Genomic DNA, 275,436 nt, shown 5'->3' with positions numbered 1-275,436 from the left:
CTTTGTCTCCAAATTGGTCTTTATTTTTAGCTGTGCTAATTGCTATTTTCTAAACCGCTCCCCCGTCGTCGGGCCCTGCCACCCATCCTTTTGCAGTGTTTTCACTAGCTGGCACTTTCTTTTATATCTTCTATTCTGAGCTGCCCGTTCTGCTCATTTTTCCTCCCTCCTTCTACCCACCCCCTCGGTCCCAATTCTACCCCATCTCTGGCCTTCTATGGTTGCTTCTCATCCGGGCCCTACCCTCGCCCTCTCAAAGCCACTTTTCTCTGAGTATTTCTGAGCACCCCCTCGCCCTTGCGGCCAGGAGAGGTTTTCCTGGTGCCTGAAGATCGTGAAGATCACTGGCGTTTCGTTTCGAGCTGCGCTGGAGGATGGTCACTAGGGGGGCCAGGAAAAAGCTTAGAACCCAGCAGAAAAGCTGAATTTAAAAACGCCTCCTCCTGTCCTTGGGCTCCTCTGGGGGTGGGCTCCCCACCTGCTTCCACACCCTTGTAACATACCGCAACGACAGGCAGCAGCGTCCCCCCTTGTAAGAGCAGGACTTTGAAACTGGGGCAGAGTCCTGGATCCGAATGAGGTCGCTACATTCTCAAAGCAATGCCAAGGGTATCTGTGCAGCGCATCTCCCCCAGAAAACCGCTCTGGAGACCAAATTACACATAAAACGACAGGTAATCCTAACACAGGAAACAAGGAGACTGTCACCATCAGGCATGGCTAAATATGCCGGTTGCCAGGTCCAGCACCACAGTGTCCTGAAATGCCCTGGGATGGCCTAAGACATACCCATGAATGCCTCCTGAGCTAAGAAGGAGGCCAGGCCTTTCTGACATAAGGGGAAGTAGCCCAGCTTCAAACCACTTTCACTGTCCTGTTAGCGTATCAGATGGTGAGTTCAAAAATAAAGACCATGGTCAAGGTTTATTATACACAGTTTAAAATTTCTGATTTGGGACATTAAGAGACTGACTTGGTGAAGTTGCTTTAAATATCTGTTTTAAGTGTCTAATGATCCAAAAGCCAGTTTTCAACAGACACTGTATAAAAGACCAAATATACAAGTATAGAGCTTCATGGTCCCTAAAGCTTGCCAAAAGTACACACACACACACACACACACACACACACACGGTGAAGTTCTGCCTGTGGTTTGCGTGTGGGCTGACAGTGCCCACCATCCAGATAGCATCACTCACTTTCTGTAGCTCATCTCAAGTTTTCTCAAGCGATGATAACCAATCTGGATGGAAAGAGGACAGGCAGCTTGGCCTCTTCCTACCCCTGTTGGTCTCATCTTTGGTTGAACAATCTTCATTCAGCCAGGCAAGGAGAAAGACCCTAAGATGGCAGAGCGATCATTGACCTCAAAGTTCACTATTCTTTGTTCTACTCAGAAACTTTTAAAAATTAGTAAGCTGTGAATATATTATAGAATTTCTTATATTTTATTATATAGTATTTTAGAGTCTCATAAAGAATATTCTAGGCCAGTTGAGGCAGGGGAGTTATACAGTAAGATAAAAAGTGCCTGACTTGGAGTCAAGAGACCTGGGTACCAGTCCTGGGCATATAGCAGCCCAGCCAAGTGTCTTCAAACACAGCCTCACAGGATTGGACAAGGAGAGGATGCCACCTACATTCTAAGGGTGTGGTGTTCACCAGCAATAAACAAGAAAGCCATCTGGCACGGTGTCCAGCACATGTCGGCACACAAAAATTTACTGGAATCTGAATTATTCTTGCTCCCCCTTCCAGTGTTGCTTTAATAGACTTTAGCCTATGTGCAGTGAGAAGTAGCATTTTTAAAAGAAAATATGAGGAATGCGCAGGGTTCATAACAGTGATGCAATTAACAGGCACAGAGAAAGGAGGAGAGTAAATTGTTACAACCTCTCTGGAAGGCAAGAGAGGCAGATAAGTGAAGACACATATTTGGCAGCATGTATAAAAGCTTTCAAAATGTTTAGACCCATAGGACCAGTGACTGCTTCCACAACTAGTAATTTATGCCGAAGAAAGACGAAGAGGGGCAAAGATGTCTGTGTACCCTTGAACCTCCTAACTCCTCTTTCATCCGTGCTGTTGATAGTGTTATAAACACTCATTAATGCAGTGACTGACAGTATCTTCCTATGATGGGATATTTAACAGTTATAAGAACTGTTTTTTTTTTTCATTGAAAAAAATCAGGATACAAATATAGAGAAATTTTTCAGTGGGGAAGGAGAGGAAATATGGTCAATTTATGTAGAGAAAACTTGCAGAAAACTATACCAAAATGTTACTAGCATTTATCTCTAGACGGGCTAAGGGGTGGTTTTAACTTTCATTATTACATTTTCTAGTTTTGCAAAATTTCTGTGGTGTATGTGCTCTTAAATCAGGGGGGGAAATCGGTAGTTGGAAACTGGTTAAAATCTCTACAGGGCTTAATCTACCAATATTTAAACCCACATTTTTACAACATGAGTTTTGCTGTCTTTAAACTCTGTATTTCCCATGGAGGGAGCAAGCAGACACAAATGGCCTTTCCCATCTTTGATCTCCCTTGCATTTCAAGTCACACATTCATGGCATATGACAGCCAGAGGTCAGTGTATTACCCTGCAAATCAGGAAACTGAGGCCTGGGGCGCCTGGGTGGCTCAGTTGGTTAAGTGTCTGCCTTCGGGTCAGGGTCCCGGGATCGAGCCCCACATTGGGCTCCCTGCTCAGTGGGGAGGTTGCTTCTCCCTCTGCCTGCGATCCCCTTCTTGTGTGCTCTCTCTCTCTAATAAATAAAAATCTTAAAAAAAAAAAAAAAAGGAAACTGAGGCCCAGAGAGCTTCGGAGAGGATGTGTTGCTAGGTCTCCTAAGAGATTTGAGCCCCTTCTTTCCTCCCCCCTCTTGAACCACTCTCCTGGTTTTCCTTCTGTCGCATTTGCCGTTCCCAACACCGCCACCCCTTCTTCGTAAAACTGGGCACTGCACACTTAGTCTTTGGATTCTTTCTTGCACGCTTACTCCCCGGACCATCTCATCAAGTCTCATGGCTTTTAATACCATTTTTAAAAAATAGACTTTTTTTAAGAGCAGTTTTAGGTTTACAGCAAAATTGAACACAACGTACAGAAGAGTTCCCATATGCCTCTTGCCCCCCAACACGCACAGCCCCCCCCCCATATCCACCTCCCCCGCCAGAGTGGTACGTTTGTTACAACTGATGAACCTTCATGACACGTCACAGTCACCCAAGTCCATATGAAATCCCATCTTTATACCACGGAACTCCCACACTTCTCTCTCCAGCCTGGACTTGCCTGTTTGGCATCCTTTCCTGGATGCCTCATGAGACCTCTCCAACTGAGTGGGCCCAGAACGGATCCTCGTCTTCTGGCCCACGCCTGCCCCACCTACAGCCTTCTCATCTCAATGAAGGGCAACCTACCCTTCCAGTGGCTCAGACCAATTATCTGGGAGTCATTTCTGATCATTGTTTTTCTCACACCTCACATCTCATCCATCAAGTCATCCTGTAGGTTCAACCTTCCAGACGAACCCAGAAGTCTATGCCTTCACCATGTCCACCTTGTCCAAGGCACCACCCACTGCCTGGCCCAGAGCAGCAGCTCCCTGCAGGTTTCCCTGCCTCTGCCTCGCTGCGGTCTGTTATAAACCCAGCACCTGGAGGGATCATTGAAACAAGGGAAGTCTCACCATATCAACCCTCTGCTCAGACTGCACTGGGGCCCCCCTATTGCCCCAAGAGGAAGCCCAAGAACCTTATAAAGACTGACAAGGACCCATGTGACCAAGAACTCCATTTTCCTCTGACCACCTTTCTTGTTTGTTTTTTTTTAATTTAAATTCAATTAATTTAACATATGTATTATTTGTTTCAGGGGTACAGGTCTGTGATTCATCAGTGTTACATAACACCCAGTGCTCACCACAACACATACCCTCCCCAATGTCCATCATCCAGTTACCCCATCCCCCCACCCCCCTCCCCTCCAGCAACCCTTAGTTTGTTTCCTTATGCTTTGTCTCCCTCTCTGGTTTTGTCTTGTTTCATTTTTTCCTCTCTTCCCCTATGATCCTCTGACTTGTTTCTTAAATTCTGCATATCAGTGAGATCATGTGATAATTGTCTTTCTCTGATTGACTTACTTTGCTTCGTATAATACCCTCTAGTTCCATCCACATTGTCGCAAATGGCAAGATTTCATTTTTTTGATGGCTGAATAGTATTCCATTGTGTACATATACCACATCTTCTTTACGCATTCATCTGTCAATGGACTCTTTCTGGGCTCTTTCCATGGTCTGGCTATTGTGAACATTGCTGCTGTCAACATTGGGATGCAGGTGCCCCTTCGGATCACTACATTTGTATCTTTGGGGTAAATACCCAGTAGTGCAAACTGCTGGGTCATAGGGTAGCTCTATTTTCAACTTTTTGAGGAACCTCCATACTGTTTTCCAGGGTGGCCGCACCAGCTTACATTCCCACCAACAGTGTAAGAGGGTTCCCCTTTCTCAGTATCCTTGCCAACATATGTCGTGTCCTGACTTGTTAATTTTTAGCCATTCTGACCGGTGTGAGGTGGTATCTCATTGTGGTTTTGATTTGTACTTCCCTGATGCCGAGTGACATTGAGCACTTTTTCATGTGTCTGTTGGCCATTTGGATGCTTCTTTGCAGAAATGTCTGTTCGTGTCTTCTGCCCATTTCTTGATTGGATTATTTGTTGTTTGGGTGTTGAGTTTGATAAGTTCTTTATAGATTCTGGATACTAACCCTTTATCTGATATCCTCTCTGACCTCCTTTCTATGTCTGCCCTCTGCCCCCCAACTCATCTGCTCCCACCTAACCTCCTCATCCCTCAAACGCCTCCACATGCTCCCACCTCGTGACCTTTGCACCGGCTGTTCCGTCTGGAACACCCCGCCCTGGCTGTGTGCATGGTGCACTCCCTCAGTTGCTTCAGGTCTTTATCCAGATGTTACCTCATCGGTGTTGAAAATGGCAACCCCACCTCCCGTACTTCCAACCCCCTTTCCTCCATCCTTGCCATGGGGTTCCACAAAGCACGTAGCACCTTCTGGCATACTGCATTGTACTTGTTCTGTCTGCTGTTTCTCCACACGGTCCCTACACTCCCCCTACCTTCCATTCTCCCTGGAGTCCCAGCACCTGGGGGAGGGCCTGTCACACAATAAGTACTCAATGAAATGTGTGGATGACCCAGGAGAACCCTTCTCTCCTCTCTCTCAAATCCCCAGGAGGATGACAGAGAAGCTGCTAAATGCAAGGTATATCTTTATAGTAAGGTATAAACCCACCTGGACAAGGTGTATGGGGGAAGGAGGCAATAATGGAAGAGAGATTTCAACCAATCCGAAAGCAGATGGGACTGCAGAAACCGTTAACTCAGAAATTCTGCTTCTTCCGTATCTCCTCAAGAGAAATGAAAACAGAAGTCCACACTAAAACTTGTACACCAATGTTCATAGCAACAGTATTTTTTTTAATTTTATTTATTTGAGAGAGGGAGTATGAGAAGGGGGAGGGGTCGAAGGAGAGAGAGAAGTAGGCTCCCCACTGAGCAGGGAGCTCAATGTGCAGCCTGATCCTAGGACCCTGGGATCATGACCTGAGCTGAAGGCAGATGCTCAACCGACTGAGCCACCAGGCGCCCTCATAGCAACATGACTGATAAGAGCCCCGAAGTGGAAACAACCCAAATGCACATCAATAGACAAATGGATAAACAAATATGCCGTATCCTTACAATAAAATATTATTTAGCAATAAAAGGAATGCAGTCCTAAGACATGCAACAACACAGGTGGACCTAAAAAACATTGCACTGGGTTTAAGAACCATCACGGAATAGCTACATCATATAATCCCATTTATATCAAGTCCAAAATAGGCAAATAGGTAGAGACAGAAAGTAGATTAGTGGTTACCTAAACCCAAAGCAAGAAGAGAGTGGGCAGGGACTGTTAAGTACAAGCTTGCTTTGGGGGGATGATGAAAAAGTCCTAAAATTAGATTATGGTGATGGCTGCACAACTCTGTAAATATACAAAAAATCATTTAATTGTGTGTTCAAATAGGTGAACTGTATGATATACACATTATTTCTCAACAAAATTGTTTATTTTTTTAATTTACAAAGATCAAAAACAGGTCCCATACAAAGGTTCAGAGCTCAAACTGTCATGGACTCCTTGGAAAGCTACTGGAAGATACGCTGCACCAAAAATGGGGGCACTTAGCAAGTGCTCGACACCATTCTAAATGCTGTTTGAAATACTCTTCTCATTTAGCAAGCCCTTATAGGGGGCTCGATTCCAGCCTGCCTCTAAGGGCGGCAAGTAAAATCGCGGCTCTTCCTGGATGAAAAAGCACATTCACACTTATTTTCATTCAATGGTCACTAACACGGTGATAGGGGAGTTTATAGACGTAGAAACTGTGCCCAAGAGGTCTGGAGAACTGCTCGATGTCACAGGTACAGATGAAAGAGGAGGGCTAGAATTCTGGTCTCTTGGCTCCTGGTGCTCTTTGCACGACTGCCTCCCGCCCAGGAAAAAAATGATTTAAAAAAAATCCCTGTTGCAGGTGTCTACTTTGTAACACTGTACCCTGGTGTTATTTTTTAAATGTTACAGAATCCAAGATTCTTAACCTGGATCTCCCTTCAAATCTAGATTCAACAACGTCTTCTGAAAAGCAAACAACAGAAACAACGAAAAGTGCGTGCGTGCAGACCTACGCATATGCATGTAAGGCGTGACCATTAACATAATACTATTCTGGGGTTCCTGAACAGTCGCGTTGCCAACACACATCTCCCACAAAGTGTCGCCCCATTCAGGGTGATCACAGACACTCTACAGAGGCCACTGGGTAGCCGCCACTGCTGAGACGTTTTCAAACACTTCTCTTTTGGGATGTCCTATTCTCCCAGCTATTTCTAATAGTGAACACTATCTTGTGGACCTATCTTGCGGTTTTGGGAAACCACCAAAAGCTATTGATGAAAATCCGTGGACTGAGGTGCATGAGATGGCAGTGAGGAGCGACAGCAGGGACAGAAGACGCAGCCGTAGAATCGCTGGGCCAGCTGACCGGCGTGCCTTATAAACCAAACCCCGAGGTGCCTTCAAAAGAATCAGCATTTGGGAAGAGAATTCCAGCTGACTCCTTTTAAAGACAAACACATATTTCACATCTTGGATATATAAAATCCGGCATGGCGAAAAGAGATTCACTTTACAAAAGCAAAAAGTTACATTACTAAATTTTATGGCCATCATATAATATACCCACAAATGTTCCTTACTACTTAATAAAAGCAATGGACACTTTGTGAACTTATCCGCCCCATAAGACAGAATTTAATTTAAAAATTTTAAAAAATCACTTTTAACCCAAGCCTGATATTAAAAAATGCAAAAGTTTTAATGATTTTTATTCAGTCTTCTGGTTATTCATCTAATGTTTATAAATTAATCTCTAAAATGTTTTAAAATGCTTTTAAAAATCATAAAACCCAACCAAGATACAGTTAGAAAGCAATCTTCAAAAGATAGATCACTTGTTAAACTGTTCCCATTTATGATTTCCAAGTACCTTTTGCCCAGACATCAAATTTTACCAAAAAGCTATTTGATCACTGCTTTACATGTGGTTGTAGAAAATATGTCAAAAAAAGTAGTAAACATATTAGAAAATCATCTGACAAAAACACAGGGACTGCAAATCATGTCATTCTTACTTAAATTTTAGCCAGATGGAAACTTTCCTGAATCACTACTTCCTAGATACACGTTGACCAAGTTCTCAAGAAATGTTGACCATGTTCTCAGGCTCAAAAGTTTGATATTTTTATCAGTGTTACAGAACATTACATGTGAATTTTTGCACCCTGAAGGGAAAAAAAACCTGAAATAATAAAGCCATAACTCAGATTAATATACTTGGGGTGGAAAAATCCATGCGTGTATATACACACACATATATAGGTGTGTGTGCACATATGAACACGCATGTGCACATGTATGTATGCATGTGCACATATTTAAATTAGCGTGTAAGCAAGCTGAAAAGCAGTGAGGATTGTTGGCATAGCCGCTAAATGCATTTTTTAAAGTTTATTTTTTTCAGCAATCTCTACACCCAAAGTGGGGCTCAAACTCATGACCCTGAGATCAAGCGTTCCATGCTCTTCCAACTGAGCCAGCCAGGCAACCCACAGCTAAATGCATTTTAGAGACAATCTGTACAGCTTATGTCTCTCAAGAGTAGGCATTAGTTCCACACAGAGATCTGGCAATCATCAGACCCAAAGCTTAAAACGTCCAAAGATCTTTCCATAAGAAGGAGTTACCTGTACAGGGAGGCAAATACCACAAATTTCTGGTTGTTAGTATCATTAGATGATCTCTATTGATAAAAGACAAGAGAACCCATTAACAGTACTTCGTTTTATATGCTTCCAGTCATAAATACCAAAACACTTTCTTTAATAACTGTAAATCCCACACATTTACGTAATAGGCTATAAAGTGCCATTTTGGATCTAGTCCATATTTTGAAGGGATTTATAGATACAGGTAAAATTTGTTGCCAGGGACCATTTACAACCTCGAACAATCTTTTCCAGCGGAGGCCAAGTCTGTTCTCAGCCACCACTGTCCTCAGCCTTTTTTAGTCATGGTCACCAGAGAGTTTTTTCACCCTTAACATAAACAGCAGTAAATTCTCCAAGTGCAAACATACCATTCGTGACTTTATGGGCTAAACGGATACAGAGCAGTTGAGGAATAAAGACTGTTATCTGCTACGTTTTGGAGGCATTTAGAACTTCCTGGTACTGGATCCACCTTCTTTCTTCAGGTCTAATGTCTTTGTGTCATTAGATTTAAAATGCCCGTAGATTAAAACCACTGTAAAGCAATTTAAGTCAAGAGGAAATCCACGAATAAGCTGGTGACTAGCTGAGATCTTAACGCTCCTAATGTCAAATACCTAAATTCTGTCCTACCAAATGGACACTTAATAAGGCAAACATGTGCAAGAGTAGTGTTTCCAAGAGGAAAAGTATCTACGAACAGTCCCCTACCAAAAGGAAAGTTGAGTAAATTTGCATGGAGACCCAGATTTGGGGAGCAGTGGAGGAAAGTGAAAGGTAGATAAGTATCTAGGCCCCAGGCGGGAGTGGTTCTCCTTATTTCTTTTAAATGTGATCTATAAAATTTAAAAATCATATACTTTTACTGGGGTGAAAATACGCAACATAAAATTTACCATCATGGCCGTTCTCAAGTGTACAGTCCAGCCTAACTGTATGCATTCCCATGGCTGTGAAACAGATCTGCAGAGCATTTTCGTCCTGCAAATCAGAGCCTACACCCCCGAAACAATTCCCTCTTCCCCTTTCCCTTCAGGCCCTGGCAACACCATTCTATTATGTTTCTCTGAATTTGACTACTCAGAAACCTCATGTTAAGTGGTATCGTTCAGGGTTTGTCTTTGTGTGACTGGCTCATTTCACCTGCTGCCGTCTTCAAGATTCGTCCAGGTTGTAGCGCGTGTCGGAAGTCCCCACCATTCGAGGCCGAGTGCTCCCACTGTGTGGATATACATTCTCTCTCCATTCATCCACCGATGGACCATCGAGTAGCTTCTCAGTCTTGGCTATTGTGAACAGTGCTGCTATAAACATAGGTGTACGACTATCTCTTCGAAAATCCGCTTTCTTTTGGACGTATACCCAGACATAGAATTGCTGGATCTTACGGTAACTCTCTGTTTAATGTTTTGACAACGTTCCAGGCTATGTTCCTCAGTAGCTGCACCGTTGCTACATCCCCTCCAACAGCGCACTCGCTTCTAATTTCTCCACAGCCTCACCAACACCTGTTAGTTCGGGGGGGTTTTCCCTTTAAAATAAAATACACACACACACATATACTTTTTTACATCCATGGTAGATTTTTTGGTTTAAGTTATTGAATGTTGAAAAAACTTGGAAACAGTTGTCCAAAACGTTTTAAATGTTTAAAAATGTGTCTCATTGACTGAATCATTGTTCCCAGAACTTTAAAAATTTTTAACTTCAAAATCTTTTTCTTAATTTTAGATTTCAACTTTTTCTTTCTTTCGAACACCCTGCCTTATTCTAGTCCACCGGGAAGATGAGGAAGGGCCCGTTCAACAGTGAACACAGGAACAGCTGGCAGTGCCAGAGCAGGGGAGGAGCGGGCGGGAGGGAAGATGTTGCCCCCACAGGGGCTGCCCTCGGAGATCTCCTTCCCAACCACGGCCACGAGCACCTTCAGGGACACCAGTGGGAGCTCAGGAAGAAGCGGACTTGCCCGTTGCCCAGAACAGCTCAGCACTGGCGCTTCCATCACCAGCAGGAGCCACCCAGGCTGCCGGAGGAGGCTCTCCGTGGCCCCCTAGACTTTCGGAGATACCCAAGCAGCATGGCGGGAGGCACAGGAACTCTGTCTTGTAAAACAGAATGGCCTATACGGCTTCCTTTATTCTAACCATCAGACTGCTACTCCAAATTTGCACACAAGCATCGATTTCCCTTCCATCCCAGTGCTACTTGATTACTTGCCTTTAAGCCCTTTGTATTCGTTTGCAAATTTACCTACACAAAACCATTTATTCATTCAACAACTATTAAACACATAGACACCATGAGTGGTAGACGAGACAAAATCCCTACCCCTGTGGAATTTATAATCTAGAATATCTTTAATCAAATAATCACATAAATACATGTCTGGAGTCTCGAGGATCATAAAGAAAAAAATACAGGGATAATGAAAGTATAACTGGGGGACCCTTAAATTATGTGTAGGGCTGAGGCTCAGTCAGACTTCTGAGAACAATGACAGGCCGATGTAAACAGCCAGATAGGCAGTGGTAGAAGCACCTTCTAGGTCAAGGAGGCATATGCGAGGGCCTTGAGGTGCCAGAGCTCAGTGAATAAAGGAAGGGAAAGCTAGGGTGACTGGAGCTTGCTAACAGAGAGGAGGAGGGCGGGGAGGGGGGGTGTGTGGGGAGGCTGGATGGGTAGGTAGGCACCTGGTCCTGCAGAGCTGGAAAGCCTGTGAAGCACTTGGGATTTCATGATAAGTGCAACGGGAAGTTACTGAGGCATTTTCAGGTTACATGTTAGTAGGTATTTTTAAAAAATTAATGCAACTGTTACAGAATAACCTCTAAGATTTATCAAGTGAATAAAGAAAGGTGCAGAACAGTGTATACAACATGCTATCATTTCTGGGGAAAAGGGAAAATAAACATTGACACATAAATGATTCTCTCTGGAAAGATACCAGACTGGTAACACTGGTGCCTCCTGAGATGGGAACTAGATGGCGTGGCTAGGAGAGAGGAGTGGGAGGAAGTTTTTACCATCTATCTTTTTGTATCCTTTGAATTAGGTATCATGCTTAAGAGTTACCTACCTAACAGTAAATTAAATCGAAAATTAAAATCACTCTGGCTGTGTCAAAAAGACTAGAAGGGTTAAAACTCAGTAAAGATACCAGACAGTTAAAATGGAAAAGACTGATGGTATCTACTGTTGGCAGCGTGGGGAGTAAGTGCAATTTTCATATGCTGCGTGCAGCCATTTTGGGAGACTGTGGGGCAGCATCTACTGAAACCCATCAGACACACATGGTGGAACCCCAAATTCCATCCCTAGGTATATACTCAACAGAAATGAGTATGTATGTTCCCCAAGACATTTATAAAAATTCATTACAGCACTATATGTAAATCCCAAATGGAAAGCCAAGTGTTTAATGGAGAGCAGAATGGATGAATTGTAGCACTCACTCACACGACACACAGCATTGAAAACTCCGTGGCACGCAACCACTCATTGAGTGAATCAGATACAACAGGGTATAAACTGCTTAATTCCGTATTTATATAGTTTGAAAAAAACAAACTAATCTGTGGTCACAGAAATCAGGCTACTAGTTGTCAGGGGAAGAGTGGAACCAGACAGAAGGGCAGGCAGGCTTCTTCTGGGTGCTGGCAACATCGTCGCCCGGTCTCCTGTCACCTGGTGACTGTGCTCACTTTGTGAGAGTTCGGAGCTGTGCACACACACACGTACTCTTCTGTGGAATGTTCAGATACATACTTAGGTCTATGGGGTAAGAGCTCCCGCAGGGGTGCAGGTGAAGGACGGTAGTCGGACTGGGGGGAAGAACAGGGAGCGGGTAGGGACGAGATCTATTAAGTCACAGGCTTTTGTTATTTCCGTTTTTGCATTTTGTCACCAGCCTAGTAAGTCTAACAAAACCATCAGCAAATTTAATGTCAAAACAAAACATTTGCTTCTAAGAGGTAATAGGCTGGAGTAAGGTTATAAATACCTGCGAGTAAATGCAAGTAATTTCCAGAAATGAAAATTTAAAACCTTTCTCTTTGACAGCAGAGCTAGATTCAGGGCACATTTAAGACCCAACCAACCAAGAATACAGAATATAAGGTCTTCAATAAATATTTACCCCGTGAGATAGAAGGGCAAACCAAATTTTAAACAAGACACTATTTTAACTGTGCACTCACGTGGCGGACACCATGACACCAAAGACCAACACCGTTCAGATGACCTGTTTTCCAACACTGTACAAGTCTTTTATAAGTTGTCTTCTCATCCCCACTTAAACTAAGAAATTGCCTTCTGCTCTAACCAGTTTAATCAGTAAATACGCTGAAGCACACACTGACTTTAGATCTAGTCTATGTGCTATATATATAATTGCCACTTTAAGAATCTCAACTGTGTCACTTCCCATGGCTATTTCCAGGTTGTCTGTTATACTCAGACGCTGCCCATCCAGGAACCCAATTCCTGCCTTGCTGGTAGCCCCTCTTCCTAAAAAAGTAATCCGCCCTAAACTATCTGGCACCGCGGCCCAGTATCATTCACGTTCTTGGAAGAGTGCTCTGCAGGGGCAGCTACGGTTCCAGCCTGGTGCACCCCAGTGCATTACCAGAGGGGTGCATCCTAATCACCTTCCGAAGATGCTTGACAAGCTATATTGGGTAACAACTACAGAGATCGCAAACTCCCAAAAAGCCATTTTTTTTTTCTTTTTAATGTGTGACATGGTCAATAGGGTTGTCCTCCCTGGACAAGAGTTAGAAGAGGAAAAAAGGAATCCACACCAATTAACTTTATTTGACTACCTTCATCCACAACTGTGGATCCTCAGAATCTGCATTCCGACAAGCACCCAGTTGATTCCGGTGGTGTTCTGGTTTTAACAGGGAGACTAAAATATGTTTACCTTCACTTCCTGTATCGTAGTCACGGCATTCAACGTTTACTTCACATCTACCACATGCCAAGCACCGTTCTGTAGGCGCTCGGGTTCAGCTAGTCACCAAAAGAAAATCCTTGCCCCCGTGGAGCTTACATTCTAGTGGAGGATGACTGACAGAACCAAAGATACAAAAATAGCAAAGCAATCTGGAAATGAAGTTGTCCGTTTTTGAAAATAAAAGATTCCTGGTTATAATAAACTAGATGTGGAATTTGAACCATATCTTAATCCCATTTTACTGAAAACGCTCAAAGGCAGTATTTAGCACGGCAGCGTCTGCCCAACATTCTAACAGACGTGTAGATACAGTAATAGATACACACGTTAAAGGAAACTGAAAATAAATGATCAGGGTCAGTAACTAAGACAAAGGTGTTGGTAATATTTTATTTTCAATGACCTGCTAAGTCTCCTAGCCTTCCTGGTAACATGTGCACGTGGTCTTAAACTAAATAACACATGAAATATCAGCACTGAAGCCCTGATCACCACGGTTTGCTACACCTGCCCAGGGCCGTCTGTTTCCATGTCAACTCTCTTCCAGATCAAGGACCTCTGCTCCCTTCATTACCCTAGTCACCACCCCTTCCCAGTTCAAATCCTCATTAAGCAGATAACCAAGGCTGAGCAGGGCCACAGGCTAAAATATAACCTAGCCAAAGGAAACTAATTAACAACGTTTTTACAACTTTAGTCTTTTCCAAAAAGAAGCAAACTAAGATTATTTAAATGGGCATTCTCAATTTCGTTTAGCTAAGATTTATGAATTAGCTTTACTTCTGTGAGCAAAAGTAATAATTTAACCACATACCAAACAATTCAACTCACAACTCTTAACCAGTAAAATGAACTATGAAAATTTAAAACACATACAATGTTAGTATCAACTCTCAGAACACACAGAGTTGCATAAGGCTACATACTTCATGCCATTTTGTCCAGATGGTTTTGGACTTTTCTTCTTTGGTATACCAAAACCCAAGGAAGAAAGAGGGAGGAACAGAGAGAAAAAAAAAAAATCATAGCTGGGCAAGTTATGCTATCGACGGGTTGTTTATAGCAAAACCTGGGTTACTCCAAAAATGCAATTTTCCGGTATCACCTGGAAATTAGGCTCTTTGCAAATGCCCGTCAGTTCACCAGAATAAAGCAGAGTCAAAACAGGAGATCTGCAGGCGAGCTGAGTCCAGCTGCAAGACCAACTGGACAGCTCCACCACGTGAAATCCCTTTCCAATGTGCCGCTAGCCTGCCCCTCCTCTAACAGCCAGGAGACAGCACTCTGGTTGCATTTGTCTGGCGGACTTTCCAAGCTGACTTCAAAATATTAGAATATGGGGATCACTTTCCCAGAGGAACACTTCAGAGAAAACAATGGTTAGTGAATTGCAAAAAAAACACAATTTGGAAAAGTTAAAATTTAGCATCTGTATTAGAACTGAGTTAGAACATTAAGGAAATTATTTCTTTGACACATACCTTTTGGTCAACCGTTACTCTCATTGACATTCTTGTTTAAAAACCAAACTGGGAACGCTATGTGGAGTAAGCTCTCTCTTCCCTCGAATAAAATCCTAACTATAGTGAAAAGTCAATTTCTATTAGTGCCCTGCCTCTTTTGTCCAAGATTACAAAAAACCTCCCAACTATATACACTTTCCCACCCCTCCTCTATTTCCTAGATACAAACTGAACTTTCTTCACATTTAGGCCATTTTAAAACCAAAGTCATTCTTGCCCCCAAAAGAGATATTTACACAAAGTACCTTGTGAATTAGTTTCTAGCCTCTGTACTAATTGTCAAAGTAGATCCATTTAAGTAGACTGGAGCCCACATTTCCTATTAACCTGTACTAATTAACACATTTGTTTGAAGTTGTAATTATTCACATAATTTCCTTGTTTCAAAATAGAATAGAAGGCAATCTAATTCATAGTAACCTATTTGGACATGGTAAGTAGGACACTTTATTACTACACATCAGAATTCATATGTAAGTAAACCTGCTCATTTGGACCACTTAACAGAAAGCTTCTATAAAGTCTAAATCATTTTTGCATCTTTCCAATGCATACTAAAAATGTAATATCAAGGTGTAAAATGTATTAAGTAGGAATCCAAATGCTGATTTTTAACAAACAGGAAGATTTAATTTGGGCATACCTGCTAGAAAAGTGCCTATAGATAAATTCTTTTCCTATTTTTTTTGTTTGTTGAGTGCAAACTTTACTCACAGATACCACCAAAGATCAACCCAGATGTGGTAAAACAATGGTTTCCATTATCTGGGGACTCTAAATTAATGAAATTTTACTATACTAATATTCAGTAGAGCACACATTTTTAGAAGGATGCAAATTTCTACTGTTCCATATCCAGAAAATAAATTTTAACTAAAAAAAATTTTGATTCAACAAAGCTAATGGACTTTTGACACTTACACAGAACATAGAAATAGATCCTAAATGTATGTTTATTCCATATACCTTACTAATAACTTACTTAAAACAAAATTGCTTATTTTATGGCAGCCTGGAAGGAATAATTAAGTAATAAACGACAATAAGAAAAAGCCACTTATCAGATAGTCTAGTCTTTATTGAAAGACTTACTTCAACTGTGGTTTACAGCTTTGGCTTATTGGCCAGTCATTTTAGCCTCTCACTGCCGGCAGACATGAAAATCACGTGGGAACGGTACGGGGGAAATACTAGTAGAGAGATTATTAGAGCAAAGAAAATGGCAGTCAGGAACACATCACCAAAATAAATCTCAAAATAATTCAGAAATAAGAAACATTGTCTTGCATGCCAAAGAATCTCCGCTGTTGTTTTTAACGAACACGGAAAAGGCAACGATTCTTAGGCTTAAACTGATCAACATGGCACGGACTTGACTTTGTTATAAAATAGACTTGAGTCTGTGTTAGCTTGACAATTGTATTTTAAAATGGTGCATTTCATTTGGATAAGTAGCTTTGTATTTAAAAAACCATTTAATATGAAATAACTTCCACTAACTGATCATGAAATCTTTCTCTCTTTCAGATTGAGACGAAGGACACTTCAGTAATAGGTTTACTATGGCGCTAGAACTAGTCTGGATCATTTTATGAAATCCTAGAACAGACAACCAGGAAAACACTGCAGCTATAGTTAGCTGCTACTGCAATAAGCTGTTTAATTTACCGGCAGACCAAAAAAGGCAAACTGAGAATATTGATATATTAAGAAAAAGTCTTTAGTTGTTCAAGTTTCACATATATTCAAGAAATTTTAAACTAAGAGGCATAACTGATATAATTTGAGTGTTCTCCTTATAAAATATAAAGTAACTTTTCCATAACATCCCCCAAGGACACTAGCCATAAACAAAGATATAAGGGTAACTTTTATACAGAAGAGGGTCACAGAGGACTCCTGTGGTTAAAACTAAAGTGCCGTAACAAATCTGGCCCAAAGATGAATTTCAGACCCCGCAAATATTCATGTTTAATACATTTGACTGTTTTTTTCCTAAATGGGGGAAGAAGAAAAATTATACCAAAATTATCGTAGTCACCAATTTATAAAACCATCATTATTTTAAAGCTAATTGTAAGACCGTAAACATTTAAAAAATAGTACTTTGTGGGTATTAATTGCATCTTGCTACTTTGCTGGTAAAGGGTTTTCTCATTTTGACGCCCAGGCCTCAAGGCAATATTTCAAATACGCCGCCTAAGCATTTGCGCCCTCTAGCTGTCAGAATTCGAATACATAGGATTTGATCTTTTACATCCTTGTTAGGATAGAAATTTGAGGCAGATTTTATCCACGTAGCCTGAAAAATACCTCAGAAGCAAACTTCAGTCTTCTACATCTACCCAACCGGTTCACTGACAAACCTGCACACATACAAGTCAGCCTCTGATCAGGCGTGTCAACCCATGCACACCACCCACGAGGAAAAAAAGTTCAATAAAAATAAAAGTCACAACTCTGTGTACTACTTAAGCTGAATATCCAATTATAAATTGGTACATCAAACTGTCTAAATAAGATGTTTTAGCAATCTTGTTAAAAAAATTCTCGGGCAAAATATATCTAATTTTAAAAAACACCCCAAGATATTTTTTTTTTTAAAAACACTTGTACTATACAACTTATAGGAACCTTGGAATAGGTTTACAAGGTTTTAATCAAGGTATTTACATACCAAGTGATGTAAAGAAAGAAAAAAAAAGAAATCTGATTTCCAATGACATTTTAAAATGTACTAATGCATCAAAGATTTGTATGAAATTAAAATTAAGGCTTTTTTTGTATAATAATTTGTATAATTTTAATTTTACATAGTAGCCAACCTTGGAAGTGTCAGTCTTAAACATTCTTATCAATCCATTGCATTCGATGCAGTGGAGTGTGTTAAGTGTTACTTCAAATAATTACATTGCTGCTACTTCTATGTTGAAGCATGCTTTTTAAACACTGTAGTTATTCAATATTTACAATGTATATCATTTAAACTTCATGTAAAAGCACAAGTATGACTGTCTGACTTTAATACAAACACCATACTTGGAACTTCCCCCCAAAATGAAATGTAATTTACTACAGTTTTAATAATCAACACTTTTTAAAGTTTTAAAAAACATGTCTTAATGTGGACCACCAACATTCGCTCAAGTAACTCAGATGTTGTTCCTTATTTAGTTTGTAAAATTTCTTTATCAGTCTGGCTTCAGTTTCTTTAGGCATAAAATAAGCATTTTCTCCAAAGCGACTCCAAAATCATGCAATTTCTTCTCAGTATCACACTTTTTTCTGCTGACTTCGAATGTGGTCCACCTCGGGGGAGGGGAGGGGAGTATCAAGGTTCAGGATGAACTTATATGTGATTCCCAGTTTTCCACGATCCTCCCTTTTTTTGCTCTTTTAAAAACACAGTGAGTTAAAATACTGAACAGCAAGATAAAAATGGAATAGTATCTAAGAATCAAAATGTATTACCCATTTCTCCTATTATATCAAAATTTGTAGTCAGAATTGTCTTTATTGACTTTATTTTAGTTTTTGTACACAAAGAAAAATCATGTTCATATCCATCATGAACAAAAACTTAAAAAGGCAGAACTAGAAGACATGTGTCCTTCACCAAAGCAAAGCTGTGCTAAAGGTTCCAAACATTTCAATTCTTAAAATAAATATTTTCATTTTCCGATGTCTACTTTCATGTCTTCAGAGTGTCACAGGAAACTGAAGCTATCATGAATTACAATTGTGTTTAGAGTCCCAGCTCACTGTGTTTGGTAACTTGCCATACCGTATCCAGCTTGGTTAGGAGGAGGTATTACAGGGGGAGGAGCTTGTCCTTGGGGAGGCTGAGCACCAAATCCACCCATCCAAGCAGCAGAAGGTGATTGACTTGGGGGGAAAAAAAAAATCTTGAGCAAACACAAAGAAAAAATTATCCATATATTTATACAAAAACATCAAGCAGAGCCCCATCATAGAATAGACAACAAGAAATCAACACACCCACAACAAAGAGCAAAGAAATAAATGACACAAATCTACACATGCAGAATACATATCCCAACATTAGTCTTAAATTATTAACATAATCACAACTTAATGCAATGACTTCTTTGAAGAACATCTCAAAACTGATTTTAAAAAAATGACAGATCACCTACCTATCATATACTGCACACACAGTACATCAATTTAAGAAATTTAAAAATCACAAAGTTCATGTTGGAAAGAGAAGGAAGAAGGAACCGGTAAAAATAAAGATCTGGGCTGGCCTGGGGAAAAAGGTGCAAAGGACCAACCCACTCTATGAACAAAGGAAAAAAAAAGCAAGCTACTTTGTACCACATAAATCTCTTAAGACTTCTCACACAAGCCAACAGACACAAATCATTAAATTTCTAAACATACCTAGACAAAGACCTTTTCCATGCAAAAATAAATGAGATAAAATTAGAAAGGTAAATGAAATTCTACCAACAGCTTACAGAGATAGGACACACCAAATGATACCCCAACCTCCCCTTTCACCCAGGTAATAAAAAGCAAATTTTTAGCACTATAAATCATTTTTCATAAGGTTTCTATAACACTTATAATGTCGAATAACCTGATGAATTTACTTGAAATAGATTCTCCCCAGAAAAACACACTTTTGATTTCTTTTGTCAAAACTATGTCTGTTTATATACTGGAAAAACCCAAACAACTTACTCTACTCCAAATCCTTGTTGGTTCCACGGTTGCCCGTATACTCCGTAAGGCGGTACTTGCCACCCATTTGCCATATACTGTCCATACTGCTGTGGGTTTCCATAAACCTGGCTCCACTGCCCCCACTGACTATAGTCGACCTAGAAAAAAGCAAATTACTGTTTTAGGGAATAAGTAAGAAACACAGTATTTGAAGAAAGTGGGAGACAAGGAAGAGAAAAACTAAGTAAGCACCCTTATGTGAATAGGACTCTGTTATTTATCATTGTCTAAGTTTATTGGGGTGGTGACACCTGTGGAAAGAAAGTATTAAGATTCAGTTAATACCGCAAAATAATCACTTTTGAAAAAGCATTAATAAAATAAACTGAAAGCAGCTATATGCTTTATTTTCTGTTTATTTTACAGAGTTTCTAAAGCTTTTATGTAGATATGTAAGATGGAAACCTTAAAAAGTGCTGTGAAAAATTGAATTACCTGTTGGAAGTTTTTAGTCATATCAGGAGATTCTTTACCCCAATAGCATTTAACAACATGTCCTTCAATCGTAGTGCCATTCACCGAAACAATGGCATGGGCTGCACTTTCATGGGTTGAAAATCTAAAAGGGGAAGATACGAGGGTTTTTGTCTTTTTTTTTTTCTTTTTTTGAAGAACTTACACGGTAACTAATAGAAACTCATTAGTTTATAACTGTCAACTTGATATTTTCCTAAAGTACATTATGCAGGTAGGTTAAAGTTCTACACTGCAAAGAACTACTAAAACAACAAAGGCTGATACCGGAGGGGATCGAATAACGTAACTGAAAGGAATGGGTAAAATAGAAGAGTAACCTGTAGGCAGAATTTTACCTGACAAATGAATAGCCTTTCTCTGGAAAAACTCTTATTTCCATAATTTGTCCAAATGGTGAGAAAGTCTGTCTCATAAGCTGATCTGAGAAACAAAAACACACAAATAAAATACTTAAGTCTCATGAAACTGACACTAAGAGTGATAAAGCTCCTCAGAGAAGGGGAGGAGAAAACCATACGCTGTACCTGTTAACCCGGAGGCAATCCCTCCACAGTACACAGTACAATTTTTTGGACTTGACTGGTTTACTACATCTTCAAATCTCAACTGCTTAGTGTTATCTATATGCAGAAAGAAAAGAAAAATGCTGATGATTGTACAGTAGTATCAAACCGATAACTATGTACAAAGATACACCTCATTGGGGGAGAAAATGGAATTTTTTTCTTGACACCATGATTCGATCTATAAAATCAGCTGGCTCACAGCTCCAAATATACTAATTATCAAAGCCCAATTAATATTAGACAATTAAACTCAAGATGAAATGAGACTTACAATGCTAATAAAATTTAAATTTTAAGAAATTAAGATTATATTACTTCATGATTTTTGTGATGTATCCATAATTTTAACATACGCAGTAGACACATCTTACTTTCTTGTGTACTTTTAGGTGCAGGTGGTTTACGTGTGGCCCAGTTGGTTCTGATCTGACGACCACCCAACCACTGACCTCCCATATGCACAATTGCATTTTCTGCATCCTACAGAGAAAAAAGAGAAAGAAAGAGCAATTACAAACATAGGAAGGAAAATTGTGGCATATAAGACCCTGTAAAATGAAATAAAATTCTGGCACCGCTGGCTCCAAAAAAATCTTACCAGTATAGGGAATGAATTCACTAAGCTTCCTAAATAAACAAAACTGAACTAATATCACAAAAAAATGATCTGAACTCCGGTGATATGTCAAAATTATTTTTATTTACGCATCAAGGGAAATTGATCATAATTCAAATATGCAAGAAAAAATCATAACCCCACTCATTACCAAAAAGAGGGAAAGCAAGAATCCCACAAATATCTTAATTTAATGGCTGATTTGAAATGTAACAAACTCCCAATACTATGGTCTAAATTACCTGCCCCTAAATCTACATTCCAGTAGCAATGGATTATGATTGTGACACAAGACTAAGAATTCATTTTAAGACAGACTTCTGCATTAAGATTTAGAATGCTGCCAATAAAAATGAGTTTAATTATCACAACTAATGTGAATTTGCAATGAATCTAAGCAAAGAAAGAATACAGCTCCTAGCCTTTCTTTTGCCACTGCAATAAGATGTAGGTAATTTAAGTTGCTAAAACTGATCTAAAATGCTACTATCAAAGCCCACTTTATTATCGGATCTTACAGTTAATGCAAATGCTTATGGACATTTTGGTACCTCTTTCTTTAAGAATACATGCAAAAATCATGATGAATTGTTTTAATTTTCATTTACATAATTTGCTGTAATCATTAATATCCTAGCTATAAAAGTATGGATGATAATTTAAAAGTTAAAACTGAGATTTTCATGGTTCAGACTAAATATAATTTAACTTCCCTCGAAATTCTGAGGTAAGTTTGTATGTCCTAATCTTGAGTTTGACTTCCAACACATCTTACCTTCACCAATGCATAAATGCAACCATGATACTCTTTCTTATAATCAGCCTATCTTTTTCCAGCTATTTCCAAGAAAACAATTACACTCTACTATTAAAACATACAAAATTACATAAAAGCTGTTGTAGGCAACATATAAGAATATTCAAGATTCCAATAATTAACGACTGAATTTTGTATTAAATTTACATTGAGTTGAAAGAACATACCAGTTTGTTATAAAAAGATACAAAACCATAGCCTTTGGATTTTCCAGTTGCCATGTCTTTAACTACTCGGGCATCCCTGTGAAAAGAAGCACAGCTAAATGAGGGAAGTAAGAGTCATCCTCAAAATAAAAACTAAAAGGAACCACACACACTGTATTGTGAGCATTTTTTTAAATAAAATTCCAGTTAGCCCTAATTAACTACTGCCATTCCTGAACTCTCCCTAACGCTTCTTTACCTGTTAGAAAAAAGCAGTAGGACAAAAACATGTAATAAACATGCAACCTAATCAAATAGCCTGCATTTTCTAAACTAAATGCTCAAATTTGAAGATTAATAGGAACAATAGTTTCCTTTTCTAATATTCTATTGGCTAGTGTCCTCTAAGGTTTACTGGTTCTATAAATTACTGTAACAATGCTAACTACTTTACCATGCAATCTCTAAATAGTTAAATGTCTTCTGCCTAGTGATACAAAATATATGAAATATTAAAAAATTGAAAAAGAGGTAAAAATAGGAATTAAAAAGGCATACATGGCCTGTTAACAGATTTCTTTATTTTTCTTGGTCAATTCTCTACCATCATTTTGGAGTTTGGGCAGCTGTAAATTTTGAAAAATTGACATTTTCAGAAATTTAAGAAAGGAGAATAAAAAACTAACAACAATGCTAAGCACACCAGTACGAAAACAACAAATTTACACAGAAATTTTAGTGAGTAAGTTAAAATGATTGGAAATATAGAACTCCACTGAATATAGAATGTTAAAATGTAAATACTAAAATATGTATATATAAATAATGTATAATAAGAATAAATAGAAATGAGAAAAAAATCTACAACTGAGTTCCAGTGTGCACAGTTCCTTGCAGTTAGCCTTCAAGATCCTGTCCATTCTTATGAGCAATTCTGCAAAATAACCAGAATGCTATTACTTTTAATTGTGACTTGGACTTTAGAAAAACTGCAGGTCTCAGGTATAAATAAAGATTGAAAAACAGCAACCTGTATTATTTTTTATACTGATTTTTAAAACAGTACTACTTACCACATTTAAAGATTAAAAAGCAAAGCAAATATCAAAACAGAAAATTAAGAATTAAATCTTTCTTTCAAATAAATCTACAGAACAACAAATTGTATACAGAAAAATATTGTTGTTCTTAGGTGAAACATATTCTTGTAAAGCAGTACTACAACATTTCACATAAAATATACGGATTTTAATCAGAAAGACATATTGTGATAAACATTTTATAAAACTTATAAAACCACTTTTAATTTTCCATTATACTAGATCACATAACATACAATGAGATTTGAGCATAAACTTTGTTAAAAATCAAACCACATTTGGGCCCTCACTAGCAGAATCAAATACCAGTAACAAAAAAACATCTACTAATTAATCCCACATTTATGGCTCAGACAACGCAACATTTTAGTATTATAATAGTACTACTTTTCGGCTAAAGTATCAAAACACATTTACCAGTATAATTAAACATGTACATTTCCAATTTAACCGCAATATATCCAAGGATTTACCTACTTTTCCCAATTTATAAACTCTTCCTATAAAAGTTTAATACACAGTATACATCACATTCACTTTTGGTTAACCACCGAATTTTAAAAACATTTGACAGAAAGTAGGACTTTATAATAGGCTTTACCACCCAAACATCTGCTTCAAAGATAACAAACAGAATCACTTAAAAAATTTTAACATATTATACACAGGATTAGATGAAAACAAGACCCCAAAACATTGAAATGACATTAACATTTTCAACAACATCTACTAATCAAAAAAACAAAACAAACCAACAAACCAAAAAAAAAAAAATCACACTAACTAGGGAAAGAAAATCTTAATTCCAGTACAAGTTAATCATATACAATTTTGCCTATCACTACTGAATATAGTATTGACTATGATACTTACGATATTTTACCAAAGGGGGCAAATGCTGATTTGATATCTTCTGTTGTAATTTCTGGACTCAAATCCCCAACAAACACATGGAAGTGATCTGAAATCAAAGCATTTGGTAATCAAATACTTAAAAAGCCAGCTACTAATAAGCCTTTTTCAGGCAACACTAAGGGAAGAAAAACCCTATTTAAGCTGGTAGTGCTGCCGGGATAATTTCAGAACTCTTCCACAGTAAAATGCAGCAGGAGTACTTACTGGAAGTATCTTTTTTCTGGCTACTTGGTGTTGTTGCCCAGTTTACTTTGACCTCCTAAAAATAAAGATTATATTTAATACAATTATTAGGCATGTCATTATGAACCATAACACTTACCACTTATTAAATCATTTATCAAACAGGATAATTTTTGTAAAAACACTAGGCCGAATAAAGCAAAACCGTCACTTGGCAGAGCTGAATATTTGTTTAAAAACTTGCTAAAAAGAATACAAGCTAAAACACACACACACACACACACACACACACACACACAAGCTAATTCGACATGCAAAAATATATACTCATGAGGAGTCATCACTCTATAATCTTACCTTTCCCAAAATTTTTCTCCCATTCATAGCAGCTAATGCAGCAGCTGCATCTCTGTGTTCATAAAATTCCACAAAGCAATATGGGTCATTGCTTGTATGCTGCAAAACAGAAAATCCAACAGAAGAGTTGACCCTTCTGCTATCGGGTTGCTGAGAAGAAAATCCAGGAAAAAACATTACTGACAGCTAGGAATGTACAAGGTGAGATTGCATAAGCTTATGAAAGCCTAACACTTATAAAAATAAGATTTACAGCTACACCTGACTTTGCACCTGAGAATACTGCTGAACTCAAACAGAACCATCAAAGCAGTACAGAATCATGACTATCAGTATTAAAACAAAATAAAATATAGAATTCTGGTGAAATATGTTAAATATAAAACAGCAGTTTATATTAGACCAAACAAAACCTTAAGGACCACTCCTTACCACAGCTCTTCTCTCTCCCAACATTATTTTCAAAAGGATGAATTCTATTTATGCCTCATAATCCTTCATAAACTATATCCCATGACAAAAAAAAAAATACAGAAATGAACCAACTTTACAAACATAGCTTATGATGGAAACTAGGATGAGTACTGCATAGGAGATGAGATTATGTACTCCTAAGTAAAGAATGAGAATAAAAACAGAAAAATTTCAAATTTATAACTAGCTATTAAAACGAACTCCCCATCTTTCAAACTAACCTAATGAACAGGAGAGTCTATATACTTTGAATTTAGTCTTCAAAGACCAGAGAAATATGCTAGTAATCAAGAAAAGAACTTCTGAAAATATGTCTGAATAAAATATTCCAGGACAAAGCTACAATTTTATATCACAAAAAAACCAATATAAGAAATCTTTATTAAATATATTCTGCAATATTATACTTGACAGGAGTTGCAAACAGACATTTATAAAGACAGTCAGAAAGTACGGCCTAATTTATAGCAACTTTATAAACTAATGACCAAAATGGAAATGAATTTTACAAAACTGAAACCTGTATCAAAGAGCTACACAACCGTACAAATACATTTTTTGCATAAGGCTAAAAACATTCATCACTGTTCAATGTAAAATGCCCTAAAAAAAAAAATACTATTTTAAAATGTCGAATTCTAGTTGCACTTACAAGGGGTACAAAATACCAGATAAAATAAAGATCTTTTCAACAACCACTGTTTTTTCATTCCAGGAAAGTTTTAGAAGAAAAATCCAAAATAAGACGTCTAAAACAATAGTGGCGAAGCAACCAGAAGGCATTTCCTTGAGGGAAAAAAAGTGTGATCATTAATACTGACAAGAAAACTATGGGCTCTCATACAAAATCCTACCGTAGCCATGTGAACTCTGTTCTTAAGAGGTATAGAAAGGAAACGGAGAAAAGATTCCAAAGAAAAACATGCACTTAAATTCCTCTTATACAAGAGTTAACATTTACCAATAACATTCATTTACAGAAAGGATTTAAAGGTAAATAGCAAGCTAAAACTATGCTAGTCAATTTTTCATTTTACTCCTATCTCTTCTGCCCTGATGGTCTCTACAGAAAACACTGGTAATTATAGCAAGACATACAGGGATCCAATGGTAGATCCATGAGAACAACAGGCTTTAGTAAACTACCCTAACTCATGCAGACTGACTTCAAGTTTACCTAATAGTAGCAGGCCAACCCCATTCAACGTATGAACATATGCATGTACGTACACACACACACACACACTCACATCACACTGCACTTCATGTAAGACACCACTGATTTTTGTCACAACCCAACTGTCAGAGAATTTTTTAGCCTTAAAATTGATAACATTAGAGTATACAGAGAAAGCTAGAGTCTAAGATAAACAGTATCCAAAGTAAAAAATCACAAAACTAAGGGAAAAAAGCATTTTTCATATACTGAAATGGAATTTATGGAAAGGAAAATAAACACCTATATAGTCTGTACTAGACTGCATGCTCTTTGGAAGCTTCCCATTTATGCCACCAAGGGACACTCTAAAAATCAACCGTGTCCTTACCTTAATAAGTATTGTCAACACTTTTTGTTGGATGACATAAATGTCAAGACAGAGAAATATGGGATTTTACAGCTATATACAAGTTTGAATGTAGGAGTTGTAGAATATGGATGTTATACAAATTCGTTTCAAATCCTCTCCCCACAAATCGCTGATTGTGCACACAAGTTTAAAAAAAATACTATTAAAATGTTTCTCAAAAATTTTCTAGACAACTTCTTCCACTTTCTCAGACCCCATTCTCAGGCCAATGAAACTGTGTTGAGCTGACCAGTGACCCCTCTGCCACCTCTGTGATCCCTCTTCTGTCGTCACCTTGACTTTCAAGCAGAATTTAGCTAACGACTCCTCCTCCTTTAAATATTCCATTTTAAATTCCACACAGCCTCTTGGTTTTCTGGTTTTCTCACTGGAGGATCTTTCAGAAGGCAGTTGTTCCCCCTTAACTCAAACTCTAAATGTCACCCTAAGTGTTGAGATGCTCCAGGGCTTAGACCCAGACTACTCTACTTCTCTCCGTCAGCACTCTCTTTAGATCAAGGAACTAGATCTCATCTAGTCCCATAGGTTCAAATACCACTGCAAGCTGGTATCATCAGCACTGGTCTCTCGGTTTATCCAACTACTTACATATAACGTTCCTTTGGATATCTAATGCACCCTTAAGTTTAACACTGCCAAAACAGCTCTTCTGACTCCCACCACTACCTCCCACCCAACTCCCTTGGTCATGCCCATTTGAGCAAATAAACAGCGCTACCATCTACACAACTACAAACAAGAATCTTTAGTACATTTCCTGATGTCTTCCTTCCCCTTATGTCCCCCAGCCAATCCAGTCCTACTGATTTCACCTCTAAATTATATTCCAAACATACCTATTTCTACCTCTAGACCTACCAATCTAAAAAACAAGCCCCCATCATCTCTTACCTAGACTAGTAAAATAAACCCAGCTGCTTTCCCTCTTTCCATTCCCGCCCCCTACAATCCATTCTCTGTGACAGTCTCCAAATAATCTTAAAAATGCAAATCAGAGTGCCTCATTACTCTGCTTAAAACTCCACCACAACCACAGTAAAATCCAAACTGTGTGTCATGGCCCACACTTCCCTAGGTGATTCTGAACCCTGCCTGCCTGCCTCTTTACACTCATTTTCCACCAATTCCCTTCACTCCCCAGGCTCCAGCCATCCTGGTCTTTGGTTCCATGAAGTCACGAAGCTCATTACCAACTCGCAGCCCTTGTATCTGCCATTTCCTCTGCCTCCAACTCTAAACATAGATGGCACCATCTTGTTATTCCTGTCTCAGACCAAAGAGGTGACATCTTCCCTCTCACCACCTAGTCTGTATAAATACCAACCCTCCAATCTCCATCACAGAACTGCTTTATTTTCTCCACAGCTCTTATCCCTATCTGCAATTATCTTGTTTACTTGTTTGTTAACAATATTCTCAATAGTATGTAACTCATGGGAGTCTCCTCCCTTTCGCTCTCCACTAGATCCCCAGAGCTCTGAATAGTGCCTAGCACACAGTAAATTTTTGATGAATGAAAGAACGAATGAATGAATAAATGAATAATCAAAGACAGGAAGGAAAGAAGAGCTACTGGAACAGAATGAGAACTATTATTATTTAGGAAAGAAGATCAAAAGGCCAATTTGCTTTACAAGTTTTTCACACAGTTCCTCTCACAGGGTATAACACAAACTCCTTTGCACAGCTTCCGGCCCCTGCCGAACACTCTTGCCTCATCTCCTGGCATCTTTCATGACTAATCCCATTCGGAACACCAACCACACTACGGTCTCTACCTTTCCATTTCCTCTCATGAGCACTTCTGCTCTCTCTGTCTACCAGACTGGATCAACCTTATTCTCTCACCTGGAATCCCTTCTTCCTCAGATTCCACTGCTATCCTTTCAGTTTCAGCCTAGACACTGACTCCTCCAATAACGCCTCCCCTGACCCAAGCCTGTACTGGACCTCTGTGCTCCCACAGCATTTATCATCCTCTGTTATTAGTGCCTGCTAACTCCTCTGTCTCCCTCAGTAGGCTATAAAATTCTATGGTCCTAAGAACCGTCTTATTCAGTAGTGTATCTCTAGCACTTACCGGAATAGCTGGTACACAGTAAACAGTCTAAGAAGTGTGTGGATGAATAAAGAAAAAGGAAAATGAGAACGAACTGAAACACAAGTCTTTGGGCATTGCTATACAGTCTTAATCAGGAGAGTATAAAAAGATAGTTTTCTTTGCAAAAAGGAAAATAAAACGATCACCCTAACAATTTAAGTCCAGTCTACGGAAAGCTGCTGTTATTAGTATTTTTTTGGAGATACACAAGGTGCATGGTGCAACACCACGCACGTAAGACCCCAATGTTCTTTTACTACACCAATTCCTACACTTTAAATGTGTATCATCTGAATCAGGAACATTCTTATTGGAATTGTAGGAAATACTGCCTAGTTTCTCAACCCTGAGATAAGCGCTAACAATTTTTTACAAGCAGAATCACTCAAAGTTAACTATATTCTGAAGAATGACCATGTGAGAGTAACAGCACACAAACTTTGTCCTCTCAAATAAAACTCCATTCTAAACCTAGTTTATCTGCCAAACCAAAGTAATAAGTCAACACAACAAACATGAATCTCTCCATCAGAATAACCTGAGGCTTAAAATGATATTTTAAAATGATACTAATCAACTCCTGTATCTCACAACGTTAAACATCACGCTGTCAGCACATGGAACTGGGAAGATCTTACCTCTGTTATCATTTTACAGCTTTTACAGGGTCCAATCTGACTGAATAACTGAAGTATAAGGACTTCTGTCACATCTCTGGAGAGGTTACCTACGTATCTGTTCAAGAAGAAAAAGAATACATTATCAGCAATTTCCCTTCAGCTCTGTCTCTAATGCATTATCACTTTGCTTAATACCTTTTTTTTCATTTTAACTTCCTCTGTCTTCAATAAATTTTTTTCCAATCAAGCCTAATCCTATGCAAGTTAAGATTAACCCTTATTTAGGAAAGCAGCAAGTGTTCTTAGGTACTAAATTAGGCCACTAAAGTATCACTTCAAACATTTTATAAAGAAGAAATCAATGTGACCTTGCATACCCCAAAAGCATTATTATTCTGTATCCTACATATCATTGTCTCATCTTATTAGAATAAAAATAATAAAAATTTAAAACCAGTCTCCAGATAACTACAATTTCTGGATGTACAACACAATTCAAAATAATGTGTGTGTGTGTGTCTCTCTCACACGCACATAAATACCACCAAAAATACTGATTAATTATAACACCTGATCAATAAAGACACATTAGACATAAGGTGAGTTTATCTTAGACCCCCGCAACAAAAGCAATTACACAAACAAAGAAACAGTAAAGTTAGCAAAACACACAGAGATTGGAAGGTTCTGTTTTGTCTTGCTAAACAAGATTTATCGATGATCTATCTTCATTGCTTTGTTTTAGGAATGCAGGGCAAAATAATAAAATTTCCTAGTCTAAAACACATCAGAATCAACAAAATGCATCATTATGTAGATAAAAAAGCAAATATAAAGATTTCTTCAGAAATTCAGAGAAAATTTAAGACAAATATAGGTACACTTTTCACCATGCCTATTTAAAGATTTGGGATTATTTTTTTAAGTTACATGTTGAATGGATGTATTCTGTATTAAGAAATTCAGAATACAGATAAACTCAAAAGAAAAGAACACCACCACCCAGAAACGACCACCTGGTTTCTCTTGTCCCATGGATTTGTATTAATTTAGCTCAATAAATTGCCAAACTTTTAAGTCTTTCTGGTACTCAGTGTATAATTCCTAAAACACATTTGTTGTGAACAACCTCACGAACCAAACAATATTTATAAAATTTAACATAGCTTCTCCTGGAAATTAAAAAGACATAAATTTTATTTTCCCAACGATAATATATAATAACTGGAAACTGAGTACTGAGACCAAAATATGCCTTGCATCTATGGTTACCATATTAAATACATAACTGGTATAAGCTGGAACATTCTGAAAGGGAAAAATAAACCGAGAAAGGTAAAGTGTAAAAAAATTATCTGATCAAGAATGAGCAACAATTTCCCAATTCAGCTAAGAATTTCATTGCAATGGGTACTAATATCTACATTGTACTAAAACTGAACCACAAGTCCAATGTTACTTAAATAGAAGACGAAGCCAGTGGAAAATGGCTTTAGGTCTACTATGCCATCTTTTTCTTATAATTAAAGTAGAGCAGACCCATCGGTAGGCCATGGAATGACACACTTTTTCCAGCAGTTGCAAAAGGTTATAGGATTATAAGCTCGCCAGACAACTGCCTGTCCCTTTTTAACTCAGAGGGATTTATGAGCCTGTATCCGGGGAATAATTTCTTTTTGTACAAGGTAAAACTATCTATAAAGTAAATGAACAAGTGACCTTGGTCTCCTAAATGTTATATTCATTTAGCCCAAAGTGCTAGTTAACTCATTTCTAAGAGAATAGAAGAGGAATGGATAAAACTGATTTTCACATATTGACACTAATAACAAAGTTAAAAATAGATCACCACTTTTATATAATAAAATCTAAATAACTTAAATAGTTTTAAATTTGCACTAGTGTTTAAACATGTATTTGTTCAGAAAAAAGCTGCATGGGCATTAATTACCTTCCACACCTAAGTCACAATTAAAGCTGTTACTGTTTAATAGGATTTTTATTCCAAGTCAATCTTTTTCGAGTGAGCTATAAATTTTGAAGAATTTCTAGATGCACATTTAGATATAGCAATTTACATTTCAAGCACTGATGCTAAAGAGCAAAATGGTAATCTAAGTTTAGAATGTCATGAAATACAAAAATCCAGTTTTAAGGTTTCCTATTTTTCAAATATCTCTAACTAAAAGTTCAGTGGTAAAGCAGCAAACTAAATTCCAAAAATAATATAAAAAAAAAGTCTTCCATAACAACACATAGAACATCTTAATTTACTAGAATAAAAAGGATGTAATTCACCATATAATTTCACCTAAACTTTACCCAAATCTGACTGCCTTTTCCTTTACTCGAGTTCTGTAATTCGTTCATTTGCATATGCCTTCATCCTTCATAATATTCAATAGAGAAACTTCTTATAGCTTTTAAAATACTGTACAACACAGCTTAAGTACCTTACATTACCATAACGTCCCAAAATAAATACTAACAAAAATATTTAAGGCAGATTTTCAACACCTGACCTGGAAAGAACATCATCTCTTGGCAGTACACTGAAGTATATTTTCTCTTTCTAAATTATAGTTTCTACACTTCACTCTTTCCCTTCTGAAGTAGTCAATATATTCTAAAGTTCCTAGTGTTTAAGTATAAAATTTCTACTTGAACATACAGAATAACAGAAAAAGACAAATGGCTCAAATTCTTGTATAAAGAGGTTAATTCAAAGAGTAAACACTTAGAAATTCTAAAACAATTTTTTACTCAAGAAAAAAAAAAGGCATACCTTAGGTCTATTTTGTCTTCTAAGAACAGGAACTGTAGGAACTAAAGCATTAAAAATGGAAAATGATGCTTTTATCCCTAACGTAAGGGTTAAAATCCAATTTGAGACTAGAAACTTGGCAGTTTCACAGTCGGCAAAAGTTCACATTGCCAAACTACTTCCTATGTCCAAGTGGGCAGAATTTTAAGTTAAGAACCTCATGCCTTTCAGAAGACTAATCAAGCTTTTTCAACACTGACTGTGCTCTCACTCTGAAAAGAGTAGCCCTACCAAGGTTGAAATTAATTACATGCACTTTTGCACAAGAAACTATTGCTAAATTTCCATGAAAGCAACATTTTTGCTCTTGTTCTTGACAAGTTCCTATTTAAGAGGAGATTTTATAACAATATCCTTCAATGGGCCTCTAATGACCTGATCAATTTGTAAGTATTTCATTTTAGGAAGGAGGTAAGGTGGAGGAAAGATACAGGGTGGGTATAAGTGACTTGACCACCTACATAAGGGATATCGACACACACACACATTTTAAAGAAACAGAGAATACGATTAAATTGGCCAAGGTGCTTAATTACAGCCACAATATAGTCAAATCCATCATATAGGTAGTCAATTCTATAACGGGATCTAACAGTTTCTTCTGCTATTGCCCTCAGATGCTCAGATTATATTCTAAATCACTGCTTTATTTCCTCCTTTTGACAGCCTCTATCAGAAAGAAAGAACAGCCTTAAAGGATGGCATTGCGTAACATGGTATAATCCCAGATTCACAAGTCCTACTCATTTTGAGGCATCAGATAAACGAAGAAAGTTAATCAAACTACAATAGAACACCACTATAATTTAATGTTGTATTATAGATTCAGATATACTATGGATCAAATCTCTGCAAGCAAAAGCTACCCACAACACAAGTCTGAAATGTGGGTCCCACAAGGTCAGTGTCTGGCAGTTTACTTCCAACACCAGATTACACAGCATGATCTCGTGTTTTTTAAGATCACAAGTTATCAAATACATATTACCCCAAAATAAATGTCAAATAAGAACAAAGAACATCAGAAAACAGACCTTTAAAGGATAAATAAACTTTAGGCTCAACATCAAAGCAATTCTATACCACTTTAAATACCATCAAATAAATTAGTAATACTGTAGGTAATGAATATTTAAAGACCTACCTAGGCTATAAACACCATATTGTTTTCTGATGATAGAACCATATGTCTTAGCTTGTGTGTGTCTGCAGGAAAAAAACCTCACTAGTAACACACAGGCATTTTAAGGAAACAGTTTAAGATAAGCTTTAAGAGTACATTCTTTTAAAACATACTAGCCACGTGAAAACCTAACCCACAGATCACAATGTAAAATAAAAGATCTCCATAAATAAGCAAAATAAAACCCTACTAGATGTCAACCTCTAAAGTCACGTTCAAAGTTTTGGTCATGTTACACCTAAAAGAACACTTTGAGGGGAATTATGTAAAATGAACGCTTACAAAAAACTATACTATGCATTATATTTGTTAAAAATCTGACCAAGAAATCCCAATTCTGAAACATTCACTTTTATCAAAATTCCACACTTGAAGGTTTTAAAAAATATATAAAAGTCAACAGACCACACCATGTATGACAGTCATGTCTGCTCATAATTTTACATTAATCAGGACTTAAAAAAAATAAACTTAATACTAATTCAATGAAAAGGAGTATAATCATTGTAAAATATTTGAGTACCTCTTGTGTTCCAGGCAGTGAACTAAGTGCTGCAGGGGTAAGACCTAGGAAGATGTAGCAGTCCTTGTCTAAAAAAAAACCCTTCCCGTAGAGAAGAGTGGGAAAAGGAAAAAGGAAGACAGAACAGTAAACATGTACTGACATACAGGTACTACTAAGCTCAAGATGTTTCTTTACTCACATGTACACATGTCACATTCTTAAACAACTGTAAACGTAGAGGACTTAAATGTGTTTCAGAGAAAGAACAGATTGGAGAAAGTAGAGGTTAAGAAGTGACAAAGTTAACTCATTAGTCTACTGGAGAAGGGTCCAAGGTCTGATGGAGATGAAGATAAGGCAAATGCAAAGACAGTTATATGACTTAAAGATAGTGAAATGGCATATTATTTAGCCCGACAAAACCAGGAATTCCTCTTCTTAAGGAACAGACAGATAACAGTTAATGAGAAAGGTACCATGAGAATTTACCAATTATTCAGTAGCTATTATGATGCAATGATGACATTTCAGATGTTTAGATACAATGTAACTTTTATCTTTGTTAAATACATGCTAGCTAGGCACTAAATTCAACTTTCCCAGATGCTTCCATCAAAGCACACATGGCTAACTATCAAACCTTCGCTTAAACACATCTTAAAGGGCGGATTTCAAATTGTCCCAATTCTCTCTTTCCTGGGGGAAAAAGTTAGTAATGGGAGACAGCACAAAATATAAATATAAAAGTTCTCCGAAACAGACTTTTCACTGAAGCATTTGATGTGCTTAAATTGGCCTCAAATTCTCAAAACAGGATGGCAAATACTTTAGTGAGACATTAGAAAAACAGGAATACAAAGGCAAGCCCACCTCCCACCCTCCCCAAAACGAAACAAAAAAACCAAACCTGCATCAATATTGTAAATAGGTATCTATCTTCTTTATTGAGCTGACTTTGGTAGAAGAGATGAGAAGCTAGTCAAACTTCCTGAGTACCCATCCACCTTCTTCTATTCCCCAAAAAGTAATTTCCCCAACAGATAGCAGAGCCAAGTGGACTATGATCATATCAATACCAGGCAGATGCAAGAGAAAACAAAGCAGCGATCTGACTCCTTGTACTCGAGGTAGGTGTGCTGAGCTTCCAGAGGCTAGGAAAACCGAAGGTGGCCAACTTAAACATTTAATTAGAAATTACTCAGACTTTTTTTTAAAAATGCAGGAAAAAGAAAGGAGTGCCACACTATCCGGAAAGGAATGCAAATGCTGAGTCATCACTCTTCATTAGGAAAGAAAGGAAAACTCGAATAAGCGGTTGGAAGATGAAATTCATTCATTAGATCGGGCTTCAGGTAAAAAGCAACAGCAAGATAGAAGAAAAGGCGCTCAGAAGACACACACCGAATAGTGGATAGGTATCACTTTATCCAATTCTGAAGGTCTCAAAGCACAAATGATTAGGGGGAGGTAACACCAAAAGAGCAAAAGCAGTTTAACAACTGGTTGTCAGTTTAGCGTAGGTAGCGCTCAAAGTAAACTTCCAAGAAGGGAAAGATGCTCCGGCGGCAAGAGGCATCCCTTTTGCACTTCAAAAGTAGCGGGCGCTGGGCGAGTGTCTCTGACAGCGTGGGCGGGGGCACGTGGGGCAGAAAGAGAGAAAGGGCTGGAGTGGAGGAAGTGTGTCCAGTTTCCTCGGAGAGCTTAGCTTGGGAGAAGAGCCGGGAGCGATGGAGCTGGGGACGTGCAGGGCGAGAGCGCTAATTCCTCGGGGCCCGCGGGGCACGAGGCTGCGGTCCCACCCCCAGTCCCACCCCCACCCAGGCCCTGCCCCCGTGGGGACCGGCAGCTCCCGGCCCAGTCCAGGGCCCCCACAGCAGAGGGGGAGCAGGAGCTCTCCCAGGCCTGACAGCCCCAGCCGTGCAGAAACCCGGCCTAGGAAGGGTGTGCAAAGAAGGGCGCGAGAGGAAAAGGTCGAAACAAACCCCAGACCCCAGGAAGTGACTGTGTTTGGGGGAAGGGAGGGCTTCCTTCCCAAGGAAAAGGGGACAGAAGAGGAATGCACTTCGCGTCCGCGCCACCCCGGCCAGGGAGCCGCCGTAAGTCCCAGCTTCGGCCCCGCTCTCCTGCTCCCTCCCTCAGCGTCCCGCGGTGCCCGGGCCTCTCGGCGCCTGGCAACCCCCGTCTCGGGTACTCACAGAGTCCGGGGCTGCCCGTCGTCTTCCATCATGGTGGGTGCGACGGAGCGATCCCGGGACAAGGGGGAGGGCAGGGCTGGGGAGGGGAGGGGGTGGGGAGGAAGGGGAGGGGGGCTCCGGGCACCGGCTGGGGACAGAGGAAAAGCCACCGAACCCTGCTCTCGGGCTCTCTCCCCCCAGCCCGCTCCGGACACTGCGCTCCAACCAGGAGGAGCAGGAGGAGGAGGAGGATGAACAAAATGGCCACCGCCACCAGCCAGGCAGGAAACGGGGCAGAGCGCAGGCGCGGCCCGCCAGGTCACCGCTCGGGCCAGCCGCGACGGCCTGTAAAGGGAATAACTGAGTGGGGAAAAAAACAGGCCGCTAAGGAAACCCTGTGCCCAGTCCCGACGAATCACGTCGCCGCTGAGTGCCTGCTGGCCGGCTGAAGCCCAGCCAGCTCAAGAAGAGATCGAGTGAAAAGGGAACCGCCGTGAAGCTGAAGGTTCTGGGAATTGTGGTCCTGGAAATGAGAGAAGGAAGCGCTTCTCCAGAGGACTTCTGGGAACTGTAGTCCACAGGAGACGGCCGGCGCCCGCGGCGCGTTGGATCTCGAAGAAGAGACTTCTGGGTAGTGTAGTCATACGTGAGGACGTGCGGCGACCAGGAAGTCGGCGTGCTGGAAAGAGAGGGAGAGAATAAAAGCGACGTCGAAAGGCGGTGAGACGGGGTCGAAAAAACGCTGATCTGGAAGTAAACTACAAGTCCCAGAGTGCCTCGCGCTGGGGGCTGTCCTAGGACTGCTCGGAGCATTTTAAGGCTCTTCAGTTGGTTCCGCTTGTGCTACCGCTCCGCCTTCGTCCAGCCTGAGAGCGGTTTCTTTAACTGCGTGTGAATCCCTGCTTTGGCTCCGCGTGGTGTCCGAGTCACCTGGCCTTTCTAGCCCTCCTCTATTCATCAAAACAGCCGACCCGTGGTCATCAACCGCCGACCCGCGCGACGGGCTGGAGGGGCGGTGGTGGACGTCGGGTCCAGGCTGAAGTGGGAGCTGCGCTCGCTGGGTCCCTTCTGGCTTCCTAAGGTCCGGCCGTGTCTTTTGGGCGTGTTTTCCCGCAAATAGGTATTCGTGGCCTAGGTAGGCTGTTTGTAGATTGCTTTATGTGTTTCAAAGGTTTCCCCATCCGTTATCTCATCGGATAAGATGGTAAGTAGAGCAGTCCTTCATTAAAATGACTCATCGAGTCAGTGTAAGGTGCAGTGATAATGCGCTCCAACCCCTATTTAATTCTTGGAGTGGAAAAAAATCTTTGGGCAGAGACGTGCACAGACTTCAGATTGTGTTTGCAGATCTCCATCATGTAGACGGGAAATGAAGTCTTGCTTGAGAATGGAGGGAGCTATTTTCAAACTGCTTCTGTAGCCCTGTAGCATCCCGCCCCCCCCCCCCCCCCAAAGCAGTCACGGTGCGATTCCAACCCCTCCCCCCAGCATCTTTAGAAGAATGTTACTGAGTTTCTACCCACACCTAGTGAAGGGTGGTGATAAGATTTTTCAATCTGTTGCCCGACCTTAAGGGTCCCAGTTAAACAGTGCCTTAAGAGTTGGCTCTGCCAACATGTACTGAGGGGGAGGGGGATTTGAACCTGGAAAGCTTCATAGACTCCATGGCAAGGAAGTTGAACCCCTTAAGAGTCAGTGGGAATAGCAAAAGGACGCAGAGACCAGGATCCAGGGTTAAAGTACATAGTTATTTGGGGAGGGAGAAGAGAGAAAGGCATGGCGTAGGGGTCTTGAGAGCTGAGAGAGGTGGGCTTAAAGAATTGTGTTGTGAAGGATTTGTACCAAGCTGACGAGTTAAGCTTTGTCTTTGAAGCAGTGAGGAGTTATTCAAGGGTGTTTGTTTGCTTGCTTTCATTGGACCTAGGTATAGAATTGGATTTATCGTAATCCAATTAATAATTGATCCATGCCTGGCCCACTGTATTAGTTTCCTATTACTGCTGTAACAAACTTAGTGCCTTACAATAATAGGAATTTATTATCTTACGATTCTGGAGGTCAGGCGTCCAAAATCAGTTTCACTAGGCTAACATCAAGATATCGTCAGGGCTGGTTCTTTCTGAAGTCTGGGGGAGGAATGGGTTCCTTGTCTTTTCTGGCTTCTAGAGGCTGCCAGCATTCCTTCACTTTTGGCCTTATCCACCATCCTCAAAAACAATATAGCAACTTCTTTCCTCTCTGACCTCTGCTTCTATCCTGACACCTCTTTCTGACTGATCTTCCTGCCTCCCTCTCTTACCTAGAAGGACCCTTTTTGATTACACTGGACAGGGATAATCTCCTCAACTCAACATCTTTAATCACATCAGCAAAGTCCCTTCCCTCCCCGCCTCCCACATTTACCGATTCTGGGGATTAGGACATAGACATCTTTGGTAGGCCGTTATTCAGCCTACCACACACAACCCACTTTTATTAATTTAGTTACTTTTAATGTAATAATAGCTGTGAACTCTCCATCCTAAAAGAAAGTTATAATGACAATTTACAACCAAATATGGTTTGCCTTCCCCACCCCCACACTAAGTGGTCCTCTTGCCTCCCCTCACCTGGGGTGAACATAATCACAAATCTTCACCATTTTTTGTTCTCCTTCTTATAATTTTTTACTCCATATACATGTTTATACAGAACACAACTATATATATATATATATATATATATAAAGTGTGTATACACCGTATTTTTAACTGTTTTAAATATAATAAAAAAGAGTATGCCCTCCCCAAAAAGAAAGAATATGACCACTACACACCTGTTAGAATGGCTGAACTCCAGAACACTGACAACACCAAATGCTGGCAAGGATGTAAAGCAATAGGCAGTCTCATTCATTGCTGGTGGGGGTGCAAAATGGTAACAACCACTTTGGAAGACATTTTGGCAGTTTTTTACAAAGCTAAACATAGCTCCTAGGTATTTACCCAAATAAGTTGAAAACTTAAGTCCACACAAAAATCTGCACATGAATATTTATAGCAGTTTTATTCATAATTGCAAAAAATTAGAAGCAACTAAGATGTCTTGCGATAAGTGAATGGATATACTGTGGTATATTCAGACAATGGAATGTTATTCAGTGAAAGAAAGAAAAAAATGAGCTATCAAGCCAAAAAGGCCCATGGAAGAATCTTAAATGCATATTGCTAAGTGAAAGAAGCCAGTCTGAAAGGGCCACGTACTGTGTGATTCCAAGTATGTGCCATTCTGGAAAAGGTATAACTATGGAGAATAAAAAGATGTATGGTTACCAGGGGCAGAGGAGGGAAGAGGAATGGGTGGAGCACAGAGCATTTTCACTGTGGTGTAACTATTCTGTATGATACTGTTTGATGGATCCCATAGAACTGTACAACTCAGAGTGACTCCTAATGTAAACTGGGGACTTTAGTAAATAATAATGTATCAGTATTGGTTTATCAGTTGCAACAAACATACCACATAAATGCAAGGTGGTAATATTAACGGAAACTGTATGCTGTGGTGGAGGAGAGGGTGTATTGGAAGTTTGTACTATTGCAGAATTTTTCTGTAAACCTAAAACTGCTCTAAAAAACTAAAGTCTGGGGGTGCCTGGGTGGCACAGCGGTTAAGCGTCTGCTTTCAGCTCAGGTCGTGATCCCTGGGATCGATCCCTGGGATTGAGCCCCGAGGCAGGGAGCCCACTTCTCCCTCTCCGCCTGCCCCTCCCCCCACTTGTGCTCTCTCTGTCTAATTAATAAATAAATAAAATCTTTAAAAAAAATTAAGTCTGTTACAAAGGGGAAAAGGTGCTTTTGTATCCTTTTGAGATTTTTTTTCGCCTAATGTAAGATTCAGCCATATTTTATGTATGTGGCTTATTCATTTTCACTATTTCATGATTTCCGGTGTGTGAATATACTACACTTTGATTTCTCATTGATGGACATTTGGATTACTTCTAGGTTTTTACTAATCTGAACAGTGCTGCTATGAACATACTTGTGCATATCTCCCATTTTCGATGCATGAGAGCTTTCTTTGGTCTGTTTGGATCTATAGCTAAAGTAGAATTGTGGGTTACAGGGTATGTGAATATTCAGTTTTAAAAGATAATGTCAAATATTTTTTCCAAAGTAGGTACACTGATTTGCACTCCCAGTAGCATTGGTAGGAGGTCTTATGACTGGATCCACATTCTCTTCAACACTTGCTTTTGTCAAACTTTTTACGTTTTTTTCAATCTAAGTGTGAGCTCAGTGTGGTCTTAGTTTGCATTTACCTAATCAGTAAGATTGAACATTTCTCCATATTTTATTAGCCATGTGTGTTTCCTTTTCTGAATAAGGCCTGTTGATACCTTTTGCCTGTTTTTCTATGAGGTTATGTGTACTTTTCTCCTTATATGAATTCTCATGCTAATTTTTTCTCACTTATATTGCAAATATCTTCTCCCAGTTCATAAATTGTTTTTTTCTCTTTATAAATGCCTTTAAAGTGGTCAGATCTATTGTGCGTATGTGTGTGTCTTATTTAAGAAGTATTTCCCCACCTTAAGCCTAAATTATAAATTCTAAGAGCTTCTCATCCACGGAGTCTACTAAAATTTTTTAAACTTTGTATTTGACATTTAAGTCATTAATCCGCTTGGAATTTTATAAAAATGTAAGGTAAGGATCCAATTTCACATTTTTCCATATGGATAACCATTTTTTTTTTTAAGATTTCATTTATTTATTAGAGAGGGAGAGAGATAGCACAAGTGGGAGGAGGGGCTGAGGGAGAGGGGTAAGCAGACTCCCTGCTGAGCAGGGAACCTGATAGCATGGGGCTCCATCCCAGCATTCTGAGATCATGACCTGAGCAGAAGGCAGACGCTTAACCAACTGAGCCACCCAGGCACCCAGATAACCATTATTTTAACTGCAATTACTGAACAGCTCTCCCCTGCCCCCAGTTGATGGGACATGCTCCCTTTGTCATTGTGCAGTTCGGGTCCTCTAGGAAGACATCAAAGTGGGATTAGATATGCAAAAGACGCTCCAAGGGAAGCTTGTAAAGGATGGAAGGAGGAGGGGACTGAAATAGGCCAGGACTCCCGCAACAGAGGTTGGACACTTGTCAAAGGAGAGAAGGAAGGAAGGATTGGCTAGCAATCGCCTCAGATATTGTGTGACTTGAAGAAAGTCTTGGCTAGGCAACCGGGGCACCCCAGGGCAAAGAGTGCCCCTTAGAAAAATTCCCGTGCTGAGCCCGAATGGCCCAGCTCCAGTAATTCTGCCATCTCAGTGACAGGCTGAAAGCAGCCTGGGAGACAGCACGGCATCTGCGTGAATGCTGCAGTGGAGACGAAGTTGCTGTCTTCTCTCCTGGAGAAGACCTGGAGGCTCTCCACTGAGTACACTCCGGGCAGCAGCTTCTCTTGCAGGGAGGTCTGAGCCAGGCACCTTCTTGACCACCAGAGTTTCCTGTCTGCACAGGTTTGCTTCTGGGCTCTCTTATTCCGTTGGCCAACTTCTGTTATGCCTGTGCCATTACAAAAATAGATCCTCCTAATAAATTCTAATCCTAGTGGGGTTAGTCACTTCTTTAGGAGTGTCCTTGTGGTTCTTGGTCCTTCACTCCTTCATATGTATTCAGAGTTTTAAACAGAGGAGTAACATCAGATCTGTACTGTAGCAGAATAACTCAAGCAGATGTGTGGATTATTACAGGGGTGAGAGATTTCAGCCTGAGAGAGCTCCTGGGACATAATTTCCATAGTCCAGGCAAGAGATGAGGTGGTGTAGATTGAGTGGATTTAGACAGTAGCAATGAGAAAAGACAGAAGGTTATGGATACGAGATAACAGGGAGGCAGAAGGGTGGGAGAAGTGGAAAACTGAGATAACTCCCATGTTAATGGCTTGGCTGTCTGCCCAGATTGTGGAGCCCTTCACGGAGTCAGGAAATACAGGAGGAAGAACAGGTTTCAGGGAATGTTAGTTTGGTTTTTCATCTGCCGATGGAGCACGTATTTGAAGCTGCTCAGTGTACACGTGGATACAGACATCCGGAGCAGAGGCAGAAGCCCAGACTGGTTTCGGGAGGAGTCTGTCTGCAGATGTCATTGTCGTCTCATCGTCTCAGTATGAGAGAAAGCATCACCTGGGGAGGGTGGAGAAGTTAAGAGGGCTGAGAACATGGGAGGATACTAACCTATCAAGTCAGAGGAGGAGGAACTATCTGAAAAAAAAAATTGATAAAGAATAATCAAAAAGAAAAGCTTCTATCTGAAACCCCTTAGGATGGCTACTGTCAGGAAACAAAAATAGAAAATAACAAGAATTGACAGCAATGTAGAGAACCCTCGAGCACCGTTGATGGGAATGTTGAGCGGTGCAGGTGCTGTTGTGTAAAAATGTATGGCAGTTCTTCAGAATTAAAAATAGAACCGCCATATGATCCAGCAGATCCACTTTTGAGTACATATCCGAAGGAATTGAAATCAGGGTCCCGAAGAGATCATTGCACACCGATGTCCGTAGCATTATTCATAACAGCCAAAAGGTGAAAGCAAGTGTCCACTAACGGGTGCATGGATGGGTAAACTAAATGTGATACCTGCATACAATGGAACGTTACTTGGCCTTAAAAGGGGATTTCTTTTTCTTTTTTCTTTTTTAAGATTTTATTTATTTGAGAGAGATCGAGAGAGAGAGAGAGAGCACACAAGCTGGGGGGAGGAGCAGAAAGAGAGGGAGAGGCAGACTCCCCGCCAAGCAGGGAACCGATGCAGGGCTTGATCCCGGGACTCAGGGATCACGACCTGAGCCGAAGGTAGATGCCCAACCGAGCCACCCAGGTGCCCCAAAAAGGAAGGAATTTCGCACACGTGCTACAATGTGGAGGAACCTTGAAGACCTCATACTAAGTAGAATAAGCCAGTCACAAAGGACAAATATTGTATGATTCCGTTTACATTCACAGAGACAGAAAGTAAAATGGTGGTTGCTAGGGTGGGGAAGAGGGGATGGGAGTTACTGTTTAATGGGTGGAGTTTCAGCGTAGATGATGCAAAAGTTCTGGAGACAGATGGCGATGGTTGCACCATGATGGGAATGCATTTCTGCCACTAAACTGTACACTTACAAATGGTTCAAATGGTGAATTTTATGTTGTGTATTTTACCACAATCTTTTAAAAGGCTCCAAGAGAGATTTCTTCAAGAAGATGAGATGTAACGGACACCTGATTTGTTTGGTCTTATTGAAAGGAAAGCAAATAACTGAGGGAGTATTTTGGGATATGTTAATAAGTACACAGAAAACCCCATGAACAGAAAATAAGCCATTTACCAGCTCCTTAAAAAGAAAGTTGTATAGGGGCACCTGGGTGGCTCAGCTGGTTGAGTGTCTGCCTTTGGCTCAGGACCTGATCCTTGGGTCCTGGGGTCGAACCCCCCATCAGGCTCCCTGCTTGTGTGCTCTCTCTCTCTCTGTCAAATAAATAAATAAAATCTTTTTTTAAAAAAGAAAAGCACAGCCCATGGCAATTTCAGCACCTACTGTTATCAGAGGCTGCACTGTGTAAAATCATCTAGAATCAATTTAGAAAAATCACAAACCTATGATCTGCATGAAAAGGAAGAAGTCCTCAAATCTGTGGTCTGTAACTTTGAGGACCACGAAGCTGTTAAGTCCTCCGGAGGTCTTGTCGTGCTCCCCCACGTTGTCCTTGGACTCCCTGGTATCAGAGTCGGCGAGACCAGGGTCCTACTCAGCACAGTCATCAGTCGGGAGACTGCCTAAATTCCTCACCCCCTCGTCCTTAACCCCATATTCCTAACCTGAGATTCTTCTACTTGCTCCTTTTCACCGGCTGTCAAGGATTGCCAGAGGAAAAATGGATAACCTTGCCGATGGACACCATTACAAATTTAGTTTCTGACCTCCACTGGGCCCTTAAAGCCACTCAGTGTTCTTTTGGTCCCTCTGTCTCTCCCCCATCAAGTATGTATAAAGTAGCACTACAGGACTGCTGTAAAATGTCAATGGAATAACACATTTAAAACATTTGGCCCAGGCTCTGAGACAGGGCGCTGAATAAAGAATCATTTTTATATACAAATTATTCCCAAGTCTTTCTCTCTCCATTTCCTGAGCTCCCTACTTGAATTCTGAATCTCATGGGCTCTTCACCCCCCTCAAAATTCCACTCTGGCATCCACTGTCTTGATGAATGACATCATTCCTGCAAGCCAGAAACATCAACCATGTACTTGACCATCTCTCTTACTCTATATTCCTTTAATCCCAGAGTCCCTGTGCATTCCATTTCCCCTCTGACTTGTCATTTAAATCCCCTCCCCCCCCACCTTTGGTCCACGATATCCACTGATAATGGAATACCTTTCCTTCCCGGTCCTTCACGCCATTACTCTCTCCCACTTCTAATACACTACCCATTTTGACACTAATCTTTCTTTTCCTTTTTTTTTTTTTAATGGGATTTCAAGTGTACAGAATTGGATTTATCACAGTCCTTGGTTTTCAACACACTGTCATCATTGGTCCACATGTGGCCGTTTTTAAATGTATTCATGTTTTAATGAAATAATGAACAACCGGGCACCTGGGTGGCTCAGTCAGTGAAGTGTCTGACTCTTCATTTTGACTCAGGTCGTTATCTCAAGGTCGTGAGATCGAGCCCCACGACAGACTCCACATTGGCGTGGAGCCTGCTTAAGATTCTCTCTCTCCCTCTCCCTTTGCCCCTCCCTCCACCCCTGCTTGGACGCTGGTATGCTCTCTCTCTCTCTCTCTCTCTCTGAAAAAAGAAAAAATAATAATGAACAACCATGATCTCGTCATCTAACCTGGGAACCAGTACATTGATAATAACATAAGCACTTACAGGGTTCTTTTATTTCTCATTCCTCTACCTTCTCCCCACAGACGTAAGTCCTATCCTAAAGTTGGGGTTTACCATTTTATTTTCTAAATTAGAATTGTAATGCGTGTACATGTGTGTATATATATCATTTAGTTTTCCTTCTCATAACTATGGAAAAGTATGCAAGGCCGTATGTACTCTTGCTTTTTTCACTCCTTCATACTTACTACCTTGGCTAAAATTTTAAAAAAGATTTGACAATTCCAAGTGGGCAGCTAGAACTCTCATATGTTGCTGATGGAAATACAAAATGGTATAACCATTTTGGAAAACAGTTTGGCAGTTACTTATACAATTAAACATATACTTTATGATCTAGCTATCCTACTCCAAGTTAGTTACCCAATTGAAATGAAAACTTACACCCACGCAAAACCCATACAGGAATGTTTACAGCAGCTTTATTCACATTCACCAAAAACAAGAAATATCTTGTGATAGTTAATTTTATGTGTCAACTTGGCTAGACTATGGTACCCAGCTGTCGGGTCAAACAGCCCAGATGTTGCTGTGGGGGTCTTTTGCAGTTGTGATTAACATTTACAATCAGTTGGCTTTAAGTAATGGTTACCCTCCATAATCTGGGCGGGCCTCATCAAATCAGTTGAAGGCCTTAAGAGCAAAAACTGAGGTTTCCTAAAGAAGCACTTCTGCCTTGAAGCTGTAACATAGAACCCCTGCCTGAGTCCCCAGCCTGCTGGCCAACCCGACAGATTTTGGACTTACCAGCATTCCTTACCACCCACCCCCATCACATAAACTAATTCCTTAAAATGAATCCTTTCTCTTGATAGATAGATATAGGTATCGATACAGGTGATAGAGATAAAGATAGATGTAGATATATGTATGCTTGTATATGTGTCTATATATCCTATGGAATTTATTTCTCTGGAGAGCCCTGATACGTATCCCAAATGTCCTTAAACTTCTGAACGGACACACAAACTGGTTCATCATCCATGCAAAGGAATAATGCTTAGCGAGGAAGAGGAATTAGCTAGGCAGGCAACAATAGGAATGAACCTCATGCATCATGCTAAGTGAAATACACCGCGTTCAAAAGGCTACATGCTGTATGACTCCGTTTGTATGAAAGTCTAAAAAAAGCAAAACTAGAAATGGAAAGTGGTTGCCCGAGGCTCAGAAGGGCTGGTGGAGGAGTTGACTACAAAAGGTATAGGGAGATTATGAGGTGTGATTGAATTGTTCTATAGCTTGATTTCATAATGGTTACATGACTAAATTATACCTTCATAAAAATGTGCTAAAAAATGAATAGGAGGCAGTCATGTAAAGAAAATTATTCCACCGAAAAGAAACTATATGGCAACATAAAATTGCCACCTTAAATATATTAATTCTGCAATATAGTAGCTATCTTTTTTATTTATTAAGTTGTAAATTTTAATTCCAGTATAGTTAACATACAGTGTTATATTAGTTTCAGGTGTACAATATAGTGGTCATCTTAAAAATGCTGTCATAAAAAAAATAGTATGTCATGTCCATTAAACTTAAGATATGTACTCTACATAAATTAAATATGCCTTGATTTTTAATTTAAATATTGTTAGTTAAGAAATTTATACAAAGGGGCGCCTGGGTGGCACAGCAGTTAAGCGTCTGCCTTCGGCTCAGGGCGTGATCCCAGCGTTGTGGGATCGAGCCCCACATCAGGCTCTTCCGCTATGAGCCTGCTTCTTCCTATCCCACTCCCCCTGCTTGTGTTCCCTCTCTCGCTGGCTGTCTATCTCTGTCGAATAAATAAATAAAAATCTTTAAAAAAAAAAGAAATTTATACAAAAAAAACCACCAATAAACTGAGACTAATAAAAACAACAAAAATCCCATGTGGTTGTGTGTGGCTAGTTAATTTTTCACTGCTGTTTAGTATCGCCTTGTGTGCCCATTGCAATTTATTCATTCTTCTTGTAATGTGCATTTTATGCTATCATGTATGGTGTTGCTATGAATATTAAAGAATGATTTCATAAAATATTTGTCCTTTTCTTGAAAATCTTTAGTTACTTCCATTGCCTACAGGATAAAAGGGGGGACCTTTGGACTGTATCAATAGGATGTCCTGGGCTCTGGCTTCTGTCTGGATTTAGCCAAAGGGGAGTACCGGCTAGGCTTGCCAGATAAAATACAGGACACCCCGTTAAGTTTGAATTTCAGATAAGCAATAATTTTTTTAGCAGAAGTATTTCTCGTGTAATCTGGCAACCCTTGTACTGGCAGGAAAGGGAAAAGAGAAAGGGAATCACATTTATTCCCCAAACTTCCCACCTGCTGGGCCACTGCCATAGTAGGCTGGCTGGCTGTCCCAATCATAACTTGCCTGGCAGCCCTCAACACACAGCTCTCCAGCTTCTAGGAATCGGTCCTTCCTCTTGCTCCGTCAGGCCTAAAAGTGGTAGTTAATAGCTCGCGGCTATTATTAGTATCGGGATACTGTACCAACTTCTTGCTGTTACTAAGTCCTGCCCACACTTTAGTAAATAGATCCTGATTCATTTCTTTTCAACTCTCTACTTTGAGTGTGTTGTCTGGGCCGTGCTGGAGACAGACAAGCCTGTGCCTCGCTCTTTGAGACAGAATACACAGATCTCCCCCGCCCCTTTTTTTTGGCACTCCCACAGCAATTTGTGTATACCCTTATAAGTCCTGGAAGGAACTTATATGGGACTGTCTCTCAGGCTCAACACACCAGATCCAGTTAAGCCCCTCTGATCCTTTCTGCTAGTTGGTCCCTCTTCTCTCCTTTGGGGTGGGATCTCCTATCTTGCTTTCCTCTCTGCACCTTTGGTATGAGCCCTGTACTCTGAGCTCTCTAGGCCCCAGGTCTCTGAGACCTCAAGAAACCTTTTCTCTCTGAATAAACCCAGATCTTGCAACAGAAAGGTGTGGCTTTCAAGGCCACTGTCTTAGTTAAATGTTTGAAAAATCCACTCAGGAGCCCTGTGAACTTCTATGACCTTCTAGGCCTTCGTGCCAGACCCTGACACATTCTTCCCCATGAGATGAGAAATGTTACTGTCTTTATGGATGAGGGCCGCAGGGCAGTAAGAAAGTGTCAGGATAGAATAAAGCCTCAGTTACCTCCAAATGTTAAGCCACAGCGAGGTACCTAGTAAGTGAGGGTTCAGTGCTTAAGAAAGATTTAAAAAGAGTTAATAATACCGGTGCCTGGCTGGCTAGATCAGTGGAGTGCGTGACTCTTGATCTCGGGGTTGTGGGTTTGAGCCCCACGTTGGGTGTAGAGATTACTTAAAAATAAAAATTAAAAAAAAAAGACTTGATAATACAAATAGTTAACCCCTTATTGAACGTTTCCCCCGGGCTGAGCACCGCACACACTACCAGTCTTCAACACGCCTGAAAGACAGTCAGGCGTGCCACCTGAGTTTCAGCTCCGGCCATCCTACCCTGCGCTCTGGGATGCCAGGCTGGGAGTCTGCAAGCTACGCTTCTCCTTCGTCAGAAAGAGTTTGGAAGGTGAAGGAAGAGAGACTTGCTCCTTCCTAAATCTGCTTGCTGATCGCCTCGGAGCAGCAGATGGCTCCAGTTTCCAACTTCTTTCCGCATTCCTGGCACAGGCTGGGGGAGGGGAGCGGGGAGGCCTGCACCTCGCATGTCTGAGCCCAGCTCCACAACACCCCTCCTCCAAGATCCCGAGGTAGCATGTGGCTGGGAGCCCCCTCCTATAAATTTATAGGCTCTTGTGATGGATTGTTACACCGGTGACCCCCGATGGATCTTGCCTCCTGAAATCCAGGCCCTCGAGCGGTCCCCTCTGGCAGGACTCGGGCTAGATCAGGAGATGGGCTTTGGCGAATGGGAGCAGACGGGAAGCAGAGGCTGGATGAGCTGGACGAGCATCTGTACTCTGGGATCCCTTCTCTCAGACTGTTGCCACCAGTAACCTCCTTGAACATGAAAGAGGCGGAGAGAGATTGAGAGAAAGGCCAACGCCTCAGATGTCCCAGCCTCCCTTCCAGTGGAAGACTGCTGCATGAATGAGTCTAGGCGAGACCAGCGGAAGAACTGCCTAGCCAACCAGCTAACCCCGAGGGGGTAAGTCTCTAAGCTTTGGGGTGGTTTTTGAGCAGCAATAGGTCCTGAAGCAGTTCTGGTAATCCCAGCCTCTTCCCTCCACCAGAGGGATGGTGGCTGCTTTCTGTAGCTATTCTCCATGACCTCAAGATACCCGTTTTGTTCTCTCAGCCTTCCAACACATGTTTCACGATCTCCCCATGTTCTCTCTGTGAACTCAACTAGCGTAATTTCTGTTTCCCTGACTGGACCCCAGCTGACACAAGTGCTGTTATATCCATTTTACAGATGAGAAAACTGAGGTTCAGAGAAATTAAGAACTATGCCAAAGGTCACTGCTAATAAGGGCCCCAGGCTGACTCCAGAACCCTTGCTCTACTCCATGGTAACATTATTAATCTACAGCAATAGGTAATTGTACTGTATAATAAACAGGTTGTTCCAGATTATTAGGATGACGATTATAATGAAGTGGATGTCACCACAGCAAGGGCTCTGTTCAAGATCCGGAAGGCTCCAGCTCCTGAGCCAGCAGAGGGAGCTCTGTCCCTAAGGACCCAGCCAGAGGCTGGCTGACCCAGAGGGGAAAAAAGATAATTCCCGTCATGGTCACAAGATTTGGAGCAGCTCTTCACCATTGGACACTTTATGCTCCTTGAGGGAAAGGGAGAAAAAGCAATGTGACAGTCATTAGACCCCAAGAACTGTGTCCATTTAAATTGTCGAAATATGAAACTGGGGCCGCCCGGTGTGAAGAGGAGTGTCCTTCAGGAGAAGGAGTTCAAAGTTCCTTCCTGTCCTCCTCCCACCTTGTGCCTGATTCCACTCCAAGGTTAAGAGGAGTTTCTCTGGGGTCAGCCATATTTGCCAGGGACAGAGTAACTGAGTAAAGAGACCTTGTCCCCGTCCCCGTGTGGTTCTTTCCTGAGTTCCTTCCTGTAAGATAATAACAGGAGGAACATAGGACAGGACTGCTCCCTCCTGGGAGAGCTTCTGGCTGTCTGGCCTGTCCTCCCTGCTCCCTTGGCTCCCAGACCTGCACCAACTCTGCACTTGCTCTAGAAGTCTTCTCGCTCCTGCTCTCTGGAAGCACTCTCCCTGATGATGATGGGTCTCTGTGAAACCAGCTCTTCCTCCCATCCCAGCGGCAAAACCTGAGACTCAAGTCTGAGCTCTGGAGTGGTAAACACTAGACCTCAAAACCTGTAAGCAGATCTCACAGCCCAACCAAGGTGGGGAAAAGAGGGCAGCACGGGGCCAGGCCCTCTTACCTCTTCTCCCTGCACCAGGGCTTACAGCGAGCACTCATGGGTCCCTTGGCTTCCCAGCTACCTGTCGTGGCCTCGGATTTTGGAACTAGATCTAGGTAGAAGCAATAAGCCAAAGATCGAATTTGGACATTCTCGACCTCCCCTAGCCAAAATGCCATTTTAAAAAATGAGGTAATAGGTAACACATACTAAGGAAATTTATCTTCTCATAATTCTGGAAGTAGGAGTCTGAGACCAAAGTATTGGCAGGATTGGTTTCTTCTGAACCCATCTCCTTGGCTTGCAGATAGCTTCTCCCTGTGTTTCCACATGGTCTTTCCCTGTGTGCACCTGTGTGCTAATCGCCTCTCTCCTAAAGATATCATCACCTACCCTAATAACCTCATATAACTTAATCACCTCTTTAAAAATCCTCTCTTCAAAGCCAGTCACATTCTAAGGTACTGGGGCTGAGGACTTAAACACATGTTCTTTGTGGAAGGGATGCAATTCAGCCCTCCATATAGACCACGTATGTCAAAAAATAAATAAATAAATAAAAGGAAATCCACATCCCAAAGCAATGTAGTGAAATTGCTGAATGTCAAAGACAAGGAGAAGGTCTCAAAAGCAACCAGAGAGAAAAGCCACACCTCGCTAAACTGTAGGATGCCTCTCCATCAAGCATCCTCAGATCCAGCTTCCAAATGAGCTCAGCCCCTGGCCTGTCTCTCAAGAGGTCTTGCCCTGAGATTTGCCTTCTCTGAATTTATACGGCATTCCAAGCCTGTAATGTGGCTTTTCTGTTCACCTGCAGCTGAGGGGGGCTGGCAAGGTCACCAGACCTCAAATCTGTCTCCCACACACACCAAAAATTAAAAACCCATTTGGTTTACAGCATCACTTTAAAATCGGATGTGTGTGGGGGTAGCTAAAGTGGACAGATGGGGTCTGCATAGTTGTCAGTGTAGGAGATGGGGTCGGTCAGTATGCTGAGCTGGGAAAAAAAAAAAAAGTAGCATAGACAGGATATAGTTCACAGTTTTGCCAAAGGTCCTGAAGGCAGGTGTCTTTGGTGAGGGAAAATGTTCCCTGCCACCCCTGTCTCTAGTGCTCATGGTCACCAGTGCCTGAGGCCTGGCATCTTACAATTTAAATTGTTGTGGGGGGTGGGGCGCCTGGGTGGCACAGCGGTTGAGCGTCTGCCTTCGGCTCAGGGCGTGATCCTGGAGTTCTGGGATCGAGCCCCACATCGGGCTCCTCTGCTATGAGCCTGCTTCTTCCTCTCCCACTCCCCCTGCTTGTGTTCCCTCTCTCGCTGGCTGTCTCTGTCTCTGTCGAATAAATAAATAAAATCGTTAAAAAAAAATTGTCGTGGGGGGTTTTTGATCTACTGGGGGGGGGGCAGCATCAGTCTTAACCCCGATTGTACCAAACATTTGTCTCTGTGCTAGGCAAGACCTCGAGAGATGATTGGTGAGCTGACTGATGGGAAACCCTGGAGAATCTTTGTCTGCCAGAGCCTACAGCGGACTCCGACCTGCTGGGGTGGGGTGGGGGGGTTGAGGAATCAGAACCGAGCTGTCCACCCACTGCTGTAGCCGCTGCATCCACCACCGTCCCCTCCTGAGTGGCAAGAGGCCTCCACCTTCTCCACGGACCTCCACTTCAGTGCATTCTCCACGTCGCGGTCAAATGATCTTTTTGAAAAAATAAGAATCAGACTACATCACTGTTTTGCTTAAAATCTTCTGTAACATTGGGAATGAAATCTAAACTCTTGGCTGTGGTCTGTGAGATCCTGCAAGATAATGGGCCCCATTGGTAGAGTTTCTTCTCTTTCTCTTCCTCACTATGATCCAGCCATCTGGACTTTTCTCAATTCATCAAACATAGCCAGCTCTTTCCCACCCCAGAGACTTTGCCCTTGTTCTTCCTTTTGCTGAGAATGGTCTTTCCCAGCTCTTCCTGGTGCCAGGCCTTTGTCATCTATTAAAACCCAGCTTGTATATCCTCTCCCTCACCTCCGATGGGAAGTGGATTCCCCTAGTTAGTCTTTATTTCATCCCTGTTTATTTCCTTCTTGGTGCCAATCATAAGCTCTACTTGTTTTGTTTGCTTGCTCTGTCTCCCTATCTAGAATCTGATAAGACAGGGACCCACCTCATCTCTTGCCCGTTGTATCTCTAGCCCCCAGCACAGTGTGGTGCATTCAATAGACTTCACACGCTGGGTGCTGTCCAGCTGGGGTCCCTGGACCCTGCAGAAGAATTCTTACACTCCAAGGGAACCCAAAGCTCAACAGAGTCACAAGAACTGCACCTGTGGCCCAGTCCAGCTCAGTTCCCAACCATCCCAGCTACTCTCAAAATGCAAATTGACCCCAGGAGCCAAAAGTAGTTGAAATGCAGAGCTAGCAACAGTTTACCTCCATAAATTCGACTCCCTGTTGCTCATGGTATTAACTCTGGTTTCAGGCACTCCCACTTCAATTAAGACTTGGCACACTTCAACATACCTCTGAACAGCAGGACACTGATTGAATTCGAGGTGCCAGGAAGCCAAATGGAAAAATAATAGTAAAACCACTGGTCCTTTTACATTGTAGTTAAAAGCTTGAACAAACAGCTATTACGCCTCCTCTAATGTTCTATTCTCTTCCAAATTAATCTGGAATAAGTAGAGTAACTTACACTGTTTTTAACCTGCCCCATTAGGCATGTCCAGTGTGGTCCACGGTGCTCTCAATGTGAGGCTCCACTTTGTCACCCAGCTTCACTGCTGGCATGCAATGTGGGTCAAGTTTATAAGATCTGTAAATGTTGAAAAGAAGGTTTAATTATTCAAATGGCTTTCTGCGTGTATTTTCAAATAAAACTTCTAAACAAATATGTAATTCTATAATTAAATTGTTCCTCCTTTGGTCATATAACTAATGGTACACCCATTCAGTGAAATACTGCTCAGTTATTTAAAAAGAATGAGGGCAATCTATACGCATTAATATGGAAGCACGCCCAAGATTATTAAGTGAAAACAGCGAGTTGCAGAACAATCTCTCTGTGTGCATGAGTATGTAAATATATTTTCTTGCAAGCATAGAATATTTCCGGAAAGACACCCTAAGTCATCGCTGGAAGTAGAATGGTGAGGGATGATAATCGCTAAAGTATGTCAGGCGCTTGCTCGGAGCCCGCCATTGCACCAAGAGTTTTCCAAATGCCTACATTTAATCTCCACAATGACCCTGAGAGCAGGGACTTACTATTATCCCTCATTTACAGATGAGGAAACTGGGCCAAGAGAAGTAAAGTAACTTAACTTCAGTGTCCTATATTGAGGGCTACATATATATATTTTTTAACCTTGAATTTGCATGATTACTTTTCCATCATAAAAAACTAACTCCGTGATGATTTAAAATCGTTCCCTCTTGGATTTTGAAACCAACAGGGGCAGGGAAAATGCTGAGTCTCACCAAGTTCTATTACACCAGCATAATCAATAAAATACCATAATACATCAAAACCCAGATTGTGTGGCTTCTAGCTCGTGCCCTTTTTCCGGCAGCCTTGTAGGGAGAAGGTGGTAAGGAGCCGCTGAAATCATAATGAGGACTCCGCAGAAGCAGGAGCCCAGGAATGAAGAAAGGCAGGGGGAGGCCGTTCTGATTATGGATGAGCTGACCCCACTGCTCACCACGGTGACATGAAGGGAGGCCCCCAGACTGATGGGTCGCACTGCCCCCAAAGTAGCCTAAGCAATTCAAGATCAACCACCAGCTGCAACCTTTTATCCAGCCCCCCGCCGATAAAACCCATTATTATTAAACACCTGCTACAATGCCTCCCACTAGCGCTTCGTTCGACACCCACGACAGCACAGAGCTCCGTTATCCCACTTCAGCAGCAAAGAATCTGGCACTTTGGGGAAATTCAATAATTTAAGTCCCACAGGAAACTGCAAGGTTGGGACTCGAAGGTAGGTCTGTCTGGCTCCCTGTTAACTCCAACACTGGGGCTCCCATGGGTGAGCTGATGGCAGCCGGATCTCCTATGTTCAGCCCTCCTTCCTAAGGACTTTCACCCAAATTGTGTAAGATGAAAGAAAGAAAGAAAGAAAGAAAGAAAGAAAGAAAGAAAGAAAGAAAGAAAGAAGGAAGGAAGGAAGGAAGGAAGGAAGGAAGGAAGGAAGGAAGGAAGGAAGGAAAGAAAGAAAGAAAGAAAGAAAGAAAGAAAGAAAGAAAGAAAGAAAGAAAGAAAGAAAGAGAAAGAAAAACTGCAAGGCTCCTGCCTCTGAGCCAATCTGTCTGCTCCCCAGTCCTCCACACTAGAGGAACATGGCTAAAGAAGCATCTGCTACCAGATCGCCCTATCTCCACCCGCCTGCCGACCTCCGAAATCCCCCTGTTCTGCCGCTCACCAACCCCAAATTCCGGAACTCCGCCCCACTGCAATCTGAAGATAGTGTTCAGAAACTCCAGGGTCTGCGACGTTCTCGGAAGGGCCCATCATGCCCTGAATCTCACGCTCTAGAAATCCGATGTCTTGAAGACAAGATCCTGCGGCGGGTCCTAAAGGACTTTCTAACGCTAAAAATAATGGTGACGGGCAAAGGCAGACCCGGCCAGTCTCCTGCCGCTCCCTTCCTTGCACTTGAATACGGGGCTGCCTGGAGTCACAGGTATGCACGCGCGCACACACACCGTTTTATTTTTTATTTTTTAATTAATTAATTTTTATTTTTTTAAGCTTTTAAAAATTTATTTGTCGGAGAAAGAGAGAGAGAGCGCAAGCAGGAAGAGTGGCAGGCAGAGGGAGAAGCAGCCTCCCCGCTGAGCAGGGAGCCGGATGTGGGACTCGATCCCAGGACCCTGGGATCATGACCTGAGCGGAAGGCAGACACCTAAAGGACTGAGCCACCCAGGCGTCCCCACACCCCTTGTTTTCAACCTGGGGGTCTTGGCTTGCTCTTCCACCTGCCTGAAGTGCCCTGGCTACCTGCCTTCGCACGACTGGCTGGACACTCAGCTCGGAGAGTGTGTCCTCCACCTCCAGCTGGGCTAATGCTTTCCCACCGCTAGGGTTTACTGCCCATCACAGGGTTCCTAGCCCGTGACATTGAAATGTGGCTCCCACTTTGGACCTCAAGTCTCAAGCTGGCGCCCAGGTTGCTCAGGGTCTTGGCTGATGTCCGGCATCCCAGGGGTGCTCGGAGCAGGTACGGCACCCTGTCCAGCGGTGGTGTTCGCAGCCTCCCGGAGGCCTCTCTGAGGTGTCATGGCGAGGTTCCCGCGGGGCAGACTCATTACATAATGCCAGGGCTTGTAAGTTTGCTGCTTATCCGAGGTGCATCTGCACGAAGCTGTAATTGAAATAGCTTCCAGGATGGAAAAAATCACTTCTAGAATTTAATTTCCAAGCTTGTGGCCTGGATCGTTCAAGCTGATTACAGGAAATGGTTGGAGCGCTCATGCTCCCTGTGCTGGATCCAGATGGGTGTGTTTACTAGGCTGAGAAATGTTAATCCTGTCTTTGGCCCCAGAAATGTCTGGCATTCACTTTGGAGGAGAAGAGAAAAATAGTGTAGTACAGCCAGTTAGCCTCCGTTATATTTCTCTTAAAGAATGTTTACTGGAAACAAAGTGAGGGGGGAGCGGTCTGCCAATTTGAACCTGGAGGGGCTGGGGGACCTTCGCTGTTCAGGACTTAGTGTGCGGCTGTTATTTTCAAAGGGCAGAAAAAGAATTTTGAGCACCATCAACAGCCTGGCCCATGCCGAGAGGGCTGAATGTGGACAGAAGGAGCACACCAGGAGAACGGAGCCGAGATGTGAATCTGCTCTCCACTGAGGGGTATCAGTAGGACCGTGCATGTGGTCAGATGATGACTTGACAAATACTAGCTCCACGTTGACTGAGCCCGGGCTTTTTGCCAAGCATTATGCTAAAAACTTCACATTCCTCCTGTCATGTGATCCAGTAACTCTTTGCAACAGCTACCAATTTTATCCCCATTTACAGTTGAGGAAACTAAGTTTCAGAGGGCGACTTGTCCGAAGTGGTACTTGGCCAACACTTCCACAACTTGACACAATTTTTAAAAAAACCCCTATGGCCGTAGCGCAGCTAGCCCTGCCTCAGGCTGGCCGCCCCTCCCCTGTGTAGTGAGAATGCACTTTCCTCCAGCTGGAGAACAGCAGGTGCCCTATGGGCCCCTAGCAAACGTTCTTCCGCACGGCGCTCAAGACCGCATAGACGACAGATTTATTAACTAAATGAGTGACCAGCCACTGCCTGCCCGGTCCAAGCGCTCTGAGAGTCTGTCTTTGGTTATAAGTGCAGTAAGCAGTGAGGGAGAGGAGTAGAGCTTTCTGGGCCTCCCAGAACGCTAAGGTGACAGCGAGGAGGGGAGGAGTCCCTCTTTGTCAATCAGGAGTGCGTCCTGATGCTGGCGCCAGAGAGAGCGTTGAACCCCCCTGTGGCCCTGGAGCTCAGCCCTGTGACTCATCCCCGCAGCCCCTGCCTTGCCTATGCTGTGTGTGGAGCTCTGTAATTAGTTAATGAACTATCTGAATGATATTTCTCTAGTCATTCAACCAGCCCCGTCCTCAGGGTGTAATTGTATTTAAGGTTATTTAAAAACATTGTTGTATCCAAATAGAGTTTACATCAGCAGACAGCCTGATTAGTAATCCTGCTATCCCTGGTGTATCTAAATCGTGCTATAAACTGCCTGGTGAGTCGTGCAAAAATGGCTGCCCCAAGGAGTTCCTCTCCCCCACCCCAGCGGGGCTCTGCTGCCAGAAACAACCGAACGTCTGAGAGGGGAAGTGGCAAAAGCAACCTGTGGCCAGAATCCAATTACCCTTGTTTCAGAACAGACTGTTTTCAGAGGATGTCTCCGCTAATTTGATGCTCGTCTTTAGACATGAACCAACTCTTCCTTATCTTTGCAAGAAAATATGCTGACACGGATCTTGGTCTGTCTTCCTTTACCACCTTTTTTGGAAATATGAGTGATACAGTTAAAAGCCTGGGTGTGGCTTGCTGAGCATCTCCAAGCCTCCATTTCTTTGTCTGTAAAATGGGAATCATCGCAGTCATGAGAGTTGACATTTTAGTGCACGGTTCCAAGTGTTTTGCATGAAATTATTTCATATGGTCCTCAGGATAACTCTGTGAGATAGTATTAGGTACGGTAACTAGGTACTATTATTATCCTCACTTTTCATGGCAGGAAACCGAGTCACGGAAAGGGTCACTAACTTCTCTAAGGCCACTTCCCTGCAACTAATGGAGCCAGGATCCAAATGCAGGAGATTTATTCTAGAACCTTTGGAGTAACCATTCTGCTAGTCTGCCTTTTTTTTTTTTTTACAAGATTGTGAGGATTCAGTGAGATTCGCTAAATAAAGATTTACTGTGTCAATACTGTTCTAGGTGTGAAAGTTAAGGAAAAACCCCTGCCCTCAAGGATCTCACATCCTAGTAGGGAAGGATTCTCCATGTAAAGGATTTAGTGCTACGCCCAGGACAAAGCCAGGGCTCAGTTCCAGCTGTTAGGGCTTTAGAAGTTTCTGCGTATTTTGGTTATATATGTACATGTTGTAATGCTCCTATTAGATTATAAATTCCCTGAAGGCAGATTAATTTCTGCTTCTTTTCTGTATGCCTTCCAACTCCTACTCCTTACATGTAGTAGGTAGTCAGTAAACATTTATTGAATAAGCAAACCTATTGATCCTGTAATACATGAAAGAATTACAAAAAGTGCTTTCTCCATGTATCACTGCAAAAATTCTCAATGCAAAGTCAATCTGTAGCTATACCTGCAATGTAGAATTGTGCATCCATGTCAATTGTTAGGAGGATCAAATGAGATGTGCATGAAAACCTCTTTGAAAACTGTAACGCACCAAAAATCGGTAATGTGTTATTGGTATATGTGATACGGAGAGGGAGAGAAAGAGAAAGACAGAGAAAGACAGAGAGAGAAAAAGACAGAAACAAAGAGAAAGACAGAGAGACACACAGAGAGAGACACAGAGAGAGAAAGAGAGACTTCTGTGCTTCCAGGGGAGCCGATGCTAATCCCAGGGCATGAACTGCCCTTCCTGTGTGGATGGGAACCCACCAACCACACAAGGCAGCAGTGAGTAAATAGCAAGTATTTGCACACAAGCCAACACGAGGAAATTTTCTTGTAAAGAAGCGAAAAGGTATACTAGTTGTCTATTGTTGCATATTACTCCAAAATTTAATGGCTCAAAACAACAGCAAACATTTCTTACTTACCACAGTCTCTGTGCATTAGGAATTTGGGAACAATTTAGCTGGATGGTTTTGGCTCCGTGTTTCATGCTGTCAAGATGTCAGCCAGGTCTGCAGTCACTGGAAGGCTTGGTTGGGGCGGGAGGAGCCACTTCCCAGGTGACTCACTCACAAGTCGGTGCCGGTCCTGGGTGGGCAGCCTCAGCTGCTCCCCATATGGGCCTCTCCACAAGGCTGCTGGAGTGTCTTCAAACGTGGCAACTGGTTTCCCCCGGCAGGCGCGATTCAAGAGACCAAGGCGGAATCTACCACGTTTTTTATGTTCTGTCTTGGAAATCACACACCCTCTCTTCTGCAGTATCGTGTTGGTCACACGAGTCGGCCTCATGCAACGGGGCAGGGGGCTATATATGGGGCGTACTGGGAGGCGCTGACCAGGGGGCCATCTTGGAGGCTGGCTACATGAAGGGGACTTGGGGCTCCGAAATCAAGAATAGTGGCCACAGCTGGGCCCCTTAGAGGTAAGAGCGGGAAGGCATCCTGGAGCCAAGGCAGTTCTGGGCACTTGAGTGGCAGACATCCCTGTCTTCTTGTTTTCCCCCTTCATGTCACCCTGCTACACCCCTCCTGTCTTCTGCCAGTTCCTTCCATGTTTCTCACTCTCCATTCCTAAAAGGAGAGCCTGATGGGTCAGTTCCTCTTTTTCCCAGGTCATCATAGGTTACCTGACAGCCTGCAAGTTAGCTTCTGGGATCCATCCTAGCCCAGACGTTTGGGGGAGTCAAGGTTCACATGGTCTAAAATACGGACACCTGAGCACAGGGGTCAGGACAGTCTCACTGAGATGACCTAGTGGAGGATTGCGGGGGTGGGGACGGGACAGAGCTCAGCAAGTGTAGTCTGCTCCACAGGCACAGGGCCAGACAGAGGAGCCACAGGTGGGGACGAGGAAGAAAAATACGGACAAATAAGTTGGTCCCTGGCCTCTCTGTTTAAAGAGGAAGATGCCCATAACCAGATAATTTTAATTAGACTATAGTAGAAGTTCCCTGGGGCAGGCCGGGGGGAAGACTTCTTTTTTTTTTTTTTTTTTTTTAAGATTTATTTATTTTAGAGAGAAAGAGAAAGCCCGAGTGGGGGAGGGGCAGAGGGAGAGAGATTCAAGCAGAATCTCTGAGCACAGAGCCCGACGTGATGGGGGGCTCAGTCTCACAACCCATGACATCATGACCTGACCTGAAGCCAAGAGTTGGGCGCTTAACCGACTGAGCCACCCAGGCGCCCCTTGGGGAAGACTTCTTAAGAAGACTCCTGCCAGGGCCTTGAAGGATGAGATGGAAAGATCCAGATGAAGAGAAGCAAGGATGGCATTTAAAGCAGAAATGATTTGGGGGAAGGTGGGAATCTGTGGTAGGACTGGAGGGCAGGCCGGATGGGAGAAAAGCTGGTGAGGTCGGTGACACCGTGACAGAATGAGGAAAGGACTGTGGGTGGCTCGGAAGTCCCCCCCCCCCCACCCGGCCCATAGCAACTCTAGAGGGGAGGCCAGGTCCAAGGCTTCCTATAAAGATTTGTAGAAACCTGCGAGCACCCAGCCCTTCAGGTTCTGGTTCCCGAGGGGCTGTGTAGGATTTGAGGAAAGTTGTAGTCTCCATTAAAAAAGACCGCCATGCTTATGGAGAAGTAATGGCTTCTCCCCCTAATGACTAGTTCCCTTTAATAGCAATCCCTCCGAATATAATTCCGCCAGGATCCAAATTAAGCCAGGCTTTATTCAGCATCAAGAAGGCCACATCTGCATAATGAAAAGATTTCGTCAGAGCCCGAGAAAAGTCTCCCGGTGGGCTCTCCATCAGACACCTCCTCATCCTCCCACAGACAGTCTCCCAACCAACTCAGAAAACGCCTGGAGAAGAAACGCCTTGGAGCAGTTCAGGCCCAGCCAACAAGCTTCTTACAGAGGACTCAAGATTCCTACGTTAAGTGTCCTACGGCCACTTTTATGTCTCACAGACCATGTTTAGAGTGGGACTTCAGAGGTAAAAGCGAGCTCCTAGACTTCCACTCAGAGACATGTGTGGCTTTGGTGAAGCCTGGCCTTGGGTTGGGGAACCTTCTGTTACCGAAGTTCCCAGAAACTGCGTGGCTTGTGGTTCAGCACCTGCCCTCTGCAACCAGCCTCCCTGGGTTTATATCCGAGCTCTGACACTTTCTACTGTGTGACCGTGGCTAAGTCACGTGAGCTCTCAGCACCTCTGTTTCTCATTTGTGAAATAGGGATTGTCCGAGTCTGTTTAAGCTGCTGTAACAGGACAGCGCACTGGGTGGCTTATAATCAACAGAAATTTATTGCTCACAGTTCTGGAGGCCAGGAGTCCAAGATCAAGGTGCTGACGTGGTCTCATTCTGGCGGAAGCCCCCTTCCCAGTTCATGGCCAGGGCCTTCTAGCTGGAAGAGGGCTGGGGATCTCTCTGGAGCCTTTTATAAGGCGCCCTCGTGAATTAATCACATCCCAACGGTCCCATCTACTATTACCATCACTTTTGGGGGTGAGGATTTCAGCATAGGAATTTTGGGGGGGACATAAGCATTCAGACAGACCGTAGCAGGCATGATAACACTAACACCTCCTAGTCAGGGTTCTTGTGAGGAGTAAGTGAATTATCCTCATAGAAGATTGGGAGCACTGGCACATAGAAAGCTCCATGTGTTTGCCATTATTATTATTTTAGTGCAAATTAATGCATCTGCAACTCTTCTCCCATTAAGCTGTAACTATAACAAATTGTCATTTGCAGTTAGCTGTTCGAGCCAAGCATCTAGCTCCGATCATGGAAGAAAGCGTCCAGTCACCAAGCTCTGCTGCTTATTACTCCTAAGTACACTTTGACTCTATCCACTTTTCTCCAGTATAGATGGTATTTATACAGCAGGCTTTGGACCCAGAGTGCTGGGTTCAAATCCTGACTCTGCTTACAAACTGGGTGACCTTGGGCAGGTTCCTTAACCTCTCTGAGCCTTAGTGTTATCTATAAAATAATAATAATGATACTTACTTGACAGGGGTTTGCGAGGATTGAATGAGATCATGCAGGTACCTGGAGCTTAGACATTCAACCAAACCTAATTTTCATTACCATTATCCCCATTCTACACCATCTCTCACCTAAATGTCCATTAGCCTCTCAACTAGTCTCCCGGCCTCCAATCTTGCCTTCCTACAAGGCATTCTCCACATGGCAGCCCAATGATTTTCCTAAAAACACAATCTGATCACGTCACTGCTTTGCTTAAAATTCTGCCAATGATTCCCATTGCCCTTGGTACAAGGTCGCACAGCCCGAGAGAGGCCTCCCTGGACCTTCATGATCTGGTCCAGCCTCCTTCATCAGCCAGAGCCCCGCTCCACCGTGCTGCCACCACACTGGCCTTGTTTCACATCACGAAGCTTCCCCAGCGCAGGCCTTCGCACACGTGGTTCCTCCGCACGCTCTTACGGCTCAGCTAACTGACTCCTGCTCACCCAGCCAAGGCCAGCTCACGGGTGACTTCCTCAGAGACGCCTTCCCCAGCTTCTGGCCAAGGAGGGCTGGTCCTTCTTGCTGTTAACTGATGTGATGAAATTCTTTGTATAGTTTTAATGCCTGTCGGTGTAGGAACTTGGTCTGGGGTTTGTGTGGTTCACGAAGCATTCCCCAGAGCTTGATGTAATGCCCGGCCTACAGTAGCCACTCAATAAACATTTAAAGAATTGTGAATTATTGAATGGATCAATTAAACAAATGTGGCATCCCTGCTCAGGACCTAACCCTCTTCTCCGAATGCCACTCCACAGAGCCCTAGTGCTCTGTGCCCTCCCTTGCTCTGTGGGGGCAGGGGCAATGGGACACACCGTTGAGAACCCAGCAGGCTGAGGACAGGCTGCCCTGTCACCGAATCAGAGCAGGAAGGCCCTCTTAGAGGCTGGGCATCCTGTTTCCCTGCTCCGTTAATATAGCCGGTGACCTGGAGCTCACTCCTGTTAGCAAGTTCTTCCCCATTTCGACCTTAATTCTGTCTCTTGAAAAGTTCCCAACCATTCGTGAGATTTTTGGGTGGGGGGGGAGAGAGAATGAGTGGAGGCGGGAGGGGCAGAGGGAGAGGGAGAGAGAGAATCCCAAACACAATTCACGCTGAGCGCAGAGCCCAATGTGGGGTTTGATCCCACAATCCCACGACCTTGAGATCATGACCTGAGCCAAAATCAAGAGTTAGAAGCTTAACTGACTAAGCCTCCTAGGTGCCCCCATTTGTGAGATTTTTATTTTCTTCTATGACTTCTGTATTTTCTGACTTTTATAGAGTGTATATAAATTGCTTTTGTAATTAGAAAACAATACATTTTTAAAATTTTTGAACACAAAACCTAGTTCTGCCCTATATATATATTATTATATACATATATATTCTTTTCCTGCCCTTTATATTAACAAGGAATCTACTCGCTGGCCTCCCCTCCCACGTTAGATTGGTGACTGAAACCAGCACACACACAGTCTGGCTTCCTGTGCCCTAGGACCTGCCTGCTATTTGCTCTGTGGCTGCCATTAATTAGCAAATGCTTTTTTCAACTTGCAAAGGCATTACCAGCCAGGAGCTGCCGGCCTGCAGTACCATATGGAGTCCCAGGGGGCCACCAGGTCCATCCCAGAGGGTCTTCCTCAGCAGTTCACGAGTCCGTCTTGGCTTCTAATGGCCAATCAACTGTATGGCAGAGCTTCACGGGTAATCCATAGGATTTGAATAAAATTAATCCACGACACAGAGGAATTCTGGCAAATCAAAACGGGTTTTTCCCAGGTGCAAGTGGGTTAACCTCTGGCCCATGGCCTATAAGAACAACCCTAAAGAACACAAAGAAAGGCCAGGTTAAGGCTTGTTGGGTGCAATGCTTCATTTACACAAGACTTTAAAATTTAAAACATGCTTCCAAACAAGGATATATAAATGCAGGTACTTAAAGTTTACTCACATTTAAAAAAAAATCAAACATAAAGGGAATAGTGCTAATTATTCCTCTCTGTTTCCCAAGAATAAGGCTTCTTTTTGTTAGTGAAAAGTGATAAAACGAAACCAGTTTGGCCTTTCAGGGTAACCAGCTGCTGCCCAGTACAAGAATAGGATCTTTAAACACAAATAACAACAACCAAAAAAAAAAAAAATCATTAAATAAGAAAGCCGAGTTCCTAGAGGGATCTAAGGAAAGAAATAAAGAGGGCCTTCCCAGTTTAACAACTCATTTTCTAGAAAATGGAAGTGGCTTCACAGAAATGCTCTCAGAGGTTTGTTCACCACAGCCTTGGAAAGGGAAAGAAAAACATGTATTCAAGCACAACGACAACAAAAGAGCTTATATCCAGTAGCCGAGAGGTGGCACAGAAACACCAAAGTGGGGAAAAGCTAGAGAACTTTCTCTGATCAGCTAGACACTCGGGTAAGGTGGGGAGACCTGTGTCTGATTATGTTACCTTCATATACACACACACATATATGCACGTGTGTGTGTGTGTGTGTGTATAGAGAGATTTATTCTAAAGAATTGGTTCACATGATTGTGGAAGTGCAAGTCCAAAATCTACAGGGTACACCAGCAGTCTGGGGATGCAGGGAAGAGTTGCAGGCCCAGTCCAAAGGCAATCTGCTGGCAGAACTCCTTGCTCGGAGGCCATTGGTCTTTGTTCTCTTAAGGCCTTCAACTGATTGGACGAGGCCCACCCACATTGTAGAGGGTAATCTGCTTTACTCAAAGTCCACTCATTAAACCTTAATCTCATCCAGAAAACATCTTTATAGAAACATCAAGAATAATGTTTGACCAAATACCTGGGCACCGTGGCCAAGTTGACACATAAAATTAGCCATCGCAGTAGTGTTATTTCCCTAACTGGAGTCTACCAATCTGGAAGGCACAGGTTGGCTCTTACCTGTCTGAATCTTCCCACAGGGCCTACTTGAGAGGTGATTGTCAGGGAGCGTTCCATAAATCCCCAAAGAGTGGAAGGATGGAACGGTGAGACCTGACAGACCCTCTGGAAGCAGCCTCGTGCATCTTCTGGGAACAACAGAGGATGTGTGACCAACAGCAGCTTGATCCCCAGAGTGCAAACCACAGGGCGGTAGAGATCCCAAAGGCACAACCCTGATCCTTTCTCTGCTGTGGAAAGGACTCTTCAGCCATACTCAGTCACACTTTCCAAGACAATAATAGATCTAGATAGAAACGTCTGTTCATTTGGATTTGAGCTCAGCACAGCCCTAGCCAGTGAAGGAAAGACAAAAGAAAAACACAAAAGCGTGTTGTGGCTTAGGGAGAGATGTCCCACCCTGGTCTCCGACCATCTTTTTATGATGTACGTACCTGTTTCAAGCTTCATCTTTCTCCCAACCCTATCATTAACTCTATGCAACAAGCTCCACATCTTACCTGTTCCTCCCACCCCAAACCAAGCTTAGATCAGCCCCCTGAGATTAAGCAGGCTCAGAGGAGGGCTACTGCTCTCCCAGTTCAAGCTCAATTTTTTTTAAAGATTTACGTATTTATTTGAGAGAGAGACAGAACACGCATGCAAGCAGGGGGGAGAGGGAGAGGGAGACAAGAAGACTCCCTGCTGAGTGGGGAGCCCAACATGGGGCTTGATTTCATGACCCTGAGATCATGACCTGAGCTGAAACCAAGAGTTGGCCACTCAACTGACTGAGCCACCCAGGCACCCCTCAAATTCAAAATTTTAATTCTAAACCCAGAATCTAATCTCCAGGCTTCCCCTTGGTTCCCCAGCAGGCCGCTGCTTAGACTGGAAGAGGAGGGAGGCCTGGGCCAGACATCTCAAGCAACTGGGGAGGAGGTGGGTCCTCAAGCCATTTTTAAATGCCAGCCCCCAAATTCATGTACTTGTAATTATCTGGTGCCCATTTAAAATTCCTTCTGCATCTGTAAAAATCCTTCTCATTCCTCCTCAGTCCCAGTAGAAAAATGGGCAAAAGATAGGTACAGACTGTTCAAAGAAAAGAAATTCCCAATGTCTCTTAAACACATGAGAAGATGCTCAATTACACTTATAATAATAGAAATGCAAATTAAAAGTACAAGGAGAATAAAACAGACTGGCGAAGATCATAATGTTAGGTAATGCAGTCTGGTAAGATTGTGGGGCTGGTGCAAGGCTAACCTTCTCTGACCTCCTTGGAGAGCAATTTGGCAAAATATCTCAAATTTTAAAATGCACTGGTCTGATGACCAAGCACTTCCACATCCAGGTATTAATAGATTTGTACATTCATGCAAAATGACGTGTGCCCAAGAATATACATTGCGGCATTGTTTGTAATAGAAGACTGGGGGGGACGATCTAAATGTCTATTAATAGGGGACCAGTTAAATAAATTGACCACTACAGCCACTTCAAGGAATAGGAAGGTCCATATGGACTGATATGGAAAATTTTGAAGGGTTAGTACTAAGTGAAAAGAGTAACGAGGATGCCAGTGCCTGGTGTGCATTTGTGAGTGGGAACACATGTGCGCATATATGTTGGTAAATGCACGGAGCACCCCTGGAAGAACGTCCAGTAACCTGGGAACACTGGTTGGTTCCAGAGCAGAGACCTGGGAGGCATGGAAACATCAGAAGGAAGGAGGTTTCTTTTTCACTGAGTACCTGTGATGGATTCATTTGTGACCCATAAAAAGCCTATGTCGAAGTCCTAACCCTCAGTATATCAAAATTTCCTTATTTGGAAATAGAGGCATTGCCAATGAAATTAGCTAAATTGAGGTCATGTAAGAGTAGTGAGGGTCCATAATCCAATATGGCGTGTATCCTTACAAGGGGAAATTTGGACACAGACAGGTGCACAGGGAGGACACTGTGTGAAGACAAAGGCAGAGACTGAAGTGACTCTCAGCAAACCACTAGAAGCCAGGACAGAAGCATGGAACGGGTTTTTTCCTGCAGGCCTTAGAAGGTACAAACCCTGCAGATACCTTGATCTTGGATTTCTGATTTCCACAACTATGAGACAACAGAAATCCATTGTTCTAAACCACCCCATTTGTGGTGCTTTGTTACGAAGACTTAGCGAGTGAATACAGCAAATGCGTACTATACCCTTTGGTGCCTTGTATGTTCTGTATCATGCACATGTATTATCAATTAAAAAAACCATTTTTTTTCCAACACAAATATTTGTTCCTCCCTGAAACCTTCCCAGATTCACCAGGCTGGGTCAATTGCTCCAACTTTTGGGCTCTGAGAATATTTTTATCTCTGCAACATCATTTGCCACATTGTCATGTAATTTAGCTGTTCACAGTGCTCTCCCTTCCACAAAAGGAGCCAAGCCTGCATTTTATTCATCATTGTACTCCTAGAGATAAACCCTCAAGTGTTTGCTGGAATGGATGACTAAATGGGTAACTAACTAGACATTTTTCACTGCCTTCCTACAGTTCCATCACTATTTACTGATTTTTGGCTTGATAAGCTATCAATTCATGTATACTTCGTGAGGGCAACATGGCTGAAACCTGACTCTAAAATTTGGAGGGTTTTGATTGGTGGAAGGAAAACACATCATTTAAAAACACACATAAGCGAGGTGCCTGGGTGGCTCAGTCGGTTGAGCATCCGACTCTTGATTTCAGCTCAGGTCATGATCTCAGGGTGCTGGGATCGAGCCCCACATCTGGCTCTGCACTCAGCGTGGAATCTGTTTGGGATTCTCTCTCCCTCTCACTTTGCTCTTCCCCCCTTCTCAAATAAATAAATAAAATCTTAAAAAAACAAATAAAGACACATACAAGCTTCTGCACACCAAAGGAAACAAGCAACAAAACTAAAAGACAAGCTATGGAATGGGAGAAGATATTTGCAAATCACATTTCCGATAAAAGGTTAGTATCCAAAATACATAAAGAACTTATACAACTCAACAGAAAAAAAAAATCCAATTTTAAAAATGGGCAGTTGGGGCGCCTGGGTGGCACAGCGGTTAAGCGTCTGCCTTTGGCTCAGGGCGTGATCCCGGCGTTATGGGATCGAGCCCCACATCAGGCTCTTCCGCTATGAGCCTGCTTCTTCCTCTCGCACTCCCCCTGCTTGTGTTCCCTCTCTCGCTGGCTGTCTCTCTCTGTCAAATAAATAAATAAAATCTTAAAAAAAAAATAAAAATAAAAATGGGCAGACGACATGAGCAGATATTTCTCCAAAGAAGACATGCAGATGGCCAACAGACATATGAAAACATGCTCAACATCACTTGTCATCAGGAAATGCAAACCAGGGGCGCCTGGGTGGCTCAGTCATTAAGCGTCTGCCTTCGGCTCAGGGCGTGATCCCGGCGTTCTGGGATCGAGCCCCACATCAGGCTCCTCTGCTGAGAGCCTGCTTCTTCCTCTCCCACTCCCCCTGCTTGTGTTCCCTCTCTCACTGGCTGTCTCTCTCTCTGTGAAATAAATAAATAAAATCTTTAGGGAAAAAAAAAGGAAATGCAAACCAAACCACAATGAGATATCACCTCACACCTGTCAGAATGGCTAAAATCAAAAACACAAGAAACAACAAATGTTGGCGAGGACGTGGAGAAAAAGGAACCTTTGTGCACTGTTGGAGGGAATGCAAACTGGTGCAGCCACTGTGGAAAACAGTATGGAGAGTCCTCAAAAAATTAAAAATAAGACTACCATATGATCCAGTAATTCTACTATGGGGTATTTATTCAAAGAACGTGAAAACACAAATCTGAAAAGATATATGCCCCCCTGTGTTTATTGCAGCATTATTTACAATAGTCAAATTATGGAAGCAGCCCGAGTGTCCATCGATACATGAATGGATGAAGAAAACGGGGTATACATACACGACGGAATATTAGTCAGCCACTCAGTCATAAAAAAGGATGAAATCTTGCCATTTGCAATGACATGGATGGATCTAGAGGGTATAACGCTAAGTGAAATAAGTCAGTCAGAGAAAGACAAATACCATATGATTCACTCATATGAGGAATTTAAGAAACAAGTGAACAAAGCAAAAAAAAAAAAAAAGACAAACTAAAAACGGACTCTTAACTATAGAGAACAAACAGATGGTCACCAGAGGGGAGGTGGGTGGGGGGATGGGGAAATAGATAAAGGGGACGAAGAGTATACTTATCGTCCGTCGTGAGCACTGAGTGAGGTACGGAGTCGTGGAATCACTGTACACCGGAAACTAGTATAACGCTGCGTGCTAACCACACTGGAATTAAAATTAAAAATAAATACATAAGTAAATAAAAATAAAAACACATACAAGAGGTTCACTTCAAATGAGTTGGGAGTTCAGTACTTTCTGGGGAGATCGTTCCTCAAACAGGAAGAGGGGTGAGTTTTGTCTGGGGGGAGAGGAAGAGTTGACAAAGGCCTCCTCCCGGCACCGCTGTGCTTGATGAGGGACAAATAAAACAATTTGCTGCTCGTGCTCCTAAGGGTGCTTCTCGTTACGGGTCACAGAAGCTACCTCTGAGCTGGGTGACAGAGATTGATGATATGGCCGCTGAATATGTCTCCTAGCGTTGCCTTAACCTACCACAGAGCGGGCGGCTTCAAGCAACGGAAATCTATTGTCTCACAGTTCCAGAGGCTAGAAGTTGGAAATGGAGGTTTGGCAGGGCTGGGCTCCCTCTGGAAGACTCGAGGGGAGGCCCGTTCCTCGCCCATCTTCTGATGTTTGCTGGCAGCCCTTGGCACATGCATCCCTCCAGTCTCTGCTCCGCCCCCACCAAGCCTTCTCCCTGTGTGCGTCTCTGTGTCCGAATCTCCTCTTATAAGGATACTGGTCATTGGATTAGGGCCTGCCTAATCCGGTATGACCTCGTCTTTTTTTTATATAGCTTTATTTTTAATTTTAATTTTTTAAAAAGATTTTGTTTATTTATTGGAGAGAGAAAATGAGCAAGAGAGAGCAAGAGCAAGGAGGAGGGGCAGAGGGAGAAGCAGAGGGAGAAGCAGACTCCCCACTGAGCAGGGAGCCTGATGCGGGGCTTGATCCCAGGACCCCAGGATCTTAACCGACTGAGCCACCCGGGCGCCCCCAGTATGACCTCATCTTAACTTGATTCCACCTACGAAGTAAGGGCACATTCTGAGGTTCCTGGTGGATATGGATTTTTGGGGGGGAACACTACCCAACCTAGTAGAGCTGTTCAGCTGGCTAGGGCTCACTGGGAATGGAGAGGCAGCAAAAGAGGAAGGAGTATGTAACTTTACAAGTAAGCACAGGACTTGGAACCAGGCAGACTTGGTTACAAATCCTGGTTCTCCCCGCTGGTCAGCTATGTGAATTCGGGCCAGTTACTGAACATTTCTGAGCCTGTTTCCTTGTCTGTGCAATGGGTTTAATGACTCCTAGGTTTGCTGGGCAAAATAAATAAGATCAGGTCCTGACCTGCTTAACACAGCGCCTGATATTTTAAAAATTTAGTTTTGGGGGCGCCTGGCTGGCTCAGTCAGTGGAGCACGCAACTCTTGATCTTGGGGTTCTTAATCTTGGGGTTGTGAGCTCGAGCCCCACGTTGGGTGTAGAGATTACCTAAAAAATACATTTAAAAAAATTAGTTTTTAATGCTAGCGTCCCCATTTCCACGGCTCCTGCAATGATATGGCCCTAAAAGGGGGATATGTAGAGAAATAGCGAAACAGGATAGTTTATGATTAAAGGCCCAGAGGCCTGGTACAGAACGTACCTGCCACAGGAGGTCAGAAGCGGGGGCAGCTGGACTTGAGCAGGCCGACTGTAACTCTTAATAACAAACAGACGCGGAGTTAGAGCTGCAATCTAAAATCCTACAGCTAAGCCGCACGGTCGCCTCTCGAGCAACATGGGAGTCAGGGGCACCAACCCCCACGCACAGCTGAAAATCTGTGTATAACTTTCGACTCCCCCAAAACTGAACTACTAATACTGTTGACCAGAAGCCTTACTGACAACATACACAGTCCATTACCACATTCTGTGTTACATGTATACGGTATTCTTACAATAAATAAAGTAAGCTAGAGAAAAGAAAATGTGAAGAAAATCATAAGGAAGAGAAAATACATATACAGGAATGTACTGTGTCTATAGAAAAAAATCCACGTGTAAGTGAACCCATGCTGTTCAAATCCCAGTTGTTCAAGGGCCAACTCTATGGGTTTTTTCCCCTCCCCCTCCACCAGGGTATATTTCCAGAGCTTATCACTGAGGTCTTCATAGCACAACTAGACCAGACATGTGCTATTTTCCTATCTGCTCGAACACCTACTGCCCGGGGCTCCTCTCCCCTTGTGCACTCGACCATCAGGACATTAGGGAGAGGCCAGAGCTTCCAACCAGGCGGCCCTGCCTTCCTTGTCGATGCTGCCCAGAGCGGAAGGGTCATGTTGGGAGGGGTTGGCTGGTAGAGCTGCACATGGCTGCATGTGTCGATCTCTGATAACATCCCAACGGCAAACAAAAATGACTTGGGATGATCAACATTTTGCCCCGATCAGGGAGAACTGGCTGTTCTCTTATGCCAGCTCATGTGTTCCATTAGAAATGGATTAAATTATTCAGACGCTGAAATCTTTCTGGGTGACATTTGCATTCGGAACTCACCACGATAGCCGGGCGTGAGTCCACAGTCTCTGACCTGTGTTGTGAGTCAATCGGGGGCATCCCCATCATCGGGGGCCTGACGTGATCGGCCACCGCAGCCTGGGGCTGCTCTGTTTCCTCGGCCTTGAGAAAAATTACATGCACAAAACTTTGTTTCTGAATTGTAGGTTTTTAAAATTTTTCCCTGGTGACTAGGGGGACGAAGCCATCGATTCACTTATTATATTTACTGAGTGCCTGGTGAATAGCACGGGCTCTAGAATCAATTGCCTACATTCGAATCCCACCTGCACAAATCATGAACTTTGACACTGAGCAAGTTACATAGCATCTCTAAACCTCAGCTGCTTCATCTGTAAAGGGAGAGTCATCATAATACCCTCCCATAAGGCCGTTGAGAGGATCGTTCCAGGTTTGGTTGCTCAAAGCAGATTGTGAGACAGAAGTCAGCAAGCAGGGCTTCTTGAACCAGTCCTTTTAAGAGCAACACCAGTGAAAGGGAGAGCAGGAAGCAGAATAGGGCAGAGGGGAGAAGCTGAGCTCTGAGGCAGTGCCAAGGAAAGCAGGAGCCACCCCAGGGAGCGCTCTGCAGATGGGAGAGTCCTGAGCCCTACCCTGAGTTGGACCAAAAGGCAGGGCCCTTGTGCCCCTCAGGAGATCAGCCCCTGCATGCCGGGCACTCCTGCAGGGAGATCTTGGGCGAGGCAGTTTCCCCCAGCTCAGCCAGTCCCCCCAGGACAAGTGAGATTGATCTTCCTCTGATCTGGGGAATAAGTTCTTCATTCCTGAAAGGGGATCACAGCCTCCCCAGCAAAGATGAGATCATCTGCATAAAGCCCATCACGCAATAACTGGCCTGCAGTAAATACTTAGTCGATGGCAGCCTTTGCAATGACTGCTGTGACTGTACCTGTTCTTTGCCAGGCACTGTGCCGGAGGCTGGGACCCGGTGGCTGTCAAGATTCTGCACCTGCCCTCAAGAAACTCAATCCATAGGCAGACCAGACCATCCAGCAAGCAATTGCAGGGCGGTGCACGGGGTAGGGTGCCATAGGATTTGTAGCAGAGCATGTAGAAGGGGCACGTGCCCCAGACTGGGAGGGTGAAGGACAGTGAGGCCAAAGGGAATACCTGGAGTTGAAGAGCAGTTAGCCAGGCAAAGGGAGCTGCAGGTGCTGGGGGTGGGGGAGACGGTGGAAGATGCGGTGTGTGCAGATGAGAGAAGCGTGTGTATGATACAGCTCTGCAGGCCCAGAGTGGGCACCAGGGAGGGGGAGACAGGGTTTTGTGGACAGCAGGCCAAGGGGTGTGGACTTGAATATAGAGAGGGCAATGGGAGCCATGAGATCATTCTAATCCGAGAAAGGACATGGTCCATTCGTACTTGAACAAGGTCACTCTGGCTGCCATGGGGGCAAGGGATTGGACATGGACAAACTTAGAGGCCATTGCCTGGGTCTAGATGAGAGATTAGAGTGACCTGGGTCCCGCTGGGGGTACTGAAGAAAAAACGCACACAGTCAAGGAATGTTGAGGCGGCGGAATCCATAAGCTTGGCAATGACTGGGTGGTAAGAGAGAAAGAGGAACCCAGGGTCATGCTTAAGCTTCTGATCTGGGCAAATTCCAGAAGGCCTGGTGTCTTAATCCATTCAGGCTGCTATAACAGAACACCAGAGACAGGGTAGCTTGTAAACAACAGAAATTTATTTCTCACTGTTCTTTTTTTTTTTTTTTAAGATTTAATTTATTTATTTGTCAGAGAGAGAGCACACAAGCAAGGGGAGCGGCGGGCAGAGGGAAAAACAGGCTCCCTGCTGAGCAAGGAGCCTGATGCAGGACTTGATCCCAGGACCCCGGGATCATGACCTGTGCCGAAGGCAGATGTTTAACTGAGCCACCCAGGCGTCCCTATTTCTCACTGTTCTGGTGGCTGGGAAGTCTAAGATCAAGGCACCAGTACAGTTGGTACCTGGTGAGGGGCTGCTTCCTGGCTCACAGACAGCCACCTTCTCGCCGGGTCCTCTTGTGCTGACAGAAGAGGCAGGGATCTCTCCAGGGTCTCTTTTATAAGGGTACTAACCCTGTCCATGAGGGACCTAATCACCTCCCAAATGCCCATATCCAAATAATATCACATGGGGGAATAGGTTTCAACATATGAATTTGGGAGGACACAAACATTCAGTCCATAGCACCTGGGAAACTAATGTCCTAAGACCCAGAGGGGAAAAAAAAAAGCCACCACAGACAGACAAGCTCCCTGTTATTTGGAATGTCTCAGAGGAGCTGCGCTCAGCCAGCTCTCCAAGACTTACAGCTCCATTTTATTTTATTTATTCATTTATTTATTTTTTAAAGATTTTATTTATTTATTTGACAGAGATAGAGACAGCCAGCGAGAGAGGGAACACAAGCAGGAGGAGTGGGAGAGGAAGAAGCAGGCTTCCAGCAGAGCAGGGAGCCCGATGCGGGGCTTGATCCCAAGACTCTGGGATCACGCCCTGAGCCAAGGACAGATGCTTAACGACTGAGTCACCCAGGCGCCCCTTACAGCTCCCTTTTAGACAAACCCACTAGAAGCCCCTGATGCAGTACAAGTCTCAGAAACAGATAAATTAATCCTAGAGAAAACTGTTTCGTCTCTGCTTCTGCCTAGCAAAACAACAACAACAACAACACAACAACAACAACAACAACAGCAGTAGAGAATGCTCCCAGTGTTAAAACTGTGGTTGTAGTGGAAAGCAAATTGAACAAAGAGACACAAATTCACTTTGGATTCAATCTTCAATAAACATCAATATTTACTGAATATGAATTCTGAGCCCAGCCCTGTGCTAAGAGCTTCAGATAGAAGAGTAGACACTGACCAGTGAACTTGAGGGTCCAGCTCCTTCGGTAGTAATGTTTCTTATGGTAAATTGGTGCACTGGCATTTGGGTTTATATATTAGTCTCTTATGTGTTTGCTAAGCTGAGTCAATCCCTGGGGCTTACTCACCTGCGCATTTTAACAAAACTGAGTTTTTGGATTTCAAAGCTGACAGGCAGGACCCATGCAAATGGGAAACATTCCATTGGAAATGAATGATCTGGAGGCCATTCTCACAATTGTTGCAAAAGGAGTAACTTGAGGCAGGAAGAGAGGTTCCAGGATATTCTGTAAATTTGAGTTGAAAAATGAGGTCCAATATTAGCCCAAAGTGTTAAAAAACAAAACTCAACCCAAGTAAACTGAAGATCTAATTGGCTTTATTAAAAGATTCATGAATCAGGCAACATCCTGTCTAGCAAATAGATGCTCTGAGGAGTTGTACAAAATGGAAGGTTGTTTTTTTTTTTTTTTAAGGTTTTATTTATTTATGTGACAGAGACAGCCCGCGAGAAAGGGAACACAAGCAGGGGGAGTGGGAGAAGAAGCAGGCTCCAAGCAGAGGAGCCCGATGCGGGACTCGATCCCAGAACGCCGGGATCACGCCCTGAGCCGAAGGCAGACGCTTTAACGACTGCGCTACCCAGGCGCCCCAAAATGGAAGGTTTTTATAAGAAGGAGGGTGGAGTAAGAAAGTCAGAGGAAAAAGAAGGAGGAGGAGGGGAGGAGGAGGAAATAAAAAAGGATTGTTTCAGGCAAGACCTCTTCCCTTAGGAGGAAGGGCAGGGTTCTTAATTTGCAGATAACCTCATCTCCCTTTGGGGGCCAGAGAAGGCCCAAGTGACAGATTACCTCTTTGTGCTTATCAGAAAATTCCTGATTGACAGGTTTAGACAATTTCTGGGGGAGGCTGAAACTGAAATCACGTTAGGTATTAAATCCTGGTTTGCTGACTTGGCCTGCCCCAAGTAACACCATTTTGGACCTGTGGTTTTCTTTTTAATGAAAGCAACTTCCCAAAATATTTCTGGGGAAGGGAATGAGTCTGCATGCCTAAGAATCTGAAATGGAACCTCCTCCAAATTCTCTCTCTGGGGGCACATGCTCTTCCTGGGAACTGCTTGGTTTAGGTTACAAGTACAACCACCACTGAATCAACCAAACAACAATTTTCCATGACCGGACTTGGTCCCTACCTCCCAAATGAAGTTCAAGATCTAAGACAGCAAGAAACAACCTCTACCATAAGAAAGATCCAAACCCAAAAGAAGGTGATTTGTCTTTAAAGTCGTTCACTGCAATGATAGTTTGTATATTTGAGACGCATAAAACCACGGCTGACGCAATCTTTTTTTAGGCGTCCGAAGAAGGCAGGTGAGTTTCTATTTGCACTTGGCATTTTTTTCCCTGGCTTTGTTATGGTGTCAGATCAACATTCCGGAGCTCCTCGGACCCTTGAAAAAAAGTGATTAAAACGTACTCGAGGGACGCCAGTGTCCCCAAGTATCAGTGTATAAGGGAGCAAAGGGTGGGCGAGACTCTAGTTTAAAACCCACGAGTTTAGGCGCACGATGGCTTTGTTTTTATAGGAAGGAGCGGCAGCAGGCACCCTGCGCGCGAGTCCCAGTCCAGGGAACACCCACTCGGCTCCAAGCAGAGGAGGGAGTCTGAAAACCGAAACCGCCCGGCGCACACCGACGACGCCCCGGAGGCTGCCCGCCCCGCCAGCCAGTCTCGGCCCGGGAACACCCGCCAGGGCGGCGGGGCGACGGAGGAAGGGAAGGGGTGGGGGAGGGGCGGTCGGCCGAGGCCCCGCCCACGCCCCGCCCCGCCCCGATTATAGCCGATGACTCAGGGCGGAGCTCCGCATCCAACCCGCTCGCCGCCAACTTCTCTGGATGGGACCAGAAGTTTCTAGCCGGCCAGTTGCTACCTCCCTTTATCTCCTTCCCCGTTGGCAGCGAGAAGGCTATTTCCAGACACTTCCACCCCTCTCGGGCCACGTCACCCCCTCCTTTAATTCATAAAGGTGCTCGGCGCCGGCTTCCCGGACACGTCGGCGGCGCGCACCGCTCTCGATCCGGCCACGGCCAGCGAGCGACTCGGCGCCTGAAGGCCCGGCACCCCGCGACCCGGCACCCCGCGACCCGGCACCCCGGCGGCCGCCCCTCCGGGCCGACCCCGACCCAGCATGAGCGCTGCCACCCATTCGCCCATGGTGCAGATGGCGTCCGGCAACGGCGCCGGCGACCCCCTGCCCCCCGGCTGGGAAATCAAGATCGATCCGCAGACCGGCTGGCCCTTCTTCGTGGACCACAACAACCGCACCACGACGTGGAACGACCCGCGCGTGCCCCCCGAGGGCCCCAAGGTGAGCCAGCCTGCGCCGCGCCCGGGCCGGCGTCCCCCTCGACGGCGAGCCGCAGGGGCGGCTGCACCGGGCGGGGCTGCGGGGACCCCGGGCGCACCTGCCGGCGGACGCCCGCGCCCGGGGTCCGCCGGCTGCGCCCCGACGAGCCCCCTTCCGGTCCGCCCTTGGCCGGCGTCGGGGCGAGGGAGAGGCCCTTGAAGTGGGGGGACACTGCCCTCCCCGGGCCGCGTTTGGTTCCCGGGGTCGGCCCGGGAAGTGCGACCCGCGCGGTGGCGCCAGGTGCCGTCCCACCTACCGGCTCCGAGGGGCCGAGGGCCTGGTGGCTGGGGTGGGCCGGGGCTCCGGAGGGGCGGCCGGCCTGGTCAGCTCCGGAGGCCCGGGCCAGGCCCCATCCGCGGCCTCTGCGACTGCCCGCCCACCCCGGCTGAGGTCCGGGTTTCACTGCTGTCGGCGCTCGGGCAGACGCCGTAGGGGGCCACTCGCAAGCTTGGGGGTGGTCTCGAAGGAATTGTGCCTCCTGAAGTTCCTCAGCTTGGTCGAGGGGCATCTTGACTTCACTGTCTCAGGCACAGAGTGACTCAGGGGACTGATGTAAATACGTTTTTCCCCGTTTTTGTATCTGCAATTAAAATTGTATTACTGTTCGAAACGGTTTTCAGTAAGAATATATTCTAGTATGATTTGTTGAAAACAAGATGTTCTTCTCCCAGGCAGAGTCTAAACTAAAAATGTGAGACTGTCTCATGGTTGATGATTGCCTTAAGACATTGCCTCACACTGGCATGAAAGAGAATGGTTTTTTTTTTTGTTTTGTTTTAATGGCATACATTCCCTTCCTTGTTATGGTATTAAAATACCTGGGATTTGTTTCTAATACACAAATAACTAATACAGAAGTACTTTTGTGAATGCAGCAGAAGTGTGCCTCATTTCCATATCTGCAAAGATATATGCTCTTTAACCCTTAAGAGCATGAAAGTTTAGAAATAGAAATTTGGAATCAGTCTGTTAAAAGAGTACAACTAAGTGTGCTACACTTCCAATTTTCTATAAATTTGAACTATTTCAAAATAAAAACCTTGACAAAAAAGAAATACACTTAAAGAAAGGGTCATGTTATGCTGTCTGGGCAAAATTAAAAAAAAAAAAGCCATAAAGAGCTGGTCACTTGTTTTGAAGACTTAAAAATTCACAAAATTAAAAGTGCTTTATAAATCATTATTTTAAAAGAAGTGTTTGTGTCATCCACTTTCATTTCTATGCATTTTTTAAACGAAAAATATTGATGAAAACCTGGTGCACGACAGTGAGATGTTAAACATTCAACAACTTACGTTTATAAGAAATTAATTGTATATTTTTATCTGAAAATTAGTACAGGAGAATGTAATTAGCTGGGCTGGGCATAATTATATATACTTTTTTGTGTGTCTGTTCAGCCCATAATTGGGTGAAACTGAAGCACATTTCAAACCAGCCCTGTTCCTGCAGCCTGCATGGATGTCAATCTCTGCTGTGGTGTAAATCTGTCATTTCGAGGCCTCCTTCCTATGGAGACACGGACTGTCAGAATCTGCCTGCACCCTTTGTTGTGAGTGAAGGTCAAGTTTGAACATAGCCACTGTACGTGCAGTGTAAACCCAGATTGCCAACACTTTGTTTTTAGAATAAGACTCACCCAGCAAGTTGAGATCTTTGTGTACCCATCCAGTGGATTGGTTAGGCTGTGGTTTCATAAACCTTTTTAAAGGGAAAAAAAACCAGGTTGAGTTACTATTATTCTCAACAAATAGAGAAAACAGCCACTAAATCAGAAGTCTGACGCCAGAAAAGTGGACTTGAAAATTAAGTCAGCATTTTGAAGTTGAAAGGCCCACGAAGATCTTTTTTAGCTCAACCTCTTTCTTTTACTGAGAAAGAAACCCAGACAGTTCAAGTGTGTTTCCAGGGGTCACTCAGCTGGTACTAATAGCAAAGAGAACTATACCAGAAGGTCCTGATACGAGGCAGGGTATCTGCTCAGAAGAAGGTAGAAGTGTCTAGAATTTTTGTGAAACTGTGAAGCGTGCAGGCTGGAATACTTGGTTGTTTTGTGTCCTCCTGGCCACCAAGGACTGCGTGGCTGACCTCTGTGCTGTCATTACTTGGATGGTGATGACTGGATGTGGTAACTCAAGAAATGAGTTCTCTTTACCAGATTAACTACTTGAGGTTTGTCAGCAAGGCACCAGAACTTTGGAAGAGTGCAAACATTCCATTCATTGGCTCTTTGGGAACTTCACGGCTTTCTTACCTGTGCTTTGAGATACACAGAACATCTGGGTGACTCATTCAGTTTCACTTCCATGAATGACATCTTCCTCCAGACTAAATACGACGGAAAATCCTTCAATATTGTTTTATGTTAGAAATTGGCTTCTTAATGTGGAACGAGAAAGGGCCCTGGCATGAAACAGAGGGTGATTTTGGAGGAGCTGAGCTAAGAGGACCCTCTAACCATCCTTATCTTCAAGAGGAGATGAGATCCATCAGTAAAGAGCTATTTGTTAAACATGAAAAAACAGAGGAAGCCCTTTTTGGGGGGAAGACCGCTTCTGGGTGTTTATAGTCTAAGCTTGTTGGTAAAGGAATGGCTTTCATGGAAAGGAAGTGATTAGAACTTTGTGTTTCATTGAGTCTTGTACTCTGTCGTTTTCGAGTGCATCCTCCCACAATGCCCTGAGGTAGTTAGAGTGACTCTCTGTCCCTAGTTTTACAGAGGGGGCAAGTGTCTTGCCCTTCATTGAAGAGGCAGGGAGGCAGGGCGGCTACAGACTAAGACTTTGGGCTTTATCCAGGTCTGCTCTAAGCAACTGGACCTCCCCACCTGCAGTCTTCCTGGATGTTGGGCTTGCCACTAATCTCCTGGCAAGTTCATTCCGGTCCAGGCCCCTTCCCTGGCAGAGAGGTTGGCGCTCACTTTGGAGTCTGAAGATGTGCAGCCGCTCCTCCCGGTTCTCCCCTGACTAAACAAAGACTGGATGCTTTGGAGTGGGGTGCTGTGCTGCTGTCTCAAACCCTCCTGGGACCAGAGGGAGACCCTTCTCCCTCCACGAGCAGGGCTGTTCTAGCTTTGCAGATCTTAGTGGTCACAGCACAGATTCCCAAGGCCAGCAGTCTCCTGGGAAGCCTTTTAAGAACACAGATTGCCAGCTGCTTCGTCCCCCTACCTGCCCCTCTACCCCCCATGTTGAATCCGAATTTCGCAGGGTAGGGCCCAGAAATCTGTACGTCAGAGAAGTTTCCCAAATGATCATGATTTTGCCAGACTGGCATTTGGGAGCCACTGGTGGCCGGTGATCCCATTTTGTAGGGGGAGGGGAGCTGCAATTTAGTGTCGGCCTTCCTGCAAGTAGGCCCTGGAATCCCTCAAAGCTGTGCCTGCTTAACATCTAACATGCAGAGCCTTTGCCTGAGGCCCATTGTCCTTCTTGGTGCAACTCCCCTGGTGCCTGGCTTGTGCGAGTGTGAATATGGGAGTGGCAGTGCCCTGAGTCAGATTTAGGGCAGTCCCAAGACCTTCCTGTACCCCAGAAAGAAGTGAGCCAGAGCATTTCCTTCCTGCTTTGCCTTCCCAGCAGAAGCTCACCATAATAATCTGACAGATTACACTCGGACCCCGGGACAGGGATGGAGAAACATCCTTTCAGAGGAAATTGGAAATGTTTTGAGTTACGATTGAAGTAGAGAGACCCATTTATTTTCTGCTTCAGGTTTAGCCGAGCCTCCTGAATTTTCTTAAAGATGAGATCATTTTGCTCTTTGCAGATCGATTACAAGCTCTTGGGCCTCTTAGCAGAATCAGAGCACAATCAGGAAATGAGTGGCCATTCTCTCCTTTGTATTTTCTAGCAAGTTGCATGATGGGGGAACAAATTCCTTTGCGACTGATGAACAGGGATTTGTTGGGGGGGGGGGTGGATAAAGAGCATGGCCAGATGCCTTAGATGTCCAGCTCATCCAAGACCTTCATTTTACCCTCCAAAGAACAGGCTGTGTTTGGCTTATGTAAGAACTGAACATAATTCGTCCGGTTTTGTAGAGTAGACTTGCCCTTTACGAGGATAAAGCCGGTACCCAGGAGCTGTGGCGGCATTTGACATTAGCCAGGGCCAAGGAGGGCTTAGCTGTTTGATGCTCTTGGGGCTGGTTGTGAGTCGGAAAGCTTCAGACCACCCGTGGGGCTTGATCAGCACTGTCCTCCTGTCCCCATTTCTGAAACGACACACACTTGCCTTATATAAGGCACTCGACATGTTTATCAGTTCCTTTTGACCTTTTTTAAATGGTCTGGTGTTTATCGTCAAAAATAGGAAACCATGCATAATAACCCGAACCTACTCTTCCTCCTTCACATTTTTGCTGCTTTAATGTTGCTCTTAGATATTTAAGACATCTTATGCAGGAAAACTGGGAGCAGAAGACAGAGGCTTTGCTTATTAGGAACCTCTGAGGACCCATTAGTGCTGATGAACACTGAAGAAACCTCTGTCGTCGACCTGATTGTGGAATTTTCGAGTGCCTCCCAGCTCACCATCGCTGGCTAATTGAGTCTTGATTCGGGCTCCTCTTCTGCCTCCGATCTGACTCACAGCTGGACTTTTGAAGCTAAACCCCAAATCCCGTCCTCTGCAAATGTGTGGACATTGATCCTCACTGCTTGCTTGGCACGGTGCGATTGTGTGAGATGTCTGGTGTTATTAAGTCTTCACATATTTCTGTGAAGATTTCTTCGGGGCCTTAGGAGCGAGGCAGCTTGCAAAAGCTTCATGAGAGAGAATTTCTTTAGGGTAGAATGAACCTTATATTTTTTTGTTTATACACACATATATGTGCGTCTGCATATTTATGTGCCAAATGCGGGTTGGGTGCTTTACAAACCTTATTGCTTTAAATCCTCAGAAGAGCTCTCTAAGATGGAAACTATTAGATGCATCTGAGGCCTGTCAGCTGTGACACCACGGAAAGACTGTTGTGGCCAGAGGTTTTACCCTCACCTTTGGTGGGGGGGGGCATCTGGAGGGGTGACAGATAGCCTCGCTCCCCGTGGGCCTGACTGCTTCTCAAAACTCCTTTATGCTCAGAGCTCCCCAGGCACGGACGGCCCCAGTTGATTAGAGACCACTCGTTTCCTGAGCTTAGGAGATGGGCCCAAGTCTTCATTCATTCATTCCATGTGAAATTTACTAAGCGTCTGCTCTCTGCAAGTCATGGTGTTCAATGCCATGTGGAGGACAGGTCTGTCTCCTTCTCTGCCATTCTCCGTGCAGCATTTCTGACGTGTACCTCTCTCCAGTTGGAAGCAGGCTATCCCTGCTCCAGACTCCACGTTACTTTGATTGGAATCTTTCTTCCAAACGGTGGCACTTCCCTGCTTTGCTCTGGGGTCCTGTCTCTTTCTGCTGCTCAGTGCCTGGCAGGGTCTCCAACCTCAGTAAATGGTTCCGTGTGGAGAAGAGTAAAACCTGGGCCGGGCTCCGGAGTGGACAGGCTGGTAGAAGAAAAGCTGCCCTTATTGAAGTGCAGGCTCGAGCCCAGAGTTAGTGGAAGTTGCTGGAAGCCTTCTGTTGTTTCCTAAGCACTGAAGTGTTGTCCTGGGCTCCCCAAGGTCCCCCGGGGGCAGATTCCTTTTTACTGCATTTCTAAATGGCCTTTTCTCCACAAAGGACTTCAGTATTGATTCCCTAAGTTCATCCGTTTGAGTCTGGAGAAGCCCTTTTTTGTCCCTGCCAGAGACACAGCGTCTTGGAGCGGACAAGCTGGAGAGGCTGGGAGCTCCCAGCAGCCAGACGCCGCTAATGCCCAGCTGCACAGAGAGCAGGCTCCGTGCTGTCAAAGGAGTGTCTCTCTCTCTCTCACTTTTTCCCCCCATGTGGCCGGCAGTAAGACCAGACAGTGCACAGTGAGGCTTCTTATTCACTGGCAATTCAGAAAAGCCCAGAATTACAGATTGCTCACTGCCTACGTCAAGAGCCTGTAAACAGAGTGGCTGCCCCAGAGCTCCGAGCACAGAGCAGTGTCCCCAGTGACTGAGGTGAGACTCTTGCCACTGAAAATTCCCGAGCATCCTGTTGGAGAACAGCCATTTCCTATTTTGAAATCACGTCCTCAGTGTTCATTAAGGTCCAATTGTAGATTTTTTTTCCCCCGTTATTTTAAAGGTTCTTCTGAGACCCTGGATAGGTGAGTTAAATCCAGACAGCAGGAAGCTAGGAAAGAATGTGTGTGCAGAAGACAAGGCAGCCACGTCACTTTTTGAATCTTCCACCTTCATCCCACAGACCCTGAGTGTCAAGCAGGGGGACCAGCCCTCCTGCCCAGACAGAGCTGGGTTTTCTCCCTCCAGAGGCGCCATGCTGGGCGCATGGAGCTGTGGTGACTCAGAATGGAGCAGAGCACGGCACTCTCGCCTGCCCTGCCTGAGCCAGGCAATGACTCAGCACCGAGCACTGGGTCCCTGGCCCAGAGTACACTTGAACTGAATGTTCCAGGTCTTGAGCCTCAGCCCGGCTCGACCGGGCAAAACTAAATGCTTTCTCCCCTGCTGCGTTGTACCCTGGGAAGATGAAGGGTTTGAAGATTTTAGCCACAATTATTATTACAGATTGTATAGGTGTGGCAAGAATAGTGAAAGGGTGAACACATCCCTGGCCTTGATGTCAGACAAACCTGGGTTCTGGTGATCTCAGATAAATCACTCCTCTCTGAACCTTAGTCTCCCCTTCTGTAAAATGGGAACACCACCTTGCCTGTCCATCAGGATTGTGAGGTTCAGGGGGGATAGTGCGTGGAAAGTGATGAGTCAGGGCCCTACTGGACATCTGTGTTCAATCCGTGGAAACAGTCATAGCCTCCACTAGAAAGTAGGAGGGGATTCACCACATGGCAGACAGATCTGTCTGGACATGGCTCCCAGGTAGGCCTCAAGTCTTTTTTCTCAGAAGCAAGCCCCTGACCCCCTTGTACTACCTTAGCTGGCTGTCTTTTGACTAGTGTCTGGATGCCCTCAGCACCCTTCCCCGGGGTTCCCATGCCCCACATTACTCGGCGACACAGCAGGGGGGTCAGGCTGTTGGGCCTTCTGGAGCCTCAACCAAACCTGCAGCCCACAGCCCCAACCAGCTTCATCCCTGATTCATCCCTGATCCCTCTGCCATGATGGGCCAGGAGGCACTGTTTCCTGGCCTCTACTGCATGGGGTGGTGTGTTAACCCTCAATCTTGACTCCTTTAGGGGAGTGTTTCCCTCCACATCTCTGTACAGACCCCAGGACAGTTGCCAGGCAGGAGCGAGGTCCCCAGTCAGTGTTTTGGGGAAACTGAGTCACATTACCTAGGGGCTGGCCATTTGCACAGCTGTTCTGGACCCAGCTCTCTAAGGGGTGGAAATGTCACTGCAGGTGGAAGGAGAGGGGGGTTTGCTAATTGCCACTGCCCTCTTGGGGGAGTGTGGTTGTTAGAAGAATGCTTTGAGCAGCTGCTTAGGGTGGGGAAGAGAGTCCCCAGGAATTCCCCTCAAGGCAGCTACCCTGGGTTAAAAGGGCCCTAGCCCTAGCTGCAGTTGGTGAATTGGAGATTTGTGGGGGGAGGGGGCTGATTTTGTACAAAACGCCTATCTAGTGAAGCCCTGCGCCCTGATACCAACAAACACTTGCATAGTTGGTGGCTAGCAGATGGCAGAGCCAAGTGATTGGTCAGTGTTCCACCGTCATATGAGATCAGTCCTTGAAAAACCCATGCAATGAACCATGAGGGAGTCTCTTTATGTAACTTCAGAGTTTGCTTCCTGATATGGAAATTTCAGGTATTTTTCCATCTGTGATTCGTGATTTCAGATCCTTAGAGCAGGTGTCTCTACTCCTTTTTTCTGAAGAGGAACTAGCTAGGGTTTTCATTTCCCTTAAGCCATGAGTTCAGGAGCTGGGCATCAGGTGACTGGGTTTCTTGGCCTGGTAACTGCCCGTGTGACCTTGGGCCACACCTGCTACGTGGAATCCTTGAGGAGGGCTCCAGGGGGTGGGGCATATGGGGAGGCTGGAGGCTGGTGCTCAAATGCCAGCCATGGTCCATGGTGCCTCGCCTGCAAGGTGCCCGCACACCTTGCTGGGGGACACACTGAGACTGTTGGTGAGACGCCAGGAGAGGTTCTGCTCCCAGACAGATCCTCCTGCCCCGCCCTGGCCTGGGTTTTCTCACTGGGTCTCAGGGGCGGGAGTGCAAGGAGCCACAGTCAGAGCAAGTTGAGTGTGGATTGGTCTTCAGGGACGTCCCTTCAGAGTGGCTGGGCTGGGACTTCTTGGAGTGAGAGGGGAGGTTAGGGCTCGGCCCCTAGAGCGTTGGGCTGTGTTTGCTTCCAGATGGTAAAGCATTAGATACAGTTCCCAACAGAGAAAATAGCACCCTTGCTAATTAGTGTCCTTAAGACTCTCGGATAAAGGGGCTTCTAACTCCTAACAGGCTTATTACCGATTGGTGAGACGCTGAGGCTTTAGGCATCGTACACTATAGCCTCAACCAACTGTCGCTCCGAAAAGCTGGGTCTGTCAATAACCGTGTGTGAATGAAGGAACGTGATTGTGTAGGGCTTGGAGCAGGCTCAGTTTACAAAGCCTTTCTTGTGCTTTATTTCACTTAAATCTTGCAAAAATCCCTGGGAGGTGTGGGGATTTTTCCAGCTGGAGAAACTGAGTCTTGGTAGCCAGGAGTCCTGTCTGCGGGCATAGAGCTGGTGAGCAGCAGGGTGGGACTGGAGCTCAGGGTGAGAAACGCTTGAAGTCCGGGGCTCACGCTGGTTCGTTCCTGCTGGTTTGGACACAGCTGCAAAGAGACGAGGTGCTAAGTTTCATCCTATAGAAAGTTTTCCCTGGTGGGAACGTATCGGGACACCTGTCTCAGTGATCCCAGGATAAAATACGTGGGCTTTGATAACAGGCAATCAGATACAGCCTCCAGTAGCCCTGTCACTGGGCTGCGTCCAGAAATGGTGGTCAGCACAGACTGTTGTCTTACCAGAAGCACTGTGCACGGACTCCTGTGGAGGTGGAATTTGCTTGCTAGTCACAATTCACCTGGTGTCCATTATGTGCCCAAACTTGGGCGGAGGGAGAGACCCTTGATCACATGCAGTGGGAACTGGAGGAATTTCGAGTTTGCTGAGGGTCGTGTCAAATTGGCAATAATGCTTACTTCATTTCCATGGCCTGAGCCTGCCAAGCGGAAAGTCTTGGATGGATGTTGAAGCTCAACTGTCTGTGCTTTAGAAGGAAGTTTTTCTTTCGTTTTGTTTCCGGCCTGCTAGAAGTGAGCCAAGCAACTTAACTTCGATCCAGGCCCTAGATATATGGGGAGTTCAGGGTTCCTGTTTTCCTCCATCTTTTTTTCTTTGTTTTAGAAGTTTTGAAGTGTCATTAGTAAAAGTCAGTACCTGACCGTTGTGAATGCTCTTCTGGCCTCCAAACCCAGTTCCTGGATCTGTGCCCTGCTTGAGACTCCTGGGCTGTGGAGATGAAGTGCTCCGGGGCAGCCCTGAAAGTTAACCTTTTGTCACTCGCACCCTTCGCTCAGACCACACTGGTGGGAGCTATGACTTGTAGGTGCTGAGAACACATTGGAGAGCGCTGTGCCACGGAATTGAGGTTGAGGGTTGCTGGGGGCTGTTTTCAGGGTTCAGAGGCCACTCAGTGAACAGGGAACCAGTTGTGGATAGGTCAAGGCAAACCCTGCTCCCCAGCTGTCCCCAAAGCTGCGAAGACTATAAAAGTGCAGGGTTCAGCACAGTGGTTGGCATATCCCTGGTAGGGACCCAAAAGCTGTTGTTCTTACCCTACTTTTAAAGCACAAGGAGTCCTGGGGCGCCTGGGTGGTGCAATCAGTTAAGCACCCGGTTCTGTGTTTCAGCTCAGGTCATGATCTCAGGATCGTGAGATCGAGCCCCATGTCAGGCTCTGTGCTCAACGGGGAGTCTACTTGAGATTCTCTCTCTTTCTCTCTCTCTCTCTCTTCCTCTGCCCCTCCGAGCCCCCTTTGCTCGCTCTCTGTCTCTCTCACTGAAATAAATAATTCTTTAACAACGACAACAACAACAACAAAAGGCACAAGGAGTCCTTCCCAGGGGTCAGTGGCCGCCTCTTCATTTGGGACATGAAACATTGGGACACGTTGAATCCCAGTGACTTCCATTATGATTTAACTGAACACAGTTAAGAGTGGTCATTTTTAGATTTCTTTGATGTCAACTTTTCCTTTTGAGCTTTATGTGCATGTTTAAAGCTAAGGGGACCTTGGAATAAGGGCCATGAACGCCAGAGTGGGAAGGAACTTCACGTAGATAGTGTTTCTCAGTGCAGTCCTGGTTAGGCTTCCCCACATACCTACCCAATCACACTGTCTTGGGGTTGGGCTTAGGGTCTGCATTTTTATGCCTTTTCTGGGTGCTCCTGATGCCCCCTAGAGTCTGAGAACCACTGCTTCACAGAGTACCTGGACTCCCCTTCATTGTACAGCCGAGGAAAGTAAGGTCCAGAGAGGCGATGTGAGCTGCTTATATAACACGTATTTAGGGGCAGATCCAGGTTTAGTACTGAGTGCTGTCTCTCTCCTCTCTCTCCGCATCTCCTAGCTGCTTCCTTAGTGCCCACATTGTTATTAAAAACCAGCAGCAAAGCTCTGGTGCTCTGAAGAGTGCTCTTAAGCAAACAAGACTTGCGTAAGGGCTCACCCAAGCTCAGAATCTGACCCCAGGCTTCTCTCTTAATAATACCTTGTACTTCATAGGGCAGATTCAGGCTCATCTGGGGTAATGTTCTCTGCTTTTTATCCTGGCCATCTCGTGGAGTTGTTTAGTGCCCTGAGATCCGCCTCAAGATTTTAGCGCAGTGCAAAGCAAGGGAGAAGAATGAACCAGTTCATTTTATAAATGAATGTAGGGAGATAAGCGGTGAAAGTCTTATTTCCTAATCAGATCTTGTATATATGGATTCCTGACATCTTTGCCCAAAGATAAAGATGATAAGCTGAGCTGCACTGGAGAATAATACCTGGAGTGCTGTCATTACTCCTTAAGCTGTGGGGCAGGTGGCGAGGGAAGGACCTGCAACGGCCTGTCTGGTCACGTGATCGCAGCCCACCCCTCGCTCCCCAGAAGCGGAACCCCAAGGGGAGCGGTCCCTGGTCCCCACTGAGGTCAGAAGGGGTCAAGTCATGGGTCCTGTATTGAGGAGGCTGGCCTAACCAATAGGCTCTTTCTGGATGTGCTGGACCTTCTTAGGGGACTGAGGAGGCATGTTCTCCTCATACTCTGCGAGAATCATAACTATCACACATTTGTCTCTTTAACTTTTTTTCATTTTATTTTATTTTATATTATTTTAAGATAGGCTCCAGGCCCAGCTTGGAGCCCAGCACAGGGCTTGAACTCAAGACCTGAGCTGAGATCAAGAGTCCAGTGCTGGGGCGCCTGGGTGGCACAGCGGTTAAGCGTCTGCCTTTGGCTCAGGGCGTGATCCCGGCGTTGTGGGATCGAGCCCCACATCAGGCTCCTCCGCTATGAGCCTGCTTCTTCCTCTCCCACTCCCCTTGCTTGTGTTCCCTCTCTCACTGGCTGTCTCTATCTCTGTCAAATAAAATTTAAAAAAAATAAAATCTAAAAAAAAAAGAGTCCAGTGCTTCACCGACTGAGCCACCCAGGCGCCCCACTTTTCTCATTTTAAAATGTTGTCTTTTATTAGATTGTGATGAAAAGCACCATAGAAGACAGAACAAGCAATTTAACTCTTTCAGGTGGTGCTTTTTAGTTAGTAAACACTGACACAGCTGCTACTGACAGGACTCCGACCATAGCAGAGTGGACACGTCGGAAGGTGGGAGGCATCCGTGTTCCTGTTACGGGTCTTCGTCTAGGTGGGAGCTTCGCTGCTGGCTTCAGCTGTTCATTCATGTACAAGTGCTTACTCTTCTATTCTGTGAAGCTGGTGTGGCTTTCTACTTACCCCAGGCAGTGTTTTTCTAAACAAACCCCCCCCTCAGACGGAACTGGAGCATTCTTTTAGATGTGACTGAAGAGATGTGGGGTTTTTTATTAAATGGCATAAATGGATCAACTCCCACGGGACCCAGAGGGCAAAACGTCAAGGCCTCCCGGCTGCCCTTAACCCTCCCAGCCGGCAGCACCATCTCCCCGTCAACCCCAGGCTCAGAACTCAAGTCTTGCTAGTGGCCCTTCCCCGTCGCTCCTGCTGTCCTGCCAGGCACGGAGGCCTTTCCATTCTTCCTCTTGCGCACCTCCGTGGGTCACCCTTCCTTTCTGTGCCCTTGGCCCCGGCTTTGCCCTCACTTCCTTACCCTCATCCCTGACTCCTCCCCTCGTTTCCTGAGGTGTCCTGGTTTCTCCTTTCGGTTCCTTCTGTCTTGCTGAGGCATTTCTTGTCAGCAGCCCTCGGGACAGTGGATGTCGGGCCTCTGGGCCTCCGGCCTCACCGTCTCCAGCTCAGCACGTGCCTTCGGTGCTGTCCCCCTTCCCTCTGCTGCTCGGACTCCCCACCCCGCCTCCAGGGGCCACAGCTTCCCTTCACCAACCACAGGACCAAGACCAGACGTAGCACTTCTTCCCAGACCCAGGTGGCGTGTTGGCTCCAGGAGGCAGTGCCTGCTGTCCCCTCCTCTGGGCAGGCGGAAGTGCTCTTCCTTCCTCCCTCCCTCCTGCCCTCTATCCTTTGTCTTGCCTTTTCTCGTGTAGTTGTACAAAATATATTCAGTGAGATGCACAAAATGCGCAGCTCTTGGCAGGCAGCTGCCGTGCCTTCTGGATCCAGGGGCTTCCCCCAGGAGGAGCCAAGCCGCAGCCAGGTCCATCTAAGGTTTCCAGGCCCTGGGAGGGGCTGAGCTGGAGGCACAGCTAACAGTCGGCTTTGCGGGGGTGGTGGGGTTGGCACAGCCCTCACCTGTTAAAATCGGATAGGGTGGGTGGAATATGGCAGGGGCTGGGCAGTGGGGGGGGGGGGGGTTCCAGGGAAGTCTATGCTTTGATAGGTTTGTACATACAATCTATCTGTTTACCACCGTGCAGAAAAAGAACATTTCCGTCCTCACAGAAGGTTCACGTCTCAGAAGGTTCAAGACCCTCCCAGTTACTCCCATGCCCTACGGGACAGCCGCTACTCTGAATCTTCTGTCAGTTAGCTTTGGTCTTCAGTTTTGATTCCTTCCACACTTTGGGATCTGCGCAGAGTGACTGTGTGCCTTTTTGGGGCGGGAACTCCCATGCCATGCTCCCTTCCGGGCGTCCTTCTTGCCTGTGCTCTCCTAAAACCCCCCAGCAGTCCTGCGAGATGGGTGCTGCTGGCTCCGTTTTCTAGATAAGGGAATTAAAGCTCACAGGTTCAGAGAATTATCTCAGATCACAGAACTGTTACTAATAGAGGTCAGAATCAACTGGCATCCTATCTAGGACAGCCCCGTCCTAGCTGGAAAAGCCCATGCATTTCCCCCATTTGCAGAGCCTCCCATGCTCTCTGGGGGGTTTGCTTCCTGTGTGTTTCGTGCTGTCTTCAACTGTCTTGTAAGCCCCTGGTCGGCAGGGATCGTGTCTCGCTGGTCTGGTAAGCCCGTAGTACCCAGGATCTGGGTAGCTAGAAGGTCACCAGGAGTACTCAGTGGATGAGGGCTTCCTAACTGCCCCCCCCGAGGATCGTGAGGATAGTTGAGGCTTTTGTACGTGGCTGCGAGGGAACCGTGAGCCTCCAGGCAACAAGCAGAGAAGATGTCCAGGACTTGTCCGGGCCCCTGCTTCAGGCTGGAAAGAGGGGTGCCCTGGTGAGGGGATCACATGCCGAGATGGCGGGTTAGGAGTCAGCACCGAGTAGCGCTGGGTGTCCTCAGTGCCTCTGCTACGTCCCTTCTGGTGCTTGTCTCACGGCAGGAATTGGCCTCTGAATGTGAGGCCTCAACCCACTGCCTGCTCTTGGGTGACCCGAGAGCCAAGCAGACTAAAATAATGCCGCCACCCTGAGCACGTGGGTATTCTAATCTGAGAGTGCCTGTCTGTTGGTGTCCGCAAGGACACAGCGACACCCTTGCCTCTCCTGTGTGCGGGAGGCCCGGGCAGGGGCTCAGCAGGAGGGCAGCGGCTGGCCACGGGGTCTGAAAGAGCTAAATTCCAGAATTCCAGGGTCCACCACCACTGACTGTTGCACACAAACACAGAAACAAGGCGAAATTATAATGGTCGAGCACGCGAAATGCAAATCAGCTTTCCTTGCTTGTGACTGGTTTTGCAGCAGTGAGTTACACCTGCAAGCTCCTAGATTCTCAGTCCTTGGCATTTGTTTGCAGTTCGGAGAGATGCCTTCTGGAGGAAGGATCGTTCTCCTTCATCGGTGACCTAGCCAGAGGAGTGTAAGTGGCACAGTTCCGTAGCGTCCTCCCCTGTAAAGGACCCTCTAGAAGGGTTCAGGAGATAGTCAAGACTAGAAGCCTTGGGGGTCCCTGACTTTGGTTGCTCAGCCCGTGGTGAGAAATGACATTGCCCCGCGAGTGACTAACCGGCCTTGTTGTCTGAAACAAGATCTTTCTCTGTGGTACATCTGGAACTTGGCCTTCTCTAGGGTCCCAAAATAGCCAGGCGGCTGAAGGGACAACTTCATGAGAGGACACGAGAGGGACCCCAGCCACTCCTCGCCAGAGCAGCCTTTGTTGGCATCATCGGACCAGCATAATTCATCCTCCGTAATTTGTTCTCCTGCTCTGCTGCCCCTGTGTGCCTTCTTATCTCCCTTTCTTGCAGCTTGTTCCAAAAATGTCCCCGGGTAGGCAGCCTGGCCCCACTGCCGCCTCTCTGCAAGGATGTCCAAGCTGTGTCCTGTGTTTGGGTCCCGCACAGCCCTGTGTTGTTAGGAAACGCTAGGACCTTTGAGGAAGCAGGGAAGCTGGCTGTAATTTAGTGAGTTGGACTGACTCATCCTCGCGCCTTCTGATCCGGGTCTCTGATTTGGGGGGCAGTCAGTGGCTCTCCTACATACGGCTGCTGGTTGTCACCCATAAAAGAAACCTGTCTGGCCAGTTTGGGAAATTGGGACGTCTCCGTGCTCAACGGATACCGTGGCTCACCTGCTTTCTCTTCATGCCTCTAACTCGTAAACGGCTGCCCATACAGCGGCCTCGTAGGGGAGGGGATGTCTGCCTGTGAGCAGCCTCGCTCTCTCTGCTCAGCCAGCTTGGCTGACGCCGGAGGTGGGGGAGGTGCCCAGAATCAGTCTGGAAGATGGCACTTAGCGCCATGTTTTTACCTCTTTGGGGGTGTTTTCTTCCCAGTTCCTAACCAGACCGTTTCTCCTTTTTGTGTTGTAGGAACCACCGTCCTCTGCAAATGGCCCTTCCCAGGAGGGCCCCAGGCTGCTGCCCGCTCGGGAAGGCCACGTCGTGTACCCCCAGCTCCGACCAGGCTACATTGCCATTCCCGTCCTCCACGAAGGCGCCGAGGGCCGGCAGCCGCGCCCTTCCTTTGTCTGTCCCCAGCCAGGGACACAGCGATTCCGAACCGAGGCAGCCACAGAGGCTCCTCAGAGGTCCCAGTCACCTCTGCGGGGTGTGGCGGAAGCCACCCAGCCAGATAAACAGTGTGGACAGGCAGTGGCAGCAGCTGCGGCAGCCCAGCCCCCAGGCTCCCACAGACCTGAGGTAAGGAGAGTGAGCTGGTGTATTCTGGGGCTGGCCCCACACCCTGGGCCAGGCACCTGCTAACACGCAGGGCATCTGGGCCTGGCCTGCAGCAGCAGAGGTCACCCAGTAAAGACAGCATGACAGCCCCACAGTGTCCCCCAGCATTTCACGGGCATGTGACCCCACAGGCAGGGGTCATGGCTTATTTTTGTGGCTAAGGAATTGGGGCTCAGAAGGGTAAACAGCTTGGTCCAAATGCATAAAGGTGAAAGTGTGGCATTTCTGGGACTGGGAGCCTGGCCTTCTGGCTCCTAATCTGGTGCTCCTTACTCCTACCGAACTTTCTGAACAGGAACACAGGGATAGCGATGTGTTATTTCATTCAGTTTAGTACTTATGGATCGGTATTAACTGCTTGGAGCTGTGTTGATAGGAAAATGAGGCACCATACCTGCCCACACAGTGTCCCATGGTTTAAAAGGAAACCCAAAGGCGCGCCTGGGTGGCTCAGTCGGTTAAGTATCTGCCTTCAGCTCGGGTCATGATCCCAGAGTCCTGGGATCGAGCCCCACGTCGGGCTCCCTGCTCAGTGGGAGCCTGCTTCTCTCTCTCCTCCCTGCTGGTGCTCTCTCTCTCTCTTGCTATCTCTGTCACTACCTCTCTCTCTCAAATAAATTAAAAAAAAAAAAAATCTTGGGGGGAAAAAAGGAAACCCAAAATAAAGAGTCAGGAAGTCAGCTGCTCGACGATAGGGTTTTATTTTTAAGCCTGAAGCCCATGCTTCAGTGCACTAATACCTAAAGAGTTCTTAATCCAGTTCTTAGCTGGGATTGGAGGGCCAGTGGACCCCAGTAGGACCCCTGAGCAGTAAGCCCTTCTGCGTGTCCCGTCTGCAGACTCTCCCAGCTGTGCCCAGCGGCAGTGTTCGTGAGTGCTGATTCTCGCTCCCTGTCTGTGCCCAGAGTTAGCCTTGCCTTCTCTGGCTCTGTTCTTTTCCTTTCTTGGAGAACTACCTGTATTAGTAATATTTTTGTTGTAAAAATCAAAAGCGACAGGATGCCTGGGTGGCTCAGTCGGTTAAGCGGGTGCCTTTGGCTCAGGTGATGATCTCAGGGTCCTGGGATCGAGTCCTGCATCAGGCTCCCCGCTCAGCGGGGATCCTGCTTCTCCCTCTGCTTGCTCTGCCTGCCACTCCTTCTGCTTGTGTGCGCTCTCTCTCGCTCTCTCTCTGACAAATAAATTAAAAAAAAAATCAAAAGTGACACATTAATCAGAGAAATCTGAATGGGGCCCTTTGAAGCCAGCTGGGAAAACACCCACCTGATTTTCTAGGCGGTCCGGGGGCTGGCCTGCTTCGGGCCACGCAGGATGTGCTGCTGCTCCGTGTGCCCAGCTGCATCCTCTGTAGATTGCAAGGGAAGGGTTAGAGAAGGTGACATCGGAACAACAGCAGCAGCAACAATGGAAGCAGCGCCTTGAGCACTTCTGTGTGTGGCCCTGGGGCTGAAGCATATTCACGGATTGTCTTCCTGAATCTTCTAGTCAGCTTGGGGATGAAGGGGCATCTTTTCCATACTATCGGTGCTCAGAAGGCTACTGAGGGATGCCTGGGTGGCTCAGTCGGTTAAGCATCTGCCTTTGGCTCAGGTCATGATCTCAGAGTCCTGGGATCGAGCCCCACATGGGCTCCCTTCTCAGCGGGGAGTCTGCCTCTCCCTCTTTCTCTGCCTCTACCCACCCCGCTCTTGTGCTCTCTCTTTCAAATCAATTAATTAATTATTTTTAAAAAGGCTATTGAGCTGGTAAGAATTGGGATACTCCTTGGCTCCAGAGCCGCGAGTCCTAGCAGTGCATTTTGGAGATGGTAAGGTTTACAGGTAGAAGGTCCCAACACATTACCCAGAGCAGGCACATAAAGGAGGCAGGGTTGGGGCATCAGGGCAGAGGGTCACTCATGCCTCTACTCTTTGTGTCTTGCAGCGATCCCAGTCTCCAGCTGCTTCGGATTGCTCGTCCTCGTCCTCCTCGGCCAGCCTGCCCTCCTCCTCCAGCAGGAGCAGCCTGGGCAGTCACCAGCTCCCCCGGGGCTATATCCCCATCCCTGTGATACACGAGCAGAATGTCACCCGGCCAGCAGCCCAGCCTTCCTTCCACCAAGCCCAGAAGACCCACTACCCAGCTCAGCAGGGTGAATACCAGACCTACCAGCCGATGTACCACCGGGTCCCGGGGGATGACTGGGAGCCCCGGCCCATGCCGGCAGCATCCCCATTCCGGTCACCCATTCGGAGTGCATCCAGCCGGGAGGGCTCTCCAGCCAGGAGCAGCACACCAGTGCACTCACCGTCGCCCCACCGTGTGCACACCGTGGTCGACAGGCCTCAGGTACGGAGTTGGTGTCCACAGACTGGCCCGGCAGCATCTCTCCAGGGGCTGAGGGGCTCTGTGCAGGTGCCCTGGTTCCTCCGTGGGGCCTAACTAGCTCACACACGTGTTACTGGGGGAAAGCGAGACCCTGGAATTGGCTGGTCATCAGCAGAAACGCAGGCAGGGCAGGTGCTGGGAACTCTCAGTACTTTCTTTCGCTTTTGCTCTCTGTCACTGCAGCTGCCTTCGGGGCAGAACCTCCACGACCTCGGGGGAAATAGCCGGGCAGCATGTGTCGTGTCACTCACACACCTGGGACCCGGGTCCCTTAGCGCCCACCACACTTTTTCAGGGCCCTTCAGATCCCTTCCACACCCCAGCCACAGCCTCGTCTCCAGTGTTCCAGGAAGCTTGTCTCCTTCCTCATGGGTACGCCTTCTCCACTCTGCAAGCCCTTTCTGTTCTCCCCGCCTCTGTGCCTTTGCTCACGCTGACCCAGCTCCCTGAGATGCCAGTACCATCCAGGTTCTCCCCATCCTCCAAGGGACCAGCCAGTCTTGCCTCTTCCGTGAAGCCGCCTCCTCTTCCTCGCGGCATCCCATCACAGTCCCTACGGCTCGGCGTGGGTTACTCTGTGCCTTCCAAAAGCGTTCATCTTACCTGTTCAGCTCTGAGCTTGACAACAGGAATCTGTCTTTCTCCTCTCTCCTGTGGGGCAAAGGACCACATTACATGGCCTGTTGATGAGCTGGCTGGCAGGCTGGCTGGCTGGGAAACCTTCCAGCGTGGTGAAGTCGTAGGCACAGTCCTGTTCATCCTTCAGAGGCAACTCGTAGGGCACATCCTGGAGGAGGAGGTCGTTAGTTTGCACAGCTTGTAGCTTAGCAGAGCCTTGAGCAGCCCTGGGCCTTCCAACGGGAGCAGCCGAATTGGTTCTCTGCCACAGTTTTTAGAAGGAAAGCGCCTCGTAGACAAATGCAGGGTGTCTTACTGTAAATGGGGATAGCACCGTCCTTTGGTTCTTTGTTTAGCTTCTTTATTTGGAAATAATTTCTACCTTACAGAGGAGCTACAAGAATGATACAAAGAAACCCAGTATACCCTTCATCCAAACTCACTGTTAACATTTTGCTGTATTTGCTTTGCACATCGTCCATGTGGTTTCTTTGTTGGAGATTTAATTGTAGATACTGTGCCCCTTTATCCATAAATAATTCAGGAAATATTTTCCTAAGAAAGACCTCATTCGTTACCACAGTACAATGGTCAGAATCAGGAAACTTAACGTCCTTGCAACATGGTTGTCTGATACACAGTCCACTTTCAGATCTCCTTGATAGCACTTTCCCTGTTCTAGGATCTAATCTAGGATCACGAGCACCTCATTTAGATATCATTTCTCTTCATTCTTCCTTAATCTGGAACAGCTCTTCAGAGTTCCTTTGCTTTCATGACCTTGACATTTTCAAAGAGTATAAGCTATAGAGCAACCTCTCTTAAGAGTTTCTAAAGTCATTTTTCTTACCCAGAGATCATTTTATTTTATTTTTTTTAATGTTTTTTTATTATATTATGTTAGTCACCATACAGTACATCCCTGGTTTCTGATGTAAAGTTCGATCATTTTAAAACCCAAAGAGGTGTGTGTGGCTAGTTCTGAGAGGTAAGAGCCGGAGTGAGGCCGTCCGCGTTGGCAAAAGAGGTCTGGTGGAAAAGGGGGTTGTTGGCGCTTCGATGGCGAAGTAGCCGCCGGCTCAGGAATCCCAGGAAAGCAGTTGCCCACGTGCAGAGCTAGACATGCTTCCCCTCGTGTCTTTCCCGTATATTTCCCAGAATCAGCGAAACAATATTTAATCCTATTTCTTCCTTAACCTTGTTTGTGGTGCCCTCCCTTTTAGTGCCTGTTCTAAGATTTCTTTCTGAAGGTTTGCAAAGATTTGACCTAACTGAACATTATAGTGGAATTTAGTATTTTAAATTGGGAGTACTTTAGAAATCATGTAGTCTAACTCTTATTCCCCAATTAATGAAATTAGGATGTGTGAGATTTTTAAAGGAGTTTGGCAGAAACACTCATTAGCAAAGCTGTGCGCAGCCCTAGGCGTATTGCGGCGTCATTCACAACAGCCAAGACACGGAAGCTGCCCAGGTGCCCATCGGTAGATGAATGGGCAGAGCAGCTGTGGGCTACATACACATTGGACTATTCTTAGCCACAAAAAAGAATGAACTCTTGCCATTTGCAACAACATGGATAGAACTAGAGGGTATCAGGCGAAGTGAAATAAGTCAGAGAAAGAGAAATACCATACGATTTCACTCCGATGTGGAATCTAAAAGACAAAATGAGCAAACAAAAACCAAGCAGACCCGTATAAGCAGAGGGCAAATTTATGGTTGCTAGCAGGGCGGTACGCGGCGGGATGGGCAAGATGGGTGAAGGGGGTTAGGAGGTACAAGCTTCCAGTTACAAGATCACGGGGATGAAACATACAGCGTAGGGAATAGAGTCAATAACATCGTGAGAACAGACGCGGCTGTACTTACTCGGGGGAGCACTGCGGAACGTGTGGAACTATCGAGTCACCATGTTGTGCTCCTGAATCTAACAGAGCGTCCTCCATCCCCTCTACTTCAATCATAAAAGGGGGGGTGAGATAGTCACTGAAATGCTAGGAGAGCCAAGATACTTGTTTGAGCACAGCCCATATCGCTTGCAGTCACGTTAAAGAGCATCTCCGCCGGTGTAGCCAGGAGTCCGTGCGGAGACGCGCAGCCGAGCGTTGGCGCCCGTGCCAAATTCTCCCAGACCTAACTATTTTGGGCATCTCGCTTATTCTCAGAAAAAGACATCAGTCTGGGCAGAAACCACGAGGCTGTCATAGACTTAAAAAAAAGATTACAACTTTTTTGAAAGAGGACGTGGGACTGTCACTCCCGGAACAGAGGCTGTCCCCACGGTGTCAGGGAGGGGCGTGTGGCAGTTACTCCTCCATGGCTGCCTCCCCAAGATTCTGAGTCATGCGGGACTTTGCTCTGAGCTAAACTAGCTCGGCAGTCGGCGAGGTTTCTGGTGAGCGAGTTCTCATTTTTGAAAACTACACTGGTTTTCTCTTCGCTGCCCTAAGAATACCATCTACGGAAAGATTGAGTGAGCGGTAACAGACGCAGGGTGATGAGTGGACATGAGTGGCTCGGTCCCACACATGATCAGTACGTTTTCACTCTCTAACAGTATGTGGTTGACTTCAAACATCTCTTTCATCCCGTTAAAGCCGTTCCCCAGTTTTCTTTATAGTCAGTGGTACTAGCAACAAACGACTGCCTGGGACTCTCAGCCAGTTATTAAAAATATCTTTGTGTCCTTGCCTCTTCTCAGCAGCCCATGACTCATCGAGAATCTTCACCTGTTCCCCAACCTGAGAACAAACCCGAAAGCAAGCCAGGCCCAGTTGGACCAGATCTCCTTCCTGGACACATCCCGATTCAGGTGATCCGCAAGGAGGCCGATTCGCCACCTGTCTCCCAGAAGCCCCCACCCACCTCTGAGAAGGTGCAAGTAAAGGTTCCGGCGGCTCCGGTTCCTTGTCCTCCCAGCCCCGCCCCTCCTGCCGTCCCCGCGTCCCCCAAGAATGTGGCTGCTGAAGAGGGGGCAGCCCCCGGCCCCGCCCCCACAGAAGCCACACCTCCCAAACCAGGGGAAGCTGAGGCGCCCCCGAAACACCCAGGCGTGCTGAAGGTGGAGGCCATCTTGCAGAACGTGCAAGGGCTGGAGCAGGCCGTGGACAACTTTGAAGGCAAGAAGACAGACAAAAAGTACCTGATGATAGAAGAGTATTTGACCAAAGAGCTGCTGGCCCTGGATTCGGTAGACCCCGAAGGACGAGCCGACGTACGTCAGGCCAGGAGAGATGGTGTCAGGAAGGTTCAGACCATCCTGGAAAAACTTGAACAGAAAGCAATAGATGTCCCGGGTCAAGTCCAGGTTTATGAACTCCAGCCTAGCTCCCTTGAAACCGATCAGCCACTGCAGGAGATCATGGAGATGGGTGCCATGGCCACAGACAAGAGTAAGAAAAGTGCCGGAAGTGGAGAAGATCCCCAAACTGAAAGCCAGCAGCCAGAAGCCAAAGAGGCAGCAGCTGCAAACCCGGGCAGCACCGGCACGACAGACACAGCTGGAAACCCAGCCGCCCCGTAGTCTCCGCCGAACGCCGCAGACCCCGGGCCCTGGGAGCTGCCGGTGCGCGCTAGGGAATTTTAAGTTGCATGCATTTCAGGGACTTGGAATCCATTTGTTTTTACTATTCGTAGGCGCTTGGTGTACACAGTAACTTGGGTGGAGGCCAAACACACTAATTAAAGGGCTAAAAGGAAAACGATGCTTTTCTTCTGTATCCTTATTCTGTACAATAAAGAAGTTGCTTGTTTCAGAGGTTTAACCCCATTGCTTGTTGTTGGGGCCCTCTCTGTGCGCGGGCACCGCGCGTTAGCCATGGTTGTAAGCTGTCTTCGTGGAGCTCTGGACCGAAGCAGGTTTTGGGCTGGGAGATGGGGTGTTAATTTCCCATCGCATAAATATGGAATCCGTTTTTCAGAAACGTTGCCCTTTTAATGGGATGAGTCTCTTCATCTCATAGCTAAAAATAGCTAACTTTAGATAGAATAAAAAGTGCAAGGAGCCCTAGGAATATCTGTATGTTGGATGACTTTAATGTTACATTTTAAAAAAGGAAAATAAAGTAATAATATAACTCAGGATGGTTTTTTGTGATTTCTGAAGTTTCGAGGAGCGACAGCATCAAGATTGGGTCTCACTGGCTTTAGTAACAGTCCATGGCAGACGCAGTTACAGGCCGGTTCTGGAATCCACGACCTCTCTCTGGGCCCGGCTCATGAGAGAATGATTGTCCGTCACATTTCAGCCTCAGATGGCAGCTGTTACCTGGGAAGACTCGGGGCTGTGCACCCCGTTGATGGGAATGTCCGTCTTTGGATTGGCCCAGCTCAGGAGCAAGGGGCTGGGAGGGTCAGACGCACACAGGAAAAACAGTCCCTCGAGCTGCCCGAGGCTGACCAAAGTGTTGTGTGCAGTCCAGGTCACTGGGGTTGGGAATGTGTTCTGTGAGAGTCTTGGAGTCATCTTTATCGGACACTTCTCTGAGTCATCAAACCGGGCTGGGTTTATGTTCCCAGATTGGGTTCCTAGAAGCCATTGGGGTTAGGGTCACACGCACTCAGAAGCCACTGGGTGGGAAGAAGATCCTTGTTTGTATGCCAGTGTCTTTTAAAAGCTTGGGAAGGACCACAGCTTCTGAATGTGCTAGATTTTGGTGTTTTAATTATAAATCAAAAATGGAAGAAGAAGACAGTCCTGAGAACTTGGAACCCCCAGAGAGCATGCTGACGTAGAGCCCCCATGCCGAATTCCTCAGGACCGGACTGAGTTTAATATTGGTGTGTGACTGTGCCATACAAAAATACACGCTCCCGGAGTTGCCACTCTTAGCCCGCTGAGAAAGGTTGAAGTCATTCGGGTGGGAATCCGCCAGCATCGTTCCTGGGTGAACTCATGTGGGGAGTATAAGCTGACTGCTGATGACACACCATTGATTCTAGAAACCTGAATGTGTAAATAGGGGAAAAGGCTTCTACTGGACTTTTTCAAATGAACCAAAGATAAAGAATATGACCACTTCTTTTTGTGACTTGGGCGTCCATGCTCAACGGACCTTAACGTGAAGTTTCCTTGGTGGTTATGAATCGGACTGATGATATTTTTATCACTAAACATCAGTAGATAGCCCTTTACTGTAGTTAGAAGATTTTTAATCATCCAAATCAGATGGTACCCGGCTATCCAGGTAGGAATTATCTGGCCTGTGTTGGTGGTCTCTGGGTCTTACATGGGGGCAACAGGCTGGCTGTTGAGCTGGCTGCAAAGTTCTTACTAACGTAACTGTCTCGGTCTCTGTAGGAGTCAGGGCACAGATATCCACTGAATATCTGTGGGGGGGGGGGTCTGCTTGTGTAATCATCCCGGTGCCCTTTAGAGAACATCAGAATGGGGAACACAGGCTTGAATCAGAACTCTTGGGTTCAGTTACAGTTTCTCGTAAGAGCTCGGGGACAATGGACAAGTCCCGTAGCCTTTTCCTTCCCTGTGTCCTCAGTCGTAAAATGGGGGAAAATGATTAAATGAAATGAGACATGTGGAGCAGTGGAAGTTGTACCTGGCATGTAACAAATGTTAGTTATTCTCAACATCCTCATGCAGTGGATGAGGCAACAGGAAGTGACATGCCCGCAGAGCCGGGAGCAGAGGCAGGATTTGAGTCCAGCCCCCGGGAGACATAAAGGTCATGTTAGCCTCACCACAGTGCACCATCTTCTTTAGCACCAAGTGGGCTGTGGTGGCCAAGAGGAACAGGACTATCTAAGGACCACAGAAATGTGAAAATAACCTCTTACCTCTTCCTAGGTCAGAGCATTTAAAATTATATATTAATACTATATATTATATAAATATAAATATATTAATATAAGTATATTACACACACACACACATACACACACACACATATAGTATCAAAATCATGTGAAATTCCTGTCTCCAGGTTGAAGCAGATAGCAAACGACTTGGAACTAGCAAGTAATGGCATCCACACTGAAAGCCACTTGCACCTTCAGTGCTGGCAGCCCAGGTCCCTGGGCTTGGTTTCCAGAACTTTCTAGAGCACTCCCCACATCCTCTCACCAAGGGTCTGCACCCCTCCAGCACATTCCCACATTTGGGTCTGCCCTTGGCCCTCTCCCTTCTTGTCCAGACCTTGCTCACCCTTCAGCCCGCCATTCTGTGAAACCTTCCCTCCTTGGACAGTACCTTCCTTCTCAGACTTTCCCTCCCCCAAACTCCATGCCTTCTGTCTGTTTGCCAGGGCGCAATTGTCTTCCAGCTGTTTGAACACCTCCAGTCATTTCCTGAGCAAGACTGTAAATTCCCTGAGGCAGTTCATTTTGAAACCTCCTAATTCCAACGTTGTTGTCCAGACCTGGGCACAGAGGTACCCTGGATGACCAGGAGACCCTTAAAGTCCCTTTGACTTAAGATCTTATGTTTCCCAGGCTTGACTGACATTTATTCCAAAATAAGCATCACTAATAGTTGATGAGAGTTTAGGGTTCTTGGCTGTGCTGAGTGTGGACAAGTTGTCTCCTCTTTATGGGCCTCAATCCCCCCCCCCCCCCGGCCCCATGAAAGGTGGGCCCTGACTAGGGCCCCTCCTGGTGGTCTGGATGCTTCTGGTGAGTCCACACTTCTTACGAGTCGAGTCTCTGTGCAGCTTGGAGCTCCACTGCGGGCCGTGCATTCCTGCAGCTCCTGTGCGAGTGTGGCCACTTTGCCCACTGTTCTGTAACATTATACAAATGTAATCATATGCCAGGGAACAGGATCCAGAGTCGCAGTTATTTTGGGATATGCAGGAGCCTGTGGGAAAATGCTGGAACATATCTGAGTCACTCAGGCAAATACCTTTCTTTCCGTGTTCCAGCATGTTTTGAGCTTCCAGGCGGCACAGAGCAGCTCCAGCAGGCGCACACGCCCTGTGTGTTGGGCCTGCCCTTCCTGAGTGGCACTCCCTGTTTCCCTGGGGTGCTGCCCCCTCCTCTGAGCTCTGAAAAGTAGTGCGGAGGCCTGAGAGGCAGGGCTGGATGAAGCCCTTGGAGGCCTTCTGGGTGGAAAGAAATTTTGGTGACGCCCCCAGAGGGGATTCAAAATAGAAAGCAGTAGTAAGCCCCAAGTAGGTGTAAGGGTGATCCGAATGTGCCATGTTACATTCTGCTGCTTTCTAAAAACTGGAAATGAAATTCCTCCAGTTGTGTGTGTGTGTGCGCGCGCGGGTGCGTCTTCGGGTGTGTTCTTGCTTTCCCGGGACTCAGGCCACCCGTTGTCCAGCGCCGCCCACTGGGAACCAGTCCCCATGGAGGGCGCCGAACAGGGCGAGTGGGGACCAGGAGCAGAGCACAGGGCGGGGAAAACCAGCAACGCTACCGTCCTGCTTTCAGGGAGAGGGAGGGGAGGCAGCAGGAGGTCCTGGGCACGGGTCCTCCCCAGACAAGGGAGCCCAGGACAAGGGGGCCAGAACTGCAGGTGCACCTGGAAGCCAGCCTAAAGGTGGCGCCAGGAGATACGGAGGGGATTGGAAGAAGCCTCCCAGGTAAGAAAGAAGGGGCCTTTGTCAAGAGCGCTCCTGTTCCTCACCCTGCCTGCTCCAGCCTGAGCTCTGCCCTGATGTCTTTGCTTGCCCATGCAGAGGCTGGGCTCTCCCCACATCCCCCGGCTCTTGCCCCAACAGGAGGAGTCCTACCATCAGTCTCTCCCTGGTTTTCTTCTGCTCTCTCTCTCTCTCTCGGAACAGGGCTCCTCCTCTGCCTTAGCCTGCAAAATCACAAACCAGAAGGAAACCTCTCCTCCTTGCTCCTCAGTTTACCCCCTTTATTATGAATATTGTGAAAGAACCGAAGTCACCACCAGGTCTCCCATGCACTGCTGTCCCAGCTGCACCCCCGCCCAGCACCCAGCACCCTGTGGACGCAGTGCTATGGTCATTGGTGCCACACCTCCCTGTGCTTCTCCTCATCAGAACTGCGGGACTCACCTTCTTCCCCTGCCCACTCCTAAACAGCGAGGTCTCCCACGCTCCCTTCCTCGACCTCCTGCTCTTATCGCTGGGGGATGGTTAGCCTGTGTCAACTTGGCAAGGTGACAGTACCCAGATACTTAATCAAACACTAGTCTACAGGTTGCTGTGGAGGTATTTTGTAGATATGGTTAATGTCTACAGTCCGTTGACTTGACAAAGGAGATTACCCTCGATAATGGGGTGGGCCTCACGCAATCAGTTGAAGGCCTTTAGAGCAACAACTGTTCCTGGAAACGACAAAAATTCTGCCTCAAAACTGTACTATCAGCTCCCACCTGGGTTTCCAACCTGCCTGCCTGACTACAGATTTCACACTTGCCTGTCCTCATTGTCGTGTGAGCCAATTCTTTAAATCGCTTTAAAGCACGTGCGCACGCGTACTCTCTCTCTCTCTCTCTCTCTCTCTCACACACACACACACACACACACACACACACACACGCTGTGTTTCTCTAGACAACCCTGACTGACATACACTGTGCTCTCTGCTCTCACTGCGTCACTGGCTGCCAGTTTCCACACCGTGGTCACTTCTGGGTCTATGTCACTGACACCTTCCTTCTCCTGAGCACCAGACTTCTCTGCCCAGTTGCCTGCGGGGTTCCCTCAGCACCACCTCTGCTCTGTCACAACACACGCCTTTCTCAGGGTGCAATCTCAGATACTCGCAGAGGTCACCACCAGGAGGAGGAGTGACAGAGCCAACTGTCACGGCAGCCGGGTAGGGCCTGGGGGCAGACGTAGGCTGCTACTCAGCCCCGGCCTGTTGATGCTACGTAGGGACAGGGCTCCAGTGTTGTCAGAGTTTTCCAGTGTTCAAGAAAGTCCAGAAATCTGTTCATGTGAGATCTCTCCCTTTTTAAATATTTTTTAAATGTTTTTAAAACCCAGCCGGCCGGACAAACCCCATCTGTAGGCCAGATTTGGCCTTTGGGCTGCCAGTTAGCAAGTTCCAAGTCCCACTGTGCTGTATACACTTAATTCTGTCCCTAGTCCCTTCTGTGGCTCCCTTTGCTGTGAGTTGAGAGAGTGAGGGCTGTGGCCTGGGTTCCTTTGACCTCACTTGGGGTGAAGCAAGTCCACAGGAGAAGGGGGGGCAGACCAAGGGAACTTGGCCACCTGCTCCCATTCTTTCCATCTTGCTGAAATCCTTTTTCATTCCCCTGCCCATCCACGGCTTTTATCCTGTCACTCAAAGACCACCAACAGCACCTTGGGTCTAGTTCAGAGCTGGCCTGCCTTCAAGGTGCCCCAGCCCCTGGCCCCCCCATTCTAGAGAAGTCAGTGGATGCCTCCAGGCCCCCTGTGTAAACAAAACTCACACTCATCCCAGTCACCCCTGCTCTCTTACTGGCCTGCACTGGTCACCGGCATTTTGAGGGTGGTGGTTGTGAGCCAGCCCTGGTGTCAGACTGAGTTCCAATCCCAGCCTCCTTGCTCAATACCTCTGTGACCTTTGGCAGGCTCTTCACCTTTTCCAGCCTCAGTTTCTCCCTTAGTTAAATGGTGACAGTGCGAGTGTCAGACTGTACTTGGGTAACACATTTCATCTTGAGGACAACAACTCATCGAGACGGTCAGTGCCTGGGAGCACTTTCCACTGTTCTTCCCTCCATACCACCCAATGCCAAGGGGAAAGGGGCCAAGGAACAGGTCCATGGTGTTGGTTCTTCTGCTTTGCAACCTCAAGATGGTATCTGGGCAGAGTCCAGGGGAGGGACAATGGCACCCCATGCCAGTTTCTTCCCTCCCTCTCCATCTCCGTAACCTCCCTGTTCAAGTCTGGATAACATCTTTACAGTGCATTCCAGGCAGGGAAATTACGGTTGCAAGAAATGGGGAACAGAGACACTCCCACACCCCCACCACCATAGGCCGGAAAAAGGACCTCAAACAACAGGGTTTACTGCAAAGATCTCTGAGCCCTAAACCAGGAAACACCCAGGCCAGGCCTCGAGGGTAGCAGGCACTGAAGGAAAGCACAGAGCCAATGGCCCAGGGTCTGCCATTGAACTAAACTGCCAGCAATCCCTGAAGTGCTCTGTTCGCTCCCCACCAATGATTAGGACACTTGAATCAGGACGTGATGCTGTCAGGGGAGCACTCAGGTTGGTAACCACTGGCCATGCCAGAGATGGGCCTTCCAGCAGAATGGCCTCAGCAAAGGGAGACCAGGAAGCAGCATGGCTTCCGGGAGCTGGAACTTAACGACGGGCAAACACGAAGGAATATAGACACCAGGGCTGTGAGAGGCACCCTGGCTGTCAATGCTCCTGGCAGTCACCTAACGTGGCAGTCACCCCTCGGCACCCCTCAACGGTGTGTACATGGTCAGGATTGAGGGGGACAGTCCAACCCCAAAACCGGAACATAGAAAAGATGCCCCTTTATACAGCTCTAAATAAAATGCAAGCAAATTCAATCCTAGGCGCTGGGGTGTTGAGCCGGACATAGTCCATGTGAGGGCCAGCTCCCGACCCTTGGTGTCCGTGCTCAGCCGCACCAAGCCCTACAGGCCTGCCTTCCTGCCAGTCTTTCCCAGATACAGGAAGGGCGGGACAGATTAGACAAGCTTCCAGCAAAAACGACCAGGGTAGGCATCAGTCTTGTGGCACTTCGCAGTGGGCTAGCTCCAGGAATGCGGCCCTCTGTGAGCGACAGATTCTTGAAACTGCTCAGCTTCAAATGAGCAGCGCAGCGTGGCAATAATATGAAGTGTGGAGTTAACTCTCGAGTTCGCAGGCTCTGCTGGAGCTGATTTCTTGGGACGTGGATGTGCTTTTCTCAGCTTCTAGCTGTGTGAGGCAGAGAGTTCTGGAAAGTCCTAGAAGAGTCTTCAGAGATGGTGGCAACTGCATCGGTAGCAGGGACATCATCTAGCTTTAGAAGGCCCTCCTCTCCCCGACTTGCCCTTCAATCCCTCCCCCGGGACACAGCTTCCATAACTCCGAACTTGAACCTACATGGGCTCTCCATGGCCACACGGTTTCTCCTTATATCTGAACCTTTTAGCTTCCTCTCCCACTGCTCACAGATTCATCCTCTACATATCTTCTTCTTTTGTGTTTTTAATGTCAGCCTTATTGAGATATAATTCCCATACCACACAATTCACCCATTTAAAGTATACGACTTAATGTTTTTAGTACATTCACGGAGCGGTACAGCCACCATCACAATCAGCTCTAGAGCCTTTTCATCATCCCAACGAGAAAACCCCTTGCTCATAGTTGCTCCCTGGTTTCCCCTAACCCTCCCCACACCCCAGTCCCTGGCAACCACTAATGCACTTTTCGTCTCTATGGCTTAGCCTGTCCCGGTCATGTCGTCTAATGGGATCACAGAATACGTGGTCTTTGTGACTGGCTCCCTTCACCTGGCGTCTCGTTTTCCAGGCTCACCCCTGTGGAGGCAGGTGCCCGTGCCTTCCTTCTTTCCATTACCGAAAAGCATCCCTTGTGTGGCTAGACCACGGTTTATCTCTCCACTCATCAGTTGTTGGACATGTGGGTCATTTCCACCTCACGCGATGATAAATGGTGCTGCCGTGAACACTCACGTACAAGTTTGTGTGTGGACATATGTTTTTTGTTTCACTCGGCATGTACCTAGGAGTGGAATGCCGGGGTCCCACGGCGACTCAGAGCTTAACTTTTCGAGGCACTGCCAGCCTGTTTTCCAGAGTGGCTACCCCATTCTACGTGCCTACCAGCGGCGTGGGAAGGTTCGAATTTCTCCACGTTTCATTCTCTACATATCTTAGTTACAATGTTTAAGCGCACAGATGTGACCGACAGCTCAACGCGGAGCACCGGGTGACGGAGTTCAGCGCCGAGCTCACGCGCTCCCCCCCGCCCCCCCCCCCCCCCCCCCCGGTCACGTCGGCGAGGCCCAGAGAGCCAAGCCGACTCCCAGCGTACCGAACGCCCGGCCGTTCAGCAGCGTCTCTGGGGAAGAGAAGAGGTCTGCGTGACAGGATTTCCTGAAGGCAGAGCACGTGAGGCCAAGACCAGCTTCCTCCCAGGGCCCGTGCATGCAGAAGGCAGCGGGCAGAAAAGGAAACAGGTACCGCTCGTCTTGGGTCTTGAAATGAGGCAACTTAGTTGCCCCTTGTAATTATTAGCTTGATCTGCTTCAGCCAACACTTCACGGCTGCAGGAGTCAGGTCGAATTTTCCCAGTTAGTCGCTTGAGCACCTGCAGGAGTTCCTAGGAGCAGGAAGTCCAGTGCCTTCGTTGTCAGGCCTCTCCCTTGCTCGTGGAGGTGTCCGAGAAGCTCAGGGGTGCGCTCACGCAGGTCGGTGGGGGTCAGTCCTGCTGTAGGCACAGGCAGAGAGAACGGGAGGTGTGATCTGTCCACCGGCTAGTGAGTGCTTCCGAGGCACGCTCAGCGTTGCTGTTGAAAGGGGGCCCTTTCTTGCGGGGTAGACCCTTGCTCCTTTTGCGGAGACCTGGTCTGGATCCCTAAGGCCTCCCCCGAGGGCCACATTCCAGGCTCTGAGTTCAAAGATTTCTTGGATCGCACGGATACACCCAGCAGGTAGACCAGAGCTCCCGCCTCAACCACACCCTGTGCAGGAACGGGCGCGGGATCCTCTTTAAGTCTCAGGATGGTGGCAACTGCGTGGGCAGCAGGAAAAGCTCCTGCTTCTCCGGCCTGAGGCCCAGGAGCAATGGATATGGACCTTTCCAGTTCACTGAATTGCAAACTCACCTACCTGATCGTATAAGCCGATACACAGTTTACCAGCATAAAGAATGTGGCTGCTCAGAGGGGTAATACGACGAGGTGCAAAAGAGGTTCTGCTAACGGAGGAGGCTGTGGATCTGTGGCATTTGTCAAGTGGCAAAACCAGGAGGGGCCCCGAGAAATGCTCCACTGGGCTGCTCTTCGACCCTTTACATTCCCTCGAGGTGTGATGCTGAGGGGTTCTTGTCACCATAACAAGACTTTTTCAGATACCTGCACCTGAGCAAGAGTCTTAGTCAGCTTTAACAGAACACAGCCAAATACTGTCAACCAATTTTTACCTGTGGGTGTCTGGGCCTCCAAGTATGTCTTCTCATGAACCTTCGCTAAGCTCCCTCACACCTCCCACCCTCACGCCCCCAAACCCCTGCTCTCCCATTTCTGATCTCTCTCACGGACTTTCCCTCAGAGCTTCCATATCCCTTTCTGTCAGTGACCCTGCATCTCTCCCAACAGCTTTTCCTGTCTTGGAATCTCAGAGAGAAAGGGCTGCCTGTGATCTGGAGATTTTGCCTCCAGAAGGCTCCTTGACTATTAGACACTTTTCCACTCTTTCTCCCTGGCAACCAGATTTGCTCATCAAGAGGTATTAAGGGTGGGGGGGGAGCGCGGATCGGGGCAGACTTCCTCCACTCTTTCAGAAAGCTTTATACCACTTCCCACTCAGGGCAACGAGGGCCTACTTGCCCTACATTTTCATAATTAAAAGAATCCACACAAAGATTTTTACCTGAATAATGAAAGTTCTAAGGTGACTCTGGGTTAAAAAAAAAAAAAAGTTCTAAGGTGACTCTGACATAGAAGCAGCTGGCATGATTTAGAGACTTCTCCCAACAGGTGTCCAGTTACATTAACATTTTTGGAGGTAATTTTGACAAATTATTGGGTCATAAAGTCCTTTCAAGCAAAAAAGATCATTATCCTAAATACATTTTTGAACACTTAGGACTTACAAATATTAAAAATATGGTTAACCCTTCCATTTTGATTTTTTCACATTTCACCCTAATGATCAAGATATCAGAAAATACATAGTCTAAAAATAAAGTGACATTTTGTAATTATTTCATGAACAGTTTTAAGGATACATTTTCTTAGAATGGCACAAAAGAGAGAAAGGGAGAGAGAGAGGAGGGGGTAGGTTGGAAGGGAGGAAATGGGTCCCAAGAATAACTTATTAGTACAAAATGTGTGGCTGAAATGATTGATTTTGGGTAAACGTGATTTTTTTCTGATACATTGGAATGCCAAACTCAAAGTCTTTCTTTAGCACTAAGGCTTTACCAAAGCTATTTAAAGGGGGTGAAATCACCCTGGGGGTAGGCGTGGGGGATGAATTTAGAGTACTGGTTAATGCTGGTGTGGCCTCTGGCCTCGGAGGACTGTGGCTGTTAAATTGGTCCCTGGGGTCCTCAGATCCTGGCTCTTCATCCCAGCACCCCCAGTAACTCACTCTGTGTTTCAGAGAGCCCCATCCCCTCCGACTCATGACACTCTGCCTCAGTTCTGTGATTCTTACATAGAATTCAACCACACAAATTATTAAAATCAGAGACGAGGTAGACCCTCTTGACCAGTAGGGGGCGACTGATGACTGTGCCTTCCATTTTTACCCCAGCCTAAAGGAATCCTTTACCGCTTTATCTGGAAGTCATTCCTATGATTGCGGGCTCCGTTTGGAATGAATTACCCCCTTCATTGTTTTTTTTTTTATTATTATTTCTTATAATACAAATGATACGCCAACAGAGATTAGGGTCTTATTTGAAAACCAAGTAAGAGAAGCAAGTACAGGGATGTGGTGTGGGTCTAAAGATTCGAACACAGGTGCACACCCATTCACTCTTCTGTGCCATGGATGAATGAAACACCCCCATTTTCTAAAATTGGGGAGATTTGTGAACCAGAAATAATCGAATTAGCAATCTGATTACCATTCCAGTCTAATAATAGAAACTGATGACACCCATCTGAGATATGGCCCAGTCACATTTTGGTTGGTTTTCTAGCAATGTAAGCCAGAGTGCGGGGGGAAAAGGCAAATGTTCTCAAGCACTTTAATGCCAGGTTTATTCTTTCATAAGGAGCGGGATCAAAATAATGTTGACAGGAAAAAACTGGATTTCCTTGTATGAGACTGGACTATTTTACCCTTGTATAAGACTGGAAACCCCAACAATGAGGCATGTTTGTTTCTTAGCTAACTTGTGAGAAAAACATCCCCACCCCCACACCACCACCACCCCCTTGTCTCCCATAGCCCTTGCTGGTGGCTGTAATCATGGCAAATCAGAGCACCCATCATCATTCCCCCTCTTGGAACCAGAGCTGCCTCCTTCTATGCAGAACGAGCAAAGTATGGGCAGAGAAGAGGCGGAACGTGATGGTAAAGTCTAAAGCCTGCGTTTGAAAGATGCAAGAAAGGAGTGAGAGGCAACTTCTTTCTGTGGAGAGAGGTAGTGCCAGTGAGGCAGATCGGCAGTTCACCCTCCTATCAAGAACAGCCAGAAAAGTTGGACTACACGTATAATAAGATGTGTGTTTGCAAGTGAGCTACCAAGGGGGGCAGGATTTGAGGGCCAAGATCCTGGAGAGAAGGGTTGGCACGGAGATCAGCTTTGAGGCATTTGCCCATTCTCAAGAGGCAGAGACGCTTCCAATGTTTTATGCTAAAGAGACAAAAATTGGAGTTCATGGCCACAAGGAGGAGGAGCCTAAGTAAACCTCTCAGGCTCCCAGCTGGGACTTCCCACGAGAAGGAGTTGACAATAGAAGAACCCTCACAAAGACTGAAGTCTAGTTTCCAATCAGCTCAATTTTTGGGCGGATTAAGCCGAGATTACTTAACCTCAGTGCTGTTGTCACTTTGTGCCAGCTCATTCTCGGTTGTGGGGAAGGTCCCGTCCCATGCCTTGTACAAAGTTCCGCAGCCTCCCTGGCCTCCACTCACTAGATGCCACTAGGCCCTCACATACACCAAGTTCAGACAACCCACAGTGTCCCCAGACATTGCCAAATGCCCCCTGGTGGCAAAATTGCTTCTGTTTTGAAACCAGAGTTTAAGGGTATCTGCCCAGACCCTAGCTGCCTGCCAAAAGTAGAAATAAATCTTACCATCACCTACAGCCTCAATTTATAGATATAGCTTTTCATACATGATATCCAGCACCTAATAAATCATTCTACAGAGTTGGTGAAGTTGACAGACATAAAAAGACAAATCCACAATCATAGTGGTAGATGGTAGGACACGTTTCTCAGGAATTGATGGGATAAGCAGAAAAAAAAAATCAACCAGATTGGACCACAGCATTACTCCCCAGCTGTGAGGAGGGGAGGGTTTCTGGAGAGGGCATCAGGTCTGGTTGCATGAGAGAGGGGTTCCAGAAGAAAGAGGCTATGATATTGTGATTTATAATAAAAAATACATATTTGGTCTCCAACTCTTCCAGGCATAGTTAGCTCTTAAACACTTGGAATTTTCTAAGTGGCAAGAGCTATAAAGGTGTCTTTTGTTATGTGAACAAGGTGACTTTTGGCAAGCCCCTCAGTCACCTAAGAATGGGGAATGGTCACTAGAGGAGCCAACCGTGTAATCAGGCAGGTGGAACTTTCAGACCTACTCCCAGACCTCTGGGGAGGGGAGAGGGGCTGGAGACGGCATTCAGGTCACCGATGGACAGTGATTTAATTGATCATGCCTGCATAAGGAAGCCTCCATAACAACTCAAAAGGAGGGGGTCTGGGGAGTTTCCCAGTTGGTGAACATGTGGAGATTTGGGGAGAGTGTTCCGCTTAGAGAGGGCACAGAAGAGGAGTGCCCTTTCCCCATACCTTGTATCTCTTCCATCTGGCTGTTTCTGAGTTTTATCCTTTTATAATAAGCCACTATTCTAGGAAGTAAAATTTAAGTCTCTGAGCTCTCTGAGCCACGCTAGCAAATTAATTGAACCCAAGGAGGGGTCGTGGGACCCTCCAGTCTATAGCCTCTTGGCCAAAAGCACAGCTGGTAGTCTGTACTTGTAACTGGTATCTGAAGTTGGGGGGGCGGGGGTTTGGCGAAGGCAGTCTCGTAGGTCTAACCCTTGACCTGTGGAATCTGACGCCCTCTCCGGGTCGGTAGCATCGGAATTGAGCTGACCTGTGTAGGACACCCAGCTGCTGCGGGAGAATTGCTTGGTGGGTGGTATGGAAAAAACCCACACATCAGAACTGGGCAAGGAGTGTCTTTGTGGGTCCCCTCTTTCCAGAGGCCTGATGTTATAAGACCTCTCCTCTATGGGTGGTCAAGTTTCCTGCATATATGCAGCTGTTTCTTTTAGTCCTTCCTCTGAAGATGATATTTGGCTGCTCTTCAAGAGCTGCCATCATAGCTCAGCCATGTTGGGTCAGCAAAGACTAGTAAGGCAGGCAAAAGGGCAGGCGGTAAGCACCTTCAGATCAACGGGGAGGTGTCCCCAGTCGGGTGGCAGCTGAATTCTCCTCTCCCACCCCGGCCATTGAGGGACCACCACCAGGTAACACCAGACTTGGACAGTCCTATTGTCTGAGAGCAGTCACTGAATTGAGAGGAAATGAATTAGGACTGAATCTCTGATTTCCATCTCCACTCTCCTCTCAGTACTTTGGCAAGAAGTACTCCAGCACACAGAAGAGGGGCCTGTATTAGTGATACCTGCTACGTGGCAGACATTATTCTAATTGCTGCTAAGACACAGAGAGTGTAAGCCTGGGATAAGAGATGGGTAAGGCCTATTCTTTGCCTTCAAGGAGCTCATCTCAGCCTAGCAGGGGTGAGGGGCTGATCGGCAATGGAACAAGTGAAGCGGGAGTTTGGATGCAGGGTCCCGGCGCCATGAGTGGCGGAACAGAATTTGCTAGTAAGATGCAGATGTAATCGGGACTCCTGTGTGTCGTTCATAGAGAGAGAGGACAGTAGATTGGGGGAATCTAGTTAAGACTTCAAGCATCTTCTAGGGGAGCAGGGGTAACATGAACAAAAAAGTCGGCCAGGGTAAAATGTATGAAGTGCATTCAGGGAAAATTTTTATTCAACAATGATTGAGAGCCTGCTCTGGACCAGACGCTGGGCTCAGAGCCAGAAGTCCATCAGCACACAAGACTCGGTCCATCCCCCATGTTCCTTTGGGCTGACCTAGCAGGGAGGTTGAAAAAGAGGCAATTTCAGGACCTTGATGGGGAGAAGTTCCCCAGCGAGCTGTCTGGAGTAGCTGGAGCACAGAGTATATGCAGAGTGCTCGAGGCAGACATGTCTGTCAGGTTAGGTAGGGGCCATTTTATGCCTTAAAATTCAAGGTCAGATCTTTTGCCCAGTTTGGTGACAGGGAGCTACTGAATTCTGTTGAGCAGGGAAGTGGCAAGTTACACATACACACATTAGGCAGGATCCTGTCTTGTCTTCGATTCTTGTCTTCGTCAGGCCAAAGCGGAGGTCAAGATGGAGAGAACATCGGCATGCACGCAGTGGATAGGATGGATCTTGAGGCCGGAGTTCAAGCCCGTGGGACAGGGAGGCCCTGTTAGTATTCGTCCTGTTTTACTCCCACTGCCTGTGAGGACCAGATGCTTGGCCTGACCTATGGACAAGGCTCAACAGCTAACACTCTGGGGGGGCAATTTCTTACATTTCGGGCCATTTCTTTCCATATAAATCCCTTGGTCACTAGGGCTTCATTTTCCATGTTGTTTAGGGAAAAAAATCTTTAAGCATAATCACGATAGAGATTAACTTTCTTTTCTTTCTTTCTTTCGTTCTTTCGTTCTTTCTTCCTTTTTGACATTGACTCCTTCCAGCTGGGAGAGACATTAGAGATATTTTACAGTCCTCTCACTTTCTTATGTGGGTGTCAGTGTTCAGAGAGCTCGGGTGACTTCCCCCCAGGGGATGGCAGATCTCAGAGTAAACCAGATCACCAGCGTGGGCATTTGATGTTGTTGCCTTCTCACACTTTCCCCTTCTTCTGCTAACAGAAGAACCTCAGTTTTACTTTGGGAAAACTCTGATCTTCCACTCTCAGCCCACGTGGCTCAGATGAGGCCAAACTCCCTCCCCTCTGTACCGTTTCTCAGGCTTGGCTACTCAGCGCCCCAGCATGAGCTCAGTGGCTTTTGCTGAAACTTTGAGAATCTGTCTTTTCCTGGAGAACCTGGAGTTTCCAGGGGTCACCATGCCGAGAAAACAGGCCCCCAGATGAAGTCAATCAGAGGAAAACAAAGCGGAGAGATGGAGTGAGACCAAGTTCTAACAACATAATTTGAGTCCCTGGATCCAACGATGCCTGACAGCTATCTACTCCTGGACTTTTCAGTGTGTAAACGGAACTTTTATTTGTGTTGAATGTCACTTGCAAACGCACCGGAACTAATACATTTCTGACTTGCATTCGTTTCTCTTTTTGACCCACAAATGTTAATCCCTGGGCTTGTCCAGGAGGCCACTTGAGTCTGTGACCTATAATTCCTCCTGCTGTGGAGAGCCTCCCAGCAAGATGATGATGGCAGCAGGGTGTGAGCCAAGGGGTAAGCCATGGTTCAGCAACATGGAAAGGAGGCTTGGTTTCTAAAGACTCTGGCCCACGTTGCACCATAAATATCAATGGATTTCTGTAGTGACATCAACATTAATAGAAATACAAACAACCTGTTCCAATGAGAATCTAATCAGGATATACAGAATTCATCATTTCCGCCTCTGCAGGTATATTATACACATATATAAGTATACTATGTATATATATCAATTATACATACATATGTATGTGTACTTATATATATTCTGGTTTTAGAAGTAATGTATTTCCATTGCAAGAAATTTAGAATGTAAAAAATATATATAAAGAAAAAACTTTTCCAAGCTGCTAACACCCAGGGATAATCGCTATTTGCATTATATTTCTTCTTATTATTTTTTCTATGCATATATACTTTACAAAATTATTAGGCCATATATTCACTTTTGAGTATTGTTAAGTGAAAAAGCAGGCTATAGAAGAGAAGGTTAATGACAGCATTTAGGTTGCATTTATGTATATATCTTATGTTAGTCCTCTCAGGTCTGGGAAACATATGTCAGATTATAAATAGACATTTTCTGTGGAAATAAATTACAGAAAACTTCTACTTTCTAAGTCCTACATTTCGGTACTCTTTCACCTTTTGGGGAAAGCTACAGCTCTCCTTTGTAATCTGAAAAAATTAAAATGAATGGCAATTTCCTTAGCCTCAATCTCTCGTTCCTTGTTTTATATCACATACCCAGATGAACATTGCTATTTAGCCCCCAACTCCTCTGTTAAGACCAGTGTTTATAAAGTTAAAGTAAGCTGTATTATAGAGCACAGATCCTGAATGATAGAGCTAGAAACAGCCAGAATATAGCACTCTACCTTTGAAGCTCTGTATCAGAGCCAGGTGCCACTTAAGTCAATGGTAAGCAGTCATATACAGCAGTCGAATGCCCGCAGACGGTGACTTAGCAAGTCTGTGGGGCATTTGGCATGATGTATTATTCATCGAACCCGAGCTGCTGAAGGCCTGATAGAAAGGGACGGTGGACTAAGAGCAACAGGGTCATTGTGGCTCCCCTCCTACCGAGGAGGCATGAGCGGAAGGGCAGCAGGCAGGGGACCCACCCTGTCCTGGGGGGCACAAAGCCCCCATGCATTGGTGCCAAGGACGCTGAGCTTAGGGCTCTGTTCGAGGATGACCTCGCCGCGTACTTCTCCTGACACCCTGCTTTACCATTTTCCCAGCTCTCTTAGGCATTCAACTTCTCTCTGGATTTTCCCAGCAGTATTAACATACCCTCAGGTTACTCTCCTCACTCTATCCAGTTCTCGCCCCACCCACCCCTCTCCTCCCCTGCAAAGCCAAATTTCTTAAAGGAGTTGTCTACACTCATCACCTCTGCTTTCTTACTCCCTGTTTTGCTCAAGTTTTTTGGGAGTGGAAACCCATCTGGCGGGCTCGGGGGGGCTGCGGCTGCCATTGGAAGCCATGTGCAAGTCTAGAGAGACGACCGTCAAGCACAGCTCGTCTCGTAGAAACTTGGAATGGGGACTGCACGCCCATCAGGATCAGATACTCCTCGTCTCCCCTTCCCTCCCCTCCTTTCTTCTCTCCCTCTGTTTGTCTCTGGACATCTCCTCCTTTCTCCCCCTCTCTCTACTTCTCATCCAGCACTATCCCATAATGACCACTCCAGCGCCAGGCAGCCTCAGCGTCTTCAGCTCCCACTGTCAACAGACGGATGCCCAAGAGAGATGGGACTTAATTAGCCTGGTAATTTCCTCAATTGAGGAGACAAGTCATAGGTCACTGGCCTCATATTACAGGATACAGCTATTTTAGGGCCACTGGAGCATGGGCAGAGCAACCTCCCTTGGAAGGGATGGTGGAGAGAAGAACAGGCCATGAGAAGCATCTTTGTTTTCGTCCCGTGCAGTTTTTAACCCAAGGCGATTGGTTTATGTGCTTGGCAGCCTGAAAGCTGCTCTCACTGAGGTCGTAAGCAACATCTTTGTTGTTGAATCCAATGGAGAGTTTCATTTCCTTCTGGATATGGATGTTCAACAGCTTTGGAAACTTGACCCTTCTCCTGCTCCCTTTTCTATGACTTTCATGAAATGGACAATCTTTCGTCTGCTTCCTTCTAGCCTGTCTTGTGGGCTCCCATTTCTCTACCTCTCTTCTCACAGTTGGCTTTCCTCTGGGCCCAGGTTTTCCTTTCTTCTCCAGAGTCCTCTCTTCCTTTCGAGTCCCTCTCCAGGCCATCCCATTCTCCCACATGCTCACCATCACTTGCTCTGCACTAATAGGTTCTCTCTGACCTCCTCCCAGACCTCTTCACCACCTGGACAGCTCCTCTGGGTGCCCTGCAGGAGCGCTAAAGTCACTGTGTGTACGCTTGAACTCATCACCTTCTCCCTTAGACTTTCTCCTCTCCTGTTGTTTTCTGCTTCTGCAGATGGTGCTGCCTTACTGGCCCAAGCCGGAAACTGGGCAGCACGGTCAATGCCTATCTCTCCATCACTCTCCACACCCAGCCAAATACCCAACACAAAAGAATTGACAATAATTTCTTAATATACGAAACACCCAGTGATCTACTTTCTAAGTACCTTTTCTTTCTCCTTCCTGCCACCACCATCATTCCTGGGGTCATTCAAATAGCCAGAGTGTTCTTTTCCTTCCTCCTTTGTATTTTACTACTCATTTATTTATTTTTTAAGTAAGCTCTACACCCAACGTGGGGCTTGAACTCACAACCCCAAGGTCAAGAGTCACATGCTCTACCAACTGAACCAGCCAGGTGCCCCTCCTTCCTCCTGTTAAAAGAAATAGAGTTTTCGTACTTTTATATATACACAAAGACTCAAACAACTACCAAACAATCAAGACAGGACAGCTTTAACAGAAATACATACTTTGTCACTTTTTAACTTCTTGTTTTGCAGAATTTTAAACATACACTAAAGGGGACAGATTATAATTTTCTTGTGTTCCTTCCCCTCCAGCCCCAACAACCATTAACCCAGGCTAGGCCTGCCCCATCTGTATCCCAACCTACTCCCCCCTCATATAATATTTTGAAGCAAAGCCCATATATCCTATCATCTCATTCATAAATATTTCAGTATGGATTTCTAAAAGATAGAGATTTTAGAATACCATTACCACACCTAAAAAGAATAATTCTTTACATCATTAAATATCTAGTGTTTGTATGTCCAACTGTTTCATAAATGTCATACATTTTTTAAAAATTAGGATCTAAGTAAGGTCCATACATTGTGATTGATTGCTGTGTCTTTTTTTTCTTTAAGATTTTATGTATTTATTTTTTTATTTGAGAGCGAGAGAGTACAAGGGTGGGGGCAGAGGGAGAAGTAGGCTCCCCGATGAGCTGGGAGCCCCACATGGGGCTTGATCCCAGGATCCCAAGATCATGACCTGTGCCGAAAGCAGACATTTAACTGAGCCACCCAGGCGCCCCGATTGCTGGGTCTTTAAATGTCTTTTCATTTGTTGGTTCTCTATCTCTTTTCCTTGCAGTTTATTTAAAGAGAAAAACAGAAACTTGTGGTCTGTGCTGAGGTCATACCCCTGTAGGGGGTTTGCTGGTCTGGGTTTTTATTGATTGCATCCCGATGGTGCATGGAAGACTAGATCCTGTCTTCTGTATTTTCTATATACTGGTAATTGGATTTAGAGAATATCCTAGTCAGGTTGGGCTGCCATAACAAACTACTGTGAATTAATGGATAGAAATGTATTTCTCACAGTTCTAAAGGCTAGAAAGTCCGTGAACTGGGTGTCAGCATGGCTGGGTTCTATGAAGATGCTCCTTCCAGCTTGCAGACAACTGTCTTCTTGCTATGTTCCTCCATGGTGGAGAGAGAGCTCTGAACTCTCTTCCTCTTTTCAGAAGGACATTAATCCCATGGGGAAGGGGGCGCACTCTCATGACCTCATCTAAACCTAATTGCGTCCCCAAGGCTCTACCTCCAAATATCATCACATGGTCTGGGGGTAGGGCTTCAACATGTGAATTCTTGGGGGACACAGCATTCACTTCATAACAGAGCATATCTTTTTTTTTTATTAGTAGCATCATTGAGTCAGACTCTTAATACACTGGGTCTTAAGGTTAATTGATTTTCCTTAGTAATATAAACTGCTAGGACAAGTAAACGTTTCTAAATCTGATTATGTCCTCCCCTGTGTAAAATCCTTCAGCAACTCCCCATTTTTCTTAGGCTAAAGTTCAAGGGAGTGATCATGTGATTATTCCCTGGCCACCATGTTTGACCAAGGGGTGCACATGTGACCCGAGCCGGCCAATCAGAGCCCTTTACCAGCGTTTTCTCCTGGAGCAACTGGGAATCTCTTCTCCTAGGAACTCACCCTAAGGTCATTCCTTAGGGTGAGTTCCTGTGGAATTTCTCATAGAAAGTTCTCTCCTTTCTATGAGAAGACTTCTGCTAGCACAGTGGTGCTTAACCCTGGCTGTACAATAAGAAAAGTTCAAAAAAAATACACAAGCCCATGAAAAAAGCCAGACACAAAAGGCCGCGTATGGTATGATTCTGTTTATATGAATGTCCGCCACAGGCAAATCTATATAGAAAGAAAGTAAATTGGCGGTTGGTGGGGGTAGGGAGAAGGAGGAATGGGGAGTGACTGCTGAGGGGTCTGAGGCTTCTCTATGGAATGATGAAAATGTTCTGGAACTAGATATCAGTGATAGTCGCACAACTTTAAAAAGGTACATTTTGTGGTATGTGAAATATATCTCAATGAGAAAAAGTACCCAAGCCCAGACTCCCCCAGATCAATTAACTAAAAAATTCCACGGGTGGGGTCCAGGAGTTGACAATTTTGTAAAGCTCCGCAGCTTATTCTAATGAGCAGCTAGCCGTGAGAACCACTGTGAGGGTAACACACCAGCTCCCTCTCTTCCCTGCTCGCTCCTCCCAGGGGCAAGTAGAGAGACTGGGGAGGGAGCGCTTAGCATGCTTGCTCGAATTGTGTCTCTGTCCCTCTCCCATTCTCGCCCCTCTCATAGATCAGTTCAGTAGAGAAGATAGCCAGGAGCCCAGTTATGACCATAGACCTTAGTCTCTGTTACAAACTGAATTGCCTCTCCCCCAGATTCATACATCAAAGCCCTAATCCTCAGTGTGACTGTATTTGGGCCTATGAGGAGAGAAGGTAAACGAAGTCATACGGGTGGGGCCCTGTGTCCGTAAGAAGAGTACGAGACACCAGGGATGAGCTCACACAGAGAAAAGGCCATGTGAGGACACAGAAGGCAGCCAGGAGAGAGGCCTCAGAAAATTCAAACCTGCTGATGCCTCGAATAGGGCCTTCCAGCCTCCAGAACTTGAGAAAATACATTTCTTTTGTTTAAGCCACCAGTCTCTGGTGTTTTGTTACTGGCAGCGCAAGCTGACAAGGACAGTCCCCAATGCAGCTGTTTCTGTAACAGAGCAAGAGATAGGCAATCATATCTGTAAACCGCGATAAGCTTGTCTTATCTTTGCTAATTGTTATGCCTCCTATTCTTTTTTTTATTGTGTTTTGCATTATCTAGAACCTCCAGAAAAATGCCGAATATCAGGAATAACAGACTTCCTTGTCCTGTTCCTTAGGTTAATGAGAATGCCTCTAGTATTTCATGGATGAATATGACGTCTGCTTTTCATTTTTGATTTCTGTCTCAGTCCATCCAGGCTCCTGTGTAACAACGTACCCCAGACTGGGTAGCTTATAATTCACAGAACTTTATTTCTCACAGTTCTGGATGCTGGGAGTCCTAAATCAGGCCACCAGCATGGCTGGATGGGGGCCCTCTTCTGGGTTACAGACCTCTTGCTGTGTCCTCACATGGTGGAAGGGGCTAGAGATCTCTCTGGAGCCTCTTTTATAAGGCACTAATCCCATTCGTGAGGACTCCACCTTATGACCTCATCACCTCTCAAAACCCCCCTACTAAGACTATCACACTGAGGGGCAGGATTTCAACATATGAATTTTAGGAGGACACAAATATTGAGACCCTAGCAGACATGTTTCTTTAATAAGCCTTGACACGCTGTCTTGTTCCTGTCCACCTGTTCTGTCCACTTCTGTTGCTTCCTCTGCACACTCACTATGCTTTCAACAAAATTAACTACAGACTGTTCTCTGGATTTGCCATACTCATTAAAATGGCTCCATGCCTTTGTTCATCCTCTTCTTCAGCTAGGAACCCCCTCCCCAATCTTCAAATGCCTGGCAGCTTAGAGAGAACCAGATAACATTGTTGTTCCTCTTGAGACCCAGGACATAGGGAAGAAGATTCCTGCTTCTCTCCCCATTTGGGAGAATATTGGAGGAAACAGTCTCACCACTGTTCTCCTCTCCTTTCATTGCTTCCTCCCCGGAGGAGGTGGCCAGTCTGACAGCACTGCTCACATCAGTGGGGAGCTGGGGGGTGGGCGGGACGGTAACTGGTCTTAAAGGCAGGGCCCCAAGCTCCACCCTTCTTTCATTTCCTGAATTCATGTATGATGCTCTTGTGTGGTTAGCACTTCGTGACAGGGCCACCCTCCTGGGGAAGCGGGGTGGGGGGGTGTTGCGGGTGGGAACCTGTCATTCTCTCATTCCAAACACCTGCACTGTGACAGGGAGGGTAGGTCCAGTGACCCTTGCCCTGTGGGCCCTGCCCATTCAGTTCAGTGGAGAGAGAGGAGGACTCCATCTCCCTTAGGCCTAGGTTTAAGCCATGTTCAAATCCAGCTTTTACTGGAGCTTTGCACGAAGGTTGGTTTTGGTTTCCCATCTGGCTAGAGATCCTTGGACATATATTCCATTGGTGTGCATCCTGGAGGAGGGGCAGGGTGAGTGACCCACTTACAGACTCGCTCGGGGCTCTCTTGAAATATTTCCCGGATAAATGAGTGCACTGATTTACGGACCCCAGCCTTCCCCTCCTCCAGGAGTAGCTGCTGTCGACTGGGTACGTTTAATGAGCCAGGCACTATGGTCTCATTGCATCCACCCAATATTCTACTAAATACGTATCATTATTTCCATTGTAGAAGAAGAAATCCTCTATACCACTACCATTCTAACTATCTTAAAGCCAACCTCTGCTTTAAAAAAGTAGCAGACCCCGTTCCTCATAAAATCTGGCTCTATCTCTAGTTAGTCTCCATTCTGGCCTGCTCCTTAACGTGCCTCTCTATCGGTCATATGAGTGTCTGATCTTGCTGAAACATGCACTCTCCTACCTTCGTCCCCACATTCATTCGATCACAAATATCCGTTGAGCACCTACTGTGTGCTGGGTATGGAACCCGATGCTGGGGACATGGTGAGCGATCAAGGCAGACACAGTCTCTGACCTTAATGAGTTTTCCTTTAGCAGGTCAACAGACTTGAACAGAGACAGTGAATGCTACGAAGGAGAACTTCAGGCTGATGGGTGTGAGACAGAGGAAGGTAACCTAATTTGGGGAGCCAGGCTGGACTTCCCTGACAAAGTGATTAATTTAAGCAAAGGTCTCTGTGTGCTTGCTCAGGCTGCCTCTTGGGCTGGAATGCTTTTCTCGATGATTCTCTCTGGCCCCTGTCCATTATTCAACATCCAGATCCAGCGAAATTTCCAGAAGTCTGCCCTTGATTTTTTTAATTAAAATATAAAACAAGGAGCTAGGAAGTAAACAAACAAAACCCAAAAACCTTTAGAAATATTTCATCATGAGGGTAGAAATTGTTCATTGCCTACCGATACGTTTTCCCCTCTTCTTCCTTGGTAATAGCAACCTAAGTTGTAGCTGAATCTTTGTCCGGCCCCTTTGCAGCTGGGTTTGGCTGTGGACTGTAAGTGCGTGCTACCACAAGATATGTCCTTAAAAGGAGGCAGTGAGCTCCTTTTTCCCTCCTTCCCATGCTAATGCTCCGTGAATATGAAGACTGGAGATTCGCCTTGGACCATGCTGATGAGGGCCACCTCCTAGCGATGACGGAAAAGAGGCTGGAAGTAGCCTGGGTCCCAGAGGCCCAGAGAAACACTGAATTAGTTTCCTGGGGCTACCAAACAAAAATGGATTGCGGTGACAATCCATGTGGCTCAAAACAACAGAAGTTGATTCTTTCACAGTTCTGGGGCCTAGAAGTCCAAAATCAAGGTATTAGCAGGGCCATGCTCCCTCTGAAGACTCTAGGGAAGGATCTTTCCTTGCCTCTTCCAGCTTCTAGAGCCCCAGCTGTTCCTTGACTTGTGACAGCATTGCTTCAATCTCTGCCCCCTTGTCACATGGCCTTTTGCTCTGTGTTCCCCTGTGTCCTCTCCTCTTATTTTTTTTTCCTCTTCTTATTTTTTTTTAAAGATTTTATTTGTTTATTTTGGGTGGGGCAGAGGGAGAGAATTTTCGGGCAGGCTCCCCGCTGAGCGTGGAGCCCCACACAGGCTGAATCTCACGACGCTGAGATTGTGACCTGAGCCAAAACCAAGAGTCGGACACTTAACTGATGGAGCCACGCAGGCGCCCCTCCTTTCCTCTTCTTATAAAGGATGGAGCTTACCCTAAATCAAGGACGATCTCATCTTGAGATCCTTAATTGATTATATCCACAAAGACCCTATTTCCAAATAAGGTTGCTTTCTGAGGGTTCCATGTGGACAGGAATATTTGGGAGACACTATTCAACTCACAGTACTCATTACACAAATTCTAAAATGACTTTTCAAGGAAGGAGAGAAAAAAACCTGTTTTCTCTTGTTTATGCCATTATTGTCTTGGGTCTCTGAACCCATACCCTAACCACTAGAGTCATTCTGCAAGGCATGCTGTCTGTAGTCTGCTGGAGACTGCTCTCGGAAGACTGCCTGCCCCGCTCATGACAGGGGCTGGAGGGGGACGGGACCCTCCCCCAGTGACCGTATTATTGGACTATGAACAGACACTTGACCCAAGCTAAGCCAATAACATTCTTTCTTCAGGGGATTTAGAATAGGACTGAGAGATGGCCAGTATCTTAACTTGTCTCTTGAATGGAAGAAATATAAGTGTGTGAATTGTGGGATAGTTAGCTTCTGTTTTTCACATGGAGAGAGAAACAGAGAAAACTGGTCTCTACATGGAAAAAAAACCAACAATAACAGATGTTCAAAGAGAGGAAGAGATATGAGTTGGACAGGAAGTCTGAATGGTTCTCATTCCTTCTTAGTTCCAGGCCTGCTAGGAGGCCTGGCTGCATTTGTGCCCTTAGGTCAGAGATAATACTAGCAACAGGTTCCGAGAGCTTAGCATGGTGCAGGGCATACTACATCATCGGGCATATTGGTCAGGGCACTCTATCCTAGTTTCCACAGCGTTTTGGTGCCTTAACCCAAATTTATTTCTTGCCTCCCATTGAAGTCTTTAGCGGTCAGGCACCTCCTTCTCTTATATCTTATATCTACGTCATCCTGAAGAGGTGGCCTGCAAGCTTGCTGGAACAGAGGAAGAGAGAGATGGAGGAGATGCAGCCACTCTTTTTTTTTTTTTTTTTGATTGTTAATTTTATTTTATAATTATGTAATATATCTGCAGAGTTTCAAAATCCAATCTACAAAGCAAGGTATATTTAGATAAATCTAATTTGTTGCCCTGTTTCCTCCACCCTATTCCGTCCTTTCCACTAAAGTTAACAATGGAAGAGTTATGTTTATTTTCCTTTTAAAAATAGAAGCAATCATGTGTATAGTTTTCCCTCCCTCTTGATTCAATGCCATACAACTTATCTCTACCTTGCTTTTTTATTTGTTTGGTTTTTTTTTTTTAATTGTGGTGAGATATACATAACATAAAACTCACCATCGTAGCCGTTATTGGGTGTACAGTCCAGTGTCATTGAGTACGTTCACATTACTGTGCTACCACCACCACCATCATCTCTAGAACTTTCCTCATTTTCCCAAACTGAAATTCCACACCCATTACACAATAACTCCTCATTTCCTCTTCCCCCCAACCCTTGGCAACCGAGTTTTGACCATTTTACGTACTTCATAGAAGTGGAATCAGACAATATTTGTCCCTTTGTGACTGGTCATTTCACTTAGCGTAATGTCTTCAAGTAGGTAGAGTCACTCATAGCTGCCTCAGTCCAAAAGTGACACATGTCACAATCCATTGGCTAGGTCCAGTCACATGGCCCCAAATGGACTGCAAGGGAGGCTGGGGAATGTGGACGAACACATGGAATATTTGGTGAGTACTCGGTTCCATGAAACACACTTTTGTCACATGATAAACTCTCTTTCTTGCTTAAGCTAGCTTGAGTTGGTTGCTGTCCTTGCGCCCAAGGAATTAAAATCATATCCATTATATACGTGCATCTCAACATCTGATAAATGGAGGAAGCTCAAAACTGCGGATTCTTTATTACTACTTGGTGATATTTTTGTGCTGCTTTTCAAAATTAGAGTTATGGAATCTTGGTATTAAAGGAACTCTAAATCTGGGGCGCCTGGATGGCTCAGTCGTTAAGCGTCTGCCTTCGGCTCAGGGTGTGATCCTGGATCCCTGGGATTGAGCCCCGCATCAGGCTCCTCCGCTGGGAGCCTGCTTCTTCCTCTCCCATTCCCCCTTCTTATGTTCCCTCTCTCGCTGGCTGTCTTTCTCTCCATCAAATAAATAAATAAAATCTTAAAAAAAAAAAAAAGCAAAAACAAAAACAAAAAACCCTGAATCCAGTTGAAGCAATCCTCTAACTTAACTTTCTGTGGACCACATATCTCTTTCAACCAGCATTTATTAGACAAGTGCACTGAGCACTTATGATGCATCAAGAACTGTGAGGACCATTGGGGACACAACATTGAGTAAAATTTGGTACCATTCTAATTCATGGAAAACAATGTCTGTTGATTCTAATTACTTGTTTGACCTATGACCTAAATGTTTATTATTAGATTGTGCTCATGAGGGAAATTTATGAGCATACCATGAGTATATTTTTGAGTCGTATAATTTCACTTCCTCTTACTTTCTCAACACTTTTGCTGTTGGTAGTACTGTATCAAGATTTCCCCATTTGTTTCTTCTTTGTATTTCTCTTTTTTGTAAAGCTAAATAATAACGATGTCACACTTTACAAATTTTTATGAATACTTCTGCCATCTACCTAGGGATGACTCAAACATTTTAAGCACAGAATAACTTTTCAAAATCTGTACTTAATGACCCAGAACCTATGATTTGACATTATTGCACAGCACACGAGATCAGTAAACATGGCAGGGATATGCAGATTTCTTATATGAATGTGGAATTGGGTGCAGAGAAAGAGTCCGTCCTGCATTGTGGTAATCAAGACACCTGGGTTGTAGTGCTGGGTCCTTCCACAAATTAACTGCATCACTTTGGGGAAATTTCTTTTTATTTATTTATTTACGTATGTATGTATGTATTTGACACATAGAGAGTAAGCAGGGAGAGTGGCAGATGGGGGGGGAGCGGGCTCCCTGCTGAGCAGAGAGCCCAACGTGGGGCTCGATCCCAGGACCCTGGGATCATGACCTGAGTCAAAGGCAGATGCCCAACTGACTGAGCCACCCAGGCGCCCCACTTTGGGGAAATTTCTTAAATTCCCTAGATCTTAGCCCTTCATCTGTAAAATGATGCCATCAAACTACCTGAAAATTTCTTTTTTTCATTAAGTTCTCTGCTTTCATGATTCTACAGAGAACCAGAAGGAAGACAGAGTCAAACATCTGGCATGATTTGGAAACCGTTTGAAGAAAGAAAAAAGAAAATGAGGACACAGGAAAACTCCACAGGCAAAGAAGGCAATATAAAATAATTCAGAAGAGTAGAAAGTGAAGAAGTAAAGTAAAACAAGTTAAAAAGGAGAAGTGGAAGGTAAAAGAAGCTATCATCAGCTTGTTAAAACTAGCACATAGTAGTTGTTGAGAGAATCAGTGCTTTTAAGGAGAAGGTGGACAAAGAATGTTGTGGGGTAGATGAAACAATGTGGGGTCACCATGAATGAATCATTCAATTTTGTTGGTTCTCCTCCAGACGAAGAAAGAATGATTACATTTCATGATTTCCTCCAGCCTCACAACAAAGCATGGTACAGTTGAGGAGAATAATGCTTAGCTCACAGTCACGTGATTCACATGACAATGGGCCCCTGTTGTACAGTGTTGTGTGAGCGGCTAACTCTCTCTGGTTCCTTTGGTCCGTCAGTGGTAATACTGCACAAACAGAAACAGTAGCTCCTGAACAAACCATTGCTTCCCACCCCATCCTCTCTCCTCTTCTCTCTGGCCCCAGTTGTCTTGCTCTTGGGGTCAAAAGAAGGATGTCCCTATCTGTCTTTAGCTTACTCTTCACCTTCTTAGGGCCTATGAGACCTTGGCAAGTTCTCGTGTGCTCTGCCTCTCCTCTGCCACAGCCCTTAATGGGGATGGTTGTGTGCATGACCTTAAGTAGACCGATGGTGCCTATCACAGAGTCTTATGCAGAATGGAAGCTCAAAATGTCCATTTTATTCTGTTTTTCCCCTCTATGGACGTTCTTCTCCTTTCATTCTAAAGAATAGATGAATCATTTAGAGCAGACCATCCCATTTTGCAAGAAGTTTCCTCGGGAAAAACACTATAATGTCACATAAGACATTATAGTTAGATCCTATCTATCTATAGACAATAAGTTTCAAGTCACAGAATCATGAATCTTAGAGATGGGAAGAACTCCTAGAGCTTACTCAGAGAGAGATGCTGGGTCATTTCACCAGTAAATACGGTGTTGTCTCCCTTTTTGCCTAGAGAGATATGGCCTTTGGTGGTTTTAAATATATTTACTCCTGGATAGCAATATCCTGTTCTTAAAATGACTGTTGTGGGTTGAATTATATCCCCTCAAAAGATATATTCAAGTCCTAACCCCTGGTACATGTGTATATGACATTATTTGGAAATACGGTCTTTGCAGATGTAATCAATTTAAGACAAGGTCATACTGAAGGCCTAATCCAATGGCTGGTGGCCTTGGACACAGACACATGGGGACAATGGAGGATGGAAGTGGAGTGATGCATCTTATAAGCCGAGGAACATTGAGGATTGCCAGCCACCACCAGAAGCTGAAAGAGGCAAGGAGGGACCCCTAGAGCCTTCAGAGGGAGTATGGCCTTGCCAACACCTTGATTGAACTTGTAGCCTTCAGAAGTTGTGAGAGAATAAAGTCCCTTGTTTTAAGCTACCCAGGATGTGGTACTTTGGCAGCCCTAAGAGACTAACACACTGACCAAATGACCACATCTTTCTGTCCCCTTTCTTATTTTAACCTATAGAATAGGACTAATTCTTGCTCTCAATAGCTTTGAGATTTCTGATGGAAATTTTAATATAATTAATAATAATTTAATAGTATTTTATATAGTATTTTTATGTTAAAATAATATATAGTTGGATGGGGAGATGCTTCAAGGACAAAGAGAGACATTCTCTCTATAGGTCCTCCTTTGTGTTGCTCCCTCCAGGTCTAGAGATCCTGCTGGGAGAACCCAGGCACCACGGAAACCATCTGTAAAAGCTGCTGATACTTACCTCCTATTACCTCAGAATAAAAATATGTCTTTTAAGTAATTTGAGCACTCGGGGCTGCCATGGAAAATCATCAGAGGTAGCATTATTCTCTTCCTTTGCCCCCCTCTCTTTCTTTTTTTTTAAATGGACTTTTCCTCAGAACTTGTTCACATCTTTTCCCTTAACGCCTCTTCCCTTTGGTACCTGACAGTAATTCTTGTTCTGATGTCATGGGTGATTCCTCACCGAGGCAGAGGTGTTATTTTCTCATTCTATCAGGACCTCAGCTATTTCTTTCAATCCATGCATAGACTTATAGCAGAGAGAAGGCTATTTTGATTGGCTATATTCCCTTACTTGTTAGGTTGTAAAGATGATTATAAATGGCATGTATCCCTAGCACTGCGGGGTTTTGGGGGTGTGTGTGTGTGTGTGTGCTTATTTTAATTCCAGTATAGTGAACATACAGTGTTATATTAATTGCAGGTGTACAATATAGTGATTCAACAATTCTATAGACTATGGTTTTTGCCTTTTAATATGTGAAATTGATATAAATCCCACTGACCTCCTGCTTTTTATTTATTTATTTATTTATTTTTTTTTTTAACATCTCTTACTGCTACAGAGAGAGAGTCACAGAGAGCCTGGAACTGACACTAAGCTCATGACCTGAAAAAGGATCCATTGCTTAATTACATCATCATTACTGATAAGCTTGCTTGTCTCCTACTTTCTAACTCCAAAAAAGGTTTCGTTCTACCTGGTGAAATAGGAATCCTCTGTCCTGGTGCTAGGGATGGTTTTGCACGCGTACTTTCCAGCTTCACTGTTAACTCTTTTCTAGAGCGTTACCAACGTTCTTTCTCCTCAAGCCCTAAAGAAAAATATGAGTAGCTCTTTCGTCGTGTTCTTCTACGCACACAATCCTTTGGCTCTCATCTGTCTCTGAAATCTAGACTTTTTTTGCCCTTTGCTTACCTTTTTTGTGTGCTCTAAGAAGAAGACTCTTTCTCAAATTAGGTCTTGGTTATGCTTGAGGTTTTTATGATTTTTCTAAAAAAAAACTGTGATTATTCTCAGTCAGCTGGCGCGCTCAGACACTTGGTGCTATTTTTAGCACACAGCAAACCTGTTGTTTTCAATTAGATTAATAATGGAACTAACTTTCCTGACTCCGTTTTTTTCCATTTTCTCAGTTAATAAAATATTTGCAATATGTCTCTGAAATTATCATTTTTAATAGGTACTCTCAACGATCCAAGAACTTCACAGAATACATTAATCATGGGTAGATTGTCGTAAGTATCTGGTTTATATATGTCTATATATATAGAGAGAGAGAAAAGATTCCATATCTTGTAGGGTGATTGGATGGACCCCCAAGGGTGGCTAGGGGTGATGGGAAGAAGGATAGGTAAACTGGAGAGATCGTTGACTGTTATTATGGGCTGAATTGTGTCCCCCACAAACTCTTCTGTTGAAGTCCTCAGACTGTAACTGTATTTAGAGATAGGGTCTTTAAAGAGGTAGTTAAGGTAAAATGAGGTCATATGGGTGGGTCCTGATCCCATATGACTGGTGTCCTTATAAGAAGAGGAGATTAGGACACATCTAACACATGGCAGAGAGATAATCATATGAGTACAGAGCAAGAAGGTGGCCAAGGAGAGGAGCCTTGGAAGAAATCAACCCTGAGGACGTGTTGATCTTCGACTTCCAGCCTCCACAACGTTGAAGAAAGAGATTTCTATTGTTAAATAGAAGTAAGTAGCACTTTCTTATGGGTGGCTGAGTTGCTAATACAGCTGGGTACCGTCCACTGCCCTTCCCTACTGTGGATCTCAGCTTCAAGGGCAATGGGCAGGCATGGAGGAGAAGAACGGGCGACAGAGCCATCAATTTGGAGATCTGCTTGGGACCACTCTGAAAGCTCTAGGGACGTCATCGATAGGCTGGCTGGCTGAGATGGGACCCTTCTTGAGGGCAGGGAAGGAGAAGCAGTGCAGGGAACAGCACACCTCCAACAGAGACCCCTGGAACACAGGGAGTTGGCTGCCAATATTCACACTTCAATAATTTGGCTGCTGTCATACTCAATTCCCTCATGACTGATGTTTTATCTTTCCTTAAGAGAAAAATCTTTACTCTCTAGAAATAGAAGGAAACAAGACAATTAATTCGTATAAGCTTCTGTTACACTCTTCATGGCTTTTTCTTCCTAAGTAACATAAGGAATTGCTATATTAAAAGGGGCAGTGAAAGAAAATCAAGCCCTCCAAAGAGACCTACAGATGTTCCTTGGGCAAGTATACTTGGCTGAATTGTGTCCCCCCCAAATTCACATCCATGAGGAGCCCATGAAGGCGATCTTAGGGGAAATAGGGCTTTTGGCAGATGTAATTGGGTGTTCAGATGATGTCATACTGGATGAGAGAGGGGGAGAGGCCATGTGACAGTGGTGGCAGAGACCGCAGGAACACAGCTGTCAGTCAAGAAGTGCCAAGGATGACTGGAAGTCACCGGAAGCTAGGAAGAAGCAAGGAGGGATCCTCCCCTACAGCCTTCAGAGAGACACGGCCCTGCCAACTCCCTGACTTTGGACTTCTAACATCCACAACTGTGAGAGGGTAGATGTCCGTTGTTGGTGGGCGCTGGTTACAGCAGCCCCAGGAAAGCGGCAGGGCAGGGGCGAGCACAGTGCTTGACAAGCACTTGACGGCTTGTGAGTGTTGTAGAGCGGTTACAGGTCCAAAGAAGAGATTTCAACGCTGTGGCGAGTCTTACAAAAGCGGCAGTGGCTAGCACAGACCTCAGGAAACCGTCCTCCCCTTCCTTCCAAACACAACCTACGGAGAAGGGACACTGCCGGCTGAAGTTCCACGAGACAGCCTGAGCGGGTCCATTGTCTCCAATAAGATAACATGCATAACGAGCTGGGAACTAGAGAATGCCTCCCAAACCATGAGTTAATACACCTCCAGTGTAAAGAATCTTCTATATTCTGAAGCATCAGAATAGCTGCTTTGGGATATAAAGTCAGCTAACGTTCAAGAAATCTTTCCCTTTTATGAGAAGCACTATCATTTAGCAACAGGTACAGAAAGTAAGTATTGGAACTGCAATATTTTTGGGTTTTTGGTTTTTGTTTTAAGTAGGCTCTATGCCCCCCAGTGCAGCTCAAACTCACCACCCCGAGATCAAGACTTGCGTGCCCCACTGACTGAGCCAGCCAGGTGCCCCAGAAACCGCAATGTTTTCTTAAATCTCTTAGATGTAAGCCCAAACTCTGAAGCCCTGGTTTTAATGTTTAGTGGATGGTGTGCTTGTCTTTTCTGCCAAAAGGAGTTGTGTGGAGGTTATGGAGGTATACGTTGGAAGCTGATTGTAAATGAAATCCTTCCTAGGTAGGGAATTACCGAGAGGCTAGGTGATTTGTTGGAAATCACACCGGATTAGAGATTCCAAGGTTGGTTTCTATGAGGTCTGATGTTAGAAATTTGTGCCCGACCCTAGACAAGTTGCTGTGAGTTGCCCAATCTTCATTAGGCTAGACGATTGCTAGAGTTCTCTATAATCCCCTCACTGAGTGAGAAGAGAGGGGCATTGGCCCTGTAGTAGGTGGAATAGTGTCCCCTCAAAAGATATGTCCAAGTCCTAACACTCAGTACCTGTGAATGTGACCTTATTGGGGAATAGGGTCTCTGCAGATGTAATTAATTTAAAGATGTCTGCGTGAGATCATCCTGGATTAGGGTGGGCCCTGGAGCCAATGACCCTTGCCCTTATAAAAGCAGAAGAGTTGAAGATTCACAGTGATGCAGGGGACAGGCCATATGAGGATCCATATGAAGACGGAGGCAGAGACTGCAGGGATGCAGCTACGAGCCAAGGAATGCCCAAGATCACGGATGCCGCCAGGAAGCGGGAGAAAGGCCTAGAACGGGTTCTCCCTCCGAGCCTCCGGAAGGAAGCAATCCTGTCAACACTTTTTGTCCTTCTGGCCTCCAGAACTGGGACGGAGCCAGTGTCCGTGGATTTCAGCCACTGAGTTTGTGGTGATTTGTAGGCAGCCTTAGCAAATGAATACCACGCCCTAGAGGTCGGGGGGGGGGGGCGGCCTGGCACAGTCGGCCTCTCTACTGGTGACACAAGAGTAAGCGTGGCTACATGGGATGATGAGAAGCCAGTGCGGCCCATCTTGGCCAGACCAAACACCTGTGGAATTCTAACAGGGGCTGCATCCATTTCCGGTGATGACTTAATATGCTTCATGCCCTTATAGTCCTGGAGCTCCGAAGTCCAAAATCAGCCTCACTGGGCCAAAATCAAGGTGCCAGCAGGGCCCTGCTCCCATCGGAGGCTCTCGGGCAGAACCCGCGCTTTCTTTGGCTCATGAACGTATCACGTCCATCTTCAAGTGTCTCTCTTCTGTCTTCATATCACCTTCTCCTCTGTGCGTGTGAAATCTCCCTCAGCCTTTTTTTCTTCTTAAATTGAGATGTAATTACATATAACATTGTATTCGTTTTAGGTGTACAACATAATGAGTTGATATAGGGACATATATATATCATCACCACTATAGTTTAGCTAATATACGTCACCACACAGTTATCATTTTTTTCTTATGAGAACTTTTTTTTTTTTTTTTTAATGTAGGTTCCACACCCAGCATGGAGCCCGACCGGGGCTTGAACTCATGACCTGAGCAGAGGTCAAGAGTCAGATGCTTAAGCAAGTGAGCCACCCAGGTGCCCCTATGATGAGAATTTTTAGGTCTTGCTCAGCCTTCTTCTTATTTGGATACCTGTGATTGCTTTTAGAGCCCACGCCATTAATCTAGGATAAGACCCTTAATCACATCTCAAGGTCCTTAATCATATTGGCAAATACACTTTTTCCCTGTAAGGCAACATTTACAGGTTCCGGGATTAGGATCTGATAACCGTGGAGGGCTATTATTCAGGTGGCTCTGGGGTGGGGGGGTTTCAACTGTGCTTTTGGTGAAATGTCCAATTAGGGACCTAAAGCAGTCCAGTAGAAGGGCTGGAAGCTTTTCCTCCTGCCACTGAGGGTTGAGTGGGGTGAAGTCTAGGCCTTCAGAGAATGTAGAATGAATACTACCTGTGTCCTCAATTCTCTCTATTCGATTTTTGAGTGTCTGCCTCCTGCTTTCATTCAATCCTCCTCCCAGTCTGGTGTCTCCCAGTCTGGTGTCCCCCAGCCCCTCTTTTGAAAATTCCAACCCTGGGGCACCTGGGTGGCTCAGTCGGTTGTGTCTGCCATCTGCCCAGGTCCTAACCCCAGGGGGTCGAGCTCCAAGCTCAGTGGGGAGTCGGCCTCTCCCTGTCTTCTGCCCCTCCCCCAGCTTGATGCGCCTGTTCTCTCTCTCTCTCTTAAATAAATAAATCTTAAAAAAAAAAGAAAAAAGAAAATTCCAACCCTTTGAACAGGTTAGGACCTATCCCTACGCTCTGTCTCCTCAGTATTTACCACTTTGGGCTTCAGCCTGTATTCCTAAGGGTGTTCCTCTCTTGGTTCTGGAGTGAGTGTGTGTGTGTGTGTGTGTGTGTGTGTGTGTGTGTGTGTGTGTTTTGGAGGTTGGGGGGTGAGCTTGAGTTCCATGAATTAGAAGAGGACTGTGGTGCTTGGCATACTTCCTGGCAGTTCCTTGACCAGGAGAGGGTATGACCAGGTTCCTTCTGATTCACTCAAGGGCAAGCACACCTTGCCCCAAGGAATGTTCCATTTCTTCCAGAGACAGCCTAGTCTGATATCACATGATGAAAACACTTTCTTCCTATTAATAGTACTTTTGAATCCTCTCCTGGAAAATCTATAAGCCTAGCATTATTGAATCAAAGAATTCTTCTTAGCTCCATTTTCACCAGAAGGGCTCCACATTAGCTGGAAGAGCTCCCTCTGAGTCATTTGGGATGAATGGTGCTATTCTTGAACACGCCGTTTCCGATCTCCAAATATATCTCTTGATAGAAGTGAGTGTGTGGGTGTATGTGTACATGTGTTCCCCCAGCTACGTGATTGTTAGTGGATTAGAGAATTGGAGGTACCAGAAGGTATATCTGAGTTTAGAAAGAGGGGAGAGGCTAAAATGATGCCAGAGAAATATCTGAAGGGGGAAGGACAAATCACGGGAGGACAGAGAGGAGGCACAAAATTCTCCTGGAATGTAGAAGCACAGAATGTTCTTTTGTGCTGGTGTTGGGAGCACGGTTTGCGGTGCCTAACGTTTTTTAAAATATGGAGGGTCCTCTTTGGAAAGGAAGATACAGAATGAGCGCAGAATTTGGTACAGGGCTTTGGATGAAATCCCAAAGTCCCGAAGTTTATGTATCACTAGCCTCAGGGAGAATTTTCTGCCTCTGATTTGAATCAAGGCCAACATCCACCTTCTAGTTATATGATTAATACCAATCACTCCTATTCCCAACAATGTGATTTGAGCTAAAAGCATCTGAATCATATATATTAACATATTTCTTCTTCTTTTAATTAAAAAAAAAATTTAAGTAATCTCTACACCCAACGTGGAGCTTGAACTCACAACCCTGAGATCAAGAGTTGGTTGCTTTACAATATATTTTAACATTATACATATATATTATATATATAACATTTTAAAATATATATTATATGGCATCTATGAAATAATATGAAATCTAGTAGGGACACTTTACACATAAAGTAAATTTTTACAAAATTACAAAATGACATTTCTGTAACACTTCATAGCTCAGGACACCCTTTCAGACCTCATTGAATCCTGCTGAGAAACTTGTAAAGAAAATTTTATATTTTCTCCACATTTTACATGAGGGAAGCCAGCCTTGGCGACAATTGGGAGATTTGTCTGCCCACACGGCTTTGATGAATGGAGCAGGTGGCCAGACCAGGGCTTCCCACTTGCCAGAGCTGGTGGGGTCACATGCAACTGGCAAACACTTCTGCCTACCGGGCCTGGAGCAGGGTGCAGGGCTGGTAGGGGGGTGGGCAGGGGAGAAGAAAAGAGAGTCCATCAGACTGTTCTTTCCTACCTGTCTCTCTTCATCTCCCTTGGATTTCTCAGCTCCAAGCTTGGCAGGCAGAATAGTAAGTAATGTGCTTCATAGTTCGGGCCAGCAGGAAACAAGGGGCTGGTGGTGAAGTGGGAAGTGTTTTCAGATCCGGAGTTTCTCTGTTTCTGCAGGTGGACACCCGTCCCTGAAGCTTGCTGTCCTCAGAGCCAAACTCTCAAGTTCTCATCATGAACTCACAAGGGGAGAAAAGTCCAGATCCTGGTCTTCGGACTTTGAATGTAACCCCCACCCCCCCTCCAAATTGTTTACAGGGCATTTTTTTTTTCTTCCAATTCAAAATGAAAATAATTATGCTGAGTCCCAAGGGAGTAACAGGCTCCTTCTGCAATGATGGGACAATGTGGTTAATGTCTGAGTGTTCCCAGCCTGCCCCCTTCACCCCACAGCTGGGGAGCTTTCTGGCTTAGCCTTGTGCTATTGCTTTCCCTCTGCCATCCTCCAAGAAGGGAGATAGCCTTAAGTGGTCAGATTTCAGAGCAAAGAGCTGAAAAAGAGGAAGGAGCCTGGAGAGGAAAGGGACAGCACAGATGCTGAAGGGGACAATGATGAGAAGAAAAGTAAGATTAAAAAAACAGCATACAGAGGACTTTATGGTAATTGAGAAATATACACAAAGGAATTGCATTTCCTTACATTATTTTTAATTGTTCGGAATGGGTCCTTTCTGAAGTTCAGCACTGCCCTGGACTGAGCCCCTTGGGCTGTAGCTTTATAAGCATCACACCTACAATCTAGAATCTTGATTAATTCACAGAACAGTGACGGGAAGAACTGTGAGAAACGATGCACTGCTTACGGGCAACTTAAATGTTAGGAGCTCGCCCTATTCGAGATCAGCAGCAGCATAACTCTAATCCTAAAATTAGATGAGGACCGAATTTTGAAACATGTTCGCCACATCTGCAGCTGGTCTCCTGTTACTCATCATGGGCCTTGTTAAAAACATCATCTTAGAGACTTTGCAAATCCCATTCCACCCTTGACTCCCCCCAGCTGTGTACCCCACCCCCTTGCCCAGCCAGTCAGGAGCAGTCCAAACACCCCTCCTCCAATGCACACCTTCTCCGCTTCCTCGCTGAGGAATTGCTGGAAAATTGAGGGAAAAGGGATGGAGCAGTAACAGGAAAACCGCAACCCTCTGTTTCCTTGTTGATAAGTGCTACCCTTACAAAATGGTGAGACACTGTGAGGTGTTCTTTTTCTTTCACCAGGAGAAGAAACAGTGAATTTAAAATCTGGACAGCCGTTCTAAGGATGCACCAAGTTTCTGCAGGAGCAAGTCCCCCCTTGCAGTGCAAAGTATTCTTTAAAAAAAATCTCTAACATGATTATCTAACAGACAGCATTTTTGACGATCGTTATTGCTTTATGATGGTACCAACCCCAATAGGCCATCCACCTGAGAGCTATAATTGGCAGAGAGGAAGAACAAGCCATAGTTATTGCTGTGGTTCAGAAAATGTGCTTAAGAAAAAACTCCGTTCCTTATGCTCCATTTAAAAAAGTATACAGTGCAGAAAAATGGCTGATATACTTAACCATACCTCGCTTTGACAGCATTTAAGATGTTAGGAAAGCTCAAAAGTACTAAGCAGCATATGAAGAATAAAAAGATCCATGCCTTGGATTTCTGGCTTGTCAGGACAAAGGTTCTAGACCCTTAGGCAGGAGATTACCTAAAAATGTGTCTGTGTGTGGTGGAAGAATGCGTTTTATACACACACATTTAACTGGTGTTTGGTTTTTTTTTTTAATTTAAAGCATTAAAAACACATGGTTAAAAAAACCAAACTGTACAGGAATATAAAGTGAAAAGAAGTTTCTGCCCTCCTTGCATTTCTGATCTGCCCCCCTTTCCCTTTCCTCTGAGGTAAACATACTTTCTGTATTTTATTTCAGAAATATTCTGGGCTTATAAAAACATCTCTCTCATTCTCCCCTTTTAAAAGCCCAAATGGCATACTTTAAAATACTATTCTGCAATTTGGACATTTTCTATTTAACAGTATATCTTGGACATTTTTTCCAAATTAGCTTTTTTAGAACTAATTTTTTAACTGTTTAATTGAAAAGTAAATGCATAACAGAAGGAAGTGAGAGACAGCTGGCTTTCGACAAATATGAAATCATCACTGTAAAGGCTAATTATCTTCCCTCTGGAAGGAGATTAAATGCAGAGAGATTAGATTCATTTTTTCTCTCTTAAACACACACGAAAGAATTATTATAGCTGGTTAAACAATGACTTGGGTGGACAATTTTATCGGGCCAATTAAACACTGAGTACTTTTTAACCCCCCAAAGTATAGAAATGAAGGAGATGATCTTCTCCAGTGAACAAAATGATCTCTTTCTTTTAGACCAATGTGACAATCTCCTGAGAGGCCTTCCCCCTTTTGCCTCTGTGGTGCTTCTCAAACAATTTTATATATGTCAAAGTGCTCCTGAATGGTTGTCACAATTTCCAGTTGTCCCTGATGAAGTTATGGGAGGTGGTAGCAGAAGTTTACTGGCAGACAAATCCATGAGAAATTGGCTGCGAATTGGTCAAATGTAAACATTGGGCTCACGAGCACCTTGGGCCTTTAACCACGTTCACTGCAGAGCTAAGAATGAGCAGACTCCTGACAGGCAGAATATGTATGTTTTAAAAACCCCTCCTTTGGAGAGTTCTCATATACAAACTAGACTGAAGAAAGTTCTCATCAACAAACAGCATACAAAACTGTGGACATGTAGAGAGGAAACAATGTTAAAAGTTAAATTTCACCAGAGGACACTAGAGTCCAATCAGAACCCAAAAATCTCAGAGACAAATAATAAACTTGATACCGAAGGCCCAATCAATAATCAGAGTTGAGTCATTTACCATCATTATTTGCGTAGGTTTAACTGTGTGGACACATTTCCTCACATTCATTGATTTCAGGGCTGGAGGAACCCTTGTGATCATCCCTTTTAATAAATAAAGAAACAGACTAAAAAACGATTTAGTGACCTGAGATCACACAGAGCTGGCTACAACCTAACTCCCCAGCGAATATGCTTAAATGAGTATAAGGACACCATACACGTAAAAAAAAATATGTAATATGCATGATGGTCATTCCTGTTTAAAAAGCAGAACAGCATCACCTGGACTTTCTAGTACAACCTGGGTGACATCATTCAAGGGCAGGAGGGCCTCGAATTAGGAGGCTGGAAGAAAGTGATAGAGGCTAGCAGGTAGCCACAGGCCAGAGATGGGGAGGCCAGCCAGGGAATGGAGAAGCGGTTCAAGGATTCCATAGCAGGAGCAAGGCAAGGCAGCTGTGGCAGGAGACTGGGGACCTGATATCCGCTAAGGACAGAGTATTTCCTCTTTTCAGCCATTCTGTTCAGCCAGGCATGCATTTAGAGAGAGAGGGGAGAACGTCAGGCTCCAGGAGCAACTTTTCTTCAGGTTTGTCTCGCTCCTAAAGATTCTGCTTGTTAACTCCGGATTTATAGGTAACCACCCCCATACAATGGTATTAGTTAATGACTGACTGCTGTTTTCTGCTACGCTGCTATCAGGCAGAACTTTCCAATTAATTTCATTTTAAAAAGTGCTGCTTACCCCTGGCTGCACATTAGGATCCTCTGGGTAGCTTAGGAAAAATGCTGATGCCAGAGCCTACCCCAGTTAGATTCTGAGTTTACTGGTCTGAGATCCTAGCATTGGTGTGTTTGAAAAACTCCCCAGGTGATCCTAATAGGTAGCTAGGGTTGGAATCATTGATTTAAAACATAAGGAAAAGTTTCAATCAACTAGCCAATTGTTTTCAAACAATTACAATAGCATTGCTTTCTTTATCCGGCAATGTGATTCATTAAAAAATAAAATAATTTGTAGAACATACAGTTGTCAGAGGACTTTCTCATTACCTGTTCATTTTTGCTAAGGAAAGTCAACATATGGTTGAATTCAACAGTAAATCTGAAACTGATGGTTCCACTGAATCTCGTCTCCATTATCTTCTGTGTCCAAGTCACATCATGAAAATTTGATATAGTATCACTTCTCTTGATCTTTATGTTGAAGATATCTGGGTAGTCCAGGAGGCTTGGTACTTATCAGAGATTCCAGGACAGTTTGTCATCATGGGTCTTTCTGTGCTATGGAAATTCAGCAGAGAAATCAGTGTGGGCTGGAATAATTGGTAACGTGGAATTCTTTGCTGCCTTGGGGCCCTCTCACTTCTATCTAGGCAGAAGGTTAAAAGTATTGCCTTCCTTTTCTTGTCTCCTGCCGCATTTTTTCCTCCTTTCCTTCTAAAACATTACAGATTACAGGAGATAGGAGTAGCAAGACTCACTGATATATAAAACTGAGAGTGTAATTTAAAGGCCATTGAGTTCAACCACCATCCGAGACCAAGAGATCTCCCCAAGATCGCGCACTAGACCACACCTGGAGCTGGACCTGACTCCCAAGGCCCGTTGGGTTCAACATACCAGCTGGCCTTTCAAAACAGACAGCTTAGAGATATGGGAGGGGGGCCTTTCCTCCTTCCACAGGAGGTTTTCCAGCCATCTTATCCTTGTCAAACTAGATCCCTTTTACTTCACTGATTAATTTTTTGACGTCTTCTCAGACCCATCTTGCTTAATTCGGGGTACGATAGCTTCTGAACTTTACTCCCTTCTTCCTCGCTAGAGCCCTGTGCTAATACTTGTGTTTTTTATTGTTACACGCTCCTGGTTGATGTGTATTTGTTGAATACCTGCTGCTGTCAAACGTCACAAGGTTCTAACAGTAAATACCAAAATAGAGGACGGCCCTGCCCCGCGGAGAGCCTGGCTGGGTCTAGACCCCAGTAACCAGCGTCTTGGGTTGCATTTCCCGGCTCTCCCGGCCTGGGTCTCTGCGGGCAGCTCAGGCCCGGGGAGGAGGGGGTTCCAGGTTGGATGTAAGGAGGCGGCCGGGCTTTCCTCAGGGCTGGAGCAAGAAGCGAATAACCCGCCGGCATGGGAGGGAAGACCCCACCAGTGAGCTTCTGCTCCATAGGTTACAAGGCAGGAGGGCAGCTGGCCCCTGACTCAGCCATGCCGGGGTTCGGCCAGCCGTTGCCTCTGGAGGGAAGGCGGACCCGCCAGGGGCGGGGCCTGGGAAGAGCGGGAGGAGAGTTGAGGGAGGAGGAAGGGAGGGAGAAAGAGCCTGTGGGGAGGAGCCAGGAGGAGAAACCCGGGAGAAGCTAGAGGAGAGGGCGGCGGGAAAGGGCAGAAAGGGGAGCTGAAAGAAGAAAGAGGCGCGCGGGGGAGAGAGGGAGGGGGCGGAGCCTGGGAGAAGCCAGGGGCGGGGCCACGGAAGGGGGTGGGGCCGGGAGCGGTGCCAGGGGCGGAGCCGGGCAAGGGGCGGAGCTGGGGGGAGAGGCCTCCAAGGCCGCCGCCGCTGCCGCCACCGCCGCCGGTGCGCGTTCTCCTCCGGCGGGCCTGGCGGCTGGGGCGCTCCCTCAGTCGCTGTTCCTCGAGGCGCGGGCTCCGGCGGGCCCAGCCGACTAGGACGGCCCGCGCGCCCCCCGCGAGCCGCCGCCGCCGGGGCCGGGGTCCGCGGAGACACGGGCGCGCCCGGCCGCCGCCGCCTCCTCCCTCGGCACCCGGGGCCGGCATGGAGCTCTTCCAAGCCAAGGACCACTACATCCTGCAGCAGGGCGAGCGCGCGCTGTGGTGCAGCCGCCGCGACGGCGGCCTCCAGCTCCGACCCGGTGAGGCTGGCGGCACTGGGTGGCCCTGGGCCTGGCACGGCGCGGCGGGGCTGGGCGGGGCGGGGGGCGAGGAGGGGGCGCGGCCGCCCCTCGGCGCGGGCAGCCGGGAGGGCGCCGCCTGCGGCCCAGGCGCGCGGGGCGGGGCGGGCGCGAGCGGAGGCGCTCGAGCTGTCATTATTTCCTGACGCGAGGGAGCGCCTGTCTCGCCTCTGCCCCTCCGCGGGGGACAAAGGGCCGGCGACCCTCGTTCCTCTGAGCGCGCCTCCGCGTCGAGATCCGCTTTGCTGCCCGGGGGAGCGGACCGGAGCCGAGCCGGAAAGTTCGAGCGAGGGGCGCCTGGCCTTAAAGGCCTCTTGCACTCTGGAGCGGCTCTGGCACGTCCTTCGAGACAAGTTCTGGGTTCGAATCCCGTCCCGATCTCGGGCCACAAACGATCGCGCCAATTCAGTGAAACGTCCTGCGGGAGGTTCACTCCCTGTTGACATCTATGGGTTTCTGGTCCCTTATTTTAAAGATGTGACTTCGTTCTGGTTACCTCATAGGCATCCGATTCAAAGCACCATTTCTTTGATTTTAGTATTACAACTGAACTGCGTTATAATGTTAAACTTTTAATACTTTCGTATGACTCAGTATTGTCATACAGGATGTATCGTGGGGCCATGTTTGGGTGTCGTGTAAGCTGCTAGGAGATGCCTAAGTCTGCAACGATTAGTTTGCGTTAGGAAAATTAGTTGACAGCCGTGAGTCAAACAGAGCAGTCCCTGCCCTCAGAGAGCTGACATAGGTCCAGGGGGCGGTTTCCTTTGTGGGGGCACTCGGTAGCACCTCCCCGTTTGAGGTTGCCCGTTCCTTTTCCTAATCACCTCAGAGAGCTTTCACTTTAGAAATGAGAGACTGGAGTTCTTTAAAGAAATAGCCAGAACATTTAAAACTTATTTGTAATTCTTTTTTTATTAAAGATTTTATTTATTTATTTGACAGAGAGAGACAGCCAGAGAGAGAGGGAACACAAGCAGGGGGAGTGGGAGAGGAAGAAGCAGGCTCCCAGCAGAGCAGGGAGCCCAATGCAGGGCTCGATCCCAGGACCCTGGGATCAGGCCCTGAGCCAAAGGCAGACGCTTAACGACTGAGCCACCCCGGCGCCCTCTTATTTGTAATTCCTGTGTGTAATGTAGACAAGGATTACATGGTATGAATTGAAAAGTATACAAAGTCCAAATGAGCATTTCATATCACAGCTGTTACATGTTATAAGATGGTTTCCAAGGACCTTTTCCCTAATATATTATTCCCAATCTCCCTACTATTCCCTAATATATTATTCCCAATATATTTCCATAATATAATGTTCCCTAATATATTATTCCCAAGCCTTACAGAAGCAGGTGGTGGTATCCTCTTTTTCAGGTGAGAAGACAGGTGTGAAACTTGAGTAACTTGCCTGAGCTCACAGAGAGGGCCTCCAGAACACTTTCCAGCAGGTTCCACTGCTTTCTTATGAGGACCTGCTAGTTGATTTGTGAGAGCAGTGAAGGAGAACTTTTTATTTTTTCCTAGGCTCTGGGTGTATCTTCTAGCTATTACATTTTATTTCCTCTATTCAGAATGGAAGAGAAATGACTGCATCCAGATAAAGTACCCGATGATCTTGGGACAGAAGTTGTTGTAGATGGGATAATTTTGGCCAGTCTCCAGTCATTCTGTTCTTCCTGATTTGACCATTTGCCTGGCACACTCCTCCACCCTGCCCCCAAGTTGGGGTAAGGCTTCAAATGCTCCTTGAAGACAGGTAGATGGCAAAATTCTCCAAGCTGCCAAAGAGCCACCTCTTTAGATTCTTAGGGCTTGACTATTACAGCTGGATGGAATTTGAGATCATCTCCAGTTCACCAGACAGAACATTTTTCTGTGCCTCATTTCCTCAACTAGAAAATGAGGGTTGGGCTTTTGAGTCCTTGTATATCACAGAAATGTTTTTAAAACAATACCAGTTTGTTCAGTATTTGTTCACTGTACATCCCGGAGGACAAGAATTAATGTGTTTTGTAAAGAAACGGGAGATCTCTAGGTGGTCACCTGTGAATTTGGGCAGTTGATTAAGACATATATAAATAGGGTGGACTTCATTATTTCCATTTCTAGCGCCAGTCTCTACTTTCTCTTAGCCTCAAAGATTGACAGAGGTGAACCAAGCTAGTGGAATTACTTGCAAGGAGGTAAGGTCACAGGAGTCCTCTGAATAGCAGGGGTTTTAAGTGAATTGTCATTTTCTTTCGTTTGTGTTTGTTTCTTTTACCAGGAGGCTCTCCAATCCTAATGATTGCTTGGAGATAAATTACTCCCCTCAGGTGAAGTCAGTCAACTCTTCTTGGATGCTGGCTAGCAACTTTCAGTGGAAGGCTACTGAAACCCATACTTCTGAGCTAAAGAAGCTCAGATGAGTCACAGGCTTAAGCCTTTAAGGAATATTCACAGGGTAATCTGGGCCTAGATTTCGGATTAAGCCATGTGATTTGTATTACTGTTCATATATCCAAAGTCCATATCAAAAGGCAAATTAAAACAATTTTTGTCTGAATAAAATGGCTGTAGTCTTTGCAATTAAGTTTATATCACTTCTGAGGATATAGGAGACCACAGAGAGAAGTAGACCAAAAATCTAGAGGAAGGAAGAGGCCATTATGTTTCTGAAGTAACAGTCTGTTTTGACCTTTAGGTGTTCAAGTGTAGCCAGCGAATAAAGAATCCCATACATTAAACTTTACCAAATAGTTTTTCCTATCCAGTATTCAAGATCCTTTCTAAAGAATGGCTATTAATAATGGTATTTTAATTAGATAAGTGCTTTTCAGATCTTTTTCTATAGAATCATTTAATATTGTCTTCATTTTATTGGATCTTTTCCCTCTGCTTTCATGGACAGTTTTGCTATTGTTTGTAATGACAGCATTTAAAATCTCATTGCTTCCTATTGGCTATTTAACTGAATAGATTACTGACCAAGTTCTTTTCTTTTCCAAAGGGCAGTATTATAAAACCCAAAAAGCCTGTGGGCATTGTGGTTTTTGTTTGTGGCTGTTGAACAACCAGAAAACAGTACTTTTCTTTTTCCTAGAGACATCAGAAGAATCACTATTGATATTTAAAGTTAAAATGACCATTTCCTTAGCCTGGAATGTTTGTCGGCCCCTTTTCCTGCCGAATTTATTCTGGGAGACCCAGCTCAGATACTGTGCTCACCCTAGCCCACATCCCAGAATTATTCGTCACATTTATCGTGTTTCCAGGTGCTTTTTATGCCTAGTGCACACTTCGCTTACAGCCCATACTGCATCATCAGGTGACAATAGTTTGCTTGCTTCTTCCCTAGTGGACAGTCTTTCCCCAAGGCAAGGACCGCACTTACTCATCTTGGTATCTGGGCTTTAGAGTGGTTAGGATGAAGAAGGTCTTTTTGGTTGAGTTGAGCTAGAGTCCAAGTTTTTTCTCCATAATATTGCCGTAAAGTAATATCATTGCCATGTTGTGTTATGCTTAATACTAATTTTAGGCCCTGTATTAGAATATTTTCTAATTGGGGCAGAAAATCTCTGTCCAGCTGGGTGAGGAAGTAAATATGAGGAAAGGTGAATTTCCACCTGTGTTATTTTTCTGATTTTAGCATCATTTTTTTTTTTTATCTTTGTGGTAGTATTCCTTATTTTCTTCTTTAACATTGTTTAAATTTTTTCAGTTTTTTCTTCTAGCTAAACACTTAAGTACTGTTATTTTTTTCTGGTCTTTCCAGTTTCTTAAGGGTAGTGAGGAGTCTGCGTTCATACATAGCAACTGCTTTTTGGTGGATGCTTATGTCTTTTGCAGGGTAATGACTACCAGAGATTGTTTTATTTGCTACCAAGGAAAATGATAAAGCTCTGTGTGAATATTCAGTAATCCCCCGAGAGTGGTGTTTTAGTATCTGAGAATAAGAATTATAATTTAAAGGCTTAAAAAGGAATATAATACAGTTTACTATTGGGGAAGGGTGATATGGTCTTATCTCTTTAGTCTTAAAATTGCTTCCACTAAGTCCTTGTGGCTTTGTCTGATATGATGGTGTTATGTAATTTCCTGCTGAGTATTGCTTCATTCTATTCTGAGACTGAGTGACCATAAAAAGATGGCAAAGCATCTGTCATATACATAACATTCATAAGCATGTAAACTATATTTATAGATATGATACTCTGAATGATGAATACCAGAGAACATTTTTTTGGAGGGGATAGTAGCTCTCAGTTAGAATTCACAGAAACCTTAAAAAGTGTTCCTGTTCTGCTTAGAGTTATTTTTTGATGAAAATTATTTTTAGTATGTCATATGAAGTTAACTTTTTTTGAATGAGAAATTATAGTTATGGAATTGAAATCCACATAGAACTTTTATCTCTTTTCAGGAATCCTATTTTATGAAACTAGATTCAGTTTATTTAGAGTTTTTACTGTCATTTGGTATTTACTTTGGAAAAAAAATGATTTTGAACTTTATCTTTTTAAAAAATCATGTTTAAAAAATTCACAAATTACCATGACAAAGCATAATAAGGCATTTTAATTTATTTTTTAAGATTTTATTTACTTATTTGAGAGAGAGAAAGAGAGCGCGCAAGTGAGCACGAGCATGAGTAGGTTGAGGGGCAGAGGGAGAAGCAGACTCTCTGTTGAGCAAGGAGTCTGATGAGGACTTGATCCCAGGACTGGGAATCTGAAATCATGACCTGAGCCCAAGGCAGATGCTTAGCCTACTGAGCCATGCAGGCGCCCTAGGGCATTTTAACTTAAAAATTGATTATTGGGGTGCCTGGGTGGCTCGGTTGAGCGACTCATTCTTGATTTCAGCTCAGGTCATGATCTTGGGATTGTGGGATCCGGCTCTTGGCAGTCTGCTTGTCCCTTTCCCTCAGCTCCTCCCCCCCGCCCGAGTGCTCTCACTCTTGCATGTGCGCTCGCTCGTGCTCGCGCTCTCTCTCTCTGGCATGAAAAAATAAATAAATAAATAAATAAATAAATAAATAAATAAATAAAATCTTTTAAAAAATTGATTATTCAATCTATTGTAAAAATCTTTTTAACCATTTTGTTGAATAACTAGGTTTTTTCTTGGGGTCTTTAGTCTTCAGTTTCTTTTAAATGGCTTAGCAGTTTTATACCCCAAACCACTTTTCTTCAATAATTTATATTTCTAACAGGCTAGCAGTTAGGTTGATTGTACATTTATTTTATGAACATTGATGCACGCAAGGTAGAAAAGACCCCTCTTTCTAAAGTAACCCCCCTTCTTTAGTTTAAAAAAAAAACCAGCCTAACTTGTCTGATGACATTTGCAATCAAGCAGTACAGATTTGGGGAAGCTTTTGTGCATATTTTGTTGTCTACATTGTCAACCGAGATTAATAGTAGTAACAGCAACAGCTTTTATGTACTGAGCATTTTTCTGAATCAGATACTGTTCTAAGCCCTTGATATGTACTGTTTCATTTCATCCCCACAATAGACATCAGGAGGAGGGTTTTATTATTAACCTCTTTTTATAAGTGAGGAAGCTGAGGCACAGAGAATAACTTGTCCAGGTTCACAGAGTAGGAGAATGAGGCTTCTGATCCAGTATATGACTCCAAAGCCACATTTTCCCAGTATTGACAAAAATGTTTTGTAAACCTTTCTACCTTCTTGACTACAGTTACAGGATTTACATTTTTATGGATAGTATCCGAAATATATCTTTAGCCAGCATAATCATTATAGGGTAGCATATGGAGAAAATAAAAAAGCCTCAAAAGTCAAAGCATGCATACTGAGAAAGGATCTATATAGAACGAAAGGCTGATAATGGGACTACTGGTTGGTTCTTTGACCCTACCCCTTGCCCTGACTCCTTGTTGCAAAATTATTTTATGTTGTTACAGGGAATATTGTTATAGAATAGATTGCCCAGTGGTTTTTCCAAGTTCTGGTCAGTTTATCAGGTTTCTCTTAAGTTTTTAGAACATCTGCAGTCTGGGAAGGGACTAGATACAGGGTAGAGCTTGGAGCAGAAACATTGATATGTACTGACTGGGAACTAGTTCAGCCAGTGATGAGCAACCTGAAGCCTTTCCCAGTCTATCTGTTGAGAGTCCTAGATCCAATTTCACAGGCATCCTTGCAGAGCACATAAAGCAGAGAGGGAGTGAAGGAGAGAAGGTCTTCAGGACAACCACCTTCAAAGAGGGCCAGAACCTTTGTAGAGTCACTGGTTCCTAGACGCTTGTGTTCTGATCAGGCCTGAGCCAGCAGATGCCAGGCTTGCCAAAGGCTGGCTTCAGAGAAGAGGCATTGTCAAGGCCTTTGGTGCCAGAAACCAGGTGCCAGAAACCAGGGAATCCTGACAGCTTGGTGTTTCAGAAATTTGGTTGCAATCGTGCAGCTCCCAGATGCCTTAGCAGCATGACTCCCCTTTGTCCTAACTGCCCAGCCTAACTTGGCCCCAGTAAGGAGACAGAAGTATAGATTTATTGCCATTTCCTGAGCACCTGGCCTATAGCAGGTCTTCTGTAAAAATTATATTGAATGAATTGAAATGATTCTAGTCCCTGATCGACCCTGTGTATCTTGAGCAGCAAACGGGCTGTTGGGAGGATTAAACAGAGACTATAAGAACGGAAGACCAGAACACTGCCTCTCTTGCCAACCAAAAAAACCTGTTCTTATCTTCATTTTACTCATAAAGGGGGGAAATCTAACTTTTAAAGTCAGTAAATCTCTTGTCTTTTTCAATGAAAATAAATGGGATACAAAGACATTTTTATTTTTCTTAAACTGGCCCTTATGCAAAAAAAAAAAAAAAATCGCCTGTTGTTGAATTTGGTCCTTGTGATTTATAACAAAATTAGGTGATGGATTTGCAGATAGATGCTAGACTATTGGAAAATCAAACTAGTTTGTTCTGTTGATCGTGCGGATTCTCAGAGGCATAGTCTAACTTTGGTGTGGTTTCATGGGGATTTAAATGGGTTAGATCTTTGTAAGCTGTATTACTATCTTTCTATGAATAAACTAAACTGGTCTATTTCTGTGCAAATGTTTTAAAATATAACCTTTGAAAATTTAGTCTTGCAAACACAAGCCCTGAGAAGTAACAACAATGTCCTAGAACCTCTAACAAATTACTTGTTAGCTAGTCTGAGTTATAATCATTATGTATTAACTGACCATAATTGAGCTGAGAAGAACATTTGGAGTATATTTAACAAAATAAAGAAATAATACATTTTTTAAATTATCAGTAGCTGTTGATAATGTGTTAAGTAGTATTTTAGAATTGATGATAAACCCTGAACATTTAGCATTATAGTACTATCACAACACATACTGGTAGGATCTTAATTAAATCCTATGCTGTTAGGATGACTCATTTTCCGGTTGCTGTGAGACCCTTAAAGAAACTGCTCTCATTCACAAAAAAAGCATCCACTCCTGCCTGCTTTCTTTGGTAAGGCTGGTTGAATGAAACACAGGTTGATTTTAGGTCAGTGTTCCTTGTTGTTTTTTCTTTTAAGTTAATTCATTTTATTTCAGGTTCATTCAAGTTTAAGCATTCATTTCTTTAACTTGATAGTGGGATTATTTAAAAGTACATTTTCTTTCTTTTTTTTCTTTTTTAAAAGATTTTATTTATTTGACAGAGATAGAGACAGCCAGTGAGAGAGAGAACACAAGCAGGGGGAGTGGGAGAGGAAGAAGCAGGCTCACAGCGGAGGAGCCTGATGTGGGGCTCAATCCCATAACGCCGGGATCACGCCCTGAGCCGAAGGCAGGCGCTTAACCGCTGTGCCACCCAGGCGCCCCTGAAAGTACATTTTCTTTATGAATCTTTTTTTTTTTTGAAACAACTTTTCACTTATACTGAACTTCAAATTTCGGTTTCTGCAATGGTCAATATATACAATTTGAAACAGTCACAAAATCTGAAATACTAGGAAATTTTAAGCACTGCCATAATGTTTTTAATTTTAGTAGTTTGCATGTATAATATTAATGATGCTTCTGAATATCATTATACATTGTTTTTATGCCAGGTATATACATTCTTCTCCCTATTTCAGGCATATATACATCCCCCACCCTCGGGCAACAGACCATAGTGTTGAGCAGAGTAATAGCTTGCTACTCTTCCTTCTGGGCAGTTGTGCTTCTTGACTTCCAGGATTCATCTCTAGTAGCTATTTCATTTATTCCCCTTTACCTCTTTCCAGTGCACATCTCCCTTGACTTACGATGGAGTTACATCCTGATAACCCATTGTAAGTTGAAAATATCCTACGTTAAAAGTGCCTTTAATACGCCTAACCTACCAAACATAGCTTAGCATAGCCTGCCTTGAGTGTGCTCAGAACACTTCAATTAGCTTTCAATAGGCAAATCATCTAATGCAAATCCTGTTTCATAATCAAGTGTTGAATGTCTCCTGTAATTTATTGCATACTGCCCTGAAAGTGAAAACAATGGTCGTATGGGTACAGAATGGTTGTTAAGCGTGTGGGTTATTTACCCTTGGGATCACAGGGCTGACTGGGAGCTACAGGTAGTAGGGGGCTGCCTAGCATTGTGAACGTATGGTATTGGCATAACACTAGACCAGGAAAAAAAAATCAAAATTTAAAATTCGAAGTACAGTTTCTACTGCATGAATATTGCTTTTGCACCATTGTAAAGTCAAAAAGTCATAAGTCAGACCATCGTGAGTTGGGGGGGGGCATCTGAACTCCCTTTTCACAAAGCAGCAGCCTCATTTCCTCCCTGTAATTTTGTGTTCTATTTTTTTCTCCTTCCAAATTCTATTCAGTCTGAAATTCTGTGAGTCATTTATTTATTCTTTCAACATTTATTGAAGACCTGTCTGCTGGGCACTGTGCCAAAGAAAAAGGTGGATAAAACACTGTACCCTGTAGCTGAGGCTGTGGTCCAATGGGGGAGAGACTTACACAGGATTCTAGAGTGACAGATGCTGTGACAGAGCTTAAGGCCCAGTTCTGTTGGGAGGCTTGGGTTGGGTATTAAAATTTGAGGTTTTAGTGTTGTCTTTTTTTTCAAGGTGGTGAAAATCTGTTTTTCTTCCTAATAAAGAAAATGGGAAAAAAGGTGCTCTTTTATTTGATTCTGTGAAGCTGCTTCTAGCTCTAAATAGTCTGATTGCTTCTCTAAGAGTGGAAAGCCCTGGGAAAAACTAGCTATATACACTAATAAACTTTTAAGGACTTTTTTTCTTGGCAGACATAACTCTTTGTATGCATAATGACTTCATTCTAATTGGGTACTCAAAAAAAAAAAAAAGAAAGAAAGAAAAAAGGGTTTATGAGAATGAGTAGTGCCTACTGGCCAGACTGAAATAGTACAGGCTCTCCCCCTTACCTCCCACCCACAGGACACTCTGTGTTTGATCTAGAAGCATCTTCATTTGGCCAATTAAAAGGGCAAATCCTAGACCCGATGGTGGGTTTGAAGGCCAGCTTTTTGTTGGTGGGGACATATGGCGGCAGAATGACTATCCAAGCCAACCTAGATGGAAGAGAGTAATAGTTTCGAACAAAGTTTTTAGGAAAGGCTAGGAAATTATTTAAACACCAGCTGGGAGAAAGGTTGCATATATTTAATTGAAGTGCTAATTTTATGCATCTTGGTAGAGAGCTCTAAAATGAGGAAGGAAAATACCAATTGTTAGCTCTGATTTAGCTTTCAGGATCCTATTTCTGAAAGATATATCAAAGAGCAGTTTAGGGGAGCACAGGTGAGGGGTATATCCCAACCCTTGGGTAATGCATTATGAGTTTATTACTTGAGGATTTATCTAATCCTTATTTGAACTGACTAAATTGTCAGCTTCTTAAGGTAATGAGTTTGGAAAATTGTAATTTAAGCTGTACTTGCCTTCATTTATTCTCAAGCCATGTCTTTTAAACATGTGTGTCTCCTGTGCTAGTGTTCTGAATGGACTGTGAAGTCCATGCCTTCATAATTTTATACATTTCTAGCAGGTCCTCCCAGAACCCGATTATATGATCTGACCTTTCACAAAAGTCTTTTTTTCTTTGATTGTCCTCTGTCTTTTTGGAGTTGCACTGGCCTTTTCTTGAGATGTGACAATTGGAACTTTACATGTCCAAGAATCGTAACAATTTTTAGATTGGTTATTGTAGAGTTTAAAAAACAATTTCTGATATCCTTCATGATCATGGTCAAAACTTCGTGGCTCTGTTACTGCAGCATAATTAGATCCCTATTTTAATAGAAAAGTCTAGAAATTCTTAAGATCCCTTTCCTAAGTAGTGTCTCTCATCTTTTAAGTATTCTTAGGGTTATTTTCTGAAATATTTCTTTATACTAGCTTAGATCAGCTTTTATGCCAACTAACTATGTTATGAGATCTTTATGTAGATCGTAGTACTTTATTTCATGAAAGTGATTCGAGTCCTACATGGTGCAGGCATCATCTATGAATCAGACTGATAGGACAAAATTACTAAGGCAGGTTCCACCCAGTAACCTGCAATGCCTTAGACCAGTAATTCTCAATCTGCTGGTACATTAGAATCACCTGGGGGAAATTTAAAAAATACCTGTGCCAGGGCCCCACCCTAACCAACTGAGTCAGACTCTCTGAAGGGGAGGGGCCCAGGCATCCGCATTTTCTAAAGCTCCCAGATGATGATCCTGAAAAGCCAGGACCAGCAACCATTGAGTTAGAGTTCACACTGGGAAATCACCATCTGCTAGAACTTCTAAATTGGATTAGCTCCTTAGCTTGCTGAACGCTGGAAAATAATTACCATTAGAGAGTTCAAAAATATGTGTATCAAACTTTGCATTTATAAGATGGCACCTGAGTCAAATTATTCCCTAACCTGTTTTCCTTGCTTAATTAAATTTTGAGAACTGAAGCATGAGCTAACAATGGAAACTTTCAGTTCCTCGTGTTAGAACCCTTGTCCTCATCTGTTTGACTTTGGTGTTGGTGATTGTCTTTTCAGAGCAATAATATCCTTTGTCTTTAGCAGGAAATGAAACTTGGGTCTGATTATTTATGCATACTCTAGCACCTTCTTTTTTTTTTTTCTTAAAGACACAAGTGAAACTACCTATAAACTTCAGTAGATGTGTGAAAAGCAGGCTTATCTTGGGCTGAGGGAGCGCCAGTCACTCTGGGCACTTGGAATGAATGACTCATGCATTCTGCAGGCACACATTATTTAATCACTTGTTTTCTGTGTACCAGGAAGAGGAGGGCATGTGAAAATAGAAGCCATGTACTGCCAAATGGGTCTGAAATAAGAGTGGAAATGTTGACCTAATGGGTCAAACAATTGAGCTATGACAAAATACCCAAATGTCTTCGGGTGTATGTGACTTTAATTATTTCACTAATTTAAATTTGGCATTATTTCTAAAGTGCTATACTTTGGTAATTTGTAAGTTACCTCTACTAGGTAACTTTGAAATTCCTAAATTTTAAAACCTATTTGCAGATCTCAAATGTTTCTCTTTCAGATTTGCATGACACATGGGACTGTACTTTCCGAAGGAAAGATTAGGGAGCAATCTGTTTGTTGGAGCAGATCCATTACCTGGCTGTTCTTTGTGGAAAGATGCCCACTGGTCGCCCTCTCTGCCATGCGAGTCCTTCTGGCTCCAGAGTAGCCATTAATATTGGTGACAGGGTGTCCATTACCGAGCGTAGTTGACACATATGCTCAGACTACTATCTGCATGTGTCCTCTGTATATACAGACTCCGCAAATACCACCCTTTATTTCCTTAGTGAAGAGTAACAGGTTAAAAACACCCATTTTGAAGCGTACTGTGTGCACAGTGCTATACTAGGCAACAGAGTCCCAGCAGTTTAAAGAAAGACACCCTCCACTCCCTTCCTGTGCAGGTTATGTTGCCTGTTTAGGCCATCCTCTATTGTTTTATCTTGTCTGTACATGGGTAAGGGAAGCCATGTGCCCCTGCTAGACCTTTTAAGATAATTTAAAGTTTCCTCGAATTTTCAGGTAAGTCTTCCATTGTGAGAAATCACAACTGCATTATTTATTATATTTATTGAAAGATAAATGCTTTTAGCATTAAGAGTGCCATACTGGAAAAGACTGGTCTTTTGGGGCTTCCTTTAAAAACCGTAAAAACAAGATGTTAGTCTTATTAAATGTCATTGAAGATCAGCAGTTGGTAGGAGAAATCCATTTTCCATTTCAGTATTTCATGCTTACTTTTACTTATTATTCATTCATTTGGTTCAATAACTATTAAATGAGTGCCTGCTACCAGTGGCAAATAAAACAGGCATAGAATTAAATAAACAGAGTTGAGACTTAAGTCTCTCCTTTAAGTGGTTAGTTGAAACTACACTTATTTTAATTATTAGTATATTAGGAGTTATTTCTACCTTTTACTTATGTTTTCCATTTATTGTGTGTATGTAGTTTGTTGTTGTTTTGTTTTTTCTTTTTCCTACCACTTTCTTCATCTTCCATTGGATAGCTTGAATTTTCGTCAGGTGTCTTTCTGTTGCTGATTAATAGTTATACATTCTATTTATATTTTTCTATGGTTTCTCATGATTTAGTACTTATTTTCACATACATTATGAAAGTGTACCAATATTTGTGTCTTTTCTCCAACTATATTTTTACCTCCTTTTAGATTTTACCTCTTCTAGATTCTCCCTCTCTCCTGTGTGTAGAGGGTCTAGGGGAAGGGAGGAAGCTGCCTCTCGTGCTCAGTTTGCCGTTTGGACCCAAATGGGTTGCTGGGACCGAGACCGGATGCCTAGTTATGAACTGTTCAGACCTATAGGTCCATGTTTCATGTTTTGAGGAAATGAGATTCTGGTGCATATCTAGGCATTGAGATTATTTTCATGAAACATCTATTACTCTGAGAAGGCTTTCAGGAATTATGTCCTGCCATAAGATTTAATAAGTAAAAACATTTTGAAGGTTTTTTTTTTCTTTTCTCCTTTCCTCTTTAACAAAATCCATATGTAGACCCTTGAAATAAAAATCTTGGAAATATTTGAGTGGTGGGAACCTGGAATTCTAAACATATATACATTTCCCAACTTGAGCCAAAGGTTATTGAATATTTATGTGCCAGACGTTGTGTTGGGCACTTTTGCATAATTCTCTCATTTGCTGATTATTACAAACCCTGCAAGTTGGATGGAATTTCCACTTACGGCAGAGGAGCTGTTGCCGAGAGGGGTTCAGAGACTGCAGTGGAGCTGAGACTCTTCACCTGGGGCACAGAGGGCAGGCGGTACCCTCACCGTGCCCACATCTCCAGACTCTAGTCTCCTGGTTCCAGTGTCTGCCCAGGCTGTCCTTGTGTACCTGGCCCTTTCCTGGCACCTGGATCTCTGGCATGAGGCCCGCCCTCTTATGTCCACACACTGGTCCTTACATTCAGTCTCCTATGCAAATCTGCCCTGTCTGGATGGAACGGCTCCTGTGTTTACTCTCTCTTGTCCCCCCGAGTGGTCCCTGTGTAGTTCTTCAGCCTCCTCCTTACAGCTCTTCACCCCCCAGTACCAAGCTGTCTAGAGCCCTCCCTGCATTCAGTATTTGCGTGCCTATTATGTGTAAGCAGCCTGCCGGAGGTAGGGCTGACAAGAGCGTTTTGAATGATCCAGATGGGGAAGGTTAGGGTTAGTGGCAGTGGGTTTGGAGAGAAGTGAAGCAGTCATCAGATATTGAGGAGAAAATCAATAGGACTTGGGAAGGAAGAAAAGCACTTTGGATAACTCCCAGGTTCTGGCTTGTGCAGCTGGAATGATGTTGGGGAGCTGAAAGCCCTGTACAAATGTAAAATGAAGGTATTACACTCCAGAATGTTTTGTAGGGAACCTTATGGTGTCAGAGGTACATTAAAAAGAGCCCTGGACTAAGTGGGAAATGGTGTTCTAATTTTGACAAGCTTGTGTTGTATTGGGCACAGCCAGCCCTAACGTCTTTATCTGAAATAGACCTAGTGACCTCAACTTTGCCACTGTAAGTAGTGAACCCTTCTTTACACTGTGACTCAGTGTAAATTACCTGACCTCAACTTGCCTCTCCAATCCCATGCCATACCTTCTTTTGTCCATTCAGCATTTTGGAACCTGCTGTGTACCATGTACCGGGGACATAAAGCTAAACGAACCTAGGTCTCGATGAGCTTCCTGTTCCCTCAGGGAGATAGGGAAGTCAATAATTAGATGCCAATAATTAGAAACCAAAATAAGGTGCCATGATGGAAATAGGAGGAAGGTTCAGAAGGGCCACAAAAGAGTGCCTGATGAATTCTACTGGGTGGGTGGAATGGAGAATATATCAGGGCACACTGGTGACTTGCTCTGAGTCTGGAATGAAAAGCAGGCAGAAAGTGGGTGGGGAGCAGCATTCCAGACCCAGCCTGCGCACACTGCTGGACGGTTGCAGGAAGGCCAGGATGCGGGGGTGGGGGGAGGCAGGAGGAGGGTGGACAGGACCAGCCCATGCAGACCTTTTCAAGGAATTTGGACTTTGTCCCGAAGGCGGTGAGGAGTAGAAGTGATACATTCGGGTTAGCAATGTTCATATTTATCCTTTTCTAATGCCTACTGCATTTCTTTCACAATATTAATGTTAGACAAACTTGGCTTCAGGGCAAAGAGCATTATTTAAAATAAAGGCACTTATTACATCCTGATTAACAGCAGTTCACCAGGAAGGTGTATTAATCCCGAATGTCCATGTGCCTGACAATGCGGTCTCAAAATCTAAAGCAAAAATTAAGAAGGATAAATGGAAAAATATACACAAAGTGTGAGATTTAAAAAAATAAGCCTTCTCTCAAAAACTTCAGTGAAGCAGTCAAAAATATTAGCAAGTACATACAGGCGTTGAGCAAAATAATCAACAAAGTTGAAATGATGAGCCCCAAAGTTCAATAGTCTGTTCAAATGTTTGAGATCCATAATAAGGAATACTTTTTAAGTCATGTCCTGGTGAACACATACCTGTATGTATGTACCAGGAGCAAGAAAGTGTCATGAAATGTTTCTCTTTACTGCGCAGTTTTTCTATTTTCTGTTCTATTCTGTTTCATTGATGTTAATGCTGATCATTATACACAATCGATTTCATGACCCACTAATAGACTGACACCTTTTTTCTTGAAAACACCAAGTTTCAAGCACACATAGAACTTTTTAAAATTGACTTTCTGGATATCCCTCACCATGCCAAGCATTTTGGAACCTGCTGTGCCCCTCTCTGTCCCCCTCTGTCCTTCCTCCCTGCAAATGGAAGAGGACTTTGACTCCTGTTTTTACTGAGTCAAGGCCATCTGATCTTTTCCTTTGCTGCTTCTCCATTACTATATTTAGCCTTTCACCTTCCAGACCTGGAAAAAAGGTAGTGTCATTCCTTTCCAAGGTCAACTTTTACACCTGTACTTTTGACTTCAGCATCTTGTTTTCCTCCTTGAATATCTCCTCTGGTTATTTCTCCTTGATCATCCCATTAGGAACTCAGTCGTAATGGGTTTAACTGGCTCTCTCTGGACCTCAAAGATTATCTGTGACTATTCTTTTTAGTCATTAGAGCACAGAACTTAGTCATCTTGATAGTTTTTTTCTAGTTTTTGTGTTTTTTTTTTTTTATTTTTAATTTCTTGAACGGCTGGTGTATTTGCCTGGCTCAAAATGCCAAAGATGGGAAAGAGTATTGAGTTAGGAGGTTCTCACCCACCTTCTCTTTCAGCTGCTGTATACCCTGTCCCTTCTGCTTCTCCCACTCTGGAGAGAAGAGATATTTCAGTGGCATTTTTTATTTCATTTATTCTCTTCCTGTCCTTTCCTGGCTTCCTCTGTAGTGGTTCATGTTAACCTCCTATGCATTTTTCACTTGCTGCCCACCCCGCTCCCGTGGGCTGCATAGCTCCGGGTTGTTTCAGGCTAAGACTGTTGGAACACACTTGTCTTTTCCCTACTCAGGCTCTACCTCCTGTCAATGCTGTCAGCTAATCCCTGGCTGCAGTCTTGTTTTATTTATGCCATTATCCGCCTACCCTGGTCTCCAGGAAGCCACAGTCATTAGTTTTTTATTCAAATCTCTCCACAATTGGCCTCAGTTTACTTTTTCCAATCTTATCATCGGAAGCCATCCATTGCAGCCGCTGGTCTTCTGTTCCAGAGAGCTTGCTCCTTTATTTTTATATCTTCTTAGCCTGGTACAGTGCTTGGTTCCTGGCAGGTACTTGATAAGTGTTTCTCCACTGAAGGGACCATTCAAGAACAAACCTTGCACTTTCCTCTGCATTATTTTTCTTGCTGCTTTCCTTCTGCTTGAAGTTCCACTTCTGTGTAACTGTCCCTGGATGCTTTACCTCTAACGTTGTCTTCCTCTTCCGTATTTCTAGAGCTCATTTGGTACCCAAAGGGTAGAGTCCTACAGCTGTGGTCTATTCATCTGGGGTCAGGGTACAGGGTTATGGATAGTGGGAGCTCTTTCCTCAGAGGGGCATCTGTGTTGGTACATGCTGAGACTCGGCCTGCCTGATACAGAGATTCTGGCACATTGTTTGAAGAGAAATCAGGGTATTTTTAGTCTGTACACCAATGTGGATTCCAGTAGAGTAGATAGACTTTTAAAAATTAACAAGGAAATAAAATTAATAACTACGTAATATTGGGTGAAGAACAACTTTTTAAGTGTAAAGATAATGGAAAAAGGAGCGGTATAAGAATTAAAAATTAAAAATAGGTACAAACATGTCAGAGTCGACATCTTTAATATAAAAGGATTCATATCAATAAGGAATATACAAAAGTGTTAGAAGATGTGAATGAGAAAATCCTAGAAGAAGAAACATAAGCAGCCAATTTTATAATTAAATGTTTAATTTTACCTGCAATGAAAAGAAAATAAACATCATTTAGGCAATGGAAACCAGCAAATGAGAACAATTTAAAAAGAAATTCTAAATGGTGGCAAGAGTACTTTAAAACAAGCATTCTCCTATGTTTCTGGCAGAAGTCTAAGTTGGTGTAACCCTGTAGAAAGCAATTTGGTAATATCTGAAAGCTTTAAATTTTCTAATGTTTTCACCTACTAATTTCATTCCTGGGAATCTGTCCTAGAGCTGTTAATTACAGAGGCAATAAAATATTTGCATAATGTTCGTCATTTATCACAGTATTTTTAAAAAAGATTTATTTAGCTTACCGAGAGCAAGCGTGTAGGGGAGGGGCAGAGGGAGAGAGTCTTTTTTTTTTTTTTAATTTAAATTCAGTTTAGTTAACATACAGTGTATTAATAGTTTCAGGGGTAGAATTTAGTGATTCATCAGTTGCATATAACACCCAGTGCTCATTACATCAAGTGCCCTCCTTAGTACCTATCACCCAGTTACCCCATCCCCCACCCCCTTCCCCACCAACAACCCTCAGCTTGTTTCCTATAGTGAAGAGTCTTTTATAGTTTGTTTCCCTATTTTTACCTTATCTTATTTTTCCTTCCCTTCCTCTATGTTCATCTGTTTTGTTTCTTAAATTCCACGTGTGAGTGATATCATATGGTGTCTTTCTCTGACTTATTTCACTTAATATAGTCTAGTTCCATCCACGTCATTGCAAATGGCAAGATTTCATTCTTTTTGATGGCTGAGTAATATTCGTGTGTGTGTGTGTGTGTGTATACATACACACACATCTTCTTTATCCATTCATCTGTTGATGGACATCTGGGCTCTTGCCGTAGTTTGGCTATTGTGGACATGGCTGCTATAAACATTGGGGTGCAGGTGCCACTTCAAATCACTATTTTTGTATCCTTTGGATAAATACCTAGAAGTGCAGTCGCTGGGTCATAGGGTAGTTCTATCCTTAACTTTTTGAGGAACCTCCATACTATTTTCCAGAGTGGCTGCACCAGTTTGCATTCCTACCAACAGTGTAAGAGGGCTCCCCTTTGGGGGAGTGAGTCTTAAGCAAACTCCGGGCTGCGCTGGATCCCTATGCAGGGCTGGGTCTCATGATCCTGAGGCCAGCACCCTAGCCAAAACCAAGCATTGACCACTCAACCAACTGCGCCATCCAGGCACCCCATCACAGTATTTTTTAATGATAGGGGAAAAACTGGAAATCACGTAAATGCCCAAGAGTAAGGAAGTGCTTCCTTTAGTGGAAAATTATGCAGCCATGAAGTTACAATTTTGAACAGTATTTTAAAGACATGAGACAATACTCATGAAATGTTACAAGAGAAAAACTAGCATATACTGCTCTATTTGAGGTCTTGTGATGCGGTATGCACACGGACATGTGACCTGAAACAAAGCAAAATAAGTTACCTGGCTGGTGGGATGGGAGTGATGAAATATTTTTTTCCAATTTTATACAGTATGACTTTTATAATAAGAATGTATATTACTTAAAGTGTAAATGTAATGTCTTATTGGTTGGTTCCATGTAGAGGTTCTGTAGCAGAATGGTTAAGAGTACAAGCCATGAGTCACGCACGCGTGGCGTTGAATTGCAGTTCTGCCCAAAGAGAAGTCAACTTTATTTGCCTCCCACTAAATGTATCATTAACAACAAAGACATTCAAGATACAATAGTCAAAACTCAAATGAATTTGGAGACTATGAATTATTAAGTCTGTAATTACCCCATGAGTTATAGATTGATTATAAATTTCCCTAAAATAAAATTTAAATGGTAATAATTAAAGCGTAATTTTAATTTTCTACTAAGGGAAATATTATTTTCATTCTTGGTAATTTTTTCAGCTATTGAGCTACCACTAGTGTTACATTTATCTCCATGTGTATAACAGCCTTTTGCAACCTGGGTTTTGCAAGAGAATTAAGTCTTGACGTCCTCACACATCCACTGAGTGTAATGAATGAGCCTGGTCCGCTAGAATAGTATGTTATGTGCCATCCTTGGGAGAATTGAGAAAAGTCACCCAGAGCATGTTGTGTTGTGAGGAACCCTCGTTGGGATGCCTGGCACAGAGTAGGCACTCAAGAACAGGCACTGGCTCTTAGTGGTTTTGCCGCAGAAGTCACATAAAACAGCACCAGCTTTCTGGATCTCTGTGCGTGGCGTAAGCTTCTTTGGGAAAGGGTATTTTTCATGGTGTGATCCAGTAAGTGGACTTCTCTCTGACTGTTTCTCAGGCCTTGTCTTTGAATCTGCAGCTGGCTATGAGCTGCGGGACAGTGGAGGACTCCTCTGATTTGCCCTCTTGCCATGTACCAGCCTCTTTCCTCCACTGTAGGGCGCCAAAGTACTGCCTCCCATCTGAGGAGAGTTTCAGCTTGTCATTTCTCTCCCCCTAACTGTCCTTATAGCAGAAACCTTATTCAGGCCTTGGGTTTAATACTTTTCCACAAATGGCTTCATAGTAATGTATTCAGTTCTGGATGTTCATAACTGCCCTTTGGGGATGTTGATCATTTAAAGTAGACTGCTGAAGATATTGTTTTACTATGTTTTCTGATGAAAAATTTCTCACGATTGCTTATTTTCTTTCAGCTACTGATCTACTTCTTGCCTGGAATCCCATCTGTTTGGGATTGGTAGAAGGTGTTATTGGGAAAATTCAACTTCATTCAGGTATGTTTCTATAAAGTCCTTCAATTTGTCAAATTTAATGTGGTGTTCTATGGCATTTTCTTCTTTGAGGATGAATGTGGATTCTGTAATGGCTTTGATTCCTTTGCCCTAATTTTAGGTCTGCCCTAAGTAGGTATAAGCACCAAGTACCTACTGTGTATAATTATGCTAGTTGGTAGGATGCAATAGTGAGAAAAAAGTGACGGGCTCTCACCCTTGTGAGGCTTACAGTTTGGAAAGACAGACAACAGTAAGTAATCACTGAAATAAATGTATAATTACTTGACAATTGCGGTATGTGTTCTGACAGATAGATACACCCTCCGCGCTGATTTCAAGGGAGAAGGGGGTAGGAGAAAGGCTGGTGAGGTAGGTAGATGGCAGACCATGCCTGGCCTGCTCCGGGTCAGCTGTCTGTTCTGGATACGATCAGTTCTGGCCAGGGAAGGTTGTGATTCTCTTAGCATGCAGTGTGGCCCCTTCCAGGTATCCTAACCAGGCCAGGCAAATTGATGAAAAGTCTAGGTTACTCACCAGACCCTTGCTTAGAAGACAGACACTTGTGTCTGGGGTTCAGAGGGAATTTTGATAATAAGAAAAGAGATGTTATATAGGCAGGTTCCAAAAAGTCCTGAAAAGTACTAACTGAAATATTTTAAGCACTATATTTAAATATCTGTTTCTCCTTTGGCATTAGTTTTAATGAGTTATGAACTAATAGGCAGCTTTACCATTATTATCATGTAATTGGGAGTATAGCTACCTCTGTAGTATGCCTTTCTTACTCTTATAAAATAAAATTGTTGTGGGGTGCCAGGCTGCTCAGTGGGTGGAGCATGTGACTCTTGATCTCAGGGTTGTGGGTTCAAGCCTGACAGGGTATAGAGATTACTTAAAAATAAAATCTTTTTTTTTTTTTTTAAGATTTTATTTATTTGAGAGAGAGAACAAGCACGAATGGAGGGGGAGGGGCAGAGAGAGGGGGGAGAGAGAGAATCTCAAGCAGACTCCCCGATGAGCATGGAGCCCAACATGGGACTTGGTCCCAGGACCCCGAGATCATGACCTGAGCCAAAGGCAGATGCGTAACCGACCGAGCCACCCAGGCGCCCTAAAAATAAAATCTTTAAAAAATAAAATTGTTGTGCGTTTGGGAACTAGGTTGATTTCTGTGTTATAAAGCATGTATTGCTGGAGACCATCTAATGTGCCTTTGCTAGATTCTTTGGTTATTTTTTAAAATTTGCTTTTATTATGTAATATTTCATGGGTACAAAAAAGCTGTTTACCACAGATATACAGTATAGGTTATTGTAAAACACATATCTGCCACCCAAACTAGGAAATGAAACATAACCAGTGTCTTTGGATCCCTCGCTGTGCCTTCCTCCAAATGTGTCCTGCTTTCTTCCCTCCAAGAGCAGCTACTATTTTTAATTTTGTGTTTATTCCCTTGATTTTCATTACTGCTTTTATTTCATATGTATTCCTAAGTAATACGATGCTAAGGTTTGTATTTGGGGTACTTTACATCAATGATATTAAGCTGTTTGTGTTCTTCTACTTCTTCCCCCCCACCCCCCGACTCAACTTGATATTTTTGAGATTATCCCTGTTGATGTATGTGGCTTTAGTTCTTTATTTTTATCGTTGTATGAATAGATCATAATTTGTCCTTTCTCCTCTGTCAGTGGGTAATAGTTTGGGGGTTTATTTTTGCTATTAGAAATAATACCGCTGTAAACATTGTTGTATATTCTGTCTTTGGTAGTTTGTAATTCTTTTGGTAGGAGGACAAACGCATTTAGACATTGTATAACCATGCTAAGTATTTTAGTAACACTCTCCTACCTGTCCACATTTACATAAATATATTTTTAATTCATTTATATGCTGACAGGATAATTTCATAGCTGAGTGTTCTGAGCTAAAACTCATTTTCTATTGTTTAAATGAAGCTTGTGAAACTTTTGAGTTATTTTTCTTCAGTTTCAGTCAGATCCTGGAGCAATGAATAAATCACTGAAATCAGTCAGGAGATCTGAATCCCCAAACTTTATTTATTAGCTTTGAGGTATAGAGGGGGTTACTTAACATGGGTTTCATTTATCTATTGCTAAGACCCCAGGAATTAATGCCTTGAAACAACAACCTATAATATCACATGATTCTATGGATTGACCAAGAGGCTCTTTTGTCCTTTTTCTTCTGTTGTCTGAGGTCGTCTGTGTGACAGCATTCGTTGTCTCTGTCCACGTAACTCATCTCGCAAGGCCTTCCCTTGGGTCCTCTTTCTATCCTGGACACCTGAACATTTTTTCAAGGTGGGGGCTGGGTACCAAGAAGACCAGTCCCGGTGTGCAAAGTTTCATCAAGGCTCTGCTTGTGTCACTGAGCTTGCTAATACTCCATTGGCCAAAGGAAGTCACATAGCCAAGTCCAGAGTGAACATCAGAGGGGGCTTCACAAAGGCTGAGTCATTGGGGCCACAATGCCTGTGGGCCTCTGCTTTGTAAGCTGTAAAACAACAGTAAAAGTAACTGCCCTCTTTTTTCCCCTACAATATTGTGAGTTTCAATGAAATAATACACCTGGAGGTACTTAATAAATTATCACTATTTTATCAAGGCTCCTTTGGTTGTGAACACAAACCTATCAGCATGCAGAGAACAAAGTTTTATTAGGAATGCAAGGGCAAAACCAAGAAGTGGATGTTTTACAGGGTCTGAGATTACGTTTTGGGGCAGGTAGTCTCTGAGCACCGCTTCTCCTATACATTTCTTTTATTTTTCTCCTCTTTTGGCTTTCTGTTTCTGTGTATGTAGGACAAAATTTCTGCTCTTACATGGTACCCGCAGCCCTCAAGCCAACTGACAGCTGCTGTTCCCTACAGCCACTTCAGACTGCCTAGCCACCAAGAATTGAGCCGTGAGTCTAGTTCAGACCCTTGGGAAAGAGATTCTTATGCCCTGTCGTAAGTTCACAACACAAAGTTCAACCATGTTCCAGAGGTCTACTTCTTCAGTCAGAGCGGGAGGCCTTGGACTTGGCAGATAACCCAAAAGTTTCATATAAGCCGTGAACAAATATAAGTTGTTGGTCGATGAGTTTGTGATGCAGTGAAAGTCTGGTCATTTTGGAGGTGGTGAGTGAGGCATCTCCTGCCTCGGCCTTTGTTTACATGTGCTGTCCTTCCTGGCACCGCTTGCCTTTGTTTGGCAAAGTTGTTGATAAGCAGTGGGGGTTCCTGTCAACAGGACATTTTGGAAAAGGGAGGGGTGAAGAAAGAAAATGTAAGAAAGGAAAGAAAGGCAGGGAAAGTAATCTCTGTACTTTTTTTTTTTTTTTCCTCTTGTCACATCCCTTCTAAGGTTTGACTCTTAAGAGAGGGAGTGGGGAGGAAGCAAAGGAACATCTTTTCTGGGCCCCCCGCTGCTCTTCCTTCCCTCACCCACCAGCCACCAGAGAGAACTGCAGCCACACCCCAGTGTGTCACTCCGCCCCCACGCCGCCCCCAGCTCCCCACCCTTCTGCATCCATCTTCCTCTTCTCCCTTCACTCCCTGAATTCTCCGCCCTGGGATGCCTCATCCCCTCCCTGAGCCCCACTAATGCTCCTGCTCTGGCCACACCATCGGCCTGGCTGGTGGGAGATTTGCTCCCAGGGTGGACTAGAGCTAACACGATCCCTTCAGGTGCATTTTCCCCTGGGAGCATCTTACCTTCTGGAGGTTGAGGGTGGGGGAATAACATGTCTGTACTTCAACTCTTTCTCACTCCTGTTTCCCTCCTACTTATTCTCCACGTTTCAATGCACGAATTTTTGTTCTTCCCAAGTGAGATGGGAACATAAGTTTATTTGAACAGATGTCATTGACAGTATAACAGCGGCGTGGGTGAGCCATGCCACTGTTCTGACTGTCACTGAACTCTGAGCTCTGTGGAATGTAAGCAGGCGTGACTTAGGAACTGGATTAGTTTGTGAGGGCTGCCATAGCAAAGTCCCATAGACTGGGGGACTTAACAGAAATTTATATTCTCACAATTCTAGAGGCTAGAAGTCCAAGGTCAAGGTGTTGGCAAGTGGTTTCTTCTTTCTTTCTCCTTGGCTTGTAGATGGCTGTCTTCTCCCTGTGTCTTCACATCTTCTTGTCTGTGTTCACACTGTCCTTTCTCTGTGTTCATCTGTGTCCAAATTTCCTCTTCTAAGGACACCAGTCACATTGGATTAGAACCCACCCTAATAAATTCATTTTAAATTAATTACCTCTTTAAGACCCTTCCTCTAAAATCTGGTCGCATTATGAGGTACATAGAAGGTTAGACTCCAGCATATGAATTTTGGGGGTACATAGTTCAGCCCATAACAGGAATTTAATGACTACTGGAATGATTATTACAAAAGCATATCAAAGAGAATTCCCACTGTTACTTCTTTCCCTTTGTTTCACAATGAGCTAGGCCATTCCCCAGATATCATTGACTAAGGCACCCACCCCAGCGTTGGACTAACCTCGAAGATCACATAGGAGCCTTGGGTCAGGTTACTTCATCTGAGCTTCCAGTCGCCCACTGTAAGACAAAGCTAACACCTCCTTGATATGATCATTGTGAGATTTAATAAAGCTCCTCTTAAGTGCTTAGCATGATTCTTGGTAATAATAAGCATTTGATAGATGCTGGCTATTAATTTTTTCCCTTAGTTTTAAAGGTCACTTGGAGGTGTCAGATATTCTACTAGAGAACCACTTAAGTCCTGGCTATATAATTTTGAATAAATTTTAAACTTGGATTGTTTTTTCCAATAATGTTAATATTTGCTGAAACTAATGATATGAACATGTCATTAAAAGACTACATGGTGGGGATATATAAAAAGTAATGTTTTTAGTGGTTAAATATTAGCATCAGTGAAAGTTATATTCCATTATCCATGTGCCCCTTTTAAAAAAATGTGTGATGGAAGAATTTTCAAGTATTATTTAGTTGTATCCTTTGCTGATAATTGCCCTTCCTTTTAGCAGGCTCTGCCAGAAAATTGTTCTGTTAACCCTGGTGTCTAGGAAATACCTTTTTAGCACTGTTAGCCTTCCTTGGATTTGGAAGGCCTCTTTTGCAGGCAGGTGGACTTTCAGCTAGGGTATAATGTAGTCTGTCTCCCACAACTTGAATGTGTCTGACTTTGGTTTGATCAGTGGGATTTTATCAATATGAAGAACAGAAAATAGAAGGAACGTGTCTTGTGCTAAATAGATGAAAGAAAAGCTTCATGAAATATCAACATTTTTTATCCATTGTAGGGTCTAGGAGAACTTAAGAATGATAGATCTTATCACAACTGTTAATTACACATTAATTTTTTGTTTTCCTTTTTTCTCTTGGTCCCCTCCCACCCCATCCCCTAAGGATAAGATCCAGGGAGACAGGGGCTGTGTCCCCCTCTGCTGGCCTACAACAGGGCTATTCATAAATATTCAGCAAATACTTATGAGATTAACAAATAATTATGGAGTGCCTACTGCATGTGAAGGTCTGCACGCAGTGATGGGGACTGCAGGGTGAACAAAACTTGAAACTTCCAGGAGTGTAGGATTGGATCCAAGAGGTGGACATTAATTACCCAATCACGCTGTTTGATCATTAGGCTTAAGCTTCTGCAGAAGAGTGTGAGTTGTTGTAAGCACATGATGGAGGGGCCTGACTGGTGCAGTGGGGGCCCTGGATGGACAGCATCCTTGAGGATGTGCTGAGTCAAAGCCTGAAAAATGAGTGAGATAATCTGGACAAGGACAGGGTAAGGGCGGGGAGTGAGAGGAGAGATGGTTCTTGGCAGAGTCAGCAGCTGTGCAAAAGGCCCACATGATTGATGTATCCTCTGTTTTCTGTGTGATGTTGGGGAGATTGCTGTTATCTTCACTCGGATATCCATGAAAAAGTTGCATTAGGCTGCAGACTTTAAATGGGTCACAAAAACTCTTTCAAATCTATTTTGAAGATTGAGAAGACGATAAGCTCAGGGTAAGAAGTATCAGAATATAAAAAGCAAAAGCATATATTCCATGATATTTTCAGAAATAGTTTGAAAACTGTCAGGAATCTTGATTAATTTGGCAATAGAGGCTCTTGCTTTAGTCATTGAGTTACTACTCATAGTGTTGAACAGCCAGAGACACCGTTCACTCAAGTAGCTCTCATTCATTAAAATAGTGCTCACCATCTGCTGTTTCTACACTCTTCAAGTCGTGAAGATGTCTCAATCATTGAAATGGTAAAATGTATAATGCATATGGTTTAAAAAGTGTGATTTTAGTCTGCTGGGGAGACTTTGCTAGGACGGTAATGACGTGAAATATTTTATATACTGCAGTGATGAATGAGTGGAGTGTCACTAGCCTTGCCTCAGTGCTTTCCTAAAAAGCCATTAGAAAACCCCAGTTGTCGAGGGAAGAGGAGAGAAGCTGGTAGGGCTTCTTATGTTTAAATGTGAGTATAATTGTCTGTGTGTGGTTGCATTGTGAGAGAAGTAGATTGTTTCATTGTCTACTGACAACTCACACTATGACAAACATATAAGGTTCGGGGTAATGGTTGTACAACTCCATACATGTATTAAAGTCATTGAGTTGTATGCTTGCAATGGGTGAATTTTATGGTCTATAAATTAGATGTCAATGAAGCCATTAAAAACATTTAAGTTGGAAGGGAGCTTTTGATGTACTCTGTTGTCATTACTTCTGATTTTATCTTAACTAAAAAGTTAAATACCTTTCTCTTTAGGTAACTTCTGGTGATTTTTTTCATTACTAAAGTTGCTTTGAGGGAAATTTTGAAAGGCTGTATTATTTCTGACATTATATTTCTACCAAAATAGGAATGATTTAAAATGTAACTCAAATCCAGTCATTCTATATTCATTTTGTTATTCCTGAGGATCTCCGAATTATTTTGGAGGTGAAATTTTCATTGGTGACTAGGTTCCTGGCTAATCCTTAGAAGAGTCTTTACTTGTAGTTTAGGGCACCTATTCTGTGAATGGCTTTGGGTCTGGGAAGCAGGCAGCTAAGTGGCATCTTCTCCTCACTCTTTGCTGCTTCCTTCCTCTTCCTTTTACTCTCTCCCCAGGTATGTCGGTGCTGAATGGCCCTTACCTCCTCTCTTGGCTCCCTTCAGCCTCTTCCATTACTGTACACTTCAGAATTTTCCATCACCTCTCCTGTCCCTAATCTGAGCTCCAGTCTCCTTGGTACAGATGGTTTCACCTCCCTGGCAGGGGCAACGCTTGAACTAGACACACGAATGTGACCCATAGCTCTGAGCTTTCTCAAGGGTCCTCAGACAAGGAGGCTTCGTGTTGCTGAGCACATCTCTCACGGGCAGATACTCATTTTCAGGCAGAGATTCTTTAGAGATGGGCCAAAGTGCCTCATAGGCTATTCCACTACCATTCCAGTTTCCACTTACAGACCCATTTGTTCTTAAACTCCAGTTGTTTTCCTCAGTGATTCCTATGATGGTGATATTAAAAGTTTTTAGCTTTGGAAAAAGAGGATTGTTATGGTAAGAGTGACTCTATGTATGGACCACCCACAATTCTTCCCTTATATACTTTTTGAACTTTTTTTTCAATTGAACATTCTGAAGTGATTACAATCAAATTATTATCAGCTCTAAGTGTTGAAAAAAAGAAATCTTGATAAATCTAGTAAGTTTTCATTTACATTGACGTTGGCCCAGTTTCAGCCATCCAAAGCAGAAAATGATTACTGATTGAATTGACTTGGTTTTCAAGTTGGTTACAGCCTGTGGGCCTGGGGTCCCCTCTTGTAACGGCCGTGGCCTCCAAACTTGAAGCATGTTTGTGTCATCTCTCCAACGGTAATTTATCTTCATGATGGTAGACCTGCATCATGAATAAAAATCCCAATTATGGAGCAGCTGGGTGGCACAGTCGGTTGAGCATCCAACTCTTGATTTGGGGTCATGAGGTAGAGCTCTGCGTCGGGCTCTGTGCTCAGTGCGGAGTCTGCCTGAGATTCTCTCTGTCCCCTTACCCCGTCTTACCCCCGTTCTCTCTCTTTCTCACTCTCTCAAGTAAATCTAAAAAAAATACCAATTAAACTTCATAAACTTATGTAATTATACTTAGGTAGGTTTGAAACATTAAAATTTTCAATAAACATATAAGAAAACACCTTAACATTTTGGGGAGGATAAGCTACAGTTGTATGGAAAATGTACTTTCATATACAAATTCATTTTGCTCAATGATACTTTAAGTTTGACTTTTCTAGTTTTTTTAGAGTGTAAGAGATTATTTCATTTTATGGCAGGTCATTATTAGGGATTTAAATTCATCCTAAGCATTGTAAGCTGACCTGAATATGCTTCTGATTCCACCATTTGGTATTTTCGAAATGGTGCCAATTAAGAGCCTCTTGCCCTGGATCCTCTCCTTGTGAGTCATTGTCAATTTTCTATAAACCCAGACTTGGGGAACCTTTAGTAGGCAACAGAGCAACCAGTCAAGAAATATTGAGTAACTACTAGGTATGAAAGATTAATGAATTAATAATTGGCTTTTTAGTTAGTAGGAGAATTAGAAGCCCAATATGATAGACTTTTAGCTACCAGGTACCTGACTGAAAAAAATGGTGCTGGTGTAGTGATAGTATTACTTGTAACTCCACTTACTTGATGTACGAGGCTCCCTGAAATATATTCAGGGATGTATAGTGTTCTATTTCTGTTAGGAGGTACAAAAGCATTTCTGCTAATGTAGTAAAAAAAAAAAAAACAAAACAGAAATGGCTTTATTTACTCATTTATGTATTAACTGAGCTTTATGCCCAATATGGGGCTTGAACTCACAACCCTGAGATCAAGAGTCACATGCTCTACCTATTGAGCCAGCCAGGCGCCCCAGAAATGGCTTTAAATATAAAACAAAACATTATATTAAATATACTATGAATTCATATCTTTAGAAATTTAAATTCATGCATGAGTTTGCATAAGACCTACTTTATAGATTTATGCTCATATTCATGAATAAAAGTACTGACTGGCCAATTAATAGCTTATACAGTGGATATCAATGAAGTAGGTTTTATGCACACATCAGACTGGATTTATATTCCTACCAAAGATTTGTGTTTAAAAACAAAACGAAGCAAAACAGGATCCTTCAGATTGGAGCATAATTTATCCCGAGATAAACCATTAAGATTTCCCAATTATTAGCTTCTCTTAAAATGTAAAGTGTGTTAATATTATATGATGGCTCATTTAAAGAGACTTCATACATTAAAAAAAAAAGAGATCAAGAGAAACTAGTTAGTGTGTTTTTGACAGCAACAGACTAGCAGTACTTGAAGAGATAATAGCCAAGAATTTTCCAAAACCAATTATAAATACAAGTCAGAGCTTTAAGAAGTACTTTGAACCACAAGGGGAAAAGTATAAAGAAAACCACACTTCGGTGCCTCATAATGAAACTATGAAAACTGAAGACAAAGAAAACACCCTGAAAACAGACAAAGAAAAAGTGCACATTAAATTCAGAAGCATGTAGTGAGCCTTGATAGAAACAGTGGAAACCGAAAGACAGTGAGCGACTGATATTGTCAAAGTGCCTGTGTGGTACTTTTGTACCTTTAAAATTTAAGGAAAATAAAGACATTTTGAGACAAACCAAAGCTGAGAGAATTTGCTACCAGTAGTATCCGCACTAAAAAGAAATACTAAAGAGAGTTCTTCAGGCAAAATGTAAATGACTCTCCATGGGAGCATGGGAAGGGATGGAGATCCACGGAAAACGTAAATAAGTTGGTAAACTTAAAGGAATGTGGCTTTATGTGGAGTTAAAATCAATATAGATTTAAATACACAACAATAGAAACGATAGGGAGTTGACGGGGGTTCCTGTTCTAAGGTCCTTTCACTGACCAGAAATTAGTAAAACTGGTAAAAACAAAACAAAAAAAAACAAAAAAAAAAACCCTAAAACACATAGGCTTCTGCAAGTCAGGGTTCTTGTAATCATCCTCTTGATATAACCACTAACAAAATAATAAAAGATTGTAAAATGTGGATAAGAAGGACATAGAATAATAATTTTAAAAATCCCAAAAAAGAGAATTAAATATATAGAACGGTTAGGACAAATAATAAGACAGTAGATTGATTTCTAAATATACCAATAATTACATATGAATGGATTTAATACCCTGTTAAAGCACAGAGCTTTTCATACTGGAAGAACAGTCAAATCCATCTATAAGCTTCTCTCAAGACAAACACCTTAGGTTTATGTATAAAGAATGGTTGAAAGTAAAAGGATAGAAAAAATAAATCTTGTAAACGCTAACCTCCTGAAAACTGATGCAGCTGTACTAATATCAAAGCAGACTTTAAGGCAAGCATAGAGGGGTATACAGTTCAATAATAACAAAAGGCTTAGGTTGCCAGAAAGGCATAACAATTTTCAATTTGTACGCACCCGAACATAACTTCAAAATATATAAAGAGCAAGGAGTCATTTGACTGAAATTGGTTCAAGACTGTCCATTTGAAATGGCAGAGAAACACGTATTTTTAAAGAAGATTTTACTTAGAGCATGAACGGAGGGAGGGGCAGAGGGAGAAGAGACTCCTGGGGAAACGGGAGCCCAACACGAGGCTTGATCCCAGGACCCTGGGATCATGACCTGAGCCACCCAGGCATCCTACACATAAGTATTCTTTTTTTTTTTTTTTTAAGATTTTATTTATTTATTTGACAGAGACAGAGACAGCCAGCGAGAGAGGGAACAAGCAGGGGGAGTGGGAGAGGAAGAAGCAGGCTCATAGTGGAGGAGCCTGATGTGGGGCTCGATCCCATAATGCCGGGATCACGCCCTGAGCCGAAGGCAGACGCTTAACCGCTGTGCCACCCAGGCGCCCCTACACATAAGTATTCTTAATGTCGGTTTGACACAGAAGAAAGGAAATGTGAGCCAACTGTAATCCCCTTTCCTAATTCTCGTTTTCCTTCTTTGCCAACATGTTTCTATCCTCCAATATGTGTAGTGGGAACGCAGACCCCTTCCTGAGGCATCAACTGTAGAAGCCCTTCAAGAAGTTAAATATCTGTATTTGAATATTAAGTTACAAACAACTTTGAAGGATAGGTGTCCACTTGTCTCTGGATTCACATGTGGCCATAGTTCCAAACTCCACTGTGCCGGCCCCTCCATTCACGATGGACCGTATTAAGGCAGCAGGTGCTCTCTGGTTGGCCGTTTCCTACCCTCTCCTCTGAGAAGTGGAATCAGGAGAGATACAGGGCGTGCTCTGTCCTCAGGAATATAGTCTGCTCTTTGGGGACAAGCTAAAGGAGGTAAATGCCTGAGAGTCAACAGCAGACTCCCCTTCTCTCTTTATTTTTGCCTTTCGTCCTAACATGAATGGTTATAGAGAAATACAGAGAAAGTGGAGAGTGTCCGAAAGAGCAGTGAAAACAGAACCTACAAAGTAAGTTATGGTTATATGCCATAAAATGCTTTGTTTTTTTTCTCTCTCTCTCAAAAAAATAAAGTCTTAACAAAAAAATCTACTGGACCAGTTCAAATCAGAGCCAGTCTTTGGAAAAGGTGAGCCAGAAGAAAAGAAAATAAGAAAGCAAAATCTTTTTCACACAAAGATTTCATTCACTTCAATTGTCTGGCACATACGAATATGTATGTATTTCTTTCAGGAGCTCTTTTCATTGAATCTCACTTAACCTATTTACCAGATTAACCAACATGCCCCACTGCCTCTCTGCAAAGCCTGTTGGGGGGTGCCCTGGATGCCCTGGAGGCTGAAAGCTGGTGGCTGGTGGGGGACCGGGTAGGAAGCTCCCTCTCTCCTGGTGGATCGTTGTGGATTGTGTTTGTTCCCAAACCTGTTTATATCTATTTAACTCATTATTGTAATCACATAATTTAAATAGTAAATAAGCCCATTAAGTCTAAGTGCTAAAGGAAGCTGAATTGAATACTCTGGAAATACTAAATAAAGCTGCATTAAGAAGAAAAAGAATAAACAGCACCACCCATCAGTGGCTCATCCACAAAGAAAAGTTCTCGGTAAATCAGTGTGCATTTGAATGTTTCGTATGAAAAATTAAGGTAAATTGTTTTTTTTTTTAAGTCCTTTTTAAGCCTTCAAGTAAGATTAAAAGGACTAATGCCAAAATGATAACCAATTGCTCTTACAAAGTGGGGTTTGGATTTGATTTAAAGAATATCCGTGGAATGGGGAATAATGATCAAAGGGAACTTTATTTTAGCCATTAGCATTTACATTTTTAAGCCAATAGAATGTATTCATATATTCCCTGTAAAATTAACATTAATAAAAATAAAAAGGGTTGCTGGACACTCATCGTTGGATCAAATGCTTATCTTTTCTTTATGTCAGGAGGATGGATAGCCGTGTTGAGAAACGCGTAGATGGAATACTTCCAGGAGGTGAGGTCATGAGTGTCTCTCTAAAAGCATTTTTTTCTGAAATTGGATGAAAAAAATTTTAGACGAAAATCTTTATTCCACAATGGTTTATCCCCTTTTAAATGAGTCACTTCTTACATAGAGCAAGCAATTGACTCTTTTCCAGGACTATTGTTTTAGTTTGCCCTACTGGTCATGCTTTTTAAGATACTGCTTTCCTAATCCATTTTCTTATCTCGCTGGGAAGTCAGAATTCCTTGTCTGTCTCTTCCTGGAGGAGCCAGGGTTACAAAACTGACTTTTTCTCCCACTGTAATGTGTTTAAAAGGGTGAAAGAACATCTTTATGCCAAAGGACCTTGCTAGCCTAAGTTTCCTTGGACCCTTGGTTCCACACACATCCGCATCTCAACGTGGCAGCTTTATTTGAGCCAAGTTTTGTTTTTTACCCCCTGGTGAGTGATATAAATTAATACAATAGCCTGCCTTGGTGCTTTTAAAAATTTAATTACAGAATTATGCCTGATGCATCCTGGGACTGCTAAACACTAGTGCCCGATACTTCCACATTTTTCTTGTCTTAAAGCTCAAACTATAAAACATATATTTTGAGTCATTTAACGCTGTTACTAACATGCTCATTCTCGCCAGACTTTCCAGGCTTCCAGGGTTGTTATGTGCTGTTTCACCTAAAGCAAAATAACTATAGAATAGACATTGCTATTGTTTTCCATGTGGTTTTTTTGTTTTCCTTTGTTTTCTGGAGCTAGTGATTATGCCTGGAGATAGAGTGGCAAAGGGAGTGGGAGAAGGGCTCCACCCCAGGCCCCCAGGACCACAAACTGAGCCGAAGGCAGACGCTCGACCGACTGAGCCGCCCAGGTGCCCCTCCATTGTGATAATTTCAATTAGTTTTTTGAACGCTAGTGAAAAGAGGTAGCTGTTTGGAGTAGTGTTGATGTTGTTCAAGAATTATGGGGCACCTGGGTGGCACAGCGGTTAAGCGTCTGCCTTCGGCTCAGGGCGTGATCCCGGTGTCATGGGATTGAGCCCCACATTGGGCTCCTCCGCTGGGAGCCTGTTTCTTCCTCTCCCACTCCCCCTGCTTGTGTTCCCTCTCTCGCTGGCTTTCTCTCTCTCTGTCAAATAAATAAATAAAATCTTAGAATAAAAAAATGAGTAGGCTGTCCTAGCTTTACCTTTGTCTTTGACAGAAAATATGCTTTTTAGTTTTTTATTCTCTGCTTCACTAGGTTAAAACCCCTAACAAGTTCTGGGTTTTTTTTTTTTTTTTTTTTTTTTTTTTTTTTTTAAGAAGGAGCTTTAAAAAATTGATATGTCGGGGCGCCTGGGTGGTTCAGTCGTTAAGCGTCTGCCTTCGGCCCAGGGCGTGATCCCTGAGTCCTGGGATCGAGTCCCACATCAGGCTCCTCCGCTGGGAGCCTGCTTCTTCCTCTCCCACTCCCCCTGCTTGTATTCCTTCTCTCGCTGGCTGCCTCTCTCTCTGTCAAATAAATAAATAAAATCTTTAAAAAAAATTGATATGTAATTCACGTGCCGTAAAAGTATCAGCCTTTTAAAAGTGTATATTCTCAAGGTTGTACAGCCATCAGCACTAATTCCAAAACATTTTCTATCCCAACTTACTTTGATTATAATTAGTCGATATCTATTCCCTTATTTTTACTTTTCATGTTTTCTTTTTGATCAGTGTGTGAGACTGGAAACAGACAGGAGGTTAAAAGACTTAAGAGAGCAATTAACCCAATGCAGTTCGTAGATCTGGTTAGAAGTCAGCTATGAAAAAGACATTTTTTTAGTCCATGGTCCCCACACTCCCAGCTGCTAAATTATTTCAAAGCAGACTCCAGAGAACCTGTTTATCCACAAATGCTTCAGTATGTGCTCCAGCACTTCCATGACACACTCTTTGCTCTGTCTTTATCATCATGTGCTAGGTGCCCATATTACATGGGTCTGTTTCTGTCTGCTCTGTGCTACTCTGGTATTCATGGGACCGTTCCTATACCAGTACCCCATTGTTTTATTTATCATAGCTTTATAGGATGTTTTGCCACCTGATAAACGATTCACTCTTAGTAACAATCACATGAATTACAAAAATTATTTAATCCTTATAGCTGCTCTCTGCAGCAGGCAGTTTTTTCCCATTCCACAATGAGAAAACCAAGAAGTCAGTCAAGTATTGTGCTGCCAAGTACAGGGTAAAAAAGTGGTGAGTTAGGGGTGCTTGGCTCAGTCGGTTAAGTGTCCGACTCTTGGTTTTGGCTCAGGTCAAGATCTCAGGATCCTGGGATTGAGCCTCGTGTCAGGTCTGTGTTCAGTGTGGAGTCTGCCTGGGATTCTTTTCTCCCTCTGCCTCTACTCTCCATGCTTGCTCACGCATGCTCTCTCTCTCAAGTAAGATCTCTTAAAAAAAAAAAAAAGTGGTGAGCTAAAATTCAAGTCTGGGGGCGCCTGGGTGGCACAGCGGTTAAGCGTCTGCCTTCGGCTCAGGGCGTGATCCCGGCGTTATGGGATCGAGCCCCACATCAGGCTCCTCCGCTATGAGCCTGCTTCTTCCTCTCCCACTCCCCCTGCTTGTGTTCCCTCTCTCGCTGGCTGTCTCTCTCTGTCAAATAAATAAATAAAATCTTAAAAAAAATTAAAATAAAATTCAAGTCTGAATTCTGACCTCAAAGTCCAGAACATTAAAGCCTCCCTAAAAAGGGAAGGCTGCTATTTGCAGATTCTTTCTCTCTTGTTTGATCATGTACATTATATTTTCTTGGATTTAATCTTCATTCTAACTTCCCAGATCTATTGAACTTCAGTCCATAATAAATATATTTTTAAAAAGCACCTCCATTTTACCACATTTTTTCTGTTGAAGTGGCTAACTAAACTCAAAAAATGAATATTTCATTTTAAAGTGTATTTGAATTCGTAAGTTGTATTTCAGTATTGATAGTATCAGTGTTTTTGTGGGGGGAAAAAAAAGATGCCTTTTGGTTTCCCAAGTGAGTTGATGTATGGAGTGAAACCTCTGTTCGAAGTTTAGTATTTTTATATTTTGGCACTGTGCCATTAGATGGTTTATTGGAAAGATGTTTATTGCATTTGTCTATGCACATTGTGTTTTTCATTGCTGTGATTTATTAAAATCATGATATGCAATGTTAATATGACATGTATCCAAAGTCAACTCTAGCAAGAAGTCATAAAGTAGGAAAAGGTCTTCGTAGTGTTGTCTTGTCTGGTTAGCTGCCAACACTGTAATTTGTTCAGCGTAAAATAGAAATTATTCCTGTGAGGTTAGGAGACCTATGGTAAGGATTTTGTTTTATTCAACAAAATACAAAATGTATTGACGTTGAACAGTATGTTGTTTGTTGCCAACTCCTACCCTTCTGAAGAACAAGTATCATGTTATGTGCTTTATTTATTATGTGTTCCATTTATTATATGACAGGTGCTTGATAAACGGTCTTGATCCATGCCTGAAATACTCCCTAGCCCAAGGTCGGTCCTTGGTTAATGTTTAATGATAATGAATAATGAAATGGCCTATAAAACCCTTGAAACTTTGGAGTAAATTTTCACCCTTCTTTATAAAGAATTATGAAACTCTTCCAAACTCTTGCATTTATGAAATGCCTAAAGCATATCTTCAAAGCACAATCCCTAAAATGAGAGTTGATTGATATTTGGGGGAAAATGAAATACTGTGTATCTCTTTGAAGAACGTTTTTCATATGGTGAATATATACCCATCACATTGGTTTTCCACAAGAAATTACTGAAACACTATTTCAATTATTTTTGGTGCTAATTAGGTAGTCTTTTTTAAGGGTGTAACTTTATAAACTGAAAAATTGCATTTGCATGCTGTCTTTCATAGACCATTTCTCATTTAATTAAAAATCTTTTGTGAAAAGTAAAAATGTGGATTGGAAAGATAATTGTTGGGCCTCTGGGTGTTTTCTTTCCTTTTTTCTTGTGTTTATTGAAGATTTCTTTAGTTCGTTTTACCATATATGGCCCCCCCCCCATTCTTCTTAATAGATTATTTGCTCAGTGCTGGTGTATACATAACGTAGTTTTGGAATTGCTAAATCATACCCTTCCAGCAAATTCCCTAACCAGAGTACAGTATTACATACAGTTCTTTTTGTCTTTATCCTTAAAAAATACTGTTTTCCAGAGTTATTTACGTGAGTTTTTCTCTAGCAGTGTGGTTACATTGTCCATTCCAAGCAGAGTTGAGTTGCTGTTTGCACTTTGTTTTGAGTTGTCCCCTCCCCCCCCCCCCCCGCCCCACATTCTGGTTGAAAGGAACTATGTCTTTATTTTTGAGGAGATGTGAAACATCACCATGGTTCTAAGAGTCAGAACTATACAAAAGGATATACTCAGAGAACTGTCATGTCCCCTGATCCCCCTTCTTCCATCCTGTTTCTTCCTACCCTCTGCAGATAACCAGTCTCATTAATTTCTAATTCATTGCTCTTATTTTTTGTGTAAATTTGCAGATGTATGTATATTTTCTCATATCTTTTTTTTTTAAGATTTATTTTTTCATTTTAGAGAGCGAGCAAGCCCCGTGTGTGGGGGGAGGGGCAGAGGGAAAGGAAGAGAGAATCACAAGCAGACGCCCTGCTGAGCACTGAGCCTGACCTACGGGGGCTCCACCTCACAACCCAGAGATCACAGCCTGGACCGAAATCAAGAGTCTGGCACTTAACTGGCTGAACCACCTAGGCACCCCTCAGATCTTCTTTCTAACATAAAGGGTGGCACACTGTAGATATTCTTTTGTGCTTTGATTTGATAATATAAATTATTATATGATTTTATTATCTCCTTGTTCTATAAATATATCCGGTTTATACATGTAATATATCAAGAAATTATTCCTTGTCAGTTCCTAGACCATGCCTGATTCTTTTTTACGTCTGCATAGTACTCCACAGAGTGGATGTGTCCTGGTTTATTCAGCCATTCTCCTATATCTGGACAATCAAGTCGTTTCCAGTATTTTGCAATTACAAACTGCGGCAATGAATACACTTTAGTGTACATACTTCTGGGTTGGTTGTGTATCTTCAGGGTAAACTCACAAGAGTGGGATTAGTAAGTTAAAAGTAAGTGCTTATGTTTTATTATTAGGTATCACTAAATTTCCCTCCAGAAAAGTTGTATCTGTTTTTATTCCTGCTAGCACTGTATGACATGCCTGTGTCCCCACAGCCTGGTTAGGGAACGTGCTGTCATACCTCCGTATTTTCCCCGATCTGATGGATGAAAATGGTATCACTGCATTTTAGTTCACATTTCTCTAATTATAAGTGAGATTGAACATCTTTTCACATATGGAAGGCCATTTATATATCTTTGTCATGTGCTTTACTTTAAAGGGTTATAGCAATGTATATTTTGTTGTTAGATTATTTGTCTTCAGCTTGCCGGGACAGTAGCCCTTTACAGATACCAGACATTGGTGTGACTTTTCTCTTTCAGATCTTCCATGGTGGCTTATTTTAATTCGGCAGAAAGCGTTGGTGGGCAAACTTCCAGGAGACCATGAGGTCTGTAAAATTACCAAAATTGCTGTGCTGTCACTTTCTGAGATGGAACCTCAGGATCTTGAGCTAGAGGTAAGGTGGGAAGTCTTAGGAAATTTTATGGAAACTTAATATAAATATAATAACAAATAGGAGGATTTGGTTTAATAGACCAAAATCATAATTTTAGAGCTGGATAATATTTTTAAAGTAGTTTAATCCTGTGGCTTTCAAACTTCACTTTAGTAATGGAAACTTTGTTTCACAATCTGAAATCTAGTATATCAGATGCATGAAGGCAGGGCTGCTTTGGGTGAGGTGGTGATGCGGGGGAGGGGATCCTTGGGCCCCCCGCCCACGTGGCCGCTACTGGAAAGCCACTTTCTGCTTCTGGGGAGCCCTAGGACTCTGCAAAGTACAGTTTGAAAACTCCTGATTTGGGGGAGAGAGAGAGGGTAGTCAAGAAGGTGAGATTTGACTTACTCTATATGCTTTTTTACCTCTATTTATTGAAATTTTTCAAGCATATATTTCTTTTGTAATTTATTTTAAAGTTTGTTTGTTTGTTTGTTTGTTGTTGTTTAAAAGAAAGAAACCACCGATCTAGTGCAATCTTTTAATTTTTCAGGAGGGAACCAAGCCTATAATAGAGGGACTTAAGGCCAAAATAATGAGATTTTCCAGGGCCAGTATTTTTTTACCACGCTGTACTGCCTGCCACCTGGTAGAAGGAACCCAGGAAAGCATTCGTATCGTGTTTGCTGTTGGTGCGGATAATGGCATTAGGGGTATCATCACTCCGCCCTAGTCCTTGGCTATCTTTTTTTTTTTTTTTTTTTATGATTTATTTATTTATTTTGGAGAGAGAACGAGCGTGGGGGTGGTGCAGAGGGGGAGAGAGAGAGAGAAAGAATCTCAAGCAGACTCTGTGCTGAGTGGGGAGCCCAACATGGGGCTCGATCCCATGACCGCAAGATCATGACCTGAGCCGAAATCAATGGTCAGCTGCTCAGCCAGCTAAGCTGCCCAGGCGCCCCAGCCCTGGGCTATCTTGATCGGTGTGTGATGTGGGAGGCCCTGAAAGTTACGTGGGCTATCACATTTAATCCCTCAGACCACGCTATAAGGTAAGCTCTGTTGGCTCCACACTGTACGGATGAAGAAAGGAGGCTTGGCAAGAGTTAAGTCACAGCTGGGAAATGTGGGGTCTGGACCTGGGCTCAGGCCATCTGGTCCTGTATCACTCTGCTGAGTTGCCTCGCTGTTTACTAAACAGCAGGTAACAGGCAACATAGCACCCACTGCCCCACAATTCTATACGTGTTTTTTCAGACTGGGTTCTTGGGGAGGAAGTTTGGGGACAGGGTTAAATTGTTTTAAAAAATAAGTAGGGGCACCTGGGTGGCACAGCGGTTAAGCGCCTGCCTTTGGCTCAGGGCGTGATCCCGGCGTTATGGGATTGAGCCCCACATCAGGCTCTTCTGCTATGAGCCTGCTTCTTCCTCTCCCGCTCCCCCTGCTTGTGTTCCCTCTCTCGCTGGCTGTCTCTATCTCTGTCAAATAAATAAATAAAATCTTTAAAAAAAAAATTGTTTTAAAAAATAAGTAAAAATGTAGCTATTTTTATGCTTCATATTTTACTGGTAGTTTGACAATCTAATTTTAAGAAACCAACACTGAAATGAATTTAAGAGGGGGCGCCTAGGTGGCTCAGTCAGTTAAGCCTTTGGCTCAGGTCATGATCTCAGGGTCCTGGGATCAAGCCCCACTTTGGGCTCCCTGCTCAGTGGGGAGTCTGCTTCTCCCTCTCCCTCTGCCTCTCCCCCTGCTCCTGCCCTCGGTCTGTCTCTCAAATAAATAAATAAAATCTTAAAAAAACACGAATTTAAGAGGACCCTGATATTCTCTTTATTACAGGAATCAAAAAAAGAGGAGAGTACTTCATATTCCCCTTTATTGGTACTAAAGTTAGAACATTATTCATTATTGCTGATCCAGAGACAAATTCCTTAGATAGCAATTGGGCCTATTAAAAGCAGGTCTTTGTAGTTTTTATTTGCATTTTATTGTAGGGAAGAGCAGCCAGACTAGCAAAAGTTTTGTTAGTTTACTAAACCAATAAATCTGTCATCAGTGTCTTTGGATAGCGTTGCTGACAAATTGAAAGATCAGCGTGGCTTTCTGTCGCCAATCTTTGTCTTGAGGGGGGGCACCCCTTGGGCTGGCATTCTGGTCTGAGCATTAAGCGTGGGGACCCTGGTAGTTAGATTTAGAGCAGACGACCAGCTTGTCTAGCACTTAATCCACCTGTCAGTCATCAGTCTGCACATTTGCACTCCCAGCCCTGGGGTAATGTACTGTCGCTCCTCACCCAGAAAAGCTTGGGACCCGTGTTGGATTTTTCAGGGAGGTTTTCTGATGCCCTTTTGCCCACCAATCTGTAACATTTTTGAGATTAGTAGCTGACTGTTGGATAAAGCTGGGGTGGGGGCTGTTAGAAAATGACATTTACATGGAATTTTTAAACACAAAAATGTGAATATTACGAAAATTTTAAGAAGTTTTTCATTTTTCACATTTTTCCTTTTTTTCTGTCTTGTACTCTCAAGTAAAACAGATTATCTTTAAATGATTTCCCTCCCGTGAGACAGTTGAATATTTTTACAGCACTGTTGGACCCTATAAGCTACAGGGCTTAGCAGGGGGCATTAAGGGTGTGGTTCATGTTAAGAGTTGAAAATACATAATGATCCTTGTTGATTGGGGGTAAACATGACATAGAGAAAATATTTCCAGATCCCTAATTTTAGTGAATAGTTTGGCATACCTTTCTCTCAAGAGAGTATCAAGTTAGAAATTTGCACTTAAGCCTTTCCCCCTTCTTTTAGTCCTGTTTTGTGGTAGACGCACTTTCCAACAGTGAACAATAGGAGGAAAGGCAAAGAAGGCTGTTGAAATCGTGAATTGCTTATTTTCTGACACATTAATTTAAATCTTTGGGATCTTTATTTCAATTTCCATATAAATCTATTTAAAAGGTTATAGAAGCTTGATAATTTTTGTTATTTTGATTTTTTTTTTTTGGTGTAGTAAATTGTAAATGAGAAGGGAAAAAAACCCCACTACTTAGAAATGATCATTGTCCATGTTCTAGTGGGTTTTAATGGTTATTTCCATTTGCCCCAAGCTCTTTGAAGGAACAATGTTACTTTTAAATTTTCAGAATACTTTTCATTTTTTGCATTTTAACTTTTTTTCCTGTTTAACTCCTCTTATTTTTCATAAACATACTTATGCACATGAAAAGATTTTTTTAAACAAAACAGAGTCTTACATTTCTTTCTACATCTTTCTAATTTGGCTGCTTTCAGTGTTCTCACCCTTGCCCAGCAGGGCCCTCGGGCTCCTTAGTGTGATCACTGCCTCAGATTTGCTAGGGCCTAGTCTGTCTTCTGTAATTGGAGCAGAAACAGTCTTATTCCAGAGTCTGGAATTAGGAGATTTTCTAGTTTTCTGTCTTGGTTGCCTTTTTACCTCAAGTACAAGGCTTGTTTGCCAATTAAAAAAAATAAATAATTCACATATTATACAATTCACACCCATTTGCAGCATATAATTCCATGGCTTTCAGTATATTCAGTTTCGTGACCATCACTACAATCGCTTTAGAACATACGCACGTATGTTCTCCACGAAGAAACCCCGTGCTCATTGGCAGTCACTCCTCATTTCTCTCCAAACCCCAGCTCCCTCAGTCCTAAGCAGCCTCTCATCTACTTTCTGTCTCTCTAAATTTGCCTCTTCTGAGCACTATTTATAAATGGATCCTACAACATGTGGCCTTTTGTGACTGGCTCCCTTTTACTTAGCACAGTGTTTTCAAGGTGCATTCTGGTTGTTCGTATATAGCGTACCTGATTCCTTTTCATCCCACTGTATGGATCCGTTGCATTTTATCAATCCATTCATCAGTTGATGGCTATTTGATTGTTTTCACTTTTTGGCTGTGCTGAAGAATTCTGTGAACATTCGTGCACAAGTTTTTGGTGGACACTTGTTTTCGCCCCCCTCTACGGCATCCATCTAGGAGAGGAATTGCTGGGTCATATGGTAACTCTATGTTTAACCTTTTGAGGACCTGCCAGACTGTTTTTCAAAGGAGTGTGCCATTTAAAAAAAAATGATCTATACAAAGTTATGCAGCATCGTGGGGTTCAAAGAGATGAGAACATAGATGTTCTTTCTTTTGAGAAAACATCCTTTAAAGTTTTATAGGCTTCTGTCCCACGTCTGCATATCTTATTTGCTGTATCTCATTGCCTTAATAGATAACTGTATCATTTTCCATATTTGGTTTCCCTTTAGACATCTGTTTAAAATTTTAGCTCCAGATGGCCATAGATACCAACTTTTAAAGTAAAATTATTTTATTTTCCTTTTCTTAAACAGCACCAGCAACATCCCTTAATCTTGGTTGTGAAACGTAAGTTGCTAGAGTGATAGAAGAACTAGGGGAGCATCATGGTGCTTGTGGTGGTTTTCTTTTTGAGATCGTGCGTATCAAAGTTGTGATAAGGGCCTAAGCACACACTGCACAGAACTGGCTGGGCCTCTGGAAAGAGGGAAGGTGATCCCACTATCAACACTGTATTTTGTAATACCAAGAGCTCTGTCTAAACAAAGCATCTTTAGACTGGATGTGATCCTAAGAAGTTATTTTCTCTCTCCTTGTTTTTTAGTAGGACTAAACTTAATCCTTTTAAGATTAAAGAATGTACTTGTGATGAACACTGGGTGATTGTAATAAAAACAAAAAAAATGGTAGCCTGCTTTAAAATAAATGTAACCCTTTAAAAAATGATAGCGGTCTATGCTTTTCTAAAGGTAACTACGTGGAATATTCTAAAATATTTATTGAATTGTTTAAAGTAAATTTAAATCTCTATTTAGAAAAATTGGTTTTAAGAGACAGAAATAGACTTCCAGATTAAGATGGTATTGCGATCTGCTATACAGATCACAGTCCTTATCGGGAAAATTGGGGGCCATATTTATCTTAGAATTCAATTTTGGGGGTTTTCAAAAGGCTATTCCATGTATTCCATCTACATCCAGTGAGTCTGGGCCTTACCCCGTAATACAGCACATGAATATTTCCTGACGAATCATAGGAATATTCATACTAAGGGATATAAAGGATGGCTATTAGTAGCCTCATATCTGTTCGAAGCATATTGGGCCATCAAATGAATTTGTAACGAACTTAAAAAATGAACTTGCAGGTTTCAGAGATTTTTAGATTTGGGGGTTGTAGGTAAGGAGTTAAGGGATATTGAGATCGGGCTGTGTTCCAAGCCCAGGAAGGGGATAGATTTTTTTTTTTTTTTTTTAAGAGAAAGGAAAAAAGCAAAAGACATTGCCAGGCCTAGAGAGAAGCAGCATCTTCATGGACCCTACATGGGTGTTAGATTGAACTGATACTCTAGGCCTCCTGGGTTCTGGGTCTAGAATCGCAGTGGGAACGGGAGATTTGGCTCCTGCACAGTAAAGGGAACTTAAAAGGGCTGCAGGGGAGATGGGGGCCTGGAACCATACTTAGTGCTGGAAGTCTGGTGCTGGAGTGCAACTCCCCAGCTCATGAGAGGAAGCTTGTTAGGTTGTCTGCTCTGTGTGGGATGATCATGCATAAGGAATTCTCCTGTCGGTTAAGCTAGTGGCACCTGCCTTGAGAAATACTGATCTGGGCAAAAGATAAGGATCTGAATGAACACACTAGCAATCAGCATGAGGTAGTTGGGGTGGATAGGAGAGATACTAGGGGAGAAAAATGGAAAATGACCACTTGGTTTCTTGCTTAAGGGATCTAGTAGATGGTGCCATCGGTGAGATAGGGCAACCAGAGGAAGAACAAGATTTGGGAAACAAATGTTGATCAGTTTTGGGGATGCTGAATTTGAGAGACTAGTGTGTCAGTAGCTGGGAGATGTTATATTTTTATATCATGAACTCAGAGCCAAAGAGTGGCATTAGCAATGTGTGGCTAAACATACCAGTAGTTGTTAAAATGAAGAGAGGACAGTGTTTTCTAGACTGCATGAAGAAGGGGAAGAAAGCTAAGGGCAGAACGTTGGGAGACACCACCGTCTTTAGAGACAGAAAGGCCAACAAAGAAGACCGAGAAGGAGCAGTCAGAGGCGGAGGAAGAGCCCAGAGTTGTGGGGACCAGAGGAAGAGACCACAGGAGTAATTGTTAGCGTCCTGTTCTCAGAGATAAGGCTTATCCTCTTTGCAGTTGAGGAGGTCGTTTTACTCTGCCTAAGTGGTCCCATTAGGCTTTCCCTCTCTGACCTACCCCAATCAGACCGTGTTCTCACAAGTGACTGTGACACCATTTGTACCCTGCTAACTCATAGGCGATTCTAGGGTTGGGGAATGGATTAAAAAAATACATGTTCTGGTAAACTCGAACAGTGTTAAAAGATGGTAGGAACAGAGGAGAGAGGAATGAGTGAAGGGAAGGTCCTGGTCCTAGAGGGGACACAGCACTCTCCTGCCGAGAGCGAGGAGTGCCTGGGTGCAGACGAGATGGGCGCTTCAAGGCTACTTGAGAATAGCTAGGTCTTGAGCGTCAGCTTTGAAACTTTCCTGCGGGAAATTTTGCTGGCTTGGATACTCTTAAGGAATAGCTGTCTGACAAATGCATAATATCATGTTTTAGAAATTAAAATTGCAACAATCTGTAACTAGGTTTGGGCATATTTTCAATTTCTTTAAGAGTGTTGTTAATATGACCAGATAATTAACATTCTATATAACATTCTAACATTCTATATAAAAATTGCTAACCAACAGTTGCTCAGTGTCGCAAGCAGAGGCAGGGGACTAAGGGGAGAGCCTCTTTTTAGACTGCTTCTCAGGGCACCGGGGTGGCTCAGTTGGTTAAGTGTCTGCCTTCGACGCAGGTTATGACCCCAGGGGTCCTGGGATCGAGCCCCACGTCAGGCTTCCTGCTCAGCGGGGCACCTGCTTCTCCCATTCCCCCCGCTCGTGCTCTCTCGCTCTCTCTCTCTCAAATAAATAAAATCTTTAAGAAAGAAAACTGCTTTTCTACTGCTCCAGTGATTCTGTACCAATGAAGATGGGGGTGTATAGGATATATTCATGAAAGATGGGGAGTGACCTTTTCACAGGACTACTTATATGCATGCCCCACATAGGAATCTGGAGGTTCCCATGTATATTTCAGCATCAGAGATTATTCATTCATTTAGCAAATATTTATTGAGACCTCCCATGCCAGGTACTACTAAGGCACTGGAGATACAGGAGTCAACAAAACAAACATGTCTGCCATTATAGAGCTTCCATTATAATAGGGGGAGGACAGACAATAAATATCAGCATAATAATTATGTAGTATGTTGGGAAGTAATATATGCTATGGGAAATAAAAGTCAGGCAGAGTAAAGGGGGTGGGGGGAGTGCCCGGGGTGGAGATTGTGGCAGGTCGTCTGGGGAGAGGGTGTGTGGGCAGAGAGGACAGCTAGGACAAAGTGTCCGCCCCCCCCCCCAAGGTGGAAGCATTCCTGACGTGCTGAGGAGCAGCAAGGAGGCCAGTGGGGATGCAGCAGAGTAAGCAAGGGGAGGAAGGTGGTAGGAGGTGAAGGCAGTGGAGGGAAGATGAGCTTCTGGTTTTGGACATGTTGAGTTTGAGATGCCTGGTAGAAATTCAAACAGAAATGTTGGGATTTGTGAATCTATAATTTTGGGAGGGAGCTGGGCTGGAAATATCCATTTGGGAAGGAGAAGTTGGCATATAGAAGATATCTGAATCCATGAGATTGGGTGAAATCACTGAGGGAGTGAATGTAGATGGAGAAGAGGGTCAAGAACTGAACCTTGTGGTGGCCAAGACATTAAGAAGTCAAATGGTTGGAAAGGAACCAGTAAAAGAGATAAGGGAGACCAGTGAGAGCCAAGTGTACAGTGTATCAGAGAGGATGAGGGAGTAGTGAACTGTGTCAGATGCTCGTGAGAGGTTAAGATAAGGACCAAGAGTCCACCATTGGGCTTTTAGCAAAGTGGAGGCCATTGGTCACAATGAAGATGGCAGTGTAGGGGAGTAGTAAGGGTCGCGCGCAGTGAGGAGTACAGAGGAATAGGACACTAGCTGGCAGAGGAAGAGGCATCAAGTGAAGGTGTAAGAGGAAAGATACATCAGTGTGTTTCTATGCTGATGGGAGGTGCCCCGTGCAGGGCGGGGAGGAGAGAGCTGCTGGAGCAGTGTCCTCTTGCTTGGTTCTTCTCACCTTCCCTATCAGCTTGAGATCTTGTTAGTTTGACTTACTTTCTGGGAAATCGTTAGCTCAGTTTTGGCAGGACGGCTGTGAGTGACTTCATCTTTAGTCCCCTTGTGTTCACCGGTAGAGCAGGAGCGGCATTAAGTTGTAATCAGGTTGCAAAACCATGTGAATAGAGGTTTTGGTAGCTGTAATTTTGAAAAGGCGTAAGGTCTGTAAGATTCCGTTATGTCTGAATACAGTCCAATTATCAGTCTCCACTTCAGTTTCCCCCCAGCTTTATTGAGGGATAACTGACAGAATTGTCCACTTCCAAATTTCATAGAACAGGAATGCCTTCCCCTTTTTATTCAATTTATAATCAAAGTTTGAACGAGCTTTTTTTCTTCTCATTAAGGTTTTTTTATCCTGTTTATCATCTAGTAATAATTATTTAGTAAGTAAGACACCAATTATAATAGGCATTTAGTAACTGTTCTTAATGAGAGCCTACCACTTAGTGTAGTAATACAACCCGTGTGTTGAAAAAAATGCAGTTAGTCTGCATATGATTAATAGAATCTTTGTGTACCTTTCAGAATATTTGCTTTGTGTGTTGAGCTGCACGAAATTATATATAAAACCTTTGACTTTAACCAGGTAGCCTTCTTTAGAACCCCTGTGCCCTTCTCAACGTGTTCCCATCCTCTTCCTCATCTTTGTCAGTTGGACTACACATTTCCTGCAGCCTCTACTTACTGCTTCTTCAGATTTAACGAATCTGTGGTCCCAAAGAGTATGTTGTCATGCTGTTTCCATTAATGTGTGTGAGGATGGGAGGAGAAAGAGTGATTGAAATGTCCAGCTTTTAAGATTTCCAATAGATCAGACTCTTGACATCTTCTCAACTGAAACACTCCGTTAACTAGCAGGAATGAATAGCACAGAGAGCTGTAAAGTAATGCCCCTGGAGCATAGCAAATGTGTATTTTGCAATATTTTTTACCTTAGATGCTGATTTTCAAAGCATTAATAAGCCCTAACCAGAGCATTTTATTCTTCAGTTGTATTGGGTAAGAATCTACCGTAATTATGACCCTAACCTGAATTTCCTGCCCCTAAATCCTAAGGATATCCTGTCCTATATTCTTTGCTTATCCTCTACGGTAGCTTTCTAATCCTTGAAACCACAGCTATGCTTTCTAAGATCAGTTGTCTACTTGGTCATTTTATGAATGAGGCTTGAGGTTTTCTTTTGACCAACGTGCATGAGCAGTAGCAGCCCCTTCTGCACTCATACCTGAACATTTAACAAGCCGATATAATAACAATGAATTTTCTTTCTCTTCCTAATTATTTAGCTCTGTAAGAAGCATCACTTTGGAATTAACAAACCAGAGAAGATTGTACCATCTCCCGATGACTCAAAGTTTCTACTGAAGACCTTTACACATATTAAGTCCAATGTGTCTGCTCCTAATAAAAAGAAAGTAAGAGTTTAATTGATATGGGCTTGGAATTCATCTTTGATTAGTTTTAAGTTGAAGGGTAATTTTCTTCCCAGTAAACTTGTTTTCAAACTGCTCATCCTATGAAAGCACTATCTGGGCGTGGTCCTTGAGATTATTTTCACTTCTCTCCTAGGAAGTTGGGTATTATCCACATGACGCCATCCATTGAATTCCTGCAGTAATAGTAGACTGATTTCTTACAGGTTAAGGAAAGTAAAGAAAAGGAGAAGTTGGAGAGGAGACTACTTGAGGAGTTGCTGAAGATGTTCATGGACTCAGAGTCCTTTTACTACAGCTTGACCTATGACCTAACCAATTCGGTACAGAGGCAAAGCGCTGGGGAGAAGGACCCCCGTCCCCTCTGGCAGAAGGTACTTCTCTCATAGCTCAGAGCAGAACTGTTTACGGACCCATCTGGCTTCTGTAGTAAAACTCACAACATGTTTCTGAATTCTTCCTTCTCTGCCTTTTCCAGGTTGATGACCGCTTTTTTTGGAATAAATATATGATACAAGATCTTACTGAGATTGGTGTGAGTAATTGTTTCTAAAATAGCCTAAGGAGTTATAATTGCTAAGCAAATATTTTAAAATTACATTAAAATGAATTAAAAATCTCACTGAAGTGGGGTGCCTGGGTGGGTCAGTTGGTAGAGCACGTGACCCTTGATCTCGGGGTTGGGAGTTCGAGTCCCACGTTGGTGTGCAACCTACTTAAAAAAGTTGTGTGTGTGTGTTTTTTTAATTTAAAAAATCTCACTAAAATGTTTTCCCCTCTAGAACGGGAATCATTTAGCTGGGAAAGCCAAGGCGTTATTTAGGGCAATTTACAGCTCCACTGCCTCACCGCAGGCCTAGCTTTTTAGCAGGTTCCCGTAGGATAGAAGTAATTGAAGGCTGCAGAACTAATGTCATAGAGTTCCTATGAAAGAGAGGTTTTGTTTGTACTCATTGGAAATGTTGAAGCACAGTTCCCCTTTAATGATACCGGTCATTTAACTTTCCTGTCTCCTCATCTGGGAACTGGAGGAGACAAATCTCGAAGGACATTCCAGTCCTGCCAGTACTTGAATCAGGGAAGATAGGGAATGTGGGGGGATTATTGCATGAGGTTCCTTCCAGTTGAATGGTTACTGTGTCCTTTACTCTGTCACATATGTCAAAGAATTAGGACTGTCCGAGGACAATTCATTCAGTCCACAAATATGTATAGAAGGCTTGCTATGTGCCAGGTACTGTTCTGGACACAAAGTGGGCAGACAGCCGAATGGGTAACATATTATCTTTTCACTAAGTTTTCAAAAATTTCAAACCTTTTTCTCCTTTCTCTCTCCCCCCCCTTGGCGGTGGTTAGTAAATGACTTGACTTCAGCTGTGTCTACCACTCGATCGCTATCATGCCTCTGTTGAGAATGAGGCTTGAACATGTTCTTGCCTCTTTTTATGAGGCTGATCAAACTATGACCACTGAAATTCAGTGACGGGGAGAAAAATAAAGGTGACTATAATGTGAATTTTTGCTGTTTGCTGACATACTGAGTTCTAATATGTTTGGTAGAGTTTTTGTCAGACACTTGGAATTACCACTGAAACTGACGATTCACTGTACATTTCTCTTTTCCTGTTGAGTTTTGCATGATTGTTAGAACAAAAATACAAATAATGAGGGTGGTGGTAAGAATAATGAAGGCAAATAGACCCTTCACTTCACAATTTTCAATTCTAACCACGTTCCGAAGATCCTATCTGCGTGCTCCATAAAACAAAACCATGCGACAGGTCCTGGCTTATGTGGCTGTGGACGATGAGGTGGGTTTGAAGGTCGATGCGGTGGGTTTGAAGGTCATGCGAGGTTAAGGCTGGCTACAATTGTGAAGATGCAGCAGAAAGAGAGAGAACAATGGCCTGGAGCGCTTCTTACCCTTTGTTGCAGACAGTCAACTGGGAAATTGGAGTATTCTTAGCCTGCAAGGCACAGAAGGGGACAGGTCTAAGTGTAATTAATACTCTCCTAATTATGTTGGGTGACTTTGTAAGATAAGATACTCATGGAAAGGATTTTTTGTTTTGTTTTGGTTCGGTTTGTTCACTATGTGGATTTTAGCTCGGCAAGGCAAGTTTTTTTTTTTTCTAAACTAGAAAATAGGCTCAGTCGTTAAGCGTCTGCCTTCGGCTCAGGGTGTGATCCCGGAGTTATGGGATTGAGCCCCACATCAGGCTCCTCCGCTGGGAGCCTGCTTCTTCCTCTCCCACTCCCCCTGCTTGTGTTCCCTCTCTCGCTGGCTGTCTCTCTCTGTCAAATAAATAAATAAAATCTTATAAAATAAAATAAACTAGGAAATAGAGTCAGTCTTCTGTGCTCATAATAAGGTAATCAGAGTTGGTTGTATTCTGTTAAAGCCTTGATGCAATGGGGAGTTAAAAATCAACCTGTACATTGTGGGTTTTTTTTTTTTTCCTGTGCCAACGGGAATAATCACAATAGCTACATTTGTTGAATTCTTAGGATAAGGCAGGAGCTAAGTCAAACCCTTTATACATTTTACTCATTCACACAGCCTAATGCGGTAACAGTTTCTCCTATTTCTCAAATCAGGACGTGGAGGCATGGTGAGGTTAAGTGATTTACCTGAGTAAGTGGTGGAGCTTGAATTTGTTACCCAAGCAGTGTGGCTTCTCTGCTGAGGACCCTCTCAGGCAGCTTTTTTTTTTTTCTTTAAAGAAATCTCTACACCCAACGTGGGGCTTGAACTCACAACCCTGAGATCAAGTATCATGTGCTCTATCAGCCAAGTCAGCCAGGTGCCCCTCAGGCAGCTGCTTTTGAATTGATCACCATAGAGAAAGGGAAAGGCTCTTCCCTTTGTCCTTTTCCCTCCCTCCTTCCTGCCATCCTCCAGTAAGCAGGAAACATGGTTAAAAAATAGAAGGTTTCTGCTTCTAGGAAACTCACAAACATGGGCTGGCTTCTGTCTGGGTTGAAGCAAGCAGCTGTGCTTGTACAGAAGAGAAACAGCACGATGCTTGTATTGTTTTCAGACACCAGACGTGGACTTTTGGATTATCCCCATCATCCAAGGTTTCGTGCAGATTGAAGAACTTGTGGTTAATTATAATGAATCATCTGATGATGAGAAAAGCAGCCCAGAGACCCCTCCCCAGGAGTCCACCTGTGTCGATGACATGCACCCACGATTTCTAGTGGCTCTCATTTCACGCCGAAGTAGGCACAGAGCAGGTGAGTAGAGGGCTGAAATCGTGTGCTAGTTAAATTCAGACGAGGATGGTAAAGCTGCAGATGTGTTGAAATGCTAATGACAATAATGGATTTGGAAACATAATTGGTTTCAAAGTGCTCAGTGACTCTAAATAGTGTGATGTAATTGGGGACCAATTTCTGGAGGGAGGTGAAGGGGGAAAGTTAACAAAAGCAGGAAGAGAAGAAGGTATATATATGGAGAAGAGAAGAGAGTCACTTGGGATATGCTTCTAAATACCATTGTTCCCACTGACAGCCTGCATCACGGTAATAAATCCTTCCTGAGTGCGAGCACCCTTGGGAAAACCCTTCCCTTTCAGTTCACAGAAAGTATCTTCACTTCAACTTTGAAAAAACAATGATGCATATAGTGATGAGTTTTGGGGAAGTTGTTACCGTTCTGGCTGGCTCTTGCACATTAGAGCCTTCAAGCTGTCCTGAAACACGTACTTGGTTAAGAAGCATATCTGATCAGCCTACATGCTCTTTTTTATGTTGCTGTTTTCTGTTTTCATTGTCTTTTAGGAATGCGTTATAAACGGAGAGGAGTGGATAAAAATGGGAATGTTGCAAATTATGTGGAAACTGAGCAGTTGATTCATGTTCATAATCATACTTTGTCATTTATTCAAACACGAGGCTCCGTGCCTGTCTTTTGGAGCCAGGTTGGGTATCGATATAATCCACGACCCCGACTGGACAAAAGTAAGCCTGTCAGTTACTCGGTTTGCAAATGATGATTTCAGAGAGAATATTTTTTTAATATTAGGTACTTTATAGATTTGGATTTCCTGGGCTAGATACTTCATTTAAAACAATAATGCATGGTGAAATTTAATAGTGATAGAGTATTTGCAAGAAGAATAATGATTGTTGACAATCGAAGTAAGTTATTTAAAAATAACAAATTCCCTAACAATAGAGTAAAATATAGCTTATTTCACAGATTTTAAACCGTTGTTTCCTTGGTGAATACTTTCTTAAATGATTACTTTTGGAAAAGGGTAAATGTAGCCAATATTGATAAAAGCAGGAAATATCTGAAGACGGCATCTACAAAAAACCAGATAAGATGCCTTTACTTAGATGTCTCACTGTGAAAAGTTTGTTGTTGTTTTAAATATTGAGGATTTAATTTCTTCCAGTATTTTAATGCTAGCACTGGAATAGCTAGGTCATGTCAGTCTAATCAGATTACTCAGTGAGGTTGATTTTAAAAATTGTTTACAGAATATTTTTCTCTCAAAACTCAATATGTATTTGTGAGAATCCAGTAAACCTTCAGTTTTTAATATTCATATTTGTAGGAGGGTTTGTGGTTTCTTATTATGAACTACATGGAACCCTTTCTAACAACAGGCCGGATGCATGAACAATAAACATCCTAGCTTCACAGCGTGCGCTTCCGATGTAGTTCGGTTCAGTCTGATTGGGAAAAAAGGAATCCGAGATCTTTGACTTTGCATTTTATTTTAAAATCCTGGTTTTGGACCATCTTAGTTACATTTGGTTGTCAAAGTATTGAAACGTAAAAGTAAAGATGGAATAAACACTAATTTCTGTCTCAAACATTAGAAGGAAAAATAGATTTTGTATCACTTCTTTGTAGGTGAAAAGGACACTGTTGCCTATTTCTGTGCCCATTTCGAAGAACAACTGAAAATTTACAAAAAACAGGTGGGCTTTGATCTGTAGTAATAAAATGTTCCTTCGTATTCAGCCATGGTTATGTATCTGTTTCTTTAAATTTCATGAAAATAACAAGGTACTATTCGTAATTAAGCAAGATGGCATCTTGTCATGAAGTCAAAGAGCACATAAGCTGAGAGTATTTTCAATGTTCTTTAAGAAGAATTATCACTGAATCAGCTACTTTAGACTGTGTTTAGAGAAGAGATCAGTCTACTGTCAGTTAATTATTACAGGCCAGGACGTATCTAGAGTAAGAAGTGAAAGGCATCTCTCAGTACCACTTAGTTCCGTCTCCTGAAGATAACAATTTGATATGTATCTCAGTGTCTTTTTTTCTCTGCCCATCTTTCTTATGTTTTCTTGTGTAGGAATGTGATCATGTAGACTAAAATCAAGTGAAAACTCTTAAGTAAAATTCCAAGTTCAGTAAGATGACCAGATTCAGATATGAGATTCATACAGAACAGTCAGTAAGTCTTATCCATTAGCAATGACCAGTCTGAATGTGTAATGCTGTAGGATGCATTTTTCTAACAGCAACAACAAAAAATAGGAAGAGATAACCTAAAACCCAATAAACATACAAAAAAGGTAGCATGTGTATGGAGGCGGGAAGTGGAAGAAAGAATGACTAAGAACACAAAAGAAAACCTGAATAAACGGAGAGAAAATACCATGTCCCCAGAGTGAAGGATTAATACTGAATAGATGTCAGTTCTTCCAAAATTAATATATAAATTTTGTGCAATCCCAAAGAAAGGCTGAGCAAGAAAATAAAAAGCAAACGCTCAGATTAAAAAAAAAAGTTCGATAATGAGATAAAGGCAAATGGGGAAATGAGAACTCTCACATTGCTAGTGGAATCATAAGTTGTTGGTCCAGCTGTTTTAAATGATATCAATCAAAATAAAATATGCTTATACTGTTAGTCCATAGTTTTGCTTTTTGATATCTACACTACATATTATATGTAGAAATCATTTCCAGGTGGATATGGATCTGAATGTGAAAAGTTAACCATAAACCTTTTAAAGGAAAATATAGAAGGTCTTTCTTTTCTTTCTTTTTTTTTTTTTTAAAGGCCCAAGGCCTTAGCCAAGCCTCTCTTTGGTGCCTCTAGAACATCTTTTTGGCCTCGGGTCTTAATCAGGACTTAAAAAGTGCCAGCCAGTACCTCAGTCTCTTCTGAGTTAAATTCATCTGTGATTTCTAGGGTCAGGCTTTAGAATATGAAGGCCTAATTAAAGTAATGCCCACCCCCCACTCCCTTGCTTTCAGGGAGATCACTCTTGAGAAATCTTTATATGTTTGTATAATTGATCAGACTTGACCAAGTTTGATCAGTTTTGCTGCTGAAACCATAGAAACAAATACATGCAATTAAATGTTAAAAATAAATAAAATAAAAATTTTTATAAAAATGAAAAAATAAAAAGCGCTACCCATAATGAAAAATATTGATACATTTGACTTTACTAAATTTTTAAGTTTTATTGAAGTTTTATCATTTATTTATTGAAACTATTAAAATTAGATACGACTTAAGTCACCAACCATAGTGAAAAATTAATAAATTAGACTTTATTAAAATAAAGAATTTCTGGGGGTGCTTGGCTGGCTCAGTCCAGAGAGCATGTGACTCTTGATCTCGGGGATGTGAGTTCAAGCGCCATGTTGGGTGTAGACATTACTTAAATAAATAATTTAAAAAATAAATAAAAAGGGGCCCCTGGGTGGCTCAGTCGGTTGAGCCTCCAACTCTTGATTTCAGCCCAGGTTGTGATCTTAGGGTGGTGAGATCGAGCCTGCGTCAGGTTCCGCTGCTTGTGCACGCACTCCTACTCTCTCTCAACTAAATCTTAAAAAAAAAAAAAATGAACTTCTGTTTATTAAAAGGCACCATTAAGAGAATGGAAAAGCAATTCACAAAGTGGGAGAACCTATTTCAGATTTCTTAAATACATATCTAGGACAAAAGACTCCTCTCTAGAGTTATTTTTTTAAAAAACCCCAACTTTTATAAAACTCCCCAAAAAAGATGTATGGCCTAAAAGAAAACTGGACAAAAGACTTGAGCAGAGTTCATGAAAAGGTATATTTGACAGGCCATAAACATATGAAAGGTGTTCCACTTCATCAACTATGAGGGAAGTGCAAACTAAAACCACTTACGCACCAGAATGACTAAACTAAAAAGATAGTCTATGCCATGTTTTGTTAAAGACATGGAACAACTGGAACTCTTAAACAAACAAAAAAGTTTAAGCCTACCTGAGAGAAACGCATGTTCACTCCAGGAGGCCTGTACAAGAACCCTTATTGCAGCATCAAAGTGACCTGGCTTCGTCAGGAGGTCAACAGATAAAGGGTGGCACATTTCAAGCGCTGGATGCGATTGCCTAGGAAAGAGGTAGATCTGTGTGTACTAGAGCGGAGAGATCTTGAAATCACACAGTAGAGTGAGAAAAGACTGTGTAACAGCATATGGTGTGTTGCCATTTGAAACCCACAAAACAAAACTGTGTTATTTATATACATGTAATTCTTTTCCATATATATGTTCTCACACATATACGGCGTGCACCGTTATTAAATCAGCATACCTTTGTATGGGCTGAAAGGGCACACTTCGTGCTGCTAACCAGTGTTACCTCCAGGGAAGGCTGTGGGTCTGGGTTGCAGGGAGGAAGGATTTGACCTTTACTTACACTTGAACTTCTTACAATGTGAATCAGTTCACGTACCAGCAATATGTGTAACTAGCATTACAGAAAACAAACCGCAGTTTAGATGTAACACATAGGGGTACCTGGCGGGCTCAGTCAAGGGAGCCCTGCAACTCTTGATCTCAGGGTTGTGGGTTCGAGCCCCATGTTGGGTATAGAGATTACTAAAAAATAAATAAAAACTTTAAAAAAAATGTAACCCATAATCATTGTAAGAATTGTAACAATACTGAGATGTGTAAAGGAAGCCGAAGAAATAAGCTGCTCAGCACCCTCGTCCCTGCTCTGTGTCAACTTTCTAAAACCTGTTTGTGCACATCAGTTGTACGGGTGTATGTACTGAGGAGACACCTCCTTCTTTCTGACAGCACCCCGATAATGTTCCCTAACCCACCTGCCTCCCCCGGGTAATTGCGGTCTGAGAGGTGGACCCGCAGGTCGGTCTGACTCAGGGTGGCACCACTGTTCCTGTCGCCAGTGATTGGTTCAGGCCCTGGCCTGTGTGTGTTCATTGGCGGTTTGGCCAGTGAGGTATGATGCGAGGGAAGTCTGCTGGGAAGCTTCTGGGAACGATTTCCTGCTCTAATAAAAAGAGATACGGGAACTAACAGTCCCTCCGTGGTGGTTGTGTCTGGACTTGATGTGCTGCTGCAGCGGTGTCGAAACCGTGACTAAACCAGCCTGCGGACTGACCGATATGCCGAAGATGGCAGAAAAGATGGAAAGATCTGGGACTGGTAGCACTGAATTAAGCAGTTCTAGAACCATGCAACCTCCTGACTTCTTGTTCCAAAGATCCGAGTCAGTGATTTGTCATTTGCAGCAAAAACCATCTTGACACACACAGATTTACACATTTATAAAATTAAGTCAAAAGAGGACTATACCATATATACTATTCTGCGACTGTTTTCACTTAATATCTCATGGCTGTTTTTTCTCTCTCTCTCTATTGATGGACCCTTAGGATATAGTTTTGGCTATCTCAAAAATTTTCCAGAAAACAACGTTCATATATTTTGGAACACGTGCTTTATAGAATACATCTCTGGAAGTAGAATGGCTAGATCAAACAGTATGCATTTAAACTTGATACCTACCACTCTGTTCCCAAGAAGATCACAACAGTTTCTACTCTCAGCAACAGTGGGAGCCAGTGCTCATTTCTGCATGTAATCACCGGTGCTGACTCTTACCTAGGATTCAGTTTTTGCCTCTGTATAGATGAAAACTAGTTTTCTGTTATAAATTTGTATTTCTTTGGGTTTTTTTCTTTTAGTTTTTATTTAAATTTCAGTTAGTTAACATATGAGGTAATGTTTCAGGTGTACAAGATTGTGATTCAACATTTCCATACAGCGCCCAGTGCTCATCACAAGTGCCCTCCTTAATCCCCATCACCTGTTTCTCCTGTCTCCCCACCTCCCCTCCAGTAACTGGCAGTTTGTTCTCCATAGTTAAGAGTCTGTTTCTTGGTTTGCCTCTCTCTCTGATTATTAACAAACTTGTAGCCTCATGTTTATTGGCTCTTTGTATATTTTCTCTTGTGAATTTCCTCTGTATCCTTTATTCTTTTTTGCTTACTGAATATATAGCACTCTTATATAGTACTGGTTTTAAGTTACAGGTGTATTCCCCCAGGTAGTTCTTTGCTTCTTTTTGTTTTCTTGTTTTACCTTTGCTTACTTACATTGTCGTCGGTTACAGAGGTTTTAAATTTTCCTGTTGTCACATTTGTCCATCTTTTTCTTTATGCCCTCTGGTTTTTAAGCTTAGAAAGTCATGTCCTGTCCTACAATTATGGAAACATCACTCCAAATATTCTTCTTTTTTATAACTTAAAAAGTATTTCAGTCACTAATGCATCTGTAATTTGTGTATAATGAGATGTAGGGAGCTAAAGTAAGTTTTTCCCCACCATTAGACAGTTATTCCAGTACCATTTATAGAATATTCTGTTCTTCTCCCAGAGTACTGTTATATTTTAGATTCCTCAGTGTACATGGGCCTGTCTCTTGGCTGTCTGTCCTGTTCTGCGGGTCATTCATCTGTTTCTACACACGCACTACCATCTTGACTGCTATAGACTTAGAGTAGGTTTTGCTCTCCAGTGGGTCAAGTCCTCCTTTATTATTAGTTTTCAGAACTTTTTCTGCATATTTATCCTTCCAGATGAACTTTAGAATTAACTTGTCAGGTCCATAGGAAGATCCTGATCAAATTTCGATTGGGATTGTTGAATATTTAAATTAATCTGGGAAGACTTGACATCTTTACAATATTGAATCTTGAATCTGGCTCCATAGTGTGTCTTTCCATTTACTCAGATTTGCTTTTTTGTATTTCAGCAAAGATTGATAGTGTCCATATGTAGGTCTTGTATATCTCTTTAAAAATTATTCTAAATAATTTAAATATTTGCTACGATAAAGGACCTAGTTCTTAATATGTATTCTAATTGGTTATTGCAAGTACGTAATGCATAAAATAGCTATTAATGCTGTCGACATACATGATTCTCATAAACCTAACTATAACAAGTGAAAGTCTAACTTTATGGGAAGAAAATTGATGCTTGAGGGGATAAATTTCTAACTGTGGCTATAACATATTTCTAAAACATAATTGCAAATAAAGTGATTAAAAACCACATTGAGTTCTTAACATCTGATTAAACTGAATTTGTTTTTCTTTACTCTCACAGGTTATTATTAACTTGGTGGACCAGGCAGGCAGGGAGAAAATTATTGGCGATGCTTACCTGAAGCAGGTGTTACTCTTCAACAGCTCACACCTCACTTACGTCTCATTTGACTTCCATGAACACTGGTAAGAGGGCTTCCTAACGGGAGTTCTGATCTGTTCCCATGTTTGTGGTACTTGCTGCCCCCGCTGCCTTAGCTTCTCGTCTTCCTATCAGGAAGAAACGTTTCTTCTTCTCATTGTTACTTAGTTTTGATTTTCATGTGGGCTTTATTTTGGCTAAAAATTTAGTTGTTCCTGGGGCGCCTGGGTGGTACAGCGGTTAAGCGTCTGCCTTCAGCTCAGGGCGTGATCCTGGCGTTATGGGATCGAGCCCCACGTCAGGCTCCTCCGCTATGAGCCTGCTTCTTCCTCTCCCACTCCCCCTGCTTGTGTTCCCTCTCTAGCTGGCTGCCTCTCTCTGTCAAATAAATAAATAAAATCTTTAAAAAAAAAAATTTAGTTGTTCCTGAAATATTTAGTCTGTCTTTCCCAAAACAACGTGGAGACAGAGAGTTCCACTTTTCCTTTTATCACTCAAAGAACTTCTGGAGCTTTTCCTTTCTGCTTGGGTCCAAGCTGGCAAACGTAATCGAGCCCCCTTACTTAAACATCATTCTGTTGTCTCGTCTTTATACTGTATTAGTAATACTTCTTTTCCTGTGGATAAACTTCACTAGAGTTTGCTGTGGAAAAACAATAACTGGTGAATCATTTTGATGGTAACTTTAACCTGTGTGTATTCTGAAAGCCAGGTTCTTTTGTCATAATCCTGGCTCTAATGTGGGTTCCTCTACCCAGGTATTGAAAATTTGGTGGGGAAAGGAGCTTCTGATACCTGTGATATGTTTCAGTGTATTTTTAAAAATATTTTCTTTCACAGTGCTGATTAATTATAAGCATTTATATAGTTGCCTATATAATTTATGGTAGTGTTAACCTCATGTACTTAAAGCAATAATTTTCTTAAATTTTCCCAAGCTATTTTAAATATTGTATCTTAAGCTAAAAAAAAAAAAACAAACCCTGTTATTAAACATTTTTTTTCTTTTGGCATGTATTTTAGCCGAGGAATGAAGTTTGAGAATGTTCAGACACTAACAGATGCCATTTATGACATTATTCTTGACATGAAGTGGTGTTGGTAGGTATTTCATAAGTCAATTTGATATAAACTCTCGGTCTGTGAGATCATATGGATTTGATTACTTGAAACTAAGCATTAAAATAATAGCGGCAAGCTGGAAAAGTATTTTCGTGTTTCTTGTTTTTGTTCCCAATTCCTATTTTCCTTTTCCAAAGAGTGTCGGTCATCAGGTATTGAACAGGGCAAAGGTGTCAGGGGGTCAGGCAAGGTGGAGTGACATGCTCTATGACTCTTTTTTAATTCCTTCTAATGCTCCATGGTCTACATTTCCTCTTTCTCTTCGCTCTCAGCATCCCTAACATGGCTCTGGGGTACTTGGTCTCAGTTTACAGGCATTTCAGAATTATCAGAGAAGGAAGGTGATCCTCAGACTGGAGGAGAGAGATTTAGGAAGAAGAAATAGGCTTGAAGGATAGGAGAGAACGTTCTATTAGACTTTAAGGCCGCAGGTGGCCAGAGAAATTAGACACGCAGGCGCGCTGCAGGACTCCTCACCGAGTGGTAAAGTGACTGTGTTCAGGCCACATGCATTTAGATGCATTTCTCCTTGAAGTCAAAAGGGGGGACAGGATGGTGTTTTAAAGTGCCTTCCGGCTTTAATGTATGGAAGAGCATACTCCGGGTTGTGCCAGCTCTGCTGAGTTGTCACGAGACTTGAGGCAAGTCATTCTGCACCTCAGTTTTTTGTTTTTCTTCAAAACAGGGATAATAACGTCTTTCTTATCAAGTTATCCTGTAAATTAACAACAGTGTCTACCAAGTAGTCAGTAATGCCTGTCACATAATATTCCAAACAAGTGGATAACCAGTGCTACTGGTGTAATTGCTACACTCTAAAGAATTGTGGTTTTTGAAAACCTTATTAAAGTACTTCATATTGTAAAATAATCCCAATCTATTTTCGAAAAGGGTCGATCAAGCCGGGGTGATATGTAAACAAGAAGGGATTTTCCGTGTCAATTGCATGGACTGCCTGGATCGCACCAACGTGGTCCAAGCCGCCATCGCCCGCGTGGTCATGGAACAGCAGGTAATTGGGGGGTCCACTGCGTTGTAAGTATTTGTTTCTCAATTTTTCCACATGTAAACCAGTAACTGAAATCGTTGTTCTGTAGAACATCCACAGCGTCCAGACAGCCTGGTTGCATTAAAACCTGGAAAGTACAACCTTCACTGGAAAAAGCTGAATTAAGTGGCATTTTCTTAAGTACTCATTTCAAAAATGTGAGGCCCAACATTTCCAGGTCGATCAGGTGTAGTCATAACCCTCCTTCTCTCGGCTCCAAATCCGGCCTTGTGTATTTGGGGCTGGGAGTCTGCAGCGCCTTCTGCTCAGCCCGCTGGCGCTGTGTCAGGCTCTGCCAGTAGGAGGCGCCAAAGGACGGCCGTGAGGCTGGAGGAGGCGGAAACTTCTTGACCTGTGTTGTAGCTCTCTTCGCGCCTTCTCTGCAGCTGTTGGTTCTTTTGGTGCCACAGAACCAGCCTTTATCCTGCACACCCCAGTCAGTGGCGGCCGCTTCCTGCAGTCCTAACGTCTGTTACTCAGTGCCCCCCTTTGGATCTTCAACCCCACAACACCTGAGTAATGAATTCGCAAGGCGGACGTTCTTAGCACGGTGTCTGGGCTTTTCTGATAGAACCTAGGGACTGTTTGAGATCGTGAGTCTCTCCCTTCTCGCGTTGCACTCAAGCAGCCAGGTTTTGAGTCTGAGCCCTGGCTCTGCTACCTCGTAGCTGCTGACCCCATGCAGAACCTCTGCCTCTACGCTTCTGTCTCTTCGTCCTTAAAATGGGCGTAATAAGAGTACTGATGGCAGCAGGGTGTTAGGAGGAATAAATGCGATAATTTGTATTTAAAAAGCTCTTAGAACCCCAGCCTCAGCGTCAAGTTCACACTGGCCAGTCACTTACTGCTCTGAACTGCTAATGTTGTTGTTTCAAGAGGCTTTTATGACAGTCTCACTTCATAGGCAAATTTAAAACAAAGACTTAATATAATATGAGCCTACACATTAAAAATTATACCGAGACGTTATAAATATTTCTACTTAATCATGTGTAGCAGTTGATAAAACTCTCCCTCTTTCAATTGTGCTTTATTTTGGAAAAGTCCGAAAACATCATTTCTTTTATTTAAGGGTCCGAGATTGTATATGAGCATGCTTCCTTTTTCTGCAGTGGGTATTTTATGCTATGGTTCCCTGACTTACATGTCGCTAATCCACCAATGTGTTAATTTTAGCTGAAAAAATTAGGTGTGATGCCTCCGGAACAGCCACTACCAGTGAAATGCAACCGGATCTATCAGATAATGTGGGCCAACAACGGGGACTCCATTAGCAGACAGTATGCTGGGACAGCTGCTCTGAAGGTAAATACCGACAGCCAGCTTTTGCGGATTATTCTGTGGGACACAGGATGGGGTTTTAAACCAACTTTATTTTTGGGAGAAAGATATGTGGCCCATAGATGGTAGTCTGTGTACTTGACTCCTTTTTGGAACGTTTGGCTCAGGCAGGGGTTACGTATTCCAGTTCTGCTGGGGCCAGGTAATGGGACCACCCATTCGCTTCAAGGGGGAGATGGGTGCAGACCTAACGAAGAGCATATCTTGTCTCGAGAGGGGGCTGTTCTACTGCTTCCTTATGGGGACAGAGGCCCAGTGTGGCTAGATCTTCCAGTTTTTCAAGGGAGTTTGGAAATCTGGAATTTCATGTGAAATAGTTGGTTTTTTAAATGTTACATGGATAATACATGTCTGTTGCTAGAATTCGATCCCTAGTATGATAATTTACCTCCACTGAATTTGAATCCCAACCCTGCCCCTTACTAGCTCTGCAACCTTGAGCAAGTCACTTAACCTCTCTGTGTCTGTCTCTTCATTTATAAAACAGGATAATACTAGACACACTTCAAGACTGTCATGGGATTATATGAGTTAATGCATGTGGGGGCTTAGACCATTCCCTGGCACACAGTAAATGTGCTGAAGAAATGTTTTATTATCTTTTTGTGGTGGTTATGAATAAGTCTTTTGAAGATCCTATAGAGCTAATCTTCACAGAATTTAATTTAAATATAAACTATAGTTACTGGTCACCAAATACTCCTTCTGTGGGCAGTAAGAAACAGTGGAATTAGTTTAAATTAGTTTTATGTTAATTTTCCTTCAAGGTAATAGTTCATCTCAGGATGTTTTATAAAAAATTGTATCAAGGTCTCAGCAGGCATCAGATAGTCCATCTTTTGGTTGAGTGATAAATATCAAAAAGCTTTTTATTAATTAAGGAAATTGGACTTTAGAAGTCCTTGTACAAGTTACTGGTTAAAGAGAAATACTTTTATGCACCCAACATCAGAACACCTAAATATATAAAGCAACAACTAACAAAATTAAAAGGAGGAATAAATAGCAGTATGATAATAGTAAGGGACTTATTTTTTTTTAAAGATTTTATTTATGTATTTGAGAGAGACAACATGAGCAGAGAGAGGGAGAAGCAGACTCCCTGCTGAGCAAGGAGCTGGACGCAGGACTCAATCCCAGGACCCTGAGATAATGACCTGAGCCGAAGGCAGATGCTTAACTGACTGAGCCACCCAGGCATCCCAGTAAGGGACTTTAATACCCCGTTCTCCACACAGGATCATCCAGGCAGAAAATAAATAAGGAAACAGTGAATTTGAATAGGACTGTAGACCAACTGGACCCAGCAGACATATATAGAACGTTTCATTTAGGAACAGCAGAAGACACATTCTTCAGAAGCACATGTGGAACATTTTCCAGGACAGATCATAGGTTAGGCCACAAAACAAGTCTCAACAAGTTCAAAAAGATAGAAATTATATCAGGTATCTTTTCTGACCACAATGGTATGAAACTAGAAATCAGTAACAGGAGAATTAGAAAATTCATAAATATGTGGAAATTAAACAACACACTCCTTACAATCAAGGGTCGAGGAAGAAATCAAAAAGGGTTAAATAAAAAAATAATTTGAAACAAATGAAAATGGAAACACAACATACCAGAACTTATGGGATGTGGCAAAAGCAATTCTAAAGGGAAAGTTTATAGCTATAAATGCCTACATTAGGAAAAAAGAAAGATCTCAACCTAACTTTACACCTCAAGGAAATAGAAGAAGAAAGTAAGCCCGAAGTTAGCAGAAGGAAGGAAATAATAAAGATTAGAACAGAAATATTTGAAAGAGAGACTAGGAAAAACAATAGAAAAGATCAACAAAACTAAGAGTTGGTTTTCTGAAGAGAGAAACAAAATCGACAGACCTTTAGCTAGACTAATCAAGAAGAAAAAGGACTCAAAATTATAAGTGAAAGTGACATTACAACTGATACCACAGAAATACATAGAATCACAGGTGGCTACTCTGAACAATTATATGCCAACAAATTGGACAATTTAGAAGAAAGGGATACGTTTCTAGAAACATACAACCTACCAAGACTGACTTATGAAGAAAAAGAAAATCTGAGCAGACAAATGAGTAAGATTTGATGAATCAGTAAGCAAAACCTCCCAAGAAAGAAAAACCCAGGACCAAATGGTTTCACTGGTGAATTCTACCAAATACTTAAAGAAGAATTAATGCCATTCTTTCTCAAATTCTTCCAAATGGAAGGGGAAGGAACACTCTGAAATTCATTTTATGAGGCCATGATACCAAAGCCAAGACACTACAAGAAAAGACAATTACAGGCCAAGATCCCTGATGAACGTAGATGCAAAAATCCTCAATAAAATGCTAACAAACCAAATTCAACAGCACATCGAAGGGGTCACACGTGATCAAGTGGGATTTATCCCTGGGATACAAGGATGGTTCAACATATGCAAACCAATAAATGTGATACGCCATATTAATAGAGTAGAAGATAAAAACCGTATTATTTCAGTAGATGCAGGAAAGGCATGTGATAAAGTTCAACATCCTTTCATCCTTTTGAGAGAAAAACTCAACAAATTGGGCATAGAAGGAGTGTACCTCAACATAGTAAAGGCCATATACGGCAAACACAGCTAACGTCGTAGTCAGTGGTGAAAAGCTAAACACTTTCCCTCTGAGATCAGGACAAACCAAGGGTGCCCACTCACCACTCCTATTTGGGTTAGTACTAGAAGTTCTAACCAGAGCAATCAGGCAAGAGAAAGAAAGAAAAAGCATCCACATCAGAAAGGAAGAAGTGAAATTGTCTGCAGATGACATCGTCTTATCCATTAAAAAGTCCTAAAGACGCCACCAGAAAACTGTTAGAACTAATAAATGAATTCAGTAAAGTTGCAGGATACAAAAGCAACATACAAAAATCAGTTGCATTTCTATGCACTAACAAACTATCTGAAAAATAGATAAAATAATTCAATTGACAATAGCATCAAAAACAATAAAAATACTTAGGAATAAATTTAACCAAGAAGCCAAAAGATTTGCACACTGAAAGCTGTAAGACACTGATGAAAGAAATTAAGACACAAATAAATGGAAAAGTATCCTGTGTTCATAGGTCAGAAAAATTAATACTGTTAAAATGTTCATACTACCCAAATCCGTCTATAGAGTAAATGCAATTCCTATGAAAATTCTAATGGCATGTTGGCTAACTGAACATAATAAAACAATAAAATTAAATTTAAAATTAAAAATTCTAAGGGCATTTTTCACATAAATAGAAAAACAATCCTAAAATTCATATGGACCCACAGACCTCTTAAGAGCCAAAGCAGTCCTGAGAAAGAACAAAGCTGGAGGCATCACTCACCCTGACTTCAAACTGTGTTACAAAGCTGTAGTAATCAAGACGGTATGGTACTGGCATAAAAACAGACTTATAGTCCAAGGGGATAGAACTGAGAGCTCAGGAATAAACCCACACATATACAGTCAACTAATATTTGACTAGGGAACTAAGAATACTCATTAGGGAGAGAGAGTCTCTTCAGTAAATGGTGCTGGGAAGATACTCACAATGTGAAAGAATGAAGTTGGACCCCTATGTTATACCACTCACAAAAACTAACTTGAAAGGTATTAAAGACTTAAATGTAAGACCTGAAACTTTATAGTTCGATCCTACAAGAAAACATGGGGGAAGCTCTGAGACATGGATCTCAGCAGTGATTTTTCAGATGTGACACCAAAAGCGTAAGTGAGAAGAGTAAAAAAACAAGTGGGGCTGTATCCAGCGACACAGCTCAGCACAGCAAAACAAAACAGAATGAGAAGACAACCTGTGGAATGGGAGAAACTATCTGCAAACCATATACCTCATAAGGGATTAATATCCAAAATATATAAGGAACTTCCATAGCTTAGTAGCAAAAAAAACAAATAATCTGACTGGAAAAAATGGGAAGAGGACCTGAACATTTTTCCACGCAAGACATACGAATGGCCCACAGGTACAGGAAAAGGTGCCCAGCATCAGTAGTTACCAGAGAAATGGCAATCAAGACCACAGTGAGATAACCACCTCATACCTGTTAGAACGGCTGTCACCAAAGACAAGACAAGTATTGGCAAAGATGTGGAGAAACGTACATTGTTGGTGGGAATGTAAATTGGCACAGCCATTATGGAAAACAGTATGGAAGGTCCTTAAATTAAAAACAGAACAGAGGGCGCCTGGGTGGCTCAGTTGGTTAAGCGTCAGACTCTTGGTTCTGCTCAGGTCATGATCTCACGGGTGGTGGGATCGAGCTCTGCATCGTTCCGGGCTCTGAGCTCAGCAGGGAGTCTGCTGGAGATGCTCTCCCTCTGCCCTTCCCCTAACTGTGCACGCACTCGTGGTTCCTCTCTAAAATAAACTTTATGAAAATAAATTTTTAAATGTCATTAAAAAATAGAACAGCCATATGATCCAGCAATCCTATTTATGGGTATGTATCGAAATCAGATCAGCGTCTCAAAGAGCTAGCTGCCCTCCCATGTCCGTCGCAGCATCATTTACATTCTTTATGATAGCTGAGACCTGAAAACAACCAACCTGTGTCCGACAGTGTGAATATTGAGCGAGCGAGTGACGGGTGTGTGTGGCGGGGGTGCTGGGAGGGCGTGTGTGCGATGGAATACTATTCAGCCATAAAAAAGAAGGAAATGCGGCCTTTGCAACAACGTGGGTGACCCTTGAGGGCATTGTGCCAAATGCAGTAAGCCAGAGAAAAACAGATACTGCATGATGCCACTTATACGTAGAATCTAAAGAAATCAAACTCAGAAGCAAGAGTTTGGTGCTTACCAGGGGATGTGGGTAATGGAGAGGTGATCGAGGGCACAGCCTTCCAGATGAGTCACTGCGCTCTGGGGACTTGCCCTGACACCTCTGTTATGAAAGGCAAGAGAAATAAAGCAATTGAAATCTTCACTGGATCATTCTACAGAGATTGTAATGGGCAGCGAGGTACAGAAATCTCTGTTCCTTCTCTGTATACACACACGTCCACATACAGTGGTTAAATCCCATCGTAATAAACTCTAGGGAACCATTCATACTTTCCCACATCGCAAATTTGTGACTTTTGAGTATCTTACCAGTTTGAGGTTTGAAAATCTTGTTGTTACATAGGAAGATTTGACTTGTAAATTATAGAAATTCTACAGATGACCAAGAGTGGATTTACTTTAAAGCACCATCTAACTGTGAAGCCTTGATGCCACAAATAGCATTTTAATTATTTGTTGTGCTCGGGTCACAGCCCAAGCTAGTAGATATTTTAACTTAACTACATTATTTAGAAATTATAAAAGCCTATAGAATTTTGGTTTTGTATTGAAAGCCCACATTGACTTGGGGAACGTTCTTATGTTTGAATCAATTGTCAAAATCACTTCTTCCTTGACAGGGTGACTTTACAAGGACAGGAGAAAGGAAGTTAGCAGGAGTTATGAAAGATGGTGTTAACTCGGCAAACAGGTATTACCTGAATCGATTTAAGGATGCTTATAGGCAAGCTGTTATAGGTAAGGAACGTGAAGGCCTTTCTTTCTTTAAAATTTGTCATTCCTCTGTGACTAGTGTTTCACAGAAACCAACTTCATTAACATAGTTCATGTTTTATATATACTTGTGTTTCTATATTCAGCATCTTACCCAAGAAATCAAATTCAAATTTTTACTAGACTAGAATTTGACGAATTTTTTAGGCTGAAGCAACAAAAGCAACCTTTCATTTCCATACGTATTTGTCAGTTTTCTGTTCATGTCACAGACAGCAGAGTTGAGGTTCCTGGAGTATGAAATGAGGTAGCCTAAAACCTCATCCACGGGGAACTCCCCATTCTACTTGTTTTCCCATTACTCAAGGCAGAGACATGTAGTGAGATGTCTGTCTTTCTCTCTTACGACATTTATCATATGTTCTTGCTCTGGACAACACACAAGCCTTTCCCGTAAGAATGAATGAACATAATATCAGGGTACCAAATTTAGGGATTATACTAAACCAATTCTTATCATTATCTGGAAGAGGAAATGGAGGGTGGCTTGCTCCGTGGAATTCATATGTTGGCAAATTTTTAAAATTTAATTTGCATGAAAGTATTACCTCACAGGATTGAAGTAAATGCAGAGCATTCTGGATTAGAGCCAAAGTAACAGCTTGTCCTGTGGTCTCTGAGAATATTTTTTAATCCTATTTTTTTAAATCTGAGTATTTGTTATATATGAAATAGTAGGGCCTCGACACTGGGCAGTTAGGAATTTGAGATGTTTGGTGTAAAGAAGTTTGGTTTCTGCCATGGGTAGTGTAGATGTTGACTGAAAAACTGGATTTGAGGCGTTTAATCAAGTAAAAATAAGCTACCTTTCCTCCGTTGATTGATGTAGCAGCTCAGTTACGTCACTGAGGACCCGGGCTCTGTCCCTCTCTCAGTCTGACCATCGTAGCATCAGCTTCACCCGAATCTTGAAGCTGGATTTCTTCGAAGGTGAGAGAGAGAGGCCGGTAGCAGTCTGGGTTTACTGTCTCCCCTGGTAAGGCCAGTGGTCGCACCTCTGTCCCAGAAGCTGCCCGTCTTGCTGTCCTGACCGTCTGTGGGAATGGATTACAGTGCTTTGTGAAGCTTGAGCCACGTGCCACACCACGAAGAAGTCAGCTTGTCTGTTCAGTTCCTATGCCCATTTTAAAATTGGCTTGTCTTTTTGCTATTGAGTTGTAGAAATTCTTTATATACTCTGAATTACAAGTCTCTGTTAGATGATTTGTAGCTATTCTCACCCAGTCTGTGGGTTGTCTTTTCACATTCATGATCATGCACTTTGAGACATAAAAGTTCTTAACTGTGATGATGTCCGCTTTGTCGATCTTGGTTGCTTGTGATTTTAGTGTCCTATCTAAAACTGAAAAGCCTAATCCAAGAGCACCAAGATCCATGCCTGTGTTTTCTTATGAGTTCTGTTGTTTTAGTCTTACATTCTCTTTTGTTTTTTAGAAATGTATTAGCAAATTAAGATGATAGATATTAACACTTTCTACCCCAGATTTGATGCAAGGCATTCCCGTGACAGAAGATCTTTACTCCATATTTACCAAGGAGAAAGAACAGGAAGCTTTGCATAAGGAGAATCAGAGAAGCCACCAGGAACTGATTAGCCAGCTGTTACAAAGTTATATGAAGTTATTGCTGCCCGATGATGAAAAGTTCCATGGGGGCTGGGCCCTTATTGACTGTGACCCCAGGTGAGTTGGAGTGATGTCCCGGTAATAAATGGCACTTACGTTTCTGATGCTGTCGTCGCACTAGTGGTCATCCATTAAGCCATGGGCATGGACGCGTGATGCATGGCTGTTTTCAAATACAGGGCTGGTCACTAAGGCAAGCTGACAGAGGCACTCACCTTGGGTGCAAAATTAAGGGGGTATTAAAACAACTCAGTAATGAAGAGAAATATTTTAAAGCAATATTTGATTTTTTTAAAAGATTTTATTTATCTATTTGACAGAGATGGAGAACACAAGCAGGCGGAGTGGCTGAGGGAGAGGGAGACACAGGCTCCCCACTGAGCAGAGAGCCCGATGTGGGGCTCGATCCCAGTACCCTGAGATCATGACCTGAGCTGAAGGCAGACGTTTCACTGACTGAGCCACCCAGGCGCCCCAATATTTGATTTTTTAAAAACCCAGATTGTAGAACAATAGTTCACAGCTGGGCCTCACCTCCCCACCCCCCAAATCTAGGTTTATTGTTCTGATGCACGTAACGGTGCAGCAAGAAAGCAGTGAGGCCAGTTACTCTGGTTGGTTGGGAGGTATCCTGGCCTTTCACAAAATAAATAGGCCAACTAATGCTCAACATATTTTAAACAAAAACCAGTTTCAAGTCATTCTTCAAAACGAACAGCAGGAACTAAGTTTATTCACCAGATTGAATGTTTGCTTCTAGGCTGAAATCTAACAGTATTATGCATCAGAAACATTGTAGAATATCCTAGACCAAGCTCTGGGGACAAATGGCTCTATTTAGATTTTATCTTAATAAAAGGCATAAAACAAGCTTGAAAGAACAACTGAATGCAAAGTATTATATATATATATAAAATATAGATTTTAATATATAAGTAAATATATATTAATATATATTAAAATAACAATATTGACTGTAGGTTCATTGGGAAACCTTTCATGTCTTTAAGTTCATGGATTATTTCATTTTGATAATCAATACGTTATATATGGATGTAATTTTCAGACTCTGAAAACAAGAGATGAGGGGCGCCTGGGTGGCTCAGTCGGTTAAGCGTCTGCCTTCGGTTCAGGTCATGATCCTGGGGTCCCGGGATCAAGCCCTGCATCGGGCTCCCTGCTCGGCAGGGAGCCTGCTTCTCCCTCTGTCTGCTTCTCCCCCTGCTTGGGCTCTCTCTCTGTCTCTCTCTGTGTCAAAAAAATAAATAAAATCTTAAAAAAAAAAAAAGATGAGGTTTTCCTCACATACAAATTAGCAGAAAAATTCTATGCTCCTATGAACCATTTGGTAAAAATTTTTGATTCATGTGCCTTAATTTTTTTTAATAGCAGCAGTTCAACTTAACGCAGCACCCCCAAAAAGGTAGTACTTTTAATTCCCATTCAGAAATAACTGCAGGTTATTTTGCTTGAGAGTTTTAACTTTGCACTTGAGATTTTTAAAGGTGTCATGATGGTCAATATCATTTTCCTTAGATCAAGTAGTTTTGTTATTTTTCCAGCTGTTTCATTTCTTTTTAATAGTATTTTTTTATTATATTATGTTAGTCTAGATCAAGGAGTTTTATTCCTACTTTAGAGATCATTGACATAGGGAAAGACCAGAAGGTTTATTTCTAAAGCCGACTCCCATTTTGTAAGTTCACCTTGCACCTGACTGGATATCCAATCCCGTAATTCTTGTGTGAAGTTGGTATCCTGGATGAGGAGTTTAAGAGCTTGCTCCACAGTTGAGATAAGCACTCTTGTTAGCGTCCGTAGAAGTCTCTCGCATTTAAGAGCAACATGTATAGAAACGCTCAGACTTCCTTCTGGCAGCTGGGCTCACTGGCACAACCGAAGTTGCTGTATTGTACCTGTACCGTGTGTACGTCCCGACTCAGTGCTGAAACCAGACGGTCTCCTCTCCTCGGATCAGGTCTTTAAGAAAACTTGTTGGGTGGTTAGATTCCCAAATCCATAATAACGTCCCAGATGCCAAATGCCTACTCCAGTGTTCTCTTTTCTTCATTCACATGATGAAATACTTCTCTTTTGTTCTGATTTTGTTTGACTCCCACCCCACTCTAGTGCCTAGCAATCGAACTCCTCATTTTTCTTTAATCCTGCGCTGTCCGAGCTGGCTTTCTGATAACCGGGAGCCAGTGCTTGTGTTCTGCTCGTCTTCTTTGGTAAAGCTCTTGATGTTCGAGTACACTACACGGATAACACATGCTGGACGGCTAGTGTCACTGCATCCTTCCCTTTGCTCGGTGGCCTCATTTGGGTTATAAGGGGAGGAGCACTTTCCAAAAAAAGCAGAGCCCGCTCTCCCTCACCGCAAGACAAGCTTCTGCATTCCTGCACATGACCACGTGTTTACCAAGTGGCGCTACCCAGAACATTCCAATGGCTATTTCCAAACAGTCTCACATTTCACGATGGATGATGAAACCTTTCTGGGCTTTTAAGTTCATTTAATTCTGCACTTACTGCTGCCTTGTCTTTAGGTCTCAGTCTGGCCCAGGACTTACGTGCCTGATGGTCATAGGGGAGTTAGTGACCTCCCTGTATTCCTAATTCCAAAACCCTTCATGTTCCCAGCTCTGCCACTGTGGGTCTCTGCTCAGGCTTCCTGCTGAATCTGCCTTGTAGTTCCATTTGTATTTTCTGGTCTACTTCTTCATGCCTTTGGTTTAGGATAGCTCTTCGCTTAAATTCTTTAGCTGTGGGCCTCTAGCTAAGTCTCCCAATTTCCAGTTTGTTCCTGGATTCCCTGCCTCTCTTCTTCACATGTCACCACTGCAAGATGTTAGGTCTTCTAATTCTTTCTTAGATGGTCTGCTGCTAAGTTTTATTGTGAGAGAGTCCCTTTGCCCGTTTTGCCTGTGTTACGGGCGAGAGCACAACTGCCGTCTTCCTCCTCTTCTTCCTCGTGTTTGTTGGTGGACAAAAGAGGTCCATCAGAGCCACGGACCTAGTGGTACCTTTTGAACTTTGTCCTGTGGGACACTGAGAGGTTCTAAAGGTTGTCCCATCAGCTTAGATTTCACTGGCTGAGGTGCTGTCTTCCCCGTCTCGGCGATGCTGACACACAGGCAGTGTCTGATGGAGAACGGTTCCGTGCCGTCTCTTCCGTACAGACACTAACGTGGGGCTAAGGACAAATGAGCAAGGAGCTTCGCTGCTGAACAGGACAGTGCGAGTGTCTGAGGAAGTGATGTATTGATTCTCAAGCGGAGGACAGGGCTGGGGGTGAGTAGAGGGCGGGCACAGACTTGTGGAATCTGCCTGTGGTCTGCTCCTGGGTGACAGGGACAGAGTGCTCAGGTCTGAGACTCTCCACTCTGGTCTCGGAAGGATTTCCTCTAAGGTTGGCCGTGCCAGAAGTGGTTGCATCTGACGGTGGTTGAGGTGTTAGCTGCTTGCTGGTTTTTTCCTTGCCTCTTGTGTTTCCCACGATTACTGTTTTACTAGAAACTGCTGCCTTTGAAGCTGTGAGACATGACGAGGTGGATGGAGCAGATAATGAAGCTGCTGCTGTGGCGTCAGTGACTCTGAAGGTCTTGTGTTGGCGTGTTGGCTTGCGTAAAAGGCTGGGAGCTGCCTAGCGAGTCTTGGTATCTTTGTGGTAATAGGAGACACTTCGCCACCCTGTGGCTGGCCTGAGTGTTGCCCCTTTGGGAGGCACAGGGGATCTGGAGCCTTACATCTGGGCTCTAGAGGATGCGGAGTGGGACCAGCAGTGTTTCAGAACAGTCTTCTCTTCTCTTCTGCCTTTTCTTCCAGAGGAGATGCTTTTTCAGGTACAGGATTATTACCGTCTTCAGATGCACTACATTTTCCCCTCTGGTAGATTATTCTCTGATGGACATCATGTGTCCATTGGAATTTCCAAAGGTAATTGTGTGTCTGCATCGTGATTACACAGTTCTTTAAGACCCCTCTTAGCTCCTCTCTACTTTGTCTTGTGGTTGCCATCCTTAATGATACTGCTAAAATTTCTTTAAATTCACCACTGGTATTTTTCTTCATTTGCAAAGCTTCAAGATTTTCCAAATGGGGAACAGTTTTCCCCTGAAGGGAAATATTTGGGAACTGGCTCTTTGGCTGGCTGAGTTGCTACAGAACCTTTGTGCGGTCTATGAGCTGAGCCAGAGCGGGCCGACCCCGATGGAGGACAGGGAGAGGTAGCTCTGGGAATGACTGGGCCAGCTCAGGTCCTGAGCCAGCCAGCCAAGCACGGGGCATGGGGTCTTCAGCAAGTTGGTACCTGCCTGCCTCAGCCATTTGCTCCTGGGTTCTGTGTATATATTTTTTAAAACACCTTTATTAAGATATAATTTATATATCATATAATCCATCCATTTAAAGTATACGATTCAATAGCTTTTAGTATATTCACATTTTTATTACTGAGGAAGAAAGCCCTGTACCCACTAGCGATCACTCCCTGTTCTCCTGTCGGTCTGCCCGGACAACCACTAATCTACTCTCTGTCTCTATGGATATCCCTGTTCTGGACATTTCATATAAACGGGATCATATAACATGTGACCTTTTGTGACTGGCTTCGTTCACTTAGCATCATGTTTTCATGGTTCGTGCATGCTGTGGCACGTGTCCGAACTTCAGCCCTTCCTATAGCTGAATGGTATTCCGTCCTGTGGCTATAGCACATTCTGTGTTCTTCCATGGACGGGCATTTAGGTTGTTTCCACCTTCTGGCTATTGTAAATTATAATACTCTGAACAGTCACGTGTAAGTTTTGGTTTGAACACCAGTTTTTATTTGGGGTACATACCTAGGAGTGGACACTGCTGGATCATGTGTAATTCTGTGCTTAACTTTCAAGAAACCAGCTAGCTATTTTCCACAGTGACTGCACCATTCAGTATTCTCAACCAGCAGTGTATGAGGGTTCCAAGTTTTCCACCTCCTCCCGAATACTTGCTTTCCTTTTTTAATTGTTCTCCTCCTAAGGTGTGTGAAGTGGTATCTCACTGTGGATTTGATTTTTATTTTCTTACTGACAAAGGATGTGAAGGATTTTTTCTTGTGCCTGTTGGCCACTTGTATATCTTCCTTAGAAAACGGTCTATTGAAATCCTTTGCCCATTTTAAAAACTGGGTTCTGTGTCTTTTTGTTGTCGAGTTGAGCTACCTGTTTTGGTAAATAAACTTTTACAGGAACCAGGGTTAGGGTTAGTGTGAGCAAGCGAGCAAGGTTGCACAGGTGCAGGGTCGGAGCCTGTCTTTATCTAAAACGCTGGTGTTTTGTTCATCATATTTTGGCATTAATTTTGACTTTTTAAAACACTGCACTAAAAATTATCTTTATGTCTGGGGTTTTTGATGTTCCCCTTACATTTTGCGCCAGAGACTTGCCGCAGTGCGGTCCCAGCCGCTTAACTCTGGCGGAAAAACAGTTCCGGCCGCAGTTGACAAATACGCAGCCCTGCAGCGGCAGGAATGACCCGCTCCTTGCGCCTCCTCTCCCCTCCCCTCCCGGAGCGGCCCCGCACGGTCCCCGCACTGCCCGCGGGCCTCCCCAGCTCCACGCCGTGGCCTCTTCTGTCGCAGCCCCGCGGTCAGTCTGGATTGCCCGAGGCCGCTGGCACGGTGGCCTGCCGGTCCCGACCCCCGTCCAGCCCTGCGCGCCGTTGCCGCCAAAACGCTGGGCCCTGAATGACAGGCGCCTGGGGGCGCGCTGCGGGTCTCAAGAGCAGCCTGAAAAGTGCAAGGATGCCGGGCGTCCGTCCCGGTGCCCTGCGGGACCTCCACCAGCCCACTCTTTATTTTGCCCAGCTCTGCTGAATCCACTTTTTCTACCCCGAGTAGATGACCACTTCGCCCGTTTCAGTGGAGCAGCCACGCTGTTGCGCATGTGAACGCAAGGGACCCTTCCAGCGGCGGTGACGGCTCCTCCCCGCGGTGTGGGCGAGCTCCGGCGGGGGTCCGGGGTACCGCGGGCACCGCGGGCCGGGCGCTGTGCGGGGGCGGGCTGGCGGGGGCGGGCGCGCATGCGCCCTGGGCGCGGGCCGCGGCAGCGGGGGCGGCCGGAAGCGAGATGTGTCTGCTGGGCGGGGCTTGGCGCTGCAGTTGCCGCAGTTGCCGCAGTCTCCGCAGTCGCTGCAGGCGCTAGGTTGGGTGCAGGCGGATCTGAGCCTCGACTTCTCGACGGACGGACGGACTGACTGACGGACACCATGCCGCGCTCCCACAGGCCACCGCCAACCGCCCAGCGGCCCGGCAACGCCACCGGCAATGCCACCGGCAACGCCGCCGAGCCCAAGCCCGAAGGCGGCAGCCTGGCCACGACTTTCAAGATCTTTCTCCTTTTTGCAGGACTGATGGTTAAAGTTCCTGTGGGCTTGTATTTTTCCTGCAAATTGCTCCTTTTCCAAAGTCTCCTGTTAATGTCTCCTGACGACAGTGGCTTTTACGCGACCATCGTCGCGGTGGTGGGGCTGCATGTGGTGCTGGCGGTGTTTGTGTTCATCGTGTGGAAGGAGGGCATGCCTGACTGGCAGGAGAACAAAAACGAGTAGAGCAGCTCGAAGCTGCGAACGCGGGGGGGGGGGGGGGGGCGGGGGAGTATGGGGGGGGGGTCTTTCTTTTCTCGTCCGTGTTGACAATTGTGTCTGTTGTGCGCTTCAGGGGGAGGGTGGGGGGAGGGAACTCTTCACTGCAGCGGAGACTCCAGTAAAACCGCGGGGTGGGGGGGGGGGGAACCTTTTTCCTGACCGCCTGTTACGTGCCCAGTGCTTTTTGTTAAAGACATAATGTTTGTGACTGAGGATCCTGTTGGACGGATGTAAATATTACCGCCCGAATCGGAAGCTGGGACGAGGCCGCGCTGCCTCGTAGTAGACTTCAGTGCTTGTGGGAATGTGTGGTGACGTAACTGCGGTGGCTCGGCGGGAGCGGCCGCGGCCGGCGCGCGTGTAAGTACCGGCGCGCCTGTAAGTACCGCCGCAGACGGGGGTCGGGGCGGCGGGGGCTGCGGCGGCCGGGGGGGCGGGCAGGGGAAGCTGCGCGGATGCCGCCGCTCGGCCCCCGGACAGATCAGCTAGGGTGCAGATTTCGGGTCGGCCTGGGGGGTGTCGGATCCTGGCGTCTTAATCGCCGTATTTTTCGGTATTATTTTAGGTGAAAATCGAGGTGACTTTGTTAAATTAGGACCGTTCGAGGTACGCTGCGACACAGTGCTGATGTAAATTACTGCGGGTTCAGATTTTGGTCCGTTTTTCTCGCAGTGCGCATCAGACAATGACCTCATTCTGACGCAGTTGAAGGACGTGACTTCCATTGACAAATGATTTTTTTTTCCTGTTTTCCATTTGTTTTTCAGTAGCATTTTGGTAAACCTTGGCAGGTAGGTGTGAAATTCTAAGGGAGCAACACCCACTCGTACAGTGGAATTTTGAGACCAATATTAGAATGTAGATTAATATCCACCTTGTGATTGGAAATTAATATTGTTAATACTAGATGAGTATTAGAAGTTTTGAGTTCACATTTTGCCTGCTTTATCTGTTGGTTGTTTGTAGATTTTATACCTGGACGATTTTTTATTAGTAATCTTACAAAAATGTATATTTTGCTCTGGGTTTAATGGATTCATCAACTCATCTAGTATCTGACCCTTATTTTGATATTTGATTTGTGAGTGGAGGGAAAATACAGCAAAACGGACTTAGACTGAGGAAATGTTTACCATTCCTTAAAAGCCGAATCTGGAGTAAGAAATATACAAAGTGGTTTGGACTTGGTCCCGTTTTTGCACCTAAATGTTGTCATTTTTTTTCAAAAGATGCATCCTAAATGTGTGTAAAAAATATCCTTAATGTGCAGTGTCCTTTTGATGGTTAGGTCTCTTGAGATAATATAGACATTTTCTCCCTTCTGAGCCTGAGGGTTTTCCTTTCTTCCCAATCCCCTCCCCCCGCAGATTATCTTATTTATCTGAATCCTCCCACCTCCTTGACCACCACTCTGAGAAGAGACCTCTCCTCAGCTACCTACCCTTTCCTGACACCTAACCCCCTCCTCAAACTGGGTTCCTTTTTTTTCCCCTCCAAATGGATAGATTGCTTATACATCTGATTTAAAAAGTTAGGACTCACTGGTTGATTTTCTACCCCTCCAACCAATCTTTTATCTTAAGGGGTTCTGCTGTAGAAAAAATGTTGGCGAAAATGCAGATGAAAATGAAAATATTTAATTGCCTGTGTCATGTCTGTTTAGCCTCATGGATGCTACTCACAGAGATGTCGATGTGCTGTTACTGCTTTCTAACGCTGCCTACTACGTGGCCTAGTAAGTTGCTTCTTGATTTAAAGCTTTTTAATTGTTCTTTAATATGAGTACATTTCCTTACTAGAGTTCATGACAACATTAAGAATCTGGTTTTGTTATATGGAACTTCGCGTAACTGTTACATCTTATCAAGTTTGAAAATGTGATTTTAGAGTTGGAAGCAGTGTTCACGTAATCTTTTAGCATTTTATTTCCTGTATATTTTCCATGTTTTGTTGTACTCCATATACTTTCATTGTTAATGACTATACATTTTTTATTACTATAAAGTACACATTTCCCCACTGTTTAGCACTGATACTTCCATTTTATTGCTATTAGTTATGATACAATTGTCTTTGCACAGATAATTGTGCACACCCATGCTTCTCGTTGGTTACAAGAGTATGAGGACTGAAAATACGTTGTGGTTTATTGCCGGATCTCCAGAAAGACTACTCATTAACAATGCCACTAGCAAAAATAGAAGTACTTCATTTGCCTTACCAAAATCAATCTTTTTGTTTTAAGTAAATACTTTCTTTTTGCCCTTGTATGAACATTTTTTTAAAGTCATTGGCCCAGGTGCCCTTTGGCATTGATTGTATGGATTTTTTATTCTTGATTTTGGACGGCGGGTTTAGCTGCTGTGTTATTCACACACGTACCTTCAGTATATGTGTGTGTTTGCCTGCCTTTTAGGTTAAGTTTTAGGTTTGCTGGTTTTGTTCTGTAAAAGTTTTTATAAAACGAATTATATTTTGTAACTGATTTTAGCGTGAGATCCATAAGTTGATTCTCCTTTAGCTACTGAACTACATATTTGTTAATCTCATTTCATCTAGTTTTTAAAATGTTTAACTCTTTACCCCAGAGTGTACTGTGCCCTGGATGATTTTAAATGCACAGAAGTTGCTACTATTATATCTCAGCTGACAAGCCAAATATGCTTTTGATTTTAACCCTGTTTTTTACTTCCTTCCCCTTTATCCAGCTATGACGACGAAGTTGATAAAGTAAACCAGTATCAACGACTAAGTCTAGAAGACCTGGAAAAAATAGAAATAGGTAAATTTTAACATGCTAACCAAGTCCTAGGAAGCAAATACTGTTCTTCCACGAGTGGGCACACTGTCTGAGCCAGCAGTGCGACTTATTACAATCCGAAAAGGATACTGACATTGCAGGTAGTCTGTTTTTTAGGACTCTCGTCTATTTAGAGATTAGTGGTGGGTGATACAGTCTAATAACTATTTCTTTTATTACATACCTTGTGAAGATTAACCCAAGAATCAAGAAAGTTTAAATATTTGAGACCGAAGAAGAGTTTTTATTTAGTCTCATGAAACCAAATCATCACAGTAAGCTTGTATTTTGTGTACTCTCATTTAGAAGAAATAAGAAAAATGTGCTAAGTACCTGACCAATGAATAGTGTTAGTATTTTGAAGATACAGAAAAAAGTGAATTTTATGTGAAAGGTTTAACCATATTCATTTGGGTTTTTAGGTCCTGAACCCACTCTCTTTGGCAAGCCAAAGTTCTCCTGCATGCGACTGCACTACAGATACAAAGAAGCAAGCGGCTATTTCCACACACTGAGAGCGGTAATGCGGAACCCAGAGGAGGATGGGAAAGGTAATGAAGAGATGACAGTATTCAGTGATAACTTTTGATCTGCTCTTAGAAATCCAAGGGGAAGTGGGGACAGTATATACCATTACAAATGGAACCTAGCTCTGTAACCTTGCAATAGCTCCTTTGTCTCAGAAAGCAGGGAAATTAGCTTGTAGCTTGGGGCAGGGGTGTCTGTAATGGGAGATCACAGTGTGTTTGGTCATAGGGGTACCAGGGCTTTTTCCCACCACATCTGCCTCTCGGGGACAGTAGTCAGGGAACATTCCTGTCTCATTCATGGCTGTTGCCTCGGCATCTATTCCAATTGATTTGGTTCATTTGCCCTTTATTAACTCTTCTGTTAAAATGTTTTAGAACATTTTGAATTAGTGGGGAGAATAATGAACAAGAAGCAGTTTTCTGTAAACTGTAGCAAATAAACTTGTATTTAAATGTCAGACCACAAATTTCATTTAGGGTTCTGAATTACAAGTGCTGTTTCAGTATGCTTTTGGAGAAACTAGCAGGCAGTTGTACTTGGTTTCAGACACCCTTCAGTGCATCGCGGAGATGCTGCAGATAACCAAGCAAGCCATGGGATTGGATGTACCTGTAATTGAGAAAAAACTTGAGAGGTAAGCATACTACTTCGATTTTCTCAAGAATGAAGGACATTATTTTCCAAAGTCTTGTTTCTTTAAAAGTATTTGCAAGATGGGGCAAAAATCAAATTATGGTAATATATTGGTATTTAGATTGGGAAGTGTCAAATTTCTGTGGATCAAAAAGTAATACTTTTTAAATTTGCTCTTTTGAGAGTCTGTATAAGAAATACATTACTTGTGGCCATAATTTAAACAACTTTAAAACATACTGGCTGTCATTTTGTCTGTAAATGCCAGTGGGTTTTGAATTTGGGAAAAGAATGCCTGTAAAGAGATTATTTCACACTAAAATTTGGATTTCCCATCTGATTACGTTTCATGATCCATATTCGACTGGAGAAGAGCCTTGGTCGTCTAGAGAAAAACTGCTCGGTCTTGTGTTAGTAGAGAGAATTGTTTCCGTAGCTCTTTAATTTTTATGAAATATGCTCATGACCAGCAAGTCAAACATCCGTAGTGAAACATGTGGCAAATAGCAGTCACTTCTTCTGGTATTTACAGCTGTCATGAGGGATGCCAAATGAAAAAACCCTATGTTAAATATCCCATATCTTTTAAAATAATTGTGGGTAATCCACAGGAAACAAATTCTCCCCCCTCCCACCTGAATTCAGCCAAGTTGGAATGGGTGCAGCCAGCTTTAGTTAAGATGCTATAGATTCCCATTTATAGTCCGTGTTGGCTGGTTGTTCAGGTTGTCGATGCAGACCTGCCACAAATGGTAGCCACTTGCCACAAAAGTGACTGTAGTAGTCCCCCCTCTTCCCCCATCCACGCTTCAATTACCTGTGGTTAGCCCTGGTCTGGGAGCAGGTGTTCGTCTTCCCGACGCTCACAGTGCCCGTGTCATTCACCTCATCTCACAATGTAGGCATGTCATCATCTCATGTCCTCACCAGAAGGGTGAATACAGGAAGATGCTTAGAGAGATGATGTTTACGTAAATTTTTTTACAGTATTATAAATTCCTGTTAGTCTCTTACTCTGCCTGGTTATAAACTTTATCACAGGTTATATATGCAGAGGGAAGAACGTAGTATGTACAGGGTTTAATCCTATCTGTGGCTTCGGATATCCGCTGGGGATCTTGGGATATATTCCCCACAGGTAAAGGGGGGGGGGAACTGCTGTTGTCTGAATTTGGGGTGTGAATTTTTGTTTTTAATTCTCAGAATATACAAAAATGCAGGTTGAGGCAACCATGGGGAGGCTTCTCTCCCTTCCCTTACTCTACGCTTCCCCCTCCTCTGATTGCCAAAGGGAACCCAGCAGAAGGAAACCTGCAATAATGACCAAATCTAAAGCCAAAGTTTGGTCCAGAAGAACTCAAACATGAAGAATCCAACTACGTGAGGAGCTTCACGGCACAGGCTCAGATTTTACAGATCCAGCGTTTGCACAGGCTGGCTGTTCAGTGCGCGGGCTGTTTAAGGACAGGACACGCAAGAAACTGCTTCCTGGACTGGGGGTTAAAGTCACACAGCTAGGGCACCGTTCCCACTCAGTGCCCGGGGACAGTTTGTCAATGTCGTTTATAAAGGCTTCTGCTGCCCAGCTGTAAACTACTACCCACGGGTTGCCTCAAAGACTTAGTACCAAAAAAAAAATCTCATTAATCGTCTTTTAATAAATAGTGATTATATGTTGAAATATTTTGTATTTATTGGATTAAATATCAACATTTCATGTTTTTAATATGGCTAGAAAAATTTAAAACTACACCTAGCTTACACTTCTATCGCATAGTAGCGTTCTGGTAAATTTAGGTAATCCCTTGGAGTTGATGCCAATCAGCAGTGCAGTGTTTCAGAAATTGGGCCCAATTAAAGTAACAGCTTTCACTTACAGTAACTGGAACTGGTATATTGGATTTCGGGAGTTAACTTTTTTCTCTTCTAATTTGCAGGAAGAGCAGTAAACCTCATGAAGACATCATTGGCATCAGATCTCAAAACCAAGGCTCTTTGGCACAGGGAAAGAATTTTTTAATGAGCAAATTTTCATCTCTAAATCAAAAAGTGAAACAGACCAAATCTAATGTAAATATTGGCAATCTACGAAAGCTAGGAAACTTTGCCAAACCTGAAATGAAAGTTAACTTTCTAAAACCAAACTTAAAGGTGAATCTCTGGAAGTCAGATAGTAGTCTTGAAACCATGGAAACCACAGGTGTGATGGATACCAAAGTCCAGGCAGAGTCGGATGGGGAAATGTCTTCAGAGAATGACTCCTACCACTCTGATGAATTCCTTACAAATTCCAAGTCTGATGAAGACAAACAGCTAGCTAGTTCTTTGGAGAACGTAGGGCCCAGAGACCATGTTCTTCCTAGTTGTGGTATTATTGCTTCCGCACCTCGGTTAGGCAGTCGGTCCCAGTCCATCAGCAGCACTGATATTAGCATTCATGCTCCTTCAGAGACTGCTGCTCATGGAAGTGGGTCTGGAAAAGGCCACGAGTCTCCTTTGAAGAAAAGTCCTTCTGCTGACAACATCTACATATTGACTGGCTTTGCCAAGCCTGTGGATATTTACTGCCACAGATTTGTACAAGATGCACAAAACAAAATGACTCAGCTGTCAGAAACTGTGTGTGTCTCTCAGCAGGCTGGGGAGGAAGGAAATCAAATGACCAATCAAGTTTCTAATGAAGAAACACAACTGGAATCACCAGAACAGATACCTTCTCGGCCGTCTCAGTTAGACGTGTCTTCTTCTGCAGCAGGTCCCCAGTATTTGTCAGTGGAACCTGTGCATCCAGCTGTATCTCAAAAGACCTCTGGCTCCAGCACGCCTGAACTTGAGACGGGGCTTCATGTAACTCCTTCTCCCTCCGAGGGCAGCAGCAGCAGAGCGGTCTCTCCCTTCGCCAAGATTCGAAGTTCCATGGTTCAAGTTGCTAGTATTACCCAAGCTGGCTTCACCCAGGGGATCCACTTCGCAGTGGCAAAGGTTCAGAAGAGCCCTGCAGAACCTGAAGGGGTTAATGAAGTCCAGCAAAATGAACTTAAAAATATGTTTACACAGTGCCAGACACGAATAATTCAGATTTAGTTTTTAGCCACAAAGAATCCTATGGCTTTTACTTAATCCAAAAAGAGGTTTCACATGTTAGGCTATTTTAACCTGTACTGTCTTTGAAGCTAGGGATCACAGATTCTAATTATGTTTATCGGGAAAGGTTGTTATTTTAAAAGGAGCTGAACTGGAGCAGATTTCCAGATCTGAGAGCCAGGACAACAGAAGTGCATTATCCTCGAAAGTGTAAACGTGCGTAGCTTATGCACTACAGAGCAGCTGGTCTCTGGAGGTAATTTGGGGATAATTACTTTGAGACATAACCTGAACCTTTTTTGGAGTGGGGTGGATAACCGAAGTGTAGGAACTAAACACATCAAGGATGAACATGGACACATTTAGGGGAATAGCATTTTTCATAATTTGTCTTGTCTGTCCGTTCATTTCTATGTAAATACATTTAGTTTTTAGTGACTTTAGAGTGTTACTAGTACAAAGCAGCATTTGAACATTAAAAAATTCTAGTTTAGTTTTGATGGCTTAACCATTCCCTATTAAGAGTTAATTGAGGGTTACTGGTACTACAGTCAAGAAAGGTATGCCCATTTGATCCTAATTTCCCCCCATAGTCTACTTAAATTTAAAATATTCTGCCCCTTGTACACCCCAAAGTCTAGAATTAAGACTTGTCAGTCCTAAAACCTGAGACACCAGATGTGAATACCAGCACCTATTAAATTATTTTGCTGTTTTCAGGAATGGAACACTACAATTACCAGATTCCGGTAATTCGTGAAATGAGTATTCAAATTGTAATTTTTTGCAGGGGAACATTCCTTAACATCTTCTATAGACTATAACTAAATTATTGAAAACACAGTAGTCTGAAGCACAGTTGTACTAGAACGGATTTATGACTGTACTCCTGACCCCGTGGAACCATGGCCTCAGAAGAGCCCATACAAGAACGTTGCACACCTTATTCCAAACAAGTATTGGTTTGTCTGGTATCTTTAGAGCCTTACTCTGTTGAAGTGATTCTCAGCTAAACATTATGTCTGCTGTAACTCTGATAAGTATTTCCACGTTTGTTATTTATTAGTGGTATCTTTTTTTTTTTTTTTGAAGTGTCAAATCTTGTGACTATTTAAAATAAAATACCGTTGTAATTTAAAGTGACAATGTGTATGAGAATTCCTTAAACATTTTAAAGATAATGGTTGATTTCTAAATCAGAAAATTCATAAGGTAAATTTGCTATAGCTGACCCATTCCAGTATTTTCCTCTCGGTGTTTACATGACTTTAAAAATGAAGTGCATCACAACCATCAAACAGCAAAGTTCACTGGCCAGTGTGTGGGCAAAGGAGAAAAGAAACGGGGTTCTGAAGCCCCGAGTTCCAGTCTCTTACCTGAGTGGGACGCCAGTAGGAGGACACCAGGCCGCACCACCTCCCACAGTAGAGGCGCTCCACCAGGAGGCCGTGGCATCTTCTCCCACACGTCACGGGAGGAGTCTTACAATCCATGAAAAACAATCCAAAGTTCTAATACTTTGGGAAGTTTTGTTTATTTGAACGAGGGTTTTCAAGGGAATTTTTCTTCAAGATCAAGCAAATTATGTACTTCTCTTTGGTAAATTACAATTCACATTGGCACGATCACACAGTAACTACTCTACTCTCTTGAATTTTATTCTCACAAATCCAGTTGAGTCTTCATTTTATTTCTAAAAGGTTAAGGAAGTCTTGTCTACCAGTTATAAAAATGAAAACCAGTTAGAATTCTAAATATAAACATTATTTACATTAGTTTATAAAAATAGACGAATTTAGGAAAAGTTAAACTAATAGTAATTTTCACTTCAGTTCATTAAGCACAATGTATTCCTTGGTTTCCAAGGCTGACCCTGTTTCCTTGAAACATTTAACTGATCTCATGTTTCCCACTAGGTAAGTTACTGGCTAAAAAAAAACCCCCACTAATCTTCATATGTAACCACTGCTACCTTATAAAAAGTAATGGTCTAAACATTCTAAACATTCTTGATGCCACAATTATACTACTGTACTGTATTAAATTGCTTTCTTGGTATGGGTAATGATATTTTTGTTACTTTAAAAACTTTTATGTTAGGGGCACCTGGGTGGCTCAGTCGGTTAAGCATCTGCCTTTGGCTCAGGTTATGATCCCGGGGTCTTGGGACTGAGCCCCGCATCAGGCTCTCTGCTCAGTGGGGAACCTGCTTCTCCCTCTCCCTCTGTCTCTGTCAAATAAATAAAATCTGAAAAAAACAAACACTTTGACGTTAAATCTGTAATTGGTCTGGGAAAAACTTACCTATAGCTTTATTGGGTATTCCTGGATTAGCAGATATGTTCGTTGACTAACACATCTGGAACTAATGGAAAAACTTACACAAAAGTTTAAAATCCAATACAATCATCAAAGCAACTAAATGACAATTATTAGGAAAACAATTTAAAACTTTATTTTCTACAGAAGGCATATTTTAAAAAGTTAACTGCTTTCTTCCTATTTGGGTAAAACCACCTATCCTAAGGCAGCATTCCCTTAAGTCCCATAAACAGTGGTTCCCAAATGCACGGGGATGAAATGAGAAAAATAAGGACAATGTAGTGTTTTTTCCAAAAAAGCTATTTATTCCATTTAAAGGACTCTCATTCTGAGATTGCCCTTTTATGAAAAAAAAAATTGTGATAATACAGTGGTTTCTTTCAGATTACTTGGCAAAATACATTGGCAACCCTGTCCCCCAAATTTTTGGAAATGTTACTGGTCCATGAAATCCAAAAGTCTGGGAACCACTGCCATGTAAAAGACTAATTTTGCAGGTTATTAACAACTGTTAAGTGGAAAAAAACTTCTGTGGTCAAATGTTTGGGAAATGATACTACAGAATTTCACACAGTCATGTGAATTAATGGCAGGTACACCCCAGTCCCCAAACTTGGACCACTAAACACATTCAGACCTACCGTTAATTGGAAAGACATTGTAAAAATCTGAAGTGAACAACTCCTCTGACTTTGGAATTCCAACAATTTTCTTCAAATGAAGTTGACATTAACATTTCAACAGAGTCTGGCCTATGACTTAGCTGAGACTAAGGAAATGGTATCAGCAACATTATCAATATTAAACTTTTAATATCAAATACATTTTTGTACATCGTTACTAATTTATATAATTATAAAACAATCAAAAGCTCCATAAAATCAGTAAGGTAAAAGCCCTTACTGAATATTATATAAACTTCAGATGTTATCAGGCTTGATTTCAGGAAAAGTCATTGGTTTTTGATACAAATTATCTACAAAACAATGTGGTATAAATGGTATTTGAATTTTACAATAATGTGGCTACAATCTGCCCACTACTCTCCCAGGTGTCAGATCTTTAAAGTTCATTTCCATTCACACATTTCTGCTGTTGAAGCCTGGTTCTTCTTAAAGACTCTAGCTGCTTTGCTCTGAGCCATCGCTCTCTTGACAGTGTTGTCTGACCGGCACTGAGAGATAGAAACCTGGCGTGAAACACAGAAATGGATTTAAGTCTAGACCCAGGACAGGATGTAGTTCTCTTTCTTCTTCTTTTTTTAAAGAACCTAGGAATACTGGGTTAGGGGTCAAGACCATCCGGTGGCTACATACAAGTCGAGAGCCAAGTTAGACTTCCACAAAGGGATCTCTGAAGTCTAGAGACAAAAAGCAAGCCTGTTCCACTGGTCACTGGCCAAACACAAACCCCCTTCACTAAACCCTTTCACAGGGTTTTTAAAGGCAAAACATTTCCACTGGTAGAAATCTGCCTCAGTTACTCCTAAAGACTGGGAGGTTCACACAGAGCTTACTAGAACAGCAATTATGGACACTAACTACTCACCGAGCTACAATGAGCAACTGGTGGAGATCGTCGGCAGTGATGCTCTGAGGATCGTTCTTGCGCATTTCCACGAAGTCGTCTTCAACTGCCTGCACCGAGAGAGGAAGGGGCTTTCACACCAGCGCTTATGAACAAACGCCGCGCACTACGTAGGGAAAAGCGAAGTAACTCGGCCCATGGGCTGATGCGAAATGAGGAAGTCCGCCTGCTGCGCGGGCTTCTTAGGAGACGAGGAGTCACTGAGAGGCACGCCGCACCCGCAGGGATAGCGCTGCTCACAGGCCTGGCGGGCGGCCAGGCAAACACCTAGGTCAGCAACGTGCACGGCCCACGGGGGAGAGTGATGTCAGCCAAAGCGGCAGAGGGAGGGAGGGCCTCAGAAAACTGCCCCCACCGCTGAAGAGGACCAGAGCACTAGCAAAAACTATCAAAATCTGCTTCTTCAAAAGTCTGAAAATTAACCAAAATACAGGGAGCATTTGTTCAAGAAAGAACACTGGGCTTTGAGGCATTTTAGCTTCCCTATCCACCCGACCCCCCACTCCTGCAGCACTGAAAAGGAACAGCCTGGCGACCACGAGACAGGGTGGTTCCCCGCGAGAATCCACATTCAAGGCCGTCTTTATTCAGCCTGACTCCGCTTACCCAATGTCAACAGCCTCTTCTCCCAGGGAATTTATCAAAAACAATCAGAAGCCATTACTGATCATCTTGGCTGCTTCACACACTGGATACTAGTTGGGGCAAACAGGCAGCTAACCAAAACCCTTACAAGAAAAAACTAGGACATGAGAATTTTTCCCTCCCAAAAGCCCCCAAAGGACGATCTATCTCTACCTCCCCAGGAATGCAGAAGGCCACACAAAGGGCCGTGCACATACTCAAAGATCGGAGCAGGCCCTAAGCTATCCGGGGTGACCTTCTCTGTGCAAGCAGAAAGAGAAGGGTGGGTCACGGTGGTGAACTGTGTGGCAGTGCTGAAGGCCTGCCATGTAGACACAGAGCCCTTGGCTTTGACTGGGAGACCTGTTTCTAGGCATCTGAGGAAATTAAATTTCTATCTGATCACTGACCTCTGAGCTCACAAACTCCAGGACCTACATACAAAGAATATGCTTTATAGAGTTCATTCAGAAAAGTCTAAGCAATAAGCAGCAACAACAAACCCCAGAGAGGGGCGGAGCCCCCAGTGCAGAACTAGCCTAGCATTTCAATATCTGGTTTTCAAAAAAATGAGACATAGAAAGAAACAAGAATGTCTGGACCCCTTCACTGGAAACAAAGAAGTCAACTCCCTCCCTGAGGGAGCCCACATATTGGACTTGCTAGACAGAGACTTTATTTTTAAGATTTTATTTGAGAGAGAGAGAGCACGAGCGTGCACAAGAGAGCGCAAGGGGTGGAGAGGGAGGAGAAGGCTGCGTGTCGAACGGGGAGCCTGATGTGGGGCTCAGTCCCAGGACCCTGGGATCATGACCTGAGCCGAAGGCAGACGCTGAACTGCTTGAGACACACAGGCGCCCCTAGAGAAAGACTTTAAATCAGCTCTTTAAATATATTCAAAGAACTAAAGGAAACCACATATAAAGAGCTAAAACAAAATATGAGAATGATGTCACACTGAATAAAAAGTATCAAGAGAAAAAGAAATATTTAAAAAGCAAGTAGAGAGGGGCCTGGGTGGCTCAGCAGGTGAAGCGTCCGAGTCTTGGTTTTGGCTCAGGTCGTGATCTTGGGGTTGTGGGATGGGGCACTGCATCGGGCTCCACGCTCAGCTCGGGGTCTGCTTGGGATTCTCTCTCCCCCCTCTGCCCCTCCCCCACTTGCTCACTCGCTCTCTCTGAATAAAGTCATTAAAAACATAAAAAGCAAATAGAAATTCTGAAGTTGAACAACATAACTGAGACTTAAAATTCAGTAGAAATGAGGCTCAGCTTTGTGCAGCAGGCAGAGCAAAGTCCCAGTAAACGTGCAGAGAGGTCAACTGCAAAGGTCCAGTCTGTGCAGGAGAACGTAAAGGGAGGAGGAAAACGAACAGCACCTCAGTGACTTTGAGACACCATCGAGTGCACCACCACTCACATACAGGAGCGCTGGAGACTGGTGCTGGAGACTGAGGAGAGGAGGGAGAAAGGCGCAGAAAGAAATTTAAAGAAATAATGGTCAAAACCTCACCAAACTTCTTGAAAACTTCCCCAAGATGTGCATTACTTTGCACACTCAAGCAGCTCAATAAACTCCAGTAGGATACACTCAGAGATCCACACCCACAGACACATCACAGCTGAACCGTCAAAAGCCAAGGAGAGTCTAGAAAACACAAGAGCAAAGGGCTCCCTGTGCCCCAAGAAGCCTCTCCAGAAATCAGCGAACTTCTCAGAAACTATAGGGGCCAGAAGGCAACTGGAGGACATACGTAAAAAGTGCTGAAAGAAAAGTCTACAAACCAAGAACTTCACATCCAATAAAACTGGTCTTCAAAAATAGAGAAATTAAGACCTTCCCAGATAAGCAACAACTTAACAGAACTAGTCACAGCAGACCTGCCCTACAAGAACCACGGAGGGTTCCTCAGGCCAAAATGAAAGGACGCCACGCGGTGACGTGAATCCATGCAGAGATGACCAGTAAAAACGACACGGGTAAATATAAAAAGCAGTACAAAGGTCTCTTTCCTTGTAACTTTTTCCCTCTCGTTTAAAGACAACAGCATAAAAGAAGAATTATAAATGCGCTGATGGAGCACAACAGACAGAAGACACAGAGACCAAACAGCAAACTTACCTCCCAGCAGTCACAGGAAACCACAGGTGATTAGACCATCTAAATCAACACAGGGAAATCGTTTCTTTTACCCCAAACGCACCTTGGTTATCTCATCGGATATGCTGTAATCCAGGAACCTCAGAAGGGTCAGGTAGATGCGGAACTTGTTCAGCACGGAGGGCAGCACGGCGGACAGAAGGCTGTCCGTGTACTCCTCCATGTTTGGGGGGATGAGCTGGGGCTGTAAGTGGATCTGGCAGTCTGCCTGGAGAGAGAAACAGGACACAGTATTTTCCACGTTCCTAAGTTAATCCAAAATTTCAGGAGGAGGCTTTGTCCATATCAGCCCGTGAAGGAATCAGGAAATACTCTTCATTACTGGGGGAGGTCACTTTCTAACGTTAATTTACAAGCACCATGCGATAATCACAAAAGGGAGCCTTTCTCTGTTACTTACACTTACTTCCTCAACAGGATCGGTAAATGCATAAAAAGGTAGCCAACCTCTAAAAAGCAGTGAATTAAAATGTTTCTGAGGTTTCCTTAATCCTGGAATGTGTACTCTATGTCTTACTGATCTGCCTTTCTAGAAACCACATAAAGCAAATCACACTTTCCCACAGAAAACTTACACATGGGCCACTTCATTCTCGTTCACAGGTAATGTCTCATAAATCACAGTGAACACGAGTTTACAGAGAAACTATACACCTTTTAAACAACTGGGCGTACTTCTCATCATGAAAAAACTCAATTTAAAAGCTCTCTTCATCAGTGACTCTGATGATTAACCAGAGCATTTCACCACAGAGCATAAAAATAATTATCATGTCATCGGGAACATTTTAAAAGGAACTCTGAAATATTTCTCACATAAGATTGACAGAAAACAATGGGACTGAGGCAGTAAGAACAAAGGTCTAGATGTGAATCAGGCAATTTATAGACAGCTTCTACTTTCTACGCCTGGATGTGGGAGGTGCTGCTGGCTGTTGGTAGCATGTGATTTGCCATATCTGGTTCTTCACAGATAGGTTTTCATCCTCAGGGCAGGAACAAAGTAATCAATTCTCTTCCTGATAACCAGCAGTCCCAATTTTGAAAGAAGTTTAACTTCTCAATAATAAGCCGTACCAAGAAACAAAACAAAAATATAGGGTATCTTTCCAATGTAACCTCCCTCCATCTTAAAATGTCTCATCGTACCGGTAGCAGTGATCTCCCCTCCGAAGTAATAAAAACATTAATATTGCAGGGGAATTCCATCTGGTGGTAACTGAAGTCATAATCCACCTTCTGCCAAGTTATTAGGTTGCTCAGCGCAGTCACATTATGAACACCTAGAAAATAAAAAAAAATTTTTTTTGTTATTTGGTTTTAATCACCTAAACAAATTGGTTTTACTGACATTAAGACATGAGGTTTCAGGGCGCCTGGGTGGTGCAGTCGTTAAGTGTCTGCCTTCGGCTCAGGGCGTGATCCCAGCCTTCTGGGATCGAGCCCCGCATCAGGCTCCTCCGCTGGGAGCCTGCTTCTCCCTCTCCCACTCCCCCTGCTTGTGTTCCCTCTCTCGCTGGCTGTCTCTCTCTGGCAAATAAATAAATAAAATCTTAAAAAAAAAAAAAAAAAAAAAAGACATGAGGTTTCTACTGCCTTAAAAAAAAAAAAAAGTATCTGAGGCACTGCTCAACTTCCTAAGCTAAATGTTCACTAAGTAATAGGCTTCACAGACAATACTGGTCAAGCTAAACAAATGTATTTTGGGGCCAAGACCCCCCAAAATCTAATCTAGCATCTGGTATGCCAACTGCGCACAAGACAGGTTCCCAGGAAGTACAATCACTTTCTATATGGTGTGTCCACAGCTCTAGAACAATACGGTAGAACTAAAATGATTTTTATGCAAAGAGATACTGAATTTTGATTTTTATACTCACCTGTGCCTTAAGGATACCCCATCCACACTATTTTTCCTTCTTTCTACCTTTACCTCTTGAACTTACCGCCAGCAAAGTGTCTTCTCAATACTCATCTGAGCACAAATAAAGCGACCTGCTTCCTTGCCAGTTTATAACAAGTTCCCATAACTGAGGTTAGTTCAAACCTTCCAACCTATTTTTTTTTTTCAGAGATTCTCTGAAAAAAAATTTTAAACTTCATATTGGGCAGTAAAAAATGTTTTATTAGATCTTCTCTACATTTTCCCTTTTAGCCAATATATGATTGAAGGCAAAATCTCCTCCCTTCTCAGCCTTTCAAGAGCTCCTTGCTATGTCCTTGTTCTGTCACTGCCTACGACAAAACACAGCTGATGTACACAGTCTGTAAGTTTATAATTCCCACATTATACAGATTCTTATGGCAAGCCTTAATCTCAAGTACTTGTGAAATGTGTGGCTCTGGATCAGTGATTCTTTTAAAAGTCATTACCAGATCTGGCTTTCACAGGAGGTTAGAAATGAAGGGAGACACCCACGTCCATACCTGGTGTGTCCAGCTGCCCTTGCTCTAGGAGAGTTTCATCAATCACAAGGGAAGTGTTGCTCGGCAGCTGGAGGAGCCCGCTGACCAGGCGATTGGCTGTATAGTCTTTGTGGGGGATGAATTTCAAATGGTTCATGTTCTCTATAGTCATCTGCAGACGAAAAGACTGCAAAGAGAAATTTTTTAATGAGCAAGGAACAGAGTTTCCCTGTTTAAAGAAAATACATACTTGAGGTTAAATACTTTCCATATGTGTATAAGGAAAGATCGTATCAATTTCTAAGGATGTAGCTTCAAGGCTTCTTGAGCTCTTTAAGCAAAAATCTTACATATACACCTTAAATGATAAATCTACATCTTAAATAAAAATTTCACTAAATCTATGAGCTGCTTTATTCTCAACTGTCTTGTTCGGTATTCTTCAATAATTTCTATGTTACCAGCGAACCAGAAACAAATGATAGGTTGTCAGATACATTTACCAAATATTCAGAAGCTTAACTTCTTCTACCTACAACCACCACAGGCCAGCTAAACAGAAAATATTTATTCAAGATGGGGAGAGAAATGCTTAATTTCCTTCGGTGCTCCTCAAATTAAAATCCCTTTCCTGCCTCAGCCTCCCGCAGACCAGGGAACGAACCGTCGCGAGGAGAGCTGAGGAGCAGAGCACGCTGAGCAGGCGCCGGGCGCTGCGGGTCCGAGAACGTGCTGCAGGCTGCGTCGTCTGAGCACAGGATCTGGCAGACCCTCCGCAACGCCCCCCCCCAGCCCCCCACGCCACCACTCAAGGGCCTGTGCACCCTGCTTCACACTCCACTCTCCCCTCCTATCACCCGTGTGTGGCAAGGGTGGAGACCGGGCTGGCGAGAAGGGCGCTGAGGACGAGAGAAACTTTCAGAATGTACGGGATTATTGTACTACGGCTCAGTGATTCAAAGCAGCGGGCAGAGGGCTGGGACCCCATTACGGACAGAAGCAAACAAGCCCTAAAGAAGCAGTCTGTCTAACCAGAAGGGGCGCGCAGCAGGGGCTCGCTCCCCGTGACAGACGCGGGTCGCTCACGCTGAACCTACTGTGAAAACCAACCAGGACGTGAACGAGCCAAGCGTCCAGAGTTTGGCGCTAGACACAGACACACAAGAGGAATGGAAGGGAGCGGGATATGGGAACAATGAAAGGGTCGAACCCACAAACCTACTACGAAGCGATGCAAATTAAAAGATCAAAAAGGAAATACCCCCCCACGCGATAACCTTGCGTACCTGCCACAGGCAACTTCCGCACGTGAACACGTACGCGTGTCCTAAGCATGAGCGCCAGGCTGCTGCTCGGACTTCACCTCCTGCCCTCCTCCCCACAACTCGTTCCACACCAGCCACACTGGCCTCTGTCGGCGTGCCTCCGACCTGCCTCAGCGCCTCCGGGCCTGCTCTCCCACCGCTCACAGGACGGACGCTCCCCCCAACAGAGCCACGTGGCTTGCTCCCACACCTGCATCATCTCCCCGAATTCCCGGAAGGCAAGACCTTCCCTGACCACACTGTATACACGAGCAACTCCACCCTAGCCCAGCGCCCCCTAGTCCCCTTCTCCTGGGCCTTTACTCTTCTCCATGGCACCTCAACAACATACTCTGTATTTACCTATATCAGTCTTCTACCACAATAATTTAAAATCTATTTCAGTAATTCCCAAAATGTGGTCCAGGGAACTCCCAAGGAGTTGCTGATATACTTTTATGGAGTCCACGAGGTCAAAGTCATGTATGGATAAAAGACCCATTCAATGTGCAAGACAGACCAATGAATTTACTACAGCAGAGTACAACAAGCTCACTGAGGAGATTACAGATTTCACACTTGCAACTATCCTTCGATGGGCAGTTTTGGTCTAGTACCAAAGAATATCCACAGTTATTCAAAAAGGCCAGCTTTCCTTCATATACTTCAATCAAAACATCCTATTACAAGAGACTGAACGCAGAAATGGATCTGACAATCCAGCGGTCTTCTATTAATCCAGATATTAAAGAGACTGGCAAAAATTCAAAACCACGTCACTTTTATCACTAATGTTTTTTGATTTGGGAAAACAGCTCTTGTTACAAAAATATTTTATGTTCATATGTAATTGATTTATTTTCATGACTATTTTAGTGTATTTTAAGTTTTAATTTCTACTACGGTAGACTGATAAGAAAAACAACCCAGATAAGCTATACCTCTTTGAGTCCTCAATTTTTTCAGAGTGTCAAGTGAGTCAAGGAGTGTAAGAAATCCTGGTCTGTTTGGTCCACTGCTGTTTTAGGGCCTGGAAGAGCGCTAGCACTTACCCTCCAATGACACAGTCACATGAATGATCTATTTTAACCTCTTAAATCTACAAAATGAGAGGTGATGAACGCTGCCGGTCACATGAGTAGTCAGAAGCAACTCCCTCGTTCCCAACGTCTCACCACCACAGAAAACCTGCGTTCCACACACCCTGGCAAACCAAGGCAGCTCTACCTTCCAAACAGGAATTAAAACTGGGACAATGGAGATAAAGCTCTTTATTACCTCAGCTACATGAACTATGCTCCTGTAATTTAGGTTTAAAGATTTAAGATTTTAATGCAAACAAAGGATACCAAGTTGCACAAACTGGCATCAACCCAGAGCATAATTTTAAGGGATTTACTTGCAATTGTGCTGTTAGATTCAGAAATTTCTGCTAAGGCATAAAATAAAAGTGAAATGTTTAGGGATGAGTACGTAAATTATGGAACCTGGCAGGCTGTTTCCCCTTAGTAAGATTAAAATCTCAAAGTTACATACTTGGGTTGAATGAAAGACAATTAGATGGATTTTTAAAACGTGCTCAGGTTTCTTCTTATGATTTTTTTTAAATTTGAGAGAGAGAGAGCAGAGCGAGGGAGAGAGAACACGAGTAGAGGGGGGAGGGGCAGAGGGAGAGCAAGAGGGAGAAAAAGGCTCCCCGCTGAGCAGGGAGCCCAACGTGGGGCTCTATCCCAGGGGCAGACGCTTAATTGGCTGAGCCACCCAGGCACCCCAGGGTATTCAGATTTCTAATAAATATTTATATTGATCTTACTGCTGGAACAAGATGTTGAATAATCCGGTACAAGTGTTCTGTGAAGGTACTATTCCGCGGGCAACCACTCAAGTTAACTGTGAATTTTCCCAGTGGAAGAACATCTCTTCTTGAATACCTAGAAAAAAAGATACCAACCCGTAAGATATTCAGGTGATTTCCTGATTTCCATCGAAAAGCAAAATAAGGTTAGCACAATATTGTAATTAAAAGAAAAGGTGAATTACTCTGACCGGTTCATTTATCAGAATAACAGCAATAAAAATAATAGCCAGTACTTATATGTGAGCACTGAGCATGTGCCAGGGACTGCTCAGAGCGCTTAATGTCTCATTTAATCCCCAGACTCTCTGAGGCAGGTCATCTTCGCTGTATAGGTGAGAAATCTGAGACAGAAATCTGAGGGAACATGCCCAAGTTCACACAGCAGGATGTGGGAGACCTGGGTTCGAATCTACGGGGTTTGGCTCCAGAGTCTGTGCACTGAACCATTATGTACTCAGTCTGAAGTCCTAGCCGAGGAAAGACGTGGAATACCAAGACGCTGACTGCAGAGTCACTTCGAGGAAAACTAGGAAACCTAGCATTTATGGAACTAGGACAATGGTCTACGATGAAATACCGTGCAGTCATTAAAAAGTTCATGAAGGATTACAAAGGAAGAATGTTTAAGATATATTAAATGATACAAACAAGATCAGTGTTTAGAGAACCATGGAGACTTGTGCAGGGATGTACATGTACGTAAACAAGAAAAGATGAAACAAACATGAGCCAATGTGTTCACAGATATCATCTCTAAGTGGGTGAGATGATAGCCGATTTCCAGTTTCTTTACACTCCTGGAACTTGTTGAAAACACAGGTTACTTCTGAAATCAGGAAACCAAGACCTACAGTGGAGTGCAAGGAGGGGAGCACCTCAGCATACACGTTAGATGTATGCACACCGGGCCTTGCAGAACCTCGGGATGTATAAACGGAATTCAGAATGCAAAAACAATAAAATAGCTCCTTTTACTCATCAGCCAGGTTCTTTGACTATGGCTCTTATATTTAAGGGAGACATAAACATAAGGTTAAATGTGAAACAGATAAGGTGGACAAAGGATTCTGTGATTTCGTGTAACGCTTGTCACACTGCATGAATAAAAACCATCTGATGACGAAGCCAATAAACCAGAACACAGAAGTTACCTGAACAACCTCCCGCTCTTTTCCACTTTCAACAACACCCCCACTGGGGGAACACAGCACTTACACTGTAGAGATGAGATGCAATATCAGGTACTCAGCGGCCAAGCTGTCTCCCAGAAGCGCATGCGTGAGGAACCCAAGCAGCTCCGCTCGGACCGGAGACAACTCGGACATGAAACCTGAAACGACTGAAGAAGGGAGGGAGACCACATTCACAACACACATACCAGCTCCTCCCAAGTGTCTCAGGCTAAGGAGGAGGAAAAAACCCAAGTGGAACAAAGCACTAAAGTCAGTAGACAACTAGTGTAGACCTAAATATTGGTCATTAAGGGATGCCAATCTTCAAAGTAAGACAGCCTGTAAACTTTTTTTTGCCTCATTTTAATAAAGAGAATTAACATAAAGGAAAATGGGCCAGAGTCCTGGCAATTACTAGAGAAACTTAACCTGAGGCACGAGGAACCGGCCGGCTCAGCCCCACCAGGAGCACAGGGCACAGACAGCTCCCGACGCGCACAGGGGCTCACAGTCTGAGGCTCACGGTCTCTGGCTCCTGAGGCGTCAGCACTTACACTTACAGGTTTTGCTCTCCTCCTTGTTAAGGCAAGCAGGCAGTAAAGGATTGATGTGCTGCAACTTCTGGGCTAAAACCACATGAATTCTTGGCACTAACGAAGCAGGAGGACTGTGCACTCTCTGCTCCTCGGCGGTGTCTGCGCATTCCATCGGATCCAGGAGTGAAGACGCATCCCTACGGAGAGAGAACGCTTCAATTCACAGACTTATCTCTGAAAATGAGAATTCAAGCCAAGAACGGTTCCACCTGTGTATCTCCTTAATGGAAAAGGGCTCCTCATTCTCAACTGTCAGGTCACACAAGATCTCAGGCCAGTTAGGTCATACGAGGCTATGTATGTATGTTTCGAGAACAAGAACACTTTTACTGAGTATGCTATAACTGCAATTAATGGGATACCATTAGGTATCTTAATTATTCAGTGTGGAAGATCCATTCATGTCTTATCTTGCTAATTGTTCTTCCTAAATTTTATTCCTCCATGACACCTCCCGTGAATAGTGAGTAGTCAAGCAGTGAAAAAGTGTGAGTTTTTCAGATTTGCTAAATAAATTAGCAGACGATAGATCTATCGCGATCTAACTGAAACAAATCACTACAATGTGTTCAGAACGGCAGACTTTGCAGGTTACAGTCACCACTCACACAGCCACCCTCCTTACGCACAAGGATGGCGACAACCTTTACGTGGTCTGGACCACGTGCCGGGCAGTATTCTTCGCCGTGCACACACCAACTCGTTAACGCCTCACCTACCCTGGTCTCCAATGAGGAAACCAAGCCCCTGCGGAAGTCACATGGCTGGTAAATGGCCAAACCAGGTTGGCACCCCAAGCCATCCAGCTCTCTGTGCACTAAGCAGCTTCAACCAATGAAGTGGCTGAAGCAGGAAAATCATCATCACCAGAAACAGCCAAGACAAGCAATTTGCTATACTCTTATTAAGGAATGCTATTTAAGTTGTTTAAAATTTGCCCTCCCCCCCTTATTTTTAATGGTGAAAAGTAAGCTCTTCTTACAGGGAAACCAAGATGAAAGTCCAGTATCAACAAGAAAACTACTGTGTAGGGGGTATGACTCCATTCTTTCGGCAAACTCAAAACAAAACAAGAAAGAATGAGGAAGATTTGGATTTTCAGGATATATTACCAAATGTGGAAAGTGTAAAGGAATATATACATCATGCTAACTTTTATATAATAAAGGAGAAATAAAATATACACGTGTCTACTTATTTTTGCAAAAAACACAGGAAAAATAAAAGCAAAAACAGGTTGGTTCCCCACGGAGGGTGAGTAGGAACTGGGCAGGGAGGATGACACCCCTGCATTCTTTGTGTATAGCTGTGATTTAGGCAACAGTATCAGCATTTTCTGTACTTAAAAATCAAAACAATAAGGATAGAAGGAAAACTCTGAAGTGAATGGAAACAAATGAGCCTAACTACGTAAAATGAATAATAAGCGAAAGAACCAAAGGGGAAGAAAACTCACCCTAGTAACGTTAGACATAGCACTCTGATTATACACCTCATTCTAAAATAAAAAGTAGGAACCAATCTTGGACTCAAATTATGAGGTTTGTTTTTTTGCAATGGTATGGATTACCAATTCTGAAATTACCTTCTCTGCACTGAGGAATACATTGAGAATAATCAGAGTCGAGCTTCTTTCTGTTAGAAGAAGAGTTACAAACATGGGAGGGAAAAGGGAGGACATCTGCGTGCAGAACCGGAATTAGAAACACTGTGAACGCACAGTTCTGACAGACTTGAAAATACATGAAGATATACATGTATGGGTATAAAATGTGCATTTATTTGTACACATACAGTGTACATGTATATGCACTTCCTAGCCCTGTCCACTAAAAGGGCACAGAAGCAATACCAATCCTGGTACCAATGAGCACACAAGCACTCAGATCTTGACTTTCATTTTTTAATTTTTTTTTTTAAAGATTTTATTTATTTGAGAGAGCGAGACAGACAGAGATAGCAAGAGAGAGCACAAGTGGGGAGGAGAGGGAGAGGCTGGCTCCCCGCTGAGCAGGGAGCCTGATGCGGAACTCATCCCAAGATCCTGAGATCATGACCTGAGCCGAAGGCAGATGCTTAACCAACTGAGCCACCCAGGTGCCCCAGACCTTGACTTTTAAATAAAATTCCTCACTAAAAGAAACTGATGCTCCTTAGAAAAATGGCTGATACTGCAGCTAGAGCATGGGAAGGACAAGATGAGGTTGAAACAGCATAATGTGTCAGAAAAGATATGTTCAAAAATGAGAAGGTCATGTCAGCAAGGCCCCCGAGCCTGCTTACAATGACTCCCACTAGCCAAATGAGATCATCTGGATCTCAAGCACCAGACTAACATACACACTGATACAAACAATTACTTAAATGCGAGAGAACAAAAATCTCTAACAGAATGCCAATAAACAAGTGTAGAAGGAATGACTGAGATAGAAAATCTCCATCTAGTAATAACTGATTCAAGAATCACCAATGGATAGGGGCGCCTGGGTGGTACAGTCAGTTGAGCGTCTGACTCTTGGTTTCAGCTCAGGTTGTGATCTCAGGGTCGTGGGATCGAGCCTCGAATTGAGCTCCATACTCAGCGCAGAGGCTGCTTGAGATTCTCTCTCCCTCTCCCCCTGCCCCTCCCGCTCATGCTCACTCTAAATAAATTAATCTTAAAAAAAATCATCAATGGATATTAAAATAAGTAGATGAGGGACGTGTGGGTGGCTCAGTCAGTGAAGCATCTGCCTTTGGCTCAGGTCATGATCGCAGGGTCCTGGGACCGAGCCCTGCAGTGGGCTCCCTGATCAGTGGAGAGCCTACTTCTCCCTCTCCCTGCCGCTCCCCCTGCTTGTGGGCATGCACTCTGACAAATAAAATTTTTAAAAAATAACTAAGTGGATGAAAGTTAAATGAGAAACTGGATATTAATGTAGTCTCCAAGTATCTCCTTCCAAATTATTTATTACAAAGTGAAAAACGGTAACTCTATAGAACAGAAAGCTGGCAGGTGCCCCCTCAACCAAACGATCAGAATTAACATCACCAGTAACGGGGCACACCTACATCACGTGCCTCCTGATACGACAGCCTGAATCTCATCACAAAAACCCAAACTGAGCTAGTCTACAAAATGACTGGGGGTACTCTTCAAAGGTGTCAAGGCTTTCTGCCATATGAGGACATGAAGGTGCCATCTGCAACCCAGGAAATGCCATGTGAGGACACGAGGTTGCCATCTGCAACCCAGGAAATGGGCCCTCACTAGACACCAGATCTGTCAGCACCTTACTCTTGGACTTCCCAGCCTCCAGAACTATGAGAAACGAATTTTTGTTAAAAAAAAAAAAAAAAAAAAAAAAAAGGTGTCAAGTTCAGGGAAGACAAAAGTTGAGGACTGTGCCAGGTTAGTGGAACATGTGACCCTATGGATCCTGGATCAGGAAAAAGGAAGAGGGGAAAAAACACCAGAAGGAACAAGACTGAAATAACTGGTGAAATTAAGTATGGACTGTGGGTTAGTGTACTATGTATTTATGGCAAAGTTCCTAATTTTGATAGCAGTACTCTGTATAGGAGAAAGTCTCTGTTCTTAGGAAATATGGACTCAAGCATTCAGGGGATAACATATGCAACTTACTCTCGTTTCATATACAAAAATGTGCATATGTAAGAGCACAAATGAATGACAGAACAAATGCGGCATGTTAACAACTAATAAATCTGGGTAAAGGGAGAAAGTTCTTTACAACTATCCTCCAGCTTTTCTGCAAGTTTGAAATTATATCAAAACAAAGTTACCCAAAAAAGAACAAACACACTCACCTTTCATCATTATTTAGTATACTTAGCACAGGATCCACAGACAGGACACCATATAACTCAAGAACATCATTGACTTTGAAACAATCCCAGTCTTCATAGACCTGATAGGAGATAAGAAATCATGTTGTTGGGGGGCGCCTGGGTGGCGCAGTCGTTAAGCATCTGCCTTTGGCTCAGGGCGTGATCCCAGCGTTCTGGGATCAAGCCCCACATCAGGCTCCTCTGCTAGGAGCCTGCTTCTTCCTCTCCCACTCCCACTGCTTGTGTTCCCTCTCTCGCTGGCTGTCTCTGTCAAATAAATAAATAAAATCTTTAAAAAAAAAAAAAAAGAAATCATGTTGTTGGGATTAAATAACACCCCAAAATCATAAAATATTAGTTTTAAGGTTAAAGTAATAATATCTTAGATTTTTAGGTCAGGAAATGGACCTTCAAAGCAACACTTTTATTTCATAAAATGAAACCAAGAGAGGTAAAATACTTGGCTGAAGTCATTCTCCCAGTTAGCAAATTAATAACTAAAACACAGGACTCCTGACTCTCAGACCAAGGTCTGTCGTCAATACACCACACTACTTCGAAGAAAAGGCTTTCCCAAAGGATGATGGTCAACTAACATTAGAAATATGCGTTATGGGGCGCTTGGTGGCTCAATGGGTTAAGTGTCTGCCTTCGGCTCAGGTCATGATCCCAGGGTCCTGGGATCGAGCCCCACATCAGGCTCCTGGCTCAGCGGAGAGTCTGCTTCTCCCTCTCCCTCTGCCCCTCCCTCCACTCGTGCTCGCTCTAATAAATGAAAAATTAAATCTTAAAAAAAAAAAAAAAAGAAACCTGCATTATCTCAAAATCTATTAAGCACACAAGAGAAGGGGAAAAAACCCAGGATTACTAACTTTGGATTAATCCACCAACTATGCACCATCAGGAGGGTTAACACAAAACTCAGAAAGATCATGAGGTTTTTCACGATAAAACTTTCAAAGTTGTCTGTCTTTGACGGACTTTAGTAACTGGCAAAGCCTCCTCTTGGTGAGGCTGAACTGAAGCATGACGGGAAAGCGGTCCTCACTCTGGTCCCTGTGGTACAGAACTGAAGTGCCATTTAAGTTAAAACCATAAAATAAAAGAATGGAAATTCTCAATGATCATTTCTGAAACGTACATTGCTTGTTTCACCTATCAGGAGCCCAAAATCAGGGTAAGCAAAATAGAACAAAAAAAACCAACAAATTTTTTTGCCTTCTATTTTATTTTAAATACAAGTGAGAAATGGGTTTTGATGAGAGAAGAATGTTGAAAATGTTCGATATTGTTGGAAGCTGGGTGACAAAGGAAGTACATATGAATTAAAAAACTGTTCCACTTCTGTGTTCGAAATATCCTTCAATTCTTTTTTTTTTTTTTTTAAGTGAGTCCTACACTTAGCATGGGGCTCAAACTCACAACCCCGAGATCAAAAGTCGCAGGCTCCTACCAACTAAGCCAACCAGGTGCCCCATATTCTTCACATCAGTTTAAGAATGCCGTGGTAGACAGAACACAGTCTCCCAAAGAGGTCCAAATCCTCATCCCTGCAATCTGTGAACATGTTACCTTACAAGCAAAAAGGGATGTGCGTAAATTCAAGACCCTGTGATGAAGAGATTATCCTGGATTATCTGGCTGGGCCCAATCTAATCATGAAGGTCCTTAAAATCAGAGAATTTTTCCTACCTACAGTATGAGGGAGAGATGACTATGAAAACATGCTGTCTTTGAAGATAGAAGAAGGGGGCCCCAAACCAAGGAATGTGAGCACTTCTAGAAGCTGGAAGAGGCAAGAAAACAGATTCTCCCCCAGAACACTGAGAAGGGAATGCAGCCCTAAGGACACCTTGATTTTATCCTCAGTGAGATCCGTGTTGGACTTCTGACCTAAAGCCTGCAAAATGATACATTTCTGTTGTTTTAAAAGACACTAACACTGTGAATATTCACTCCGGCAGCAGTAGGAAGCAAACACAAACGCGAAGAGTACTCCATGTTAACTTCTCAGACACATTCCACATTCACGTCAAGGTCAGGTCTATAAAAGGTTTAGTACCTTCACAAGGCATGCAGGGCCCTTCTCCCCTGGCAGTGGAAAATTCAGGTCAAAAGGAGAAGAGAGGTTCAAGAAGTTCAGCTGTTGGCCCGCAGAAGCTTCAGTTTCTAAACGTTTTGGCTCTCCACACCACTGAAGACCACCAACGCTCCCTAAATTCAAAGAACAGCACTGCCCTTAGTCATTTTTAAAGCTTCCTGGAAAGAAAGAACATTCCTAAAGAGCCTTTCAAGTCTGATAAAAATGATGCTTCTGAACTCAAAAACTTCAAGTTGTTACAGTTCTTAAGGAAGTAACATGCTAACAAAACCCTCTGACCTAAAAGAGAACAAAGATTATGAAAATCTGAAAAATTTAATCATTTCTCCCATACGATAAAATGGCAAAAAACTTTCCCCTTCAAATCTCAAGTGTAAGTATTTTAAAAGTTAACACTTAATACAGTTACTTTGACATCTTTAACCTAAGAAATACATTGTCTACTGACAACAAACCCACTTTGGTAGAACATACTTTTTCTACTTATTACGCAGAATAAAACCATATAGCAATAAATTCATTTACCAAATATTTAGTAACATCCATTGTGTACTAGGAATCAGACTAGTTGTGGGGGATACAAAGATGATTTTAAAAATGCCCTCTATCCCTGAAGTAGTCACAGCTTAGGGCTTATAACTACTAAGAATCAATGGATAGCCTGCCACACCATAAAATATTGCTCAGCAATAAGAAGGAATAGACTACTGAGACACACAACAACCTGCATGGATCTCAGGTTCTGCTGAGTGAAAAAAGCCAATCCACAAAGTGTACATGCTCTAGGATTCCATTTAAGTAACTATTTTTTTTTTAGGTTTAATGCTAGACTGGAATCTTTTTTTTTTTTTAATTGAAGCATACCTGACTATGCAACACTCTTGCAATAAAATAACATTAGTACAGACATGAAGAATGGATTAGAGTTTGCTAGGGGTTAGGGACCTGTGGGGAGGGGGAGGCAGGAGAGCAGTGGGCAGGACTCTAAAAGGGCAACTTGAAAGATATGGGCAACGAACTGTCCTGTGTCCTGACCGTGGTAGTGGCCCCATGAGTCTACCCGCGACGACACTGCCCAGGACAAAATACGCACACACAAGTGCGTGCAGGAACTGTGAATCTAAGGTAGGTGGGTGGTAGCAGTGTCCACTTCCTGGTCATGATATTCTACCAGAAGTGCAAAAGATGTTACCATCAGGGGAAACTTATTTCTTACAGCTACATGTGATCTACAATTATCTCAAAAAAAAAATTTAAAAATCTATATAGCCTGATTACCTAGAAACCAACAAACAAGTTACACTGTAAACAAATAATGCACTCAAATGTACAAAAACCCCTACAGTGTAACATCCAAATAAAAGCAAAAAAGAGGAGAGAGCATCAGTTGCGTAGGTGATAAGAGAATTAATCATAGATCCTGGATTCTAATGTTACTTATTGTTACGATACACCATTAATTTTAATAAACGTTTGGGGGGGTGGGTGGAGAGAAAGAACACCATCTCATTTGTATAGATTTACTACGAAACATTCCAATGCTAAAAACATTAAAATATGCCTTAGCTCTAAGGAAATATACTAATATGAACTTAATAAAGTAGGAAAACATATGGTTAAATGAAATTCGTCAGTAATTCTTTGTTTACCACTAATGCAATCCTACAGGTGCCCCCGATTAGACTGATTGTTTGACCCCCCTTGTTTGACCCTTCAACTTGCCCTCTGATGATGGTGCTAAGGAGAAGTGACTGGACACAAAAGGAGGAATAAAGACAAACTTATCTACTTGCCACAATAAAGAAACTCACTATTCCTAACACTGTGATTGGTGAAATCGAGAACGAAATATGCCAATTCTGACACGGTCTCATGCTCTTGGGATACTGCAACTTTTGGTCCCCCTGTGTTAATCAGAATTTATTGGGTTTACAGCACGTTTCGAGATAAACCACTACAAATGTGTGTAAATAGAAAAAAAACACTGTCACTATCCTAAGGGCTCTCTGCTCTCAAGGTGAGGACGAAGTTACCTAGTGCACCACAATTTCATGGTTTTACTCTGATGTTTTCAATCTTACAAATTAAAGTACCACTATCTTGGGGCACCTGGGTGGCTCAGTGGGTTAAGCATCTGCCTTTGGCTCAGGCCATAATTCCAGGGTCAGGCTCCCTGCTTATCGGGGAGTCTGCTTCTCCCTCTCCCTATGCCCCTCCCCCTGCTTGCATGCACACACTCTCTCTCCCTCTCTCATAAAATCTTTTAAAAAAATAAAAAATAAAGTACCACTATTTCAAAAGGAAAAGAAAAAAGGATGTTTTCAGATATATTTTTTAAAAAAATTTCAGGGGGCGCCTGGGTGGCACAGCGGTTAAGCGTCTGCCTTCGGCTCAGGGTGTGATCCCGGAGTTCTGGGATCGAGCCCCACATCAGGCTCTTCCTCTATGAGCCTGCTTCTTCCTCTCCCACTCCCCCTGCTTGTGTTCCCTCTCTCGCTGGCTGTCTCTCTGTCGAATAAATAAATAAAATCTTTAAAAAAAAAAATTTTTTTTCAGGACAAAGTACTAGGCTTCCATATTACTTAGGAGCTGAAATAAAAATATAAAGAATGAGAAAAAGAACTTTTTCAACTAACCACTTGAGATTCTTACAAACTAAAAGGAAAGCAGACGCTTCTCACTAAGTGATGCCTAAGTGCTCAGTTATAAAGCACAGTTTGACCAAAGAATACTATAGAAACTCTCAAAACTGTCTGTAACAGCGATGAACTTCAACGCAAGGTTGTCAAATCATTGTCAATTCCTAAATCTAGAGCTATAGTACACAACTAATTCTGAAAACGGATCTGACAGAGAAATGCACAGAAAGCCTGCTGGCACACACTACCTGCTTGCCTGGCACCTGCATGTTGCTCTTTCTGTTTATGGGGCTGTAGGTCCATATCTTCATCATCTTCGTAACTCCTCTTGTGACGACTGGGAGTGTAGGATGTTGAAGGACTGACTCGAGCTTGGTTTGCATTAACATAGGCGTTAAATGAAAAGTTAAGAAAAATCTACCATGAATTGAGGGATATCCTAAGGTAGGCTAATTACAGGGCTAATAAAAGATTATTGGTTTGGCAATCTGGTGAAAATTAAAACACCCTTTAAAAGGCTGTAGTTCCAGTTTTGATCATGAGAGTAACGGCTTAACCTCATGCCCCCTACCTGTGCTATAAAGAAATTGTACAACTGGATAAAAGACATGAGCAACTGTCTTCAGTCACTGAACACCATAAGGGAACATAAGGTTATAATCCTTGAATAAGGAAACACCAGTAAACTCCATACTCTTCCCAGCTTTCTCTTGGGAACATTTCCCAAACTGCAACAAAGTGAAGTGAAGGCCCTGTCCTTGCTGGGTAGAGAAACAAAGCACATGGTTCAGGGCTACGGAGCAACTGGAGGTTGCAGGACAGTAACAGAGAGGCAAGAGTTGCAGATAAAAGATCCAGAAACTCATGCACATTCCATTTGGGTCTTTGGCTGAACACAAAATCATGGATGTACAAGTCAGGATTCCTTGAGGGCTAGCAGGGAACAGCTGCTAGTTGGCTGGGAGCTAAATGGAGATTTTGGATTTGTACAATACTAGAACTGGACCCTGATGAACATCTTGGGCACTTAGCTGTGACCCCAAAATAGCACATCTCATGAGTAAGGACTATGTCCTACAGACCGAGGGCCATTCCATACCCACCTTAACAAATTCCAAAACCAAGCCATGACAAGGTCAAAGTGATCCACTTAAATCACCTGTCTGTCAGAAAAAAATGCAACATTCTTGGAAGGAAGACAATGTTGTACATCAGCATACACTAACACATTACTAGTTATATATGAAGAGGCAAGAAAATATGACCTACAATCAGAATTTAAAATAATCAATAAAAATAAAGCCAGAGATGATTCAGATATTGGAACTAGCAGATAAGAACACTAAAAAGGCAATCTAAAATTCACTATTTTTTTATATAGCATTTACTATGTTGAGATATGCTCCCTCAAAACCTTAAAATTCACAATTTTAGAAGAAAAGATAGACAAGGTACACGTGGGTGGCTCAGTTGGTTAAGTGTCCGTCTGCCTTTGGCTCAGGTGGGATCGAGTCCCACACTGGGCTCCTTCCTCAGTGGGGAGTCTGCTTCTCCCTCTCCCTCTTCCCCATGCTCGTGCTCACTCTCTAATAAGTGGTTAAAATCTTTAAAAAAGATAGATGAGTCAAAGATAAGGAATGTTAACAGAGAAATGGGAACAACAGAAAAGAACCAAATGAAAAATCAAGAACTGAAAAATAAGACATCTGAAATGAAAAAAAAAAAAAAAAAAATCCCCAGAATCTCAGTCACCTGGAGGACAGTAACATCTAATGATTATGTGACTGAATCCCCAGAAAACGAGACAATGACAAGAGACTGGGACAGAAAAACATCTGAAGAAATAAAGGCTGAAATCTGAAAAATACCAGTCCACAGATCCAAAACTTCAAAAATACCCAAGCAAGATAAACACAAAAATACCCACACCCAGCCACATCACAGAACTGTCGAAAACCACAGAGAAAGAGAGAACATCAGAAGCAGCCAGAGGAAAATCAAAGACGTTATAGTGAAATGATGGCTAGCCTTTCATCAAAAAGCAATGGGGGCCAGGGGCGCCTGGGTGGCGCAATCGCCCCAGCATGGGGCCTCCTTAAGATTCTCTCTCATCCTCTCTCTCTGCCCCACCCCCACACTCACTCTGTGGAGCTTTAAAAAAAAAAAAAAAAAAAAAGGCAATGGAGGCCAGAAGACAATGGAACAAGACCACTAGAGTGCTGTGGAGGGAAAAGAGCTGTCAATCCAAAATTCTATAACCAGCAAAAACATCCTTCAAAAATAGAGGTGAAATAAAGACATTTTTAGTTGAACCAAAGCTGAAAAAAATTAATCACCAACAGATCTGTACTTTAAAAAACAAACAAAAAAGCTTAGTAAAATGACTCCATAAAAAAAGAAAAATGAGCTAGAAACTGTAACATACCACAAACACAAAAGACACTTTTCCCTCATTTCTTAATTTACATAGAAGACAAATTTTTTTTAAGATTTTTTTTTGAAAGATTTCATTATTTATTTGACAGAGAGAAAATACAAACACAGGGAGTGGCAGGGAGAGGGAGAACCTGGCCCCCGCTGAGCAGAGCCCAACTTGGGACTCGATCCCAGGACCCCAGGATCACAACCGGAGCTGAAGGCAGCTAGACGCCCTACTGAGAGCCATTCAGACACCCCCTTTTCAAAGATTTTATTTGACACAGAGAGAGAGACAGTGCGCGCCCACAAGCGGGGGAGCGGCAGAGAGAGGGAGAAACAGGCTCCCCGATGAGCAGGGAGCCCAATGTGGGGCTCGATCCCAGGACTCTGGAATCACGACCTGAGCTGAAGGCAGACACTTAACCGACTAAGCCACCCAGGTGCCCCAAGAAGACAAATGTTTAAAGCAAACAGGATAATATACTGTGGGCTCTATAGTTTAAGTACAAATGAAGTACAAATGTCGTACACAACAGCAGCAGCAGCACAAAGAATGAGGGGGATGAATGGAAGTAAACTGTTGCAAAGATCAAGGAACAAAGAAGAAATCACAAGGGAAATTAGAAAATATTTTGAGTTGAGTGATGGTGAAAACAAATCAAAGTCTGTGGGATGCAATCAAAGCAATGATTAGCAAGAAATGTATAGCCTTCAATGCTAATACAAGAAAGGGGAGATTTGGAATTAATGATCTGAGCATCCACTTTGAGAAGCCAGAGAAAAATTAAAGCCAAACTTGCTTAAAAGGAAATAAAAGCAAAAGTCAATGAGATAGAAACAAATAGTTGGTTCTTTGACAAACCACTAATAACACTGATCAAGAGTAAAAGAAAAATTAATTAACATTATTGGAAATGAAAAGAGATCACTGCTAGATATCTCCCAGCCATGAAAAGGAAAATACGGAAATATTATGAAAAGCTTTCTTACTGACATAAATTCAACAACTGAGACCAAATGATATTGAAACAATTCCTTGCAAGATACAACTTATCACAACTGATACACAGAAAAAACTGTTAAAAAACCAAGCCACAAAATGCCAGGCCCCAAATTGGAAACAACCCAAATGCTCATCATGCGGAAAAAATAAAAACAAATAAAATCAGCAATAAAAAGGAACTAGCAACTCACATATACACACAAGGATGAATCTCAAGTGTGTTAGGGAGAACAAATATCAGACACAAAAGACTCTGTATGATTCCATTTTTTGACACACAGCAAAGGTAAAATGAAGCTACAGTGAAAGAAATCAGGACAGTGGTTACAAAAGGAGAGTGAGGTGCCTGGAAAAAGACACGAGGCAACTTTCTGGCACAAGTCCTTTACTTGGATGGGTGTAAATTAAATGGGTGTGCATTTGTCCACTGAAGTGCACCCTTAATGTCTATGCATCTCAGGGTATGTGAACTATGCCTAAAAAAATTATATAAAAAAATAAAAATAAAAAGGATACCGAGATGTTTCCACATCTCTCAAAAAAGCCTACATGTTGTTTTCCCTTAAGAAATCCAGAAGTAGTTCTAATTTGAAACTATGTGTTTGTTTAATTATGGTACGCTCTTTTTCAGTACCTTTAAATCCACCTCAATCTTTTTAACAGTACTTCACTATAGGAATGTACCACAATTTTATCATTCCTCAACGATGCATACTTGGGTTGTTTGATAACCTTTCTTGTTTAGGACAAATGAAAAACATTTCATTAAAATAAAGACAAGCTCTGTAAATGAAGAACAATTTTTTCCCCAGCTAACTCGTACATCGGTGTAAAAAGACTAAGTTTCTAAAAAACTCAAAATTTAACTGTGGTCTTCTCAATTAAGAAAACAATCAGGAACCACTCAACATAGAAGAAACTTCAAATAAAGGATATTTCTTTTACCCATGTAGATTCCCCAGGCACTGGAACACAATAAAAAGTCTGTCTTTCCAAAGTGGTAGTTCGTGGGGAGTTTAAATCAACTTCTTGTTGAGGCTGTGATATACACAAAATGTATATTTAAAATTTTATCAAGAAAAATAAAAACTTTAATTAGCAAACCGTTTTTTGCAAAACCATAGTAGATATCTCACGTTAAGAATTAACAAGTACCAAATAAAAACTATCATTTTTTAAAAAAGAAAATGGACATAAAATCATTTCACATACAACCATCAATATACTACCTTCCCTCAAGTCCAGAATACATAGTTCCTGATCACAAACTTAAATCCTTTGTAATAAACAGGATACTTTATTAATTTTTTCAAAGACAAAGCACTGTCTCTTTCATAGACCACATCAATATCGGCCTATAAAATAGGAACTTAATGAAATATTCATTAGCAGTAACTCTGATATGAGATTTGAGTCAGATATTATTCCCTAGAAAAGGAATGTTCTCCATTTCAAATATACTGAGAAAATCCTAAGAGGTAGAAAGAACCCAAGATGTAATATTAAAATTTTACTTTAATAAGCACATACTACTTTTAGTACATACATTACCAAAAAAATCTCTTAAAAGTAAAATAAAATGTGTATTTCATTTGGGGGAGGGGGGAAAGACCAGAGAGACACCAGGTTTCAGCCTGAGCTAGTATGTACGAGATGTACAAGCAGGGCTTTCTGTGTTTCTTTCTTTCTTTCTTTCTTTCTTTCTTTCTTTCTTTCTTTCTTTCTCTCTCTCTCTCTCTCTCTCTCTCTCTCTCTTTCTTTCTTTCTTTCCAGGCCCAAAGTTTTCCTCGTTTGGTGCTTTTACTTATGATCTTTAGCAACACAATACGGAACTCTTTGCCTTCAGCAGTGTCACACACGGACAGACTCATCTATTTTATTTTCCTATTTCCAGATGCTGAGATTACTACCTTACGGTGATACTACATTACTGTGTATTGGTAGATTAGGCTAATATATTAGACTTAGGGCTCCTCAAACAAGGGACACAAGTATTTATAAAGTTGACTCACTCGACTTGGCACCACATTTTACTCTATGAAAACACTCTCAAAGAAAAAAGACACTGGGAGACCTCAAGTTCATCATGTTATTAGTAAATCCATCTTTCACAAGTCCCCCCAAATAATTATAGGATGTTACATTTTTGTTTAATATAATCTTCGCAGCAACCTTCCAAATTAGGGCTGTTCTTCTGTCCAGACTGGCCCTGAACTAGAACACGTCACTCAAGCAGGAACAGCTTCTACTGTGAATTAACGTGCTGGTATTAGGGCTTATAAATCAATCTCTTTGAGGTTTGGGGAAGCAGGAGTCAGACTCCCAGAATGTAAAAATCCCCAGGTAGGAGCGCCTGGGTGGCTCAGTCGTTAAGCGTCTGCCTTCGACTCAGGTCATGATCCCAGGGTCCTGGGATTGAGCCCCGCATCAGGCTGCCTGCTCGGCGGGAAGCCTGCTTCTCCCTCTCCGACTCCCCCTGCTTGTGTTCCCTGTCTTGCTGTGTCTCTCTGTCAAGTAAATAAAATCTTTAAAAAAAAAAAAAAAAAAGAAAGCCCCAGGTAATCTGATTAAACTAAGACTCCGGAGCACCAAAGCAGAAAACTAGACCCAGAATGGAGGTAACTCCACCAAGGTGCAACCTTTCTACTTAAGCACCTGCCTGTTCAATCCCCACCTCTGATACTTGTTTTTTCCCCAACAATTGACAATTACCATCAGTTTCAGTAGAACCACATGAAAAACCAATTTTAAAAAAATGCAGATATACTGTAGTTCCTCTGTAACTGCTTTTCTAGTAAGTTTCTACCCCAAGACTATCCCTTCCACAATCATAATTATATCTAAAGTCCTCTGCCTTCTTGCCTCTCCCATTACTGATAATGTAAGAGTTTCCATTACTTCTCTTTATCAAAGAAAGTTTAAGTTTATTAAAAACTTTTTTTCCTCCTAGGAAAAGGCGGCAGGATTTAATGAAATTTAATTAAGCAAATGTTAAGCCCCAAGTTAACTTCCACTTTTACTTTAAAAGAATTTATCATAACCTGTAATTCTGAAACCAAGTATATAGATATAAGAAAAAGAAAGGAATTCGTTTTGTTACTTACAATACTCTACCTTCTAAGAGATTTTTAAAAGATCAAAAACATATCAGAGAAACTCTTAAAGGTAAATAAAACATTTCACATGATTTCTCTGAACTTATTTACACACCAGATAAATATACCTAAGATCAACCAAAGGAAATAAATTCGCTGCTTAAGAAGAAATTCTTATGGAAATATTTTATATCTCTTAAGGATACATACCCCACACTCTGCTACATCTCTGTATTTTCCAAAATGAAGGACCTACGATCCAAAACAAAGGATAACAGCATCGTATCAGTAGATCTGAATCAAAACCACCATAAACAGCACAAGGATAAATAAAATTAATATCACTAATTATCAAAAGAAAGTTTCATGAAAAAAGCAATACATACACGTGCTTTTGTGTTTCGGTTAACGGTTTCATAAACTCCCATGTAAAACTCAGGGTCAAACATATCCTGAATCATGCAACGAAACTTCACAAAACTGTTAGGTTTCAAATAATGAAGGGGAACTTCATTCAGTGATGGTACCTTAAAGGAAAACAAGTCAATAAAATTATCTGTAAAACATTAAGCATATATACAGAGACTGTATATTCAGAACCACCCCCCCACACACACCAAGCCCCATTAGGAAGCCAGTGATCTCAACAGTCAACATAACAAAAGTGCTGGACACAAAAGTATTTTTTAAGTTCTTCCAAGTTTGTAAAATGACATCTGATTCTGTAAAAGGATGCTCTTCCTTAAGAATACAAGTAGCAGAAAGGCATTTGCTTTGTTGAGCTCTTCTCTTAAGACTAGTACATGCCAATGCTCTTTAAATGAAGGTAATAAAACAAGACATTCAGGGCTCACAACTACTGGGTTTTGTCTTAGAAAGTAACATGGTCAATTACTGCCACCTAGGGGCACCAACACAGAAGCACTGAATTGCTTGAATTTAAATTTCAGTTGAAAGAGGGTAAAATCAATTTTAATACATATGCACTTAAAGTAAAAGACAGCACACATTAATGTATATAGTTTAAAATTTTAGTGCTCGCTTCAGCAGCACATATACTAAAATTTTATATGGATTACCACTCAGAGAGAAACTGAAAGTCGGCCCAACCCTCTCCCCTACAAACAGCAATCAACTTACCCATTTAGGAGCGTTATTTTCTTTCAGCTTTTCTTTAAAATACTCAATTACTTTCTTCTCCCAGTCAGGATTAACTCCATTTTGGGCTGAAAGAAAAATACACTTTTCAGAGCTGAAGGGACAATACCTAACAACCGACTACGCGGTCAGGTGAGGTACTTCACACTGGCGGAGCGCTGCCACACTGGGCACTCAGCTGCCCTAGTAAGGGGGTTGGCTAATCCAACGCAGGGCAGTGCTGGCCTCGTGCAGGCCCTCGGGAGCCAACAACCTAGTTGAGAATAACCCACAGAATGAGATACGAAGCTACTTGGACAAAGCAGCATGCAAACCATCATTTGTAAAGCACAATGCTCTTTGAAAACATTTTTATACAGATTGTTTTTCTTTGTAACTACCCTTAAATGAAATGGTGTTCTAAAAAAACTTTTTTTTCAATTTGGGAAGAATTTCAAACTTTCAAAAAAATCACATGAATCGTACAAAGAATACCTGTATCTTTGCTCCGTTTGCTTTATCTCGTCTCATATATTTCCCTGACCCACTTGAGATTAAATTACACACATCATATACTTTCACATTTAAGTATTTCAATGTGTTTCCTAAGAACAAAGAGATTATCTTATATAACTAACATACTGTTACCAACCTCAGGAAATTCAAAACTGATACCATACTTTTCATCTAACCGATCACCATATTCCAATACTATCCCTGACTGCGCTTTTTCCTCTACAGGAGCCTATCCAGGATCACATATTGCTCTTAGCTATCATGTCTCTTTAATCTCCTTTAATCTGGAACAGTCCCTCAATCTTTCTTTATCTGTGTTTTATGACATTCATATTTAAGAGGAATACAAAACCTGTAAAAAATATATATATACATAGACTGCTCCTCACTTTGGGTTTGTCTGACGCTGGCTTATGATGAGACTGCAGCTGTGCTTGCTCTACCAGACTGTTCCCTTAGTGATGCTGTGTCCTTCTAAAGGTACCATCCAGAGACAAGATGTCCATCTTCCCTTCACTGATGATGTTCACTTTAATCACCCAGTCAAAATGACAGCCAGTCTCCCAACACTAAAAAGTGTCTCCTGCAGCTTACTTAATAGTTGCAAAGGGGGCAAAAGGTAGAGACACTTCAAGACCGTGCAAAAAAATTTTAACCCCCAGATTTAGCACCCACCGACAACTCTTACGATGATGACTGCAAAATGATGAGAAAGGTGTTTTCAATGTCATATAAAAGAAAAGAAAACCAGGGCACCTGGCTGGCTCAGTTGGCAGAGCACGTGACTCTAAATCTCAGGGCTGTAAATTCAAGTTGCACGTTGGGTATATAGATTAAAAATAAAACTTAAAAAAAAAAAAAGGTAAGAAAACTAAAGCTTTGGGGAAAAAATTATGGGAGCTGGCCAAGACCAAAGCAAATTATTGCCAGAATTAGGAATACCTATTTTGGGAGAACCAGCAAATCACACAACTAGCCAATACTTCCACCATTTATATTCATCACTAGGTGCTATGTAGATGTGAAGTAAAGGAATTGTCTCTGTTACAGCGCTGATTGTCAGAAATACTCATAAAATCCTACTAACACCATGTTTAGCAGGGCTTCCAAACGCTTTTACATATTTGAGCAAAGGTGGGAATAAACTCCTCAGGCGATTCCGATGTGGAATGATGGTTAAATTCACTAGTAAACTGGTCCTCAAAGTGTGTTTCCTTGACCACCAGCATTAGAATCACCTGAGGTGTTAAAAATGCAAATTTTCAGCCCACCACAGATGTACTGAATCAGAAATTCTAGAGGTGAGGCCTAGCAATTCGTGTTTTGCAGTGCTAGTCCCTACCCACTGGCAGTCCCCTCCCCTTGGAGCAGTCATGGCACCTAGCCAGAATGGCATGACCCCAAAGCCCCACTTCCACAAGGACTGGCAATGGTGCATGGCCACATGGTTCAACCAGCCAGCACAGAAGATCTGCAGACAAAAGGTCTGCCGCATCACCAGGGCCCTGTATCTGGACCCCTCCAGCCCACAGTGAGGTGTCCCACCGTGAGGCATTACACCAAAGTGCGAGCTGGCAGGGGCGTCAGCTCAGAAGAGTTACGAGTGGCTGGCGTCTACAAGAAGGTGGCGCGGACCTCTGGGATCTCAGTGGATCCAAGAAGGCAGAACAAGTCCACAGAGTTCCTGCAGGCTAGCACGCAGTGGCTGCGGGAGTACCACTCCGAGCCCAACCTCTTCCCAGGAAGCCCCTGGCCCCCAAGAAGGGAGACAGCTCTGCTGAAGACCTCAAACTGGCTACCCAGCTGACAGGACCAGGCATGCCCACACGGAATGTCTAAGATAAGGAGAAAGCCGGAGTCACAACAGAAAAGAACTGCAAGGCGTTGGCCAGTGTTCTCATGGCCCGGCTCTGGCACCCAGACTAGCAAAACGGGCCAAGGAAGCTGCAGAACAGGATGTTGAGAAGAAAAAATACAGTGCCACTGGCAAATTGTGACAAAAAATAGTATAAATACATAAATAAAATGCCCTCTAAGTGACTCTGACGCACATTAAAGTTTGAGAACCACTATTACACTAGATGAGTGCCAATAAAATGATTATTGAATTAGACAAAAAGAAAAAAAATGGGTGTTTTTGCTTCCACTGAAAATGGATATTAAAGAAAAGGTTGAAACACAGTCATGACAGCACACCAACACTGCTATTCTGACTGCATTTGTGCAAGAAACATGGACACGTTTGGGAGGGGGGGTTGGCTGGCTGAGTTGGTGGGGCAAGCGACTCGTGATCTCAGGGTGGTGAGTTCAAACCCCACACCCGGTGCACAGCTTACTTTAAAAAAGAAAAAGTAAAAATGAACAAACATGACCATGCCACCTAACAGATGATAAAGCTCCATCAGAGAGTGACTGGGAGGTGGTAAGGTACATGTATAAAGACAGGATTTTCCTGAGGCCACCTTACAAATATCTGGTAGTGCTAGACAATTAAAGGACTGCAAGAGATAATTAAAAAAAAAAAAAAATCAACCATGCAATAACCGTCCATTATTCATTAAGCCTACGGTGTGTCCGGCACTCCACTAGGTTCAATAAGGATACTGAGAGCCGAAGAACTTAAAGCAAAGAAAAGCGGTGAACAGAAAGTAACGGCCAAAAGCAAAGAAGAGAAACGAATGCAGGGCAAATAATCTCAGAGAGGGCTTCTGAGGGAGGTAGTACTTGAGCTGGGCATTTAAAGAGGGGTAGACCTGAAACATGCTGAGGTTTTTCCAGACAAAAAACAAGGACAAGGATGGCACTACCAGATATTCAAGTACACAGGGAACTCAGTGTCAGAAGCTGCATGTGGCCCCTATGACTAAGTTCTGTCTCAAAATTAAGCCATTCCAGCGGAAAACAGAGAGGGATTCCTGTAGACATGGCTTAATTATTTGGCTGTAACTGAGAGTCTGACCTAATCCACTCATGAATTCGGTTACCTAAGATAGTGTATTCATGATTTTGAGTTTAAGTAGGATCAAGTTGGGTCACTTGCAACCAAGAATCCTGCTTAGCACACCCATATCACTATATCATATTTACTATGAATTCTTGGCCATCTGAATTTGAGCAAAACTACACTCAATCTTGATCTGGTTTAAAAGTCAAGGGAACTAAGAAAAAATATATAAGCTCTCACCAATAGTGTATGAGCTTCTAGTTGGTGCTACCTTGATCCTGTCAATCTTTTTAATCTTAATCATTCTGCTGGATACATAGTGGTATATCACTGCGGCCTTAATACGCATTTCCCTAATGACATTGTACACCTTTCATGTTTATTGACCATTTCAATAAATTCTTTTGTGAAGTGCCTATTCACAAGTTTGCCCATTTTTAAAAAATGGGTTTGTTGTGGCATCAATGATTGTACTAATTCTTTGTGTATTCTAGACATAAGTCTTAAGTCATACATATGTAAGGCACATTATTTTCTAATTTGTACTTTTTAAAAATATTCTTTTTGTATGTCTTTTGATGAGTTTTTCATTTTGATGAAGTCCAATTTGCCAAATTTTCTTTCAAAGTTACAGATCCCAAGGTCATGAAGATACTCTCCTAGGTTTTTTATTTTCCACAATTAGGTCCGTAATTGACACCAAATTAATCTTTTTGTTTATATTGTGACATAGGGGTCAAGGCTCATTTTTTCCCAAAAAGATCCACTTGCTCCAGCATTAATTAAAAGGCTTTCTTTCTAGCATTGAATTGCTTTGGAACTTGTGTCAAAAATCAACTCACTGTATTCATGTTAGCCTATTTCTACATTCTCTATTATGTTAAACTGATCTATTTGTTTATCTTTATGCTGTCTTAATACTAAAGTCATACTGTCTTAACCCCTATGGCTTGATCTTAAGTCTTAAAATCAAGTACTTAAGTTCTTCAAGTTTGTCTTGATTATTCTCATCCTCAACAGGTCTAATTTTGAAGGACCACTTTATTGACTTCTGTGTAAAGTCTACTGAAATTTTGATAAGAGTTGTGCTGAATCTACAGATAATTTGAGGAGAACTGACATCTTAACAAAACTGAGTCTTCCAATCTATGAATTCTCCCATGGGAGAGAGAATAAAGGGGCCCACACACGGATTCCTCCAGACTCCATCTGTCTCTTTTTCCCTTATGACCCGGCTTTATATCTTCACTATGCTGCTGTAAAAAATCTTAGCCTTGAACACAAATATACAGAGTCACAGTAAGTCCTTTTAGTGAATCTTTAAAGATAGGAGTGCTCCTGGGAATCCCAACACATGAGTATATTAATAGTTCATTTCTTTTAATTGTTGAATAGTATTCAATGGTATAACTTAATGACAATTTGTTCCTCCATTTAGTCGTTGAAGGACAGTTGAATTGTCTCCAGGTTTAACAACAAACAAAACAAATATAAACATTCGTGTACAGGTTTTTGAGTGAACATTAAGCTTTCACTTCTCTAGGCAAAAACCTAGGAATGGGACAGCTGGGTATACGGTAAATGTATGATTAATTTTTAAGATTCTCCCTGTTTTCCAGAATGACTGTACCATTTTGCATTCTCACCAGCAACATATTAGAGATCCAGCTGTTTGTATCCTTGCCAGAATTTGCTACTGTCACTGTGTCTTCCAATTTTAGCTGTTCTAATAGGTGTGTAATATCTCATCACGGTTCACATTTGCATTTCCCTAGTGGCTAATGATGCTGAATTAGTGAAGCATCCATTTAATGTTGGCCCTTTTTACAACTGGGTTAGTTACCATCGTGCTTTCTTTATACATTTTGGATACAAGTCTTCTCTAGGATTCGCAAATAAATTCTTCTTAGTCAATAGCTTATCTTTTCATTCTCCCAACCGTATTTTTTGCAGAACAAAAGTTTTTAGTTTTGATGATTACCAATGTTTTGTTTTATGCATGTCTAAAAATTCACTGCCAAACCCTGAGTGACAAAGATCTTCCATTTACTTTTAAAAGTTGTATATGTTTATAGTCTTAGGTTTTATACTTAGATCTGTGACCCATGTTGAGTTAATTTTTGTATAAGGTATGAAATTTTTGGTTAAAATTCGTATTTTTGCAAATACATATTAACTGTTTCAATATCTTTGTTGAAAATATCCTTTTCCGAGCAGCTCTTTCTACCCACGGGTCCTGTCCCCATGCTTTAATAAACCACCATTTTGCACCCAAAAAAAAAAAAAAAAAAAAGAAACAAAGAAAGCCAAAAAAATATATCCTTTTCCATTGAACCACTGAATTACCTTTGTACTCTGTCAAACAATGAGGGCAAGAAGGATGAATCTTACAAACATTATGCTAAGTAAAATAATCTAGACACAAAAGGACAAATGTTATAGGATTCCACCTATAATACTCCAAATATTGTAGGTACCAAGAATCGGCAGCAAATTCAGAGAGATGAAAATTAGAACAGAGGCTCTTAGGGGGACACAGGCAGGAGGGGAAATTGGTGGGGAGGGGTATCTATTTCATCTTGGGTAAGTGTGGATAACATGTGGTTGTGGTTGGCAGAATAACGGCCCCCAGGCCCCCCACACATCTTAATCCCCAGAAACTGAATATGTTAATGACAAAGGGGGAATTTAGGTAGAAGATAGAATTAAAGTTGATAATCGACAGACCTTAAAACAGGGAGATTTTTCAGGGTAGGTCCAATTTAATCACAAGGGTCCTTAATGTGGAAAAGTGAGACAGAAGTAGTCAGTGATAAGATGAGAAAAGAACTCGAAGGGGGCCATAAGCCAAGAAACACTGGCAGATTCTAGAAGCTGGGAAACACAAGGAAATAGATTCTCCCCTAGAGCCTCCAGAAAGGAATGTAGTCCTGTTGACAACTTGATTTAACCCAGTAAGACCCACATCATTCTGGCCTCCAGAACTGTAAGATAATAACTTTATGTTGTTTTAAGCCACTAAGTTTGTGGTGATTTGTTACAGTAAAAATAGGAAACAAATACAGTGTTTTTTGAGGAATGACTCCATTAACTGTTGAGTTTATGTCCATAGAGCTATCGTATATTATCCTTTCCATGTCCATACAGTCTATAGTTTTATCTCCTCTTTTATTCCTGGTACTGGTAATTTGTGTCTTTTTTCCCCCCCTTTGCTTGTCCGGCTATAAACTTATGAATTTTATTGATCCTTCTGTTAAAAAAAAATAGAGCTTTGGGTTTCATTGATTTTCTTTTTCCTTCTGTTTTCAATTTCATTCATTTCTGACCTATCTTTAGTAGTTCCTTCTATTTGACTTGGGTTTATTTTGCTCTTCATTTTTAGTTTTAAGGTAGAAGCTTAAATTATTGATTTGAGACCTTTTCTTCTAATAAGTGCACTTAATGCCTCTTAGGACATCTTTGGCTGTATCCCAATATTTTGATATGCTTGTATTTTCATTTAGTTCAAAATATTTTAAAATTCCCTTTGAGACTTTTTGATCCATGGATTGTTTGGAAACATTATTTCCACGAGTTTGAATTTTCTTGTCATCTGTTACTGATTTCTAATCTAACTTTACTATGGTCAGAGAACACACCTGATGATTTCAACTCTAAGATCTGTTAATATTTGTTTTATGATCCAGGATGTGGTTTATCTTGGTGAATGTTCCATGTACACTTGAAAAAAATGTAATATTCTGATGTTGGTGCAGCATTCTACAAATGTCAATCAGATATACTTCATTGATGGTACTGTGAAGTTTTTCTATATCCTTGCCTATTTTCTGTTCACTTATAGACTACTAAAAGAGAACTGGTAAAATCTCCAATACAGATTTCTCTATTTCTCTTTTCAGTTCTATGAGTTTTTACTTCACGCATTGCGAAGTTCTGCTGTTAGGTGCGTTTACACTTATGTCTTCTTAGCAAACTCTTTTATCTTTGTGTGATGTAGCTCTTGTTCTCTTTTCGAAAACACAACCTTTCTTAAAAATATTTTTAAATTTAAGGGGCAGCTGGGTGGCTCAGTCAGTTAAGCATCTGACTCTTGGTTTCCACTCAGGGTCCTGGGATCAAGCCCTGTGTCAGGCTCCACACTCAGTGTGGTGTCTGCTTGAGATTCTCTCTCCCTCTGCCCCTTCCACTCATGCTCTCACTCTCTAAAATAAATAAATCTTTAAAAACATTTTAATTTAAAATGAAGAATCCACTAAAGAGAAAGACCCGAGATCCAAGAAAAAAAACGAACTCATGAATGCAATGAAAAAAACAAAACAAAAAAACAAAAAACAAAACCACACACACAAGCATAACAATTAAACAACAAACCTAAAAAGCAACTGGCACAAATTAGAGGAATAATTCAGAGGGCAAATTGAAGAACATCCACAAAGAAATCAGAGTTCTCAGTAAATAAATTATATGAATGAAATACTGGAAGAACTTGGTGAAAATGTCAAATTTCTGTTCAATAAGAAAAAGAAATGCAATAATACAAACATAAGTTTTAATACAGTACTGCTCAAGAAAATACATATGCACCTGACAGCATAGCCTCAAAATAAAGCAACTTTTTTTAGAACTAAAGAGAAAAACAGAAATCACAATTAGAGACTTTTAACACAGCCCTCCCAGAAACACATATCAAGCATAAAACACAAAAGTAAGTATACAGCAGGTATGAAGAACATAATAAGCTCTCCAATAAATATAAATATTCAGGGTACTGCTTTAGTACATGAGACATTCACAAAAGTTCTATGTACTAGTCAAAGAGGAAGCCTCAACAGATGCCAGGTGCATATTCTCTGTCCAAAATGAGACAAGAACTCACAAAAAAAGGAAAGCTTAACACATAAGCACCCTTATGTCTAAAATGACTTTTTTTTATTTGAGAGAGAGCGTGCGTGCACAAAGAGGGAGAGGGAGCAGCAGACTCCTTGCTGAGCAGGGAGCCCTACACAGGACTCAATCCCAGGACCCTGAGACCAGGACCCAAGCCAAAGGCAGCCGCTTACCCGACTGAGCCACGCAGGCACCGCTCTACGATGATTTTTTGTTTTTTAAACAAAGAAGCCCCTACGAATAAATAATCCTTGGAGAGGAATTGGTAGGGGTAATTATGAAATTCTCCAAGATGGATAACAAAGAAAGTTACAAGGGTTAATGTTCGTGAACTACTAAAGTGGTGTTCAGAGAAAATTAGATTCAAACACATTTATCAAGTACCAAGAAAGAATGGAAATGGATGAGCTTATTAGTATTCAACTTAAAAAGCTAGAAAAAGAGAACAGAGCAAATCCAAAGAATAAGAAAATAAAGGACAAACATCAATGAAACAGAGAACAAAAAACCCACTAATACAAATCACTAATAGTAAGATGGGCAAATTTTCTGGCAAGCCTGTTTAGAAGAAAAACAAAGAAAATTCAAAAGAATCACATAAATAAATAAAAATAACAAGATACAAACAGAACACAATACTAAAAGAAAACAAATAACTATACAACAGAAGAACAAAATGAAAAAAGGGGAAATGCTATATAGATAACAGAAATATTAAAAACTGTGAAATACTATGAATTATAAACATATTTGAAAATTGAGGTAAAATGGATAAATATCTTTAAAGACTATTTTTGCACGCACGCCTGAGAGAGCGAGCATGGGGGGGGTAGGGAGGCAGAGGGAGAAGCAGACTCCCCACTGAGCAGGGGTTCCTGGGATCATGACCCAAGCCAAAGGCAGACACTTAACCGACTGAGCCACCCAGGCACCCAGAAATGGATAAATTTTGAAGAATATAAATTGCCAAAACTGCCACAAGACTGGCAGAGTTCACACTGTTAACCACAATTTGGTCAAAGAACACTGTACATCTAATATTGACATGAGAGGAAAAAAAAACTGCTGATCCTTCCTCTCAATGCCATAAGTCCCAAGTCCAGATAATTTTACACTTTAAAGCAAAGTTCACAAAAGATAAAGATGCAAAAATCCTACATAAACTGTCAACTGAATCCAATGGGAGTATTAAAAAAAAAAAAAATCAGACCAAGCAGTACTTATCCCAATAATACAAAAATAGTTTATTATCAGAAAATCTTTAAGTGTAATCTAGAACATTAAAAAATTAAAGAAAAGGGGAGCCTAGGTGTCTCAGCAGGTTAAGTGTCTGCCTTGGGCTCAGGTCATGATCCCAGGGTCCTGGGATAGAGCCAGCAGACGGCTCCCTTCTCAGCAGGGAGTCTGCTCCTCCCTCTCCCTGCCACTCCCCCCACCTTGCCCGTGCGCACTCTCTCCCCTGTCAAAAAAAAAAATAAAGTCTTAAAAAAAAAAAAAAAGATTAAAAGAAAAAATATAACCATCTCAGGGGACAGAAAACTAGGTATTTAATAAAGTGTAAAACCTACTTTATGATGAAAAATTATAAATTATGGCTTGATAGTAAACTCCGGAGTGTAAGAGAAATCATTTGACCTTGATTCTTGAAACACTGTGCTTAAAGCAAAATAATTTAATGACAGGATTATACTTCCTTCCCTACTGGTCCCAAACTAGCAGGTCCTGCAGGGAAAGCAATTATGCAATCATAATAATAGAAATGCTATTCATTGGTTTTTGACCTTTATAGTATGATCAGATAAAGCACTAAAGTACTATAAACCTTGGTAATGCACAATGACTGACACAAACTAGACAGAAGCAATGGAAGGTTGTACAGACACTAACTTTCTCATCTTATGAAATAGAAACCCTGAAATAGTATCTAAAGTTGCTGGAGGGAAGAAGTAATTTTAGAATATGACTTTACATTCAAAAGGAAAGCAATCGAAGAATTAAAAATAAGGGAAAAACCAGAAGCTTCCCACTAAGATAGGAACAATGCAAGGAGGTCCCTCTCACCACTCCTTTTCAACACTACTAGAAGTCATAACTAATGCGGTAAGACAAAAAAAGGAAGTAAAAGGTATACTGACAGAGAAGGAAAAAATAAAAGTGTCTATTCGCAGATGACATGTTTCTATGTAGAAAACCCAAAAGGAATCCACAAAAAAACCCTCCTGGAACCAATAAACGATTATACCAAGATTGCAAAATGAAAGGTTAATATACACAAGTCAATCATATTCCTACATGCTATCAATGATCAAGCGGAATTTGAAATTAAAAACACAATACCATTCACATTAGCATCCCCCAAAATGAAATTCTTATGTATAAATCTAAGAAAATATGTACAAGATCTGTATGAGGAAAACTATAAAACTCTGATGAAAGAAATTAAGGAACCACATAAATGGGGAAATATTCCATATTCATGGATAGAAAGACTCAATATTGTCAAGATGTCAGTTCTTCCCAACAAAGACTGGGCTAAGTGCATTTGTTTGGACAGTAAATCTTAGAAGTGGTCCAGAACAGTACAAACTTGCTTAGGGGTGGTTAGTATCCCCCAACCCCTGTGTGGGGATCTACAGTCCCACATGCATACAACAGATTTTAAATAAACAACACGGCGATTGTAAAGATGAAGGAACAAAACTTGAATTATTCAATTCTATCTTCTATGAGGTAAATTGGAAGTGGTTGGTTGTGTTTAATATATAAAACTGTGAAATGAGAGGTATAATAGGTGCAAATTTTAGCTCATACATGAAATATTTCACTGAATTTGAATAATAGATTTAATACAGAAATGTATTCTTCTCAGCTATTTGTAACTAAAGAATGAATCAAGAAAATACATAAACATCAGTGGCACTATTTGGTAACTGCCTAATCTGTGTATTTTGCAGTTGTTTGTCCTATTAAAATTCACTTATTATCAGACAATTGTTTCTTTTTTGTACTGCAGGAACTTGGGAAGTTATTTTTATTCAAAGAATTCATTATACAAGTAAAACAAAAATCTTCAAATCTCCTGTGTGGTACCCGCCGATACGAAACAACATCAACACAGTGGAATTGAACAAAAAAAATATTCGAAAATGGGGGAGCAGGGGACAAAAGATGATAGAAGCAATGTCTAGAACTGTTTTGAAATATGGAATATCTTAAGCATTGTATGTGGCTTCATTTAATGATTATTACTGAAAATAATTCTGTAGTAAGAAGGGAGGTATTTAAAAAACTGATCTAGGGAGCCAAATACCCAGGTATGGTCCTGATTGAACAGTCCGGCTCTATAGTCTGTTATCTTAACTATTCTCTATTATCAAAAGAACTAAAAGCACTACAGATTCAATGCAATCTCTACCAAAATGCTATCTTTTTTTGCAGAAATGGGTGATCTGATTCTAAATTTACAAGGAAATGCAAGGGACTCCGAAGAGCCAAAATCATATCAAAAAGGAAGAAAGTTGAAGGACTCACATTTCCTGATTAAAAACTTACGGCAAAGCTACAGTAATCAGGGCAATGGCATAAGGATAAATGCATAGACCAATACAATGGAAGTGAGAGTTCAGAAATAAAGCTACACATCTGTGGTCCAGTGATTTTTTTGACAAAGGTGTCAAAATCATTCACTGGAGAGAGAACAGTGTTTTCAACAAATAGTGCAGGAGCTTCCAGGTTGGTGAATGCATCCACTACTGGGAGGCAGCTAGCATACCCTAGTTCTCTGGAGACAGAAGCATGAGGTACCATTCCAGATCTCACCCTACGTCCCTCTTCATCTGTATACTTTATAATATCCTTTATAATAAACTGGTAAATGTAAAAAATAAACCAAAACCAAATGATACTAGGACAACTGACTATCCACATGCAAAAGAATGAATTTGGATCCCTACCTCATACCTTATAAAAAAATTAATTCAAAATGAATCAAAGACCTAAATCTAAGAATTCAAGCTACAAAACTCTTAGAATACAAGTATAAATTTTTATGACCTGGCATTAGACAATGGGTTCATAAATATGGCAATCAAAGGGAAAAGATATAAACTGGATAAATCTGACGTCGTCAAAATTAAAAACTTATACAAGTAAAATGTTATGGAAGTTTTTCTGTTGTTTTCTGTTCCCTTACATAAATTATTGTGTATTATGCACAAAAAATTAAAAACTTACATCAAAAGACACTACCAAGAAAGTGAAGACAATCCAAAAAATGGTAAAAAAAAAAAAATATTTGCAAATAATATATTTCTGACAAGTCTAGTATGCAGAATATACAAAGAAGTCTATCTCAACAATAAAGACAAAACCCTAATTAAAAAATCTGCAAAGGATTTGAATACACATTTCTCCAGAGAAGATATACAAATGGCCAACATGCATATTGAAAGATGCTATTATAATTAGTCATTAGGGAAATGCAAATCAAGGAGTTACCACTTCATATCCACTAGGATGGCTATAACAAATAAAACAACAGAAAATAACAAGTGTTAGACAGATGTAAGAAACTGGAAACCTCACAAATTACTGGTGGAAATTTAAAACGGTGCAGCCATTTTGGACAATAGTTTGTCAGTTCCTCAAAGAATTAAACATAAAATTATATATGACCCAGCAAGCCCATGCCTGGGTATATTACCAGAAGAACCGAAAACGTACATTCACACAAAAATTTGCACATGGATATTTACAACAGCACTATTTGCAATAACCCAAAAGTGGAAAAACCAAGGGCCAATCCATGAATGAATGGATAAACAACATGTGGTATATCCATGCAATGGAATACTATTTTCAATCATAAAAAGGAAGTGCTGATATATGCTACTGCATGGTTGAACCCTGAAAATATTATGCTATGTGAAAAGCCAGACACAGAAGTCCACAGTATTATTCCATTTACATGAATGTCCAGAGCAGGTAGATCATAAGCAGAAGTAGACTGATTGCCACAGAATGAAGGAGGAAGCAACTGGGAGTGACTGGCTAACTGGCACAGGATTTCTTTTTGGGGTGATGGAAATTAGAGTGAATTGTAATTTCTAAATGGTTAATTTCATGTTATATGAGTTATAGCTCAATAAAAATTGTACGAGTATCATATGGTTTCCCTCATTTATGGAACAGAAGGAATAGCAGGGAGATCGGCAGGAGAAGGAAGGGAAGAATGAAGGGAGGGTAAACAGAAAGGGGAATGGACCACGGGAGAGGATGGACTCAGAGGGGAGCGGGGTGGGAGATTAGGCTAGACCAGTGATGGGTATTAAGGAAGGCACGTATTGCATGGAGCACTGGGTGTTATAAGCAAACAATGAATCATGAACACTACATCAAAAACTAATGATGTTCTGAATGGTGACTAACAAAACATAATAAAAATTTTTTTTTAAAATTGTAAACATAAAGGCACTAAGAGGCGCCTGGGTGGCCCAGTCAGCTAAGCATCCAACTCTTGGTTTTGGCTCTGGTCATATCAGGGCCCTGAGAACGAGCCCTACATTGGGCTCTGCACTCAGCTCCGAGTCTCCTTAAGATTCTCTCCCTCTGCCCTTCCCACTCATGCATGCGCTTGCTCGCGCTCTAAAATAAATAAAATCTTAAAAATAATAAATAACTAAATAAAGGCACTAAAAGTAGAAACAAAGTGGTTACCTGTGGGGAAAGAGCATCCTTTTACTCATTTAATACCACTGTGGTTTTTTTAACCACGTACAAGTTATTATTTAACAACCTAAAAATTCATATACACATATTTATACCTTTTGCTGCAGGTGCCCAATCCATTCTCCTCAGAGAACTTGCCCCATGTTGAGGTATGGGCCTCAACAGTCAGGACTGTCCTACATAACTGCCCTGACCACAGCTGTTGGTGCATGATTAGACTCCTGACTCCATGCTGGGCCAACCAGATTCTCTAGCCCTACCATCTGGGTTTAAAGTAAAGATGCTACCTGGTGTGAAACTGAGAACAAGTAAATTTGGGAGCTGTGGAGTAGAGATAATTGTATTCATGTACAGAGATGAATGTGGCCTACGGGAGAAAAACTGACAAGAGTTGCTTAGATTCCTGCTAACCTTCCAGCTCCTGATTCCACTCCTGGGATGCCAAGACACCCTTCTTAACTTTGGGTTCTACAGCCTTACAACAAATGCTTTTTTTCAGTGGCCTACCAAGATCAGGATGATAGGAGAGATCTAAGGTAGGTACAAACAAAAGGGGATGAATTGTCTAGAATCATGGTGACAATAAAAAAAGTAGACTGACTTTTAGTCAATTTTATTGTTGCTTTAGATTCTCTAAAATGCTAATGATCAAGGGGCACCTGGAGGGCGCAAGTCAGTTGAGCGTCTGACTCATTGTTTCAGCTCAGGTCATCATCTTGGGTCCTGGGATCAAGACCCGCACCAGGCTCTGAGTCTGCCTGAGACTTTCTCTCTGCCCCTCTCCCCGACCTGCACTCTCTGTTTCTCTCTCTCAAATAAATAAATCTTTAAAAAATAAAATAAAATGCTAGCGATCAAATACTTCTCCCTACCCTCCTCCGCAAACCACTGCTTTTTGCATGAGCTAGTCTGGTTGTTAGATACAACCAAAGTACCTTAAATATAACCAATAATGATCTTGACCCAACCAACAATCTAAAGAGAAAATAGTGAAAGAAATCAGTCGATATGCATTCCTACTTTTTCCAAAATTAATAGCAGTTAATTTAAGAAAATTTATTTTAAATATTAAGTGATTAAGAAAAAAAGTATACAGAACTTTTTTTTCCCTTTTTTTAAGATTCCTGCCTTTGTTTAAAGGAAGTGATTTGATATGGATCACTATATGAACAATCACTGCAGGGACTAAGCCATCAGCGCTATGCACATAACAGAAACCAACAAAGATATGTTGAACTAAAGTATTTCTAAATCACAGTTTAAAGCTTTGGATCTAAATGTCCTGTACATAAAATCTTTTAGAAACTCCAAGGGAAACATTAAAGATATTTTATGAAGGCTTACAGGAAAAAATTTACATATGAACAATTGTAATATAGCAGATAAAAAATCAAATACAGATTGATTCACGAAGATGAATTATGACCCTTGTAGTTATGATTAGCCACTCACCGAATTTCAAGTTTCCTATCTGAATGAAGAAGAAAGAATTAGGACTTGGATGTGAAAGTAACTCATACCTGGTAGGATCATGAATTCTCTGAATCACTATGAGGTCCACCAGGACTGTCCTAAGTCTGAGACTTGTGGTCATAGTATCCATCCCAATTCACACCTGACTGATTAATCAGTCTTTTCACTGCCTCTATTCAGCACATATTCACTGAGCATTTTTAATGTCAAAGTGTATTCCAGGCAATGAGGATATACTGGTGAATTGAGTCAGATACAGGCCCTGAATTCCCTGAGTAAAAAATGTAGCAAAGGAACCCAGGGAACAAGTTCAACAACTTGCTTTACATATGTGAAAAGTAATGAAGGGAAACCTCACTAAAGTGGACCTGGGGGGTGCCTGGGTGCCTCAGTTGGTTAAGCTTCTGCCTTTGGCTCAGGTCATAGTCCCGGGGTCCTGGGACTGAGCCCCTGAGTTGGGCTCCCTGCTCAGCAGGGAGTCGGCTTCTCCCTCTGCCCTTCCCACCGCTCATGCGAGCACTCTCATGAGTGCTAAAATAAATAAATAAAATCTTTAAAAATAAATTAAGAAAAAAAAGGGATGCCTGGGTGGCTCAGTCATTAAGCTCAGGTCATGATCCCAGAGTCCTGGGATCGAGTCATGCATTGGGCTCCTTGTTCAACAGGGAGCCTGCTTCTCCCTCTGCCTGCTGCTCCCCCTGCTTGTGCTCGCTTGTGCTCTCTCTCTGGCAAATAAAGTCTTTTTTAAAAAATTAATTAATAAATTAAGAAAAATAAAGTGGACCTGGGATGCTAGAAGGGGAGGCTGAAAAGGAGAGCTGTACCACCCAATGTCAATTACAAGAAAAGTCAATTACAGACCCCTTAGGAGAAGAATCTTCAACAGGAAAGAATCATCAATTACAGGCTGGGGAGAGATGTACATTGCATCTCCTCTAAGAAGTCTACTATCCCTACAACTCAGCCATTGAGAAACGAGCATCACCCTCAACTCCTGCTTTTCTCCAATGGGCTTTCCTTCAAAATAATCCATCCCAACTTCCTCCTCTGTAAAATAAAGTTCCTCTTCTTTGTGGGACTTGTCTACGGTTTACCATAGTTTGCATGTCCCCAACTGCAATTTCTCTGTTATTTCCCAATAAACCCATTTTTACTGGTACAGTAACTGGCAGTTTTATTTTTAAGGTTAACACATGTTACTTTCCAGGACACACAGGATCCTGCAGTAATCGAAGCAGGGAGTACCTAAACTTACGTTCCTGAAAGAAAAGTAAGAGTTAGCCAGGAAAGTACAAGTGGAACTAGAAGGAGGGGAACAAAGGAAATAGCTGATGCAGAGGCCTAGAGGCAAGGTTCAAAATCAAAGAAATGAAGGAGGGTTCAATAGGAGAGGGAATGCAGTGATGAGGTCTGAGAGCTAGGTAGAGGTGGAGCCAAGAAAGGCCTCATAAACCACAAGAGACATTTCTCTATCTGGGTGAAAAATCAATTTAAAACAATTACTACAAAATCGAAGAGAGTCTACAAGTTTAACACCTGACTTACTTCTCACAGAAACATACCTGTAATACTGTTATTATAGAGGCTTTCAACATATTCACGGTGATTAAAAAAAATACAGTAAAAATATATACTTCAGAACAGCTTCTACCAAAAAAGCCAAAATCATGACTATAAAGCAGTATTATTTTCTTCTCTGTAACACATAGTCTGTATGGGAAAACAGGACAGCCTGTGGGGAAACACAAGGTCCAGGTGCCCACAACAATTTACAAAATTTATAAAATACCATAAAGCCAGGATTTTATACCCAAGCATACTCTTCCTATATTATAATGAGATGTGCCCCTTAGGATCATACACTTAGGTCGCAAAATCTGGCAAATACTTCCAAAATTACATCAAATATAAAATCATTTCATATCCGTCAGGACTAAGGTTTGGGGTATTTCTCATAAATTTTCTAAATATCTGTAACTGGAACTTCACCCTTAAGCACCAAAACTTTTTATTTTTGATGGATTTTCCCTAAAAGGTACCTATGCATCTACACCCACCAACTCTGCAGTTTAATCCTCACTCCACGTGGTGCAGCCATTATTTTGGACATCAATTATGGGCTCCAGTATTCATTGTGACCATCAATCACTAGGATATAGCGGAGCTATATGTGCCCCTTCCTCAAAGCGCCCTATGGATATAGTGATTTTTTTTTTTTTTTGCCTTTTTAAAAATATATATACACACAGTTTTAGATTTCTTCATCAGGTTGTCAATGTTCACGGACTACAATCGGGATGCCTACCCAGGCCTTCTTCTAATTTGCTGCTTCTAGTTTCTGCCTGGGGAATCAGAAAACTAAACTAGTTCAAACGATAGGGAAAATGAATAAAGAGTTGCTGAGTCCCACCTACAAAAAATACATAGATTTTACGCCACAGATTTTGGCTGCTGGAGACTATTTAGCTTCTCATTAGCCGTTCTCACCAATACCCCAAGGTGTTTCAAATGAGCTAAGGCCACTCCTACTACGCTAAGTTACCTCCAGGTGCTACAACCTAAGTGATTCCTGGTTTGCCTCCACCACTCCTACGTGCAAAAAGAAAGGGGGAGGGGGCCAAAATGACCGGTTAACCGCACACAAGCCTAAATTTTCCCTCATGGGCACTTAACTGGAAAGTAGCATTTACAAATAAACTGCAACTAAAATTCACTAAGCTGGTCTGCAACATTCTCAGCTCTTTCTACGTAGGAGCTCATTTGAGTAGTTCCACATTTCTTGCTAGCTCTGGCACGAGAGGAGACGTCTACCAGACAGGTTTTAAAGTCATCCTAAGAGAAAAATTAAGCTCTTACACCCAATCTTATCTGGAAATGAGAGGATGTGTGTAATACAGTAGTTAGAGCCAACTTCTGCTGAGAGCGAGCACTCCCCCGACACACCGGAAGTTTTGAAATATCCTGCAGGCTCCCCGTAGGCAAAGTGCTTTTCCTTGCCCCGTCTCAGCTGGTCCCCGAAGGTTCAAGGACCCCCTCCGCGAACTGCCGCACAAGGGGCGCGGGCCCCCGGTGCGCCACCGAGGGGAGAGAGGCCGGCAATCACGGCCGACCGCCGGCTCCTCGCCGCGTAACCTTGGCAGCTCGCGAATCGCGAATCGGGCAGGTGGGAGGCACCTGCGGCCGGCCGGGGAAGCCGCGGCCCGGGCCCCGGCATGGACGCCGCACCGGGGTGCCTCAACGCCGCCCCCGCAGGCCCGGCCGGCCGCGAGAGCCTTCGGGGGAGCCCCGCGTGGGGCCGCGCGGCGGGGTAGGGCCCCGGGCTCGGCAAACTCGGCGGCCACCGCCCGGCCCGCCCCCGGCGCCGCCACTCACCGAAGAAGCCTTGCACGATCCCGAGCGGGTGGCTGAGCCAATCCTCCCCACAGGGCATCTCGCCGACGGGCCGGGGCCGGCGCGGCCCGGCGTCCCGCGCCGCGGCTCCTCCTCGGGGGCTCGGCCGCTCGTCGCCCGCGCCCTCCCACGCACGGCGAGCCTCGGGGCGCGGGCCGCCCGGCCTCCACGCGCCTCAGGGAACGGCGGCTGTGGCGGCGACAGCCGAGGAGCAGCTGGCCACGGGCAGGCGGCGCGTGCGGATCCCCAGCCTCCACTTCGCACAATGGCGGGAAATAGGCGCCGCCGACCGCGCTGCCTGCGACCTGGGTGGAGCTCGCGCGGGGAGGGGCGGCGGGAGCGCGCGGCGCGGCCCCGCGGGCGGGAGGAGGGGTGAGTCGGCTCGCGCGGGGGCGGGGCGGGGCGTGGCCGCGACGCGGTGGCATCGCGGCGGCGACGCGACCGCCATCTTGGAAATGGGCAAAAGGAAGGGCACACGGGGCTTCGGGGAGACTGGCGTCGTGGCTGAGGTTGGCGTGTTGCAGTTTATCACGCTGTGCAAGTGTGAAGGGGGAAACTGCCAATGTCCGGTTTATTAATTCATGATAGGAGGCCTTGCCCAGGTCGGAGGCGACAGCCCAAGGAGAGGTCCTCTCTGGGCAAAATTAGTGAGAAACAGCCCTTGGGGTCCATCCACCTCCTCTTGGTGCTGGTTTTGTTTTTGTTTTGCTCCTTTCTCTGGAGCCCTGCCTGAAACCCATGTCGAGACTTTTCCTCAGCTGCAGAAAGTCTTATCCCACTGAGGGAAGAATGAATTTAGATAAGGGGCACTTTGAAAAACCCCAAACGCCCTTTGCTGTCATCTCCAGCACTATGTTAGAGGGACCAGTTCCTAAATGAGGAGCAAGCTCATAACTGAAAACATTCGTGGTCGGCCTCTGCCTAGAAACTGGAAACAGCCAGGGAGCTTCGGCAGGTGCCTGTGGAGGGTGTGTACAGGCATACCTTAGAGATACCGCCCCTTTGTGCCACACCACTGCAAGAAAGCGAAAATCATAATAAAGCGAATCAGAGAATGTTTTGGTGTTCCAGTACACACAAAGACTAGGGGTATACTATATTGTAGTCTATTAAGTGTGCAATAGCATTATATGTAAAAGAAGGTGCATACTTGAATTTTAAAATATTGCTTAAAAGATGCTGTCCTTGGGGGGCACCTGGGTGGCTCAGTCAGTTAAGCATCCTCTTGATTTCAGCTCAGGTCATGATCTATCTCAGGGTCATTAGATGGAGTCCCACATTGGGCTCAGCGCTCAGTGGAGAGTCTACTTGAGATTCTCTCCCTTCCCCTCTGCTTCTTCCCTTCTTCAAATAAATAAATAAATCTTAAAAAAAGAAAAAAGATGTCATCTGAACTTTCAGCAAGTCATAATCACCCATCAGGGATCATCATAACAGAGTAATAATGAAAATGTTTGAAATGCCACGAGAATTACAAAACCTGTCATAGAGATACCCAGTGACCAAATGCTTTTGGAAAAATAGCATCAGTGGACTTGCTCTGAATGGTGTTGCCATAAACTTGGAATTTGTGAAAACAAAACAAACAAACAAAAAACAGAAAAACGCAGTTTCTGTGAAGTGCAATGAAGCATAGTAAAACAATGTATGCCTGTATGGAGATACCCTCAGAATGAAGGGTGGTGACATCAGCATACGCAAAAGATCAAATCTAGGGGTAAACTTTTAGTGAGGGCATTTGGAAAATATCCAAGTTCAGCGATGAAATAGCATGTTTCTCCTAGGCCTGGAATGTACCTGAGAAAACTGCAGTATCAGCAACTGAAAATAGAGCTTGTTCACAGAAGGATGATCTGAATGGACTCTGGAAAGTGGGGAGCCCAAGAGCAAGAACTGAATTCAAATCTCAAGCCCTACTTAGGGCAAAGGGGGGGGGTCATTTGTACTTCTCACTGTGAACTAATTAATTGGCATACTGGATTATGCATAATTATACATCTGGCTCTTGTGAGTTTGGGTGAGCTGAGAAAACGGAGTTTCAAATCCACAAAGCCACCACTTTGTTCATTTATTCGGTTGTTTAGCAGAGAGTGTTGCCAAGTCCCTCGTATTAAATGGAGAAATCCCATATTTTAGCTTTGTGACCAGGAACATGCAAATTAAATATATGCAGACATGAAAATGTCTGTCATAATAATCAAAGATTTGTTTCACATGCGATTGCAGACGGATACCAAGTCAGCCATGGCTAGGGACACTTCAGTTTTAGGTTTCTCCCTCTGTATTTAGTTACTTATAAACAACCAGTTGCTCAGATTTACTTAAAGAGACACTGTGATGTTTTTGAAATGTCATTATTTTATAATGTGAATGACTGTTAACATCTAATTTTTCTGTGGGAAGATATTTGAAGTAGTTAATGAAAATGTAAGCATCCAGGGCAGGGTCCAAACAAGTACATCTCTATGGCATGATTTTTTCCCCACTACCAGTAACAGCACTTCTGCCCCCACTCCAAGCCTGTATTTTTAAGGAAGGCGATAAGTAATCCCCTTTACCTTTGTGAGGTAAAGGAAAAGGATGCTTGAGGGCTTTTCTGAAATGTGACATTTACACTAGAACTTGAAAATAAGAGTTAACTAGGCAAAAAGTAGGAGGGGAGAGTGTTCCAAGCCTAGGAAAGCAAAGCTTGCAAAGAAAAATTAAAATAATGACAATTTATTATATGACT

The 275,436-nt window shown here is 43.1% G+C and overlaps 4 protein-coding genes, 2 long non-coding RNA genes and 1 pseudogene across 18 annotated transcripts; 3 read left to right on the top strand and 4 right to left on the bottom strand.

Annotated features, from left to right (window-relative positions):
* Window positions 1–15,946: 15,946 nt before the first annotated feature.
* On the bottom strand, window positions 15,947–36,501 carry TIAL1 (TIA1 cytotoxic granule associated RNA binding protein like 1). 5 transcript variants are annotated; one of them, XM_045803262.2, is made up of 13 exons: window positions 36,307–36,487; window positions 33,568–33,629; window positions 29,618–29,714; window positions 24,816–24,965; window positions 24,480–24,534; window positions 24,234–24,321; window positions 22,282–22,357; window positions 21,053–21,161; window positions 20,640–20,735; window positions 20,451–20,535; window positions 20,074–20,197; window positions 19,597–19,736; window positions 15,947–18,774 (listed from the first exon to the last, which is right to left on the bottom strand). In XM_045803262.2, exons 3-13 carry the CDS (start codon window positions 29,627–29,629, stop codon window positions 18,648–18,650), a joined length of 1,062 nt encoding a protein of 353 aa, XP_045659218.1. In that variant the 5' UTR covers window positions 29,630–29,714; window positions 33,568–33,629; window positions 36,307–36,487; the 3' UTR covers window positions 15,947–18,647. The 5 variants fall into 5 exon arrangements, with proteins under 5 accessions (XP_045659218.1, XP_045659220.1, XP_045659216.1 ...); XM_045803264.2 differs by having other exon boundaries at window positions 24,816–24,914; XM_045803260.2 differs by lacking the exon at window positions 33,568–33,629 and having other exon boundaries at window positions 36,307–36,501.
* Window positions 36,502–47,859: 11,358 nt separating this feature from the next.
* On the bottom strand, window positions 47,860–135,594 carry LOC123796019 (uncharacterized). The gene is made up of 10 exons (XR_006780650.2): window positions 135,384–135,594; window positions 78,402–78,463; window positions 77,019–77,342; window positions 74,482–74,640; window positions 70,584–70,639; window positions 64,785–69,097; window positions 63,448–63,704; window positions 53,242–53,361; window positions 52,142–52,248; window positions 47,860–49,171 (listed from the first exon to the last, which is right to left on the bottom strand). It is a non-coding gene; the product is annotated as an uncharacterized LOC123796019 (long non-coding RNA).
* BAG3 (BAG cochaperone 3) lies at window positions 76,217–99,541 on the top strand. Of its 3 annotated transcripts, none has more exons than XM_045803268.2 (4): window positions 76,217–76,723; window positions 92,104–92,433; window positions 94,396–94,800; window positions 98,165–99,541. In XM_045803268.2, exons 1-4 carry the CDS (start codon window positions 76,544–76,546, stop codon window positions 98,981–98,983), a joined length of 1,734 nt encoding a protein of 577 aa, XP_045659224.2. In that variant the 5' UTR covers window positions 76,217–76,543; the 3' UTR covers window positions 98,984–99,541. The 3 variants fall into 3 exon arrangements, with proteins under 3 accessions (XP_045659224.2, XP_045659223.2, XP_045659225.2); XM_045803267.2 differs by having other exon boundaries at window positions 98,162–99,541; XM_045803269.2 differs by lacking the exon at window positions 76,217–76,723 and adding an exon at window positions 91,356–91,482 and having other exon boundaries at window positions 98,162–99,541.
* On the bottom strand, window positions 117,470–130,080 carry LOC148109756 (uncharacterized). The gene is made up of 2 exons (XR_015724708.1): window positions 129,089–130,080; window positions 117,470–124,966 (listed from the first exon to the last, which is right to left on the bottom strand). It is a non-coding gene; the product is annotated as an uncharacterized LOC148109756 (long non-coding RNA).
* Window positions 135,595–140,813: 5,219 nt separating the features above from the next.
* Window positions 140,814–224,654, top strand: INPP5F (inositol polyphosphate-5-phosphatase F). Of its 6 annotated transcripts, XM_045803270.2 has the most exons (20): window positions 140,816–141,151; window positions 160,730–160,810; window positions 178,799–178,935; window positions 188,483–188,611; window positions 188,836–189,003; window positions 189,108–189,164; window positions 191,671–191,869; window positions 192,416–192,595; window positions 193,500–193,567; window positions 199,013–199,137; window positions 200,117–200,194; window positions 201,107–201,227; window positions 202,440–202,568; window positions 208,062–208,179; window positions 209,699–209,897; window positions 218,131–218,202; window positions 219,176–219,249; window positions 219,690–219,818; window positions 220,345–220,432; window positions 222,369–224,654. In XM_045803270.2, exons 1-20 carry the CDS (start codon window positions 141,055–141,057, stop codon window positions 223,513–223,515), a joined length of 3,396 nt encoding a protein of 1,131 aa, XP_045659226.2. In that variant the 5' UTR covers window positions 140,816–141,054; the 3' UTR covers window positions 223,516–224,654. The 6 variants fall into 6 exon arrangements, with proteins under 6 accessions (XP_087718787.1, XP_045659226.2, XP_087718786.1 ...); XM_087862661.1 differs by lacking the exon at window positions 220,345–220,432 and having other exon boundaries at window positions 140,814–141,151; window positions 222,369–222,590; XM_087862660.1 differs by lacking the exons at window positions 140,816–141,151; window positions 160,730–160,810 and adding an exon at window positions 163,647–163,738.
* On the bottom strand, window positions 224,509–273,027 carry MCMBP (minichromosome maintenance complex binding protein). 2 transcript variants are annotated; one of them, XM_045803279.2, is made up of 16 exons: window positions 272,688–273,027; window positions 253,772–253,857; window positions 253,018–253,158; window positions 252,842–252,883; window positions 250,473–250,574; window positions 246,364–246,508; window positions 243,438–243,589; window positions 241,355–241,455; window positions 237,503–237,681; window positions 236,992–237,115; window positions 235,732–235,849; window positions 232,636–232,801; window positions 231,358–231,491; window positions 230,252–230,416; window positions 227,386–227,474; window positions 224,509–227,026 (listed from the first exon to the last, which is right to left on the bottom strand). In XM_045803279.2, the coding sequence occupies exons 1-16, from the start codon at window positions 272,743–272,745 to the stop codon at window positions 226,900–226,902; spliced, it is 1,929 nt and encodes a 642-aa protein (XP_045659235.1). In that variant the 5' UTR covers window positions 272,746–273,027; the 3' UTR covers window positions 224,509–226,899. The 2 variants fall into 2 exon arrangements, with proteins under 2 accessions (XP_045659235.1, XP_045659236.1); XM_045803280.2 differs by having other exon boundaries at window positions 237,509–237,681.
* Window positions 255,658–256,304, top strand: LOC123796036 (large ribosomal subunit protein eL13 pseudogene; annotated as a pseudogene).
* Window positions 273,028–275,436: the final 2,409 nt, after the last annotated feature.

This window comes from Ursus americanus, chromosome 6 (genome assembly GCF_024610735.1).
Source record: "Ursus americanus isolate L20-20 chromosome 6, mUrsAme1.1.p, whole genome shotgun sequence".
NCBI lineage: Eukaryota > Metazoa > Chordata > Mammalia > Carnivora > Ursidae > Ursus > Ursus americanus.
Note: the sequence above shows the minus strand (reverse complement) of the source record. Positions and strands in the feature narration are given on the sequence as shown.

Coding starts and splice junctions, on each gene's coding strand:
- TIAL1 (XM_045803260.2), bottom strand. CDS start 36,338: ATGATGGAAGACGACGGGCAGCCCCGGACTCT. Junction 24,535..24,815: donor GGAGAAAAATTTTGGGAAAG/GTAAGATTATAG, acceptor CTTTATTTTTAG/GAGGTCAAAGTAAACTGGGC. Junction 20,198..20,450: donor AAAGGCTATTCATTTGTCAG/GTAAAATTCTGC, acceptor TTCCCCTTTTAG/ATTTTCAACCCATGAAAGTG.
- BAG3 (XM_045803267.2), top strand. CDS start 76,544: ATGAGCGCTGCCACCCATTCGCCCATGGTGCAGATGGCGTCCGGCAAC. Junction 92,434..94,395: donor CAGGCTCCCACAGACCTGAG/GTAAGGAGAGTG, acceptor TGTGTCTTGCAG/CGATCCCAGTCTCCAGCTGC. Junction 94,801..98,161: donor CCGTGGTCGACAGGCCTCAG/GTACGGAGTTGG, acceptor GCCTCTTCTCAG/CAGCCCATGACTCATCGAGA.
- INPP5F (XM_045803270.2), top strand. CDS start 141,055: ATGGAGCTCTTCCAAGCCAAGGACCACTACATCCTGCAGCAGGGCGAG. Junction 141,152..160,729: donor CGGCCTCCAGCTCCGACCCG/GTGAGGCTGGCG, acceptor ATTTTCTTTCAG/CTACTGATCTACTTCTTGCC. Junction 188,612..188,835: donor CTGCTCCTAATAAAAAGAAA/GTAAGAGTTTAA, acceptor GATTTCTTACAG/GTTAAGGAAAGTAAAGAAAA.
- MCMBP (XM_045803279.2), bottom strand. CDS start 272,745: ATGCCCTGTGGGGAGGATTGGCTCAGCCACCCGCTCGGGATCGTGCAA. Junction 235,850..236,991: donor TTGCATCTCATCTCTACAGT/GTAAGTGCTGTG, acceptor CTTTTTTTCTAG/GTATTCAAGAAGAGATGTTC. Junction 232,802..235,731: donor TTCAACATCTTGTTCCAGCA/GTAAGATCAATA, acceptor TTCTCTTTGCAG/TCTTTTCGTCTGCAGATGAC.